Source organism: Seriola aureovittata, chromosome 9 (assembly GCF_021018895.1).
Source record: "Seriola aureovittata isolate HTS-2021-v1 ecotype China chromosome 9, ASM2101889v1, whole genome shotgun sequence".
Taxonomy (NCBI): domain Eukaryota; kingdom Metazoa; phylum Chordata; class Actinopteri; order Carangiformes; family Carangidae; genus Seriola; species Seriola aureovittata.
Genome location: NC_079372.1, coordinates 11,865,001 through 12,105,000, shown reverse-complemented (window position 1 = coordinate 12,105,000; position 240,000 = coordinate 11,865,001). Strand labels below are relative to the sequence as shown.

General features: G+C 38.8%; 14 protein-coding genes and 2 non-coding genes across 27 annotated transcripts in view; 11 read left to right on the top strand and 5 right to left on the bottom strand.

Annotated features, from left to right (window-relative positions):
• Window positions 1-24,022, top strand: part of LOC130174236 (acid-sensing ion channel 1-like) — a 45,960-nt gene extending 21,938 nt beyond the window's left edge. The window contains exons 3-10 of the mRNA XM_056383892.1: window positions 17,579-17,729; window positions 17,959-18,086; window positions 18,693-18,843; window positions 18,982-19,038; window positions 19,343-19,496; window positions 19,794-19,885; window positions 19,994-20,073; window positions 20,528-24,022. Coding sequence (XP_056239867.1) covers window positions 17,579-17,729; window positions 17,959-18,086; window positions 18,693-18,843; window positions 18,982-19,038; window positions 19,343-19,496; window positions 19,794-19,885; window positions 19,994-20,073; window positions 20,528-20,647 — 933 coding nt within the window. The 3' untranslated portion in view covers window positions 20,648-24,022. The remainder of the gene's footprint in view (window positions 1-17,578; window positions 17,730-17,958; window positions 18,087-18,692; window positions 18,844-18,981; window positions 19,039-19,342; window positions 19,497-19,793; window positions 19,886-19,993; window positions 20,074-20,527) is intronic.
• A 2,688-nt stretch (window positions 24,023-26,710) lies between these two features.
• On the top strand, window positions 26,711-34,570 carry LOC130174907 (glycerol-3-phosphate dehydrogenase [NAD(+)], cytoplasmic). The gene is made up of 8 exons (XM_056385149.1): window positions 26,711-26,869; window positions 28,121-28,298; window positions 28,609-28,749; window positions 28,959-29,097; window positions 29,703-29,815; window positions 31,473-31,709; window positions 33,287-33,393; window positions 33,492-34,570. Exons 1-8 carry the CDS (start codon window positions 26,826-26,828, stop codon window positions 33,586-33,588), a joined length of 1,056 nt encoding a protein of 351 aa, XP_056241124.1. The 5' UTR covers window positions 26,711-26,825; the 3' UTR covers window positions 33,589-34,570.
• Window positions 34,571-55,094: 20,524 nt separating this feature from the next.
• On the bottom strand, window positions 55,095-66,163 carry LOC130174788 (glucose-6-phosphate 1-dehydrogenase). 3 transcript variants are annotated; one of them, XM_056384994.1, is made up of 14 exons: window positions 65,930-66,084; window positions 63,720-63,779; window positions 63,189-63,310; window positions 60,943-60,980; window positions 60,696-60,804; window positions 60,160-60,377; window positions 59,696-59,854; window positions 58,393-58,518; window positions 58,003-58,096; window positions 57,524-57,710; window positions 57,201-57,436; window positions 56,620-56,696; window positions 56,309-56,401; window positions 55,095-56,228 (listed from the first exon to the last, which is right to left on the bottom strand). In XM_056384994.1, the coding sequence occupies exons 3-14, from the start codon at window positions 63,303-63,305 to the stop codon at window positions 56,138-56,140; spliced, it is 1,545 nt and encodes a 514-aa protein (XP_056240969.1). In that variant the 5' UTR covers window positions 63,306-63,310; window positions 63,720-63,779; window positions 65,930-66,084; the 3' UTR covers window positions 55,095-56,137. The 3 variants fall into 3 exon arrangements, with proteins under 3 accessions (XP_056240969.1, XP_056240967.1, XP_056240968.1); XM_056384992.1 differs by lacking the exons at window positions 63,720-63,779; window positions 65,930-66,084 and adding an exon at window positions 66,127-66,163; XM_056384993.1 differs by lacking the exon at window positions 63,720-63,779 and having other exon boundaries at window positions 65,930-66,088.
• Window positions 66,164-66,176: 13 nt separating this feature from the next.
• On the bottom strand, window positions 66,177-73,805 carry LOC130174787 (polypeptide N-acetylgalactosaminyltransferase 6-like). Its single transcript, XM_056384991.1, has 10 exons — window positions 72,515-73,805; window positions 72,231-72,403; window positions 70,798-70,947; window positions 70,236-70,470; window positions 69,561-69,678; window positions 68,889-69,089; window positions 68,672-68,791; window positions 67,977-68,078; window positions 67,442-67,600; window positions 66,177-67,317 (listed from the first exon to the last, which is right to left on the bottom strand). Exons 1-10 carry the CDS (start codon window positions 72,913-72,915, stop codon window positions 67,204-67,206), a joined length of 1,773 nt encoding a protein of 590 aa, XP_056240966.1. The 5' UTR covers window positions 72,916-73,805; the 3' UTR covers window positions 66,177-67,203.
• A 5,578-nt stretch (window positions 73,806-79,383) lies between these two features.
• LOC130174758 (testis-expressed protein 49-like) lies at window positions 79,384-83,466 on the top strand. Of its 2 annotated transcripts, none has more exons than XM_056384954.1 (4): window positions 79,384-79,519; window positions 80,168-80,344; window positions 80,472-80,586; window positions 80,697-83,466. In XM_056384954.1, the coding sequence occupies exons 1-4, from the start codon at window positions 79,429-79,431 to the stop codon at window positions 80,743-80,745; spliced, it is 432 nt and encodes a 143-aa protein (XP_056240929.1). In that variant the 5' UTR covers window positions 79,384-79,428; the 3' UTR covers window positions 80,746-83,466. The 2 variants fall into 2 exon arrangements, with proteins under 2 accessions (XP_056240929.1, XP_056240928.1); XM_056384953.1 differs by having other exon boundaries at window positions 79,386-79,519; window positions 80,150-80,344.
• LOC130174754 (adenylate cyclase type 6-like) lies at window positions 83,262-129,484 on the bottom strand. Of its 2 annotated transcripts, XM_056384946.1 has the most exons (25): window positions 129,344-129,484; window positions 124,080-124,349; window positions 120,429-120,705; window positions 119,363-120,302; window positions 101,519-101,668; window positions 98,295-98,416; window positions 94,677-94,788; window positions 93,780-93,907; window positions 93,483-93,641; window positions 92,994-93,135; window positions 92,420-92,548; window positions 92,293-92,321; window positions 92,042-92,189; window positions 91,829-91,926; window positions 90,844-90,931; window positions 90,614-90,730; window positions 90,151-90,309; window positions 89,819-89,994; window positions 89,273-89,299; window positions 89,127-89,156; window positions 88,116-88,248; window positions 87,737-88,000; window positions 87,411-87,615; window positions 87,178-87,302; window positions 83,262-86,114 (listed from the first exon to the last, which is right to left on the bottom strand). In XM_056384946.1, the coding sequence occupies exons 3-25, from the start codon at window positions 120,446-120,448 to the stop codon at window positions 85,986-85,988; spliced, it is 3,630 nt and encodes a 1,209-aa protein (XP_056240921.1). In that variant the 5' UTR covers window positions 120,449-120,705; window positions 124,080-124,349; window positions 129,344-129,484; the 3' UTR covers window positions 83,262-85,985. The 2 variants fall into 2 exon arrangements, with proteins under 2 accessions (XP_056240921.1, XP_056240922.1); XM_056384947.1 differs by lacking the exons at window positions 124,080-124,349; window positions 129,344-129,484 and adding an exon at window positions 122,320-122,573.
• An 84-nt stretch (window positions 129,485-129,568) lies between these two features.
• cacnb3a (calcium channel, voltage-dependent, beta 3a) lies at window positions 129,569-153,650 on the top strand. Of its 4 annotated transcripts, XM_056384951.1 has the most exons (15): window positions 129,569-129,709; window positions 130,705-130,797; window positions 140,352-140,471; window positions 141,684-141,806; window positions 141,907-142,022; window positions 142,106-142,185; window positions 142,287-142,306; window positions 142,758-142,835; window positions 146,407-146,465; window positions 146,568-146,668; window positions 147,689-147,840; window positions 147,927-148,022; window positions 148,756-148,926; window positions 149,136-149,181; window positions 150,783-150,917. In XM_056384951.1, exons 1-14 carry the CDS (start codon window positions 129,629-129,631, stop codon window positions 149,163-149,165), a joined length of 1,320 nt encoding a protein of 439 aa, XP_056240926.1. In that variant the 5' UTR covers window positions 129,569-129,628; the 3' UTR covers window positions 149,166-149,181; window positions 150,783-150,917. The 4 variants fall into 4 exon arrangements, with proteins under 4 accessions (XP_056240926.1, XP_056240924.1, XP_056240927.1 ...); XM_056384949.1 differs by lacking the exon at window positions 149,136-149,181 and having other exon boundaries at window positions 150,783-153,650; XM_056384952.1 differs by lacking the exons at window positions 129,569-129,709; window positions 130,705-130,797 and adding an exon at window positions 138,064-138,161.
• Window positions 153,651-154,514: 864 nt separating this feature from the next.
• ddx23 (DEAD (Asp-Glu-Ala-Asp) box polypeptide 23) lies at window positions 154,515-163,498 on the bottom strand. Its single transcript, XM_056384948.1, has 17 exons — window positions 163,414-163,498; window positions 161,805-161,962; window positions 161,540-161,659; window positions 161,059-161,152; window positions 160,765-160,830; window positions 160,536-160,674; window positions 160,308-160,441; window positions 159,714-159,826; window positions 159,460-159,603; window positions 159,085-159,310; window positions 158,618-158,763; window positions 158,357-158,534; window positions 157,524-157,766; window positions 157,256-157,407; window positions 157,056-157,164; window positions 155,602-155,776; window positions 154,515-155,382 (listed from the first exon to the last, which is right to left on the bottom strand). Exons 2-17 carry the CDS (start codon window positions 161,960-161,962, stop codon window positions 155,159-155,161), a joined length of 2,421 nt encoding a protein of 806 aa, XP_056240923.1. The 5' UTR covers window positions 163,414-163,498; the 3' UTR covers window positions 154,515-155,158.
• A 10,234-nt stretch (window positions 163,499-173,732) lies between these two features.
• Window positions 173,733-184,999, bottom strand: rnd1a (Rho family GTPase 1a). Its single transcript, XM_056386152.1, has 5 exons — window positions 184,745-184,999; window positions 184,050-184,137; window positions 178,297-178,406; window positions 177,121-177,255; window positions 173,733-176,933 (listed from the first exon to the last, which is right to left on the bottom strand). The coding sequence occupies exons 1-5, from the start codon at window positions 184,862-184,864 to the stop codon at window positions 176,688-176,690; spliced, it is 699 nt and encodes a 232-aa protein (XP_056242127.1). The 5' UTR covers window positions 184,865-184,999; the 3' UTR covers window positions 173,733-176,687.
• A 4,208-nt stretch (window positions 185,000-189,207) lies between these two features.
• On the top strand, window positions 189,208-194,042 carry prim1 (DNA primase subunit 1). The gene is made up of 13 exons (XM_056385153.1): window positions 189,208-189,551; window positions 189,983-190,140; window positions 190,253-190,359; window positions 190,524-190,597; window positions 190,698-190,834; window positions 191,107-191,165; window positions 191,330-191,441; window positions 191,539-191,628; window positions 191,751-191,883; window positions 191,970-192,039; window positions 192,124-192,227; window positions 193,514-193,612; window positions 193,697-194,042. The coding sequence occupies exons 1-13, from the start codon at window positions 189,443-189,445 to the stop codon at window positions 193,714-193,716; spliced, it is 1,272 nt and encodes a 423-aa protein (XP_056241128.1). The 5' UTR covers window positions 189,208-189,442; the 3' UTR covers window positions 193,717-194,042.
• Window positions 194,043-195,112: 1,070 nt separating this feature from the next.
• naca (nascent polypeptide associated complex subunit alpha) lies at window positions 195,113-203,713 on the top strand. 2 transcript variants are annotated; one of them, XM_056385136.1, is made up of 9 exons: window positions 195,113-195,200; window positions 196,388-196,462; window positions 199,846-201,564; window positions 202,075-202,160; window positions 202,444-202,521; window positions 202,632-202,778; window positions 203,010-203,138; window positions 203,243-203,365; window positions 203,591-203,713. In XM_056385136.1, the coding sequence occupies exons 2-9, from the start codon at window positions 196,393-196,395 to the stop codon at window positions 203,603-203,605; spliced, it is 2,367 nt and encodes a 788-aa protein (XP_056241111.1). In that variant the 5' UTR covers window positions 195,113-195,200; window positions 196,388-196,392; the 3' UTR covers window positions 203,606-203,713. The 2 variants fall into 2 exon arrangements, with proteins under 2 accessions (XP_056241111.1, XP_056241112.1); XM_056385137.1 differs by lacking the exon at window positions 199,846-201,564 and having other exon boundaries at window positions 195,118-195,200.
• Window positions 202,283-202,356, top strand: LOC130175598 (small nucleolar RNA SNORD59). The gene has a single exon (XR_008828768.1). It is a non-coding gene; the product is annotated as a small nucleolar RNA SNORD59 (small nucleolar RNA).
• LOC130175597 (small nucleolar RNA SNORD59) lies at window positions 203,445-203,518 on the top strand. Its single transcript, XR_008828767.1, has one exon. It is a non-coding gene; the product is annotated as a small nucleolar RNA SNORD59 (small nucleolar RNA).
• A 3,216-nt stretch (window positions 203,714-206,929) lies between the features above and the next one.
• Window positions 206,930-212,491, top strand: ptges3b (prostaglandin E synthase 3b (cytosolic)). Its single transcript, XM_056385925.1, has 8 exons — window positions 206,930-207,194; window positions 209,274-209,387; window positions 210,045-210,114; window positions 210,227-210,325; window positions 210,465-210,554; window positions 211,108-211,164; window positions 211,289-211,316; window positions 211,439-212,491. Coding segments are annotated over exons 1-8 (480 nt in total). The 5' UTR covers window positions 206,930-207,192; the 3' UTR covers window positions 211,459-212,491.
• Window positions 212,492-215,020: 2,529 nt separating this feature from the next.
• On the top strand, window positions 215,021-232,620 carry baz2a (bromodomain adjacent to zinc finger domain, 2A). 3 transcript variants are annotated; one of them, XM_056384569.1, is made up of 30 exons: window positions 215,021-215,184; window positions 216,431-216,554; window positions 216,751-217,623; window positions 218,657-220,756; window positions 220,960-221,235; window positions 221,327-221,686; window positions 221,772-221,832; window positions 222,805-222,913; window positions 223,088-223,189; window positions 223,400-223,622; window positions 223,770-223,831; window positions 223,927-223,992; window positions 224,098-224,490; window positions 224,595-224,849; window positions 225,178-225,392; window positions 225,500-225,574; window positions 225,690-225,861; window positions 225,983-226,045; window positions 226,131-226,275; window positions 226,369-226,988; window positions 227,090-227,420; window positions 227,602-227,757; window positions 227,883-228,043; window positions 228,311-228,376; window positions 228,459-228,742; window positions 228,831-228,966; window positions 229,076-229,222; window positions 229,399-229,628; window positions 229,750-229,893; window positions 230,689-232,620. In XM_056384569.1, exons 2-30 carry the CDS (start codon window positions 216,431-216,433, stop codon window positions 230,846-230,848), a joined length of 8,109 nt encoding a protein of 2,702 aa, XP_056240544.1. In that variant the 5' UTR covers window positions 215,021-215,184; the 3' UTR covers window positions 230,849-232,620. The 3 variants fall into 3 exon arrangements, with proteins under 3 accessions (XP_056240544.1, XP_056240546.1, XP_056240545.1); XM_056384571.1 differs by having other exon boundaries at window positions 215,059-215,077; XM_056384570.1 differs by lacking the exon at window positions 215,021-215,184 and adding an exon at window positions 215,359-215,529.
• A 3,243-nt stretch (window positions 232,621-235,863) lies between these two features.
• Window positions 235,864-240,000, top strand: part of LOC130174338 (aquaporin-4) — a 7,954-nt gene continuing 3,817 nt past the window's right edge. The window contains exons 1-6 of one of the 2 annotated variants that reach the window (XM_056384059.1): window positions 235,864-236,181; window positions 236,788-236,979; window positions 237,585-237,746; window positions 237,882-238,046; window positions 238,880-238,960; window positions 239,697-240,000. The exon at window positions 239,697-240,000 is cut by the window's right edge and continues 3,817 nt beyond it. In XM_056384059.1, the coding sequence (XP_056240034.1) occupies window positions 236,167-236,181; window positions 236,788-236,979; window positions 237,585-237,746; window positions 237,882-238,046; window positions 238,880-238,960; window positions 239,697-239,912 (831 nt within the window). In that variant the 5' untranslated portion in view covers window positions 235,864-236,166 and the 3' untranslated portion in view covers window positions 239,913-240,000. Of the gene's footprint in view, window positions 236,182-236,784; window positions 236,980-237,584; window positions 237,747-237,881; window positions 238,047-238,879; window positions 238,961-239,696 lie in introns of both variants that reach the window. The other variant, XM_056384058.1, reaches the window with a different exon arrangement.

Below are 240,000 nucleotides of genomic sequence, written 5' to 3'. Positions count from 1 at the left end.
CTTTTAGAGCTTTTTTGCTGAAAACAAATGAACTATAAGAGCGGTAAGACAGCAGCAGAACGATAAAGCTGTGGACTGTAAAACCAAAAGAAAGAGCTGAAAGATGCTAAAAAAAACAGGAAGCTCCCTAGAAGTGAAGGAAACTACAGAGTTGGGTGATAATTCAAACTGTCAGTCTGACCTTTAGTTATTATAAATATTTTTATTACAGTCACTTTTAAATAGATGAACAATGTAATTGTGGAGTCAAAATTGTCATCATTTGAAATGAGCTATAGCGAATGTAAAGTATGCTAAAGATAAATTATGTGTGGGGGGAAAAAAGGTTAATTAAAATAGTAAATAACTAAAGACAATAACCTACTTATAGAAGGCCACTGAGCAATCACTGCATTAGTCCTTTTACTTGGAAATTAGTTTTGGCCTGATGGTCCCACTCATTATAACTCTATTGTTGCTTGGTAACAAGGGAGTGATTGGGGGCATGCATGTGTATGTGTGTCTTTAAAGAGTTATCAGTGCCCTGTGTTATCACCTCTGACACCTTATTAAGGACAGTGTTGTTTTAATTATACACTGATATCAGCGAGTGGAGATAATTTTGAGTGGCATTCATTATGTGTTCTATTAGCATTTGAAGACAGACAAATGAGTTCCACTTAATGAAAGTGGGCTGCTCAGGTTCAGATACGGAGAACGGAGGAAGGATGCATAATAAATAGCAGAGGAGGATGACTGCAACACGGAGAGAGAGGGGAAGTGAAAGTCAGATGGTTCCTGCTGTAAAATCCTACCTGGAGATAACGTTTATACAATTAAACATCTCAGATTCGTCAACTTAAAGGACACAGCGGTGAATTTAGAGGTCACAGCAGAAATGTTGACGTCTTACAGCAGGAAAAGTGACTGAATTCAAATTAAGCCGCTTCTGTTTCAGGGTCTAGGCTCAGTGACATTGTCATGGCAAACTGACAGCCATCATTTTGCTTCTCCTGCTATGACAAGTCAAAACTGCTGTTAAGCAGATTTCAAAGCCCCTGCACACAGCCACATGTTTGCTGATTAAACATCTGCTTAGGTTGAAGATGGAGAGGCACGTTACTATCACATACACGCCATCATACCTAGTTCTCAGGACTGTTGCCTCTCGGGGAAATACTGAACTTGGGAAGACTGTCTTCCACTACTTTACATCTTTAGAAATGTAATTTATATTGATTTCATAAATTTGTCAAATACATTTTTGAATTACAGATAAATCTAAAACTTCAGTGTCTCATCCCACTTGCTAGTTTTACACTTTTACCTTCAGATCTATGTAGTAGTGGTATGTATGACTGTGATTGTCTCTGATGCTCTACGTGCTTTTGTTATGTCTGATTATGTTCTTTGCATGTTTTGTGTGTTGTTCTTTCTGCTGTACTCAGGTCTCTCTTGTCAAAGAGATCTTGATCTGAATGAGACCTGATTAATTAAAGCTTCTATATGTAATAATGAGACAAAGGTCTAAAGGTGTAAAGGTGCAGTGGGAGCAGGTTTCATCAGGCCTGCACTTTAGCAGTCGTACATATTTCACCTTTCATTTTTAGGTAGACAGAGCCATATATCCTCTAATTCATCGTGTTCATCGTCTGTACTGTGAGAGTTTAATGCTCATCCAAGTCATGAAAATGCTCCAGCTGCGACTCAACCCTAACATTGTCTATAGAGAAAATGAATTGGATTTTTGCTTCTAGAACCAGATGCTCCCAAAAATACCTTCTCCCACTTTGCTGCTCCATTAGTACATGAAGTCTGGTGTCCTTATGTAATTTTCAACACAGCTGCACCTATCTCGAACCAGAGCAGAGGTCTAATCAGCCAGAAGAAGTGAAAACACCTGTGTAGGTGTAGGTGTGCAGGATTTTAAATTAAAATAAAATAGAAGATTATACTGAAGGTTAACAATACCTGAACCAGCTTGTTCTAATTCAGGGACACTACTCTGACAGGACTTATATCCAAGGATGCACTGGGATACCCTCAGGAGCTTTTTGCTGAGCCACCACGGCGTGCAGCTCATTAATGTATTACAAAAACACAAAAAATGGAGCTAACAGAGCCCAGAAAATTCTTTGGTTTCCTTCCAGTCCTGAAAACAACCAGCCAGACCAGCTCCAGGATACAGTGCACTGCTGCTCTTTAACGCTGAGAGAATGTCAATGTGGTGAAAGTGACCAGGAGTTTAAGATACACTATAGGCTGAATATGAGTCAAGAAGCCAGGTGTGACCGTGCTGAGGGGAGTAGTCCACCATAAAATCTCTCTGCTTTCTTCCTCCATTACCCTAGCGAGAACTCATCCAAGTATTGAGCCAGTTTTCACACGGCTGGCATTAACCCTGTGTCTATCTGCGTTTTCAATAAAAGTTGGATTGAAACTTCCCCTGTATTTCAAATGTGGCACAGTTTAATTGAAGTCTCACATGAAAAAAGTCAGTATGCAGATGCTCTTCCGGAGAGAGTGCTGTGTGTGTTTCTGGCTTTGGCTTTCTCTCTGATTTGCACAGCAGCGAGGGGCTCATCAAGTCATCATCTGATTGCATTGTGTATTTCGATAGAAAGATGACATCTTTTTGAATGATGCCTCTCATTAGCTGTGCCTCCAACCTGGGCCGTTCCTCCACATGAGGAAGATGACTGCAGTATTTTTTTTGTTTTATTTTCTGTGCTTGTATGCTGCCCTGACATTGTCTTCGGGAAATGAAGACGCACACTGACAAGTCTGTAGAAAAAAACGGCACCTGTATCAGGATGTGTGCTCAGGATTACACTGAATATCTGACTAAATGAGCTGTTAGCCTCCTGCTATCCCCCTTTTTGGGTCACCATGGCAACCTCAGCCTCTTAAGAGGTGGCACAAACCTGACCCTCAACTTTTACACTCCTCACTTGCTGGAAGCTCAGTGGGATTTCTTAAACTACCCACTTCCCTGTAAAAATGAAAGGATTTTTTTAGCCACCATTTTTACTGATAAGAAAAGAATTGAAATCCATAATAGCCATTCCACAGAGAAAAATCATAGAAATAATTTACAAGAGTGAATTGTTCACAGATGCAAATCAATTTCATATCCATTTGTCACTGACTGGTGTGCCTCTGTTTATAATTGCTCCCCTCTATCATTTACTGGTCGTGTGAAACACTGTTTGAAATGCTTTTCCTCATTTTCAGCAGCTTCCAATTATTTCTGAATGTTTTGTGAATGGGCCCAGATAGTTCTGTCATTTCATTTTGCAGTCAGTACAGTCACTTCCACAAACATCAATACTGTATTTTCTTTTTCTTTTTTTATACTTCCCTCTCTTGTTAGTGTGAATTGAAGATTGGGGCAGTTTCAAGCTTTAACCCAACAATCGTTTTGTTTGACTTTCTGGGTGATTTGACAGTGCAGATTGTCAGCCTGAATGCATGGATGCATGGCTTCCTGTGTGTATGAAACTTGTTGAGCTACTACTACTAAGTTCAACTGAATTTTTAAATTTTAAATTTATATTTTTTCAGTTTCGTGATGGCATCCTGTAGTTTTGCATTAATTCTTCAGAATACTATTAGCTATTTACTTCCATAGACGGAAAACTTATTTCCGTACAGCAAATCAAATATTCAACGTTAGCATTGAATTATTGGTAGAGCTCCGTATCTTGCTGAACAAACGGCCAAACAAACATTCATGGTGGAAAACATTTAATTACTGTTAATGTCAGGAGACTGTCAGTCTGTTAAAAAAAAAAAGAAAACCTACCGGTCGTGTGTGCTCAGCTTATTACGATCCATAGTTTCGTTTTATCGTTAGGTGACCTCTCGCAGCCGTAGTGATTATAAAATTCCCATGTGCAACCGTTTTCTAAACCTAACAAAGTTTTCAAGTTTTTGGGCCTAATTCTAACCAAACCGTGACCGTTCCACAACCTTAAGCATATTTTTATTATTGTTACCATGACGACGAAGGTTCAGGTTGGTGACCTTTTTGAATGTCAGTTTGTAGGCGAAATACATACTCAACTCATCTTTAAAGTCTGTTTCACTGATAAGCTGAAAAATGTTTTTTTTGAAAACACTTCTGACAAAGCATAAATCTCCCCTTTGTGTCGCTTGTCAAAGTTTGCTTACGAGCGTGGAGTGAGCCGCCTTGTGGCCTTGAGGGGAAAAACATCAACTACGACTGTGGTTCTCACCAACAGCTGAGCACCAATGGATGATTTCCACCCTCCTGCCTCAGGAGACACCAATGAGCTCATTATAACCTGCTACACCGAAATGAGAAAACATAGATGCTACACTAGAAAACTTACATAGACAAGCAACACAAAGGTGAGCTGTATGCTTCATGCGGGGTGTTTTCAAGCAGTAGATTTTGGTTTTAAAAGAGAAAATAATTTACAATAAATGTTTCTGATATTTTTCTTTAAAATTTCCTTATATTATTAAAAAAAACATGTATTATTTTTGACTAAATCGATGGCTTAATGTGATTTCAGCTGGACTTTGTGTAGAGTGAAGAGTGTATGTGTCGTACACTGTGTGTTTGATGTGCTGCTTGTGTCTTTGCCTGCTGTCCTTCTCTCTCTGACTGGACACAGCAGGGTGGCTGAGTCCACTGCTCTGAGTGTTTATTTCTCTGAGTCCTCACAGTAAACACACCAACCTCCCTGCCACTCCTTCACCCTCACACCAACACAGTAACATCCATCCAGCCACCCAGAGAAACACACGCAGCGTGAGGCAAATAAAGAAGGATTGATTCTTTGAAACTCTGAGCACAACACCAAAAAGGATGGCTGAACAATGGCTCATTCCTCTTGAAAGTCCTACAGCAAAACACATTTTCTCATTCTTTCTCCACAATAGAATTAGCAAAGAAAAATTATAGCTGGCCAGAGTGTGTCGAAGTGTAGTCCACTGATGTATTTTTAAAATGAGGGAACATTCATCCACAGGCTTTCAAAACTTATCCTCTGATGGAGTTTGACCGCTGCCTGAGTTCTGTTTCTGATGATGATGATGATGATGATGATGATGATGATGATGATGATGATGATGATGATGTCTTTAATAAAACTCCCCGTGGTTTTGCTGTTTAGTTGATGGAGGACTCTTAAGAGACATGGCATATAGTTATATGCTGTTTAATGATTGCTGTAACTGCAGTTAAGTATTAAGAATGGTAGAGTTAATTAAATTTTCATTATTTAATTAAACCCAAAGGTTGTAAAATTAGTTTGAGCAAAATGTGCCACATATATATTATACTTGATTCATCCGACCAACAGGATATTTTCTTTGACGTGTTGACCTTTGTGTGTGTGTGTGTGTGTGTGTGTGTGTGTGTGTGTGTGTGTGTGTGTGTGTGTGTGTGTGTGTGTGTGTGTGTGTGCGTGTTTCTGTCTGTTATCTTGCCTCCCAGCTTGAATCTCCCCTTGTTGTCGCTTTGAGATTGGGCAGGTAGTGACGGCGTGAACGCTGTGAGTTTAGGAGTCAGAGTTGCTTACACGCACTATCTGTGAAATGAATTAATCTCTTGGTATTCAGCAACAGCATGTGACAGGCTGGGAAATCTAAAGCCTCAGCGGATTTCTCTCAGCAGAGTGTGAAATTTGTCACACGGAGGAGGTTCACTCCAGGGGAAGAGCTGCAGGGCCTTTTTTCCTTCCTGACAGTTTTCCCGCCCTCTAAACTGCACCAAAAGTGACAGGAGTCCCTGTAATGAATGCATTCATTAACTGAGGTTGGTCCCACCTTTGCCTGGTGGTATTTTGGGAATAGCAAAATGAAAGACAGTTGATGAAAAAAAAGGGGGTTTGTTAGCTGCACAGAAGCGGAAAGGTGCTCTTCTCCAGCAGGAAAGTGTCCTCCAGCAGCGTCTCTATCTGTCTTTTGATATTTTCTTATTAATGAGGGCAATGGCTTCCTCCCTCTGCTCTGCTGAGATGCAGACCCTGGTGATCAAATTGGCCAGTAAACAAAAGCTCGGGGCTGGCTGCAATGAGTCTTCCTGCTGTCCAGTTTCCAGCCCGGAGCAGATCTACTATACGAGCTGTTCCCAGCTCATCCCCCAGAAGAGCTGAACTGCTTTATTACAGCCACTCAGATGTTGAATCATGGTGCTATTCCTAAAATAAATCTATGAGTACTCTATTGTACAACAAGACTGTGTGTGTGCGTTTTACGAGGGGTGTCCAGAAGGGAATGGAGATGCATGTATGTCACGCATCATCCATCAGCATATCCCCGTTGTGCATCTGTTTATGTATGTGTACTGTTAGCTTCTGACGTTTTACCATATGTCTATACTTACTCACAGTCTTCATATCACCATGGAACATACTGTGCTTGACTTATTTATGTGGCTTTTTTCCTAGGAAGCTGCCTGACTGTTGCACGGCCTCCACAGCGTTTCCTCATGCAAGGTGTCCATTTTGTCAGGCTTTCACAGAACACATTAGCAACACCGTGGCATCGCTACACGTTAGCAACACTGTGAGAAAAGTGGCTGTGGACTAAATAAATCAGATTTGATTTAAGACGACGGTATCGATTTAAGTCAGTGTAAATTATGAGAAAGGCGAGGATGAACGTATAAAGTGAAACATGCAATTTCGAGAGCCTTCTGGGGCCATTACTGAGTTCAAGTCAGGTGTCAGGTGAAATGCTCGGTGACAGCCTTTTGGCTTCCCTAAATTAATTTTCCTCCATCCTGCTGGAGGGTGATTACAGCTCATTGTTATACATAGCATATTATTAGACATACACTGAGGAGACTGCTATACAAATTTAAACATTCTCTTGAACACACATACAGAGACACACAGGCATACATACACACACACACACAAACTATTCTTACCAATAAACACCAAGCCATTTTAAGTTAGAGGTATATCACCAGGTTTTACAGCCAATCATACGTAATTAACAGCTAACCTTTTGTCCTGGTCTTTACAGCCAGACTTGCAATCATCTGACTCTGGAGACTAATTTAAACTCCACTGAAATGACCAGTCATTATTATGCTCCACTCAGGTAAAATCCATACAGTCCCACTCTGGGCTGTAGTAATAATCAGTATAGTTAGTTTGCTCAGACTGCTGCAATATAACAACATATATTACAACCTTTATTTGTCGTTACTTCATTAACACTCTGCCCACCGACTTTAATGAGTTTTTAAAAACCTGGAGATCCATATCACTGAGGACCTCACATATACTACACCCACGACACCCATGACACCCTGGCTGAGGTGGAGCACCAGAGCACACCTGTACTGTGCAGCCCCTCCACGCTGTAAGAGTTGGCCCTTGTGCTCGCTGCCTGCCCTGTCTCTCCCCTCCTAAAGCTGACATCCACTCTGCACCACCTTCTTTTGCTTTTGCACCTTCAACTCCTCCACAGCGCACACGTCACACGTCCATGCACTGCTGTCAAGGCTGACATTGCTGATTTCCCAGGAAGAAGGCAACAAAAATTGTTATGGATACCAGCCACCTTAACAACAGCCTCCTCTCTCAGCTGTTGTCAGGGTTTCATCACTGCAGCCTGAAGGAAAGCTCAGGGAAGCTGAAGAGAAATTTCTTTCCTCAGGCTGTCAGACTCCATAGCATGGACCATCCTTAGAGACAGCGACAATATTCATTAATTTCTTATTTCAGCCCCTCAGCGAGCAGTCACTGTTTTAACACTACTTACTGTAAATCCTGCATCTCCTCCATCTCATGTCCACATGACATGTCCGTTATGGCCTCGGTTGTGTGCATTGCATGCTGCTCGTGTTCACACTTTATATTCTCACATATCATATATACACATATCATTAAGTAATTAACTTGTGATGTCACTTTATTCTCTACTCTATTTTTAAACAATTTTAATCTATCGCTTTTGTTGCTCAGACTGAAATGGATTTAGCCCTTTTCTAGTCTTACTGACCACTTAAAGCTACAATACATGCCACATTCACCCATCCACTCACATTCATACATCACACTCATACACTGATGGGACAGCCAATGTGGGGTACTTCAACATGTGGCCCGGAGGAGCCGGGGATCCAACCACTGACCTTCTAATTAGCGGACGATCCGCTCTACCTCCTGAGCCACAGCCGCTCCTGATTTACTCATCTACTGTACTAACTTACAATTTTCAGCTACTTTCAGTATCTTGGCATGAAAAAAACTAAATATGATGAGCTCATAAAATACAGTTTTTGTATTGTATGTTCTAAACCTTTCTGGCCAGTGACCTCTTACTAAAGAGAGGTGTCTGGTTCGGGCCCTTGTCACATTTCTTGTTAGTAGCTCCAACAAAGACACATATCCGCTCTAAACTTCTTACATGGTTGTATTTAAATAACTATTTAAGCCTTAAAGAGATCAAAGTATCCAATAATTTACAACAAACCAAAGATTTGAGAAAAGCCCAAATAAATTAGTGTATATTTGTAGTAGTAGAAGTAAAAATGTTTTCTTCTCTCCTCTCCTGTTGGAGGGCACATAATTGCTCTTGCACAATCTTGAATCATAGTGATGTAGCATTTCCCTTCACATTACTTGTAGACTGATGTATCAAATAAATATAGATAGACTGTATATTATAAAAAAAAAACACAGTTACACTTGACACATGAAGATTTAATCCTAGTTAACCCTGCTGTCTGCCACTTAAGATGCCCTCCGCTGTAGTAAGGCCTCTGCCCTTCTGACTGGCCCCGGGGCTGTTTATCCCTCGATGTTTACTCAGCTGTATGTGACAAGAGGGCAGCGCACACCGGAGTTTCAGCACAGCTTGCTGATGCTGTGATGGCCTGTCTGTCTGTCTGCCTGCCTTTTCTCTCACAGTGGAGAGCGAGTGTGGGCCCTGCACATGGCTGGCGCAAGTGGGCAGGCAGGAGATTTGTAGGCGACAGCGATGACTGAGACATGCAGGGAAAAGGCAGGCAGAGGAGGTTTTAACATCCCATATAGATCTGTTGGATATCAAATTTTTACAGAGGAGAATGAGAGGGAAGAACCGGGGCGGGGTGACACTGCTGAGATTAATATCACATGTCAGAATTTGCAAGCAGTGCAAGTATGCCTACTTTTAAGCTGCCATATACCTATTTAATTTAATATAATCACATAATAAAATTGAACAGTATAACTGCATCATATAACTGGCTGATAGTGAATGTCCTGGTCCTTCAAGTAGCCATTTACCATCTCACTGTGTTCTACTTTGGGGCAGAAGAACAGGGTGTCTGCTAACTGCAAGAGCCTCTATAGAAAATTGAACAACTCTAAATGAACGTGAACCAGCAATTCTAAGACATTTATGTCACCCATCCAAATTCATACAACTATTTCCATTATTCACCAGGAAGATTCTGCACCAAAGTATCATTTTTATTTCAAGTAGCCTTTCAGCAAAAATCTCCTTCTCTCCTCATTTCGGTTGATAGCAGACGAAGGTGGGAGGGATTACAGGGTACCTTCCCCCAGGGCACGATTTCCTCTCACTATGTGATGCCACTGCAAGTCCATCCACCATGGAGAGCAGGGATTGCATTAAACCAACAATTATTTGTCCTCAGAGACTGACAGTTACCCGCAGGCTCTTCTGCCCTTGACTTGATCAGTTATTATGTTGTTTTGTTGTGAATCTCCTCCATTTTCCTCAGAAAAGATTTAATTCTCCACGGATTTGGATCCCATTGTGCCACACTGATCTACAGTATATGATATAAAACTTTTGAATGCGGTGTACCGAGTTTAGGGTTGCAACTGATGATTACTTTCATCGTTGGTTCACCTGATCATTATTTTCTAAATTGAATGATTAATTATTTGGTCAATAAAATGCTACAAAATAATGAAGATTTTCCCAAAGTACAAAGTGATATCTTTAAATGTATAGTTTTGTGCAACAAACTGTCTAAAACCAAAAGATACTCACATCACTGTCATAGAAGATGAAAAGCAAACACATTTTTTGCTTAAAAAATATCTAGAATAATTAACCGAATAATTCTCTGTTGATCAAATAAGTATGAACTAAAATTAGAGAATGTTTGACTTAATAAGTAATATAAATTATAAATTGATTATCAAAATAGTTGTTGTTCATTTACTGCCAATTTATTAACAATTAATGACTAATCTTTGCAGCTCTAGCACTGATGCAGAATGAGTTCTTTTACTACCTGTTGTTTTGCTGATTATACTTGTACTTTTAGTATTTTAAATGCAGGACTTCTACTTATCTTTTCATTGTGGTATTGGTACTTTTGCTTCTTCTTCCCCAAGTGGACAGCAATATAATGTGCAGGTTATAAAGAGCCTCTTCACCTCTTCTCACCTGCTGGATGTTGTATTATAACACCTGCCTGATTTAACCCGCATCTCAAATTCAATCTGTCATGCTGTGATAGCACAGCAGCACAGATAGTCAGCACAGTTCTAATTTTTAGATAGAGGCAGCACTCTGAGGCATATATAAGTTAAGTGAATACACACTTCCATTTTTCTTAATATGATATGCTCCCCGCTGTCCTCCGCTCTCCTCAGGTGCCCCTTAGCCGGCGCTATGATGCTATCATCTCTGAAGTCGATAGGTACTGAGAGCCTGGACAGTGTCTGGGAATAGGATGAGAGAGGAGGACTGTCTCTACTGGCCAGTGAAATATTCATCAAATGAAGCAGCGGCGGGTGGGGAAGTGCAGCAGGAGATGGAGAGGAGTCTACGGGGGAAAGAACATCATAGTTCAGGAGACATGGGGGAACGAGGGAAGAGCAACGCGGACCAGGGAGGAAGGAAATGTAGGAGGGAAAGAAATATTTTATTGTTTGGGAGCTGGTGGTTAAAATCCCAACTATGATAGATAACAATTCCCCTCTCAACACTGGAGGAGGTTCTGTGATATTTCATCCATAAAGGTAGGGTAGGAGTGAGCTGATGATGGTTTCTTAGACATATTGAATTCTGACATTTTAACTGATTTTCCTCGAGCATTGGAAAAGCTTGGCTAACAGCTCCTGTCCCCTGTTTTCTCCTCTGTTGTCAATAACGTAAGGAGGACCTGCCGTCCAAACCGATTAGGTGATCATTACGCAGCCCTGCCCTACAGCTTGCACTGCCCCAAGGTGTCATCCAACAGTCAATGCACTGGACATGATGGTCTTGATTTGCATGATCAATTCTCACTCATTATTCTGCGTTTGACCTCCAGAAAAAACGACACTGGTTCCGCCTATTTACAGTTTTGCAGAATGCTGGTCAAATGTAGTTTACCCCTGAAAACAGTCCTCAGCAAATTCACTATTTACTCCTGTCTGAGTAAAGTTTGCTCAAAACTACAGAGAAATGGTTTAGCCTTTAAATGGGAACCAGTGGGCTTGAGGCCGGACTAATACATCTTCTCATGGGGTTTGTCAACAATTACAGACATGTAATAATTCCAGCCTTTTCCTTTTAAGATAAAAGATCTAAATAAATTAGCAAGAAGACACTGTAAGACTTCTTTGGCACAGCGGTGCTTTAAGTTAATGCTAATGTTAGCAGCATGCTCACCACTGACAAGGCTAAAATGCTGATGTATAGCAGGTGTAATGTTTGTGCGACTATGTTCACCATTATGCTGCATTTACGTCATATGGATGTTACCGTTATTACCAGAGTCCCACTTGTACACAGCGTTTGGTGCAACGTCCAAGTTGTAATTATGACTGGTGTTTAATGATTAAGACAGAATCTCCACTAAAGTGTGAGAAGCATCAGCACAAAACTGATGGTGGCCATCTTGAATTGTCAGGTGATGTGAATGCTTGCAGGTTGTAAACATGGGAATCAAGAGAACAAGGGAATTACCTTCCCTCCCACATGATGTGAACGCTGCATTACTGTGTTAACATTTGCCAATTAGCACTAAACACAAAATAGCTGCTGAAGCTGATGGGAAGGTCATTACTTTGCATGTATTTGGTCATCAAAGTTTTGGACAAATCACAATTTTGACCTGATGATTGTACTAAACGAAAAGTTTACCAAAGTTAGATTTCACCCTGAAGGAGTTGTTAATGTGTGAACCAAGTTTCATCACAATCTGTCCAGTTGTTGTTGAGATACAGTATTTAATTTTAAACCAGCACCGCCTCCAGAGGAAGCCTGAATATCTACACAAACTTTCAAGCCAATTCATCTCATAGTCGTTGGGATATTTCAGTGTGGACCAAAGTGGTATTTTCTTAGTGCATGATGGTCTTTGGTCTCTTCTCTCTAATTAAGAGAGAGTTTCTGTATGAAGCCTTTTGGTTATCCATACTCCCCGAGGAGCACTGCGGTTCTTCTCTACCTATTCTTGTTTGCCTCTCATCTTGACTTCTTTATTTAAAAACAGTGACTCAAGGTCTGATTCCACGTTCTGTGTATCATTATTACACAGAAACACACCCACACACACAGACCATGCCTCTGGCTTTCAATCCCCTGCCTGTAGTTTATTTTCTCTTTGGAGTGGATCTGTGTTCACTATAGACTGGTTATTAGTGTGGTGAGTCGGCTTTTCATTCAGAAGCAAACAGAGGAGGGGGATGGTTGGGCTCTGATGCTTTTATTCTTTAATTACTTTAATCTTTGTGCTGCAAAAATGAGTGATCAGACTCAAGATCACCCATCTCCAAGAGTGTGAACTGTAATCAGTCACCTTTACAGGACGTACCCCTCTATGCTGGCTCTGTTGGCATATAGATTTGTTGATTTCTTTTGTTTTTAACACACACAGTATCTGAAGAATAATGCAGATGGGTTTTTAGCCATTCTTCAAAATGGCTTTAGAGTCAGTCAGTCTGTCTGTCAGTCGGTCAGTCTACCCCTTTGGTCCAGACTGACATTTAAAGACTGTTGGATGGATTGGCATGAAACTTTGTACTTAATCAAAGGTGGGTGTGAGTGTGATACAGCTCTGTGGAGGACTGTTCAACTCCACCCACACCTCCTTCACTTACATTGGTAGATGTAGGAGGATATGGGTTAAATGAATAAATTAGACCTCACCAACATTATTCAGAATTATAAGCAAGATTTTTGTCAGTGAAAATCCAAACACGCAACTTCAATCATGATACTGCTCTGTTGGTTTGGTCATATGTATGACAAAAAAGAGAGATGTTTTGATATAAAAAAGATATTTAAAAATTATTATTTATCACATATTAACACAGGACACAGGATTAAAACTTGGACTTTTAAATCTAGCACCACCATCATCAGGTCAAAATTGTAATTTGTCCAATATTTTTACAACAAAATGCCTGCAAAACTAAAGTTACTCTCATCAGCCTTAATTACAACTTAGCATGCTAACATGCTAATCTAAGATGGTATGGTAAACACTACACCTGCTTAATATCAGCATTTAAGTATTGTAATTGTGAGCATGTTGCCTCACAGAGCTGGTAGCAGCAGCGGTGGAAGAACTACTCAGATCCTTCACTAAAGTAAAAGTATCAATACAACAATGTGAAAAAGTAAAAGTCCTGCATTTAAAATTCTACTCAGGTAAAAGTTTATTTATTAGTATTTATTATCAGCAAAATTTACATTAAGTATCAAAAGAAAAAGTACCCACTTTGCAGAGAATTGGCTCTGTGACTGATATATGTGTTGTAATGAATTACCAAACTAGTCGGCCCTCTCCAAAGGGACACCAGATAAATCTGAGGGGTTGAGAGATGATTAATAGAAAAAGGAAAGAAGAAAACAGTTCTGCTACACAAATCTGTTTTCAGATTGTGAACTTTTCTCTAATCTTTGATTTTTGCTGAAGTATTTAATGAGCTGTTAATGAAAATGAGATTTTTAGGAGGGAAAAGTCTCTTTGTTGAACTGCTAACACCTCCCAAACATCTGAAGCATGAAGGAGACACACTGATACATTATAATGGGTCATAAGACAAAAGGGTTGAAAACCACTGGTTTAGCTTTCAAATAAATGTAGTGATGTAAAGATGTAGTGGAGTAAAGCACCATAAAACTGCTCTCAAGTACAGCTCTTGTAATTATTGTATGTATTTAGTTACTTTCCACCACTGGCTGCGAGCACAGCTGCAGACTCTCCCTCTCTTATTAATATTAATCTTTTTATTTATTTCATAAAGTTTATTCATGTATGAAGGCAACCAGTACAGTGTGAAAATTTCCAGGTCAGCTGAAATCCTGGTTGGATCACAGTCCTGAATAACCCAAAATGCACCACAGGATGCAACAAATGTGAATGTATTTTAGTGGTGGTCACCGTGGGCTTCCGTCTGCTGACTGGTGCATTGAAATAGCATTTTTCCCAGTGATAGCTGTTTAAGCGCACACCATAATAACAGTGAAAGTGTTTGCACTTTACAGAGATGGCTTTAAAGTCTATGAAAACATCCCCATAAAACAACAGAGCACTAATGGATTGAACTTACCATGCGGAGACATCTTTTAGCAGCTCACAAATTGCAAGACTGTATTAAGACCTCACTAAATGGATGGCAAAGTGCATGGATTTGTGATTTAGATATTCTTTCAAAATCTGATGTTGCTCTAAAAACAGATATGTATAATTATGTGCATAATGATTAATTACAGCAGAGCTCTGCTGAGTGCTTTTCAATACATGGGAAATTGTGTGTGAGTGACAGCTTTATTGATCACAGAGCTTTGAAGATTATAGCCTGTGTAAACTGCAGTTGGTGAGTAATGTATTAAATTCTGTTGGAAAAGGGGGATTGATTTGTTTTATTGGAGCAGCTCTAAATAGTGGCAAAGGAGTGTGAAAAATAGAAACGTGTCACAACGCACAACTAAACTGAACTTTGACTCTCAGAAGTCAGTATTTCTCTCTGTCGTAGTTCTAACACTTCCTTCATGGTCCATATGATTTCTGATGCAGGAAACCTTTTTCATATGTGTGAAATAATTTATTCATCCATCATAACAAGCAGAGCAAGCAGCCACAGTATGCATGCTGTGCAGAGTGTGCATAATACATGTTTGATGTTTTTTTTATTCTCACCACCTCTGTCACAACATCACCTACTCAACAAGAGGCAGAGAACAAGTGTTACCTGACATCAACTCACATCAGCGTATTGATCAGATGCTGGTGAACATCATCGTGCACCCATCAAGCACATGAATTTAAACTTCATGTAAGGATTGATTTATTTATGAAGTACAGTAAGTGCAGCCGCTGTATGAGCTAACACATTTATGCTTTCATTTGTGGAGAGAAGTCAGAGCCTCTCTGGCAGCTGGGTTTTCTCTTACAGATGTTCTATCAGCCTCCAGGGTTCACAGAGTCTGTGATCAATATGTTTAAATGAATGTGCAGTCAAGGCCACCTGCAAGAGGCTGATAACATTAGATTAGGTACAGAATAGGAACACTGTGTAGTTTGACCAAGGCTTTATTTATGTGTCTTTCTATTTAGCTTTGTTAGTGTTAATTGATTAAGACAGTAAAGTGTGAGAAGCAGCAACACAAGAACGACTGAAAGCTGCTATCCTGAGTTGTCAGATGACGTGACAGTCAAGTTGGACACATGGGAATCTTGAATTATTACCACCGTCTGACCATATTTCATTGATTTTTTTTAAACCCTGACTCCTTTCTCACCTCCAGACAGCAAATCAAGTTACAGAAATGGTCAGATACAAGCCCCCTCCTACTTCTGACGTCAGAAAGGTGTGGGAGGAGGGGGTTTCTGAAACTATTCAACCACCTGCCAAGCAGTTCTGATGACATACACTGGCACCTACAGCACAGCGTCACAGAGCTGCTGAGATAGCTGTAGAGTCTTCACTTTGTCCACTTGAAACTTCATTTGTCAAAGAACATTTGCATATTATTCCTCCTATTATTTGTGGCTTGCCGTGCCTTTCGTTTGCCTTTCTTGACGGCACAGAATGTTTTTTTCCCATTCAGATTGATGTCTGCCTCTGCAACCAGCAGCCCTTTGCTGACTTCACATGATAGATAGATGGCTGCAATGTTTAAACTGCCCTTGGCAGGACCCAAACTCTTTCTCAACAATTACTTGGTTGGTTTGTTCTTTCTAATCATAGATATGTCATTCTGTGCCATAACACTGAACAATAGCTTGCTCCAAGCGTTAGGAGCTAAAGTCTCTGTCTCTCGCTCTCTCTCTCTCTGTCAGTCTGTCTCTTTCACTTTGCATCCCTGCTCTCCATTGCTCCTTGCTCTCCCACTCTCTCACTCACTCTCCCTGCCTGGGTTGACTCATACAACACTAAATGCTCTAATGCAAGATTAACCCTTTGCTGAAGAAAGCTCCATACTGATAACGTCTATTTACGATCATGGCTGTTTAAACATGTCATATGGGCTTTTGATGATATCTCGTACAGATTCAATCTCACATCTGTGTCTTGGCTTTCCCCTAAAAGATAAGGCTACTAGCTGGGATGCTTGGTCTCCATGGTAACATCAGGTCCATTATAAATGCCATAAAGAGCATGCGAGGGAATGTGAAATCACCACTCTGCCAGTCTCCATCACCTCACTGGGTTGATTGTGTAACCCACAAACCCACAGGAATGCCTCCTTTCTCTCTTCTCTATTTGTCTTCTTCCACTTCCCTTGTCTCTCCTCTCTCTCTTCCTGTCTTACATGCTCCTTTTCTCTCATACTCTTTCTGTCATATATACACATGTTCACACACAGACACACACACAAATGTTCGAAACTGAGGCAAACACTGACCCCCAGTGGAAATACCACTGTTTAGATCTCTAACATAATGAGAAAGCTCAGTTTTGCAGGGGTATGCACTGTGGTAGGTGCTGTACTTAAGTACAATTCTAAGGTACTTGTATTTTACTAGTACTACTAGTATTTGTATTTGATGGTATTTTATACTTCACTACATTTCAGACAGAAAAAATGTACTTTTTACTCCACTACATTCAGCTGAAGATTGACATTTTAAATCAAAAACATTATCTTACAAATGTATAAAAGACACTTTATTACTGATCAGAGATTAAAACCTGTTGTTCCAGACTTTTCTGGCTAGTAACTCATTACAAAACAAAGGATCTTTTGCCATGTTTTCAGATGTCTAATAATGTTAAAGATATTTTTCCCCTCCTGTAAATCTCTTTTTGAGGCTCAGAGGAAAAAATATCCACTATTTCACTAACACAGCAATGATTAGAGAAATGTCCAAATTATTAAAATAGATTTGTGTATCAGAACTTCAAGTTAATGCTAATGCTAAATAATTCTTCCTGTTTATGTGATGACCCAACCACTAGCTCAACCTCGAGCACCTTCAACAATAAAATGTTGCTTACACAGTGATGCATCAGTATTAAATATCTAATAATGTGAGATACTTTATATAATATTATATCAGTCACAGGGAGCCATTTTTCTGCAGAATAAGTACTTTTATTGAACTTCTATTTGAAGTTCAGGACTGACTTATATTGGAGTATTTTTACTTTGTGTTATCGGTACTTTTACTTGCAATTAACAAAATCTCTCTCATGTGTTGCAGGTCTTCACTCGCTATGGGAAGTGTTATACCTTTAACGCAGGTGGTGATGGACGCCCTCCCCTCATCACCACCAAGGGAGGTATGGGTAATGGACTTGAGCTTATGCTGGATATTCAGCAGGATGAATATCTGCCAGTCTGGGGAGAAACAGGTGAGGGGAATATCATTTACTCCACACAGTGATTGGCAGATCTGATTATCTGTCACACCAAGTGTGTGTGTGGGCAGGTGTGTCCTTGGTTTGTGTGCTGGTGTGTGTGGGTGTTAATACCTCAGAGAGTTAAACTCAGACAGAAAATTCTGGAAAGTGTCCAGATTCATTAGAGAAATAAGTTTTCCCAGTGTGTTACACTGATCTCACACTCTTTGTCCTCCTGTAGATGAGACATCGTTTGAAGCTGGGGTCAAAGTTCAGATCCACAGTCAGGACGAGCCGTCTTTCATCGACCAGCTCGGGTTCGGAGTGGCACCTGGGTTCCAGACATTTGTTTCCTGCCAAGAACAAAGGGTACAAACATTTGCATCTGGCATTTGTTTAAAGATTTTTCTGGTTGATTACAACTTGGTTCTTATTTTTGTACTTACCTCCATCAATTTCATCAATTATACACACCAAGGTAATCACAACAGAACAATTACTACAAAGTCCAGCCGGGCAAGAAGCATGAGTTGCCAGGTGATCAGAAAAGGGCTGTGACTAATGCTCATTTTGTCTAACCAACTGTCCAAAACCCAAGCACATTCATTTTATGGTCAATTATGGCACCAAAAAGCAGCAAGTCCTCGAATTTTAGGAGCTGCAACAAGAAAATGTTTGACATGTTTGCTTAAAAAAACAGAAATGTTTAACTGGTTATCAAAATAGACAAAAAAATAGATCAAAATAGTGATAATTATCCCTCTTTGCACAACATTTGCTAATAAGACAACTGTGTGTGTACAAGAGCTGAAACAAACTGACATTAGAATAATCAGCAACTTTTTTGAAAATCAATTGTTTTAACCAGTTTTTCAAGTAAAACTGTAAAAAAAAATGTGAGGATTTACTGATTGTCTCTGTTTTATTTTCTCTTTTATAATAAGTAATGTGATCAATTATGTGTTGTTGTTGCAGCTGATATATCTTCCCCCACCCTGGGGAGACTGTAAGGTGACGCCCATGGACTCAGACTTCTTTGATAGTTACAGCATCACAGCCTGCCGCATTGACTGTGAAACACGCTACCTGGTGGACAACTGCAACTGCCGCATGGTGCACATGCCTGGTAGGAGACCACTCTTACTGTGTGTTGAGTCAGAGTTACATCAATGATGCTGCAGAGAAAAATGACTGTAGTCACCTCAAAAAGAAGGAGAGCAGAAAAAAAATGAACTGATGTGAGTGTGTGTTTCTTTGGTTGCAGGCGATGCACCGTACTGCACCCCCGAGCTGTACAAAGAATGTGCTGACCCAGCTCTTGGTGAGAAGAAGTCTTCGTCCATGTCCACACACACACACACACACACACACACACACACACACTGACTTACCCTAACCATAACCTAACCACTAACCCAAAAATCAGCTTTTGCCAAATTGTGGACAAGTGTTTTGTCCTCAATTGAGGACAAGGCCGTCCAAAATGAACTGGTCTTTAGTCTGTAATTTGTCCCCAAAGGCTGCCTTTGACACAGACACAGACACACGCGTCATCCCATGACATCTTCATGGCCGCACTGAACTGTTCCAAAGGTCAAGCTGAGATCTGGTTTTCTTTTCTCTAGATTTCCTGGTGGAGAGAGACAATGATTTCTGTGTTTGTGAGACACCGTGCAACATGACCAGATACAGCAAAGAGCTGTCCTTTGTCAAGATCCCCAGCAAGGCTTCTGCTAAATATCTCGCAAAGAAATACAACAAATCTGAGCAGTATATTAAGTACGTATCAACTATACTGTTTCATTTGCTTTTCTGTAAAACACAAACAATGTTTAGGTAATAATTAATTTCCCATTATTTCTTCATCTGTGTGTGTGTGTGTGTGTGTGTGTGTGTGTGTGTGTGTGTGTGTGTGTGTGTGTGTGTGTATTTATATGTTCTTACAACTATACAGTGGATTACAAACCATTTATTAAACATATATACTGCTTATTAATGCTAAATAGGGGGACTCAAATTAAAGTATTGCCCGAAACTGAATATGAATGTTTCGACTGGCTTGTTTTGTCTCCACAGGGAGAACATCCTGGTTTTAGACATCTTTTTTGAGGCTCTCAACTATGAGACTATTGAACAAAAGAAGGCTTATGAAGTGGCTGGACTTTTAGGTACAGTTTTATTGACTTCAATTTTATACTGTAGATGGGTTATCTTTCTGATTTATAGCAAATGATATAGCAAATGTCTCATGATATTACATTTTCTTTTTATTCCAGGCGATATTGGTGGTCAGATGGGACTTTTTATTGGGGCAAGCATACTCACTATTCTGGAGCTATTTGACTACCTTTATGAGGTGAGACTTCTTTGGGAAATCGTTTAGATTGATGAATAATCTTGCTCCGCCTGTAATTATTTACTTGATACAGAGTTGAAGCTACCATTGAGAACACTGAGGTAATGTCATCTGTAATTTTCTCTGGGATTTTTAACAGTCTGGGGGGAGTTACATTTCATTTTATAGGCAGTAGTATTTCCCCACCACGATTTTATTCCTGGCAGTGTAGAGGGCTTTGAAACAGCAGTTAGACCTTCATGTTAGGAAATAAAATGTAATTGAATGGCTGTTTGAAGAGTTAAGTGAATAGATAAAAAATCCTCATTTCAAACTGCTTTTGAGAGATTTGACCTCAGCATTTCTGAAATTCTTGATACAAAGTGATGAATGTTGTCTCTCTTTTCCTTGGATCCTTGTTGCGCCAAAACAGGCAGGTTGTTAATCATGTTGAACTGCTCTGTTATCCTCTCAGGTGATAAAGTACAAGCTATGTCGCTGCTCCGATAAGAAGCACAAGCACAACAACAACAACGACCAGGGAACAGTCCTGAGCTTAGATGATGTCAAGTGTCACGTCAGTAACTTTCACTAGGCGTCTGCAGCTGTGAGGAAGAGGCACTCTCTTGTCTCTGAGCGGTTTCATGAACTTTGTTCATTGCAGTTTGCTGGAGCAGACTTCTGGAGCAACAGAGAAAGTGTCTGAACTGTGCCTGGGGAGGGTTTGTGAGCAATGAGGTGAAAACAATAATGTGGCTAAAGTAAAGAGACGGCCACGCAGACGTTTTGAATTGATCATCTTGTGATCAATTCAAAACTGTTAGAATAACTGCATGGTCATCTGTAAACAGCTTTTAAAGACATAGTAACAGATACAGTAAATGGGGGCATGAACTGTTTATGTTCATGTCATGTGTTCAGTTAATCAGCATTAGAAATCCCAGCTGTGTAGTGGTCTTTGTCATCCGTCAGTTTTTCTTTGCAAAATAATTAATGTGATGGATTTTTTTTTTTTTACAAAATGTCATTTGGTTTGTTTACAAATGTGCATGACAGCATTGTATATGTTTTTCACTTTCAACATAACGATTTATTTTACAGATTCATAAATTCCACTTTATTTCAAAATAATCTCTAAGAGTTTTCCTGGAAATAGCTAAATAATTTGATACTAAGGTGAGTTCAAATTAATTTCTTCGTTATTTCTAAATGTTAAGCTAGCACAACCTTGATATTGTTATACAGAGGACAGCAGGTGAGCTGAGCATGCAAAATGTGAAATGTCTTTACAAACAAACATGTAATTCATTGTAAACTGAGGAAAAAGTTTCTTATAGTAAATTAATGAGTAGTAAATATTCACTGGGGTTTAAATTGAGGAGGTCAATTATGAACTAAACACAACAAACTGACTAAAATGAAAAAAAAAAAAAAAACTAAAATTTTCCTGTAACTAAACACCATGGTTCTTTCCAGCAAGCTTTCAAGAAATTATTATAGTGGATCTGTAAAACAAAGAGTTTTCAATTCAGTATAATTTTTACAAGACTTTTCCATTTTCACCAAATTTCCATTTTTATATTCATGTCATTCAGCATCATCTCAAGACAGTCTTCCCTTGTTAAACCCTGTGCATTTTGCCAATAAACTGTACTACCTCATCTTGCAGGGTGACAGCGCTATGAAGACTTTACGAGCCAAACAAATTAATAACAAAGGGTAATTTTCATGTATAGAAATGTAAGTAGAACAGGTTTTTTAAAAAAAAAAAAGTGTAATTCTAGCAAAACTACGCAACATTGGCCGAGCAGCAGTCACAGTCATGTCATAGTAGAAAAAGTTCAGGTGTTAGTAATAAAATTAATGTTGGTTGAATTCCAATTAGCTGCTTCATTTTCAGGTCCTGGTATTGTTTATGCTTACTCTGATAGGACAGAGCTATAGTTCATGTTATTAGTTACACCTGTGCTTTTCCTGCGATGATAAGTCTAAATGTTTGCTGTGAAAAATGCCAAAATTATGAGACAACTACAAGATAATGGTAAATGCTAATGTCCATTTTGAAGCAATACTTAACTTAAGTTGGCTAACATTAGCTAACATTAGCCTATATAAGCTACCAAAAGGCTAAGGCTGTAGCATCAAGATCCCTGAATGTATTGAACTGAACTAAGAACAGTCTGACATTTTGGGAAATACACAAATGAGAGATCAATGCCATTTTCATGTCTGTCAGTTAAGTATAAGGCTACAGCTAGCAGCAGCTAGCTTAGCATAAAGACTGGAAACAGGGTGGAACTTGCTAGCCCATATCTCAAATGTTAACAAAACCTTTATAGCACCACCTCTAAAGCTAATTAAAATACTACTTAAAATACTATTATAATTTTTTTGTACTTGGTACTTTGTACCAAGTTGTACAAACAACAATTTGCTGTTATGCGGCTGATTTCTTCCTGTAGTTTTTACACTCAGGTTTTACTGGGATTAAACAAATGAGACAAAACATTTGAATTTGTGCCAAGCTGTTTCTAGGCTTTGTGCTAAAATAATCTGCTGCTATATATGTAGCTTTACTGCACAGATATGAGAATATCAGTCTTCCGTTGAACCTAATTTGAGGAACATGCAGGAATTGAGTTAAACCAGCTATATACCATGACATAGAGATGGATCCACAGCAACAAAATTTAATGTACACAAACCAGATTATGAATAAATATTTCAGTTCTTCGCCATGTCAACCTGGTGCTACATACTGTATAATTTGCCTTCAAGTTCCCTGACAATCACTGTATAGTTTAGAACTCAAAAGAATTAAAAATATAAAGAAATATTTCCTGGCAAGAACAAGGGAATGTCATACATTTTTACATATAGGCTACTGATGTATGTAGATGCTGTTCAAAACATCTAAGGGACTTTACATTCAGGTGAGTTAACCTGGAAAGGTAAAATTAATGAGAATTAATATGTTGAATGTGTTTTTCCATCTTCTAGGGCTCTAACTTGCATGTAGCACTGTACAGTAGGCATCTTAAATGTGGTCCATCGATGAACTGATAATCTGCACGTCCAACTGCAGTTTGTGTCCTTCATCTGTCTGTGTGTTTGGTTGTATATTGTGAGCATGTATTTATTTGTGTGTGTGTGTGTGTGTGTGTGTGTGTGTGTGTGTGTGTGTGTGTGTGTGTGTGTGTGTGTGTGTGTGTGTGTGTGTGTGTGTGTGTGTTGTCAACGTTACCCAACATCTGGGCCAAATTCAGAAGCTGATAAAAGAAAAATTGAGATGAGATCCTGCCCTCATGTCTGTTATCAGTCAGACCAACAAACCATCTTCAAGCATTCTTTTGGAGTTAACTGCTTTCATTCCCATGGAGCCCTGTGGTATTGTCAGCAGGAAATGGGAACTGTATATCATGTAGCTGCGTAGTGTTGTTCAAGCACAATCATACCATCAGTTGTAATTTAATGTATATATTGCAATGACTATGGATAATAATCTTAGTGTATTAGCATAGTCTTATCTGTCTAATGTTGTACTTGTTATATTTATTTAATATAGACTAGGTGTGTAACTCAATTCAGTTTTTGTGTACATATGATTGTAGATGGTTTATTTCTTAAAAGTATATTTATCAAAGACAATATTCAATATTAAGCTATTTCTTTTTTTCTTTGTACTGCTACAGTCACAGCTAATTATACTGTATTCATCAGTAAATGAAATTGAACAGCAGGATTGTTGTTTTCTAGCATCCACTGCATGAGGTCATGCATCTCAAAACAAGTCCTCTGGCCGCCATGCTTCCAGATTTTGTTATACATATGCCTCCATTTTTAATTTTCCATTTTTATTTGAGATATGAAAAGGATGATTATTTTAGTCTGGTGATGTGTAGTTAAATACTGATCTTGAACCAGTTGTAATATGAAAGATTAAATGCTAACTTTACGCAGCTTTTATTCACTTGAAAGTGTTCTGTGTCATCATTTATACTTATGCTGTGGAATAGAGAGATGACTCACAATCAAAACCCACACTTATAGGACAGTTTCCACTCTGAGCCATCTTTTGATGTGAAAGACAAATCAAATGAATCCACAGCAGAAATTGTTTCCTTTTTCACCGTATACCATTATTATACATATCCGCTTGTTTACCATTTAGCTGTGCTGGCAGTCTGGCTCTGGGGATGGCACTGTCAGTCAGTCGACAACTTTGGTCCAGACTGAAATATCTCAACAACTTTTGGATCAATGGCCGTGACATTTTGTACAGACACTGATAATCCCCACTGGATGAATCCTATTGACTTTGGTGAGCCACCTGACTTTTCTTCTCTCCTTCCATAAAATTTTCTTTAGACATTCACGTTCCCCTCAGGATAAATTGTAACAACTTTGATGATCCTTTAACTTTTAATTTGCTCATTATCAGGTCAAAATTTAAATATGTTTAACACTTTGGTTTATGACCAAATAACAACACAATTAATGTCACTCCTATATAATAATAATGTGTTGTTGTTGTTGTTGTTGTTGTTGTTGTTGTTGTTGTTGTTGTTTGATTTAAAGCAAAGATACAGAATGAAAAACATGACTGTTTTTCCATAAAAACATTTTTTTATTTAAGGGGTGTTAAGAAGTCTTGATGGTAATTAAACTCAAAAATATGCAGATTCTCTGTGAAAAACATCTGCATTTATGACTGATGGTCTATCTATTTTAACTCACTGCAGAAAGACGACACAGTGACTGCAGACTCATTAGAGTGTATTTGACGTTAATAGGTAATCAGGTAATTAGGTAATCTTCAACATGACAGATGTAGGTTTAATTACCAATACCAACTTCACCATCAGTGACTGTTGAGTGAATGTAGAAGTATTCAGTAGGGATAATCCAAAGAGGAAGCACTTGAAGCTCATCAAAATACGACTTATGAATCTATGTTTGTAGTGGAGATATAATCATGAACACTTTTCAGCAAAACAGGCTTGATTTTCTCAGTTTGTGCCTGCTCATAGAAACCAGACTGCTGAATATGAAGTTTAGTTCCTTCCTACGTCCCCTCTTCTGTTTGTTGTCCAACTCTTACGCAACAAGGTCCCTTTTTGTTTGAGCTCTTCAGACCAAATTATTTCTCCCACAATGATCTGTCTGTGGCTGCTCTTGTGACATTTAATGTGCGGCCTATATTTTGCACAGTGAAAATTCGACACAACATATATCCTGTGAGTGCACGAGCGTTTAAGTAATTAAATAGAAATATTTGTATTTGACACAAGTCAGGCAAATCTTTAGTACTTTATGATGGAAGATATATTCTAATCCTTTATTGAAGTTAAAGTAGCAACACGATAGAATAAGAATACACCATTACAAGTAAAGATGCCTGCTGAAGATTTGAAGATTTTACACTACAAGTATTATCAGCAAAATGTACAGTAATGTAACCCTTTAATATTGTACTGTAGCCGGTTGAGATTGAGCTTTTAATTATTTTACATTCTATCAATGTTTAGAAATGAAGAGAAAAAAGAAATCATATTTTACACACTTGGTATGGTTTCCTGACAGGTGTTTCACATATTTAGTTAAGTAGTTCACTGTGGGGCTGAATATATCAGTAACACCTCTCATACAATACAATACAGCAGCACCACAAACTACACCTTCCAGAATGACAACAAAGTTGTTTAACACCAATCAGTTACAGTCAATCAAATCAGTGCTTCGCTGTCTATATCCAAATACACAGATCTGGGAGTGATTACAGACTAGGGTCAAAATCTGGTTTGGCATTTTAACAAGGTCTTGGACTATTGGCTTTATGCTTTAGCAGGTGGACTGTCTTGGTAATCCTAACATTTCTTGGGAACAAGCTAAATCTAACTCTCCCTAGCTGTTTACTGAAATTACAAAGTTGTTAGTTCCTTGGGAACCTTGTTGCAATAATCTTATCTGCCAGCACATCTCAGACACATAAATGGAAAGGCAGTGCAGATAAAGTTCAAGGAATGAATGGTGACTGTGTGATGTAACCAGTGGTGGAGGAAGTACTCAGCTCATTTATTAAAGTAAAAGTAGCAATACCATGATGAAAAAAATACTAGATTTTCTAAAACAAATTTGTAATTAATTCAGATTACATAATAAATCAAGTAAACCACAGAAGTTCAGGGTTTTTTTGGACTGACATATCATTCTGACATAACAGCTGGCGGCCTCTGGGCAATTGCCCATTTTGCCTGGTTGGTAATCCACTGGCCCTGAAATACAGTGGAGAGACATATAAAGTAGCATAACTTAGACAGAGGCAAAATGACCACAAAGTGAGACTAAATGGTCATAAGATAGAGAAGAATTACAACAAAGCGTCACATTCACTCATGCTGCGTTGGTTTTCATGATTTTGTGGGTGTCTTGCTCCTGTTTAAGAAGGCTGGGGGGGGGTTTCACATATCTGCGGTCCAGGGCCCGTTATGTCTTATCAGCAGAGGTGTTTATACCGTAACACGTAAGTAAACAAGCAGTAGGTCTCACAGACTGACTTTTGTCCCATTTACTTTGAGTCTACTAACCTCTAGCCAGCGCTATGAATGGATGACCGCACTTGGCCCTGTCCACAGTGGGCGGACCAGTGTCTCCCCCCGGACAGGCCAATAAAATCAGCTTGCAGCTCGGTTTGTTTGTTGCATAACCACACTGCAGGTCCACAGCGGCAACCAGTGCAGGTTCACCTCCGCTCATCGGTTTACCTCTTCACAATGGCAGCTCCGAAGAAAGTCTGCATCATTGGCTCTGGAAATTGGTAAGTCGATGTGTTAATGTACTAAACCGTAAAGCGACGGGGTGTTTCAACATGGCTAACTTTGGAGTAGGTGTTCATCCGTGTATGTTACAGAGTGCTTGCCGTTGCTAGCCAACAGCCGGCTAACGTTAACTAGCTGCATTTTCCATAGTGATGATAAAGAAGTTTGATTTGCAAGGCTTTGTCTATTTGTCTACTCTACCGCTTCGTTAGCTGCAACACAAGTCTGGTTTAGCCTCGGTTAGAGTCACATGTTAAGAAACTGGCTGAGTATACAGAAAACTGGCCACATGTCAGTCACGATTACTGGGATTTTGCGGTCATGTAGCAATAATGTGTCATCAGTAGAAATCCATGATATCTTGTCCTCATTAACACCTCTATAGTGGAAATACGGTAATGTTATTTTACAGCCATCATCAACATATCGACCATCTACAATGGGTATAGTTTTACATGGTTGCCAACAGCAGCCCTCGAGGGGGATGCTCTTTTTCTCTGTATGAAAACCAAATCCCAAACTCTGCTCAACAGTCGCATAGTTTAGAGTTACCTTATCGACTTCAATATCCTTGCGTGGAAAAACGTCGCTTTAGGCCATGAATAAATCATTACAGTCTTCGAGTGAAGTCGGCATATATCTTCAGTTCATCGACCAAAGATAATGTATTCTGTTTAACATCTGTTCTTTGCCCACACTGTGTTGTATTAATAAAGAAATCTCATATAAAGATTATAGTTATTTTTTTTTATACCGAATTGATGTGTTGTCCCAAAATACTAGGAAACGCCTCAAAATTCTGCTTAACCACTATTTAACATTGGTGTTGGGTGGACCAACCTAAAATCACCTGAGTTTTTAATGGAGTTTGGCGCATGGTTGTCTCCATACTGAACTGCAGAGTTTTATATCATCTGATATCATTCTGCTCAGAAAACAGTAGTTTGTGATCAAACAACAGTAGAAAACACAGGAGGAGCCATGATTAGTAATGGCCTGGTGATCGCACCAGCAGCCATGTGATAGTAATTACTCAGTGAGGGGTTTAACAACGAGACTTAAAAGGCAAAATCACTGGATGTTGGATCCTTTCAAGCACCTCAGCTTATCATAAATGTATATCTTATATCTTATAACAGTTTTCTTGCCATGTTACTTCCATTTTCACAAAATTGAAATGCGGTGTGAATTTAACATGACTGTTTTTATATAAACTTAATGCCAACCTTTTCAACTGTTCAACAATGAAGGGGTTCTGCCATCGCCAAGATAGTGGGTGCCAATGCTGCTCAGAATTCCAAATTCGACGACACCGTAAAAATGTGGGTGTTTGAAGAGTCGGTGAACGGGCGCAAACTAACTGAAATTATAAACACTGACCATGAAAATGTGAAGTACCTTCCTGGCCACAAGCTACCAGCAAATGTGGTAAGAAAGTGTTGGTTTCTTGTCATTTAACAGTAATTCAGTGTTCTTCCTGTTGCTTTTCTGTGTTTTATAGTGCATGAATGTACTGTAGTCCCATTATGTTTTTTTTACCTGCATTTGTCCATGCCACCTTAGATCGCTTCCTCCATTATAAATTGTTAGTCTTTTTAAAAGTGAATCAACTACTGTAATATTAGTTTTCTGCACATGCTCTCACAGCAGGTTGTTAGATGAATTTCATCAGACTTGAATGTATGTCATATCTTTCAGTATCATCCTCATCATTGTCATCTCTTTTCCCCCTTCCCAGCTTGCTGTCCCAGACCTGGTAGAGGCGTCCAGTGATGCAGACATCTTGGTGTTTGTGATCCCACACCAGTTTATTGGGAAAGTGTGTGAAACCATGAAGGGCAAGATAAAGGGTGATGCACTGGGGATTTCCCTCATCAAGGTTCAACTCTGCTATGATTTTTTTTTTTTCCATCCTTTATCTCTCTAATTTTAGTGTGGTGCTACTTCATAATGCATGCCAGACTCAAACAGTCTAAGGCCTGGTTAAAGCAGCCGTAAACCAGTCGTACAGTGTGGTCTTTGACCCAAATACCAGCTTGGTATGGTTTAATGTAAATACTCTGCTTGTGTTTGTTTTTGTTCCACCAGGGTGTTGATGAGGGCCCTGATGGACTAAAACTCATCTCTGATGTGATCCAGGAGAAGCTCGGTATCACCATGAGTGTGCTGATGGGGGCCAACATTGCCAATGAGGTTGCTGATGAGAAGTTTTGTGAGACCACCATCGGTCAGTCTCATACTGTGCTACATGGTTTTAATTTTTATGTTTTGTCTTGACATATTCTTGATTGCTTAGCATAGGATCTTTGTTTTGAATGAAAGGGTTCTTGTTTAATTATGACAAACTTGCACTTAGATCAAGGTTTAAAGTCGCAGTATGAAAGTACAAGCCTTGAAACAGGAAGCATTTTTATGTTCTCAGGCTTTCTGCATTGTCAGCATGGGGGTGAAGGTTTAATCTGCCTTAAAGCTGCTGTGTAAATGACAGTGGGCTGGTTCAGTTTGACATTTTCTTCACATCTTTGCACGTACTACATAACAGCATACCTCATGGGATTTACTATCAGTGTATAAACCAAGAGAGCACTAACCTGTTTTGACGAGATCAGTATTAGTTGGATCACAGCTTACAAATGTAACTTGTTAGAGGATTTGGAGTATTCCAGCTGCACTCTAATAGATGCAAAGTCTGTTTTGTTTTTTTGTCTTTTTTTGTTTTTTTTACCATGACTCATGATAAAAATCTACTCAGATTTGAATAAATTTTACAGGCAATACGAATCATCTTGTAGAGATGCTGAAACATGACCAGGTTCTTTGTTCTGCTTCCAGGATGTAAGAATAAAAACCACGGTGCTCTCCTAAAGGAACTCATGCAGACCAACAACTTTCGAGTTACTGTAGTAGAGGAGTATGATGTGGTAGAAATCTGTGGAGCCCTGAAGGTGAGCTTTCACTACAAAACACAGTGACACACAGAAAAAGAGGGACGAAGCCTATGTCTAAAATTTCACATGTAAGTGCAAATAACTGCACATTTCCTCCTATATAAGTCGCATTTCTCTGTGTTACAACTTGGCTTGTTTTTGGAAAAAGGGAACCAACATAAAACCAGTTTTAGTTGCCTAAGCAAAGTTATTTGTTTGTAAGGAGGTCAGGGAAATTGATATAAACTATAAATGAGGTTAACTAAAAGGTGAGTTGGGGGTGGTGGTGGGGGGTAGTGTTAAAAAACAAAGAACCAAATATAACCAAAAGAGGACTCAAGATGAACAAGAATTTCAACTGGCTTTCTAAAGGCTGCGGCTCGCACACTCGAGTTTGTTATGAAATACTAAAACCGATTATGCAGTGAAGTAAAGGTCACTATGCAGGGAAAATGGACAAAGGCTGTAAAATCTTCCATAGCAGTTTGTTAACTTTACCATTGTGCAACATAGAAAATAGTTTAACCAGGCGCAACAAGTGTCCACCAAGCAAGCAAAGCAGCTGAAAAGCTATCTGCTGCTCTGTCTTTGTACATGAAGCAAAGCCAGACAATAAATGAATGTACTTGGTTACATTCCACCACTGCAGTCCTGTCTGGTATGATGTATCCTTGTGAAGGTAAACTACTTGATTTTATAAAAAAGATCACGCTGCCTTTAGAAGAATGTTGACAAATGTCAGAAAGTGACATGTAGTTTTGCTTCTAAGCAGCAACACTGACTGAAGCTGGGATGCACGTCTAACTCCAAAGGTTTAAAGCACACTATTTATTTTTTGTGTTATACAGTTGTGAAAGCTGTGAAGTTTGCGTCTGCCTCAAAAGTCAAAGTGCTGCCATTTATCCAGCCCAGTGTTTACAGAATGACATTTAATTTGGTATGCATGTTGAGGATAGATTTTTTTTTTTCATAGTTTTAGCTTGTCAGTTATAAGACATCAGATATTTATCATCTCACAGACTGCACACACATGAACCTGCATCAACTGCAACTAACCATTACCCTACCATTACCCATAACCCTAACTTTAACAGTGAAAAATGGCCATCACAATATCCTAGAGCACAAGGTGACATCATCAGATGTCGTGTTTTGTGAAACAGTCAACAACCAAAGAAAGCTGCAAATTCCACTGTTTGAGAACCTGAAACCATCAAATTTGGATTAATTGAACTGATTTTCTTTCTTTATTTTCTTTCTCTATCAACTAATCGATAAATCAACTATAGTTGTACCTTTACCTCTCTGTGCTTTATTGATGTTTGTCCAGTTTAGCAGTCTATACAGTTAACAGGTTTAAATACGTACAAACTCATGTGTATGTAGGTAAGAAATGAGGATGGAAGGAAAAAGTATACAGCGCACCGAGACCTTGGGTTAGGATCTGTAGAGCCTCTAAAAGCCCTAATGTGAGGCACTAAGATTAATGCTCTAGATGTGATTAGAAAGTTGAGCTATTCATTTGTTCACTCAACCAAGTTCATTTATTGATTACACACTATTGGAATGTCGTTGCCATCCTCCAGATAGACGACATCTTTCACAAAGTATCCAAGTGTGTCTTCGGCTCTTGTATCTCCAGTCTTTGCTCATGTTTTTGAGTCCGTCCTTTCAGAACATTGTTGCGGTTGGAGCAGGTTTCTGTGATGGTCTGGGCTTTGGAGACAACACGAAGGCAGCAGTAATTAGACTGGGCCTGATGGAGATGATTGCTTTCGCCCGCATTTTCTGCACTGCCGGGCCCGTGTCCTCTGCCACCTTCCTGGAGAGCTGCGGTGTGGCTGACCTCATCACTACCTGCTACGGTGGCCGCAACCGTAAAGTAGCCGAGGCTTTTGTGAAGACGGGAAAGGCGAGCACTTTGATATTTATTTTTGTTTGTTTGTTTATTTATTTTTTGGTACATTTATTTTCTTGAAACAAACACTTAACACGTATGAGTAGTAAAGGAATGTGTGATTGTGTGAACGTATGATTTTAAAGTAGTAAAGTAGACATGAGGAAAAGGAGTGTTCTGTGCACTGGGGTACAAACTCTGTTATACTCTATAGTAACAAAATAGGTAGTGCATGCCCTGTAGTAATCCTGGGTTAAAGGTCTTCTCACTCCTTAGCTGATGGTTCACAAAAGCTTTATTGATGAGCAAAATACACAGTGTAGCACCATTAACACAATGAACACACCATAAGAGCTAAGAAGGAAAACCAAAATAAAAACATAACCATCTTGAAATATCTTAATGGAATATGTCACTATAACCATATGATTAGTAGTATTGAACCACAAGCTATTCAAGTAAATATGTCCATATGAATTTTTAAAATGGCTTTTGCTTGCTGTTGTAATTCCTCCTCTTCATACTAGTCCTTAAGAAATCTCTAATGTGGCTCCATTGTAAATGATGACACTGTTGTTTGCTTTCTGCATTTGCACAGTGTCAGCAGAATGGGAAGAACAGGATGAACACCTCTTGTTTCCACATTACTCAAGGTGTTTAGCCGTAGTGCTAACCTTGTAGTTGCACCAGTTAAACAGTGTGAATTGAAACGAACCTGTGACAAACCTTTATGGCCTCATCAGCAGCTGCTAAATAAGCAAAGTATGGTTTCCTGCAAGACACACTTTTACTGTGCTGACAGTCTTGCCGGCATGCAGGGATGTCTAGTCTATAGTTAAGTCTTAGCTTTGTGTGGAAATAAAATTAATTAATTAAACGGTACGATCAATATGATGTAGGATATTTAAACCTACAACAAGCTCGGCTGCTGCTAACTTGTCAAACACTACTACTTCTGCTACAGTCTTTTAACATAACACATACAGGCTGAGTGATACTTATTGTGTTGGTGTTTTATTCAACACTTGCTGCGTCGTTTCTGACACTGTAGATATACAACCTGTCTGTCCTCAGAATTGGCCGTTGTCAGTACTTTGTCTGCATAGCTTTTGTTTTTATCTCCTTACCACAGCTTGATATTGGCTTAGCTGCTACTCTGTGCTCACAAGACAACACAGAGGCAACAAAATAAGAAATCTCTGGATTTAGTGGCATAAAAGAAACAGTGTAATCAGTGTAATTCATCCTTATTGTCACTGCCAGACATGTTTTTTTTATATATAAAACTGATGCTCCAGTTCTGTATGTATATATGTATGTATGTATTCATCAGCTGAGGTTTAAAAAAAAGTACATGTTTGTTCTTCTGATCTACCATATTTTTCATACTTCCACCACAGTCTAATAATTCATCCACAGGCTATTTAAACAGCTTGAACATAACAAAGTTCATTTTAGTCTGCCAGATCAGATTCAGAAGTATGTGACTGGTGGAAGCTTGTAAAATTCAGTGTGTGTATCATCTCTTCTGTTTAACAAAAGTTCACACTTCTGTGTGTCATGTTACTTCTTTTATTTCTTACCTTGTTCAGTCCATTGAGGAGCTGGAGAAAGAGATGCTGAATGGTCAGAAGCTGCAGGGACCAGCAACAGCAGCTGAGGTTTATCTCATCCTCAAGCACAAAAACCTCATTGACAAGTAAGTGGAGCAGCAGTACATCACACAGAAGCGCTGGATAGAAAAGACACCAATCCAGTATTATTTTTGGCACTCAACAATACCTCCTCTTCCTCCAGGTTCCCACTGTTCAATGCAGTGTATCAGATCTGCTACCAGGGCCATCCAGTCACAGAGTTCATAAGCTGTTTGCAGAACCACCCAGAGCACATGTAAAAAAAACCCCAACTCACAAAGTGCCTTCTAAAGGGAGAACATTACCACTTTTCATCTGTTACCTGTCAGAAATAGATGGAGGATGATCCGACACTCCACAGCTGTCATGCAACTAAACGTCTCCAGCCCGTGAGTGCAGTTCATGTTCACTCATCGGAGAGGTTGCATAACATTTGTGTGTGTTCGACCACTTTGTCATTCAGTTTCTGACTTTTTTTTTTTTCTTTCATTTCCTGATACATACTGAACATTGTGGCGAGTATATGATGGTCCAGTAGCACTTTTTTTTTTTTTTTTGCCTGAGATATTTTTTTAGAGCCAGATTAAATCAGAATGCATGGTGTCAGTTTTTAGACACAAGCCAAATTGCAACACTAATATAAGAAGTCCAGACTTCACTGGCTATTAGAATTTAATGGAAAACATGAAGATTAACTCATGTCTTTGTTGACCCTTAAATGCTATTGAGTTACTAACATATTTGCACAATGTTTATATGGCACTACATCATGCATTCAGATTTTCACAGGGCCAACCACTCAGGGCAAAGACCTATTGACAGCCTTCTGTAGAGGGATTTATCCTCATCTAACATTTATGTTGCCGTGCTGTGAATGCCATGTCCATCACACGTTCTTTGATTATAGTTGTAATGCCTAACTTTGTTATGTCTTTATATGCTCTAAATGTCTTATGTAATCATAATTCACTATATTTCCTGTCATGTACTGTATTATTAACATCCTGTCAATCACACAGCAACTGTTTTTAATATAACAATGCAAGTGCCTTAGAATGCACGGTTGCTAAATTTTGGCCATTCTTTTTTTCTTTTTTTTGGTCAAACCAAAGACTCCACTACTTAACGTCCGTCCACTACGCCATTTGTTATTGTGATCCTGCCTGACCCTGTTCTTACTCACTAATGCGTGTTGCAGATTATGTCAACATTAAGTCTGTGAATAAATTAATTCTCTCATCATATCATTGCTGGAATTTTTTATTTTATTTTTCACTCTCACATTAGAAAGGCGATTATCTCTATTATATGCAGGTAGATTTGTTTCAGTATTATTTGTGTGAACAAATTGGCAATCCGTGCGCAAATGTGTAATCTATAAATATAAAACACCTTCCCCAAATACAAAAACTAAATTTGCAAATTCACAAAAATATCTTGCAAATATAAAACAGATTTGCAAATACACAAACAACTTCTACAAATAAAAAAATAATCTGTGAATACATTCAATTAATTTACAAATAAATGAAAAGCATATGTGAATATCTTCTTAAAATTTACAACTTTCAAACAGACATGTGAATCAATTTTCTATTTGTGAAGTGAAAAAGTATTTGTGGATCTCAATTCCATGCTTGTGGATTTCAATTTTACACACATGGATTTTTGAAAGAAACTTTCTGCCCCAGTAAACATTCATCTTGCGGACTGTGGGAATGAAAGCAGGGTGCTGGTTTTTTACACTGTGATGATGATGATGATGATGATGATGATGATGAAGATACATTGTATAGACCACATTTCATGCCGAGCCAACTTGAAAAGAGATAACTGGTGTCACTTCTTTACCATTGAGTTTATTGTAATCATTCAGTCCATTCGTGAGACAAGCACTGAGACAAAACTTTTACAGTGAGACAAATCTAAGCATTGAGACAAATTGTTTTTACACAGTGACAGTTTAAGTTTCATGAACGTTTCCGGACCTTTCCAGTTTTTTAAGTTAATGTGTATGTGGTGGAATGTTCACAGCTAGAGTGAGTGACATCACACAGAGTGGGGATAAGCTGTTTCCAATAACACTAAATATTGCATATCACTGTGGATCTTTGTGTTATTTATATCCTGGTAAAACAAGCAGCTGACACTGGAAGGAAGGAGGTGACATACTAACTGATGACCTGCCTTGATGAAAGGACTAACATAATGCATTTCCATTTAGAAGTCTTTGAAAATTAATTGTCAATAGCTTTTCAATTTTCATTTTAATATGGTCATAGAACACCCATGAGTATGTGAAAATGAAAATGCAAATTGGATTACTGAATTTTCTTTTTAATTTTTAATTTATTTTTCTTTTTTTACTTTGCCTGGCTGAAGAGAGGCACAAGAACAGGTGTACTAACTGGGCAGCTCACACAGGTGCCTTGAGTGTCCTTTTTTTTTTATGTCTCCTTGTGTTCATATCAGACATGAACACCATATGACATAAAAAAAAAACCAAGCTGGTCAATAAGGCTGGGTCTGTGCTCTGGACTCACCCAGGACTGTTGTGGAGAGACATGCAATGTAAGATTCAGGCCATAATGGACAATACCAAGCACCCTCTCCACAACATTCTGGCAGGACAGAGAAGTAGCTGTATAACACCTCAGCCAAAAAAAGTATAAAAAATAAATAAATTTGATAGTAATAGTAATAATCATTTTATTATTATTATCATTTTTATTATTATTAACTTTATTTATATAAACTCTGATAGGATATTTACTATAAAAGTTGTATATGGAGGTGCTAGTTGTAGTTCCCTTTATGCTACTCACCAAAACAAAAAATATGTACAGTAAATGAGTGAATAAATAAGAAGTCATGAAAATAAAACAATTTTTCATGATGGAGTCTCATCATGTTATACGACCCTGTAAAATGATGAATAAATGTAACTTGTAACCTTTAACTTATTGAGCATTATAACATGCTCCTTACCATTACCCAGAGCCGGCCCAAGCCTTTATGGGCCCTAAGCAGAATTTGATTTGCCGCCAAGGGGCGTAGGTTTGGTCTCCAAATTGGTAGGGATGCAACAACCCTGCCACCCCTCCAAAACAAATAGATTGTCTTTGTAATGCCGTCAACCAAACAGTTTATTAACATATAAGATCTATATTTACATTCAGAAAGGCCCATACACAAATGTAAAATATGTACATGTGTTTATTTTTCATATATGACATGTATGAATATATGAAGTAAAAATATATATGTATATACAGTATAGCCTATATATGTAAAAAATGTGATAGTATAATATGGCATAAAAAGTCATAGTATAGAATGTCATGAAAATGTCAAACGTAATACTTCATACTATAGTAAGGCATGAAAATATCTTAGTATACTAATGTTCAAAAATGTCAAAAAACATCATAGTATAATAAGGCATAAATATGTCATAGCATAGTATGGCATAAAAATAGCACAGTATTTTAAGGCATGAAAATTAAAAAAAAAATCCATAGTATACTAGGACATAAAAATCTCAAAAAACGTCAAAAAATGTGATAGTACAGTAAGGCATAAATATGTCATAGTATAATATGGCATGATAATGTCACAGTATTATAAGGCATGAAAATTAAAAAAAAATTAATTGTATGCCATAAAAATGTCAAAAAACGTCATTGTACAGTAAGGCATAAATATGTCATAGTATAGTATGGCATTAAAATGTCAAAAAACATCAAAGTATAGTATGCTCCCATATTTATTATCCAACCAATTATGTCAATACTTCCAACAGCATTTACAAGACATTCTGCAGTGATAACAAATTAACAACCGTATGAATTGCATATTACAGACAAAATTGCAAAAGAAATACATTATATACAAAAACAAAAACAAAAAAATGAGTAGGTAGAGACTGATAGGATTTTACATATGTAATTTATCAGTAAGCTGCAGCAAATAGTAATGTTTTAAGACCTTATTTAAATGAGCTGACAGTTTGAGCAGTCCTCAGATATTACAGACCATGTTCAAAAAATATAATCGCATGGTATGCCATAAAACAATGTCATAGTAAAAAGGCATAAAAATGTTATAGAAAGTTGTAGTATAGCAAGGTATAAAATATCATAGGATAGTAAGGCAAAAAAATTTCAGAAAATGTCATAATATAATATGGCATAAATATATCATAGTATAGTGAGTCATAAAAAGTCATAGTATAATATATCATGAAAAATATCATGCTTCAATAACACACACACCACAATTTTTTTTCTCCCACATTTATTAACCAAATACTTACATCAATACTAACAACAGCATTTACAAGAGGTACTGCAGTGATAACACATTAACAACCATATGAATTGCATATTAAAAAAATTACATAAGCAATACATAATATAAAAAACAAACAAAAATATGAGTACTTAAAGACTGATATGATGTTACATGTGTAATTTATCGGTAAGTTGCTGCAAATATTAATGTTTTAAGACCTAATTTAAATGAGCTGACAGTTTAAGCAGTCCTCAGATATTTCAGACCATGTCCAAAAAATATAATTGAATGGTATGCCATAAAACAATGTCATAGTATAGTAAGGCATGAAAATGTAAAAAAAACTTCATAGTATAGTATGGCATAAAAATGTCAAAAAACATCATGATATAGTAATTCATAAAAAGGTCATAGTATAGTATGGCATAAAAATGTAATAAAAAGTCAAAGTACAGTAAGGCCTTAAAATGTAATAAAAAGTCATAGTACGGTAAGGCATGAGAATGGTAAAAAATGTCATAGTATAGTATGGCATAAAAATGTCAAAAAACGTCATAATATAGTAAGGCATAAAAAGTCATAGTATATTTTGGCCTAAAAATGTCATAAAAAGTCATTGTAGAGTAAGGCATAAAAATATCAAAAAACCTCATATAGTAAGGCTTAAAAACTCATAGTATAGTATGGCATAAGAGTCCAAAAACGTCATAGTATTGTATTGCATAAAAATGTCAACAAACGTCATAAGGCATAAAAAGTCATAGTATAGTATGGCATAAAAATGTCATAAAAAGTCATTATACAGTAAGACATGAAAATATCATAAAATATCATAGTATAGTAAGGCATAAAACCTCAAAAAACATCATATTATAATAAGGCATAAAATTGTCAAAAAACATCATATTATAATAAGGCATGAAATTGTCAAAAAACGTCATAGAACAGTATGGAATAAAACGTCAAAAAACGTCATAATATAGAATGGCATAAAACATCAAAAAACATCATAGCATAATAAGGCATAAAATTGTCAAAAAACGTCATGTTATCGTATGGCCAAAAACATCATAGTATAGTATGGCATAAAAATGGCAAAAAACTTCAGAGAATAGTATGGATTAAAACGTCATAGTATTGTATGGCATAAAAATGGTAAAAAACGTCATAAGGCATAAAAAGTCATAGTATAGTATGGCATAAAAATGTCATAAAAAGTCATTATACAGTAAGGCATAAAAATATCATAAAATATCATAGTATAGTAAGGCATAAAAAGTCATATAGTATTGCATAAAAATGTCATAAAGAGTCATTGTACATTAAGGCATAAAAATGTCAAACGTCATAGTTTATTAAGTCATAAAAGTGTCACAAAACGTCATAGTTTAGTAAGTCATAAAAAAGTCATAGTATAGTATGTTATAAAACGTCAAAAAAAGTCATAGTATAGTAAGGAGTAAAATTGTCAAAAAACGTCATAGTATAGTATGGCAAAAAAATGTCAAAAAACTCCATAGTATAGTATGGCATAAAATTGTCAAAAAACGTCATAGTATAGTATGGCAAAAAAATGTCAAAAAACTCCATAGTATAGTATGGCATAAAATTGTCAAAAACGTCATATAGTATGGATTAAAACGTCATGATATAGTATGGAATAAAACGTCAAAAAACGTCATGATATAGTGTGGCATAAAATTGTCAAAAAACATCATAGTATAGTATGGCATAAAATGGCAAAAAATGTCATCGTATAGTAACGCATAAAATTGTCAAAAAATTTCATAGTATAGTATGGATTAAAACATCATAGTATAGTAAGGCATGAAACCTCAAAAAACGTCATATTATACTAAGGCATAAAATTGTCAAAAATGTCAGTATAGAATGGCATGAAATTGTCAAAAAATGTCATAGTATAGTGAGGCATAAAACCTCAAAAAACGTCATAATATATAATGGCATGAAATTGTCAAAAAATGTCATAGTATAGTATGGATTAAAACGTCTTAGTATAGTAAGGCATAAAACCTCAAAAAACGTCATAGTGTGGCAAAAAATGTCATAGTATAGTATGGCATAAAACTTCAAAAAACATCATAGCATAATAAGGCATAAAATTGTCAAAAAACGTCACAGTATAGTATGGATTAAAAATGGCAAAAAAAATGATGGTGTAGTATGGCAAAAAATGTCATAGTAGAGTAAGGCATAAATCCTCAAAAAACGTCATAGTATAGTATGGATTAAAATGTCATAGTATAGTAAGGCATGAAATTGTCAAAAAATGTCATTGTATAATAAAGCATAAAAATGGCAAAAAAATGTAATTATACAGTATAGCAAAAAATGTTATAGTCATGATATAGTATGGCATGAAATTGTCAAAAAACGTCATAGTATAGTATGGATTGAAACGTCATAGTATAGTATGGATTGAAACGTCATAGTATATTATGGCATAAAATTGTCAAAGAACGTCAAAAAACGGCAAAAAATGTCATAGCATAATAAGGCATACAATTGTCAAACGCCATAGTATAGTATGGCATAAAATTGTCAAAGAACGTCATAATATAGAATGGCATGAAATTGTCAAAATATGTCATAGTATAGTAAGGCATAAAATTGTCAAACGTCATAGTATAGTATGGCATAAAATTGTCAAAAAACGTCATAGTATAGTATGGCATGAAAGCTCAAAAAATGTCATTGTATAGTAAGGCATAAAAATGGCAAAAAAACGTCATTATATAGTATGGCAAAAAATTTTATAGTCATGATATAGTATGGCATGAAATTGTCAAAAAACGTCATAGTATAGTATGGATTGAAACGTCATAGTATATTATGGCATAAAATGGCAAAAAATGTCATCGTATAATAAGGCATAAAAATGTCAAAAAACGTGATAGTGCAGTATGGCAAAAAATGTCATAGGTATAGTAAGGCATAAATCCTCAAAAACATCATAGTATAGTAAGGATTAAAACATCATAGCATAGTAAGGCATAAAACCTCAAAAAACGTAATAATATAGAATGGCATAAAACTTCAAAAAACGTCATAGTATAGTATGGCATAAAATTGTCAAAAAACATCATAGTATAGTAAGGCATAAAACTTCAAAAAATGTCATCGTATAAAAAGGCATAAAATTGTCAAAAAATGTCAGTATAGAATGGCATGAAATTGTCAAAAAATGTCATAGTATAGTGAGGCATAAAAATGGCAAAAAACGTCATTTTATAGTATGGCAAAAAATGTTATAGTCATGATATAGTATGGCATGAAATTGTAAAAAAAAAACGTCATAGTATAGTATGGATTGAAAGGTCATAGTATATTATGGGATAAAATGGCAAAAAATGTCATTGTATAATAAGGCATAACATTTTCAAAAAAATGTCATAGTATAGTATGGATTAAAAATGTCAAAAAACGTGATAGTGCAGTATGGCAAAAAATGTCATAGGTATAGTAAGGCATAAATCCTCAAAAACATCATAGTATAGTATGGATTAAAACATCATAGTATAGTAAGGCATAAATTGTCAAAAAACGTAATAATATAGAATGGCATAAAATTGTCAAAAAACGTCATAGTATAGTATGGCATAAAATTGTCAAAAAACGTCATAGTATAGTAAGGCATTAAACGTCATAAAACGTCATAGCATAATAAGGTATAACATTTTCAAAAACGTCATATTATAGTATGGCCAAAAAAATCAAAGTATAGTAAGGCATAAAACCTCAAAAAACGTCATATTATAGTCAGGCATAAAAGTGGCAAAAAACGTCATAGTATAGTATGGCAAAAAATGTCATAGTATAGTATGGCATAAAACGTCAAAAAACGTCATAGTATAGTAAGGCATGAAATTGTCAAAAAACGTCATAGTATAGAATGGCATGAAATTATCACAAAATGTCATAGTATAGTAAGGCATAAAAATGGCAAAAAATGTCATTATATAGCTTGGGAAAAAATGTCATAGTATAGTATGGCATAAAATGTCAAAAAAATGTCATCGTATAATAAGGCATAAAATTGTCAAAAAATGTCATAGTATAATATGGATTAAAGATGGCAAAAAACGTGATAGTGTAGTATGGCAAAAAATGTCATAGTATAGTAAGGCATAAATCCTCAAAAAACGTCATATTATACTAAGGCATAAATCCTCAAAAAACGTCATATTATACTAAGGCATAAAATTGTCAAAAAACATCATAGTATTGTATGGAATAAAACGTCAAAAAACGTCATAATATAGAATGGCATGAAATTGTCAAAAATGTTATAGTATAGTAAGGCATAAAAATGGCAAAAAACGTCATTGTATAGTATGGCAAAAAATATCATAGTATAATAAGGCTTAAAAAAGATCAAAAAACGTCAAAGTATGGTATGGATTAAAACGTCATAATATAGTATGGAATAAAACGTCAAAAAACATCATAATATAGAATGGCATGAAACTGTCAAAAAATGTCATTGTATAGTATGGCAAAAAACGTCATAGTATAGTAAGGCATAAAATTGTCAAAAAACGTCATAGTATAGTATGGCAAAAATGTCATAGTATAGTATGGCAAAAAACGTCATAGTATAGTAAGGCATAAAATTGTCAAAAAACGTGATAGTGTAGTATGGCAAAAAATGTCATAGTATAGTAAGGCATAAATCCTCAAAAAACGTCATATTATACTAAGGCATAAATCCTCAAAAAACGTCATATTATACTAAGGCATAAAATTGTCAAAAAACATCATAGTATTGTATGGAATAAAACGTCAAAAAACGTCATAATATAGAATGGCATGAAATTGTCAAAAATGTTATAGTATAGTAAGGCATAAAAATGGCAAAAAACGTCATTGTATAGTATGGCAAAAAATATCATAGTATAATAAGGCTTAAAAAAGATCAAAAAACGTCAAAGTATGGTATGGATTAAAACGTCATAATATAGTATGGAATAAAACGTCAAAAAACATCATAATATAGAATGGCATGAAACTGTCAAAAAATGTCATTGTATAGTATGGCAAAAAACGTCATAGTATAGTAAGGCATAAAATTGTCAAAAAACGTCATAGTATAGTATGGCAAAAAATGTCATAGTATAGTATGGCAAAAAATGTCATAGTATAGTAAGGCATAAAATTGTCAAAAAACGTCATAGTATAGTATGGATTAAAACATCATAGTATAGTAAGGCATAAAAATGGCAAAAAATGTCATAGTATAGTATGGCAAAAAATGTCATAGTATAGAATTGCATAAAATTGTCAAACGTCATAGTATAGTATGGCATAAAATTGTCAAAAAACGTCATAATATAGAATGGCATGAAATTGTCAAAAAATGTCATAGTATAGTAAGGCATAAAAATGGCAAAAAATGTCATTATATAGCTTGGGAAAAAATGTCATAGTATAGTATGGCATAAAACCTCAAAAAACGTCATATTATAGTCAGGAATAAAAGTGGCAAAAAACGTCATAGTATAGTATGGCAAAAAATGTCATAGTATAGTATGGCATAAAACGTCATAAAACGTCATAGCATAATAAGGTATAACATTTTCAAAAACGTCATATTATAGTATGGCCAAAAAAATCAAAGTATAGTAAGGCATAAAACCTCAAAAAACGTCATATTATAGTCAGGCATAAAAGTGGCAAAAAACGTCATAGTATAGTATGGCAAAAAATGTCATAGTATAGTATGGCATAAAACGTCAAAAAACGTCATAGTATAGTAAGGCATGAAATTGTCAAAAAACGTCATAGTATAGAATGGCATGAAATTATCACAAAATGTCATAGTATAGTAAGGCATAAAAATGGCAAAAAATGTCATTATATAGCTTGGGAAAAAATGTCATAGTATAGTATGGCATAAAATGTCAAAAAAATGTCATCGTATAATAAGGCATAAAATTGTCAAAAAATGTCATAGTATAATATGGATTAAAGATGGCAAAAAACGTGATAGTGTAGTATGGCAAAAAATGTCATAGTATAGTATGGCAAAAAACGTCACAGTATAGTAAGGCATAAAATTGTCAAAAAACGTCATTGTATAGTATGGATTAAAAATGGCAAAAAACGTGATAGTGTAGTATGGCAAAAAATGTCATAGTATAGTATGGCAAAAAACGTCATATTATACTAAGGCATAAAATTGTCAAAAAACATCATAGTATAGTATGGAATAAAACGTCAAAAAACGTCATAATATAGAATTGCATAAAATTGTCAAACGTCATAGTATAGTATGGCATAAAATTGTCAAAAAACGTCATAATATAGAATGGCATGAAATTGTCAAAAAATGTCACAGTATAGTATGGCATAAAACCTCAAAAAACGTCATATTATAGTCAGGAATAAAAGTGGCAAAAAACGTCATAGTATAGTATGGCAAAAAATGTCATAGTATAGTATGGCATAAAACGTCAAAAAACGTCATAGTATAGTAAGGCATGAAATTGTCAAAAAACGTCATAGTATAGAATGGCATGAAATTGTTAAAAAATATCATAGTATAGTAAGGCATAAAAATGGCAAAAAATGTCATTATATAGCTTGGCAAAAAATTTCATAGTATAGTATGGCATAAAATGTCAAAAAAAATGTCATCGTATAATAAGGCATAAAATTGTCAAAAAATGTCATAGTATAATATGGATTAAAAATGGCAAAAAAAGTGATAGTGTAGTATGGCAAAAAATGTCATAGTATAGTAAGGCATAAATCCTCAATAAACGTCATAGTATAGTATGGATTAAAACATCATAGTATAATAAGGCATAAAACCTCAAAAAACGTCATATTATACCAAGGCATAAAATTGTCAAAAAACATCATAGTATAGTATGAAATAAAACGTTAAAAAACGTAATAATATAGAATGGCATGAAATTGTTAAAAAATATCATAGTATAGTATGGCATAAAATTGTCAAAAAACGTCATAGCATAATAAGGCATAAAATTGTCAAAAACATCATATTATAGTATGGAATAAAACGTCAAAAAACGTCATAATATAGAATGGCATGAAATTGTCAAAAATGTTATAGTATAGTAAGGCATAAAAATGGCAAAAAACGTCATTATATAGTATGGCAAAAAATATAGTATAATAAGGCATAAAAATGGCAAAAAAACGTCAAAGTATGGTATGGATTAAAACGTCATAGTATAGTATGGAATAAAACGTCAAAAAACATCATAATATAGAATGGCATAAAATTGTCAAAAAATGTCATTGTATAGTATGGCAAAAAATGTCATAGTATAGTATGGCAAAAAACGTCACAGTATAGTAAGGCATAAAATTGTCAAAAAACGTCATTGTATAGTATGGATTAAAAATGGCAAAAAACGTGATAGTGTAGTATGGATTAAAACATCATAGCATAATAAGGCATAAAATTGTCAAACGTCATAGTATAGTATGTCATAAAATTGTCAAAAAATGTCATAATATAGAATGGCATGAAATTGTCAAAAAATGTCATAGTATAGTATGGCATAAAATTGTCAAAAAACATCATAGTATAGTAAGGCATAAAACCTCAAAAAACGTCATAATATAGTATGGCATGAAATTGTCAAAAAATGTCATTGTATAGTAAGGCATAAAAATGGCAAAAAAACGTAATTATATAGTATGGCAAAAAATGTTATAGTCATGATATAGTATGGCATGAAATTGTCAAAAAACGTCATAGTATAGTATGGATTGAAACGTCATAGTATATTATGGCATAAAATGGCAAAAAATGTCATCGTATAATAAGGCATAAAAATGTCAAAAAACGTGATAGAGCAGTATGGCAAAAAATGTCATAGGTATAGTAAGGCATAAATCCTCAAAAACATCATAGTATAGTATGGATTAAAACATCATAGTATAGTAAGGTATAAATTGTCAAAAAACGTAATAATGTAGAATGGCATAAAATTGTCAAAAAACGTCATAGTATAGTAAGGCATAAAACTTCAAAAAACGTCATAGCATAATAAGACATAACATTTTCAAAAAACGTCATAGTATAGTATGGCATAAAATTGTCAAAAAACGTCATAGTATAGTATGGCATAAAATTGTCAAAAAACGTCATAGTATAGTAAGGCATTAAACGTCATAAAACGTCATAGCATAATAAGGCATAAAATTTTCAAAAACGTCATATTATAGTATGGCCAAAAACATCACAGTATAGTAAGGCATAAAACCTCAAAAAACGTCATATTATAGTCAGGCATAAAAGTGGCAAAAAACGTCATAGTATAGTATGGCAAAAAATGTCATAGTATAGTATGGCATAAAACGTCAAAAAACGTCATAGTATAGTCAGGCATAAAAGTGGCAAAAAACGTCATAGTATAGTATGGCAAAAAACGTCATAGTATAGTAAGGCATAAAATTGTCAAAAAACGTCATAGTATAGTATGGATTAAAAATGGCAAAAAACGTGATAGTGTAGTATGGATTAAAACATCATAGTATAGTAAGGCATAAAAATGGCAAAAAATGTCATAGTATAGAATTGCATAAAATTGTCAAAAAATGTCATAGCATAGTAAGGCATAAAATTGTCAAACATCATAGTATAGTATGGCATAAAATTGTCAAAAAACGTCATAATATAGAATGGTATGAAATTGTCAAAAAATGTCACAGTATAGTATGGCATAAAACCTCAAAAAACGTCATATTATAGTCAGGAATAAAAGTGGCAAAAAACGTCATAGTATAGTATGGCAAAAAATGTCATAGTATAGGATGGCATAAAACATCAAAAAACGTCATAGTATAGTAAGGCATGAAATTGTCAAAAAATGTCATAGTATAGTAAGGCATAAAAATGGCAAAAAATGTCATTATATAGCTTGGGAAAAAATGTCATAGTATAGTATGGCATAAAATGTCAAAAAAATGTCATCGTATAATAAGGCATAAAATTGTCAAAAAATGTCATAGTATAATATGGATTAAAAATGGCAAAAAACGTGATAGTGTAGTATGGCAAAAAATGTCATAGTATAGTAAGGCATAAATCCTCAAAAAACGTCATATTATACTAAGGCATAAAATTGTCCAAAAACGTCATAGTATAGTATGGATTAAAAATGGCAAAAAACGTGATAGTGTAGTATGGATTAAAACATCATAGCATAATAAGGCATAAAATTGTCAAACGTCATAGTATAGTATGTCAAAAAATTGTCAAAAAACGTCATAATATAGAATGGCATGAAATTGTCAAAAAATGTCATTGTATAGTAAGGCATAAAAATGGCAAAAAAACGTCATTATATAGTATGGCAAAAAATGTTATAGTCATGATATGGTATGGCATGAAATTGTCAAAAAACGTCATAGTATAGTATGGATTGAAACGTCATAGTATATTATGGCATAAAATGGCAAAAAATGTCATCGTATAATAAGGCATAAAAATGGCAAAAAACGTGATAGTGCAGTATGGCAAAAAATGTCATAGGTATAGTAAGGCATAAATCCTCAAAAACATCATAGTATAGTATGGATTAAAACATCATAGTATAGTAAGGCATAAATTGTCAAAAAACGTAATAATATAGAATGGCATAAAATTGTCAAAAAACGTCATAGTATAGTAAGGCATAAAACTTCAAAAAACGTCATAGCATAATAAGACATAACATTTTCAAAAAACGTCATAGTATAGTAAGGCATTAAACGTCATAAAACGTCATAGCATAATAAGGCATAAAATTGTCAAAAAACGTTGTAGTATAGTATGGCATAAAATTGTATAAAAACGTCATAGTATAGTATGGCATAAAATTGTCAAACGTCATAATATAGTATGGATTAAAACGTCATAGTATAGTATGGAATAAAACGTGGTAGTATAGAATGGCAAAAAATATGGTAGTATAGTCATGCATAAAACCTCAAAAAACATCATAGTATAGTATGGCATAAAACGTCAAAAAACCTCATAGTGTAGCAAGGCATAAAATTGTCAAAAAACGTCATAATATAGTATGTATTAAATCGTCATAGTATAGTAAGGAATAAAACATCATAACATAGTATGGCATGAAATTGTCAAACAATGTCATAGTATAGTAAGGCATGAAAATGGCAAAAAAAAACGTCATAGTATAGTATGGCAAAAATTGTCATAGTATATTAGGGCATAAATATGTCAAAACGGCATCATATATTAATTCATAAAAAGGTCATAGTATAGTATGGCATAAAAATGTAATAAAAAGTCAAAGTACAGTACGGCATAAAAATGTAATAAAATTATTATTGCGGTAAGGCATAAGAATTCCAAAAATGTCAAAGTATAGTAAGGCATAAAAATGTTAAAAAACTTCATATAGTAAGGCATGAAAATGTCAAAAACATTATAATATAGTAAGGCATAAAAATGTCATAAAAAGTCATAGTACACTAAGGCATAAAATTTCAAAAAACGTTATAGTATAGCATGGTATAAAAATGTCAAAAAACGTCAAAGTATAGTAGGGCATAAAAATGTCATAAAACGTCATAATATAGTAAGTAATAAAAAGTCATAAGTAAGGCATAAGAAGTCATAGAATAATATATCATAAAAAATGTCATACTTTAATAACACACACACACACCATAGTTTTTTTCTCCCACATTTATTAACCAACCACTTTCATCAATACTTTCATTTCAACAGCATTTACAAGACGTTCTGCAGTGATAACACATTAACAACCGTATGAATTGCATTTTAAAGACAAAATTTCATGAGAAATACATAATATAAAAACACAAAAACAAAAAAATGAGAACTTTGAGACAGATATGATGTCACATGTGTAATTTAGCAGTAAGTTGCAGAAAATAGTAATGTTTTAAGACCTTATTTAAATGAGACAGTTTGAGCAGTCTATCATTACAGACCATGTCCAAAAAATATAATCGCATGGTATGCAATAAAACAATGTCATAGTATCGTAAAGCATAAAAATGTTTAAGAAATTATCACGTCATTGTATGATAAGGCATAAAAACATCACAGTATAGTGATGCAAAAAGTCATAGAATAATATGTCATAAAAATGTCATATTTTAATAACACACAAACCATAGTTTTTTTCTCCCACATTTATTAACCAACCACTTTCATCAATACTTACAACAGCATTTACAAGAGGTTCTGCAGTGATAACACATTAACAACTGTATGAATTGCATATTAAAGACAAAATTTCATGAGAAATACATGCACATAGAATGTCAAAAAAGTCATAATATAGTAATTCATAAAAAGGTCATAATATAGTATGGCATAAAAATGTAATAAAAAGTCATAGAACAGTAAGGCATAAAAATGTCAAAACGTCATAAAAACATTATAGTATTGTATGGCATATAAATGTAAAAAAACACAGACACACCATAGTTTTTTTCTCCCACATTTATTAACCAACCACTTTCATCAATACTTACAACAGCATTTACAAGAGGTTCTGCAGTGATAACACATTAACAACCGTATGAATTTTCATGTCATAAGAATGTAGAAAAACGTCGTACTATAGTATGTCAAAAACGTAGTATGGCATAAAAATGTCATAAAAAGTCATAATATAGTAATTCATAAAAAGGTCATAGTACAGTAAGGCATAAAAATGTCATGAACGTCATAATGTAATATGGCATAAGAAGTCCTACAAACCACAAGGCATATGAATGTCATGGTATAGCATGTCATTAAAATGTCAAAAAAGTCATAGTATAGTATGGCATGAAAAGCCATAATATATTAATTCAAAAAAATGTCAGAAAACGTCATAGTATGGTTTGGCATAAAAATATCAAAAAACATCATAGTATGTTAAGGCATAAAATTTCATAGTACGTCAAAGTACAGTAAGGCATAAAAATGTCAAGAACGTCATAGTGTAATATGGCATAAAAATGTCTAAAAACATCATAGTATGTTAAGGCCTAAAATGTCATAGTATAGTAAGTCATAAAAATGTCATAATACATCATAGTACAGTAAGGCATAAAAATGTTTAAAAATGTCATAGTATAGTATGGCATAAAAATGTCAAAAGACGTCATAGTATAGTATGGCATGACAATGTCATAATATGTCATAGTACACTAAGGCATAAAAAAAAAAAAAAAAGTCACAGTATAGTATGGCATAAAAATGACAAAAAATGTCATAGTATAGTATGTCATAAAAATGTCAAAAAACGTCATACTATAGTATGGCATAAAAATGTCAAAAAAACGTCATAGTATAGTATGGCATGAAAATGTCATAATATGTCATAGTACACTAAGGCATAAAAATGTTAAAAAATGTCATGGTATAGTATGGCATAAAAATGTCATAATACGTCATAGTACAGTAAGGTATAAAAATGTCAAAAAAACGTCATAGTAGAGGATGGAATAAAAATGTGAAAAAAAAGTCACAGTATAGTATGGCATAAAAATGCCAAAAAATGTCATATTATACTATGGCATTAAAAGTCATAGTATAGCTAGCCATAAAAATGTGATAAAACGTCAAAGTACAGTAAGGCATAAAAATGTCAAGAACGTCATAGTGAAATACGGCACAAAAAGTCCTAAAAACCATATTGGATAGTAAGGCATAAGAACGTCATGGTATAGCATGTCATAAAAATGTCAAATAAGTCATAGTATAGTATGGCATAAAAATGGCAAAAAACGTCATACTATAGTATGGCATAAAAATGTCAAAAAACATCATAGTATGTTAAGGCATAAAAATGTCATAGTATAGTAAGCCATAAAGATGTCATAATACATCATAGTACAGTAACGCATAAAAATGTTAAAAAATGTTATAGTATAGTATGGCATAAAAATTTCAAAAAACGTCATAGTATAGTAAGGCATGAAAAGCCATAATTTTGTAATTCAAAAAAATGTCAAAAAACATCTTAGTATGTTAAGGCATAAAATGTCATAGTATAGTAAGTCATAAAAATGTCATAATACATCATAGTACAGTAAGGCATAAAAATGTTTAAAAATGTCATAGTATAGTATGGCATTAAATGTCTAAAGACGTCATAGTATAGTATGGCATGAAAATGTCATAATATGTCATAGTACACTAAGGCATAAAAATTTTTTTAAAAAAAGTCACAGTATAGTATGGCATAAAAATGTCTAAAAACATCATAGTATGTTAAGGCATAAAATGTCATAGTATAGTAAGCCATAAAAATGTCATAATACATCATAGTACAGTTAGGCATAAAAATGTTAAAAAATGTCATAGTATAGTATGGCATAAAAATGTCAAAAAAACGTCATAGTATAGTATGGCATGAAAATGTCATAATACGTCATAGTACAGTAAGGCATAAAAATGTAAAAAAAGTGTCATAGTATGTTAAGGCATAAAATTTCATAGTACGTCATAGTACAGTAAGGCATAAAAATGTTAAAAAATGTTATAGTATAGTATGGCATAAAAATTTCAAAAAACGTCATAGTATAGTAAGGCATGAAAAGCCATAATTTTGTAATTCAAAAAAATGTCAAAAAACATCTTAGTATGTTAAGGCATTAAAATGTCATAATACATCATAGTACAGTAACAAATAAAAATGTTAAAAAATGTCATAGTATAGTATGGCATAAAAATGTCTAAAAATGTCATAGTATAGTATGGCATAAAAATGTCTAAAAACATCATAGTATGTTAAGGCATAAAATGTCATAGTATAGTAAGTCATAAAAATGTCATAATACATCATAGTAAAGTAAGGCATAAACATGTCAAAAAACGTCATAGTATAGTATGGCATGAAAATGTCATAATACGTCATAGTACAGTAAGGCATAAAAATGTTTAAAAATGTCATAGTATAGTATGGCATAAAAATGTCAAAAAACGTCATACTATAGTATGGCATAAAAATATCTAAAAACATCATAGTATGTTAAGGCATAAAATGTCATAGTATAGTAAGTCATAAAAATGTCATAATACATCATAGTACAGTTAGGCATAAAAATGTAAAAAAATGTCATAGTATAGTATGGCATAAAAATGTCAAAAAAACGTCATAGTAGAGGATGGAATAAAAATGTGAAAAAAAAGTCACAGTATAGTATGGCATAAAAATGCCAAAAAATGTCATATTATACTATGGCATTAAAAGTCATAGTATAGTGAGCCATAAAAATGTGATAAAACGTCAAAATACAGTAAGGCATAAAAAGTCCTAAAAACCACATTGGATAGTAAGGCATAAGAACGACATGGTATAGCATGTCATAAAAATGTCAAAAAACATCATAGTATAGTATGGCATAGAAAGTTATAGTATAGTAAGCTAAAAAAAATGTCATTAATCGTCATAGTACAGTAAGGCATAAAAATGTTTAAAAAAAACATCATAGTATAGCATGAAAAGTCATAAAATAGTAATTCAAAAAAATGTCAGAAAATGTCATAGTATAGTATGGCATAAAATGTCTAAAAACATCATAGTATGTTAAGGCATAAAATGTCATAGTATAGTAAGTCATGAAAATGTCATAATACATCATAGTACAGTTAGGCATAAAAATGTTAAAAAATGTCATAGTATAGTATGGCATAAAAATGTCAAAAAAACGTCATAGTAGAGGATGGAATAAAAATGTGAAAAAAAAGTCACAGTATAGTATGGCATAAAAATGCCAAAAAATGTCATATTATACTATGGCATTAAAAGTCATAGTATAGCTAGCCATAAAAATGTGATAAAACGTCAAAGTACAGTAAGGCATAAAAAGTCCTAAAAACCATATTGGATAGTAAGGCATAAGAACGTCATGGTATAGCATGTCATAAAAATGTCAAAAAACATCATAGTATGTTAAGGAATAAAAATGTCATAGTATAGTAAGCCATAAAAATGTCATAATACATCATAGTACAGTAAGGCATAAAAATGTTAAAAAAATGTCATAGTATAGTATGGCATAAAAATGTCAAAAAAATGTCATAGTATAGTATGGCATGAAAATGTCATAATACGTCATAGTACAGTAAGGCATAAAAATGTAAAAAAAATGTCATAGTATAGTATGGCATAAAAATGTGAAAAAAAAGTCACAGTATTGTATGGCATAAAAATGCCAAAAAATGTCATATTATACTATGGCATTAAAAGTCATAGTATAGTGAGCCATAAAAATGTGATAAAACGTCAAAGTACAGTAAGGCATAAAAAGTCCTAAAAACCACATTGGATAGTAAGGCATAAGAACGACATGGTATAGCATGTCATAAAAATGTAAAAAAACATCATAGTATAGTATGGCATAGAAAGTTATAGTATAGTAAGCTAAAAAAAATGTCATTAATTGTCATAGTACAGTTAGGCATAAAAATGTTTAAAAAAAACATCATAGTATGGCATAAAAATGTCAAAAAACGTCATAGTAGGTTAAGACATAAAATATAGTAAGCCATAAAAATGTCATAATACATCATAGTCCAGTAAGGCATAAAAATGTTAAAAAATGTCATAGTATAGTATGGCATAAGAAGTCATAGTATATCATGTCATAAAAATGTTGATAAACGTCATAATATAGTAATGCTCAAAAATGTTAAAAAAGATAGTAAGGCATAAAAATGTTTGAAAAAACATAATAGTTTAAGGCATAAAAATATCAAAAAAATTCATAGTATATTAAGGCATAAAAATTTCAAGAAATGTCATAGTATAGTATGGCATAAAAATGTCAAAGTATATCAAGTCATAAAAATGGCAAAAAACATCATAATATAGAAAGGCATAAAAAGTCCTAGCACAGTTAGGCATAAAAATGTCGAAAAACATTATAGTATGGCATAAAAATGTCATAGCATAGTAAAGAATAAAAATGGCAAAGAAAAAACAAAAAACATCATAGATCACTGAGGCATAACATTTTTAAAAAATGTCATAGTATGATAAGGCATAAAAAGTCATAGTACAGTAACGCATAAAAAAGTCATATGGCATTAAGAGTCACCAATTAACCTCATGTGCATGTGTTTGTGCCAGAGTAACTGGAGATGACCCAAGCACAGGGAGAACATACAAACTCCACATGGAAAGTCCCCAGGACCGGGGTTCGAACCCAGAACCTTCTCACTGTGGGACAACATGTCATATTACAATAGGAAGAGAGAGAGAGAGTGAGCGATCGCAGTTTTACACACTAGGTTTAGCATAGTGATGAGAACTGGAGTGGGGATGAGAGTTCACTGTCAGCTGGCGCATCTGTCAGAAGCATGTCCATTCCAGGTAGGATGCGGGACACCAGTAGATGCAGCCACTTCACAAACTTTATTTAGTGAATCCAAACTAGATTTTGATTTTTTAAATAGTAGGCCTATAGGCAAATAGTTAAAAGCAGTGAGCAACAATCACCCAAATTGTTGATAAAGAATAATACAGCCTAATAAATCTCAACAGGGCTGTGCAGTCCAGTGTCTTAGTGTTAAAAAAAAATATTTAGGCTTCATATATATACATATTTATAACTCCACAGGGCACCTTTTATGAGTATGCCACACTGCACTTCACTACTCAAATATGTGTATTTAAGAGGCACATAAAACCTTTAATGAAAACAGACTAACAAAGAACAAAAAACTGATGCTGCACTTCTATAGACAAAGGATTGTAGCTATAGGAGGATGAAAGAAAAGATTAAACATATGATGAAAGCCGTCTTCACTTGAGACTGATTCAAAATTAACACATTTAGTGATGTAATCTTTAGCTTTAATAATTGGAATAGAATTATTAATGATTTGTGTAATCTTGTAAAATGATACATACAAACCTTTTAGCCACATAATGGTCTTTTGCAACCAGCTTGAATCTTTCAACTCAGCAGTATAGAAGGTGTTATTCAGAGTGTTTTGGATTTTGTCCCTGTGACAGTGTCACAACCGTGGAGATAGTCACAAAATTGACCAGGCATGTAGTTGAGATCAAAATAAAGGTTGAGTTTGAAAATGGATGTGGTCTCACCCAGGAGTATTGAGTACTCCTGTAATAAGTTTTTAGTAATTACTACTGAGTACTTATGGGTCAGAACTCAATATCTTAATCATGTCGTGGCTGGTGTGATCCCATTTCAAGATGGTCTGTTTCCCCCTGCTTCAGGTCTCTGTGCTACCCTAATCTAAGCACCTTCTCGGCTTTATATTTAGCGTACAAAAAGTGGTATCAAACTTCTCATTTAACTATTCAGCAAGAAAGAAAACATACATATTTCCCAAACTGATCAACTGTTGCATTCAAGATTTTCATTTAAAGTTCAAGTGAGTTTAAAATAGCTTCTCTAAACATATACCTATTAACATGTCACTTAGTGGCTTCAGTGAAACAGTAAGAAACCACCAGTACAAACACACAAACAGAAGCAAAACTAGTTTATTACAAGGTGTGGAAATGTAGCTTAGCTTTACATGAATGTGCAGTTAACAGCATTATACAGCTCTTCATTACAAAGACATTCACTGTTGACCTGTGGCAGACACCGCTGCTGTCTGGATATTTTGAAAAAACAACTTAAATAAACCTGGAAAAATGTAAACAAAAGGAAATAAAGCTCAGAGGAGGCTACTAAACAAGAAAAAGAGCACACTTTGCTCGTCCAGAAGGACACTTAAGACTATTCCAGTATGAATGCTTTGAAGCAAAACTGCCTGCATTGCCCTTTATAAACAACAGAGTATATTTACCGTGAACAGCCATCATGTCCTTGGTCCCAGGCAGGGGAAGAAAAAAAAAAAAGCATGGAATTGTAAAAATGAATTTCACTAAGCATGATTATTAAATGCAGTCAAAGCATAAAGGTATTGCAATCACAATGGTTATCAGAGTGACAGCTGGTGGACAATCATTCCTGTTCCTCGTCTCTGTTGTGTTCAGTTACCATTCTTTGGTACAGTACAGTACTGGGAGAGCATGACTCAGCTGAGTGTTTTGTTGTTGATCTGCTCTGTTCACGTTACAGTTATTCCATTTACCATCCTGACAAATTAAGACCTAATTAAAGGAGACGGGGACATGGAGCCAGTTCAGACAGTTATTTTTTTTCACAAAAATTTCCTGATTCAAATTGTTTTTGTTCCTTCTCCAACTGACTTGGTCCCACCTCTAAATTAAAATGAGGACAGCTGCTGTGAATATACAGGAAAAAACTGATGACAGCCTATATTCATAATTGTCTTTTGACTGTCTGATGAACTGGCTCCATGGAGTAACTGCTATACCTGAGAAATACTTTTTTTTTTTTTTTAATATCTTCTTTCTTTGCTGCTACTGTGATGGATCCACACAGTGGAAACACTTCTTTCTTCAAAGACACTCCAGTATTGGAACATGATGTGGCTCACTTACCCCGCTGCACCCCTCCTACTATCCTACATCTACTCCTCCCTCATCTCATCACAATTCACAGTCTATGTGGGTTGACCCATTTGTAAGTGCCTTCATAGCGAAATCCAACTCTCTTTGCAAGGTCGTCCGCTTCTGTTGGGCCACGGCTGAAAGAAAAGAAAACAATAACATTCAACTCTATTGAATTCCTCATCTATTTAAAGACACAGTGAACAACATTTCCTACCTTCCATATTTGTATGGAATAGGCTTCGGCTTCTCTCCGTCTATCTGATGAAGGAGGGGCGTGAAGATCCTCCAAGCTTCCCGTAGTTCATCACTGCAGAGACAAATAATTTAATATTTAGTGAAGGTAAAAAAAACAACAAAACAAAGCTATGCTTGTCATGCTGAGGCAGAGAAACAATGCACCATGGCGCTATCTAGTGTTCAGAACTGTGACCTCACATGAAGCGCTTGCAACATGTCATTACAAAAGACAGGTTTAGTTTCCAGGTAGTAAGATGAGACAAGAGTAGTGGGAAAACAAAGACAGACCTGCGGACAAAGTGCATCTGACTCCCACAGAAGACATCCAGGATGAGCCGCTCGTAAGCGTCTGGAAGCTTCACATCCTGAAAACAAGACATGAGTTTTAATTCTTTACTTTTTCAATTAGAAAAACACGGTAGATAGATTGTTAGCATTCTTTTTGCTGTAATTTTAAATCAGTAGCTGTAGTTAGGGTCTTCTTTAGAGCTGACATGACCAGTCAACAGACAATCCATTAATTATGAATTGTTTGTCTAGCGTCAAGCGTAATTGGCAACTATATTACTGACTCCAGCTCCACTGATGTGAGGATTTATAGCTTTTCTTTGTTGTATATGATAGTAAGCTGAATATCTTTCGCTTTTGGACTGATGGATGGACTGACTGGATAAAAACAATCTGAATACATCAAATAGCTGTGGGAAATTATTCTGGGCATTTTTCATTATTTTCCAAAATTATTTATAGCAAACGATCAATTGAGAAAATAACTGAGATTAATTGATAATAAAATAATTGTTAGTTGCAGCCCTAGTTTCCTTTTCAGTATGTACATAGAGTACATAAATAAATAAACTTGAACCTGCCTTGTATCTGCTCTTGTAGGTGAGGTCCAGCTCAGTTTCCTCAGGGCTGAAGTAAACGCCAGGTTTCTTGCTCATCATCTTGGCGTACACGGCCTCGTTGGGCTGCACACGCACCACCAGTTCATTCCTGCGACACTGCTTTCCAAAAATGTCTCCTGGCACATCTGTGAACTGCAGCCGTACCTCCGCTTTCCTCTCATTCAGAGCTTTTCCACAGCGAAGGATGAAAGGAACGCCTGAGGAGGAAGAATTTCATGCAGTTATTTGTTATATACATATTTACTTTGTGAAGAGTTTTGTAAAGGGTTTTCTTTGATGTTTACCATCCCAGCGTTCATTGTGCACATAGAGCACAGCGGTGGCGAAGGTGGCCTGTGTTGATCCTTTAGGAACAGTGGTATCATCAAGGTAACCCAGTTTGGCATCTCCCTCACCTTCTGGATCCCCGACATACTGACCCAGCACCACATCTGACAAGGACACTGGAGTGATGCACTTCAGCACCTTCACCTACAAAAGAGAGCATATAGTGAGAGAACAAATGCTGTGTATTTTTTCCACATATAATGTAAACTCTCGTATAAAAGCCAGCATTTAAATAATTGCATTAACTGGGGAAGAGGGGAAATTAAAATAAAGGCCTATCCTGTCCCCATCCTGGTTCTCTCTGACACTGAGGTAAATAAAGGCTTCAGCTACTATTTAAGAATTTACAGTAAACTCTAATATACTGTATATCTCCATATCTGTCGTGTTGGGGGTGGTGTTGAGTGTTTTTGGTCTTTGAGAGATGGTTTTGTACCTTTTCATCCCTGACATCATCAGAGCTGGTGGAAGCTGGTTTCTCCATGGCAACCAGGCAGAGCATCTGGAGCAAGTGGTTCTGCATGACATCACTAACCATGACAAGGGGAACAGGTGGTCACACAAAAGACAGAAAGGAGAATATGATGGATGTGATCATGTTAATTTACACTATAACTGATCATGTGTTGCTACTAATTTTCTGTATGTACTGTTCAAACAACACTGTCAAACCCATGCATCATCAACAGGGCAGTAAGCTACTAATGATTATTCAGCACTTTAATTTAACATTTATAAACACTTAATAGTTTTAATACACTGTGGTATAATATGAAAGTTTAATACTACATAACAAAGACAAACTTTAGAGATTTTTTCCCCTCACCGGATGATGCCAAAATCATCAAAGTAGCCTCCTCGTCCTTGAGTGCCAAATGGCTCTTTAAAGGTGAGGACAACACAGGCCACGTTGTCTCTGTTCCAGATTGGTCCAAAGATTCGGTTCCCAAACCTGCAACAAACATCACATAATCGTTCTCTGCTCAGCAGCATGCAGCGCATAAGACAGCTGTTCATGACAACATGCATAAACATTTATCTTCCCCTTTGTTCGTTACTAGAGGCCAGTTTCTATTTACTTTGTGTAATATTCATAGGGGGTTTTCAAACCCAAACCAGATGAAGCTGAAGTGTTGCATAATTAAAGTTACCTTAACTAAACAGCAGATCATTGTTTTAGGTTGAAATAAAAAAAAAAGATCTCCACACAAAAAAAAAAACAACACAGGGAGAAATACCAACAATGCTAAGATGAAAGATGTGCTGGTAGTACTGTGTTTTAAGTTTCATTTATCAGGATGCCATGGGCTCTTAGTTAGAAATCCTTTTATTTATTTTCTTTACAATAATGACTTCCCAAGAAATATAAAAATCCAAATGACTACATCCGGCCCCACCTCTGCACTTAAAAAATAAAAGGTGGATTTGGATATTTCTGTTTTAAATATATATATATATATATATATATATATGTGTATATATTTTTTTTTTTTTAGCATAAAGTTAGAACATAACAAAATGTGAAAAAAGTGAAGGGGTCTGAACTGAGTACTCCCTTTGATCCAGAGAAGAGAGTGCATTGACATATGGTATGGTAACTTTGGTCCTATATTACTGCAAAACTGGACAGGAAAAGAATATGTGGGTGTGAAATAATTGTATGCACTCTCATTTGAATACTTGATTGAATAACAGCGGTTAAAAAAATTGATTGTACTTTCCAACACCACACTCTGTGTAATACAGTATATTATTCCATATTTCTGGTGGTGTAGTTAAATTTAGCTCAATCTGATATACAGTATTTAACCCAGTACATTTTTTACATTTCACTCTATTGGATGTTCTTAATATATATGCCATTAATGGGTGAGATTTAGTTTATTGTTTTATTGGCCCCATTTTTAAATAATTATTTGGTAATAATTATTGTCAAAAATAGATTATAAAAGGTTATAATTTCAGGTGAGGCTCTGAAATTACAGAGTCTCAGAGAGAGTCTTAACCAGCAAACTTTATTCCATTTACAGAATTTGCAGAATAGAGAATAATCATAATATTTAAAGGCTTATATGATAAATAAGAGCAGAAAAAAGAAAAGCAACTTTATCTGAAGACGGTTCTCTTACCTGAGCACCATGAGGTTCTGCACCATTTCTTTGCCCAGGTAGTGATCTATACGGTAGATCTGTTCTTCAGTGAAGAGGGAGGAGAGGTGAGTGGACAGCTCTTCAGAGCTCTGGAGGTCACGTCCAAATGGCTTCTCTACAATCACCCTGTTCCAGCCTCTACACAACATACAGGCACGACCACAGACAAAAGAAAATCAACATCTCAAATCCTGTCCACTCTGCTTGATGCTGTGTTCTTCTTCCCATACTCATCACAACAATGACATATTAATGGGATTATTTATGGGACACAACTGGGTTTAAGCTGTACATGCAACATGCTTAACAGTACACCAATGGACATCACTGAAGCTTTAGAGATTGAGTTCTAACAGGACAGTGGACAATTTACAAACAGACACTTGCAAAACAATGAGTAAACAGTGTAACACAGCAACAGTAAGAGAATTGTGTGCACTAACTTTGTGCTCATACAGTGGTGTTTGATGTTCTTGGTAACATCGTGATAGACGGTGGGTGGCAGGGCTAGGTAGAAGAGACGGTTTGCCTCGGGTCCTCCAGGCAGAGACAGGATGTGTGTGTTCAGTTTGGAGAAGGAACCCTCATCAGCATATCTCCCACTGATATACGTGTTCCTGCTGAAGAAGGCCGACAGCCGCTCTGCTTCTGTATCCAGCACCTGGGCCACAGGTTGAGAACATTTATGCATGCATGGAATTAACTACGGTCTTTTAAAATGCAAACTTAATATATATGTATATATATATATATATATATATATACACACATATACATATATACACACAGTATATATACATACATCCCCAGAACACTGACTCTCTCCTCTATCCATTCATACACTGATATTTACTGCACTTGATGAATAATACACACATATATATATATATATATATATATATATATATATATATATATATATATATATATATATATATATATATATGTGTGTATACATACATACAGAAAGATGTTTTACCTTCAGGTATGGCATGCAAGAAGTTCTGATAACATCTACTGTCAAGTCAGAGCGAGCAAAGCCCACAAAATATGTCTGCTCAGGGAGGAGGCCATCTCTGTACAACCACCTGGGAGAGAAAAGAGGAATATAAGGTTCATTACATCCAACTTCAAAGGCTCCACCCCAGATTAGAGTAGTATCTTTCATCAGCCTCTGCTATTTTATCCATGTAAAAGCCTTTCAGTGTGGTCAGAGGTTCACTCACCAAAGAGTTGGGTAGATTTTCTTCTTAGCTAGGTCCCCCTAGAGGTGGAGACAAACAATGAGAAATAATATTTCACTTTAAAATATATAGGTTATCTACACTATCATTGACAACTGATACAGTGTTTAAGTTAGTGTGCTGCTTATTTAATTAGTGCACTATATCATAATTATTTTCCACTGCACTAAAGTCACAGGGTGCTGCAGTATTGCAGGTCACAATGTGTAGCAACAGGTATGTAGGCTGCTTTAGCTTAGTTAAGAATTGCGCAGCTTTTGTAATCCTTCTGGATGCGAGTGCCAAACACCAACCGACAGCTTGGAGACAAAAGACTGTCCTGTTGCTTACTGAAGTAATGCTGAAGAACCTGTTGCTTTAGTGCCATTACAACAGCATGTACCAGTAACCTTTAAATAGTGTTCAACAAGTCTCACAAGACAAGGAAATTATTGTACAGTACATTGTACTGTATAAAGGCTGTGCATGCTAGTGTCAGAAATCCATCAATAAAAGTTTGAATTGTGCCATGTACCAAGACATTAGAAGTCAATTTAATTAAAATTAATTCCCATGGCAGTATACTGTTGGCCTAAATCAAATACTGACATCTCTGTTTAAAACACTATTCCTCAGCAGGGAATTCCTCAATTTGTAACCCTGCTACTTTGTTTAAGATTATGTGTTTAAAATAATAACTGTAGACAAGAGGAACTGAACATTTCTGTTGTCACTCATTGGAACTGATCTGGTATGCACAATATCCTGCAACATAAACAACTAACTTGCTACACTCAGTCACACCTCTCATATCATCAACAGCAATAACTGTTGATTTAGTAGCAGTGAGCAAATGTTTGAAAATGCGGTGTGACTATATTCATTCACTTAGGAATAAACATAAAAGGTCTATTAGGATATACGAGTAGCTTGCACACTAATTTAAGCAGCTGCAGCATCAAACAAATGCATAAAACAAACAGCTGCACACAGCCCAGCCCAGCTCTTCCCCTGACCTGCTTGTGTATCACACTGAAAGAAAAATGCTGACACTGAGTGACACTGCAAAAATCAGCAGCAGCGCCACTCTCTGCTCCCAACAGCAAACAGTCCAAGAGAAACAAGGACAGAGCAAATGAATTACCAGATAAAAGCGTAGCCTGGCTAGATGTTCAAGATAAGCTCAACCAAAACCATCTTTTCGCATATGATTGCAACAGTTTTAAGATTTTAAATGGTTTTAAATTTTTAAATGGTTCTAAAATGGTTATGATTTTGCAGAAATTGTGTCTTGTGCAGTGAAAGCAAAACTTCTGCTCAGTTTGGGTGTTAGTTTACACATTCTCATCGATACAACCATGCTTCTGTAAAATTGTGTTAAGTCTTATTTTTAATTATAGAACCCACATTTGGAAACATTAAGAAAGACAGAAGGAAATCAACCTAAAAAATACCAGAATGCCTGAACTGGTTTTAGTTCTTACAGTATGAGGAAACAGGAAGCGTTGAAAGAAAACACAAACTTAACTACTGAGAACTGTACTAGTTTATGTTCAAATCAGATATTGCCAAATTTAAATTAAAATATTCATTTTATGACATTCTGTCTTATTCGCACAAAGTCTGCATGATACAGCAAACAATCTAGATGAAATATGCTTATGGTCAGCAAAGTAAGGAATTAAAATTTTCTTTTGTATTCTTTTTTAATCTTTACATGATTACTGGTTTTGTTTTCTGGTTTAGTTTTTTGAGCACTGGTTTTGATAATTTTTACTAAACTATGAGTTTACCAGTTAGAGATACTAAATACTATTGAAATGATAAGTAAAGAGGAACCTTGAGGTATTCAATGTCTCAATTCCAGCCTTTTGAAAGCTCAGATAACTTGTTCTGCTTGTTTGCAGAAGGTCAGTGAAATCAGTTTCAACATTTCCTTAATCAGACCATGTGCAATTATTGCAGTATTTTTAAAGATTTCAACACACTATCTTTGAAATTTTGGGCAAAAAGAATCTTGCCTAACTTGGCTACACTAAATGTTCCTGGCTCTTAATGTTGGCTATGATAGAAAACTATCAGACCATATAGTGCATCGCAGCTTCCTGTGTATGGCTGCATAACTGCAGACCAGTCAGGTGCGTATGTGCAGTTTAGCTGGGGAAGAGATGGCACCAGGATGCACTATGGGAAAAAGGCAAGCCAGTAGTGGTAGTGTGTTGATCTGGGTAATGTTCTCCTGCTCTCACCGATGCTCCCATGATGATGAAGATGTGAACGTCAGACTGACGGAACTCTTCATCTTCATGCAGCTCCTTCCTCAGTTCCCCAAACACCTCGGAGCGAGAGAGGGGGATGCCGCTCATTTTCTCTATAAAAAAAAATAAATTAAAAAAAAAAAAAAAGATGATAAACAAAATAATCCAGTTAAAAATGTTCTTTTACATGTTAAACAAACCTTCCAGAAGGAAAACACAGACTGCTACCATACCACAACAGCAATATACTAGTACCTCAACATACAAATTAGTGTTAAGCTATCACGTAATGGCTAGTGGGTAGACTGATCTGTGTTTGAGAGACTCACAGGTGAGGCAGGAGTCAAGAGTTCAAAATGCAAAGCACTTTTATTTTCTTTGCTTTTCTTTGTAAATTCGTTTTTACAAAGGAAGGCCTTACTGGTTGGAGCTAGGGCACACACAACACGGCTAGGGTCAAAAAAAAGAACAAAGGGGAGAAGGTAGCATATATAGTCTATTGTTAAGGTAACGTGATTACACCTGAGAGGTGTGTTGCTCCTCTTGTGCCTGAGGTGTGGTCAGATGACCTGGTGGGTACCTCTGACAATTATGTAAAAAACAACACTGTTCAGAAAATTACCTAACATTTGGCTGTTGGAGATATAGTCTTGCATACAACAACAAAAAAAGAAAGAAAGAAAGACAGAAAGAGCAATGTCCTGAAATGTTTTAGCTTCTTAAATACAACTAATGTTTAACTTCTGTTAACAGTCTGTACAGTTTTAGAGATTTGGATCTATTTTCCTATTTCAGGCAGTGATTGCATTTAAATAGACTAAAGATAAAAGCAACAAGTAGAGCTCGTACCTCCCTTTGTTTTGCATAAGCTGCCTGTGGAAGGCTTGGTTTGAAGTTTGAATTCATATTTGTCAATGTGTTCAGAGTTGAAAAGGTCTACACTGACAAAATTCATGCTGACTTGATGTTCACGACAACAACTCGAGTAATTTTGAAGTGTACGCAACAAGATTTTCACACCCTATGAAAATGAACTGAATAGAGCTGAAACAATTTGTTGATTAATCAATTAGAGGATTGACACAAAATGACTCCTCAGAAATTTTGATAATGTTAGTCATTTTTCAAAGCCACATGCATCATTGCATATTTCATATCTTTGGGTTTTGTACTGTTGGTTGAGCAAAACAAGCCTATTGCCTACGCTACCTCAGAACTACTTTTCACCCCTTTCTGATATTTTAAGCTGATTAATCTTCTATGATGGCAAACTGAATATTTTTGGAATTTAGACGAAACATCATCACACTGGGCTCTGGGAAACTGGGGTTGATATGTTTCACTATTTTCTGACATTTGATTTATGCTTCACTGATTACTTGAGAAAATAAATCAATAATAAAAAACAATCATTAGTTGCAGCTCAATGGATTAACAGTAGGAAACAAAGCATTTATAAAAAAAAACATAAATGTCTGAAAATTTGTTTTGTTTGCTGAAATTTAAATGAGCTAAAACAGGCAAACAATCCAAACCACTTCCTTCTTTACTTCCTCATTCAATGTCTAAAATTCAGAGAAACGGAGGAGGATATTTGAGAGAACTTTTCTCTTGCTTAGATTTTCTTTGAGTCATTTCAATTGAGCCAAATAAGGAAGTACTTTTTTTTTCTTAAATAAATAAATGCACTAATGACTTCATGTTCACTGTTAAGTGAGTCTGTAATCTGCATTGATGATAAAAAAAAAAAAAAAAAAAAAAAAAAAGCTAAAAAGCTCTTTGGAAACTGATGAACATCAATAGTCATGTAAGTTTTGAATGCATACAAGGTCGCAACTAATGATTATTTTCATTGTCAATTATTATCATGTTCTCACTTAAAATGAACAGTCATAGGAATTTGTTCTTGGTACAGAATAGAGAAAAGGCACTCAGTACACATGCCACATTACACAATTAAACATTCTCGATTCATTGGTTTATCATTTAGTTTGTTAAAAAAAGAAAAAAAAAATCAGTAAACAGTGAGAAAATGCCTATCACGATTATCTAGCCCACAAGCTGACACCATCTGATGTTGAGTTTTGTCCAACTTTGTCCACACTACAAAAATAAATAAATAATTAGCCACTTTGTAAGCAGTACTAAAAAGCTGCAAATTCTCTCCTTTGAGAACTTGGAACATTCAAATGTTTGGGATTCTATTTTTTTTAAATCACTTAAACAATGATTCAGTTATTCAAAAAAAAAAAAATAGTTGCTGTCTTGATGGCCACAACAGCTCCCAGAAATAGCCTGAAACACAAACAACAAACTATAATGATATTAGTCAAATCCTCTACCAAATCCCGTATTTAGAGGGCTAAACCTTACTGCAGCACACCGTGATGAAGCTGGGTACTTTCAGCTAACATATCATGATAACACGGGCTGACAGTTCGTTGCTCATGAATTGTCCCTTCATGGCATCGTGGATAGTTAGCTACTAACATCAAGGGGGATTATGCTGCTATTAAAACTGAACTCAACAGCTTTATCTCGCCGGCTGTATGCTGTATGTATTGCTGGGCTAATACTAAAACCGCCCTGTCGCGAGCTCTTAGCTTCACAAGCTGTTATGACAACATGACTTGACAGGCAACACACTGCTAGCTTAGAACTGACAAGCTACATCATGCAACCATAAAAAACGGTTAAGTTACACAGTTAAAGCGACCGCTGCTACTACTCACAGGTCCGTTAACGTGATGATAACCTGGCAGATAAACCCCGACAGATCCCGGGCAACTGGACAGACTTTAAACACACTCACACAGAGCTACAGACAACAGTCGTGGCTGGTGGTGCGTATGTGCCTAAGTGCTGCCTACTTCCCTGTTGAAGTGACAAAGCAGAATTGAGAGATTTTATTGGTTTGAGAGAAACTCACCAGCGCTCGCTCGAGTTCCCATCACCGTCGTATCCAGTGACGTCACCGACCCTACACGGGGGCGTGGTCTCACCCTCCGCCTCCTCTCTCAACGCACATACATACATATACACACAAACACACAATGGTTCAACTTCAAATGACAATACAGTTGAATCAATAGCCCTTAACCGTGTCAACATTGCAAACAGGATTTATTGCATGACTTTTATAGAATATATTGCATTAGTTTTAAATAGATGTAGGCCTACGTAATAAACCGACAACTGAGTTTAGTTTTAAGGCCTAGTTAAGTTTTTCTCAATTTCTTCATGGCAGCGTTATTCTCTGATGTCAGTGGCCTGTCTGGCCTACTCAGATATCTTCCCATGCTCTAACCACAACCATTGCCTAACCCCAATCCTTACACCTAACCCTATACACCTAGACATAACTTTATTCCTAACCTAACATGTTATCACTCGAACATTTATTGTTTTACGTTATGAAGACTTGCTTTTTGCCCACAATGACGGTATAAACAGATTTAATGAAATCTGTACAGGGGGCGCAGTTCATTCTTTCCAACAATGTGGATAATAATGAGAAAAACAAAACAATATATGGAAAGGAAAAAGACACAATTCAAATGTTTTATCTTTATTTTAAAAAATTACTAAGTTTATCAACAAGAAACATTCTAAAAAAAACCTTACAGTTTTGGACAACCATGAAGTTAAAATAAATTGAGTTTCTATAATCAGTACTCACTTTGTGCAAAATGCCTTTTAAAGTTCAGCCGAAGCTAATATGGGGCTTCAGCAGTCTCAATTTATCAATTCCCTCTTTATGTTAAGACAGACAGTGTTTCCTTTCTGAGTTGCAGAGAAGAGATAGCATCAGAAACAGGGATTTTTGTGCTAAAAAGACTGTAACTTTGAAAGATATCATTTGATTTGATTTTTTTTTTTTTTTGACTCTGAAGCCTCATATTAGCTTCAATTGAACATTTTTGTATCCAAGATTGTGGATTCATTCCCAATCTTGCACTGGAGTTAACCTATTGGCAGGATTACACACATACACACATGAATAAAGTTAGATGAGGATCCAGCTTTGACTGAGTCTGGTTGATGTGCATTTCGTCAAGATCACCTGTCCTCTTGCCACTGTCAAACACTTGTCTGATGAGGGATTCTTCAGATGGTTTGTCTGAAAACAATAACAACGCAAACTGTATAAGAATCTGACATAATTAAGTCAGTTAGATTTAGAGATTTTAAAACAACCAGGAACAGAATTATAACACGAGTTGCTGCAGAAACGCATGCTGTACCTGTGTGAAGATCCACACTTGCTCAGGTGGTGGTGCAGATACTTTTCCGTTCAATTGACACAGTTCAACAGACACCAGAGATTTTCCAGGATTTGCATGTAAACACATCTCATTGTCAGGGTTGAGCCATACTTCATGTTGTGGGGTGTACTCAAAATACTACAAATCACACAGATAAACACTGTATTTAATTTGGATAAGAATGATCTCAATTCATTGATCAATTCATTTAAAAGTGTACTCTAAATTCATATGTTGATCTAAAACTGGTTCCCAACCCTCCTGTTAACCCTCATTTCATTTTTAGATTGCATATTCCTGATGAAAAGCAGATAGTATTGAGTATTTTTTTTTTCCAAGAAAAGAGCAAGAATTAAGGAACAAAAAATCAAAAACTATAAACGCAATTATGTGTGATAGAACACAATTTCTTTTCCCTTTATTCCTTTATGCCCTTTTCCCTTTATTCTGGTGACCCATCAGATTTTTGTGACCTTCAGTTTGGGAACCACTGACCCAACAGAAGTTAGTGTACCTGTGTTCCACACGTATTGTTACAGTTGATCTTTTGGACAGACTTCTGTTGCTTTTTTGTCTTCTCCACATCCAGACAGCACTTCAAACCAATGTTTTCCAACTGCAGAAAAAAAAAATTCCAGTAACTGGACAGCTAACAGATGCCATTGTTCCAGATTCCTTTTTTTAAAAACAGTCTGGATCTCCATCTATAATGTACTGTATATGACATTTTTGCTTTTAAGTTTTAGATAAAATAAGAGAGTATGTTCTGTAGTTAAAAATACCAATCAACTCAATCTAACATTAAGCTGAAATAAACTACAATGATTACATTTCACACTGACTCTCTGTGACACGTAATTATTGGGACAGACTTATTTCTTAAAGCAAATCATATTTGGCAGGTAAACTGACAAACAAACTATTATGTTATGCCTGTTCTTGATTATGGTAATATTGTGCATATGCAAGCCTCATGGTGTGCCACACCTTATCACAGGTGACAAATTCCTCAGTCACTCTTGCATCTTATATGAAAAGGTCGGATGGTCTGGCTTAACTGACAGAGGGAAAATGCAGTGTATTTTATTTAAGGCTCTGCTGCAAAAACCTATGTCTCAAAAATGATAGCACACGTGTGTTCTAGAAATACAAACTGTAGAGAGATGATCAACTAATGAGAGATAATGAAATGCTGATAAAGTAACTCACCCTTCCATATATGTCAGGGACGTAGGCCTCTGGGTAAATGTTCTTCAAGTACCAAGAGAAGTCCCTGCACTTTAATCTCTCCCTGAGTTTATGACGTTCAGTGACATCTCCAAATGAATTCTGAAGAACAAAATCACAAAAGAAAGACAACATTGTGGGGACGCATGCATTTAAAGATCATATACTGCATATGATGTGGTTGTGCATTTGTGCTAACCTCTTTATAAATCAAAGCAGCCATTCTGTTTGCACGATAGAAGACCCATTTGTACTCATCCAGCCAGACCTCAGCCAGGCGGACCAGGTTGCGGATTATTATAGACGAGCTATTGGGGAATTTGTGGGGGCTCTGTCTGCGGAAAATGTGCCCTACAACAGAACAAGGAATAATCTCCAGCTGACCCCCACATTGCCAGACCTACATTGGAGAGGACACACAGCACAAGGTGAGAAGCTAGCATCACTTTGTAAAGCATATAGACACAGGTGACAAATTGAAGGTGAGACAATCCTTAAGTGTTTTAGTAAGGTAAACCACCAGAGCAGCTTCATTGCTCCTTGTCATTTATTCAACTAGTCTCTAAACTCTACTGGTGGGATGAACACTTTTTATTCAAAAGATATTCCCTCATTTGACATTTTGACAATGGTGGTGGAGAGCGTTGTCTAACACTCCGGTCCAAAATCTCCCATAGGAGTTCAATGTGGTTGAGATGTGGTGAATGAGAAGGCCAGGCTAATGATTCACATCGTTTTCATACTCATCAAACCATTCAGTGACCCCTCGTGCCATGTGGATGGGGGCATTGTTATCTTGTTTTTCCACTAATTTCTCAGATTTTTCCTTTAATTTATCACTCGTCTATATATATTGAAAAACACTTCTTACCCTGAAGGACATCTCCAAATTCTCACCTCCCCAGAACTCCATCTGGTCATCGTAAGTCCCCATATGCTCAAAGTATGATTTAGATACAGAGAAGATGCCACCAGCAAAGGTAGGTGTTCTACAAAATCAGACAAATCAGTCACTGTCAATGACCATTAATAATTCAATTTAAATGAACAGTTTGGGAACTCTTATTTGCTCACATCGATATGCTAAACATGAAGCTGGAGCCAGCAGTCAGTCAGCTTTTAGCTTAACTTAACCATTTTTTTTTTTATCTTCCTACCAGCACCTTTAAAGTACTTCTCATTTCCTTCTCTGAACACTAAACTGGGTGCATAACATATTTGGGTGTCCTTAAATCCAGCTCCAAGCAATCCCACAGAATTTGATGCGATTTCATCAACAATGGCGCCAAACCTTTACAAGTGCTATTTAAATAACCATAAATCAGGGGTCATCAGTCTGACTCACTTTGCACAGTTCATTCTCGTACACAGTCGTAATATTTCTGCTCATGACAATATCATCCAAATGTCATGTTGGCTATCAGCCAGTTCAAATGATTGTCAATCTCTATCTGTATCTGAGGAAGATTTGAATACTATCATAAAAGATGATTGCTTTTCCAGTTATATATAGCATGTGTGCATGTGTCAGTATACTTTTATGGACCTGATGGGATGTGTCTCATTCTTCCTTCGGATCTTCTCTGCTTCGGGGATGGGCTCCCATCCAAACGTGAGCCTCCAGTCAAAATTCCCTCGCATGTAATGATGCATTTCAGGGCGTGGCTTACTGAATTTTAGATTATCTCTGTCAATGCTGGCAATTTTTGGGCTCACCACAGCAGTAGGCTGCTCTGCTATCCGAGCTAGAAGAGGCTCCAGCCATCCATTGAAGCATTCACCTATGAAGAGATATTTATCTGTTACTCAGTAAAAACAGTTATCGCAGTCAGGGGTGTAACTAGGAAGTTGTTGGTTGAATGTGGAGACTCTAGGCCACCCTGTAGTTTTCACTTGCCCCCTCTACCATTTACTTCTACTAAATGCCTAACCTTTAGGAAAAACAGATAAACATTTTTCTTGCTTGTTTTCCATTTATCATAGATGATAAAATACATGCTGTACAACTTATACAGTATTTGAGGAACCTTCACAGTGCTGCTCTGTGATGTTTTTCTCCTTGCAGAGAACCAACTGAACCCTGTATGAAAATGTTAGGATATACATACAGTGAGAATCCAGGAAGGTGAGGACCTCTCCTTGTGCAGCCTGCGCTCCCAGCAGTCTGGCTGTGACCAAGCCTTTCCTCTCTCTCTGTCGTAACACACGTACTATCTTCAGCTGCTCCACATATTCATCGAGGCGAGTCTTCAGGCAATCTAAAGACAGAGGACTCAACAACTTTGTGACTGTGTGACGCTGATGGTTAAAATAACCCATATAGCTCTCTTTCCACATTTGGATAAACAGCACTTCATATTTGACTACTATTGTTTTCCACAGCTGTTGCAATGGCATTGACCACAGAAGGAGAGGCAAGCAGAGTCTGCAGCAAAGAGATAGCTTCAGTATGAGCTGCACTGTTGACCACCACAATGCATCTTGCCTCCACTTGCGTCATTACTCTTCACTCCTCTTCTTTCATGTTTATTGGTGGTTGGTGTGCCATCTAGTGGTAGCAACCTCCAGCCCTCCGGATACATGCATACTCAAGCACACACATACATACATAGTTATGCACACATACACAAACATACTCAAGTACACACATATATACATACTCATATACACAGATACTTACATGAACTTATATACATTATCATACTTGAAGTGCCAACATACATACGTATACATATACATATACACATTCATATACCCTCATACTCATACATGCATATTCTCTGTATTTGTGTATATGCATGATAGTATGCATGTATGTGCCAGTGCTTAGTACTGGTTATATCTATGTGCAAGTCAAGTATTCAGTTTTGGCCCATATTAATGGAATGACTATTATCTTAGATATTCATGGAAAAAAAAGTAAGATTATTTACATTTGTTAAAGTTGCTTTTACAGTACACTTTACACTATGAGTGACCTCTTTCAGATACAAGTAGTCATGTGATCCATTGTAAATACTGATAGCTTTAAGTTTAAATGAGTGAAAATATTGTGATAATGTTTTTCACAATTCATGGCAGTAGTGGAAGGTAACTACTTCACATCTACTTCATATTTAAATACAAATACATTTGAGGTACCTGTAAATTACTGAGTATATGAAGATTCTCAGTCATCCAACTCACAGTATCTGTTGAGCTACTGGTTACTTGAGTACTTTGCTTCAGTGGGGTATTGTAGGAAAAATATTCTACTATTTATTCATCACATTTTACATTTAAGAACAAGTTTGGGCTAGATAGCCCACTATAACTTTCCAAACTAAGATTAGGACACAAAAAGGTAAAAATTTGCTTCATCATGGCCAGTGACCAATTAAAATACTGGCTAATTGTTCTTGATTAGTATAATAATCCATCCATCCATTTTCTTCCGTTTATCCTCTAGTAGGGTCGCGGGGGGGGGGAGCCGGAGTACATAAGATTTTAAGGTTTCAGTATAGATGTATCAGTTTGACTGCAGCATCGTGACGACTCTTACCGTCTGTGCTGGCATCATCCACCAGTAAGATCTCTGTGATCAGGGCTGCAGGAGCAGTGTGTAAGATACTGTAGACCGTCCTGAGCAGAGTGGACCAGGCCTCATTATGAAACACTATGATCACACTGGTGGTAGGGAGACCAGGACAACGCCAAAACTTCTGTTCCAGGCAACTGTCAGGGCCAAGCAGGTGTCAGATTTTTAACAAGATGCATATTTTCAAAAGAATTACATGTCAGTGTCAGCAGTTATTGATCCTCAATAAACAATGAGTATATACTCACTCTGTGTGGCGGGTGTCTTTGCCTAAGTCACGATGCAGAGAAATGCGATCACTGGCAAACTGATTGAATTGGTTTTTATCAAAGCCACGCAATTTCTCATCCTGTTCTTCAGGATTCATTAGCTGTAACACAAAGGCTTTCCCATTTGCACCTTGTGCCATAGAATCCTGAAGTGGCCTCTGAAGGTGAGGCTTCAGCTCCTCTTTGGTGTAAAAGCCAGAAGGACAATCGGTACCTGAGCGATCCAGCAGACTCATATTTGCCATAAGTCGTTGTGATGTTAGTGGGAACGCTCTGTCGTTAAAGTTGTAGTATGAATGAAAAAAAATGTAAGGTAAAAACAAAAAGCAGAAAACTACAACCATGTTCAGAGGGCTGAGTCCACGGTAACATATATGCATGGCATACACTGGGAAGGACTGACCTAAAATAAAGCTGAAAAGAGATCACATAAAATATATCATTAAAGAAAAAATTAAAAATCTTTAAAATATTGTTACGCTGGCAGCTGCATCCGCTTTAATTGTTTTTTCTTTGTTGTTTTTTTGTTTGTTTTTTTACTGGCTCACATGTCTAATAGTCGTGACACATTAAATTAGACACCATTTTATTTTCTCATCATATAAGCTAGACTTACACATAATGGGCTCTATTTTAACAGCCCAACGCGCACGGTCTAAAACGCATGGCGCGCGTGTATTTAGGGTATGTCCATATCCACTTTTGCTGTTTGACCGATGGAAAAACGGTCGCGAGTGTTTTGGGCGAACATGCAAAAACCAGTGCCATCTCCCATCCCCTTTAAAAACGCTCGACCTTTGCCACTTTGCTATTACGTGTTTGACACAGAATTCGTGGCGAGTTGATAAAATATTGTGACTGGCCAGTGAACCCAGTCCAGTCACAGGTACGCAGTGTGCAACTGTGCGCCCAGGGGGGTAAGCTGAGTGAATTAATGTGCTCCATACATAAATACATTTCCGGTTCATTATGAAACTGTGGTTGGACAAAGTTAGTCTCAGTGATGTATGGGAAACACTGTATCCGCATATCTCAAGCATATTTTCAGCACACGCTGCAGGCAGAGTATAGGCGTGTATAAGATAGAGCCCATAGTGTCCATACGCGTATTTTTTTTTTTTAATATACAAAGTAGGAATCTTTATATGTGAACTAGCTAGAAAAAATGTAGGCCTATACACATCCCTCTATTAATGTGCACCATAAGTCTACTGCACAGTATGTTAACAATCAGAACAGGTGTAGGCTATATGTTGTACAATGATCAATTCAAAACGTATTTATATGATCTATCAACAAGTCCTACAACGTTTTGTGTATTTCTGCCGTGCAGGCTTCACCGAACATTAGATAATGAAGTAGACCGCGTTTTTACATAAGTCTGTAGCCTATAAGTGGCAAAATTAATGTAAGACATTGTTTAGATTACAGTGTTTTGACAATGTAGCCTATACATTTAATAAAGTTTACTATTTACAACAATATTTGGAGAGAAATGCATGATAATTACTTGATAAACAAGAAAAAAAACTAATTGCCATAACATGACTATAGTTCTGAATTAGATATTAAAGGACAAACTTTTATTCTATTCTTTCTAATCTATTGAATCGGTAGCCTACTTACTATACTTTTGCTGCAGAACATGAACAAATTCCTCCACCTGTGTTCTCCTTTTGTATATGGCACGGAGTTTTTGTCTCTCTCAGAGACAAGGAGAATCTGCCTTGTTGTTGTTCGCAGGAGGAGTGACTGCACAAACCGGTCCAATAGACAACTGCAATAAACCTGCCAGGCCGCATCACACACATCATATTAAATATGCACAGTAGAACTCAAAGAGGCAGGTGAGTGACGTTAGTGGTTGAGTCTGAAATCACTCTCTGCTCCCTCAATAGTGCACTATATAGTGAGTTTGCCATTTTATAGTGATGTCCGAATGTATAGTGAGAATTATTATACCCTATATAGTGGACTCATAGTATCCTAGAATGCATCGTGAAAAGTAGTGTACAACCAATGGTCACTAACCAAACAATATATATACCATAATGCATTGCGCTCGCGCTGAAAGCCAGAAAAACGGTGAGAAAAAGATTAACAGTGTCAGTGTCGGAAAGTGTTTTTTTATTTTACCGTTATAACCATCTTCATTGAACTCCCTGGAAAGAGAGGACGGAGTGGTGAATGAGTGAGTGATTTTAAACGCAACCGTGAGAGTGCACAGTCACAAAGATGAGGAGTCACTGAATAATTGATTCTAGTATTGCTTTCTTTTTTTAACCAATATTTTATATAGTTTTTAAAACAGATAGAGAACACTGAACACAGACGACAGCAATGGCAGATATGAGCAAATCACATACAGGACCTACCAAATGGGATAAGATAAGAAAAAGAAGAAGAGAAGAAAAATATAATAAATAAATAAATAAATAAATAAGGGGGGGGGGGGGGTCAACAGCATGGGACCTTGCATGGACAATTCTTAGTGTTCACAGTTTAGAAATTTCATATGAATCAGGGAAAACATAGCTAAAGCAATGAAACAAAATCAATGTCCAGGAAGGAGCATTAGGCATTCACAGAGGTGCAGGAGGGACGCCAGGCTACATTGCAGCACCCTGTGCATACCAAGTCTGCTGTACAATCCGGCAGGCAGTTTAGGAAAGGCACCCAAATTTTTTTAAATAATTACAGTTCTAGTTTGTTTCCAGTCCGCAGTATGTAACTATGAATTAAGTGTAACCAGTCATCAGCAGCCTATTGCACTCTATGTCCCTGCATAGGGGAGGCCTTATTCCATTCAGAAAACTGCCTGCCCATCATTAGTAGATTTTTCAGATCTGCAGGTATGTAACCTAGGAAGAAAAATAACTCATCTTTACCCTTCACAACAGCTTCCAACCTTTCATGAGGGAGGATACTAAAGATCTCTCTGTACCAAAGGGTGACACTAGGTGGAAGAGTTTTGATCCAGTTTTGCAGTATACACTTTCAAGCAGCTAGAAGGAGTTTTTCAAAGAGCTTATAATGTGATGCAGTGAGATGTAGGTCCCTAGAGGGGAGGCCTAGGAGGAAAATCCCACTGACTACCTTTAAAATAAGTGTCCAAAATCTGGAAATCAGTTTACATTCCCAAAAGTAATGGAAATACGTCCCCCTTTCTAAGTTGCACTTGGTACAGGGAGGAGAAATGGAGTGGTCAATTTTGTTTAAAACAACAGGAGTAATATGCAGTCTGTGAAGTATCTTGTACTGAGTTTCTCTCAGCCGGTCACAAGTAGATGTGGACTTGATCAGGCGTATAGTTGTCTGCCAGTCATCCTCTATATATTCATTGTTCAAGTCGTTTTCCCATCAATGAGAGATGTCTGGTAAATGGTATGTGACAGAAGAACCCAGAAGTGAGCAAAATGAAGCTATAAAATGTTTTCTGTTTTTGCGCTCTAGAAGAAATCTCTCAACATCACTGTAAGAGATGTTAGTAGAGAAAGAACTGGTCTGTGAAGACACAAAATGCCTAATCTGCAAGTATCCAAAAAAAAATGGTGCTTGGGAATATTGAATGTTTCTTGTAACTGCTGGAAGGATAGTAATGTATTGTCTCTCAATAGCTTGCCAATTACGTGAATTCCTTTGTCCCTCGAAGAGAGGAACATAGGTGAGCTAACACCTGCAGGAAAGTCAGGGTTTTGGGTTATGGGAGAAAGTAAGGATTTCACATTCCTTCTTCCCAGGTATTTAGAAATATCATGCCATATCCTGATACTGTTGTAAATGATAGGATTACATTTTATTTCTGGATTTATCTTCTTTGCCTCACATGTGATTAAGCTCCATGGGGAGTGAGGGTGACAGGCCCAGGAATCAATACGGGTCTCTCTCTTAATATATGAATGTAACCACAGCCAGAGGTGGCGTGCATGACAGGCCCAGTTATAGAACAACATATTAGGCATAGAGAGATTGCCCATGTCTGTAGGTAATTGTAATATCTTAAGCCTCTGCCTGGGTTTTTTGCCTTGCCAGATAAAGGCACCCACAATTTATTGAAAGACCTCTCATTCCCCTTTAAAACTGAACTCAAGCGCTCCATTGGAAGAAGTTTAAAGATTTCTCCATATCACTGGTTAACCATTGGAGGTCTGGACTTAATCCACTGAAATAGAAGGCACCTTCTAGCTAATAAAAGAAGCTTGATCAGAAGTTTTTGCTGGACACTTAATAGAGAAATCCCCTCTACTGAAAGATTTGACAGAAACCAACCAGGATTTATTTGTATGTTTTTACCAAAAATTACATCAATTTCCTGTGAGACTTTTTCCCAAAATCTAAATATCAAAGGGCAGCGCCAGATGCAATGTATGTTAGACCCAACCTCCTGCTTGCACTTAACACAGAGGGGAGAGATCCCAGGATAGAAAGTATAGAGAGATTGGGGTGTGTGTTGTATTCTATGAAGGATCTTGTACTGACTCTCCGTTTGCCTGTTGCACAAAAAGATTTTGCCTACTGACTCCACTGCATTGGACCATGCTTCCTCTCAAAGCTCAGTCCCCAAGTCCCTGTTTCATATAATTTTAATTCTGTCAATGTTACATGTATTGAGGGACTGTAGTTTTCCATAGAAGTAGGATATAATTTTTCTATTATGGTAAAACTGTAACAAGAATGAGTCATAAGCTGAGCCTATTGGCTGGCTTTCACATCAAGATTGTTAATGAAACGTCTGACCTGAAGATGGCCATAAAAATGTTGAGGTGGTACAACATATTTGGTTCAGATTTGTTCAAATGATAATAATTTATCGTCCTCGAACATAGCACCAACAACCCTGATATCGTGATCATACCAGAATGGAAATATGTTCGTATCCAGTCCTCTGGGAAAAGCTTTGTTCTGTATAATGGGGTGCAGGGCTGGAGTCGAACCTTTTGGGTGAACTTCACAATCTTCTCCCAAGTTCTGAGTGTGTTAATCATAACTGGGCTGTTCTTGACCTTGATTGGAAGCAAAGACGTCTCATTAGTAACAAGGCTGAGTAGAGACAGAGAGAGCCAGTGCCAGGTGTCATTTTCATCCAGAAAATGTCTTATTTCCTGTTTTATAATTACTTTCCTTGTGTCTATTGATGTCTTTATTTCCTGTCTTTTCCCTGTTTCCCTCTAGTTGATTGTCTGCCCCACCCTAATGTGTTTCACCTGTGTTCAATCACCGTTGCCTCCCTTGTGTGTATTTAGTCTCTGTGGTCTGTGTGAGTTTGTCCTTTCAAGTTCCTTGTGTTATCTCGTTCTTCTGGTTCCTGTTCAGGTTCCTTGTGTTATCTCATTCTTCTGGTTCCTGTTCAAGTTCCTTGTGTTATCTCGTTCTATTGATTCCTATTGAAGTTCCTTGTATTATCACATGCTTCTGGTTCCTGTTCAAGTTCCTTGTGTTACCTAGGGCTTGTGATTCTATTTTTCATCGACTCTCTTGCTTTGGCTGCATTCGGGTCCAGCCTAACCTCATTCGTGACAGAGAGAGTTCAAATGGTGGGATTATTGAGCCAGGAAGGGTTGAGTCACACCAATGCTGTGCAGTGGGGTCATAATAGGGAGCTGTAAGTTACAGTCCAATGAGCAAATGATCTGAAAGTGACATGGCTTTTATACTACAGCTTCTAACCTTGTCCAATGCCTGCCTCAAAATGAAAAAAAAAAAAGTGACGTCCCTCACTTTTGGTTTCAATAACCTCCAGGTGTCAAATAAATTCAAATTGCTGCATAGCTCCCTGGTGGCTACTGCCATTTCGGATGGGCGTATGGATTTGACAGGACATTTGTCCAACTCTGGTTCCAAACAGGCATTCAGGTCCCTGCCCAAGATTACAAAAGGTTTGATAATAGAAGATAAATCAGCAAGCAATTTGGAATAGAAAGAAGCCTCAAATGTATTGGGGGAATAAATACATCCGAGTAAACCTTTCCCCATATAAGAAACCTGCGATTATGACATATCTTCCTTCAGAATCCTGTAACTTGACCCACCCGGTCTCTCCTCAGTTTTAAATGTTCAAGTGGGTTTCTAGATTAGATTAGATTAGATTAACTTTATTTATCCCACAACTGGGAAATTCATTTACCACAGCAGAAAAATAAACATCTATAGAATAAACATCTTGATGGGCCCCTTCTTTTTTTAAGGGATGAGAGATTTTTACGCAAATGACAAGCAGGTCACATACGTACTTACAAAAACAACAAAGAAATATCCAATGGGTATTACTAGGGGACGCGCACAACGCGCGTACTCTCTGCTTGTTAAGCGCAAAGTTTGTTTCAGATGTTTGGATAAGTCAGGTGGAACATTAGAAAACAACCCGCACGTATTAAATCATTGTTTGTGGCATATTGTGTGTTGCAAAACATCGCCTCGCATCATGGATCCATGTTTCTTGGACATAAATAAGGCTCTACAGAGGCTTTTTCTTACTACCAGGATATGTTGATCATTTATGTACACAAATAACATGGGTGGAGCGTGATCTTATTCAAGAACTGTTGTAAACACTGTTAAAGTACTTCTGACTGAGGTCTAGAGATCGAAACGTTAGGATGATCAATAAATCGTGATTCTCTTAATTTTCCGGGATCATAGTTCTGTTAAACTAAACCAGCTAAATTATAAATAAATACAAATAAATACATTAGTAGGCTACATATCTAATGTTTTTTATTTTATATTACAGAAAGCAAAAGTCGTCATCGTCATTACGAAGTCCTACGGGTAGGCAGGATGCGTTGCCATGGTTACGTCTAAACCAAAAGTTGTGATTTATTTAACTGTCTGTCTCTCTGCGTGTCTCGGTTTCCAACAGGCTCGTTTGGTGGGTAGACTCTCACTGTGCGACTATGGCCTTCTTCGGTTTAACACACCTGGGTTATCAAAACCCAATAGGCGATAAAAAGATAGTGAATCCTACAGGAGCGTCTCAGTCTCAGGGTAAGAGGAACTGTAGCTGCTACCACGGGGGAAAGCAGCGCCTTTAGCTCGCTCATAGCTAACAATAACATGCTACTTATTTAACTCTTTAAAAGTCACCCATCCTGTTGGGTCTGTTTGTGCATCCGTTTGTGGTGGTTTGTCTTTGTTTTGGGTTTATGTCTCCTACGGCAGTTTTGAATCTCTTTGTAGTTGTTTTGAATATCTGTGTGGTAATTTTCTGTGGTTTTATCGGCTAGAACCAGTTTGGTGGCTTTGCATCTTTTTGTGGTGGTTTTGTGTCTCTTTGTAGTTGTTTGATTGACATTCAAATAAGAAATGTGAAGTCAATTGAAAAAGAGAGTCCCCTAACCATATTTTCATTATTGATTAATCTGTGATTAATTTTCTCGATAACTTCAGTAATAGTTTGGTATATAAAATGTCAGAAAATTGTGTTGTGTTCATATTCATATCTTTTTTGGCTCTTGACACTGTATATAACATGCTATATTTTAACATTTATCAAATCCCATGTACTGCACTGCAAAAACAACTACTCAAGTTTAACTTTAACTTGATCTCTTGCGTCTTTTGTAGTAGCCACACACTTATTAATGTAATCCAAATAATGAGTAATGTATACTGTAGTAACATACTTCTTTAAAGATGCTAGGATCAACAGCAGAGCGGGGCCACCTCCATCGCTTCAAGAACAACAGGGACCCCTCACATGTGCAGACAAATGCAGCGTTTACCATCAGCCTCTTCCATACAGCACTGACATACACCATGGGAGCCATGAACGATACAAAGAGATGGTCAAACGGGTTCACACACCCAGATGTAAGTGGACATTAAGATGTTACACATAATTTAAGTGTCTGATGGACAGATCACAGCTGTATTCCTAGTGACAAGCCAAGTGCATTAAATGAGATTGGTCAAAGTCTTGGTCTCCTCTCTTCCCCAGCTCCCAACCAGCTGTACATAATGCCTCTGACGGACAGTCAGCAGTACGGATGGGTGAGTCCTGCACAATGGACGCAAGTCAAACGGTTTCCCCGAAAGAACAGTGAGATGACCAAGTGGGTAACATTTCCAAATCTAATATTGTATTTTTTTTTTTTTTTTTTTTTTATTTTTTTTTTTTACGTAATATCTATCTCTGATTGCAATCAATTTGTTGCTTTCACAGATTTGTCAAAGAAATGTCAGTGACAGACCGGGAGTTCAGTCTTTTCTGATAGCCCTCCTCGTTTTTCTTCTTCTTCTTCACCTTGACTCACACACAGATGTAACAGAAGCAGCATCAGTTTTAATGAGAATTTCTGAAATTAAACTGATAGCAGATCTACTTTTGGAGATTTTTCATGCTTCATTTTGTTGATTCTTTCATTATCAATTAATGATGAATTCATTTTTCACATTTAAGTAATTGTTGAGTGGTCAGTAAGTATCTCTCTAAAACTGTACTGTATGAAGTCTAGTGGTATGAATATTCAAAATGAGTTCAGGTGGGTACAAAAATCTACAGGTTGCTCATTGGGAGAAAAATAAAAGATTAAACAAATTCATTGTTAACCAAGCAAACTGGAGTTCTTGAAAGAATTCAAAACATATATATTACAAACCAAACTAACATAAGACATAAGAAGTCATCTTACCACCTCTCAGGGGTCCAGACCTGCAGGTTCCAAAGCACTGCTGGATTGGTCCTTAGAAATAGTGAGATTGTACTGCCCCCTGGAAGAAATGAAGATAACTACTTCTTAATTTTAGAAGATAATAGACTTTGAGGTTTTTTTTGATGTTGCCAGATTTGAGATTACATTTTTTCACCTGCTGCTCAGCAAAGACCCTAAAGGGTCTCAAATCAGTAAATAACAATGTTTGTTTGTGTAATTTCCAAGCCGCAGTAATCAAGACATGCTGGGCTTTTCTGCAACATTTGTGAAGGACATCAGTTGGATCAGGAGATCATCCTGCTGGAGTTCATGGTCAGGTCTGTGGTGGACTGTCAGACGATGACCATGAATGTGTCTAAGCTTACTATCTCAGCACACTCATCACATGAAGAATGCATGGTCACTTGTACACATGAGGTGCACCAGTACAGGAAACTGAAAGATCTCTTTTGCCTTTCTGGTTGAAATGGGAATGAAGTGGGACCAGGAGTATCTAAGCTTACAGTAAATGCCTGTCTCTGTTGGCATGGATATCTGTCAGCTATCAGTGATGGATTGAACTAACTACATTTCCTCAAGTACTTAGTACTTACAAATTTGAGGTTCACTACAGTTCAAAGGGAAATACTGTACTTTTTACTGAATTATTTTTATCTGACAGCTTTAGTTATTAGTTACTTTAAAGATTAGGATTCTTGCATACAAAAAATATAAAGCATTTATAAAATATGATGCTTAAATGTAAATTCCCTTGGTAGCAGTATTTCAGGTGTGTTTTGGTCCGTACCAAGCTAGATTTTCACACAACCTTGACAAATTACATGTTATTTGAAAGCTCTAAGTGTGCCGATTCTATCCATCCCCATATCACTGCAACAGCCGTTGACAAAGAATTCAGATATCTGGCAAAAGCTCCAAAGTGTTTTCCACATCAAAGGTACCAGCACAAGCCTTATATTCGTTATTTTCTGAAAAAAGGAGACTAGGAACAAAAATCTATATTGCTACAATGTTTGTGCTTCTGTCAATTTTGTTCAGTATCTCTCCACTCATTCTGACTTTTTCATTTTATTTAGAGACTTATCCTTCAAAGGAGACCAGAGTTATGACTGCAAACAAAGGGCTGAACAACAGTAACCTTTTTATTTTGGGTCCATTATTTTTAGGCTTGTGAGTGCAAAATGGTGGTGTCTGTAAAGGAGCTAATCTGCCCATCACTAGATTCAAGTACAGTTGAAATAAATAACATTGTGAGGGTGTCACTTTGGGCTCTGGGTAACTGTGACAGCATTTCTCACTATTTTCAGAACTTTCATGAGCCAGACGATCAATTGACTTATCAAGACAATAATAAGCATCTGTAGTTGCAGAACTGAAGGTGCACTAATTATCCACAGGTGGTACAAGTGTATAATTTCTATAGGCTACTACTTACCGTAACTTTCCTGTAGACGGTGCAAGGAGGCACGTGTTCATCAGCAGTCCTGCTGGTCCTGCAGCTCTGCTCTGATGGACTTAGTTAAGTCTCAGGTTCTTTCCATTTGTGACCACGTCCTTGTTTTGGCAGTCCATTTCTTCAGCTTGTGGTCCACCGTCGTATGAATCCAAGACGTATTCTTCAGAGATTGGTTTATTTCACTGTAAAAATGGTGAGTGAAGAATAGAAAGTCATCTCTTTTATGTTTCTTACAATTACTGTTACTTACCATAGAGAATATCTTTGTTTGCGGCCTTGTGTTGTCCAATACGCCAAAATCTTGTCATTAATGTTTGCTTTCATGAAAAAAGTCAAACTGTGTGGCCTGCATGGGTAATTCTTAACACATCCAAAGCATTGAATACAGTTAGTGTTGATATATAATAATAATACAGTTAGCACACAGAATCCTTTAAAATCTAGAAGTCTATATATGTAAATGGACACACTTTTTACAACTGTAAAATAAACTCACAATGGCATTTACCACAAATATAAGTTATTGTGTAATTTATGATGGGTCTCTTCCTATTAGCCACAGGTAATACATATTTTCTGTACAATCAACAAGATTAGTAAATATATGATCACACAAACAGCCATTGATTTTTTTTTATTTTTCTCTTCAAGGGGAAATGTTATTTTTCTCTTTGTCATAGTCCTCAACTCTTCTTGTCCTTCAACTTTGCAAAACACTCCCCTCTCAACTCCTCCAACTCAGGGAAAATACAAATAAAACAAAAACAAATACGGAAGGATTCATCAGGCCTGAGCAAAACACTGTTTCAGTAGTATGGGGACAACCTTCCTCCCCTCTCCTGTTCCCCCAAAAACATCCCAAGAGTTAACAATCAACACAAGTCTATGGACAGCCAATAGAAATAGAATACATACAATGCACATTTTTATAAACTCATGTCCATTCTATAAACTCTTTGCTTATATGAATCACTCTTCATTGGTCACAGTTCACGTGATAGTTGGTGATCTCCCTAACATTACTGTCCTCTGGTGCACCCACCATGCCTGAGGCCAAATATCATTGCACAGGAGGGACCAATAGCACAAGGCTGCGTGAGCTGGCTTTGGTACAAACATGATCAACTGTTGGTTGCCATTGTTGAGTGTGGCGGAAGAGCTAAGTCAGGGCTGATTCTCCCACTTACAAAAGTTGAAGCTGGAGAAACCAACATCATTGCAATGATGAGAATGTTCACTGAAAATTATTCTCGACAAGCCCTTATCCCTTTCTCTCCGTCCAAACATCAGCAGTCCAGACAGGGCAAGCAGGCACAGTTCCTGTTCAGTGTTAGTCTAGGATTTATTTTATATTAACTTAAGGCAATCGAATTCAGCTATTAGTAGTTTCACTTTTCGCTGAAAGACTGAGTGGGGGAAAATAATAAAAGAAATGTGTGCAGGCCCATCAATTCTGCCGGTCCTCTTCATATGGTGTTATACCAGAGATGTCATTTGTTACTACTTAGAAGTTTAATGTGTGGAAGGGAAGGGAGAGGTCACCTTAAAGCCTGACTGAGATTTACAATACTGCAGTAGTGGCATAAATAAAAAAAAGCACAGTGAATCATCTGTATATGTGTGTGTTTACTGCTATGCTTGTGTGAGCATACACCACACGGGTTCTGCTGCAAAGGCAGCTAATGGTTATTACTTACTATACATGATCATACCTATCGCCAGTTGAAATACTGTATTGTACATTAGGACTGAACAGCAGAATTCATTGGCTGCAGTTGATCAGTTGGTACCAGTGAGCTTGAGCTTTACAACTGGCATTTTACAAGAAAGCGTGCTGGTCTTTGATCCTTATTCATTGGAATGAAATCATCATAATAAGCATAATAATTAATCAGAATCATCATAATTATAATAACAACATTAAGAATATACAAATGATGGATACAGAAGTGATACAAAATACCCTACATTAAAACAAACAAAAATGAAAACAAGATACCACAATCAGACATGCTTCAAAGCGGTTATGTTTGGCAAGAAAGCAGTTTTGTTGTATCATAAAAACCTCACAGTGAAAATAGTTATGCCCCTTCAGGATTACAAAGCACAGTATTCAGTCAAAATCAATATATATTTACCTCCTTCATCTATTTCTTCTTCATAGAAGAATCAGGCTGTGTGGTACCACTGCGTTGAAATCCAAGGATCCCCCCACCCCTTGATGGCTCTGGGACAACTCTCTGATCTAAGTTCCTTCATTTCCATTTGCACCAAAAAATACTTCTGAAAGGGATGACAACATACTGTTACGGCTGAAACCAGCTGCACACTGGCTGCTCAAGCTCTAAGGAACCATTCTGACATGAAATGATGAAGAGGATCCTAATCCTAGCTGGAGCTACTTTTACTCCTCAGAGAGTAGAGATAAAAATATAGATTTCATCTATCACCTTCCAATAACATCCTTAGTCGTCTTTAGTAGTTTTGTCTAGAGGTTGAGGGCAATATCATAATTTAGAGTTAATGTGATCAGCTCTTTGCTGCCTGAATGACAGACAAAATAAATTAATTCTACGTATTTTATGAAAATAATGAAGCAGCCTTTGCTGCCAGCAGTCGGGCAAAAAGACAAAGGGTTCAGGCCTGCTGCCTAAAAAACAGAGGCGGTGGTCATTGCTGACTTTAGCGAGAACATATCAAACATGTCTTGCCTTGCTTTTAGTAAATACTTTAGTCTTTGGTCAATATATTCCTCCTCAGTTTATACATATATTCATACACACACAAATATGCATGTACATACACACTTATAAACGTGTAATAAACTGGATATTTGTGCACGTATGTATTCACACTTTATCATAAAGGACCTTTTGCACAAAACATCTAGTTTGAAATAAATAATTAATCCAGAAACAAAATATGAGTACCTGTTCATAATTCATGTGAAAAAAAATTACAGAAAAAAAACAAAACAAAACACAAAGTAAAATAAAAAGTAGCCTTATGTACAGCGTTAATCTTCTTTTGACACAGGCTAAAAGGCGTTGTTTTAAATAAACAGACTTTGCATCTTTCAAGAAGCCTGAGAGAGAGGCTAGACATGAGAAAAACACTTGTCCTTCAACATGTATGTGGGCCAAAATGGCTGTCAAACGAGAACATTTTCCTCTCATCCAAGAACGCTTTCCTTTTGAAGTCTTAAGTTTTTTTTCCTCTTTGCTTGGGATTCAAGTGATGGCGTCTCTAGTTTTTAGCCATTCGCTCACACTGTGAGTCGTCGCTCAGTGGTGCTGTGTCCTTGCCGAGGGGTTCATCCCAGCATCTGCAGCCGCCATGGCTGCTAACTGTTGGGTGGTCCATCGTTCAAGAAGTAGGTTGTCATTTCCCCTTTACCTTTGACCTTAACAACCCCGCGACACTCCAGCACGTACCCTTTGCTTGCAAGAACTTGGTAGAGGTCTGTGGTCACCTGTGAGAAAAAAAATGTGTTACGATCCGATAAATATTTTTGATTGACCCAGAGACTGTTCATTGTTTCCATTTTTTGGCCGTCTCATCTTCTTTGTAAATTTACAAGTGGTAGGCTGCTCAGCTCAGTTCTTATATCCTATAGCTTGTCCATGGTAAAGTGACCTTTATTCCAAAGTTGACAAAAATATTTAAAGCTGCACTAATTAAAGCTGCAGTATGTAACTTCTTGTTGAAATATGCTTCAAAACATGTCAGTGTGGAGAGGTGCTGTCAAAGGGTCGTCTCTTACCCAGGCTTCTTCAACAGCCTGGCATCAGTGCAGAGATATTAGATAGATAAGCTTGTGAGCGAGCCTCGCCCTTGGTCTACAGCTCATCTCACACAGAAGCTTCAAGCTAGTATTAGATGATGGAAGATGTTATCATGGCGTGACGTTGAGGAAGGGCTGGGCTGGGCGGAGCAGACCAGAGGGAGGGTGGAATCATGGGGACAGGGTGGTTTGCTTTCGAGCACAAGCTTCATTTCCAGGCTTGTTGAAGCTTTAATATTCAAGTTTTAACGATGGGCCCAATGACTATGTGTAATGTGAAAAGGATCATTCGTAGTGATGAACCCACAGAGATTTATAACACGAAACAGTTCCCCTCAGCTCTACAGAGTAGAGCCTCATTCAGCTTGTTGTTCTGCCTTTATCTCCTTTAACTTTAGTGTTTGGGTTCACTCTTACAATCAGCACTGCTTTCCAGCCGCTGCAGCAGGCAGCTGTTTTCAGTGAAGAAGCTGAGAAAAAGTACCTGTATGCTACCAAACAGCAGACAGAAAAAGTCAGTGACTATCTGATGAACATAGTGGAGCATTAAGCAGCTGAAGAGTGAGATACTTTATGGGAGTTGATGGAGACTAAATCGCAGATACGGGGGTGAATATTGGACTTAAATTCACCAGGTGGCCAGAAACACCTCTTTAAATGAACACCGGTGTTTATTGTGCAAATAATGTAAATTGGCAACTAAAATATTCATCATGTCAACTTTTTAAGATAAGATGGATAAAACCCTTACCTGTATGCGGTCAGGTACACCTGTGCTGTCCATACGACTGGCCACGTTGACTGTGTTTCCCCAAATATCATATTGAGGCTTCCGTGCCCCAATAACCCCTGCTACCACAGGTCCAATGTTCAGACCTGGGAATGAGACAAAAAACAAACCGAAAGCTGCCATGTTACTACTTACTACTGTTAATTCTTTTCATTTTTGTGATGTCTCAACGAGAAAGCAGTAATTCTCCCCACCTATCTTCATCTGGAAGTTGTTGAAAGAGTGCTCGTTGATGTATTTCATCTGCTCCCTCAGTCTCATGGCATAGTCGGCCAGTGCAGTAATATGGGTACGGCCCTCCTTGTCGTAGGTGGAGTCATTGAGACCGGAGGCCGCCATGTAAGTGGAACCAATGGTCTTGATCTTTTCTAGCTGCCTGTATTTCTCTTCACTGATGATCTGAGACATGAAAAAAAACAAATGACACAAAGTGATTACATTGGTACAATTTACAAATAATCACATCTGCAGAATGACAACGACACGCAGAGCTTTACAAATACGCCTCAACGAGCTTTACCTCGTCAAAGTCAGCGATGATCTCGTTGAGCAGCCGAAGACACTCCACTCCCTCGTTGTTGGCCTCCAACTCCACGTAGAACTCTGAGAAATTGCTGATGGAGGCGAACATGACGGCCACGCACTCACAAGACTGGTAGTACAGCTCGTCGTTACGTCGCTCTCGCGCCAAGAAGTGAGCGGCTACGTCTTTCGGCAGGATATTATGGAGGAGGCGACGATTGTAGGCTTGCAGCTCCTCCATCTCCTCCTTCTCTTCTGTGGCCTGGGAGTGGAGGTTCTTTATTAGATATATTTAGCTTTTGCAGCAGTGTGAAGAGATGCTGTTCGAAGTTAACATGGTCAGATGACGCACTTTCGTGGTGTAGCACTGCACATACCTGTAATTTCCACAGGAAGTCGAGGCGTGCAGTAGATTCAACTTGCTGGGCGTGCAGGTACAGTGCCAGGACAAAAACTGTGAGGATGACTGGAGTCATGACCCTCAGGGACACTTTGGTCACAACAAATGGGCTGCAAAGAGACAGATTCATGGTCTAATGAAAAGCAGATTCTATGAACTGGGAAAACTGTTCGAAGAAGTACTCAGATCTTTAACTTAACCTCCTAGGACCTGGCGTCCACATATGTGGACCTCACATTTTGGGTTCTCTAGACCACAATACTAACTTTTTTCAACAAGGGCCTGGTGAGGATATTATACTGCCACTCAGTAATCGAAATTTAAAACTAATGTCCTCATATGCGGACATCATTTTTCTCAGGTCCCAATCAGCCTAAATAGCAAAGAGAAATTAAAAATGCACGCCATGCAAGAGTTCGGGTCTTAGGAGGTTAAGTGAAAGTAGTAATACCACAGCGTAGAAACACTCTGGTGAATAATACATTCAAAATTTACCTACATAATAATTAGCATAAAAAACATACTTAAAGTACCAAACGTAAAAGCACTTATTATGTACTATGACCCATTTCAATATAGTGACTATTATATTATTGGATTATAATTAGCGCAACATTAATGTGTACATCATACAAAAGTGAGGCAAGCTTTCGCCACTTTATACTACTGGATAGCTTATAAATTTCAGGGGATAAATAAAATCCTATCTCAATCTATAATAAAAATCATAAAGTCATAAAAAAAGTGACTAATAATGTGGCGTTGAAATATATGTAGTGTAATACAATATTTCCCTCTGTAGTGGAGTAGAAATATAAAACATCAGGAAATGGAAATGCTTGTAAATTACAAGTACCTCAAAATTGTACCTAAGTACTTAAAAGTAAATGTACTTAATTACTTTCCATCACGGACAGAGAGTTTACTAAAGACGCTGAAATGATAAGAAGATAAAAACCATCAAAAGTAACACTGAATTTAATCTTACCACTGGTTTGTAGTTTCATTGAAACTGGACCTGATAGAACAAGAATGAAAAAAAACAATTCTGATAAATACAAATAAGGCAAATAATCACCATGATATTATTTTTAAGTGTTTCTTTTTAATCTAAATACAAATTTAAGATCTTACCATTGAGCACTAGTTTCATTTAAATCACTAGAAAGAGAAAAAACTATTATTAGAACAAATACAAAACATCATCATGTATTGTTTTAATGCACAATATATAATTCTTGCATATATAGGGTCAATCTGGACTGGTTATTGTTTGAAAACTATTGATGTCAGTGTCAAAATCACAGCTGATTTTCATACCAATACTAATCAATGCTTTCTTTTTATACCTTGCTTCAAGGTATAGAAACAGTTTTAAAACCCCAAGAAAAAATTCCAAATTGCTCAATGTATCAGAGTTAAATAAAGAACTTTACCTGAATAAAATGAATGACAAAGTTCAAAAGTTTCTTGATATAGATCAGGAAATATGGGATTAAAGAAAAGGTAAATAAGTTTGATGCCAACTTTCAACACTTTCTGATGATTGAGCGAGGGAAATGGGTTAGGGAAATGTGAAAGTGAAAATAGAGAAGAAGCTTTATTTGCCATCTAAATTTACACAAACAACATAAACTGGTCTCCTGCTCTCCTCATAATCATCCAGCCTGTGGCACTTACATGGCATTGGAGGTGACAAAGAGGTCTGCGTTGTCGAATAGTGCTACTTGTGGCCACTCCACCAGCAGCAGGAAGGTGAGCTGGATGAGCAGCATGAGGGCCAGCTTCCCTATGCTGCTGATCTGCAGGAACACTGAGCAGGCCAGCAGCGTCAGCAGCACACTGTAGCTGAAATACTGGCACAAGGAGGAGACAGCAGCATCACAGAGAGGTATTATCAACAACAGATCTCAGAAAAACACAAATGCAAATGTGACATTTTCTTTTGAAAATGGTTCGTCCAGTTGGACCGGGGACACGAACGTTGAAATGGTGACATACAATGGACTTACCTCTGGAAAGGGGCAGGAGGGGCCTTGGCTCGGACAGATCTCTAGACCCCCCTCAATGGACACATTCAAGCTGCGGATCAGACAGGGCGTCACCAGGCCTGCAGAGGTGTTCATCTTCTCTGCAACGCATGTCGCCAAGCTTGTAGTGTCACAAGCAAACTGCAGTGAAACACACACACGTATGTATTTAGCATGATTGGTATACTGTATGGATATGCTCTCTGTGTACGTCCATATTAAGCTCATTAAATTTATAAACATCTTTTTTCAGCCCTTTTTCCAGACTAACACAGTGTTTATCGCCCACCTAAACAGAGGCTTTATCAGTCTGCCTCCAAACTGCATGTTGTTCAAGCGTTTCATTGTGGGCAGAGAATATGGACGCAGGAAAACACAGGAAAACTGTGTTTTAAAATATATAGATGAAGTTGGTGTGTTTGGGTAGCAATTTCTTTGATCTTACCATATTAACAAAGGCAGAGATGAAGACAAGGATAATGGTGAATACTCCAACCAGCGTGCTGTTGGTGCGAGACTGGACAATCTTCTTTGAAACAGTCTGCATTGCAGCTGGAAAGAGCTACAACATACAGCCAAGATAAATGATTTACACACATTACACACTAAATATACAGTGAATGCACAAAAATATGAGCAAAGACTTTGTTAATGTATCTTGATAAGCTCCACTACCTTGATGCAGGAGTATATGGCACAGATGAAAAGGATGTTGGCGAGTATGAAGAAGATACTGATGTAGATCCCCAGCATGACTGGGGTGCTGCAGGAAAGAACACAGAAATGCCATTATAACTAAATGTTTCATACCATTTCACAACTAACCTGGTGTGTTTGTCTGTTTGGTTTGGTTCATTTGGACTGTGGAGAGGTGTAAAAGCTGTCAATCAAACTCTGGTTAGATCCAGTGACAACTCAGTTATTTTTGTTGTTGTTTTTTGGTGTGAAAGTAAAAAAGACCAACCACAGGACTGTGTTAAAGTAGATGTTAGAAAAGTACAGATTACTGCATTTCTCTCTCTACATTTGTACTACGACTGAATCGTATTGCTATTATTTTGGCAGATATTGCGATAGCGAGTCACGATTTCAGTTGGAGCTGTCAGTTTTGCATTTCATTTTCACTGAAAAAAAATATACAAATGATAATGATGTGATCTTTGTTGGGTTTTGTACTAAACAAGCAGGTTCCCTTCAGTCTGGAGAATATGATTTGTAGGCCGGTGGCATCTCTGCAACCACGTTTCTTCATTTATGTCTGTTGTGACATATTTGACTATACTATTACTACTACATAGAAAATTGCATTTGGCCATATATATATATATATATATATATATATATACACACACACACACACAAACACAGTATATTGATTTTGATAATATTTCAATTAATTGTTTGATTAAAGTCAAACTTTGTGTATGATTTAATAAAGGGTTGTACCACAACAAGTCTGCAGTTGTAAATGGTATTAATAATCAGCCCCTCCCACTTTGCACCTTTTAATAAGTCAGTGTGAACGTCAACCGGACCACAACTACAACATAACAATGTATAATTTTTTAATTGGTCCAGACCAAATGAACCAAACTACAGGTGTGAAAGAACCATTAGACACATTTCAGTATGGTATTACGTGAATGTGCGAAGTACTCACTGTGGAAAGATAACAATCTGTATGAAGGATATGAAGCAGAACACTAGCAGAGTACAAGCAACATAGCCTCCAAATCGATCGTCCACCTTCTTGGAATACTGCGACAGGAACAAGGAGAAGACAAGAATCCGAATGAGCAACAGCCGATTTTCATACATACATTATATTTAAGTTGAAGAAGCACGGAAAATAATCAGGAGTCTTAGTGTGGACCTTTTTCTCCAGGCTGGAGGTCTGGAAGGTGAGTAGGAACTTCTTGACATGGTCTTTCCTTAGCTGGTCAATGCTGCGAGCGTCAATGGCTCGCCCGAGAAATTCATCCACCTCATCCTCCGGGTTCATGGCCTCCTGAACACCACGGCTGAAACAGAAGAAAGGACACAGATCAGGCAGGAGATAAAGGGAACAGCAGTTTCCCTTCACACATGATCATTTGTGTGTAAGCATTAAGAAGCAGTACTCACTTGTCTTTACTGGAGGTCTCATCGATCCCCTGAAGAAGAACGCAAACAGACAAAAATTAAGTCTCTTACAGAGAACCTGCAGTCTGGCTCTGTCACCATGTAGGAGTGTGTTGACGCTGAGTCTCACCATTTGTCTGAAGACTTTAGAGTCTTTGGTCCTGGAGAAGGTCCTGTCAGGGACCCAGCGTGGCATCAGCCCCTCATTAGAGTTGGCTCTCGTCCGCTGCATCTTCGCCATCATCGCCTTCTCCTCCTTCTGCTCAGAGGGAACAACATTAAGGCTTGACCAACTGTTTTCATGCAACACAACACACAGTGCATGATAATAGAAAGTCACTAAATAGAACTTCTTTATGTTACAGTCATTCACCAACATTAGACTGTGTTCAGACCAGCTGTACCCTGTGTGAACTAATTCAGCCCTCTCATTTAATTGAATGGGAGCTGTAGTGTGTGTGTCTCATAATCTTAGAAACCACTTCAAACTCATGGACCTGCTACTAACCAACACAGCCCCTTACAGTTTGGGCCGTTTTTGTTCTGAACAACTAATAAAGCAACAAAACTCCACTTGTTTACTCAGTGCAGGGGTACACATACTGTATCTGTGGATTATTTTGGGCCCATTTATAGGGTTCTTTTAGCCTCAATTAATTTTTTTTATTTTTTCAGATTTGTAAACCTCTTTTGTTTGTACTGACCCGTTTCTGGCTGCAGCCAAGGACCAGGAAGGTCTCGATGCTGTTCTCCTTCAGATATGCATTCCTCTCACCCCCAAAACCTGGCTCCACCTCATAGTCTCCATTAAGATACTGCAGTGTGGCCTTAGTGATGTGGATCCGCCTACAGAGACAAAATGACCAGGTGTGACTGTTTTTTCCTTTGCATAACTTAATTGGTGAATGCAGAACAGGGGAAGGACATCATATGAAATAAATAATATGAATTATAATTCATCTCTAATTTAAACATCAAATATGCTTCACAACATCTTCCAGAGAGTGGCAGTTTCTGACTCCAGGGATTGTTCAGGGAAACATAGAAACTTTACACATCATTTGAAAAAAGTCTGAAATTGGGCTTATTGTTGACACTGTTGACAATAAATCGCCACATTAATCGATAATGAAAATAATCATTAATTGCAGCCCTTCTATAAATGGATGTGGATCTGTGCTTATTTCTCTCACCCTGCTTTGCCGCCCGCTTCCATGTGATTCGCCAGTGTGACATCGTTTGACCACACATCAAACTGCCACTTCCTGAGTCCCAGCACGCCGCAGTGCACACGCCCGCTGTGAATGCCAACACGCATGTTAACGTTGACCCCTGTCACCTCGCGCACCAACCTGCAAAAAAAAAAAAAAAAAAAACCCACCACAGAATATCAGTGTCTCTTCTACAACAAGAGAAGAACAAATATACAGTGAACAAACTAACCCCCTCAACAAACACCACACACACAAGCAAACAGTATTTCTACTCACGAGATGGCCTCTATCATGTCCACACCCATCTCCACACAGCAGTGGGCGTGGTCAGCCCGGGGTTCAGGCAGCCCAGACACACAGTAATAACAATCACCCAAAATTTTAATACGTAGACAGTGGTTCTCCTGAGAAAGGAGCAGGGAGCAACAGAGAGAAAAGGGAGCACAAAGAAGAAGGAAAGAAAAAAATGTATGTGTTGTAAATGTGTCTGAGATTACAGAAAATTAAAGGAACATTTTTTAAGATCAATACCACGCTCATATCAGCCAGTTAAAGGGTAGATTCCCAAATTTTCAAGCTGGTCTTAAATCTATAGTCAGGTGCAGATATAAACCCTGAAACAGGTTTTGCTGGCTGTAAACATAATCACACACTTTGTTGAATGAAAGTGATCTGTGTAAAAATACATTTCACAGTCTACCGAAAGTTAATATGAGGCTTCTGTTTAGTACAAAATTCCTAGCTGCGTCTAACTCAGACTGCTGAAGCTTCATATTAGCGTCTTAACTTCTGAATCTATTTTTACACAGAATGAGTGTCTCCCATCACTGACACTGAAATTGATTTGACAGTGGTTCTCTTCATGAACAATACCAATGAATACAAGTTCCTGTGGACACCTGACTATTGTTTTAAGACAAACTTCAGAAACTGTGAAGCTACCCCGTAAGGATGAAACTGGAGCCAAGAGACTGTTAGCTTAGCTTAACTTAGCAGAAAGACTGGAGGCAGGGGAAACAGCTGACCTGCTAACAGCTCTGCCCAAATCTAAAAAAATCTGCCTTTCACCACCTCTAAAGCTATTTCCCAAAACGTTAAACTATACCTCTGAGAACACATGACTCAATATGTGTAAGATGCAGACAGAGTAGAAAGGAGACCGTGACTCCCTACCGATGCCAGCTTGTCGAAACGGGCAAAGAGTTCATTGAGTGTCATGACCAGCTCCTGAGCTGTACACTGAGAGGCCAGGCTGGTAAAACCCTCGATGTCTGCAAACAGAATACTGTGGACGAGATCAAGAGGTGCAAAGACAGGGTGAGACAAAGAGAAACAACAAACATACTATTCATCCCTAATTATACCCCTGTTCACACAGGATAAACATTACAGGAGGAGGTGGATAACAAAATATTTCACCTCCCATTTTTAATTATTATTTACTGGTACTTAATAATTAAAAAAAAAAAGTAATTTAATTATTAGCAGGGAGTTGCAAACTATGTCAATGTCTTTGTCTGATTGTTGATTAAGCTACAACAGATGTATGAAATGTAATTGTTGCTGTTTTTATCATTGCTGAGAGAAAGACTGAAATCACCCCACCTCCTCTCGAGGGATAAATCCAGCCCAGTTACTCTGGTTTTTCAAATATCTTCAGAGGTTTAGTTTCAAAGTTTGTGTATCTCTGTTTGCATTATGTCACTATCACGGCTGTTGACCTTGAGAGAGGTTGACCTTAAAGTCTTCTGAAGGAGATGTGTGATAGTGTAACGTGTGTGTGTGTGTGTGTGTGTGTGTGTGTGTGTGTGAGAAAGGGAGCGAGGGACTGTGTGCAGTGTGTTTGCTCAGTGCTGTAATTGAATGTGTGCTGAAGCTCTCCATCTTTAGGGATTATCTTATCTTGGCTGGTGGTGATTAAGTATTCCCTCACTAATGTTAATTAGCCTCCACTCTGCCAAACCACTCTACCCTCTTCTGACTCAGTGAGTGTGCGTGCGTGCGTGCGTGCATATAAATCGGTTTTAGGAAGAATTAGGGAAAATGTTTGTTTTGGGTTCAGATTTACAGGATTGAGCAATACATCTACATCATTCATTTTTATGTTTTGAGGATGCCATTACATGACACGATATGCTATTCTTTATAGTACTGACCTTATGCCACCTGTCCATCGTTTCATTTGTTCCATTTCTGGTTTTGTCTTTTAACTTTCCGTCACTATGACAGACTAAAGTACATACAAGCAAAAAAGTTGCGGCCCTGACCGGTTCACACAGGCTGCTTTATACACTTTATATTTCACAAAGTTGGGAACACGTGTCCTCATTTATGGGAAGATCTGACGACACAACATCCACCAAAAGCACTAGATTAAAAACACAATCTGCAGTAGTACATTAGCTTGATGTGTAAAACACTGATGTTGAAGTTGTTAATAAGGGATTTAAGTTAAAAATTTAAGTTATAAAAATTGCAGTTGCCACAAACGATCACTAAACCTGCTGATTTTTGATTTGTTGGTCTGGAAGCTAATTTATAAATATGAATTAAAATACAAGTTTTGCCCAACTTTGTAATGTAATATATATTTTATTGATAATATAATTTGGAATAATTTGCTTTTCAGCCCATGTCGTAGAGAAACTGGACTGTATAACTAAAACCATTTGAATCTCCACTGTGACTCTGTGTTTTGGATGAACAAATACTAAAACATGTGTACTAACACACATTTTTTATTTATTTATTTTTTTTTTTAGTATATTTTTGGGGGATTTTTATGCCTTTATTCGACAGGACAGTAGAGAGACAGGAAACGGGGAGGCAGAGAGGGGGAATGACATGCAGTAAAGGCCGTTCGATGCGGGACTCGAACCGGGGCCGACTGCAGCGAGGACTGTAGCCTCTACACTGCTTAGACCATTATGCCCTAACACACATTTTAAACAGCCTCCGGTACAAGTTCTGTTATGATAACATATTGTAATAAAACACAATAGAACAGAAATACCGACACTCTGATCAGTCCCCATGACTATTATAACAGGAACATGTAGCTGATCCAGTTAGCACCATTATGTAAATAGCTGTCAGTGTTTGTCAAACCGCTGTAGACAAAAGTTTCTTCACACTCTGTTAGTCCTTCACGCTGGACATTAGATTATATACCTATTCAAATATTTGCTAAAATGTAGGTGGAAGGTGAGCACAAGCAGCATGGTCAATCTACACAATGCAGTACATTCCCACTTCTGGAGCTTACAGGAAGTTGAAAGACAAAATAAGAGTTTGCTTGTTGCTGAAATAATGTACTGTATCTGAAACTGACTGTACGGCCCCACAAAGAGAGTTCCTGCAGAAGCAGTGAGGCTGAGAAAAAACTGGGTTTAACGTTCTCAGGCTGGACAACAAACTGACAACAGTTAGTTAGGGAGGCTGTTATGTTTTGATTTTTATGTCTTTTTAGGCTGATTATTTTACCCCCCAAAAATTTGTATTACCTTAGAATTAGCACACAATATCTACCAAAAACCAAAAAGGTTGTTCTCTCAGCTTCTTTATCAATTTTAACCAATTTATTTAAGAAAATTGACTTCAGTTTGATAATAATTTACAGCCCATAGCTTATGAGAATCAACTGTCTCTGTGTTTAAGTTCCTGTTAATATTTATCTTTAAGTCAATATATTACATTTATCTATAACTTAATACATTTAAGTATCTGTTATCCACCTAATTTCATGGAAATGGTTCTCATAATTTTTTGCTGGTATTTAGTTGTTAATTACAAGGATATTTCCAAAAAAGGCAGACACAATTTGGCACTAATTATAAGGGAAATGGAGAAAGTGTCATTATCTACAGTTATCAAGTACCCGCTCCTTATATTCATGTTTTCAAGAAAAAAAAAAAAGGAAATCATGTAGCGGGCAAGTAAAAAATAGTTCATAAACACATGTCAATATCCGAATTTCCTAGAATGACAAAAGAATTCTCCACTTTGAATCGTCATGCATCATCTAACTGATGTTTATGCTGCATATCAGTTGAATTGAATACTTACCTGTAGTTTTCAGCTGCAATGGAAATTTCTTAATACAGTGTTTCAAACTGATGTGACATTTAACAAATAAAACACAATGACTTTACAAACATATTTCTACCTAATTTCCACAGACAAGTAAAATAAAGTGACTCAGTGTGACACACTTCCTGTCTTATCAGGAATTTTTCTTAAAATTTCTAAGAAGGTCTGATGGATACTGCCTATGAGCTATTTTCACCTACATACTACAAACGGTTTCTTAAAATTGTGATTACTAGTAAGTGTAGACATTTAAAAACACTTTTCCCATATAATTAGTAACAAATTCATTTTTCATGTACATATATTGTGTATATTGTATTTATTAGTGTATATTGGTATAATTTTTGTTGTATATTTCCATAGATGTTTTATTCTATAGATGTTTATTTTCTGCTGTGGTAAATGAATTTCCCAGTTGTTGGATAAATAGAGTTAATCTAATCTAAATCTAAAAAGTATCAGCCTGTCTTGGAAATATCCTTGTCATTAACATCTAAATATCAGCTAATTTTTGGCTAATTATGAGGAAAAGTTCCAGGAAATTACTTTGCAGGTTGTAACTCAGGTTTGACTAAATATATAGTTCCTGTGTTTTGCTATTGTAGAGCAGTAATACAGAAAACAAAGATGAGTCAGTGGATGAAATTATAATTCATGTGTAAAACATGAAATAAAGCACTGAGGCCAAGTGCCACGTCTGACCTGACATTGTCGTGTTTCTGGATATAGATCTTATGAAACATCATGTCTTCCTTCTTGGCATTGATGTCAGCCTTCATCTCCATGGCAACATGCCTTGGCAACACTGACAGCAACAGACGTTCCTGGAAAACACAGAAAAAAAAGAAACAAAGTGCAGATTGTCATTCACAATATTGTTTATCTGAAGTCTGTCAAGTGTGTGTTCTTCTTCTAATCATGTGACAAGAATTTTGGGGTTTGGATGTAAGAGCATGTCCACATTCAACCAGTTAAATTTGTAAACATGTCTCTTTCTTGTCTCAGCCTTCTGTCCAGATTCCAACATAACCCCCAGAGTGTAAATATAACACTGTAACTACAGACTCCAGATGTTTTAGGAAACTATTGGGCCTTATAAAAGTTGAAAGTACGTATTTGTGACCTATTTTTGAAGATTTATTTCTCTAGTAGGAAAGTACTGAGAGACAGACAAACAACTGTTATTTGCGAAAACATAGAAAATGTAACATAGAGCCCTATCCTTAAGTTTAGACTAATAAATTCTGTTACTTCTAAACAGCATAAAAAATAGTGACTGAAAATATACCCTCCATTCACTGTGCTGTTCCTCTTCAATAACCTTTTTTGACGTATTTTTGGTGCATTTTTATGTCTCTGCGTCAGCGACAGCCATGGCCGAAGGAATTATGTTTTCGGGTTGTCCGTTCATACGGATGTACAAGATATCTCAGCAACACTTTCTTCAAATTTGGTACAAACATTAACTTGAACTCAAGGATGATTAGATTTTGGTGGTCAGAATTCATACGCTAATTATGACACAATTTAACACAAATGTCTAATAGGATAAAATGATGAAGTGATGACATTTTATATCCAAACAGTCTAAGGTCAACTTCACTGTCACATCATAATGTTCCCCAAAAACACTTCTGGCAAATTATTCAATGCTGTAACTCAACAGAAAGGGAGATTGTGACCATATATCTGTAATGTAACTGATTGAGGGAGGCATACATCCGAGTAATTCAAGTTTGCCTTTATGAGACACCCAACAGAAAAGAGGTGACGGGAACTTATGGAAGACAGCGTTGTCATGACAACAATTCACGGTCGACATCTTAGGGTTGGTTCATGGTCTATCAAAATAAGTTTTGAACGTGGGGATGATGGCACACATTTCCAGTCTCTCCAGGAACGTATGGACGGATGGATGTTGCATTTGGTTGTTCACATGAAAAGTGCCACAAATGAGTACCAGATGAAAAAAGAGAGCTAGAGTACAATGCCTGGTGCCTCTCACACCTCCATACAACTGGCCAATTACAGAATGATTGTTGGATCATCAGTTTCAGAAAGTTACCGCCCCTCTAATCTGACTGATCTGGTTTTATTTGTCTAAACCACTAGCATGTCCCACTTGTGTTTGTGCAGTTATCTAGACAAACATGAAAGATGAGGCATCACATCAGGCTAGAAAAAGCTTCCGCTTCAGTTACAGTCTATCTTATAAAATAAGTAGTAAATGTCAGGTTTTGGTGTTGGCTCCTAGAATCAAAGAGCAGGGTCATTTTACAATCTCTCCACTTTCCAGATTCCAAACAAAGATCAAATCAAAAGTCATTTAACAGCATAAATCTTAAGTCCCGGGTCAGGCCTAACCAGGCATGGAGCAGTGAAGATCTGTGCCTCCTGTGTCTCCCTCTGCTGCTGCTGTTGCTCATTGCACCATCTGATGCATGTTCAGTCAGCCCCAGCACCACCACAGTATCCACCTGCAGGCTCTGACTTTAGACCTGCTGTCATCACTCCCCAATCTGTCTGTGTGCCAGTGCAGCTACAGGGAGTGATGAGGTCAAACATTAATTATTGTTATTCACAAGTAAATAAACTTTTCTATGTGAGTTGACTGACTCACTTGACCTTATGAAGCAGTTCGCATATCAGCCATGAAGTGACCACTCCACATTAAATGCAGTTTCTTTGCTAGTATCATCGTGAAATTCAGTGTTTCTGCGTTTCTCTAGATATTGCAGCATGTTTCTAGCTTTAGAGTTGCTAGGCTTGCTAGTTAATTCAAGTCTGTTTATATAGTACGTCTTTTAGAGTTAACATAGTTCAATCTGCAGGGATTTCTAACAGCTTGTATAACGTGTTTTGCTGCCACAAAAGGAAATAAATTCCTGACTAGTGAAAATGAGTCGAAAGTCTCTCCAGATGTTTTTATTGCAGAAATGAATCGGATACCGAATCAACTGTCCAACAGCCAGAAATATCACTGAATGTCAGGATGAAGAGCTCAAACAGCTCAAACCGAAAAATGCTAACTGTCAGAATGAGGAATTAGCTGAACTTGATAACAGACTTAGACAAATATGAAAAAAAGACATCAAAGAAACACACAAGGTTTCTTGAGTCTTTGAATAAATTAAATAAAGTCAGGGTCCTAACTATCTTTATTTTTGAATCAATAATTTGATACACTCTGCAACCAACAGTCTGACATTTACACCACGGCAACAACAACAATGCTTCTGAATAACCATCTCACAAAAGACCAGCATGTTATTCTGTACATATTGGCATATTGCACACTGGTACTGGCAGGTGTATTTACTTTAAAGTAAAGTACTTTACATAAAAGTAAATTATAAATAATAACGATAAAAACAATATATACATAGATGTATAAATACGAGTTACAAAGTGACAAACAGCTTCGGGTCTGGTTTCTATCAAAGACTCAGTAACCAGTGAAAAGGCAGACATGAGCAAACGCTCCTTGGGTTTGAACGCAGCAGTTGTATACATACTGCATCTTGCCAATGACCTTTGTGTGTGACCTCGCTTTACGACAATTTCCTCATTTTGCATGTAGGTCCCACTCTCCTAACAGATGTCCATTTTTATGTTTCCCACAATGTGTTTTTTTTCCCCCTTGTTCTGGCCCTACACGTCAGCTACGTAAGTCTATTCCCGTAGCCTTAAAGATACCCACAAAGTTTCTTGATTCTTTGTTTGTTTGTTTACAAGTTTGTTTATTGCTGTTGCCTAGAAGGGCGATTGTGGGGATGAGAATATACTCAAAGTCAGAGCAGATACATTTATTGTAAATTACTCATCAGTTTATTATTGTGGGATATTTCTTTTGTGGTAGTTGTTAAGATCATTATATCGCTCAGCCCTGTATATACATATAGACATGTGTGCACACGCAGGCCTACCTGTTGCTGATTCTCCCTCTGCAGGTGTAGTCTGGCCTGGATGTATCCTCTGGTCTCCTGGAAAGCTTGTCTCTGAGAAACCTCAGCAGGGTAGTGGGTACAGATTCCAATGATGTTGGTGCAGAGGAAGATCAGGACGTTAGCACTCACCTGAAGAGAGGAGAGGGGAAGGAGAGAGAAGTAGAAAACAAGTTTAAGATGAGACAGAGGAAGGAGGACACTGCTAATTCTGTGAGATAACAGAGGGAGAAACTCATAAAAGTAAGCAGGTATAAAGCAGATCACTGAGAGTACCGTCTCATCAAACTGTACAAGGGATTTATTTCTTATGCATGTTTGTAGTTGTTATTGCTTCCTGGAAAAAATGGTTTCATGAATCAAAAACTCAGAAAAGTACACAAGACAATGTCTTTGAAACAAGCCTGGTTTCATTGACAATCAGAGTGACAGTAACGCAGACAGAGACAGACAGAGGTAGGCTCACAGGACATCTCAAGTGCTTAGCTTTTACGGAAAATCCTTACATAAAGAAATAAATAAAAACATTACCAAGTGACAGGCTTTTATTGCCCTCTTTGTTAGGGTTAAATTATGAGATTACTGGCATGCATTTCATTCTCCTGTTTACCTCTTTTGTGAAACATTTCTGTTCTCTATCTCTCTCAGGAGACTGTATGTGCATTAAAGTCACAGTGAAAACTAAGGTAGAGCATCTTTATCTCCTGTAATGTGACATTTTTCTGTGTGAAACTGAATGGGTGAAGTTTAGTTACTAGAGGTATTTAAATCAAATCCTCAGATCTAAAGTATGCAGGGCGTAGTAAATATGGTGATGCGATACGAAGCTGCAGAGGACCGTTCAACCTTTGACCAGGAGGAGGAGGATAAGGGATAAATCTACAAATTAGACTTCAGCCACATTCTTCGTTCACCTTATAAATACATATGTTTATCCTAAATCCACATATTTGTGTCAAAGCACATACTTTTAAATACACCAGTTAAATTTTGCTCTTGTCCTTTACAACTGCCTTTACTTGCAGCTGTGTGTGCCTAATCTATACTTTCAAATGACACACACACACACACACACACACACACACACACACACACACACACACACTTCCTCTCACAGGAAATAGTACTGTTTGTGGGTTCAGTCGTCCCCTTTGCTCCTCAAAGTCCAATGACCGCTTAATAATTTTTATAGAGCGCTAGTCTGCTGCTGTCTGTTGAGATGCGTCAGTGGTTTAATGTGCTGCTGCAAAAACTATCCCCAACTGCATCGTGGGAATTGCTGTTGCTCCATTATAGGGCCACTTCCTTAAGAGATGGGCTCTTGTTTACAGCCTGGATGTGGCACTCTTCACTCCAGAGGCTACACTGGACACTAACAAAGGTTGAGAGCGGACCAGAAGGAAGCCCGGAGATGATACATCCTGTATCAAGAAAAGAACTAATGTGAAGCCTCGATTCAAACATTACCCTGTAGTCTTTGGATGAGATTGATTTCTAAAGCAAATCTCCTTTCTCCTTCTTTTCTTTCTACAGTATTTATGATCTACAGTTGAATCCAGTTTTTGGGTTTGTAGCCAGAATCTACGAAACACTGACACCTTCTGGGTAAAAATGGAAGTACACAAAGGTCAAGGGGTTATGTTCAAGTCAATACCATACTGTACCTTCAGTTCACATTTTAAAACAAAAAACAACAACACATGAAGGAAAAGGTTAGCTCGTATTACAGTACATGTTCACTGGTATCAACTTTTACTCCTGTAATATTTGCATCTTCTGTTTGAGCTGCTATCTCACAATCCTTAAATGAATGCAATTCACATACTTTTGTGATCTTTTAATAACTGCAATGAACTCTGAATCAGACAATTAAGAAATAAAAAATTTAAACCACTGAAATATAGGAAAAATTCAGGAATAGGTCTCGTTGTTGTTGTTGTGTCTGTAGATCAAATTGTTTTGGTTTTTTTTTTTAAACTTTTTTGTTGCTAATCTGGTTTCCAGAATTATAACCTTTTTCAGCACAATCCAGGTCGTTTTGGATTACTTGTGAAGTACACCTTTTGCTTTTAAGATCCACTGTTCTGCCTTAGAAGTTCATCAACCTCAAGTGTTTTGTCTATAGATCACCATGCTTCCTTTACTTTTGAAGTTTTGCTGGAAAGGCTGTCCAAACATGTATAAAAATAGTCAAAATGTTGTATCTCAGAGCGACCAGCCTGCAGTTTAGAAATTATCTGAGCAAGATAAAAGTCTGCGTGTATCTTTACACACTTGTCCTCCTTGAAACTGCCCATGACCAGAGCTTTTCAACCATCCTAATATTAGTCGAACGAAAGTTGTTGGCATGTAAAATGAAGAGAATGGATGAAAAAAAAAAAATACTATTACTATACTAAATATATACTTCTCTGCTACAAGATAATCTGAGAATAACAATAGAGGGTAAAGGTGACTCAAGATGACATAGTGTGCACAGTATCACCGACACAAGAATAGAAACAGATGGGAAATGGGCCGATGAGTTTAAAAAAGAAAGCTAACAAGGGGTAGGGTAAAAAAAATAAACAAGCGCCATAATGGACAACTCAGATAAACTAGAAGAATGACAGATGTTGAGAGTAGGAAGGAAATTAGTGGTAAGGATGAGGAAGGAAAAAGACAATGTGAGGACAACAAGAGAAAGAAGAGTAGGAGCGAGGGAGATCTGCGTGAGAGAGACAGACAGAGAGCAGGACAGATATGGGCCACAGTGACATTAGGCAGATGGCTCAGAGCGCTCAGCTCTGTTTACATTACTCTCACTGTTCAAGCAAAAACAGCCATGAGACAAAAGTGAAACCTGCAGCACGATGTGTGTTTGCAGGTGAATACCTCCTGTCAGTCCATGTGTGTGCGCAGTCAATACTTTCATGTGTGGATATGCGTTTTCTCTCCATATGCAAACTGTAAGTACTACTGTAAGTATTTATCTGGTGAGATTCGCTCAACATGTGTATCACACTCCATGTGTGTGAACTCACAGGCTCAAACTAATTGCTTGCTTTTCTCAAGAGGGCAAGGGCTAGTGGGTTTACAGAGTACACAGTAAGGTCCTGTGTTTACGCAACAGCACTCCACCTCTTTAGGAGCTCTGCTTGGCAGCGTTTACCTGCTACCTGTACACGCTGCCACGCTCCCAGTGCAAGGCCACTGCACCTGCTCGTGTCCTCTGTGCTCAACAACACACTCATTTATCAAAACTCATCACTTATTACCTTATCCTGCTGCCCTTTCCCTTGCTGGTGGTTCCAGCACCATTATAATCATACCACTATGCATTATGATCTTCATTGCTCACTCCCTGTCAGGTGGGGATCATGACTGAGTTACCAATATGATTATGGCCTACTAAAAGGGTTGTGTTCAGTTTGTGAAGACTAAAATAAACCAGGAATTGAACATCACGTCACTGGAACATCACATAGTTTTTTTTTTTGCCATAAAAGCAGTCGTCATTTCCCCCAGGGGGGAGGGGGGGGCATGATGGAAGCAGCCAGCCAGTCTGAAGAGGACCTCAGTCTAATCCCTGGATATCAAAATGGCATTATGTAAGAGCTGCTCTGATCTAGACAGGACAGGCAAAACAACAGTAATACTGGCTATTCAGCACAACATAGATTAAAATGTGTTTTGCCACAAAAAGCCCCCAGCAGCTTAGGGAGGATATACAGGCTTAATCAATAAATGATCAACATGGCTCTATGGATGCATTGCTGAATAAATCAACAACTCTATATATAGTATGTAATGATGCACAGCACTATTACCCTCTGAAGGAGAGGTGCAAGTATAAAAACAATGGGTCTTACGTTTGAATATCTCACTCAGCATAAACATCATATAGCTTCAATGAAGAGCTAGAACAAGCTGATACGGAAATGATGTGCCATACTGTCAGATAATGCAAAATCAGATGATTTTAACAACCTTAAAGCTACTCAAGGGGGAAATTAAAGTGCAAAACTGCATGTTATGGGATTAATAATTGCATTTTTTTTCTTGTGATTATTGCCAAAATTGTGAGAATGTCATCAAGACAAAGAAGTCATATTTGTGAAAAGATTTCTTATAGTTAGGAGATGTTATCTTCTATTTGAGAGACACCTGACACTTGCAAAAAACTAAATTCACCCCCTTATCTAACATGAGATTCTTTATTTACAGTATATATATTAATTATATCATCTTAATATATAAAACATTAAACTTTGATTAATAATTATTTGAAACGTTCACTTCATCAGGACTTTTTATTTTATATCTTATAATAATAAAAGTTATCATAATTAATCTTGAGGGGAGCATGAAGGTACAACTCTTCAGGACAATCGTTAAGAGTTATTTCACAAAAAACTACAAATGTCAACCTCAAAGAAAAGTCAGGTCAGTTAATTTCATGTTAATCTAATCATGATAGTTGTTGAGATATTTCAGTCTGACCGACAGACTGACAGATGATCTGTAGAGCCGCGTTGCTGCCATGGCTCAACGGTAATGGTAAACAAGTGGAAATCTGTGACAATGATAGTGGTGGTATAAGTAGGGAATACAAATGTCCAAACAAACAAGAGGCAAATGTAACGATGATATCCACCTGCCCATCATTGGTAATACCTTAGCAGCAACACTATACCTTCCCTCCACATCCAAACACTCATCACCACGCTACATCTCACATCTCACGAAAGCCCTCTGGAGGCATCATCTTTACGCTGGACGAGCAAACGAGGATGGGAGGGGGGGATAATGGAATATTCAGAAACTTTATTTATAATTTTTCTCCTCCTTTATGATGGATTTAGCACAGCAGCTATTTACTTTAGCAGGAAGTCTGTGGTCCTGACAGTGAGTCTATAAACATTGACTTTTAAGGCCATCAGGCCCTTTTTCAGTCTGGGAAAGAGTTTAAAGAGGAGAGAGCAATGTGGGAGAATGTGGAACATTTAACAGCACCCTACAAGACAAACACGAATCTAATGTATCAGGAGGAAATCATTTAAAGCAGATATAATCCAGTTTACACTCACAATGGATCATATGGCTACTTGCACGTGAAAAAAGTCGCTCATTGAGATGAATCCACAGAGAATTATCACCCACTCTGCAACTCTCCTTGGCTTTATAGCATCTATTTAGTGTTCTGGTTCACTCTCACTACTCTCAGCATCACGTCTGGTAACAACAGGCAGCTGTTTTCAGCTTTAAAAATCCAATTTACTCGCAGATAAAAAGCCACACATTTCCCTCAGAAGTTGGTGAAGACCCGAAACAGAGATAAAATTTGATTTATATTAGCCAGCTGGCCAGAAACATGGCTCAAAATGAAATGATAATTTTGCTCTGTGTTAGGGGGATTATTTAACTTTATGTTAGCTAGATGTGTAAATAAGCAACAGTTTGTCAATAGGTTTTCCATATCAACTTAAAATGCTATGATATGCGAGTGTTGCATTCACAGCTTATTTCTGTTGCCCCCAAGTGGCAAAGAAATCTGATTCTGTAGGGTCAACATAAAAGACAAAGGGAAAAACAGAACAAGAAACAGACTGCCAGTGCAGTGAAATAACAAACAATCCTCTCCAAGACAGACAGTAGGATGTGACTAATTACCAGCACTAGAAGCCAGTTCCATCTCAAACCACACAATCTATATAGTATAGTACAAAGTTCCAGTGTCTCTTTTCTTTTCTTCTCAGCTTGTTCACACAGCACAGCAGTAGGTGACCTGCCCCCTCCTTTAATCTCCCCCATCCTGCTCTCCATCCCACTTAACAATACTCAGCCAACACCCAGACGCTGCTCACAGGAAGGTGAGTGTGCCAGTGTGTGAGCAAGCAGATGCACAAACCTGGCAGGTCAGGGAAGATTTTTAACATTTTCCCTTGGCATCTGTTGTTGCTACTGCAGCACTTCATTTATTCAGACCCCGTGCAAGTGGGGTCAGTTGACAGGATGAAAAGTTCAGAAGGCTGCAAAATGAAATGACAGAAACAAACACTTAAGTTACTTTCAGGACACGCAATGTGCATGCCAACACTGGGATGCTTCACAGTGTAATTCACACTTTAAATCCCTTTACTTACGTCTGTTAGCAAGAAAAGAAATCAATCAGATACATTTCCCAAGACACACGCTATGAAGAGCTAGAAAAGGTGTATAGCTTTTTCTAGCTCTTTATGCTTATGGCCAGTCAGTTCAGAAGTTATTGTTGCAAACACAAGATTTGTGATAATGTGTATGCAGGCATTATGTTCTCGTCTTGAAGCCAGCAGTCATCATGTATGGAAGATGGAGATGTGATGATGATTGTGATTTTATATAGAACTCAATGTTGTTGAAGAGTCTCTTTCTCTCTGCTTCTTTATCAGGCTTGTGAAAGGTTCTGCTTAGTGTTGGCCCGAGACTCACACCCACAGAGACTGTGAATTATCAGAGATGGCAGTGCAGCTTTCACTTAGCAACTATCACCCACATTCCACAGCCTCCCTCCAAAGACCTGCAGTCCACCCCCCCAGGTTCATGGAGGGTGCAGTGTGGGGACCTGGTGAAAGAGGGGGTATGGGTGGGCTCATGACTTTTGCCTTAGAAGCTCATTACAGCGACATTCCCCAGTGACAACATACTATACCCGTGACTAGTTTGCAACTTAACCACTACATCTGCAAATAACAGTTGTTTTGAGGGGAAGATGAAAAAACCAACAGCAGTAACAACCAACAACAGAGACCCCCACCCTCTGGAACGCCCTCCTGAAACACATTTGTGACTGTACCAACCTGTCCACATTCAAAAAAACTACCCAAAACTCACCTTTTTAGACCTGCTTTTAAAGTTTGATAAAAGCATCTTTGAGCATCTTGATCTATCTGTAAATAAAATGTATGAATTATTATTTTTACCATTAGTATTATGAACTTTCATAAGAATGTATGACTCTGAATAAAATCAGAAATGATTACAATTCTTGTAATAATGTATAAAGGTAGAGCAGAGTGCAGCACCAGGACAGTGATCAGTGTAAACACCCTGGTAACATTAGAGTAATGATGTAGCGAGCTAGATAGTGAGACATGCTAACGATCGCTAAGAGCATTCCAACAAACAAACACACTGTTTAATCTGTTTCTTACACTTGTGCTCTTGTGGCTTTGGTTTTGGAGAGGCTAAAAAAAAAATGTCCACCCTTAATACTCTTTTAAAGCTGAATATTGCTCATACTAAAACCCCACAGCTTTAGCATGTGGAGAACTCCGAAGCACTGCCTGGTTACTGTTGCTAAGCTATGATGGACTACAGCTGCAATGATCGGCCGGTTAACTGATTAGTAGATAGACGGAAAACAATCAACAACTAATCGATTAATTGAAAATAATCAACAAGCAGACCAGAGAGGTCATTTAAATACAATAAGAACAATATTTCTCGCTGACGTGGAATAAATCATTAAGCCGGACAGTACTGTCCAGTGAACCTCGCAGAGAATAAGACACTGAAGTATAAGACCTTTTCTCCAGAGGGAGCCATGACTGATGGGATATTGTTGTTGAAACGGGGCCAACAAGAGTGCAAGCCAGAGCTCATTGGTCTTTGAGGAACATCTGGAACTCCTTAGAACATCTGTGTTAGATCAGGCTCTGTAAAACACACTCTAGCACCCAAAACACAATGACAGGGCTTTACTCGTGACAAAATACAAGAGTCTGTCCTGTAGGTTACCCCTTATCTTTGCCTGAGAGCGTTGGTTATTTATTTCCATATTCTTTCATTTATTTTCTCCTGCCTCCTCACGCTCCTGCTCGCACTCGCTGTCACTTTTAGCCTTTGTTACAGTGTGTGTGTGTGTGTGTGTGTGTGTGTGTGTGTGGGGTGCCAGGCAGCTGCTGGGTTTGTGTACTCAGCCTGAGCCTCATGTCTACACACAGCTCGCACTGCCCTTATCTGAAATGACCAGAACCACATCAACAGATAAAAGAGTCAAGCCCCGCCTGCTCACTCTGCTCCCGCACTCGGTCGGTTGGTCTATACTATACACTGTCTGGAGGTGAGACAAACTACAAGCATACATTTGTTTCTTACCCTGGAAATACTTCACGTGAAAAAAATAATCTTTTAAGCTGCAGAGAACACAGTAACCTGTGCAGTCTAGTCATTTCTGAAAATGAGATTCGGTAAATTTATGATGAACGACAGGACAGAGTTTTGTCCTTTCTCAGGAAATCATTTTCCAGGACATTTCCAGAACAACATCAATCAAACTGTTTAAAGGTATTTTTAGTTTCTAAACGCTGTCATCATTGTGACTGACAAGAAGCAGCGTCATTTAAACAAAACAAAACTTTGTCATGTGAGGGCACAAAATTTAATACATGTTCTCTAATACACAAGTTCATAGTTCTTCAGTTGCAATCATATTTTTCTCATTTTCAAAGTTGTTCACATTGCAGTGAGTAACAAGTCTCCACTGATTTTGTTCCTCTGCCACACAAACATAAAGCAGCACCACTTACATGCTCTTAAACTGTGAATGTAAACAGTCTGAATTCCCATCGCAGTCTTTTACATGCACTTACATCAGGGGAAGAGAAACGTTAAAGGAAATGTTGACTTGTGTAAACATCTTGGATATATGGATCAGAAAAACAAAAATCCTCTTTCACATAATAAGACTGGGGTAAAGTCCAGTCCATGAAACAGTAAATATAAATTATGGACACTTATGAATAAGCATCATTTCACTTATTGTACATCCAGAGATAATTTACAGTGAGAGATTTGTTCCAACAGCAGACAATAAAACATCTTAATTTTTTTATTTTTTTTTTAAATGAACTAATTCAGTCATAATAGATGCAGTTTACGCTCGACTCCATTAGCAACTGGGCTCTTGCAGTCTGAAGGAAGTGGTGTATTTTTGTCTAAATCAACATGTGATAAATAACATAAATCACAAAGGATGAAAGGAAATGAGCAACTGATATTATATATTATTGTGTGTGTTCCTCTAACGGCAGGAAATGTTGTAAATGTGTGGCAATTGTTTCTGTTCCTTAAAGTGTAATTTATACAGAAAGTTCCAGTCACAACATATTTTATTACAACAAACATGTTTTTTAAAGCTAAAACACACCGACACTCCAGCTCTTTTCACCTGTCAGCAGACAGGTGTGAAGAAACTACTTTTTTCTTATAAACATAAAAAAGTTCAAGTCTGTCATCAGTCATAAAAGTATGTCTGATGACACACGTCTTCCTATTAATAATTCTATTTTTCTGCATTTCCTTCAGCAAGTTTAGACATCTTTGACTGTTTCAGAAGTTGTGCTGAAACACAAGACCATACACATTACATAAATAATGTACAGCCCGTTGTCCTGATCACACTGGCCTTATTCTTCAGTAATGTTTCTGTAAACATGGAAAGGGGCATGCTGGGGGGCTTTAACACTGAAAAACTACACACCCCACACATTTCTATTGGCAACCAGGCAGGTGTGACTTCTGCGGAGAGAGTGTGACTACTGAAGAATTCCAGCATTGGGGGTAGCAAAAGTGTTTTTATTTAAAGAATTAGAACAAAACTTCATATAAACAAGGGACATTGAGGAAATTAAAAACCCCCTGCAAGGCTTCTCGGCATCACCTGCTGTGGACAGACAACAGGTTCAGGGATAACTGCTGTGATTAAACAGAAAGCCTCTTAGATGAGTTAGGTCAACATTAGAGGAATGTTAAGGAGCTGTAATTAGCAATAAAACCAATTGTGTGCCAGAAAAAGGAACTCATCTAAATAACTGAAGAACACAAGGCCAATTACTCAACCAAGCAAGCTTTCTTTAAGAAGTGTGTATCTCTGAGGCCTTAGAACACACAGCACTCAGGCTGCAAACATGCACAGTCATGGCGAGCTGACCATAGATAAGCTTCCCTGAACCAGACAACAGGCAAACAACATCCTGTGCATCCCTCCCTCTCAACTCCCCACCAACCTCCACTCATATGACCTCTCCTCTGTCATCGCCATGTTTAATTATGGACTGTCTCATTTCGACACCAGGGGGGGAGGAAAACAAAGCACGAATCCATCCCAGCAGCGTGTCTAGAAAGCTCGGACCCCTCCGAAACTCGAGCTTTCAGATTCTCAGAAGGAGAAGTAAACGGCAGAAATCAATTCTGACCTGATTTTTATTTTTTTATTTTAAATCTTTACTTGAAGCAACGGTTACCAAACTGTACACGAGCAAGCTGAACTGGGTCTCAGCTGCTTGAGTCGTAGTTGTTTCCATGGCAACCGCTGGACCAACTGAACACAGGCGCTGAGTGAGACACTTAGCAATGCTGTTTATTCCCCATCATTCTCAGAAGTGATGCTAAACTGATAACTCCTTTTCCAGCGCTCTTATTGGTCCACAGATTTAAATGATTGGCAGTGGTCGTATGCGTGTGTATCTATGAGTCTGCATCCATGTAATCCTCATAGACGTACACTATACTATAATCTATACTTCGTATTATGATTATATACCATATCATCTATATACTTTAAATCATATGCTCGATAATTTAAGGTAAACACAAGAAACTTGTGCTCGATAATCATAAATCATTCAATCAAACTATCATTAAAAAAATTATGATGATAAGCTGATGAGTAATTTTCAATAAATGTATCTGTTCTGCATTTTGGTCAACCCGCTGCACAATCACCCATTTAAAGCTGGGTAAAAAGTGGAGCGATGCAAATGCAGGCGACCTATGAAGACGGGAGACACAACAAACCTTTGCCACCTTTTGAAAAGATAATGTTACCATCCCAAACGACTAGCATTAGCACCCAAGCATACAAACAAGCCATTTGTGGAATTCCTAACTCACACCCCTCCAGTGGTCGCTCTTGTCTGCCTTTTCAGTCATTACCCCGTAAGGTAAGAGCTCAAAAAGAAGCAGGGACACAGCGAGTGCAATTTTATATTTCATAGCGAAAGACATGATGCCAGTTAGAATGGTGAAAAAACAGGTTTCAAAAGCTAATGAAAATGTCCGAATGTAATACGGTTTAATATACAGTATAATATAATGTAATGTAATGTAATATAACGTAATATAACATTCTGGTGTATGTTACAGTCAATACATTAAACTATACTTTGCTGCTTCTAAATGCGTCACTATGTCACCTCACCTCACTATGGCAGTATTGTGCTTTTAGTTTACAACACTCTTATTTACAATTACAAACAAGTGAAATGTTCACACAATGAAACAATTAGGCATTGAGGGATCATATTACGTTCACATGTATCAGTGCTTAAATTTTTGAGTAGGAGCCTTTGAGTAAAGCTCTGGTGTGTGTGTGTGTGTGTGTGTGTGTGTGTGTGTGTGTGTGTGTGTGTGTGTGTGTGTGTGTGTGTGTGTGTGTGTGTGTGTGTTCCCATCAGTCGGCACGCATCTCCCTCCGAAGCAAAGTGTACATGTGACAGGTATCCTCGTTAAAATGCTGCTGCTGCGTTAAACACACAAATTATTTATCAAGGAGGCTATGGAAGGACTGCGTGGGGAGAATATCGGATTCTTGCCTCGCTGCCTCCTCCTTCCCTTATACAGGGTGTCTTATTCTATAGCTGCAGCTTTGCACAGGTGATCATCACAGGGTGACACCTCCTCCACCGGGATCCTAGTCTCCCATCTCGAAGCACACAAGGTTATTCCAGCACCAGGAGCTGCTGTGAAACTGTGAACAGCTGATACACTTGATATGGTGTGAGTTGATTAAACTATTTATTCTCTGTATAACATCCTGGAAATTTAAAAGAAAAATGTGTAAACAACCATTTGAAAAGTTTGACGTGAGACTTGCATATAAACTAAGTGTGTTACTACATAAGCAGCACATTTTTATTCAAACTATATTCCCTTATCTTATCTAATGAATACAAAACACTTTAAACACTTAGTGGGAGCTTGACAATGAAACCAGTGAAACATACTGGCTGTCCTCTGACCCAGAGTCCACATGGAGGCCTCATCTGCCCTCTGTGGTGTTTAGTGGGCTTTTAGGGGCTTAACCCATCATCTATGCTGCGGTCAAAGATCAGAGATCCTCCACAAAATGCATGAGGTTTTGCTTCATTAACGTACAACAGAAAAAGATAAAGAAATCGCTGCCGGACCTGTCGATAAACAACATTAGCAGCCTCTACACCTGTGTGTGTGTGTTTGAGGGTTTGTGAAAATGCAGGCCCATGTGTATGCAGAGAAAAGGGGGATAGAGTGACCTGCCTGTTGCTCTGACGCAGGCTCTGATAAGACTGTTCCATGTGACGCAACAGTTAGCAGAAACGCCAAGGGCCAGATATTTTTAGGAACCAGTCTTTGACCTCTCACAGCACTTGTGTCAACAACATCCACACAACAATACTAGCCATTGTCAGGGGCCATAAAGCAAATAATGCTGGAGTGAAGAATGCACAATTATAAGAAGTCTGAGTGACAAAATCCAAACATTTCAACATATAGGCAGCAATAGGCGTGAATGCAAAATAAAGTACGGCTCGACAGAGTGACGTGTATAACACGTGCTCGGTGCTTTTCTCTTATTTAATCTAGACAGAAGCATGTACAGTACGTGCCAGTATTCACACTCAATTTGACACCCACATATAAGATGCAGGACAATAGATTTATGATGTTATTTCTCAAAGAAGAAAAAACTGCAGCAATCCTGACAAACATTCAAAAGAGACTATAAGAGAAGGCGTCAACCATAACAAAGCATGAGATGGTGTGTGTCCGTGTGTGTGTGTGTGTGTGTGTGTGTGTGTGTGTGTGTGTGTGTGTATGTCCTTGTGTGTGTGTAGTGATGGGTGACTGGGTGGGACATGCACATGTGTATGTACTGTACCGCTGTGGCTAATTGATTTCAGCTGAGGAGTCTGAGGATCAGAGTAACAGCAGAGCGAAGTTTACATGTAACAGGATGTCAGGACATTATAAACTATAACAGACTGTAGTTTTGAAAGCAATCCTGCATAATAACAAGGCAGTTCAAACTCATAGATATTGTAGTTTATGGGATGAGCATGTACAATACAACACTGAGAGTGAAGCTAAGAAGAGACAGTGGATTCTGCTGTACGCAGCTGTAAAAACACACATATCAACCAACGCCAAGAGCAATACAGCTTAAGAAACAAGCAGATGGACTGCATGTGTTTTTGAAAGGTTTGAAGGGATTAAGGGCCATAAATTTCTAAGAGCTGAACATGAAAATACTTCTCGTATAGAAAACAGACACCGTCAAGATGTCTGTGAGAGAGAGCCTCAGCTGGTCTTACATGACAGATTCTGTTAGATTCAGTGAGTAAAAGATCCTGGACAGAATAAAATCATACTAATGCTCATTTTTATGCACAAGCATACAACAATCTCATTCAAAATTTTGCAACAAGATTTCTGTGATTATATTATGGCATATTTTGGTCAATAGGATGATGATAATTTTTTTTTTTTTTTTTTTTTTTAAAAAGGTGCTAAGGTAAACAATAACACAAAAACTAAACTAAACAAATGGCCTGTCAAGCCATTTTTTCCAGACTTTTATCATGGTCTCTCATGCCTCTGATTTGGAGCATTTGTTTTGTGTTTTGGACTACATGCTGCAAGCCACTGAAAATGTAATTTAGTATTTTACCTTTAAAAGGGCAGCGTGCATGTAAAAATGTAAGTTTATATAAATGAGGTATTTATTCCATCCAATAGCTTGAAGACGTTTTTTGTTTATGGACAAGAGGGGATTTTGGTGATATCTACAAATTAGGAGCTGCATTAAGAGTTTGGAGTTTATTTTTTAAAAACGAGAACAAACCATTGGTTTGGAAGTTTTGTGGAAAAGGTTATGGTTGATGCTAGGCAGGCAGTTAGAGATGCAGTTTGCAAACAGGTTATACACCAGAAAAACTTTAAATGTGATGATGTGGGATTATTTTAGCTTTCTGCTGGGTTTACTTGGAGATGGGTTTCTCCTACCACCAGGTATATACAAACAAACATTCAGAGTCAGACAAAGCAAGTTTTTGCTGATTAAAAAAGAACTAACTTTTCCTCTTTTGCAGCTTTAATTATAGGGACCAGTAATTACTATGCATTTAAAGAAACATAACATAACATTTATGTCATGGTCTTATTTTACTGATTTCACTGTGCTTGACTTACTCATTACTGACTTACTAACAGATGTTGCTGAACTTCTCTCATAATCACATCTGTACTTTCACCAAATCTCAATCAGTCATCAAACACAGTTCCCAAGTATTTTTTCAGGTCTGCACAACTTAAAAAATATGTTTTGGTGACTTTATCAATTCTTTAGTTTTGGATCCGTTCAAGTTTACAAAGGATCTGTCACAACAATAGTGAAAGTTTAACAGTCAAAGCTGTTAATTAATCTGCTTCATCAGGACTGTGTGGGTGTGGTTTGATTAGATCGGACTGACTGTGGCCTGGCAGCATGAACAAACATCCCCACACCTGTCATCACATTTTGATTCAAATGTTGTTAAATCCTAATTGGTGCACAGACGGACCTGTCATCGTCTTTATACATCTGATCCCTGCCCACTTAAAAACCAGTGATAGAGCTCAAACAAAACACAAAATATAGATAATCTCTCATGTGAAAGAACGGTTGTAACTGACAGAAAACTGTGTTCATAGAAAAGAATTAAGAAAACTGTTTTCAGAGCGTTTAAATGACTGCTCTCCAGTGGTTTGAGTTTGTCTCAGTGTTGCCGACCCACATGTAGCAACACTGACGTTGACCCCTGACCCTTTTCCCTGTGTTTACAGGAAGGTAAGTCAGGTAAAGAGGTTGAGCAGCTTGAGGCAGTGTCCGTGTCTTCTGTGTGTGATCCTCATATCTAGGTCATTTATACTCTTACTGCATATGAGCTACGAGGAAAATACAAATATTTTTGGGAAAGGGCATTTGAAAACCACCCATAGCTGGTCACAGATTAAACTCAACAATCCACTGATGAGAAGCTCCTAAAACTACAGTTTGATATACAAATAACACAAATATAGCTACAATGATAAGTTGATTAATCGATTGACAGAAAATTAATGATCGATTATTTTGATAATCAAATAATCATCTTAGTAATTTTTTAAGCAAAATTTACAACTTTTGTTGGTTCTAGCTCAAATGTGAAGATTTTATGCTTTTTTTGTCATACGTGTGAGTAAACTGACATGACTGATTGGGTCATGGGGAAACAGGCGATTTTAACTGTTTGTTAATAATTTATTCATAAAAATAATTGGTTTATCAAGAAAATAACTTAAATTACATAACTTGCAGCCGTAAACACACTCATCATTCACTCTACGAGGATCAGCCTCCAGAATCTAGTTACTGTCCCAGTCAACAGTAACCAGCCAACTCAACCCAGCTGCACAGATTCCTTCACAGTTCCTGGTTTAAACCTGCAGTGCCACCAAGCCACAATGAAAAGACAGACAGAAAAGAGGATCTGCATGTACATCATTCCTCATGCACAACTTTATCATTATCTTTGCCCATCAACAGAAGCCCTGTAAGGTTAATGAATTATTGGAGAAAGAGGAAATGCTTGTACACAAGCGTGAAGCAGTGATTGATGACAGTGTATTACTGTGTCACATAGCGCACAGACGACCTGAGGAATAAACAGCATTGCTGGGCTGCAGCTATCTCATGACATTCATTCACTTAACAATGGCAAACAATGTGGGGGCCTGTGATGGATTGTTCTCTGGTATATCATGCATGATGTTACTGGGCTCCCACGAATCCCTACCCTAGTCCTCTCCTTTAGTAATTAATTTATAATAAACAATCACAAGGTTGTGAGAAATCCGGGGAACACTGAAAGGATATTTTGCTGAATGCTTATAGCAATGGCAGAGACATTACAGTGAAAATCAACAAATCATTACGTCCTATATCCCTCTATTGTTTTCAAGGAATGGTCTTCCCATTATAACTTTTCCCCAAGGAGACAGACAGTTGTAAAACAGCTATGGCAGTTCAGAAAGCAAGCATCCACCATACCGCCCCCCACCCCCCCACCTTGGCCTCTCCCCCATCACTCCACCCTTGGAGAAAAGTACAAAGCGTCCCTTGTGTGAGAGCACAGAGACCTGAGTGATACTGCTTTATATCATGGTATTCTCCCACTGTCACACAACAGCACACACAGCCGTCCAGTCGGAGCGGTTCATTCAGCCCACTGACCTTCAGCAAGCCCCTTGGTCCTTGGCATGACGCACAAACAACACACTGTACAGCAAGACCCATAAGCTTCAGAGTAAATGTAAATACGCAGATACAATATGGTGACAAAACACAGTGGAGCAGTTGGAGAGCGTATACACTGCATCAGCCAGTTCACACGGTATCACCCCATCATAAATATCATGCCATGCTAGACGTTTTAAATGCAGCCAGGCATGATGGGACGTCACGATGCCTCCAGTTAAGCCAAATTACAATGATAACTTATCATCATCATGTTTCAACATTTTCAGGTTTCCTGATGTATTTAATTATTTATAGACAAATTTAGCCTCAATGTTTCCCATTTTTCGCTTCAAGTAACTTCAGATTTGGATGAAACATTTTTAGGCCTGAAACCAACAATTACTTTCATTATTGATTATTGCCGTCACTCAATTGATCATTTGGTCTATGGAATGTGAAAATAGGTGACAATGCTTGTAACAGGACACTACAGCCCAACATGAAGTCTTTAAATATATTGTCTGAACAAGCAGCAAACCCTTAAAAAGTTTAAACTACAGACTTAAACCCTGAATCCTAATTGAAGCACAGACGTTAAATTACTACACATGTGAAAGGTGTTTGTTCTAGTGACAAACCCACAGCGAATTATCACCATCTGGCTTTGTTCAGCTTTTTTTTCCTGCGGCCTACAACTTTATTCATCGACCCCATTTCCAGCAGCAGCATGCAGCTGTTTTCATCTGTATGCTACCATCCCAGTATCAGACAGGTAACAACTAGCTGGTGAACACAATGGAACATTTAGCAGCTAAAAATCTAGATATCTGGTGGCCAGAAACAGGATCATGTTGCAAATAGGCAACAGTTTGCTAAAATATTCACCATATTGATTTATAAGGTGTAATTTGTCAATATTGTGTTTACTGCTTGTTGCCTTGCAAATTGGCCAAAAGTCTATAAATCCAGTTTTAAAATGAAGAAGTTCATACACTGAATATGACTAAATCTCATAGACTTAATGGAGAGATCAACATGTTTCTGTGGCACTGGCTGAATGTAACCGAGCCCACAACCTGTCCTTTGCCTGAGACACGACTATTAGACAGACACAAGTCATTTAAAAGTCTCTACACTGCATCCTCTTGCCCTGATGAAGATATGCTTTATGTTGAAACATTAGTTGGTCTGTCTGCTCCAGACCTCATCACTCCACATCCTTTAAATAGTTATTTTTGGACTCGACAAATGCTTGGCTCCACAACATACATCTGTACTGATGGACCCACCAAATAGTCTGTGAGTTTAAAGTGAGGAAACTTCATTCATTCAATCAGAAAAACGGCAACATAAAGTGCCCACGTATACTGACTGAGAAATAACAGAATAGAAAGGGAAAACAAAAGTAGAACTGCCTGAATAGTTTTATGCCCTGTTCCCCATCAGTGCCAGCTCAGGTCATCATGAAAAACAAAGAGTCAAACAGTCAGACGTCAAGGCTCTCTCACCTGTTTCCAGAGGAACTTGTCTTCCTGGTTGATCTGCCAGGTGGTGACCACGTGTATGATAGACAGCACTGCTCCACTCAGCACCGCCGCTCTCATCCTCACAGGCAGCAGAGTGTAGATGATGTAGATGAAGAACACAGACCACCAGATGCCTTCTGAAGCACTCCTGGGTGCCACCATGAGCACCCCGAACACCTGTACCGACACCAAGACTCCGATCACCAGGTAACTGACCATCCACATGTAGTCCTGGTGGAAGCCGTTGCGGTTGCAAACTACCATAAGAGCCATGAAGAGTGCCATCGCCACTGACAGTGCTGACGAATAGGCCACGTGAGGGGCGGCGTGGACACAGTGGAAGGTCAGCATGATGCCGCACACGATCACAAGTACCCCCATGAGCATGGTCAGGGAGCTCTGGTTCAGCCTAAAGAAATATCGCTGGTATAGGCGCTCCAGTTTGCGGGACTGGAATTTTTTCGACTGGAACACCCGCACCACCCTGAGCCAGCAGTCCGCAGCCGTCACCACCCCTGCTGTGCCGTTGGGACCCTCATCGCCCATGTCCCCGCTTCCTCCATTACATCCCCCTTTCCTCCCTTTTAGCTCCCCGTCCTCAAAGCCCAAGTCGACCGATTTCAGCCCCACCCCTTCCCCGGGAGCCCCTCCCCTTTTACCATAGTGGTCCTCCTGCCATCCGCAACGGACGCCGAAGTTGCCCCCGCCTCCCACAGCCCCAGCCACCCCTCCGCGGTGGTGCTGATGGAGGGGGGCTCCGGAGGGGGGCTCCATAGCATCTGGGTCCCGCAGACAGCTCATGTAACGCGGGTTGCAGAGAGATGAGCCTCCCTTCCGTTTGGACTTCTTGCCATTGCGCTCTCCCCACGCAGTCTTGCGGTCGTCCACTCTGGCGACTAGGAAACCACTGAACCAGGACATTCTGCAGACAGAGGAACAGTCAGTACAGGAGCAGGATAAAGAGAGATAACAACTACTGATAATACTGTATGTGGGAGGGCCCAACAACATTTTTTCCTCTATCCACCTGTGGGATTTGTTCATTTACCTGTTGGGGTTCTGGTACATGTCCCAGCCCTTTCCCTTGCAGCCGGTTCACTCATTTATCCCCGTGGACGAAATTGTGAAGAAGTGAGGAGGGATTTGTACAGGCCACACTGCGGGGCTGCAGGGCCGCGGGGCAGGAGTGACTGGATAGGGTCAAAAGGCGCACCAGTCGCTTCACAAAGCTCCAGATTTTTGTGCCAGAGCTGGTGACCAGAGACCAGGGTTAATGAGAAGACCAGTCTCTGCCGCTAGGCCTATCTCCACGACTCCTGCTGGGTCTAGAGTAAAAAAAAAAAAAAAAAAATCAGACACAGTAGATTTTAAATGAAAAACAGGGAAAGCTCATGCACAAATAGATCTGTGATGGTGTTCATTACAATAAATGGCACAAATTTGGATCAGATGAGACACATCAAATCATGATAATAATGTGGATATCTTGTGCTGGCTGACTCCTATTAATGAACAGGCCTGTCTCACAGTTAGCTTTTTCAATCACTTATTAGAGAAGAGAGCTCCTTTATCCCAAATCTGACAGGAAATAAAATGCATCAAATTTTCAGCTAAATGCACAGAAATCTCATTTCCTGGATAACCAGACACACTTGAGATTTTGTCTCGTGTACGAAAACTGAGACAGAATCAGCAGAGAAGAGCAAGCTGCTTCCAAATCTGTGGGGGAGAAGGGAGGGAGGGGAGGACAGGACCCAAAATAGCTTGTAGGTCTGGGTTTTTTAAGGTGAACCAGAACTTGCTCAATTTGACCCCCATGCAAAAACAGACCCTCTGGTCTAAACACATAACAGCATTTTGGAGTCAGTTGGGCTGAAGATAAAAGAAGGACCCGATCTACTGTAGCTCTGTTTATCATCACAATCAATGATAAAAGATGAGCAATAAATACAGATAAATGCCGCTGGACAACAGGATACTGTCAAGACAAATATCAAGACAGAAGTGGTATATACAGCATGACAAGGTCTGTGGCCCTTGCAGCATCAGATTAAACCAACAGTTGTTCAGACATTACCAAGAAATCATACTGCCAATACTTCCCTCTTAGCATTATTTTACTATGTCTATCACAGATGCACATGTGTCTGTTCTTGCTGAATGAAATACATAAGTAAAGATAAGACAGAAAATATCACCTGTGATTGACATCACTTTTATATTCTTCTGTCCATTTTATCATCATTTTGAGTTCAATTTTTCTTTAAAAAAAAAATCTGCTAGATGTGTTTTGCTTGTTATCTCTTGCTGTTGAATGTAGTGTAAGTGGTGTCTTGAAACCCATGCAAGTTTGGGTGTAGGACAATCATTAATTCAGTCGTGAGTGGGGATGCACCGCTCTGTGTCGGAGCTGATACTGTCTTCATCAGGCAAATTTGGTACGGACCAGAATGCCATTATACAATTCTGTGATTTTGCTTCTCTCTGTAACATTCTGTCATTTTAGTGCCTTTGTGTTACCTTACAAGAGGATGATTAACTACGAGCAGAGAGGTACAGATCTTAACTTTTGGTATCAGTTTGGGAATCAGTATTGGCAGAGAAAAAGTCAGACAGACGCATCTCTATTAGGAGGCTACACTGTAGTTATGATGATTGTCCTGACATAAAATATTTAAAATATTCCTCAAATGGTTTCTAAGGACTTAAAGTGGGACTTTCTGTGATATACAGCTGTGGATTTATGCTGACCTGGTCACATTTTATAGTATTTATATCTGCTTTGACATCACTATAACATCCCTACAGCACTTTTATAATAGCAAATATAATAATAGTATGGTAGAGTAATCACTCATTGTAAGTGCTGTTCATTTTCGTCCTGATTGAATTATAAAACGTCCACATATGCCTCAGCAACTGCTACCAGCTGATCTTACCAGGCCTCCAGACGCCCTGAGCTCCACACTGTGCAGAGACACACGCAAACGCAACGCAGCAGCCGCCGCCGCTGCAGCCGCTTCTGCTGCAGCCGCCGCCGCCGCCTCCTCGACCGGCATTTTCACCGGAGAGGCATGCTGAGTTGTTGAAGCAAAAATAGCATTTCCTTGCTATATCTTGCCTGCATGCATGCGCTTTCTCTGGAACGTATCCGTCCAAGCCGTATCCCTCCTCCCAGCTGGCAGCAGATCGACAAGATTCAAGGAGACCCCCCCCAACACACACACACACACACACCCTCTCACACACCTCCCCTCTCCTCCCACCTCCTCCTCCCCTCCACCACCTCCCCGGCTGCGTCCCTCACTCCCCTGCACAAGGTCGACCAGCTTGTACCCGTTTGCAAACGTCGCGGTGTTGCCAGCCGCTTTGGTGCGTGTTTGCATGGTGCTTGGCTGTACTCCCCCCCCCCCCCCCCCCCCCCCCCCCCCCCCGACTTCCCTCCCCACTCTAGCGCTAGGGGAGGGGAAGCGGGGAAGGGAAGGCGGGGGTGACTGACTATTCCCTAGGGGACATTTTCAACCGGACAGCCGCTACACTGGCGTTACAGCCACAAACAACGAGCATAAAGTCATTCATTGTGGGCTTGTTCCAGTCAGACATGTCCGAGGCTACCCCTCTTGCTCTCTCTGTATCATCCAGATGATACAGATGCGAAAACAGATCAGGCAATTAGGGGAAATCAAAGGTATGCACCGCGTTGAACAGGCTTGTTTTTTTTTTGTTTTGTTTTTGCATTCTCTGCCCTGTTATGATCATGTGCGGATGATAGCTATGTTTGCGATCCGGTGTATAAATGCCATGCACAGACAGGCCGTGTGTGAGGGCCCGCATTCAAACAGCGTAGGCTTCTTGTTACATAACACCATGGCCTATGTGACAACCATAGCGGGCACCATAAAACCATTCGTCCGGCAGCTCAAGTTAAGATACAAACACGCCTCTGTCAGCAATTTATTTATTTATTTATTTATCTCTATTTATACATAAATATATTATATATAGTTATTGTATATTAAATATATTACCAAATGCACTTCAGTCTGCAGCAAAGCAATAGCGCGCAGGATTAGTGTGCTGACAAACATGGGTAAATAAACAGATACAAACATGTTATTGCTGCTGCACATTCCTCAGCATCAGTCAGTGGATGGAGGACTAGCGGTGAATAATACTCTAAGCCCCGTCATTTATAACCCCCGTGTGTGCATCTAATAGTAAGTAGGGTATAAACGGGGGTGTTTACGTTAAAAGTTGTGTTATTTAAAGATATGTATCTGCATCTGATGTGAATCATTATGAGCATCAGATGCGACCTGCGAGCCTCTGAATGCAGCCTGTATTAACACCCTTCAGGACTGTCAGCTGTTACTGAAACATAAACGCACTGTGATGCAGCTCATCTTTCTTTTTTTTTTACCCCTCACACATATATGTTGTTATTGGTGGAAAACATTTACTGACCGTGTATCCATTGCCACCACCACCACCACCACCACCAGTGTGGAGCGGAGGCCTTACAGCAACTGTCGCCAGCTATGTCATTCACTCCGGCAGAAATGGTGTATTGACAGGCAAGTGGCAGAGGCGGTTCAATGCAACAGCGTTTGAGACGTTTGTGTGACAGCAGAGCATATATATTATATGTCGGCCTGCAGTGTGTTACAGCAGCAGTTACAGTGAGAAAGACGGGACTCACCGTGATCATCTTCTCTTTCTGTTCCCCCCCCCCGACAGGACCGCAGCAGACAATCCGACTCAGTGTAGCAGTCGGTCGGAGAGACGGCCGGGGTGGAGGACCATTTGTAGCCTGGCTGTCCGAGGATGGTCCGGTTAAACTGGTCACCCTGTGGTGGATCTCCTCCTGTCGTCTTCTCGCTCCACTCCCTTGCCTCTCCTCCCCCTGACCCTCTCGGCTCCAAGCACCACTGTCAAGACGGGGAAAAGCCAAACAGCACACTTCCGATTCCTGTTTTCAAATTAAAAGAAGTTAGATGCAAATATCAGCATCATATACATTTACATCTAAAGCTAAAGGCTCTGCCCAGAATAAGTATGGTGTTCCTAATAAAGTCCTCCGTGAGTCTATATTATATCATTAGATTATAAACAGGCCTGGGCAAAGTGGGCAACTGCCCAGGGGTCCTAACTGCAAGGCTGCAGCCAGCAATTATTTTCATTTTCAACACTTCTGACAATTTGTTTTTTTGATAATCAGTCGATTTTTCAGTGTATAAAAAGTCATAAAATTGGTAAAAATGTATGTTATTATTCCCTGTTCCCGTGTTGAAAATTGTGGGTACTGATAAAAAAATGTTTCAATCTATTAGCTGTAAATGGGCAGCCAGTGACTGCGGTCATACAGAAAGATAATTTTGTTTTCAGAAAAACAGCATTAGTTAATACATTTATTTTCCTTAAACAGCTCTGGTTCACATGATGAATATTTCTGTCTTTGTCAATAAGTCACAGACAAAAATGAGACCAAACTTAGCATTCAGGTTCACTCTCCATGGACATCTCTTTTAAAAAATTAAAAAAAAAAACTTTATATTTTTGATATTTTGAAAATGAACTATGCTGGTCTATTCTGTGCACATGACAACTTTTGTGTCTGTCCATCCTGAAAGAGAGATCCCTCCTCTGTTGCTCTCTGAGGTTTCTTCACGTTTTCCATTATATGGTTCCTTATCCAATTCAAGGGTCTAAGGATGAAGGTGTCATGCAGATACAAATTTCTGATATGTGACACTGGGCTATTTAATTAAAATGTGTTAAAATTGTTTTATCTCACACTATTATGTTAAATGTAATTTGTTGACATGCTTGTGGTTCTGTTACCCCCTAGCTACTTGACTTTAACACTTTTATTTTGAAATCAAATTCCACGCAGTTCGGGTGTAACGCTCTCTAACTTTGGCTGGTTTGACGCAGCTCTGCTCAGCCCAGGCGCGCCGTTGCTCACACCACTCTCCCATTCCTACTTTTAGTAACTCGGCACTCCCTCTAGAGGTGAAGCGGTGTCTGCAGTGAGCGCGGTCGGTCAAACACCACGAGCTGTGATCTCCAGCAGGACTCCCAGAGGAAAGAAATAAACAGTGATGTAGAGGAAGGTGAAGCCAACTTACAACTTTAGCTTTTTTTTCTTTTCAAATCTTTTTTAGAGTTCATCAATCTTTTAGCCATGGCTGCATTAACTCCCTGAGGAATCCAAAAAATATGCTGTTGGGCCCCCACTGACATTCACTACATGGCATTCCCCCAGGCACCCAGAAACCAAGAACCAGCCTCTCAAATGTGAATATTTATGAATTATGTTCACCTGAGCTTTGGGGAAAACATACCTTTTTCACCATTTTCTGACTTTTATAAACTCAACAATAAATTGATTATTATTAATGAATTGGTCGCAGGTTTACAGTACTTCTGTGATGGAATAATACTGCCTTGCCTGAGGTTTTCTGTGTGATAGTTACTTGACAGAAAAAACAAAAGCAGTTTGATAAAAAAAAAAAAAAATTAAAAACTTGAGAATTACAAATGAGCAACTAAAAACAGTTCAGATCTTAAAACTAGAAATTCACACAAAGTCCTTCTATATTATATGGATTAAACCTGGAATCTTTGCGTCTACCACCTCCTTTATTACACTGTTTTACATTGATGTGCATTAACATCTTCTTAGAATACACTGTAAAAATTACATTAATATTTATTAATTGATTGATTCAAAATAATCTTTTAATAATCAGCCTGAAAAATGTGCAGAGGGTGTTGCAGTATTTTGCAGTACAGAGCACAGCCTCCAGGGACAAAGTAAACCACTATACTGCTCATAAAGCTTATTGCTGTGAGCTCACAATCCACTGAATTCTTGGAATTGAACCAGACTCATTACAGGGTCAGGTTTCTAAGAACTATCTACCGATTTATTGCCAGTGTGTGAACTAAATCAGACGTGATACAGCCGACTTAACAAAAGGTTACAGGTGATAAGGGCCCTGTCAAAACTGTAAGTGTAAACAAACAGAAATGAACTGGTTACAGTGGATGGGCACAACTAGCAAAAATAGATAGGCTAATAGTCTACAGGCTGTAAGCTGCAAGATAATGACTCAAACTATGTAAAGCCCACAATCATCTATTCAAGTTACTACTACAATTAGACATATTTTTTATGAAGTAATCCTGGATAAGAGTTTGATATTGTAAGATAATATCAACCCATGTTGTTGATGTGGTCTGGCTCACATTTAGTTCCTTTATTATATTACTGTACAAATACCACAGTGTGTGAAGTCTCAAGTTAAAGGCAAGGTGCAAACTGACCTGTGGCCCCAACACCCCCAGGTTCACCGCATGTCATTTGGTTTTAGGTAATTTATTAGTTGCAGATTTGTTTGAGAATTTGCAAACCACTTCTATGCAAAATAGATTGATTTTGCATTATTACAGAATTTGGTGATTCTGTCCTGTAAAAACACCCTGTGTCAAAATCTGGTTCTAATCATTTCATTATTTTAGTCTTAATTGTGCTTGTACTTGTTTCTACACAAAGTTGTTTAAAATAATATTAGCACAACCTGACATACAGGTGGTTCTAGCACAGGAGCAGTGGTTGGTTTCTGAGTCTCTGGGCATGATGCTGACATGACATATATATTTTCTTTTATCTATTTTATTGGTTTGATCATTTAATTTCATTATATTTCTGTATCTTGTGTGAATTGGTCTGGGATTGTTTCATTGTTTTCATCTGCACTGTCTGACTATCAGCTTGTTAGTCTACAGAACACTTTGAAATGCACTGTCCTATATGAAAGGTGCTATACAAATAAAGTTTGATTGATTGATTTGGCTCACATAATAGTTTAATTGTCAATAAGTACTATAACTGGAAAACAAGTCAAGATTGATTCAAAATATGCTCTTAAGTGTATAACAGTTAAAATTTATATTTTAGTTAAAATTTTGATGTACAAGGTTGTATTTTTAAAATGTGTTTAAATACTTTATTAGATCTGTTTATGTAAAAGAAAGATTCCATGCACTGTTAGCTAGATTAAATTCAACTCAAGATTTTCAGGAAAACTATAAAATGAATAATAGAGTAGTAATACTGCCTTACAAAATAATTTTGTGTCAAAACCGAACACAACATGAGTAAATGTCTGGTTCTGATTGGGCAGGGGGTGAGTGTTATTGCAGTCATTTTAGTGTAGCATGAACTACACATCTGCAATAAAGATTTGGCTTTTGGAGGAACTTAGTACAACAATTAAGGTTTATGTTTTCACAACAGTATTTGGTCTTTTGTGCCTGAATAGAAGCTGCGTCAGAGGAATAAAGCAGGACACTGTTTAAGATACTGCAGACACAACTTAAGTTACAATCAGAATTGAAATAAAAAGTGGACCTCAAGTGGAGTCCTATTACACACAGACACATGTTAGGAACACACCATTGGCCGGCAGACAAAATATCATTCCTATGGCAGTAAGGCAAAATAAACATCTGGTAAATGGATTTGAACAATTGCCCAATCATATATTTTTTTTTTTTAAACTAATGAAAAAATGAACAGCGAGTGTACAAGCTGGTGGCAGAAAACAAAAGCAGTGACGTGACCAATAGAGAAGGAAAACTCACTGAGGGCATCTAGTGGGCAAATATGTCCTTAGTGGTTCTGGAAAATTAAGAAGGAATTATGCTTCTCCGGGTTGCACACAGGCAAAAGTGCATGGGAGTCACTCTGATAAATTGGCTGTTTATTTTATACTTGTATGTTGGCAATCAACACACAACTTTCTGTATCAAGTCTACACCCTACTCTCCTGGTTCCTGTCATTTCAGGGTAATGCCGGTTTTCCATGTTGTTTCCGATAGTCTGTCCAGCATCCTGCAGTAATTTGTCTGCGGGCCTATTGATCTGTCAGAAGCTTTGGATCAGATTCAGACAGCCTCTTCAGTGTAAAGTGTGTTACTATCATGAGTGACGACTGTGCTGTCAGTGTAACCGTCTTCTAACTATGCTGTCTTTATACTGCCCTACTGTTTCACTGGTAATAGCGTCATGAAGCTGTCAAGATACGACATACTATGTTGTGAGGCCATTATGAGAGTTTTTTTCCCCCCTTACAACAGCGGCCCTGAGAGCTTAGAACAACACTGCAACTTCAGAAAACATGTAAATGACAAAACAAGCAAACTCAGAATATTTTCATCAACTTCACAACACAAACATGTTGCAAATTTTCACATCACAACCAAATACACAAACAAGCTGCAAATAGCACAGACAACAACGGAAGTGTTTCCAGGGGACACTAAACAGTGATGAACCTGTGTTGAAGGCTGGGACGTACTTGCATGGCTGTATTATAATACATCCATGCACACTTGTTGTTCAGTGCTTTTAACTTCAAAAGTACAAACCATTGAACAACAAAGGCGTTTGCAGCACATTTGTATATTTGGTTGTGCTGCTGAGTATCTGCAGCAACATGTGTTGTCAAATTGATGATGTTTTCAGAATTTGCTTGTGTTTTGTCTATTTATGTGTTTTCTTAAGCTGCAATGGGTCGAGCTCTCAGGGCCACAACGGGGGCCCAACAACAATTTTTTTGCCCTGGAGCCCCCTAGGAGGTAACTCCGGCTGTGCTTACCAGAAAGTGGTACAAAAAATGTTTCAGCACACCCCGAGCTCCCCCACTGTACATTATGAATTCAGAGATCCATATAATTTGGCTGTGGTTTCAAGTGTTTGAATCCTTTAACAAACAACTGTTATACACAGACGTGTTTGTACAAAGCAACGCACTTCTTTAAAAAAATAAATAAAAAAAAGAAAAGAAAAAGATAAAAAGAAAAACAAAGATGCAAACTGTATGCCTATATGGATTTAATTTGTGCCGGTTAAGCCAACCTTGACACCCCCGGCAGACACACACAGTTAGTACAGACCTGTACGGTTGCTCGAGCGATGACGCTTCAATCTTAACGGTTTATTTTAGCTCCGGTATTTTTCTTGTTCGCTTTACATTTTCCCCGATGTAACACACATTTTGTTTATTGAGCTACAGCCTTCCTGTCAGCTGAATGTGGATATTAATCGGCTTCTCAGTGTATTTTCGCTCCTTCATGCCGCTTCTTCCGCTGTCTTTTACTGCATATAGATGTATTTTGTATCCCGTGTTTCCTCCAGTAACCCATGTCTGTGTGCATCCCGCCTCCCTGCGCTCTCAATAGATGGTGCAAGTCAAAATGTCCAAATCGCCCGTAGACCCTCTGTCTGCTGTGGAAACCGGCTCTCAGTCGCACTATTTTCAGGTAAATAAATTACACTTCAGTCGTTTATTCACACATCGATCACCGAGGAGAGTGTGGTGGGAAAAAATGGTCAGTTATCGTCTTTCCTACTTGTTGTTGAAATTGAGGCGTCGCGTTTTGGCAGCGAGCTACTTTTTCTTTTTTTTTTTTTTTTTTTTTTTTTTTTTTTTAATACCACCGCCTTCACTGAAACTGCAGATTGATGCTTGATCGTTGAAAAAAAAAATCCAGGGAGTGCGATTATAAAGTGATTATTATGCTTTTAATGCACAAACAGAATCAGGTTGAATCCTTCTCAGATCTTGATGCATTTGCTGTTTGAGATCAGGCCTTTTGTGCATTCTGTATTGATGTTTTATTATTTATTTCCATTTCATTTCCTGCAACACTGAATCCACACTAATGTAGGGAAACCAGCACACACTACCTCATGGGAATTGTATGCTGCTTTTTATTGGCGTTAAGGTGCATGACTGTAACTCACCTGTAGCCTGAATCTACAGGGCCTGCCAGCTCTCACCGCAACATCCAAGCTTTCTTCTTAATGTGCTGTGTTAAAGGAGGCTTGAGGGAAAACTGTCTCCTGCGTTACACTGACCAGTATTTACGCTTTTATTTTGTCAGAATTAGAATTAAAGCAAAATCAGCATAGACCAGCTAGGTTCATGCTATCTATCTATCTATCTATTTATCTATCTATGTAATAGACAGATAGATGGATAGTATCCATGTGGTTGGTTTAACCAACAGCCAAGGTAAAAAAATTTGTTGTTGAGCCCTTATTGACGAACAATGGGGCACCTAGACAGAAGATTACATATTATATTTCGATCCACATTTTCTGTATGTGAAGCAGTTTGACAAAACAAAACTGGGCACAGAAGTTTAAACTAAAACAACAGAGTTCCTCAATAAGAAAAGGAGCACAAGATGGAGGATTGAGGACCTGTCGGAATTGATCTATCTATCTATGATGTGCTTCTCTTTCATCACAGCTGCCCAGGAAGTTGCCTAAACGGAAGAGCCGCTTCAAACGCTCAGATGGCAGCACGTCTTCTGACACAACATCCAGCTTCATCAAACGGCAGGTAAAAAGCGTTTAGAACAAGTTCTTTTCATTCTTTTTCCTTATTTATGCATGCATTGTTTGCGACGTTATGTTCTGGTATTAGGTTATCTCACTGATTTGTATTGGGAGAAAAACACAGGCCATCCCGTGCTCTAAGGTCTAAATGAAGCTATAGTGTTTTGAAGTTGCGTTTTAGTCAGAGGAGGCCTCTCTGCATTATTCTGTTGGCATCAGTACAGCACCTCTAGTTTTTTACAGATATATTCTGTTGGTGGGGAGTCCAGGTTGCTCTTTTGGGCACAAAAATAAATTTGCAGTTCTGTCTTTATTATCCTGGCATCCAGACCATTTCTGCTCTGCATCTTCATTTCCACCGAGCTATCTCCTCAGTTGCAGTTGTTGTTTAGCACAGTAGATGGCAGCAAAATGCTTGAAAGTGGAGGTGTGTTACATCAAAATCCCAACACAATTTCTAATTAATGTTTATAGGTCATGCACGTGCAGAGGACGCGGATGGATATTTGGTGTTATTTAAGACGATCTGTGCAACTGAAAAAAAAAAAAAGGAAGAAAAAAAAGCAGAAGAGATTCCCTCATGCTGCTACTGCGTGGCTGTTATGAATCATACCCTCTCATCTAGATCAGCTCATCTGGTGGTGTATAGTGTTGTTTCTGAAGATGTATTTGATTTCTTTTTTTGGTGTCAGTGTAAAACTAGAGGTGGTTTCTCAGAGTCCAGCAGAGGGGAGAACTTGATCCCTGTAGAAATAAGGTTTTGAGGAGCCGAGAAGTTTCACCAAGCTCATCCCAAACCACTAGATCCCAGAGGTTTGTGAGCCTCGATACATCAAAGAGGGAAAGTCAGGAGTCGAGAAGGATTCAGATACCCGCTCTTAAAAGAAGCCTCATGTACTAATGACAGAAACTACAAGGCTCTCTATATTCCTGCTGGCTTTCAGACCTTCTAAAGAATACAGCATGTCTCCAGTATCCAGTTTGTCCAGATTTAGGATAAATAAAGTATTTGCAGCTTTTCTTTGTCATAAATTATTGTAAACTTAAAACCTTTGGGTTGAATACAGTCGTGGAAGAAGTTCTCAGATCATTTCTTTAAGTTAAAGTACCATTACCATATAGAAATACTTGAAAGGTAAAAGTACATAAGTATTAGCAACTATACTTTAAGTTCTATAAGTAAGTACTGATAATGTAGAATGATCTATTTCAGAATAATGAATATTATATTGTTGGATTACAATTACTGATGTGCACATCACTTTAATGGTGCAGCTGGTAAATTACCGTATATACTTCTAGGCGGCTTGTTAATCAATAAAGGCTTCAATAAAATCTTATCTTAACCTAAAATAATACATCACATATTATTTGTGTTATTTGTATGAATCTGCAAAGTAAATAGTAACTTTTAAAGTTATCAACTAAATGTAAAGGTGTAGAAAGTACAATATTTAGCTCAGAGCAGCAATACTTAAAGACGTTTCAGTGGACTTAGGAAACTGTGATGGATATCTTTCATTTTTTCTGAGTTTTTGTAGACCTAACAATGAATCTATATTGGAGAAAGTAATCAGCAGATCGATTGATAATGAAAATAATTTTTAGTTCATGTTGAGCTGTCTGAACTAATTCAACTAAATCCAACTAAAACTCTAAAGGGTAGAAGTTGAAATGAATCCTCAAAATAAAAAAGTAATGCTGAAACCATTAGTTGATTAACTGATGTTCTTCAGGAAATTCACTTTTGATAATCGATTAATCTCTTAAAGTGAGAATGTCATATTAGAAAGAAGAAATAACAATATTCCTCTTACGAATAAAAAAAGTAAACTCAAGCAAACTCCCCCATACTTAATTCACCTCACCTCACTCAGATGTTTTGCTGCTCCGTATTTGCTCATGGCTAATGTTAGCTAATGTTTTACTACTGATTAATAGAGCCTGACCGATACAGGATAACAATATATTGGCCAATATTCATTTTATAGCAGAAACACATAATAATAAACAAAGATTTTTTATAAGGATTCATTACATTAATAATTCACAGCTGCATGGGGAGTGTCGGAATCAGCTTTAACCGTCATTTACTCGTCTCAGTGTGCACACATTTATTTATAGTGTTTTTCTGCTGGTCTCTAATATAACCAGTTTTTGCTAATGGTTTACCGACTGTAACTGCACTGATAGGCAAATCACAGATATATTTAGCACTACATCATTTAGGCAAAATGAGTATGACACTATACATTAACAGCTCGTAAGAGGTATTTCACTGACAAACCATGGCATTAGCTAGCATCACGTCTAACTGATAAACTGCAAGCATGTTTTATAGCAGCTGTAACGTGTTTTAGCCACTTAAAAAATGGCCACCAGAAAAAGCCGATATCAGTTGAAATGTACGCTATATTTTGAATATTTCCACCCCTATTACTTGGCAGTACGTCTTCTCAGCCGTTGAACTACCGCATTCGTACATACTTGGCTCTAGCACACCTACGCCGCACTGTATTATGCCAACCAATGTATTGGTCGTGCTCTATTGTGTAACCGACATTGCTACAATTGACAAATTATGTTTTAGCACTTAACATTATCCATCATCTACAAAACATCAGAAAATAGAGGAAAAACACCTCTCCCAAGTTCTCAGTGCCCAATGATACAGGATTCAGATTCAAGAAAAGTGCTATCAAACCCCAACCCTAGCGGAAAGTGATGGCCTTAAATTGCTTGAGTTATCTGAACACCAATCCAAAACATTGAATATATATATTTATTTTAATATCATAATATTTAAGCATTTTCATTCAGCATTTTTGTTCGAAAAATGACTCAAATTATTAATCAATTATCAAAATTTGCTTTTAATGGACTAACTGTTGCACCTGAAAAGAAAGTAGTTGAAACACATTAAAATTCACTTCTAAGATTTTAAGGACAATATGCATGATATTCCTTACTCGAATGAGCCATTTGTTTGACACCTGCAAAGACCATGAAAAATACCTCGGTCTCATGCATAGCACCATTAACGTGAGGGAATGTGGAGCAGTGTGAGAGGTGTTAGTGAGAAGGGAAAAAAAGGGCTGAGCAGACATCTTCTTCAGGAGGGGACATTAGTTATCCTGATCGGGGGGGCTTAATGACAATCTCCAGATTCCCTGAGAATATTGCTCGGCTTAAAATATTCATGATGCTCATTTTGACGGCCTTAGGCAATGTGATGTGTGGGTTCACTGTTCACACTAGCACCTCTAGTTTCATTTCAATCATTACCTTCTCTCTGCATGCACAACAGGCATCTCACCCCCCCCCCCACTTGCCCCGCATAGGTGATATGACAAACGGAGGAGTAAATATTACAAACAGAGCAGATAGTTTCTCGTCTGTGATAGGGGTGGGGTGTCTATGGAGGAGCAGTGGAGTATGACTCATTTCTGCAGCAGGATACAATAAGCAGTACGCTGCCATAAGTGTGGATGTATGTGTTATATGTAGGACATGAGGCTTTGAAACAGGAGGAGTTCTTAAGAAATCTTGAGCTACATGTGTGTGTGTGTGTTTATAAAATCAGTTTCCTCCCCGTTTCTTCTCTACCTGTGCATGTTGAATTGGACTTGAATGGAAGAATGTGATGTAAATTTAGAAAGGTGGTTTGATCAAGTGACACAAAAGCTGCATTGGTGGTTTTGTGTGTGTGTGTGTGTGTGTGTGTGTGTGTGTGTGTGTGGGGGAATAAGGAGGGGTAAGAATAGAAAAGAAGGTGTTGCTGCTGTCTGCTCCAGTGCAGGTCGTCCCTGGTTAGGGGATGGGACACAGTACAGTTTGTCTGCATTTTACAGCATGTAGTATATAGAGAGGGAGGGACTGGCAGCAGCAGCATCACCACATTAACTGAGTAAGTACAAATGACTCCCAACACAGTCTGCTTCTCCTTATCCCTGTCTGAAACTCCTCTGCTCCTGTCTTGCTTTGTTCCATCTTATCATTGGTGCTCCTTTGTCTTATCCTGTCTTCCTCCCTCACCTCGCCTCCCTCTCCAACAGCGCTTTTTTTTCCCTCTCTCATTCCTTCACCTGTTTTACTTTTTGATTGGCGTCATCCTTTGTGCACTCTTCACACTTTCCAGACGAGTCTTGTGATTGATCAATTTGACACACAGTATGCCCAGTCTTGACTTTGATATTGTAGTTACCCCACCGTTAGTGAGTGATTTATTGCATTGTGTATGAGAGAGCTCCGTGCATGTGCAACTTGCTGACACTGAATTATGACTGCACAGTTAATCGAACACTTTTTGAAATTGGATATGTGGCAACTGGATTTCCAAATCGCTGGAGCTTGCAGTTTTTTTGTTTTTTTTCCTCTGAGGGAAAGGTTTTTCAGCCTCCTGAATAATATATTCTGCTGTTGTGCAGAATCTCCTTCCTGCATATAAACCCAGAGAAATTAGATTTTACCATCGGCATGCACCCACTGCATTTTACTTTACACTATTTCAAAGAAACAGTGTGTTTTAGATTTTTGATCCATTTATGTACAGATCATGTCATTTTAACTTTACTACCAACCACTTAAGGCATACAGTAGATTTTTGACTCCTTTCCTGCTGTCCTGGTACCCGTTGTTTTCAGTCACTAGTGGCAATGTTGGTTTGTTGGTTGGTCCACAGCTTTGGTCCAGACCAAAATGTCTCAATTATTGGATGGATTGCCATGAAATTTGGTACAGACTTTCATGGTCTCTACAGAATGAATTGCATTAACTTTGGTGATTCTTTAAGTATCTATTTAGCACCATCGGCAGGTCATTCTTTCAATTTGTCCACTACTTTATGAGCAAATAGAAGTAACTAATAGAACTGAAGAACTAATGATATGATGATTCCAATCAGCCACAGCAAAGTGAACTCGGATGATGAACATTATAAACATTAAACCTGCATGTTAGCATCCACATGCATAGATTTAACCCAAAGCACTGCTGTGGCTAAAGGGGCCACAGAAGTGCTTTTCAGATGGTTCAACATCTTCAGAAATCCCCTCTTGAAACCAACAATCTAGCTTTCAAGCCGTCTTCGCACAGTGATTGAACAGTGGTGTGGAAGTGAGAAAGTAAACAGGACCTGACCTTCTCTCTCAAACTCTGTTTTCATGTTTTACACAACTCTTACACAACACTTTTCATGTATATAAACAAGGGACGTACTATGAATGTCTTCCGGGAGAGACTGAATGAAAATGTGCACCAGTATCTCCATATTTAAATGATTACTCCATCTCTCTCCGACATCTAACTTTTTACCCCAACTATACAATGTTACATTACAGCCATTCAGAACAGCTATAAACACTTTTGCATTTCAACATGGTTGAATGATACATTATATGAATTTTACATATGACTATTTCAATACCTGAACTTGTGTATTGGCTGATATCAAATACTGATCCAATACCACTGGTGGGACTCTCCGGAGTACTCCAGAGTAACATTTTGCTAACGTTACACAATCAACCACAATTCAAATCTTCTTCGCCGCTGTATAACAATAGCTTATACAGGAAGTTGCGCTGTGTAGCCACTGGCAACTACTCTTTCAGAGCGGTGATGAAAAATTGATTTCCAGGAAAATGGTCGGTGCAAAAACTTGCATACCCGCCAATATCCAATACCATATTTTAGGTAGTATCAAAGGCATTTCCGATACTAGTAACGGTATTGAAACAACTCTAATGAATTTGTTTTTTCTGAGTATAACCCTCCTGTATTAAAAGGATCACAGTCAAAAATGAAAGCTTGATTTATATCACAGTTTACAAATATTATTGATATAACCTAACAACTACTACAACTATAATCAATATTTTATTACTAATGGATCAATTAACTGAAGTGAAAAGAGTTGCTTGTACTCTACTGAGCCCACATAGATCACTGGATTCTGTAGTTCGCCCGCAGCACTATGGAGCAATTTAACCTCTTTCAACTCATTGTTTTGGATTTCTTGCCTGCAACGTTACTGTTCTGATTTACTCTCACCACTCTCATTGTGTTGTTTCCAGAAGTAGCTGGCAGCTGTCATCAGTGACAAAGCTCTGTTAAACAGACTGTAGGCTATCTGCCCACCACCAAACAGCAAACACACAGCACACAGTTAGTTGGTGAACATGGTGGTTCATAGTAGAGTGAATATCAGATCTCTTGACTTGGATTTGTCAAGTGGACACAAACACGACCCTAAATGAATGTTTAAATGAGTCACTCATATCAGCTTAAGGTGACATGTCAACGTTGTGTTCACACTTTGTTGCGTTGTCCCCAAGCAACCAAAAAAAAAATTTTTCTTTTTTTTCATTTTTTTTTTTAAAAATCAATCAATTAATGCCGGTTTAATAACATCAAGAAACATTAATGACAGTTTTATTTGTTGTCTAGTGTTGTTATTCTGTGTGATAAAAGACCTGCAATTGATTTGAGAGAAAGACTGAAAGATTCCAATCCTGAATTTTGATTTTTGGTCTTGAGGTTTTGCTGACATTTTGATCAATGATTGTTGCTTTAGAGTTGCTCTTTGATATACTTTACTATGGCTGACCAGTTAAGTAACCTGCAATTTAAGAACAGATGGCCAATGGCGAAGACATCTCTACATGTCTTGCCAAAAGAAAATTAGAACACATTTGAATGTAAATTATTAAAACACTGAACAACGTAGCAGTAAAATCATGATAAAATTAGTGTAGAAATCCCCTGCTGTTCTTTCCCTAGACTGTAGGATGACTTGGCCCTCCTGAGGACTCGACTAGCTGGATGACACACTTCCCCGTCAGCCCCTCCCTGTGGAGTTGAGGCCATCAGTGTTGCAGTGTGTAAAGAATAATCACAGAAGCAGAATAGGAAGGAACAGAGTTAAATTTAGCCCCCAGACGGGGACATTAGCAGTAAAAAAAAGAAACAAGACATTCTCAAACCAGACAATAAAGATGTGCTGAGATTGTTACACTCTGCACTGCAGAACCAGCAAATATGCTATTTTCTGGTGGTAACACTGTTTTTTGTTTGTTTGTTTTTTTTAAGGATCTGACAGGTAGCCAGGACAGAGTGTGTGCAGCAGAGGTCCACAGCTTCATGTCCAAACATTAATAATGAATGGCAATCACAGCCCAGGCAGCTCTCTGTGTTCTAACATCATTAAACAGCACTCTGACATAACGCCTTTCCCCTGCGCCCACCACCATATTTATTCCACTTTTATGTCTGTGTGTGTTTGAGCATGTTCCCAGTGAAGACAGAGCAGTGAGAAAATTCAGATTCATGTCTTTATCAGGCTCTAGCGCCGTCCTCCTAATCAGCCAGGTATGCAACTCTCTCTGCTGTCTTTGTGTCTCTGTCTCTCGTGGTCTGTGGTCATGGTCCTATTCATCCACCCCTCCCTGCTGTTTCCCCTCTTTTCTTCTATCTACGATGAGGATAGATATCTGGGTCTCGCTCCACTCCTTCGTAGCATTTTATTATGTTCTAATCTCATCTTCCCCTTGAGATAGCCTCGCTTTATCTCGTCATATAAATCGTTTATACCTCTGTCGTCTCTCCAACCATCCATCAGTCACTCTCCAGCCTCGTAAACATCCTTCTCTTTTCAGGATATCTTGTCAACGATATTCACCCCCATTCTCTCTCTCTATCTTTCCTGTTCTTCCTCACCCTCCTTTTCTCCCTCCGTGCTCTGGCACTGGTGCAGTGTTGCCTTGCAGAGCTGCTAAAAATCAGATCTAGTTATCTAACATAGACACACACACAAAAAAAGAAACAAGGAGAGCTGTTCGCTTGCTGCTTCTCTGGGGCTTGAAGGGGTACTGTAGATAAAGATTTATTTTGGATTATACGTATGCATTCTGAAGTGCAGAGAAAGCATAACTGGTGGTTGTTTTTTCATATCTGGGCACTTTTTTTGTATTTTGAGCCTGAATTTCCTTTTGTTGTGCTGCTGCTAATTGGTCCTCCAGAGGATCCGTTTGTATATGTTGGCAAGATGGATGACCAGGACTAAGTCACTGCACTCTGGAGGAGAGGGGAACCAAAGTGAAAACTGTATTATGTGCCGTTTTCTAGTATCTTAACATCTTGGCTTTATTTGCAAGACCATGCTTGATTGTCTCAGTATATCAATGTAATTATGAATGCTGCAGTTACCTGTGAGAGATTTATCTGAGCGTTTCCTTGTCTGTTTCATTTGTCACTATTCTATTTATTTCATGTTTGTGTCCTGTCTCGCCTTTCTCTCTTGCCTGACTTTTGGCTGCAGCAGTTCTTTTTACTGACAGATTCAGTACCAAGTTCCTGGCAAAAGCCAAATAGATACCAAATACAGGAGCACACGCACACGCACACGCACACGCACACACACACACACACACACACACACACACACACACACACACACACACACACACACACACTACCCAAACTACATCTAGAACACGGCTTCACTTTGTTCTTCATTTCATGTTTTTCTGTGTGGAAATCAGCATCATGGTTTGTGTTTGAATCACCATAACAGAGTATGATAGGGCTGCAAATGCATCAGTTATTTTCATTATTGACTAAACTCAAATTTCTCGATTAACTGATTATTTGCTTTGGCTATAAAGATGTCCATAAATAATTTTCAAGGGTCTATGGTGTCATTTTCAAATGTCTTGTTTTTTTCCCGCCAACAGTTCAAAACCCAAAGATATTCAGTTTACTCATAAGAAAAAAAAAAAACTTCACATCCGAGAAGCTGGAACCAGTGAATTATTGGTATTTTGCTTTAGAAAAGATTTAAATGAATATCAAAGTTGCTGGTTAATTTTCAGTCCATTTACTAATTGATTAATCGACTAAATCATTTCAGCTTTACAGTATATATAACACAGACATTTAAGAAAATAATCACAGAAGTCGTCTGACAGGTTGTGAATAAAAGCCGCAGCAGCAACACCTATCAAGTAATTTTCACCGTTTTACTTTGTGTAATATGCCTTTGTCTTCGTTTGCTTTATCTGTCGCTCTCAGCATAATGTGCTAGCCATCCCTGGGATGTGTCCTTAAACCGCTTACAATGAAAAATGATGGTCCGCATATATTTTGCTAATGAGGAGATGTCCTTGGAGAATAAACAGGGGAAGAAAGGATGTATATGTGCTGCACTGTGGGGGATGATGGAATGGATTGGGGCCAAGCAGGAGAGAAGAGGAAGCAGTTGCCTCCTTTGTGCTATATTTGGTCTACCAGAAGATGGCTGGTGTGGGAGAGCAGCGCATTGTGTTGTAGATACACACAGGCTCACACATGAATGTGTTCATGAATGCAGACACGTATTCGAATGCACACCTGCACATAACCAGACTGCACAGGCGAAAACAGATGAAAGCAGAAGTATAAAGGGAAACAGCAGATCTATATATCTAACCTCAGAGTAATGTCAAGCAAGTAATGAAGTTATCAATTCATATATCACAAATAATAATCCAACTACATCCACCTTCGGTTCTCTCCTGACAGGGGTCGGCTGATTCATATACCAGTAGACCGTCGGATTCAGACCTGTCAGCAGAGGAGGACCGCGAGGCGTATCGGCGTGAAGCCGAGCGCCAGGCACAGCTGCAGCTCGACAGAGCTAAGGTAGGTCATACACTGATTCACGCTGTTACATACTGTAGTGTTTCAACAGTTGCATAAGTTAAAATTAGTGAAGGTTAAGTCTGGAGCCGCTTGTGTTCATCTCTTGCTCCAGGGGAACTTTCATATACTATACAGTGATGTAAAATAGCCAAGAACATTTACTCAAGCACTGTACTTAAGTACAGTTTTGAGGTACATGTACTTTACGCGAGTACTTCCATTTTCTGCTACTTCATACTTCTACTCCAGTATGATACATTAACTACATTTATATGACAGCTGCAGTTACTTTGCAGATTTATATTAATAATACTAATTATAATCAATAAATAAATTATGATATTTGTCATAGGTTAAAATAAATCTTTATTAATCCCTGAGGGGAAATTCACAGACTACCCAGCAGTATATAAAGTGATTAAAATTAACAACACATTTACCAGGTGTGTTAAGTGTTGTACACATCAATACATCAATAATCATAATCCCGCATTTTGAAACAGCGCATTCTGAATAATTTTTAATACTATAAATATATTTACATGTTAATATTTTTACTTTAGTACATTTTTGAATGCGCGACTTTTACTTATAACTGAGAATTTCTACACTGTGGTATTGCTACTTTTACTTAAGTAAAAGATCCAAGAACCTCTTCCAACACTAGAAATGTGTCTTACCTTCCTACAAGCACATAATCACTGCCTGAAGAATTACAAACCAAAGGCATCATTTAGTCAAACAAAAGAGGTAAATCCACAGAATATCTACAGCCAAAATCCTGAATGACACACTGTCCGTACACCCCTGATTATAAGAAAAACTCCCCAAAACTGGCCTTTAGAGTGAATAAAAAACTAAAGACTTATAAGGAGGAACAACTGAGCTACTTATGGACAATCAATATGACAAAATTATAAGTTGCAAACATTAATGAAGAATACGAATATAAATCTCAAGTTGTGGCTGTAAGGTATAGTCCCATATCTAGACCAACAGTCAAGTCCAAGTCTATACTTTGTATTTTAAGCCCTAAACAAGCCATAATGAAAATAGAAACAGCAGCAATGACAGGCTAACTTGACAAATAGCCGACGTTGGACATTGCTGATTAACTAATGACTCCAGTCAAGACTCTGGTGTCTTTAAGTTTATACTGTAGTTTCCATCATTGACCAGTGGTTTTCTTGTGATTACTTTCTGACGCCACAGTCCAAACCTGTAGCGTTTGCAGTAAAGACGAATGTGAGTTACTGTGGAGCTCTAGATGAGGACTGTCCTGTCCAAGGAGCTGCAGTCAATTTTGATGCCAAAGACTTCCTGCACATCAAAGAAGTGAGTGAATATCTCCCACCTCCCTACCCCCTCACTTCCCTTAGATTAAAACAAAGAATATATATGTGACATAGTACTGTTGTTGCACTGAACTTAACAGAAGTACAATAATGACTGGTGGATCGGCCGGCTAGTAAAGGAGGGAGCAGACATCACCTTCATCCCCAGCCCTCTACGACTGGAGGCCATGAGACTCAAACAGGAGCAGAAACAGAGGTCAGTTAATACATTTACTCATAAGCTTCTCCGGGGATCTGTTTCCACAATATAACTGAGAAATTTTTGTTTTGCTGTTGCAGGAAAACAGGGGGTAATTCCTCCAGTTTAGGTGACATGGTGACTGGGAGCTGGAGGACCACACCGCCATCTGCAGGTGAATGTAAGTATTACAAACCTGCCTCTCGTGCTGGAACAGAAACCTACTTCTGCTGTCATCTGTCTTTTTCCCTTTATTGATTGTTATTTTCTTGTTTTCACAAGCCAAACAGAAGCAAAAACAGGTAGGTTTTGGCACCTTATGAGGACACAGCATTTGCCCATAAAACAGATTTTGATTTTAAGGGACATAATCAGGATATCTGCATGAGAAGTCTTGTCACTGAATTCAGTTCCCTCACAAAAGCGACTTTGAAAATATTAAGTAGTCCTAAATGCAATTTTTCTTGCTTGCTGTAGACAGTAGTGTAAGTTATAACTTTTATGAGGAGACATGAAACATTTTTGAAATGTGCATATAGGAGGCTGATGAATTGTTTAGTTATTATTTATTATTATTAAAACAGGGCAGTTTTAGCAAAAACTTAAATTAACTTAAATTATTTTTCAATTGGTAAGTCCCAATTGGTAATAAATAATGAAATCACAAAAACCAAACCCAAACCGCATTATTTTTTTCCCCCTGTTCTCTCTGTTCTTCATCCCTCTCCCATCGTCCTCCCCTGTTTCTGGCAGGAACATGTCCCGCCCTACGACGTGGTGCCCTCTATGAGGCCGGTGGTCCTCGTGGGACCATCGCTGAAGGGCTATGAGGTCAGCCTCTCCCCATTTCACCTCCAGAACAGAGAACGACTGCCTAACACTGCACCCTTCTCTCAAAAACTGTCCCTGCATTGCTGCGTCCGTTTGGAGATGCCCCTCTTAATTTATCTTTGGAATGAGAAGCAATTTTATTGGCCAACTATGTTTCAAGTTATAGAAAACTTGATTTATTATAGCGTTTCCGCCATATCTGTCTGCAGGAATAGATATGATGTACATTGCAAAACATTTTAAGTTACAAAAAACATCAAATAACAACTTCAGCTCACCAGTGGTTTTTATGATTTTTCAAGATGCCAGGACAGTATGGGCATTTCATTTAGATGCAAATAAAAATCAACGAAACACCAGGCTCCACCAACAAAGCCTGGTGTTGTAGGTTGCTATGCCAGTACAGAAACATGACTGAGAACGCGTTGCACTTTTCACTATTTTTGCTTGAAAAATAACCTAAGTGCTGAACTGATTTTTAATAATAGCTGAAGATTATTTTTCTGATAATTGACTAATCAAATCAACTAATCCTTTCAGCTCTACATGGCAGTGTAAAAGTAACAGAGGTTTCTCACAGCCACAAACAGTAAATTAGACCACTATGAGCCCCCAACCTCCAGAAACACTACAGAGCAGCTCCACCAAGTTCAAACCAACAAGAAAACAAAACAAACATTTATTTGTGCTGAACACTGACGGTCTCGAGAACCCAAATATCAGTACACAGGTTCTGAAACTACTTCAAAACAGGATCTGCCTTGCACTTAGAGAGACATGCAATACACTGTTGGGCATTACATATGTGCTCAAACAGGTGCACAGTGGTGGACGAAATAATCACAGCCTTTACTTAATTAAAACGCACCATTACCATGGGGTAAAAATACTCCATTACAAGTAAAAGTCTGGCATTTAATGTAAGTAAAAGTAAGCAGCATTTGACTGTTGTTGGTTTAAGTGCAGATACTGTAACTGTACTATGTAGGGCTGTAAGTAATCATTTTTTTCATCATGGATTAATCTCCTGACAATATTCTCAACTGAATAAATGATTGTTTGGTTTGTAAATGTACATTACATAGTGAGAAATGCCCAAAGAGACACCTTCACAATGCTTTGTTTTGTCCAAACCTTAAGTTAATTAAAACTTATTCAAAATAAATGAAAATTATTAAAATAAATTAAATATAAATGCACCAAACCACATTTGAGAAGCTAGAACCATACAATCTTCTGCACTTTTTCATGAAAAATAACTTGTATATACTTGTATATACTGCTGGGTAGCTTAATCTATAACTAAGCCTCATATTTCACAACCCTTTATGTTTTGTATGCATATAATATATTACTTGTAACTACAGATAAATAATCAAATAATTGCAGTGGTATAAAAAGTAGGAATATTTCCCTTTGAACTGTAGTGGAGTAGCATGAAAAAAACAACGCACAAATTCATTCATTTTTCATTCTACCACTGCAGATGTAACAGCAAAACACCTAAAATATATGTATCACTGCCATTTCACAATTAATGAGAAAAAAAAACTCACCCATTGATGAACTCCAACTTATTTTGCTTCCACTTCTGCTTGAAATTCGCGCTGCCCACAAACGTCCACTCTGTCACCTGAGAAATGGAAGATGCTCCAATGTCCATGTGATGTTCCTGTACTGTCCAACACGTCACAGCAGAGGAGCAGTCTCCTCCTGATGACTGTTGCTCACACATCAGAGGAGGAGCAGGTGGAGCAGTGATTCCAGATTAGACCTGTTTGTCTGCGTTTCCCCTCAACATTGATAAACGAAGCCCCAACTGCAACCCATTGGCTGAATGTAAAGATGGCCGTAGTTTTTGGGACATGCTACACCGTAGCCATCTAGGCAGCGCCCGACTCCGCCTAACAGGTAAACCAGACAATCCAAAAATTGAGAAAGAAGTGGAGCGTGTGTGGAGCCGAGACTTCGGTGCATGCAGGGGTTCAAACAAATGTGGGAAGCACATGCTCCTGTTAGCATCGGTAGTAGAGCTGGGCGTCTTGTTGGAAGGCTAACTCAAGGCTAATTCATTTACCGGCTAATTAGCTAAGCTAGCAAGCCAGATATGGTGAGTGCAGATACCGACACCTGCTAATTAGTGCTAACGTGTAAATAAAAGACTAGAATTTTACTCATCTCAAAAAACCGGAGTACAGACTTCTGCGCGTTCTCTTAGTCAATCAACTGCACAGCAAGTTATATTATTTGTCCAGTATTTTCATGTGAAATACTCCAAAATGCACCAACACCACAATGACGTGCGAGCGGGCGCGTGAGTGAAGTAGCTAGAGTGAAGTTTAACGGCTAGAGGTCAAGCAGCCTAGCTAACTGTAATGGCACGCACCTGTCATGGCCACGCCCTCAATCATGCATAACTTTGCGTCTTAATACAATTAAAGGTGAGTTCAACCACCATAAAGTTGTTGTGAAGGGGGACAGTAGCTATAGGGATCCAAAACTTTTTAGTACCAGACTTTAAACATGTTTATTTCTGATGTAAAACTAGGTATTTTATGGAGATGGACTCCCCTCACTTGACCTGTAATCCCGAGTTGGAGATACGGGGAATTTCTAACAATCACAATATCTCCCACTTATAGAAAGGGACTACAGACATGTCAAGAAATTTCTTTAAGTGACCTGCTTCAAATACTTAACAATAAAAGAACTGGACATAGGCTGTTAGCTGGTGGAACAACAGTTAGCACTAGTTACTTCTTAGATCAAATTAGAACAAACTAATCAACAAATAAATTTTGATGTATTCTTACAGTTTAAGATAAGACTTTATTGATCCCTTCATTGATTTACAAACCACCCACCAGTATATAAGGTAATTAATAAGCCCACCACCATTTCAAACTGCATTAAAGTGATGTGCACATCAGTAATTATTATCCAATAATTTCCATTATTCTGAAATTGGCTTTTCTGCATAATGAGTCATTTGAAAATCATTACTTTGAAAATCATTTTAAATACATTAAAAGTTTGTAAGATTTTACCTTTGAAATAATTATAATCATTAAATACATTGGTAACAATTTAATTAATGGTTTCCAACTATTTTGACGTGTGGCAAGTTAGCTACGAGTGTCTATCTGGAGCCCAGTGTCACAGAAATAGGCAGTACCAAGCAGTATCTATAAGCAATTCTATTTTATTCTATTTCCCCTCTGAAAGTCTCAGCATGTTTTATTTAAATAACTGTAATTAACCAAAATTCACACAATTAAAGATCTCTCTTCTCCCATGAACCATCTTTGGAAAGGTTGACCCATTGGTTGTAAATATTTATTCATCAGTCATCTCACCTGCTGATCACCTGTTCACCTGCTCACCTCTGACTAAAAGTCTCAAGGTTGCACCTGCTTAACATTTGACATAACTGGAAGTAAACCAACTAACTCTCTGACATTAAACCAAAGTATAAAATGATTTCTTTAATTTTATATTGTATATTTGAATATTGTTTTGAAGGTATGTGCTGTGTCTTTTTATAACAATCGGTTTCTTATCCTCCCACTAGGTGACGGATATGATGCAGAAAGCTCTTTTTGACTTCCTGAAACACAGATTTGAGGGACGGTTAGTAAAAAAAGAGAGATCAATAAATTCAGGCTTTTAATTAGTCTGATCAAAAATGTTCCCCTGAATAATTTTCTCTGTGTTTTTTGTGACTGTTTGCAGAATCTCAATCACCCGTGTAACTGCCGACCTGTCTTTAGCCAAGAGATCTGTCCTCAACAAAAGACCCATAATGGAGAGATCCAATACTCGCTCCAGTCTAGGTAATGTCAGTAGGCTTGGGCAGTATCTATGCTTGACATCTTAATATCTTCTAACATTTAACAGGGGCATACAGTACCGTTAGATAAGTTCCCTGTTGTAGCTAGTTGTAATTAGTTTTCCATTATCTTTTCCATCACTAAAGGCTTGCTTGAAACTTAAATGTCTCTCATAACTTTATTGCAGAATGTTGTTCCCATGTATTAAATACCAGTCACACAAAATAAAAATAGGTTGACAGAATAGACAAGCTGTTCAGTTAAAGGTCATCTTAATATAAGTAGAAGGCCTGTTGCCTGATTGGTTAGCCCTGTTCTTCCTTCTTCAGCTTTGGCTGAAAAAGATAGAAAAATAGGCCTATACAAATAAAATAAATGCTGAATAATTATTTATTCTAATTAAATCCTATTTTAATCTTTAGTCTGCAAGTATAAACCAGCCAAAAAGTAATGGATCATCCGTTGGTTTAGCACATAAAGGTTTAGTGGACTTAATCATCCAGGTTTTTTGGAAAGACGACAAGTATTAAGTTCAGTAATAAGTATCAAGTTTGCAGTAATTTAGCATTGTGGGGTGACTGTGCTCTCCGCTGTGCTAAAGTACTTACGGTCCACCCTAGACAACAATGGTCTGATGTGTTACCTGCTTTTGCCACAACTGTCCTGTAGCAAATAATCCAATCAGCTTCATCTGTGTTGGCCTGTATCATCAGATCTGAACTCAAAATGTTCCCAGACAAGGAGTCCTGTATCTTTTTCGGCTCATATTTCGCCAGCTGTAATGATTCATGGCTGGTGGGCCGTGTTGAACACTACAATACATCAGGTTAATATAGTGTCTCTATTTGAGTTTAATAGAAAAAAAAAAGTTGTCTATGTTTTTGACAGTTTTGACAGTCATACCTTTGGGATTTCTAAATACCATACACTGCCCAAGTCTAAATCTCAACATGAAAACTCAACAGGTCTTTGTTCTTGAAAAGCAATGAGCCTGAATTTACGTAATGTGTCGTCTCTGTGCAGCGGAGGTTCAGAGTGAGATTGAGAGGATATTTGAACTTGCCAAAACCCTGCAGCTGGTGGTTCTGGACGCGGACACCATCAACCATCCTGCACAGCTCGCCAAAACCTCCCTCGCACCCATCATTGTCTATGTTAAAGTTTCCTCACCAAAGGTACAGTAGGTTGCCTCACTCATGATATCGGATTCAGGCAGCCTCATCTACCTTGATCTATAACGCTATCTTTACTGTTCTCTCAGGTGCTCCAGAGGCTGATCAAATCCAGGGGGAAGTCTCAGAGCAAGCACCTGAATGTGCAGATGATGGCTGCAGACAAACTCTCTCAGTGCCCCCCTGTGAGTGGAAGGAGCGAGTTGATTTCTTTTCACTGATATAGAAGATGTTCAGTCCTAATCAATCTGTATAATCTGAACATTATATACGCACATGTCATCTTTACAAGCTGAAAACATGGAAGTAAAACCTTGATCATAAACTTTATTGGTGTTTAATATTAGGTGTTTGTACTTGAGTGGTCGCCACACTGGTAATTTAATAATGATAGTTATAATATCAATAATAATAATAATTGTAGCAGCAGGTGTTGAGCAGGATCATGTGTGTGTTTCAAGTTACTAAGGTAGCAACGAACAAAGATTTTCAGGATCCAACAATTATTTTCTTAAATAATCAATGAATTGTTCAGTGTATAAAAGGCCAGTGCCAATAGTAAGAAATGCCCATCATTACTCCCCAAAGCCTAAGTTAACTCATTCAAATGACTTTTTTTTTTTCAACAGTCAAAAACCCAAAGATATTAGATTTAATATCATAGCAATCCGTCACCAAAATTGTTGCCAATTAATTTCTGCTAATTGACTAATCAAGGACTCTAGTGTAGTGGTTGGTTTCTATGTCTGTGGAAATGATAAAACTGCCACATTTAGCGGGGGGGGGGGGGGGGGGGGGGGTCAATAGGGGCCCGGCAACAAGTGTCTGCCCCAGGACACTGTAAGAGGATTCACAGACCAGCTAGCACGGCTGTAGACTCTCAGGCTTGTTTATTTGTTTCTTGTTGTTTACTTGTAGGATATGTTTGATGTCATTTTGGATGAAAACCAGCTGGAAGATGCTTGTGAGCATTTGGCTGAATATCTGGAAATCTACTGGCGTGCCACTCACCTCCCAGGAAATACCCCTCTTAATCCCTTATTGGAGCAGAGTCTGATGACCCCGCCTTCTGCCATCTCTAGCCTACAGGTGAGTCATCCATTCTGTAAAAGCAAGAGAGCACGTTTAATACTGTGTCAATACAGTTTAAGACTCTAAAGTAGGAATCTTGTTTTGAACATGTTGTCACTGTCCTTACCAGCTCTTCCCATCTCAGATTCTCACTCCTATGTTTTTATTTAATTGTCTCCGGTTGTCTTGTCTGTCCTCTCACTCATCCATGCTTAACATTTTTGCAGTTTTCTGAAACACAGGAATTAATTGAATGATCGCTTACAAAATGGGGTGAGTAGTAGGGTTTATATATATATATTTGCACTCTGAACCCCAACAGTCCCCTCTTACACACCTACCAACACCAGAACACGACCCAGCGGCTGAGACAGCGAATGAACAGCATTTTATTCATTCAGATCTCACCACAGAAAAGATGGCGTGTGTTTCTTTCTTGCATCCTGCCTCCTTTCCTTTAGTTGATGGTCTCAGGTGAATCAACGCTGCTCCACAAGCTTCTGGGAGAAAATTCACAAAGCAGTTTAGCTCAGGCTTCAATTTAATACCATAATTGAGAACATCATGTTTGGAATTGTAAAACATTTGTGTGAAATGTCAAAGTCTCACCATTGTTCTCTATTTTCTGTCTATTTCCATTTCCAAGCATGCTTTGTGAATGGCCCCCCCACTCACAGTGGTGCATAATGCTATCTTGAATGACAGCGCTAATTGAAGGCATATGATCAATGCTTAAATAATATAATATATTCACCGGAAATAACTGCAAATTAACACAACAATAAACTGAGAACATAACACCCGTACAATAACATTTTATCTCCAAGAGTAACCCCCTGACCATCCATTCAAGTGTTTCACTTGCATTTCTTTTGTTCAGTGTCTGTAGTATTAATCTATATACACAAAGATAAAACACTGTAAACACTTTATGAAAAAGGACTTTGAAGAGACTTTACCGACACTGCAAACACTGCTGCATGCTGATTATTAACTTTGTCAACAATAGGGGATTGTTGTCGCAGTATTAGTCACAAATGTGTGTGCAGAGTTGTTCTCAGATTTCTAAAAGTTTGGGCAAATTACATATTTTACTTCTTTCACTTCAAAAATCAACAAAATATGTAATGTGCCCAAAACTATGTAAATTACAGCAGTCCTGTGCACATCCACAAATCCTCAGTGGGATAGGTGACATATACAAAAAAATAAATAACATTGCAATACAAGTAATATCCGCACTCTGGAATCAGATCTCCCTTTAATTTTATCAGTGTTGCTTTGTTATACTATTAGATTTATGACTAGGTGGTGATTGTCAGACCTCATTTAGAGCTGACAAATGCTGCTAATTGGCATCACGAGTGACATTTAGTTGCAGTGTTTGTAATTATCACAGCTATTTAAGAGTTAAAAGATGTATTTACAGTTACTTTTTTTTTTAACAATTCTGACATGCCCATACCGAGGTTGAAACAGTTGCTGGTCTCTGAACAACATGCACAGAATGAGGACTGTGCATGTTGTCTCCTCTATCTTACATTGCTAACACGTTAGGAAGGAGTGTCTTTGCGGCCAGTGTGGACAGGAGGAACAATTTCAGCAACCAATAACTTTTTCAATGCATATTTGGGCATATGAGTGTTGTTTCAAGATAGACTTGAACCTTTCCTTCGAAATCCTTCTTGATGCAGTGTTTGCTTTGTTTTGTCCACCCTCTGTGTGTTTGTGGCAGAACAACTGTCTGTGCGGATAGAAAAAAAAGTTTGCAGAAAGTGTGAAGCTACTTTGAGATGTCGTGCCGGTTTCAGAGCTTTCTTTTGACTCGTGGTTTTTTTTTTTTTTTACTCTCCATCGTTATTCAAATCCTCCAGAACAAGAACCAGCCGCAGCCTCATGAGGCGGGGGGTTTGGAGGGTGACGAGGAGGAAGAGGCTGGCGAGGAGGCCCACTCCCCCTTGGAGCAGGACAGTCTTATGCCGTCCGACGAGGCCAGTGACTCCCTGTCTCGCGGCCAGAGGGGGAGTCCATGCCACAGGGGGGGTGAGGAGGACGAGGAGGAGGAGGAGGAGGAAGAAGAGGAAGAAGAGGAAGAGGAGGAGGATGAGTATGCCTCCCCCTGCCATGCTCGCACATACAGGGACATGTACCCCCCTCACCGTGGGCACACAGGCAATGCCCACAGTGCCAACGGGCACGAGTCACAAGACAGGCTGCTCCAACGCGAAGCTCAGCAAGGTCACAACCAGAGGAACAACCGCCAGCGCAGCCGCCCCTGGCCCCGAGACAACTACTGAGGAACAAGGCCCCCCCCCCACACCTCCCCTCAGCCTCCAGATCAGTATCAAGATCATCCCAAGCCCTCCGACTGTTGAACTGTCCCAAACACAACGTTTAGAGATGAAAAAACATTCCCAAAATCAGCTCCAGACTTTTAGCATCAATCAGACACAGATGTCCAGTTTATTAAGCAGACGATTGTATGTATTTAATTTTTACAATCTCTCTCTTCCAGACTCCCAGTTTTAATTTATTTAAACCAAGGGGATGTAATGACCTCTCCAGGGTCAAGTCATTCAGATAAAAGTCAACAGGGCTACTCACCTCTGCAATGGAAAGGTTTCAGGCTACCAGCTGTACGCAAACTCAAACTTTAGCTGCTTTGCCTAAGGTTTCTCTATTGTAGGATGTCTCATATACTGGCCTTAAAATTCCTAAGACTTTTAACTATCTTTACTATTGCATGTACGAGTATAATTATTTTAAGACTATTTGCACATTAACGTCAGAACAGGAACTGAATGATCTTTATAGATAAACTAATGTAGGAATGTCTACTGTTGAATTAATTTATGGGGATTAGTAATGCATTTGATTACAATGTATATACTGAATGGGCACCTGGTTTTGTTTCATTGCTACTTTATTTATTGATTTGTTTGATTATGTTAATATGGACTTGTTTGCAGTTTCAGAGAGATGTTGCAATCCGTGTGTTGTCAGTTTTTACTCTGAAGACGGTGAATGGCGTTTGGGAGACACACATACAGTTTATCATTCTGTAAACGCTCACAATGTAAGTATGAAGCTGCAGTACAGCGTCAGTGTCACTTGTCTTTGCTGTTGCACAATCACTCTTTGAACACCACTGAAAAGCTAAAAAAAAAAAAAAAAAAAAAAAAAAACAGGCACAGAGAATGTAAACACAACTAAGAAAGGGAATGTTATCTTTTAAAGGGTGAATTATTTGCCAAACTGCTTGTTTACATCGAGTCATTCACATATTTCAAGCACATGCTGCACAGCTGCAGCTCCTCTTCAGATCCAGGCTTCAGAGAATGTAAGCTTGCATGCCTTTTGCACCTCCAGCACCACCTGGTGTCTCCGACCCAACCGATCGCCCTGTAATTCGATTGTAGCACGTTACTGATTGTAGCATCCACAGTTTCTACACCTAAACTCACCCCTCCCCTCCCCTTGTTCGTCTCTGCCAAACATTGTGTTAGGTTTTGTGTACTGCAGTTTTACCGCTGGTTTTTACCAAGGCAGATCCTCAGGTGTAAGTCCTACACACTCATCCCGCTCAACTTCATGTAACAAATGTGTCGTGCTCCCGAAGAACTCGTAGCACCCATGACACGATGTCATTCTGTTCCTGCACCATTTTTAGTCCATGAGCCGATGACGAGTTGGACGTGATGCTGACGAGCAGCGACCTGCTTCTGTTCACACAACAGGGTCGATACTGTCACAGCCTGCTTTAGGAGTTACTGGTTTACTGCTTCCATGTCTCACAGGTATCTCTATCTAGTGTTCTGTATATTTTGAAGAGAAAAAAAAAAAAAAAAAAATCAGCATGGTTGAAAAAAAAAAAAAAGAAAAAAAATCTATGCAAGTGTTGCATGAAATCTGATTGTTTCTTTTTACAGTTAAGTATTTTAGTAAAGCATTGATTCTGATTCTCCTTGTTGTCTTGTAGTGATAGTCTTGTCTTTGAGGCTACTCACTCCTCACCACTAACGACACTATTACGAAAAATAAGAACGCATCAGTTTATTTATCCACAAACCTTGATATTGGGGATATTTTTCCACAATACTGGGTTGACACTGTTTGACGCACTTTTAAAAGTCACTCACTAAAACTTGCCCCAGATCAGGCCTATGTTTTTTTGTTTGTTTTTTTTCATTTGTGATAAAAAAAAAAGGAATGAGTGGATTATTAAAGCCCTGCATGTCTTAGTTCACCAATTAGCTATTTTCATTATATTTTGGCAGAGTATGTTTTTCAAAGCGGACCAATTTAGCAACTGATACAGCAGTTGAGGTTTTTCAATTTATGAAGCACAATTTTTACAAGGGTTATAATTTAGTTTCCTGTCTTATTCTGTATGCAATACTAAGCCTAACATTGAAAAACTTTAAACGCCTTAGACCATCTGGACTTCCTCTTTTGTGTGAGTAGAAAAAAAAAAATTGCACTACGTTTTTTTTTTTGGGATGGTTGCTTTGTAATGCAATAACTGCACTAAATATAACAATGTACCCACCAGACTACCACAGCGTGCTAGCGTGACCCAACACGCCTCTTCCCTCTATTTATCAGAAGCGACAGCAAATGTGTAAAAAGTGAGACATTTCCTGCCTGATGCTGTATAGAATGCTTTCTATTTGAAAATAGATTTACAATGCTGAGTAAAATATGACTAAATAAAATAAACATGACATTTTATGTACTTTTAACAGTTTGGGTCGTTTTTGTGTTTCACTATAATACACTTGGAAGTACTTTCCCACTGTAGGGATGGCAGTCGGTCCAGTCTAGACTGAAATATCTCAACATTAACCAGATGGTTTGGCACAATGTTACAGACATTAAACGTTTTCTAGAAGATTAACCATACTGACACTGTTGCCACCATGAGGTTGACATTTCTGGTTTAAAATTGTATTAAGTATATCTGAAGACAATATAAGGTTTGAATGAATGAATTAGGTGTTTCTGCGGTGCCTTTAAACACAATGGTAAGTGGTTGCTAGCAGCTGTCTGAAAATTAGATCATCTAATTGTTGGTAATTTGTACATTTAGCACCACAAACGTCAACATGTACAAAGCAAACTTCAGGCACATACACATAAAGCTGCAGGAGTAATGTGGAGTCTTGATAAAAACAGCTTTCATTGCTTACATGGCTTGTTTATAAAATAATTTTAAAAAGCAACCGGTTCGCTTACTTGACCACATTAATCTTTATTTTCTGTTTGATTCATTGCTTTATGGAGTGTTTCTGTTCACTTCTGTTTAAGAGATTTGGGGAAGAATTTGTGAATGGCACTTATCTCCCACCTGTTGACACAAATAATGAATTTTATGAACAAGCCATGCAACCAATAACTACTGCTCCTCTACACCAGAGCGCCTGGAGTTTGTGTTTTTGTACAGTTTAAAAATTTTTACTTTTTCTCTGCATCCCAACATTTACCCAGTGAACACACCACTATCTTTTCGGACTACCACAAACTACTTCTGCTATTTTCATTGTTGACAAGTGTGGTCATGCAGGTGGTTAGTGTTTCGCATAAAATATTTACACAGTTCAGACAGATGTAACTCAAATTTGCTGTATTGACTTCATACAAATGTTTATATTTAAAAACAACGAATTGCAATTTAGCCAGTCGATGTGTCTGAAGTGAAAACAGTAGCCATTACTTCTGGCATTGGTCTCTTAAACAGTCAGGAAACTCAAATGGTAATGGTTAATAAGAATGCACAACACAGTACTCTCTACTCATCTACACTTGCATCTTGGCTGGTATTTATCACACTTGATAATTATTGAAGAGCAGCATCTTTACAGTCCAGCTCATCAGCATCCTGCTAAGTGATCCTGGACCTGCGCTCTTATTCACAGAAGCTTAACAAATTTCTACCTCTGACTTTTACATTTACACATTTTCCAACTGAGTAAACAGATTCAAATTCACAGACATCGATAAGAAGTGTTCACATTAGAGCCACCTCAAAACCAGTGCTGTGATTATCTCTGCACCAGTTAATGTGTCTGTTTCTACTCGCACGCTGGGCCAACAGACAAAAACAGACCGACAAGAATTGGAGGGAAGGTGTGAAATAACTGAAGACATGGGCAGAATTAACTTGTGGACCATATCTCGACTGCAGAAAAAGGGAATCGGATATTGTGTGAAGATGCAACATGACAAAACAGTCTGAACCAGTTGGAGTAAATCAGGCAAAGATGGTCTCCTCGCGTCTCTTCTTGGTCAGGATGGTTCCCGGTTTGTGCTGAGCGTCTGGGTGGTTGGCCAGCTCTGGAGGGCAGGTGGAGACCGGGCTCTCGAGGATGGCCTGCTTCAGGTCATAGAACACAGCTGAGTCCTCTTTGGTGAGGAAAGTCATGGCCACACCACTCTTACCAGCACGACCTGTACGACCAATACGATGGATGTAGTCTGCGGGAGGAGGAAGAGGAGAGGAAGAAGAACAGCACTTTGTTAAAAGAGTGAAATAATTACGCAACAATGGCTTAATGGGTATTTTAATTGAATTATTTATATGTATTGTATACTGTGCGTTTTCTATTCAGAACAACAAGACTGTTCTCAACAAATAAATATAAAATTAAGAAAAAACATGAGTGCTGAGGAAACACTGAGTGGCCTCACTCTTACCTTCAATGTTCTTAGCCATGTCGTAGTTAATGACCATCGAGACGTCCTGGATATCAATACCTCGACCAGCAACGTCTGTGGCCACCAGAATATCTTTGGCTCCTGCTTTGAGATTGGAAAGCGCAAACTCTCTCTGCTCCTGGCCTTTGCCACCGTGCAGCGTACACGCATTGTACTGTAGGAAGAGGAGGAGACAGTTCAGGTTACATCTTTTTGTACGGTTTTAGTATTTTAGCAAATGGACACCGAGGTATTTTAGAGAGTGTAGTCCGGTGCTTCCCACAGTGAGTAACACTGTACATTTTGATGAATATTCACCATACAGCTCTGAAATCAGCTGTGTGAAGCTGTACTTGGGCACAGTGGTTCTTTCAGCTAAATGCTAATGTCAACATACCAACAGTGACAATGAACACCAACAAGAGGTGGTTTAGGTGGTGCAGCAACATTTGCTAACTACCACTCAACACAAACTAGAGCTGAGGCTCATGGGAATGTCATTAGTTTTGCAGATATTTAGTTGTAAATCCAAATATTTGACAAGATAAAAATGTGAAACCATGTTTGCACTGGATTTCATGGTAGTCCATCCATTACTCCTGCTAGCCACAGCAGCCAGGAAGTTCATCAACTTATGATGGGCATGTGTCAATTTTAGCTAAAGTGAATTAATCAATTATTCTTTAATTAATGATTTTGCCATTTATCGTGGCACAGTTCGAGTTAATTGATTAATTACATTCATATGAATTATTGTTACATAACCTGGGAAGTACTGACAAAAATGAGACATACGTGTTAATTAACTCATGCGCTTAATATATAATTCTAGGCCTGATTCTTATTTTCTGGTTTTCTTCTTTTACCATTAAGAAGGTGAAAAAGTTGTAATTTCATTTCCGTGCAATTAAAAACGGCTTTGAAAGTCTTCAGTTTAATATGATGAACTGTGCAGAAACCATGCAAGGCATTTCATAAAAAACTTCATGGTGGCTCCAGAGGAAAAAAAATGGAGTCACAAAAGACATTAGGACTCACTGTCTGGGGACCATGTACGGTGGGCAGCCCTCCCCTAAACTAAATGGGAGTATTTCCAGTAGGTGAGAACACGTCTCACACGGACAATCTCCAGTTGTGTGCTGTGTTGTGTTTCTATGATCATTTGTATTCATGTAAAGCATCTTTTAGTACCCTGACAGGTGCTCTATAAATAAAATGTATTATTATTACTATTATTACTGGATCAGTAAAAACAACCTGCTGGTGACACTAGAGGAAGAGTCACAGGTTACTTGTTAATTCCCTGAGACCCATGAATGTCTGTAGTTATCAAGATATTTCGGTAGAAACATTGTATAGTTTACATGAACTACATTTTCATATGAAGTTTTTAAATGCATCAAACAATGAAACCTTGGTTTGGGAAAGTTGTGGTCTAGTCTACTATGGCTTACCCCCATTTTCTCCAGAGACTTGGCCAGCACATCGCAACCCTTTTTCTGGTTGACAAAGATAATGATGGGAGGCTCGAAGCCGTGCGCCAAAACCTCCAGCAGCTTCTTCCTGCATGACACAAAACCCAGAAAACACTCAGCATGAGACCTTGACAGAAATAAATGGGATGTTTGGTGTTTACATTTTGTGTCCGTCTCACCTCTTCTCTCCCTCTGACATAAGCAGGACCTTCTGTTCGACTCTCTCGTGAGGTTTGCCAGCAGACCCGATGTACACCACAGCAGGACGTCTCAAGTAGCTCCTGGCCAGCCTCTCCACAGCTGGAGGCATAGTAGCTGTGAACATGACCGTCTGCAAGGTGCAATCAAATACAGTTAGAAAAAAACAGATTAAAGTGTGAGCACCTGGCACCTACAGAAGAGTCTTGTTTATAAAGATGTCTGCAAACGCTTGACAGATAAACATACTTGTCTGTATTTATGTTTTCCTGATTCAAAGTTCATCATCATTTTCTCAGGGTCCTCTGCTTCGTCCGTGTCTGGTTTCTGATTGGTCACAGGGATATACTCCAGAATCTTTTGGACGTCGGGCTCGAAGCCCATGTCAATCATACGATCGGCCTCATCGAGTACCACGTAGGTACAGCGGCCCAGGACCAAGTAGCGGTTCTCCAGCACGTCAATCAGACGCCCAGGGGTGGCGATCACAATCTGTTGGATGAGGTAAACAAACATACAGTCGTTGTCAATGTGTTTTGTGTACATAGCATTATTACCATACTACTGTAAAAACAAGATTAGAAAAGGTATGTGTGTATGTGTCTGAAATTGTGTTTTTGTTTACATTGTTATGGTCTCTAAGCTGTTTGTTTATATTTTGGCAAGTTTTCACATTTAAAATATGTCGAATTAGCTTTTAGCAGTTCCTGTGCACTATAACCATGACAACTCCCCACTGGATTACTTTGATCCTGAAGAAAACTTTCAAATGTGATGAGTGTCAGATAAGCTCTGGAATTACAAGGAACTCCTTCTATCTTGTATTTCTAGGCAGATTTAAGGAGTTTTTATCCTGACATCGCAAGACCCATTCACATTTGAGCTGACTGACTGTTGTCTGTCACAGCTAAAAGTCCTTAGCCTGGAAACCAGACCAGAGATATTTATATCCCCAGAGTACAGGTTCTGCAGAGCCTAACTGTATGTGTACCATGTCTGTGTGTTCTTATTTTACATCCTTAGTTAAATTATCTAGTTACTGTTTCGTGTCTTTTTTTAAGTGTAATTGCTGGATGTTTCACCTCACAGCCCATCCTGAGACGGAAGCCCTGGTCCTCTCTGGAGATTCCTCCAATCACAGCCACCGTACGGATGCCGAGCGGTTTACCGAACTTTATGGTCTCCTCTTCAATCTGCTGCGCCAACTCACGAGTTGGGGCCAGGATCACAGCATAAGGACCCTGGTCTGAGTCTTCAATCCTGTCCAGCAGAGGAATATAACAGGTCGTTATGTGAGTGAAAAGACAAACAAGCCAAGTTTATTGAATCATAGTTGGTTTTACCTGTCAATTTTAGGCAGGGTGGTAATCCAGACAAGCAGTGGAATCAGGAAGGCAGCCGTTTTACCGCTACCTGTCTCAGCCACACCAATGATGTCACGGTTCTGTAAGCCAATAGGAATGGCCTGCCTCTGAATAGGTGTTGGATCCTGGATTGAAGAGAAAAAAGTATCATTAGAAATTACATTCACTTTGCCCAAAGACATTTAGCGTGCACTTGCATAACTGAGTTAGTCTGCTTTTTCCACCAAGATGATTCCTTAAATATTGTGTAAACAAGAAACCTGGTATCCTGGCATCTAAGGGATTAGAGAAACCTGATTTCCACAGGTAAAGCCAATCCCAGTTGACACTGTGCGAGACGTGGGGTACATCATCGACAGGTCATCAGTCTATCAGAGGGCTGACTTGTAGAGACCACTCTGTATTCCTTTTATGAAAACATCAACGCAGTGACTCTGTGATCTGACCTTGTAGCCACATTTGTCGATGACCTCCAGGATGTGTGCAGGCAGCGGGTACTCCTTCCAGTTTCTGATGGGGTTCGGGATTTTCCCTCCCTTGGTGGTGATGCTGTAATCCTCTCTGAAGATTCGCCAGTCTCTGTCCGTCATCTCATCCAGTTTCTTCTGGGACCAGTGTCTGTCGTCCCAGCGCTGCTTGGCCTCCTTTTTACGCATCTTCTTCAATCTCGTCCTGAAAGCAGTAGATAATAAAGATTATATAGTTTGTTCTTTTGTTTTTTCTTTTTATTTACTTAGATTTTAACACTTGAAGTTGCTTCTGAAAAACGGTATGCTCCTTTAAGCCGCAAACAGAGCTGATCACTTCGATGCTTTACTCACTCTTCCTGCTCCTTCTCTTCCAGCGTGCGCCTTTTCTCCATCAGGTCACCATAGAAACGTGACTGCTCTCTTTTCTGCTGCTTCAAGTCGATGCCAGCGATGAAGCCTCGTCCATACAGCTGCACCTGATGCTTTTCTTTGTAACTGGGAGACAGATCACATTGTTTAGACTGCTGCACATTCTAGCAAAACAAAACCTGCTTCAGTTCAAGAGTTACATTTTCAAATGACACAAGACATTCATGCTGACTCACATTGGGTTGTAGTCGACTGACGTGTCTTCAGAAGCATCCCACTCAAACACAAACTTCCTGTCATTCAGATGACGAGTCCTCCGACGTTTCTTGAGCCCACCAAGGTAACGCTCCTGCAAAGATTAGATATTTACTCGTTTAGTACATTATACATCCAATCATTCATCCATTCTCTGATGCAGCAGGCTAAGCAAGGTAATCCACACGTCCTTCTCTCTACCAATGTTTTTTTCTTTATCTAATATTGTATTTTCATGCATTGTTTGATCATAAATACGAACCACGGTTGGTAAACCTTTGAACAGTTAAGGTTGCAAACCTGATTAACAAAAGTTAACAGGTCAGTGAAACATTACATTTTGTGCTTTCAAGTGCAATCTGCCATGATTATTTGTCTTTGATTATGAACTGGAATATAAACTGGATATTTAGCTGCCTTAAGGTTGTAGTTTCAGGCAAGAAATTTAGAGGTTAATTAGAAGAATAAAACTGCTCAAACACACAAGACTCAAATTAATGTAAATCTGTACAGAATTTTAATTTCACACAACTATCTCTACACAGCCGTAAACAACTTCTTCTCCTTGGACAAACCTTGATGGCCTGGAGCTCTTTGCTTTTATCTTTCTCTTCTCTGAGCTTTTGTCGTCCATCATCCTCTTCATTCCCATTGTTCTCTCGCTCCATTCGCTCTCTCCGCTCTCGTCTCTCCCTTTCCTGGGGGTCCTCTGTAACAGACAGTTCTAGTTACTATCAACACATTTTATCGTATTACAAAATGCAGATTGTCTACCACTGATCGGACAAGAAGATGATACACACCCAGCATTTTTCTCCCTATGTCCTGGAACATCCTTCTTTTCTTCCTCTCCTCTTCCAACAACCTCTTCCTCTCTTCTGTTTGTTGCACTCTCCGTTTCAGGGCCTCAGCTTCTCGCTCTGCTTTGGACAGAAACTTGGGCTGAAAAGGACAAATTAAAAAATAAGTGAAAAAAAGACAATCATGGGCCTAAAAATGAAAAGAAAATGTATATCTCAGGGAACTTCCCACCTTTGCCTCTGCTTCCTCTTCTGCCTTTTTTTTGGCCAGAAGCTCCTCTAAAGATAGGGGCTGGACCTGAACAGAAGACAACACAAGTTTATTTATATAGCACCATTCAGACAAAAGGAAATTAGGCAAATGTGAATAATAAACATTCAAACAATACATTTTAAGTTAACTTTGTCTTTAGGATGAAAACTTTTTTGTGTAAGTGTCCACTTTTCTATTCAGAAGCAACACAGATTAAATACTTAAAATAAACAACCTAAGAAATAATGTAACACTGTGAAACCAGATTCATACCTTCTCTTTCTTCTTTTTTTCATCTTCCTCCTCCTCTGTTTTTATATCCCTCTCTCGCTTTACCTTGGAATCCTTTGACTTTGGTGAAAGACTCCTTTAAAGGAGAAAGACAGACAATGTTTAACAGGTGTAATTACCTCTTAAGCACCAAGTTGGATATATCGGAGCTTTCATAAAAGTCCTGAGTTTCCCTTTCATAGTTTCAAGCTGGATGTTGACGAATTTTATTTACAAGTTGGGAATCAGTAAGTACAATAAATGCCAATGATCATACAGTTATAAGAGAGTCTTCTGAGTTCTGTGGGCAAAACATCACAACATAAAGCTTAATTGAAGCAAACAACATTCTCAATTTTTCTAAACATTTTGCTCAAAGAAAGTGAATCCGTATCCCGTTATAAAAATAAAAAATCCACTTGACTTGACTATTTACATGTCACCTGTCCGTCTCACAAAGCTGTATATTTCAGCATTCACATACCTGGACCTCTTGCTGCGGTCTTTATCACGTCGATGGCCATCTCTGTCCTTGCGGCTCCTGTCTCTGTCCTTATCTCTGTCACGGTCCTTGTCTCTATCCTTGTCTTTTGTGCGACGGTCTCTGTAATTATGAAACAAATCAGATACAATATTTTTTTTATTTCAACAACTGAAAAACTGAAACTTGGTCACGCAGAAATTAAAATACAAATTGAATATTAATCTACAATGCTAAAGGTGGGTTTGTGCCTTTGTGTTTTGGTTACCTGTCTGGAGATTTGGAGCGATTTCTCTCACGAGAACGATGTCGCTTACGTGAAGGTGAGACTTTGCGGTCTCTTTCTCGTGAACGGCTGCGTTTCCTCTCCCTGTCTTTGGTCCCTGAGGAATCTGCATCCTTTTTGTCTGTGGAGTCGGCTGCCATCTGGAAACACAAATGGTATGGATGGTAGATTTGTCAGGAACTTGCACTTTAAGTGCATATTTAAAATTAGTCATTTACATTCACCTGGGTAGGCAATTGATAAGGTATTGTAATCTATTTTTTATTATTACATGATAACATTCAAATTTGCTTTGAACACTTTTTTTATTATTACATAACATTTGAAATACTTAATGCCTGATGGTAGTTTCTGCCTGGTTAGTGACCATCCTTTGTAGTACACCAAACATATTCACTATATTACACAGTATCAGCATCCCAAAATAAAACTCATTTGATCCTCCATTTTTACTGAACTCTCAAGTTCATCCGACTAACAAGGCAGAACATAAATCATAGCCAAAACAATTATAATATGAATAGAAGAACAGATAAAAGCACACATTTCAAACAGACCATTATACATATATAGATGAACAGGGGAACTACTGATGTGCAAAAGTCTTATGTAACAATCATTTTGTTGCCATGAATTTAAGTTAGTTTTTAATGTGGATTACAAGAGTGCATTTTCTCTCAAAACAGCTGATTGTTATTAGGAAGTTCTGCATTGATATAATTTAAACCTTTAACTCTTTTAAAGAAAATTTCCAAACAATTGGGGATGGATAATTGACAGCCAGTCAAAAAAGAAAAAATAAGTGACAGCATTACATGTGCAAATTACACGATGCTTCGACTTGAACTGCTCGTTTGGTGGGTTTTAACTACTACTTCTGCATCTGAACCTGTATTGTGAACGTGAGCAAGAATCTACACATATGTATTTAGATTTGCAAGTGTACTGAGATTTGTGCATTTGTAAAATAAACTGTAAATGTCTATACAAATCTGATCTAAACGCGAGTAAGATCTATATATGCATATATGTGTAAAAAGCTGCAAATATATACACTAAAAATCTGAATGTAAATGTTTATTACATAATGAATATATCTTATTATAGTTTAAATTCGCTTTAAAGTTGAATATTGTCCATGTGTGTTTTTGGAAATACGCAATACAATACACAATCCTAAATATCATAATATGGGTGATGGATTTCGCTCAGATATATGCCAGCTTTTACTCCTGAAAGTTCATGTTTATCCGCTTTTCATTTTGCTATCACAAAGAGAAACTATGCAGTATTGACGTTAATAGTTGAGTTAAGGTTTCGGGGTTTGCACGGTATTGATTTTAAGACAAATTGACTTTTAATACGAGACATAATTAACTAACAAAACAAAGTAGCTGAGTCTTTACATAATGAATGCAGTGGATAGCGTGAACAAGCTAGCTCCTAACATTAGCTAACAACTTAGCAAAAAAGCTAACCGTCTTTCATAAACTGCTCAAACCTGGAACATGTAAAACCTCATTCAAGCCAGACGCTTGCAGGTAATGAAACGTAGCAGGGCGATGTGTGGTATACAACATTTAAAACTTACCTTTTTCACTTGTCAACAAAACACTTGCGATTTAACTACGCTTCAAGAAGACGCCATATCGCCCAACACGAGCCGAAGCAAGCGCGTGGTTCTGGGAATTGTAGTACTTAGCGTTCCATGAAGAGTGGAGGTAGCGGCTTTTAAACTACATTTCCCAACAAGCCGGGTGGATTTTCTCAGGGCCCCGATGTTTTGGCTCATGAACACCTAAATGCCTGATCGAAAATACATTTCTGAGTCTAAACATTTTCCAAATCGAGCACTAGGTGGCAACCATGTTACAAGCTACAACGACCCTGATTTTCTTTCTACAAATATGATAAAAATAACTGTTCCAGGCACAGATTTCACAGATTTCAATTTAACAGTTTTTTCCCTATCTATCTATCTATCTATCTATCTATCTATCTATCTATCTATCTATCTATCTATCTATCTATCTATCTATCTATCTATCTATCTATCTGTCTGTCTGTCTGTCTGTCTGTCTGTCTTTCTGTCTATCATACATCAATATCAGCCAAATGTTAGGTATATACAGTACAAATCCTTTCCTACGATTGTGCTTCAGTTTATGTTCAGTAGCCAGAAGGTGTGCAACCAGTGGCAGCTTCATTATTTCCCAGCTTCTCAAATGTGAATATTTGATAGTTTCCCAAGTTTCTATGATAGTAAACTCAACATTCAACACTTTGGGTACTTGACTATTGGTCAGACAACAGAAGCAAGTTCAATATGCTAAGTTGGGCTTCATGGAATAATGATGGGCATCAATTAATTATTAATAAAATAATAACTGTCAGGTGTATTGATAATGAAAGTAATTGTTGGTTGCAGCCTACTATTATAATGGAAGGATACAGCCTTGCCCAAGGTTTTCTGTGGGTTAATTACTTGACAGAGAAAAAAATGTAAGCTCTTTGATAAAAATACAACTTTCCAGCCAAAAAGCACAATGTAAACTAAAGCAATTAAAGGAGCTATTTGTGAGTTTTGCTCTTGCTACATATCTAACGTTAGCATACAACAGCTGTTTAATTACCAGTCTTGCCTAGAGCTTCAACCATTGTTGCATTTACAATACAAGAGGTTAGCCTTCAGGGCTGAAGGTCCGTCCAGACCGGGGGATAGCTGATTAACATGCTAACTTTAGTAGAAGAAAAGAAGAAAAAAGCAAGACTTGACAGTGGTTTTGCTTTCCACTGCTGGAGATAGCTCTTGGCTAGTAATAGAATGAAGTTTGATACTGAACTTGCAACATTTCTTCTAGACTGGTGAGTGTGTTAATGTGCTGTTGCTAATGTAATGCTAATGTTGGCTATGTAGCGAAAACAAATCTTACAAATCCAGCTCCTTAAAGGGTCTTTTAAGGTCCTAAAACTAGATTTTGACAGAGGCTTTCTGTTAGTTGATATTATACTGGATAATGGTATGAGTTTCTGCCAAAACTGCAATTAATTAAATAATTTAGACCCAAATAATATGAAGTAAATATTTTTTTGGGGGCCCTAGGCAGTTGTTCATTTTTCCCAGTTGGTAGGCTAATCCAGACTTGATTAATAGCATTTATCTGGAAAGACAGATTAAAGAAGAATGGAAGAAACAAAGACAAAAACTTTAATGTAATGTAATTTGTAAAATGCATTCATAAGTAAAAATGATTAAAAAAAAATAATATGCAAAACAATATGGATGCAAAATTAAAAACAAATAGTTTTTAAGAGGTAACAGCACAGAGAAATTGCAAGTCTAAGTCCATTTGGCAGAACTGAAAAACCAAACCTGAATCTTTGTAATCCAGTGGGTTGATCTCTTATTAGTCTGCTGTTTACCTGAAAGAAGACTAAAAGGCCTGCAGTAGGAGCCAGACCTATCAGTCTGTTGTTGACCACAGACTATATAGCGCAACCATGATGAAATGAGTCTGGATGCTCAATACCACTTAAAAACATGCAGCCTCTGCAGCATATTAATATTCAAGAAGTGCCGTTAGTGTAGAGACCAGATCATGTTTTTCCTGTAATCTAAACCATCCTCTGTTGTATGTGTGTACGTGCTCCTGCAAATAGATAAAAGACATTTTAGATGCTGCTACGCTTGTCTGCAGTCTAGAGTGGCTCAGTGCTGGTTCATATTCTGGACCTGCTTCTTCATCCACGGGGAGATGAAGAGAGATTTATGGAGCCCTTGTGAAGGTGAAGCAGTTTCAGTAGCAACAGATCAAAGTTGATGGTATAAAAAACAAGCACACACACAACGGAGGAAGACACTGTAGAAGAAAACAAAGAACTGGTTAGATAAATAGAAGTCAGAGTTTGTATTTTCTGTACTGACCTGTGGTCATTAGTTTTTCTTTGTTTTTCCAATTAGCTTTTAATGGATAAGTCTAAACAAGTCTGAATAAAGGGATGAAAGGAGGATGAAAACTGCTCATGAAATGAATTATGAATTTCCTTTATCTCATATTGTAACTACTAATCTGCTAAGGGCTATGTGTTCTTTAATGGTAGAGAAGGTGTCCCTCATTGGCCTTTTTCAAAGTAGATGATTTGATTTGTTATAGCAGGAAAAGCACAGGTGTTAATAATGACATTAACAATGGCTCTGTTCCATTTAGATGTCCCAGTAAGCCATGACAGTGAGCCAGCATGCATAATACCATAGCCCTGAAACTTAAACACCTAAATGTCATGCAGACATGATGAGTGTTATTAATTAAATCTGTGCTTTTCCTGGTTCCTGGCATGTTAAAGTGTCTGCAATGAAAAAGGTCTATTCTGTCTCAAGGATTGACATTTTTAACGATATTATTTTTCAAGGCCTGCTAACACTAGGTAATAAACCTGAGACCACCTAACAGCAAGACAGAAATGTGCTCATGTCTCTGACCAGGGTTTGAGAAGCTCTGGCCTTGACCTACTAGTCTCTGATCTCTATTGTTCTCTGTAGCTTCATTCATGCAATGTCGACAGAATGGGAAGAACAAGAAAAATACCCTTTATTCCAGCTCGGAAATGTTCCCACATTCTTCCAAGGTGGTTAGCCACAGTGCTAATCATACCGTCACGTTAGATAAACAGCAATTGTTCTTCTTTTTTTGTGTTACGTATTTTTGTTACAGTTTGTTACCATATGAAACCAGATACGAGCAGTGTACCACTCGTAAAAACGGCTGATATTGGATTTTATTTTGATGAAACTGCTTGTTGTGGTGCATTTGCAGCCATTCTGCCAATAGTTTGTTCATGTCTGTGCTTCTTTTCACCAAGTGGGAGATATTGCTGTCAGAAATTATAACTTGAATGCCGACATGAATCTGGTCGTATTTATGGTTTAAATGATATGCAGTGAATGCAGTATAATCCTATGTTGCACAATGTTATACAACCAGAATAAAACAAGTCTTGACTTGTTGGGCAGACTTACAGCTGGGTTGAGCAAACAAGTACAATAGGCTTTTATCACGGCGGACATTTTGACTTCTCACAGTGAGAAAAGGACGGGTGTAACTAATAACAGGGAGACTAGCGACCATTGTGTGGAAGCTAACGAGGATCCAAATAAAATAATAAAGACATAAACTTTTTAATAGATGCTTTTCTCTATTAAGATGCCCCAGGAAGCCATGACTGTGAGAGAGCATGCACGATACGAGGTCCCTGGCACTGAAGTAAGTATTAGGATTCAGCCATCGTTAATTTAATCATTTACGCCTGAGTGTTTCCCGCTGTAACATAAAAAGGCCCTTTACAACTGAGCAGAGGTCTTATCAGCCTGGATATGTGAAAACACCTGTGTGAGTGTGCAGGACCTTTGAGTCACTAAATGTAATGCTGCCAAATGGTAATATTAATTTGAAATAGAAAAATAATGTAGATTAAAAAAAGTGAATGATATGACTTTCTTTAGCTGTGGTAAGTGTGTTTGCGTTAATGTTCTCTACATTAACTCTCTGTGAATTATGGTATAAAATGTACTTTTTATGATACCTTTCTTATTTCTTATACAGTAATGCTTTTACGTAACATGCATGTAATGTATGACAGTATCAGTAATTATGTAAGTAAAATACAGAAACATTCTTCAATAATATAGTATAGATATAATTTCTATTACCCTTTTATTATAATAACTACACATTAATATAATTAAAGATTGAGCCATGAAGGTGTATGATTTATGTAATGTTGCTGGCAGCAGTTTAATCAAATCAAATCAAGTTTATTGTCATTTTACCATACATCTCTGTACAAGGCAGAGTGAGGGAATATTTCTCTGCAAACTTTTACGAAAAACACGTTCATGCAATCGACATGTCAAAGTGGCATTGTTTCTAGTGTTGACATTTTGTGCTGACATACTTCACTCTCACAAAAACACAGTGTCTTCAAACTTTGGCGCTTCACTGTTACCATGGCTACCCTACATCTGCCATTATATGTATAATATACAGTTGCCCCTAGTGAGTAATGTACTGAGTGAGGATTTAGTACAACAGCTGAATCAGAAAATGCTCATTATCATCACATTGATATGATCTTTGTATGCTACTGTTTTATCTTTGGTGTTTCTACAGTGAAGATGCAGCAGAGCTACAGTGATAAGAGGCAGATGACGAGAGACATGGGATGACATTAGATATACATGCTCAGTCACAGTTAATTGTAGATTTTCCTGCACAGAGCTACTTTGTTTTTTGTCTTTAGGTGAGCACAGTGTGCTTAAGGAGAACATTTAGTGTTAAAAGCTGGAGGAACACATCTTATAAAGAGAGAAACAACCAATTATTTGTGTAAACAGGCAAACAAATATTAAAATTCAAACTTTGTTACCATCAAAAGTCTCCAGCTTTCAACATGTTTTGATTGTTTCACAGCTGGTGAATGATTCTTCAGGTCCGGAAACATAACTGCTTTCAGCTGGTGTTGTGTAATGTTGACTATTACCTAATGTGGATCACTAACAGCTGACTATTGATAACAGTTAAAGTTAGGCTTTGTGTAAGCAAAGAGATCGATTTTAGAGGCTTGACAAGTCATGTTGTTTAGGGTCAATTCTTATGGTCAACACACTTTTGAATTAAAGATATAACATGGAAAAGACTCCACTAATTGGAAAATATTTACCAGTTTTGAAGCCCTAGAAACAGACTTTTGCTGGAGCCACATGATTGGATGGCACAGATATGACAGTGTTTAGCTGTTCTCCAGATGTACACATCACATTTCCAATAGTAACATTCTCCCCCCAATTCCTATCCCAAGCACCTCGCACACCCCTGCCTCGGCTCCCCTCCCCGTGTATTCCCCCACATCAGCCGTGGTTGTCTAATTAAACCGCCAGAAGAGCACTCACTCTTGACATGCCCTTAGGGTGTGCCAAATGGGCCACGGTGGCACGGAGTGGGGGTTAGATCTGGTGAAGGTGAACAGTGTGCATAAACAGGGGATTCTGGGGGTGTCATTATATGGCAAATGAGGAAAGGGGGACAGGATAGTTGTACCAGGGGAGTCTATTTACCTCTGGCAGGGACACAAGGAGTCTTATCATTGCAGCAGACCTGAGCTGAGCGGTGGGGTGTGTGAACCTGGCTCACCTCACTGCGCTTAGGAGCTAGAAAATATGCAGAGCATACAAGATAAACTGCTTAGTATACACAGCACACACTGGCACACATTCATACACCAATTCACATGTACATCATCATGCATGGTTGCCGTTAGCTGCACATACAGTATTCTCAGACACATACATGAAGAGATAATGGGAAGGCACTAGCACAACTGCCAAAACAACTTGAATAACAGTATTTACAGCAGCAAGTGGAAGGAAGCCCTATATTTATTGAATATTAAACTTTATTTTCAGCACATTATGCACAGTATGCTAATACAGCTTAATATGGTTAATATTAATGTGAGTCAGTCCTCAGGGTTCAGGGCTATAGAAAGGCTGTGCTGTATGCTGTCGGCTGATGTTTGTGTGCCTCATTGAGTAGCCCAAAGCACATAGACATTCACAGGCTGAGAGCTGCCCTGCTGCCTGAACCTGTCACATCAGAGCAGCCTTAGACTGAGCAATCAGACAGAGCGGGACAGACTGATTGAACAAAACTTCACTTCAACGAGTCCGGTACGATCAAGAAATTCAGCTTTGATTTTTCTTATTTTTGTGCCAGCGTTGGCTTTTTGTCTGTTCCTTTGTTTAGAAGAGCGATGCCAGAGCGATTCAAACACATACAAAAAATCTTTTAGAGAAATAAAGACAATCATAACATGAATACACATTGACAGCTGTATTTGAATGGATAAGTAGGATCTTTAAAGGAACAGTTTGACATTTTTGAAAATACGCCTGTTTGTTCTGTTGCTGGGAATTAGATGAGATGACTCTCATAACTGTCCTGGAAAATATACTGCTACAGGATTAAACAACTACAATATACAGTGTTTATTAGTGAGCTTTAGAGGTGCTGGTTGGTGGACTTTGCTACCTTTGGACGGAGCTATACTTCTGTTTCCAGTCTTAATGCTAAGCCCACCTACCTGGCTGCTGGCTGTCGCCAGACAGACATGAGAGTGGTGTCGATATTTTCGTCTAACTCAAAAAAGCAAAGCGTATCTCCCAAAATTTGTCACTGCATTGCATGGATTATGTAGACATACAGTAGGTGGGAAAAATATAAGACATCATAGTGGACATGTCTGCTGGAAGGAACCACAGAGAGGCAGATGCCCATATGGGACACTCCTTCCCCCACCCCTCACCCAGCTGAGCCTTTGACATACAACCCCGTTTTCCATCCAGAGACAGGAGTTATGACTCTGTCAGAGCAGCTGTGGCAAAGCTCACTGTGTGTGTGTGTGTGTGTGTGTGTGTGTGTGTGTGTGTGTGTGTGTGTGTGTGTGTGTGTGTGTGTGTGTTCAGTGTGTGCACAGGCATATGAGGGAATGTAACCTATATAGTCTGTCAGTCTGCAGATAGCTCATCAGTAACCAGGCAGCATGCTGTAGCTTTGCAAAGCCCCATCCTCTCATCAGCCCTTTGCCTCCTTCTCTGCTGCTGCGGTGGTGGAGAGGTCTGATAGGTTGATCGTACAAATGTGTGTGTGTGTGTGTGTGAGACTGCATCATGTGCACGTTTTTATTTGTGTCTGCGCTTCCATGTCTGATAGATGATGTGCTTATGTGGTAATGAGCCACGCTGCACTGTGACCATTTTCCCTGACTCCCCGAGAGGGTTTCAGATGGCAGCGTTCTTCCCTAAATCATCCTCCCTCCGGTTCCTGATCCTGATCCTCAACAGTCGCATCGTCTCTCCTGCAGGCATCATCCATCCAGGCAGGAACGGAAAAATGTCTAGACTGCACAGATCACTTGCTGCTGACCTGTTCATTAGTTTACATCCAATATGTCAGTGCCATACATGTGTCATTGTTGGCCCGTATGTCTATTTTCAAGCATGAATTGATTTACAGAAACTATCATTGGCATGGAGGTAATTTTATCATTAAATCAGCGGTGCAGCCCCTGTTTTTTTCCCCCCATTTTTAGTTTTTATTTTACTTACTTTATGCATACCCAGTACAAAGAAAAGAAAAAAACTAGACAAAATTAAAGCAAAAATAAAAATTGCATACAGATATCTCTCATTCCTGGAAACAGGGAAACGGATTTAAAGGAATATTTTTGACATTTTGGGAAACAAAAATGATTGGATCGATAAATAAATAATTGCATATTAATCAGTGAGCTTTAGAGGTTCTACAGGTGGATTTTGTTACCTTTAAGCAAAGCTGAGTGTTACCCCATGTTTCCAGTCTTTATGCTAAGCTAAGCTAACCAGCTGCCAGCTCTAGCTTCATAGTAACCATACAGACATGAAAGTGGAATTGATCTTCTTATCTAACTCTTGATATCGTTTAACAATCCTTCTAACTGGTTAGCCGGGGTAGTGTGGGTCACCTGCTAAAGAGCAACTTTAACAAAGTAGTTCAATATTTTGGGAAATACACCTCTTCGCTTTTTTGCGAGAAGTTAGATAAGAAGGTTGACACAACTCTCACATCTCTTCAGTAAGTCTTTCCTATGCTTATCTTGCATTGCTCTTACATTTCTTGTTTTTACTCATACCACCTGCAGTCTGCCAGCTAGCCCCTTCTGCAGCATTATTGGCTGCTTTATCATATAATTATTTGCTGCCATGAGCCACAGATTAAAGTTTAGTGAGCTGCATGAGGCTCATGAGCTGCGCAGTATCACAGACTGAGCATAAAGACCGGAAACAGGAGGAAATAGCAAGCCAAGCTCTGCTCCTGCCTAAGAATATTTTTTCTTTATGCTAAGATAAGCTAACCAGCGACTGGCTGTAACTTCATATTTACCATACTGACAGGTTCAATCTTCTCATCTAACTTTTTTCAAGAAAGCTAATACATGTGTTTCAAAAATGTGGAATTATCCCTTTAAACATAGTCATGCGCAAAACCAGCAGAAAAGGGCTTTCATCCAGAAAGGTGCAGTCTTTGTCAAAGGACGATGGCAGGGCCTGGGTTCCACATCCACTATGTGCAGTGTAATCATGCCTTGGAGCAAGCTGCCATGGATGACAGGCTCAATGTGCCTTCATCACAGCTTTATCTGATTTGCAGAGACATGTAATGTACATGGGCCAGTTTCTGATAAATGTGTGTATGTGTGCATTTATCTGTGTGAGAGAGACAGGGAGACAGAGAAACTGCAGAAAAAGATAAGCGTCATAGACACACGGGCTGGAAGCCCAGTTTATCCAAAAGACGATCAAAGAACTACAACAATTCCAGCTGCAGAAAATCAATGTTGGACTTGACAAGAGCAGGGATGCAGAGTATATTCTCACAATTTCCTCCTCTCCTATTGTACAAAGGTGAGGGATAAGGAGGTCATGAGTCTCTGCTGTATCCTGTGCATGATAGTTCAGGAATTGCAAACATTCAGCCACTTCATCCACGTCGTATCATCAGTGGGCAGAGTGTGACAGCAGGACATAGCCAGGGAGTTTCCGATAAGAGACTGTATCAGTCAAGTGAAAGACTAAGCAAATATAATAATGGAGGTCAGGGAGGATGGTTGGTTACATAAGGAGAAGAAAGAGAAATGGAAAAGAAACAGCAGTAGCGTTGGAATAATGTTTTGAAAGAATTGCTCAAGTTTTTAATATTTTTGGAAGGAATATTTTGTTCTTTGTGAAATTACTGAACTGAATTTCTTACAGCCTTAACTATATGTGAACCCTTTACCAGATAACATAACTAGCTTGTTAATATAATATATAATATGGTCGACATATGGGGACACTTGATGAGAAAGCAGTTTAAAAATGATGTAAACTGGTGAGACTTTAAATTACATTTCACAAAATAAATTTGTGAATTTATTTTTGGAGGTCATGTTTCAGCTTGTGATGTGCAGTCAGTCAATTCCTATTTTCATAGTTAGTAATGTAACACATTTAAGTCTTAGCAGGTCAATGCATTTAAGCTCTGTTACTGTGATTTACTAAATGTAGAACTAAATGTAGTTTGAAGCTACCCAGTAATTACTTTGACCATAGCTTAGTGAAGGAATTATGATGCTGTGCAAGACGAGGACTTCATAGTCAAATCCAACAACAAATCCCAACAATAGAAAGGTTTCAAAACCAATCATGTGGCATGGACTGTGGTTTTGCTGTGCAGACACCATATTGTGAAGCTGCTGTATAATTGTGGGCCACACAGTCCTTAGGACTCAACAACAAAAGTTCAGTTTGATTTCCAGAAATACAAACGAATACAAACAATGAGCTAAAACAGCTTCATTTTACAGCTTCATTTTATTTTGGAGAGCTACAGTTTTAACCCTCAGGAATTAGGGTAAATCAGTCGGCCTCTCAGTCAGACATACAGTAATGTGTTATCTGTATCTTGGAGTGTGAAGTGAAGTACTGTGCCCATGACCTGGGAACGAGTTCATATTATCATTCTTTCTTAAGACAAAATAAACAGTGTGCTGCCAAGCTATCTTTGTTTCTCTCAAGGAGCCTTGAATTTGACTAAATTACCCAAATAATCATTTGTTCTAATTTGATATAGCTCCTGAAACTGAGACGTGAAAACTGGCGTTCTTTGACATGATTGAAGAGAAACAAAAAAATATATATCTTACGTGAAAAGTGTGCAATATATAATGCTTGTATATGCATTTATTATATGCATTTATACTATTTGTATTTACAGTTCTTTTGGCATTTCTCCATTTCATTATAATGAGTTAAACACAGAAAAAACACTGACTTATAAATAAACTTCAGACATTTATTTAAATAAAGATTCAAAGATGAAAATAGCATATGACAATAACAAATACAGAATTCAATCAATAATTTAAGCCATAATTGGCAACTTGACACAAACATTTTGTTTTGCCTCAGTAACATTCCTTTGGGGGATTTCTTATAAACAGTTTTAAGAGGAAGGATATGTACAACAAAACAAGTCTGTCTGCCAAAACCGAACAAGAGAGAAACTGTGAAATGCAGGTTTATCTGAAGGCCTTGCAAAGTCTTAAAAAGCACTGACTTTAATATCCAAAAAAAGTCGTTACAAGGTATTAAAAGCCTTAAATATAATGAAAAAAAAGTCTGAACTCTTGTCCCTTGGCTGCTGTAGGCAGTAATGTTTGTTCTAAAATGTTACTGTATGTGACTGCATTCTCAAGAGACATTACACACCCAGAAACTAAAAATGGGATTGTTATGACAGTGGATTGGGCTGCGGGAGGTTGTTAAATCATTTTTTTGTGGAGTTTCAGGCAGCACCATCAGACCTGGACCAAACACTGTCTCTGCTACAGCTACAGTAGCTAGGAAGATCATCAGCTCAAACAACAAGAAGAGATTTCAACAACAACTTACACAAATGAATCATTTTCATTAATAAATCCATCAAATTATTTTCTGTTAATACCAGGTCACAGACCACATTGATTTTATTAATTATATCACAAGGAATTATTGTTATATAGACCTGCTGCTGGGATGTTCTGAAAAATGTGATATAATAATAAATAATTCTAGTCCATATCTTCCATTTTGCTTTCCATCACACCTTCATACTTTGGACAGTATGAAACAGGCATTAAATTTAATTCTATTTGGTATTAAAAAGTCTGAAACCCTGCAGAAACCCTTAAATGTAAAATGCATGTTGTGCTATCCTTATTTGGGATAGCACAATACTCTAGACAGGACAAGTGAAATGACTGCGGCAGAGCTGCAGAAACACGTTTTAGATGGTATGCTGTTTCCAACAACCCACTCCTAGTTGCCACCAGCGCGGGGTCTTTAAAACCATGTAGAGACCTTTAACAGGTCACTGCTCCCTGAAATGTCCAGCCATCATCATCGCTGTGGCTTCTGTCTGATGCTACAAATAAAAGGTGAGGCGCCCTCTCGGAGAACCATCCCTCCTTCTCTCTGGGAGACAGGAGTTCTGCTCACACTGTTGCTAGGCAACATGTTAAATTCCAGTGTTCTGTACATCCAGAGAAATCCGGGCTTCTCGGTGCAGAACTACAAATCATCAAGTCCTCCATTAGCTGAGCTGTCAACAGCTGCTAATGCCAGAGGACTCAAGTAAATACAAGAACAACATCAATAGCTACAAAAACACCGCAGACAGCCACAAGCCAGAAGAAACATCCAGAAAAAGCTAAGTGAAAAATGTCAAGAACACTTTGCAGGGAAGTTAAAAAATAAAGTCAAAATATTTTTAAAGCATAAGAAGAAGAAGAAAAAAAAAGGATCGAAGGTGGAGCGAAAAAACAATTTCTCCAGACAGGACCAGCCTGTGATTCAACCCCACCCCATCATCTCAGGGACATGTAGTGATATTACAGATATGGTTTATACCCTTTTATTTTAATTGTCTGAGTCATGAGTCTGACAATTTCAAACGAGTGCAATCCTAAATCAGTGGAGTCCTCTTTTAACCCAGCACCTGGAGCTGGCTGTGGCATGGTGAGCAAGCCCATGTGAGACATTGCCATTGAGGAATATTCAAATAACCATGAGGCAGAGGATTCAAAAACAACTTTTTTGATATATTAAAATGAATCCATCTAATTTGGCTTGTATAAAAAGAAATCTTAGTTTTATCTAAGAGAGAATGGTTTCGTTTTTCTGCCTGGAAGATGTATTCAAAAGTGGACCATTAAGCAGCTGAAGTAGCAGGGAACAGTGAGATAATGCATCATGTAACATCACAAAAATCAAGGCTTATGGTTAATAACACTGAACAATTAAGACTGCTGTGGTGATGGGTAATGAAAGGGGATCTGACAAAAACATGTTCAGACAGTCTTTACATGGCCCAGATTTTGTGTTTGTTTTTGTCACAGCGTGTCCACCCGAAACTGTTCTGTGGCTCATGTGAGTGCTGAGTCACATTGCGCTCCATCAGATGTGCTCTGAGCTCATCCTCCCACCGCCTTTACAAATTAATACTCTGCTTGCTTGCCAAGTCCCGCCCTTCTCTCCCCATTTTCTCCACTGTCAGCTCTAATTCCCCAACGAAATACTGTGAGGGGTCGAGGGCTGGGGGTGGGGGTGGGGGGTGGTGGGTAATTTCCTCAAGGACCACTGTTTTAAATTCCCTAAGCTGTACACACCGCCTCCTGCACTGTCAAGTTTTACATTTCATCCCGTCACTCAGCCCATATCGTGACCTTAAAGGGACATTCAAATCAAGAGATGGATGGGTAAGGGCACTGCTATAGAATTTCAAATGGGTCTCATCAGAGTAATGCAGTCATATGCAGTGTTTTCAACCACTTTCCACTTAGAAAAGAGGAGGCACTGACCTTATTTAAGCTGACTCTATTACAGCAGCCTTTATGTGAGAGCAAACCAGGTCTGCACCTTAAAGTGGCTGTTATGCTCTCTTTGTACAGGACAGTTTAATTGATCTGAAATATTTTCAACATCAAACATTTTTCACTCTGTCTCTGTGCTGAGTGCTGGTGACAGGTCATGATCAAAAGTTCAGTGTCAGAGTTGAATATAGAGAGGGTAGTGATCTTTTTGAAGTGGCTGAGGGAGTTTGGGCTGCAAAGGAGAGAGAGAGAGAGACAGATAGGCTTTCTACATATCCACATCGTTGCTCTCTCTCCCTTGCACACCGTGCACCCTTGCTGAACAGGTTACAATATAGTTCACTTGTCCTTGCTTTCTTTTTTCCAGCATGATCCCAGTAGTATTCACATGATGGAGCAGCTCTTGGACTTGTCCTTGCTGAAGGTGGAGGAGAGGAGTTCTGTCTTGCTGGGCAGGTTGAGGAGCCTCTTGGAGAGGCGGCGGACGGGGCTGGGTTTATTGGCAGGCTGGAGTTTGTTCATGCAGGCCAGCGCTGCGGTACGGAAAACACTGTGGATGCTCTTCTCTGATGTGAAGGCTGAGCACTCCAAGTAAGCCTCTGCTCCAAGCTGCTTGGCCATGGACGAACCCTACAATGTCAGGTGGAAAATATATGTATGTAAAACTGAGCCAGAGTAGATATCCCAGTATCCAGTCAAGATAGTTGGATAGATACTTTATTTATCCCTTTAGGGGAAATTCATGAATGTCTAGACAACGGACAAAACCTGCATACACACTCAAAGGAGGAAACAGTAGTCATGTCCTGGAACAAACCTGCTCATGGGAGATGGGACTTTGTTTCTGATTGGACAGCTCAATGCGCGTGCACACGTCCGTGCGCAGGTCTGTCTTACAGCCTATTAACAGGATCCGTGTGCTGGGGCAGAAATCCTGGATCTCTGCTTTCCACTGCAAAGAAAATTAAACAGAGGTGTCACCGGACTCTTACTTGAAATTGTAACGTATAGAAAGTGAAAATGGGGCAGCACTCATTATTGATAAACGAGGCGACCGGCTTGAGTAAGTATACACATTAAGCTGGTTAAATTTGTAAACACTTTTTCTTGTCCTCCGTCCAGATGAAAACATAATTTTTCTCCGCCCAAAGTGGAGATTTTTCAAAATGGCCTCCAGAGTGTGTAAATCTGAAAACACCACCTTATTTCAGTGTGTATCCTGTAAACACGGCTTTTACTAAACAATGACATAAGCCTGCCCAGTGAGGGTCGAAGCTGAGTGGCAGCAAAGAAGACAACTTTGAGTTGCCCCTAACTTTCACCTTGATTGTTCATTTTAGCAGAGCTGCTGTCATTAACCTGGATTTGTGTTGATTGTGTCAGACAGCATCACAATAATAAAAGAAGCCTCAGAATGACTGCTGGTTAACATGTATGTTGACATGTTTTCATCGGTTGGGATTTAATCACTATTTCACACTCATTCAGCTCTCTACCAACAGGAACAGAAAAATACGTAAATGAGAAGAGCCATACTGTGAATTTAGCTGCATCAAAACACAGTACAGGTGGGCGCAGAGAGCAGGAGGAGACTTAACGGAGGTGCACCAGGCTTTTTCTGTAATCATATTTTAAATGTTGATATAGTCCTTAAACAGTATTAATTTACTGATTTTGTCAGACGTCTCCACTATGAAATAATGATTCTATCAGCCAGCTGCCTGCCCCACTCCTTACCAGATGTTGGCTGTGTTGGCATTTGCCAAAGTGGGTGAGAAGGATGAGATTTAACTACATTCATGTTGTTTCACTGTGGACAGAGCTCTCCACAAAAACAACCCGGAAACACTAATGTGGACTCAAATTGTTTACACACAAAACGAGTGTTTTAAGATTCATATGAATATGAATTAATGTAGATGTAGTCTGAAAATGAAGCAGTAACACTGTGGTGTCGTCATCCTGTCATGTTCAACATTGCAGCTGTCCGTACCTTCTTCAGTGCACTGTCCACAGTGTCTGGTCGGCTGATGTCAAAGCACAAGAGCACTGCATCTGAGTCGCTGTAGCAGAGCGGCCTGACGTTGTCGTAGTAGGGAGAACCTGAAAGGACAGAACAGACACAGAGTATGAACATGTTGTTGAAGAAGCTCAACTTGAAATAACATCTTTGAAAACGAAAACCTTTAGTTTTCCGGCTGTCAGAAAGCAGAAATAGAAACAAAGTGTCTCTTTCTACCTTCTCAGTCCAGATGACACTATTATAATGTTCTTTCACAATCGTCCTCCTCACATTCACACAGTACAAACACGGACTAATAAACCTCTGCCAAACTGATAAGAGAGCAAATAATTTAACCAAGCTTGTCGCCCTCCCACTGAGAGGATTTTTTCCAGGAAAGTAAACTAACTCAGTGAGTCACAGGCAGTTCACATCCTTCCATTATTAGTCAATATCAAACTTTATTTACCAAACTTTTGAACGAGTAAAAAAACTACCTGGTGTCCTGAGAAAGGGAAATTATCATCATACGATATTCTCTTCCATGACTTTTCCATGATAAAGTGCCAAAAGACAGAGACTATGTCTGAGCAAAATTAAGCAATTTTAAACTTTATCTGTTAAATTAAGTCTCTCTATCAATACATGTTCTGTATACATATAATGGGAAAAACACTCATTTGCTTTCTGGCAACAGTTACATGAGAAGATTGACAGCCAGCAACAAAGCACAAAGACTGGAAACAGGGAAACAGCGAGCCTGACTCGAGACTCTGACTTGATTTCACAAAATAAAACCTTTTTAATAAGCCTGTGTATATTCTCATTTGTCCAGGTCATAGTATCCTAAAGGAGTTTTTTAAATCGAAAACAACTGGACTAGGTTATTTGTATGGGAAGACGTTTCACCTCTCATCCAAGAGGCTTCATCAGTTCGTGTACGCATCTGACCAGGCTAGGAGTGGTCCTACTTTCTGGTGTGTAGACCCAGGTATTTAACCTCTTGTGGGCGTTCACAAGGATGATGATGTCACTGGTTCCCTTTTGTGCTCCAAGTGTCAACGACAGTCGTTTGCATGACTGTCGTTGGTGGAAAATTGGTTTCGACTTCGTTAGTGCTCTATTGTGTTATAACGACAGTCGTTGGAGTCACTCGCCACTTGTGAACAGTTGTTATTCTTGGAGGCTAGATTGTTGAGTCTCCTGGGAAGGGATGAAAGGGCAGCATTGTAAATTGGAGATAGGTGGTGTCTGAGACCTCCTCCCCTGTTGAGGGATGGTTTCTCTATTTTTACATAGATGGCCTCTTTTACTCCTCTTTCGAACCAACTGTCCTCTCTGTCTAGGATGTGGACATTGCTGTCCTCAAAGGAGTGGGCTTTCTCCTTGAGATGTAAATGGACAGCAGAGTCCAAGCCTGAGGAGTTAGCTCTCCTGTGTTGGGCCATGCGTTTATGCAGTGGTTGTTTCGTTTCTCCAATGTAGAGGTCATTGCATTCCTCGTTACACTGGACTGCATACACCAGATTGCTTTTGCGGGTGTGTGGTGTTCTGTCTTTGGGGTGTACCAACCTCTGTCTGAGTGTGTTGCTGGGTTTGAAATACACAGGGATACGGTGTTTGTTGAAGATCCTCCTGAGTTTTTCTGATACTCCAGACACATATGGAATGACTATGTTGTTTCTCTTGTTTAGTTTTTCTTTCTCAACCACTTTGCTGGTTTTCTTTCTGGAAGTAGCTGCAGTTTTCACAAAGGTCCAGCTAGGGTAACCACAAGTTGTGAGGGCAATCCTCAGGTGCTTGTGTTCTGCCCCTTGGGCCTGTGAGCTGGTGGGCACGTTATCAGCTCTGTGTTGCAGGGTTCTGATCACACCAAGCTTGTGTTCCAGAGGGTGGTGTGAGTCGAAAAGTAGATATTGGTCTGACTCTTTTTAATATGTTATATTAACAAAAATGAAATGGAGAAAATGATTGTGTTTTAAAAGTCAAATGCTTGAATTGATTGCAATCACACCTCCTGGTGGCCAATCACTCCCAAACCTTATACCATATTCTAAAACCCACAGCTGCATATGTCCTCAACATTTTGTCCTCACACTCATATAACAGTTCTAACCATTTCAAATTAATGCTTATTGGCTTATGACAGCCATGATTTCTGGTCAAATTGTGTTGCGAATATCACAGCACTATACAAGGATGAATTGTGCAAAGTTTGAAGTAAACCAGTTAAAGTCAATTAAAATGAGATTTTCTTTCTGTATGCCATCAAATTTTATACAATCACCCATATTTAATTGCAATTACACAGATGTATTCTGTGCAGGAGTCACAGTAATTAGACTAGAGCAAAGCACGCTCGTTAATTTTGCTGTGGGCTTCATTTTCAACCATCACTTACACTACACAGGAACTATTAAACTATGATAACATGTAGACGATCATCACTATTCATCACCTCACTCAGAGAGGCTTCCCTGATACTTACACATAAAAATGTCACCTGAGTTGTGAGGATGTGAATTATGGTGTGAAGGAAACTTATTCTGCTTCCATTGCCATAAACAGCACATCTTTACAATATGTAGAAGTTTTTTTTTAACTCTCAGGAAGGCTCCTGTGCTAAAAACAGACTGACAGGATGTCTGCTCTCTGTTGTCCTCGCTCTGCCACCTAATCACTCCCCACACACCAACACTAAGATTTAAATTTCCTACTCCTGTCCTTGGGGCCAAATGTGCATCAGAAGCTTTTCCTTGCAAAAATAAGAGAATATAATTACATTGGGAATAGCTTCTTCGAATATGCTTCAAATTAACTAACAATCGTGTTGTCTTGATGAATCTCCTGAGACATTTAGGAATTCTTTTCCTTTACTGTAATATTACCATTAAAAAACACAGTTGTTCAAAAAGCTCTTCCGGTTTACTCAGTCTTCCTGAATCTTCGTCTTCATGCTGCAAAGTAGGACAACTTATACAACTACATTCTATCAATAAAATTTTTTTAGAGGGAATCAAAGCGCCCATCACATAACTATCCAGGGTGATGTAAGGATGGAGAAAGCGTAAGCAAAGCGATTTTAAAGAGGACACAACTTCGAGCACCTACCAACTCCCACACTTTAGCGCCCCCCTGCCTGGACACACAAACACACAAAGCAAACACACACACACACACACACACACACACACACACACACACACACACACACACACACACACACACATTCACATGCACACAGCCTTTTAAATTAAGCAAACATTAGCTGATGTACTGAAACTGTCTTCTCTTCTGTCAAACAGAGATAGCAAATGGAAGGAGTTGGACCCTTCCTCATACATCTAAAGAAAGATCAAACAGAGCATGTCAGTCCATCATGAAACATGCAACATAAACTGAAATCTATGCTTCTTAGGCTTCAACTAACAGTTATTTCCTTTATCGGTTAATCTGCTGATAATCTAATCTTCATTTATTTATTGTTTGGTACATAAAATGTCAGATAATGAAAATTCCAGAGAGACTTTTGAATTGCTTGTATTGTTCAACCATAATGAACTTAATATCTACAGCAAAAAGAGGCAGAAAATCGTCACATTTGAGAAGCTTAAACAAGGTCAGTTTTCACTTTTTTTCCTTTTATTTAATAGATTTATTGATCATGAAATTGTTGATGAATTTCCTTTCAAACGACTCATCATTTCAGCTTTGGAATTGAGGAACTGAGGTTAAACTTAACCTTTTCTCTTCTGTTCTCCATGCTAGAAGATAATATAAGATCATATAAGAGCCAATTAATTGATCAGTCGCTTGAAAGAAAACGAGTCAGCAACTATTTTGATAACTAACTAATCGTGTCAGTCATTTTCCAAGTAAAAATGCCAAATGCTCTGTGTTTCTAGCTTTTCAAACATGAGGATTTTCTTCTTCTATTTGTCATGAATGAAATATCTTTTGGTTTTGGCTTTGTGTTTGGGTTACAACAAGCAATTCAAGTATGTCAATTTAGGCTGAGAGGAGAGAATAGATTAGCAGATAAATCAATTATGAAGTACTCATTAGTTGCAGTCCTAGAACAAATGTAAATAGGTCTTATGCAATTTTTCCTCTGGAAAGGGTGACTGTCCAGAAAGTTTTTACTCCGTGGGAGATAAACAGACAAACCTACATTAGTTCAGCGCTGGCTTCAGTTACATAAGACCTTTTTTTTAGGCAGCACACACCATAAGGCAGTGAGGAGGTCATGCATATCTTTTCTCTCAGTATCCCTCACTTGCGCCTTCTGTTCACAGTGACTGTACGGCGTACACACACAGTTGCACACATAGTAAGACAGGACACACACACACACACACACACAAACACACATGCCTGCCCACACTCGTACAGACTTCCACCCCCTGCATGGACGAGGCATCCCCCTCTCCCCTGTGAAACAACCCCTCTGCAGGCCAACTGGCACCGCTCAACTTCCGCTGAGCACAATGCCTCAGCTAGTGCTGTTATGAAAGAAATCTATACTGCTGAGGATGGTTTTCCTATTGATCCAATTTACATAATTTCTCTTAATGTTTAAGGCCATTATGTCAGTAGGCCCCTGCTGTTAACCTATCCACGCAGCTCAAAACACATTTTCAAGACAGCAACGTAAAACGGTCACAAACATCTTAAACATTTTCGATCCAAAATCCAAATGAAGGAGGGACACTCATGTATTTCTTAAGTCTATGTAACTAAAGATTCTTGTCCTTATTGATTAATCTGCATGTTGTTCTTTTGATTAATCATTTTGTCTATAAAATGTTTGAAAATTGTGAACAATATCTATCTTTAGTTTCCCACATGTCAAGATGAAGTCTTCAGATGTTTTGTTTTGTTCACCCAACAGTCCAACTCAGGGATATTCAGTTTACAATCAAATAAAATTGAGAATCAAATCGTCACGTTTAAAGAGGCTGGAACCGGCAAATTACTGGCTTTTTTTGCTGCTTGAAGGGTTAATCAAATGATTAATCATCTAAATATTTCAGCACTAGTTTGTATTTATGATAAAGCTGGCTGAGAAATGTGTCTCATTTTGAGATGAAAAAAAGTCATAACTAAGACGTTGCTGTTAATATATACCTCAGGGCCCCAATAAAATAAAGGGGGGACTCTAAACCTAGTGTTAGGTTTTGAATTACCACTTTGCATTTATTTAATCTATTCCCTTAGCGATCTTCCAAGTAATAGCTTGGTTATGTCTATCAAACCGGGGTCCCCATTTGTCTTTGGTTCTGAAGGGTTTGAAGGATTCACATGTAAAACTGTCAATTTTGGGCCTCAGTTGTCCTGCGAGTAATCCACGCAGGGTTTGTTGCTCCCGTCATTCATTGCCAGCACCACTTTTCTCTCACCAGATTTCACACTAGTGAAAAGCTGCTTAACTGCATCAAAACAGGACTGACAGACAGTGACGCCTGGGTAAACAGCAACAACACTTTGAGTAAAACAATAGACGAGGGGGGGGCTTCATTTACAGTTGTTACCACCCGACTCCAGGCTGGCTGTGTTACCGGGAGGGTAAACAAGTTACACGAATCAACTTGAATACAGCACTGAAACTGACTTCTTAACTCAGTGCACACAAACACAAGACAATGACCATGGCAGATTGGGTGGCTTTTAAACAGTCTGTGAGTCAAACATTTAGTTTTATTCAACTGTGGGCAGGTTAAACAAAAAGAGAGCATCATCCTCACCTGATGTGTCCCAGAGGCTGAGCTCGACTCGCTGGTCTTCAAGCTCCAGACAGGCTGTGTAGTTCTCAAACACAGTAGGGACATAAGTCTAGAAATGGACAATTAAAGAAAGACTTAGGATTTAAGGAGCGTGGAATCCACATGGAAAATGACTTAACTTACTCATTATTTACTATGAAGAACAAATGATCTTCGGGAGTCACCAGAGATGGATTTACTGAGTCGGACCAACAGCAAAATGTGTAAGATATATATATTTTTTTTTTTTAAATAAAGGTTAAGCAGATCTTTACATTTGTGAACGTTATTTTTTTTAAGTGACTGAAAGAATAAATCAATAATCAGAACTTATCAATTCATATTAACATCTTAACCTACATATACAGTATCACATACTTTAGTCTCAGTCTAGGTATTCTGTGTAAACCTGCATAGGTTACAAACCCTAGTGTGAAAACATTGCCTCCAGTCAAATAATCTTCAGTCAAAACACTGTATATAAGACCAATAGGATATCAACAAATTTAAATTAAGTAGCACTAACCTAAACAGTATTGGAAACCAGGAGGTACAATATACTGAATAGTGTAGGAAAACGTTTTAAAAACTCTGAAAGTCCTTGTTGGAGTATTAAAGAATGAAACAGCTGATGCAACAAAAACTACAGACATGAACTGTGTAGAGAAACCTCATACCTCTGGATAGCAGTCCTTTGCCAACACTTGTAACATCGCTGTTTTCCCGCATTGGACGTCTCCGACCAGCACGAGTTTACACCTCGCTACAAAAGGCTGAGTGAGTCTTCTTTCCTTCATGGCGGGAACAAATAAAACAGGCAGACTATCAGAAAGGAACAGGGGTAGAAGTAATGAAATAAGTCCCTCTGGTAACCAGCTGCGTCCTCCCTCCTGCTCGGTCAGTCAGTCAGTCAGTGAGTGAGTGAGTGAAGAGGCGCAGCAGCAGCAGCAGCAGTCAATGAAGCGGCCACTGCGGAACTTTATATATAGTCGCGCCAACCAATGAGCGAGCCGGAAGAGGAGACGGGCAGAGCTGCAGGGCTGTAGCCACGTTTTCAGAAATATTCAATCAGGAGTCCCCTCCAGAAAACAAGAAAAACTTTCTATCATTATTAGTAGTAGTATTATTAGTATTTGTATCGTTCATCTTTAATTTATTCAGTTTTTCAGTCTAAATTAGTCAAAAATTAAAGGAAGCAGATCAGGATTAGAGTGAAGTTTCGTGGGGATTTTTGTCCTCTCATCCTCTTCATGGAAAACTTGATGTGTCTTTTTTTTAGAGACCTAAATCTGAAACAGAAACAGATACAAAATATGTCAACAACCTCACAGGAAAATCTGATTAATGTAGCCTATGTGTTATTGACATTGTTATTCCTCTTCTGCCAGCAGTTTGTGTGTGTAGTTTGTGTTTGTGCAACACACAGTGAAACCAGACGTAATCAGAAAGTACCTCATTTGTTATCTGACTTGAGTCAATAGTACAACTGGTTGTGTGTGCTGGTAGTATCGTCTTTACGTATTTTTGGAGTTTTATTGGAATAGCCCAGTTCAGAGGTCATTTTGTTCAGATGATGAACAGGCTGAAAATGACTGTGTCTATGAAAATGTTTTAAAGCAGGACACAGAAATCCAGAGGATCAGAATTTGCTCTATGTGTAGTCTTACTGTTTCTCTCATGTGTATTTTAGTTTGTTTATCCTTCCAACCAACTGTGGGATACATTCATGTGAGAATGCATGCAATTATTTTTACATGAAACATATGAGTGAATTTACATGTTTACGCAACACGTAGCGTGCAGCATGCATGGCCTGCCAACCCCAGATACATGACAGATGGCTTCATCAATCTGAAGTGTAACAGAGAATTTGAGAGTGTGTCAGCCATTTGGAGAGGAAGTGGAGCATGGCGTGTTGTGCCGAACATAAATGGAAACAACTGCTCAACTGTCACAGAGGACTCTTTGATGCCATTAATGTATAGCGTGAAACTCTGGATGGGGAAATGAATTGCACCTGCTGCCTGGTGCAGATAGAGGTAAACTGTGTCTTTCTGTCTTGCTTCATTGAAATTTCTCTGTGCTATATTTCCTCCTCTCCACACACTTACACAATACGCTAATAGGATGCAAACACTTCCACTCACCTACTTCCACTTAATGCTTCACTCCCTCATGTTCAATTTCTTCCTCTTAGAGGACTTACTGTATCTTTATGTCGGACTTTCCGCACACTGAGTCACAGTAGGTTTATAACTCAGTCTGTCACAACTTATCCCTCTCTTCCTTTACCCCACTACGAACAAATCCTTGTCTTTCTGTTTGTTATCATGAAGATACATTTAGCATGATAGGAGAATTAGAGGGACCGGGCTCTTTGACACAACAGAGTGGTATCAATCTTTTGATCTAGTTCTCAGAGAGAAAGTAATTAAGTATATTTGCCACAACGTCAAACTATTGCCCTAAAGATAATTTTACACTGAATGGACATTCCTGATGATAGGACTACCAGAGGCTAGAAAGGTTTCCATGTTTTGGGCATTTTAAATCAACATCAGCACCATCAAACACAGTCATATAGTATTTGGTCACATGTTCAGCATGGCTGCAGAATGTGTCCAAGAGGTTTTCTACTGAAGGCCTACGTGTCGCCAGTGTTTTCCTGATGAGAGGAGACAAGACTCTGAGATGGTGGCACACTTGGGTGATGCAGTGACGTTTATATAATCCCCAAACTATGACTCCTGCTGTATAGCTAACATGTTGACCTATTGATGATGTGCTCCATGGCCACCTGATGACTATCTGACCCAGATTTATCATACACAGGGCTGAAAGTCGCATTTTCACCCCCCGTTCACTTTACCTAACTTGCCCCACTGACATTTAGTGTTGTGAGTGTGTGTGTGTGCGTGCGTGCATGCGTGTGTGTGTGTGTGGATGTTTGCAAGCAGTAAGTAGTAAGTATCTGCTATATTGTTATGTGATATCTGCATCCAGAGAAGCCACAGGAAAGTTCAAGTGTAACAGTTCAGGAATGGCCAGCAATGCTTTCGTTTAGGAGCTACTGTATGTAATGTGCATTAATATGCACCAGAATAATTAACATACATTGGGAATGTTGGCAGTGAGAGATAGAGAGTGGGCATTAATCCCAAATCCATTTCAAATCATTTCTAAGAAAGGACCCAAAAAAGAAAAACCCATCACATCCCCTATGCCTTGAAGCAAACTCATTTGCATAATTCAAGTATGATGTGGTTGAGAGCTCTTGCATTATGTAAATGAGGATATGATTAAAGAATATTAACATAAACACAAGTGTAATCATGAAGTGGAAATGTATTGGTAATACCTGTCTATTAACTGCTGTTGAACATGGCACAGTTCAGCATCAGTGAACAGCCTGCAAAGGAGAAACTTGTTCATTACTAGTAATTTAGTGTGCAGGTATTTCATATACAGTAGCATAGTATGCTAACAGCTGGGTAATTGCAGTGCTGAAGGGCAGTCATCAGCATCTACCCATCTGAGAATTGTGAAAAAATAAATGCATTAAATGGAGTGCAAAAGAAGGGAAGTGTCTGATAGCAACAGCAAAAAAAGGTTTGTATGCAAAATGTCCTAACATTTACATAAAATTCAAATTTCCATTGAACTGTGGAATATAGTGACAACAATGGACAAGACAAAGCTAATTAATGCTATTTAATGTCCTGTTCACACTGCAAAGGGTGAGTGTTATTTTATATCAGAAGTACAATAACTGATAAGAGCTCTTAACGCTGCACAGCTCTCAACCTTCAGTGTGAACAGCGCCACTTCAGTGAGATGGAGTTTCAGACTGGCCGCCTAAAAATACACCAGTAGAGCCACATTATGTTGCCACTGGTGAGGTTGGGGGAGCAAGAAGGGGCACCACCGCTGCTCCTTTTTGTCTTGAAATCAAACAGAAAGAAAGGCGAATGGCATAAATTAGACCAATTTATCCAAAAAGAAACAGAAAAGGCACTCAAGTCATCCTGTGTGGCCCCTCTGGTTCCTGCATCTCTACCCCTGTTCCACTGAAAACCAAGGAGGTGCCTTTTTTGGACTATTGATCTCAGAATTTTACTTCGATGCTGAACGTTTCGTGGTCTTCCTGTTGCCTTCATAAACGAACTATGAACAAGTGTTTCATAACCAATTATCTTAAATTTCCTGAAATGGAGGTCAGTGTGGCAACACTGTAAATATTGTCATGAAATCACACTGCCCTCTAAAGGTGTAGAAAAGACAGTGCAGTGCAAAAGGAGCCATGAAATCAGAACACAATGAACAGGGAGGGTCCAGTAATGTTTTGTTGGTGGAGTAAGTACAGAATACTCTGACTCAACACATATCTATAGTAAAGACCTTGGTGTTGCCAATACTTAACAGATAAAATACTATAAGATGTCAGGAACTCTTCGTTTACAACACAAAGCTAGAGTCTTGATAGTATCCCGTAAATTTTTAATTGTATATGGAATTAATTTTTTTAACACAAAAATGTACTCACTGCATTTTACTTTTATTATGAAGCTTTTCTTTTATATATATTTTTATTAGTCATTATTCATTTCCTTGTCTCCATATTCAGGCTATATTTATGTTACAGTATTTCCATACATTTGTTTTCTTCAAGTGTAAGTTGACAAATGTCTCCTGTTCTTTTCTAATATGGAATAGGTTATATGCCATTATATTTTTGTAAATTAAACTTTAAAAGAGTTTGAGAAATAAAAAACCTATGCTTTCACTTTTATAATGTGGACTGGTGGGACCCAGTTAATAAATGAAGAGCTATTAAATGTGCATTTTGTAAGAAAGACACTGAAACCCAAGAACGCCTGTTGTATCTGCCATCCAAATCTTTTAAATCTATAAAGCCAAAATCAAGACTGTTTTTCTTGATTTGTAATGTCAAATATGTCATGTATCAATTTAGGTTAGGACTACATGTCCCATGATCCTCTCCTCGTCCGGCGACACTTCCGCCGCTTCATTCGTTGTAGGACGAATGTTACAAGGTTCGGTAAAGCTTCGAGTAAAGACATATAATAATACTGACGTCTACAGCCGATCAGTCATTCTAGTTCAGCTCACTTTTGATAGTTTTGCTTCATATTTCCTTTCTCATCGATTTAACAGGGAAACGATTTTTTTTAATCTCCTCCTTAAAAAGGAAGTTACTCGTTTCTGTGACGACATTGTCTGAACCTTGTCTCATTGGTTCTGTCCGCTGCTCAAGCGTTTTCCCGCGCTGTAAAACGTCGCACCGAAGCTGTTGTTGCTGCAAGCTATAGCATTATTTTACACCGGTACCGGAGCCGTTACTTAACTGCCAGGTGATGCCATCCTCAGATTATGACCCGGCTAGTCTGCCAGATTTACTGCCGCTGTACTACCGGCGGCTGTTCCCCTTCTCCCAGTACTACCGCTGGCTGAACTACGGAGGAGGTGAGTGTCATTGATAAGACAGGGCAGGAAAGAGCAGATATTAATGTTACCGAGCTAAACGACTGGAGCTCTTCAACAATGTTGTGTGGAGTGTGACTTAACTACATGCTTCCTCTCAACAGTGTCAAATTTGGTTGTTTTGTTGTTCCTGTTGACAACATGTTGCACTCACTCACCCGTTTATTATTATTAGGTTCACCTAGCTAACACTAATACGTCAGTCAACACGTACTGCCTTCATGAGGGGTTTTATGTTCAGTTTCTGTTGTAACATTTTTAGAGAAGTGCTTTTGGAAGATGTAGTTTGTGGTGCTCTTGATGTTGTATTGCATTATGCTGCAGGTGTTTCTGTTAATTTGTCCACCCATTGCTGGATTTCCCAGGGGCCCCAGAAGCCCCCGGTTAATATGTTGTTTCTTGTTCAACCTCAGTGCAGAAGAACTACTTTCAAAACAGAGAGTTCTCCTTCACACTCAAAGACGACATCTACGTCCGCTACCAGTCGTTCACCACGCAGAACGAACTGGAGAAGGAAATGCAGAAGATGAACCCTTACAAAATTGACATTGGAGCAATATACAGCCACAGGGTAAGACTGCATGCTCCTATTATTTGCCCTCCAACAGGACTCTGTGCCATTGCAGCTACTCTCCTGTTTGAGCAGGAATATGGAGGAAGTTTCATCTGTTTGTCACCCACAGCCGAATCAACACAACACAGTGAAGTCAGGAACCTTCCAGGCGCTGGAGAAGGAGCTGGTGTTTGATATCGATATGACAGATTATGATGATGTCAGAAGCTGTTGCAGGTAAATATGGTTTATTTTTGCGGATTGAAGAATGTGTCAGTGTCTTACTGTACACTGTAGTGACTGTAAACAACCACTCTATTACACATCACTTTAACCTAGTAATTCAGCATATCCGATAGTCACGTCACTGAGAAAACACAAACTCTAATCTCTCATTTTAGTGCTGCAGACATTTGCTCCAAGTGCTGGACCCTGATGACCATCGCTATTCATATCCTGCATCGAGCTCTTCGAGGTTTGTTTGTTATTGATTTTGTGTCAGCCATCTGCTCACGGCATCTTAGATTTTTTTGGCAGAAATTAGCATCAAACACTTTTTTTATGTGTCATTCCAGAGGACTTTGGTTTCCAGCATCTGCTGTGGGTTTATTCTGGCAGAAGAGGAGTGCATTGCTGGGTGTGTGATGAAGCTGCCAGGAAGCTCTCTGTAGCCGCACGCTCTGCTATTGCTGAATACCTGAGCCTGGTGAAGGTAACAGTATTTTAGCTTTCATTAGATGATGAGGACATGTTTATTTATTGTAATACTGGACATGAACCAAAGTAATTAATTTACATTATGTTATTTGAGTATTTATTCTTTCCCTCCAACTAGATATGTTTTTGACAGAAATCACCAGTCACTGGATGTAGCTTAAAAATTGAATCTATTGTTGACTTCTTTTGGGACTTATAAGTCTTTTAATTACTTGTATGTAAGTTCATTTTTGAGACGTAATGTACTACATCATTGCTGATTTACAGGGTGGTGAAGAGACAGTGAAGAAAGTAGTGCTGACAGATCCAATTCATCCTTCTATTAGGTAAGAATCGGATTGTTTTCTTGTGAAGGTCAGTTAGAAGCTATTACTGTGTTTGTCGTGTTTTGATGTTTGTGTCCAATTTTACTGTTTGTTATTGAGGTCATTGCCTCTGTTGGATGTTGTGGCTTTAGCTGTTTAAGAGTCTCTACCTGTAATCTCAACAGAGAGTCTTTGTCAGTGGTGGAGCGCTACTTTTCCCAGTACGCACTGCATGAACAGGAGATACTGGGCCGCAAGGAATCTGTAGACAAAGTGCTGGCACTCGTCCCTGAAGATATCCTTTTCACAACTTCATATATATTTCAAGAACACATGCAGTAGAGCTGGAAAAAAAAATGCATTTTCATTCTTGACCTTAACTCAGCTCTTACATGTTAGAAAAGACTTACAGCAGAGTTTCCAAAATGAGAAGAAACCTGAGACTCGTTGGAAACTGGTCAAAGATCAAGCCACTAGGAAGCAGGTTGGTAATTCTGCTCATGCCCCATAATGACAGGTGTTTAAACATTTGAATTCATTTTACACATTACAACAAGAGGGCTTATGACCAAGACAGAAGCAGTGATACAGCCTTTCTTCCTCCAGGCCACTGCCAAAAAGGGCCAACACTTTGAGAAAGAAATCATGCTGCAGTACTGTTATCCACGGCTCGATGTGAACGTCAGTAAAGGGGTGAACCATTTGCTGAAGAGCCCCTTCAGTGTCCACCCCAAAACAGGTGAGCATAGATCTGATGAGATTACACGCGGTGAATACATGACTGTCAGAGTCTCCCTGTGACCTCTCTCTTTTAACTCTGGACAGGACGCATCTCTGTTCCCATGGACCTCAAAGAGTTGGATACGTTTGATCCTTTTGCAGTTCCCACAATCAGGTAAGTTATGACTCAACGTCTTGCGCTCTGTTGTGTGAGGTGTTTGATACTCGTCAGAGTTGATGTTGTAACTTTTTTTTCTAGTATGATCTGTGAGGAGCTGGATCGGCCCAGAACAGAAGAGGAGTCAGAAGACACAAAGGAGAAGGAAAACGAGAAGGATGCAGCAGAGAAACGAAAGATCAGAGGTGAAATTCTGAAATCTGAATTTCAGGCTTACTGTATCCCAGACAAGAGCTTTACCTTTCTCTGCATTTGTCTCAAAGCTACAAGTAGGCTGACACAAGGCAATCACCATCTTATTTGGTGATAATGATAATATATGATAAACTATTAAATTAAAGAGCATCTTTAGGCTCTCAGGTGAATCAGTTCACAGGTGAGAACAGCACTGTAATCAACCAGTCAATTCCAGTCAGGCTCTTTGCAGCCTGTGCATACAACTGATAATTACTGATATACACTCAGTTGTCTGTTTATTCGGAACATCAGATAGATAAAACTAATGTAGTCTAATACAACAGTCCTGCAGTAAATCCTCCTTCATGAAGGTTATAATGTTCAGTTTTTATTAAAATTGTTTTAGACAGTTGTTGATTATCATTTTTGGAGGATGTAGTGTTTTGAGCTATATTACATTATACAGAGGTGTCTCTGTTATTTAGCCTACTTTCACTGATGTAAAGGGGGTGGACAAAATAATAGAAACACCTGGAAGCCACGGTGAGAGTCCTTACACAGCAGTAGTTTTGTGTTGGCATATCGGTTATTGGTCTCCTTGGTTACTGATAATTGGTATTAGTATCAGCTCTGAAAAAACCATATCGGTCAATCATGTCCATCCTCAATGGCCTGGCTTCAGTTGTTTTAGAAGTTTTTTTTTGTGTGTCAACCTTAATTTTTCCAGTAGCAATTCACATTTGAAATAAACAGCTGTCCAATTTATTTGTTGGAAACAAAAGGAAAACCAAACCAGAGAAGGGAGAAAATTCTGGTGATCAGAGGACATAAACCAGTAAAAACACATACTTTGGACAATTTAGACAAATATACACAATAAAAATTCATGATGGTTGTAAACAAAATCAATGCCAGCTTTATTCTTGTTACTGGAGCCCCTGATAAAGGCAAAAATAATAATAAAGCAGAAAGTGGTGTAACATTCGATCAAATATGCATTTTCAACCACTGCAAATGGTAAACCAAAACTGCTCTGTTCTGAATTGTACATTGCTTGATGTGTTTTTCTTCATGAAAAATGCTATATTTTACATTTACTCCAAAACATGTCACAGACCCAAACAGGCTACTCAAAAGAAGTTAAAAGAAATTTAGAGCCTGTATTGTTAAGTCTACAAGTAAGAATGGGTTACTTTTATCTTTCACTTCAGTCAAAGATTTCACTCTCAATAGTTTGATACTTTGGGTCCAGAGAAACTGAATATTTCAGCTCACAGATTACTTCTCTTCACAGATTACAAAAGAACCAGTCTGGCAAAGTATGTGAAATACTTTGATCAGTTTCTGGATGGGATGGCTCGTACATGGAAAGGCGAACTCCTCAGAAAGAGTGGTACGTTGTAGTTTTGGTAGATAAAGAGCGACTTTTGAGATTACTTTCATCTAATCAAATTTCTTTTGTCCTTGTTTCCTTCAGATCTCCAGAAAGAATTCTGAACTGGATCCACAATCGGAGAGTGATACACATCTTCTGAAGTGGCACTTTTAATAGCTCGCTATCACTAACTGCCATGTACTGGGGGGGGGGCTTCATGTTGTGGTGGAATTTTGCCATTTTCTTGACCAACAATAATTTCATCCAAATCTGTTTGATAATGTTCTTATGGGATTCAGTAATAATAAATTAAACATGAGTAAATCCTCTATTTAGTGTAGGATTTTCCTAATACAATGCCAATTTTATTATGGTTTGTCTACTTGTTACATTTTTCTGCTGTACAGTCATTTATGAAAATAAATTTGGTATTTCTACTCTTTGAAAATCTTGTATTCCAGTTACTTTGAATACAACAGAGGTTTTGCAGATTTTCCACTCAAGTGTAATTATCTGAAGTAGGCAGTTTAATATTGTAGCAGAGGGTTACATATTTTAACTTGGGAGTTTTTAAAATTTAGAATTTTGTAAGATTTTAGCTGATACTTAACACATATGTACAATTTAGAGCAAAGGAGTCTTATGAGTTTTTAAAAATCAGCCTACAATTTTCATAGAAAAAAAAAAATTTAGGATATGGACCCTCTTTTACAACTCCTGTTTTTAGCATTTTATAATCTTTATCAGAAATGACTTTTTTAAGTTGTTTGTGGGTGTTGTCAACACACCTGTATTGTGGCAGTCATCACTGTAGCGTGTTTATCCTGAATGTATTATTTGAGGTTTTATCACATTATGAATGGTCAACATGGACATCTGTGGAAAAGAAAAGACACGATAATGTGTATTGCCTGCCTTAAAGTGCATCTATTTTTAATCTCTGCTTGAACTTGAATTAATTAATAATTAATTCTATTATTACAATATTGATCTCCTTAAGTGGTGCAATGTACATCATCTGTGGTACAATGCTACAATTGGATTGAGGCTAAGTTATTGTTAATTTCTAATGCTGTTAAAACTTTATCAGTCACATTTGTCAACTAATTTCACATTGTTTCCAGTGTGTTTTATACCACTAACAAGGCTGTTTAAGGTGGACAATTGGCCAGGAGCCACTAAAGCTCCAGGTTTACTACATAGCATTTGAAGTTGATTAATCATAAATATGTTAGAAATTTGCACCAATGAAGTAGCTACCAATGAAGTAGCTGCATATCAACTATGACAGGTCCTCTATCCTCCATCCAGTAAAGAGGGACTCTGTGTCATTGTCAATTTAAGACTATCTCATATTAGTGCTTTGGGGCCCTTGAGCTGGTATGAAGACAGCAGTTGAGAAACATAATATTCCTATATTTCCAGAGTTCAGACTCTTCGACAGTGTACTCTACGAAGCTATAACTGTAACTCGTGGTGAAAGACATGTGGACTGTGCCTTTAAATAACCCGGAAGTAGAAAATACTGCTCTAAAGCGGATATTACCGTGATACCGGGGTTAGAAGTTCTCTCTCACAGCCATCTTGGATATAGCATCCCAAGTCGGTGAGTGTCTCCTCTGAAAATCCAACATCATCCAGCCTTTTTTCACATATTCCCGTCTGTACCAAGCGTTTCGTGTGCTTAATTAAAGTCCAGTGAACAGGCCGATGCAGCTATTACTCCTTCATGGTCCCTCTGTTCAGTAATATATGCGCCGTTGTGCCTCCGATTACCGGCTCAAAATGGGGGAACATGATGACTTCAGTTTATACTAGCAGCCTGTCAGGGCCGGCAGGAGATGTGAGGTTTACAGGTGTAACATCGAGGTGGTCACTTTAAAGAGGTCAAATTGAAGGAGAAAGTGGTGGTTAAGCTTTCCTAATGTCGAGGCTGACAGCACCAGTTAGCTCACCGTGGCTCTAACGGAGAGTAACGTTACAGACGGAGCTCACAGGCTAAAGCATGGGCTCGGTCACCGTTCAACCGATTATGACAACTCCAACTCATGGTCTGAACTGGTTCACCAGTCCGTTAGTGATCCGTTGTGTGCCAAAGAAGCTGTCTTAAATTACTTAAATACAACGATGCGGAAGTTAGCTTCTGATACTTACATTTCACTCTTCTGAACCTGTGTTTTTAACTGTGTTTAGCTTCTCTGGGTTAATGTGTGTTTTTAACTGTGTTTAGCTTCTCTGGGTTAATGTGGTCTGGATTTGACAAGTTAAAGCACAGGGCATTTTGATCTACACTTGGTCTTGTGGTCTATTTGTGTTGAAACAAATCGTATTTGTGTTATTAAACGTTTCTCAAATCTAGCACTGTATTTCTTAAACAGTTACTATAGTCTACTCTCTTAATCATGTCCAGGTTGGACAAGTGTAACTCTAATGGGGTTATACCTGGTCTATTGTGTTCAGGATGGAGAAAATGCAGTGAAACAAAATTTTTCTGCTTTCATAAATCTTTATGTAAGGTTGCAACCACTATTTCCCAAAGTCCATCAATGTGATCGCATTGTTTTTGCTTAAAAATGAAAATCAATGATCAAACTTGTTGCCAATTGTATGTCAATCAACTATTCAATGATTCAACACCCTTAAGTTGATTTCTGGCTGCCAGGGGTAATAATAAAACTGCCATATAAAGTGGGGGCCAATAGGGGCCCAACAACGAAAGACCGTGAACACTAGAAGTTATTAAAACTTAACTTGTGCTAATGAACTGTCTTCTCCCTCATTTCTTCTCACAAGCAACCATGCCTGGTGAAGCCACAGAAACGGTCCCAGTCACCGAACAGGAGATGCAGCAGCCTCAAGTGGAGACTGGTTTGTATATTTTAACTTGACATGAACATGCATGCAATACGAGGAAGGGGTCCTTGAACTCTCAGAACTTGTGAATTGGTCAACAAGTAATCATCTGTGGAAGGTTATTTGTTGAGCAAAGGATCAATATTGGATGATTGGAACATTATTTGGTTTAGGAGTTGACTCAGCTGGCTGGACACTGAGTGGACATAACAGGTGACAGTTATTTTGACTCTCACCAGCCATGTGTTGAGACATTTGAAACAGTAGTTTGATCAATGAGGAATTTGCAGTGTTGATATTGCTTGCCTTGCCTTGAAAAGAGTAATCCAGGACCCCTCTTTTTATTTACACAAACTCACAATGGAGTGTGGTGACTTGCACTGGCAACTGGATTTATCACACAATGCATGGTGTTCAGTGTGGTTTTCCCTGTGCACTATAAATTACTTGAAAACCGAGTTGGAAGTAGCCTTGTTGCTGATGGTATAAAATAGATCATTCTGGTCTTGTTGGTAACAACTTTGCTTATATCCTCTTTTAGCTGTTAAATTAAACACAACTTATATTGTTTATAGTGCAATACATGTGGTCAATACTTGTATGTAATTTTCTGAAGTGCTATGCTGACACATAGTTTAATATCAGTAGACATCTTTCAAAAGTCACCAGTTTGCATATTGTACGTGGTGTTCTTGACCAAAAGTAAGGTTAAATCTTGCATCTGGTTAAAAAAGTGTAAATTTTTCTAAACTCAGTCACATCCAGTCTTCAACTATCATGGACACCAGATAAATCCAATCACATGTATTTTTGATAAATTCTTGAGCATCACTGTTCACACATGCACCTCAGTGTTTTCCTGTAGAAATGGTTGGTAAGTGGGTGGAGGCGCTTGCTCAGGGGTGGGGCATAGACTTCTGTATCAACTGATCAGTTGCAGCAGGCACTAGAGAAACAGCTTAGCCTGTCAATCAGCAGTAGCTCCTCCATTACAACCAAATGTAAAAATACCAAGAGGATTCAGTGACATATACTACACTGTACATACATGGTGAAAAGCTGCCATCAAACACATTTGTTTTGAATTTGTTTCCAAACTTTACTTTTGAGTGTGTGCACCATAGAGGAGACCATTAAATGAAGTCACCAGTAGTCCTTAACTTTAAACTTGTTTCAACTCGCAAAGGGAATTTCGACTGCGCTGTAATACTTAAATGTACAGTACAAGGATGAAGAGCAATAACTTTAACACCCTTATTTATTTCAGTTGGGCTTGTGACCTAAAATGGAGTGTCACTAGTTTAGCTTAAATCAAACTGGATATGTAGTTGAGTTAGGAAGGATACTGCGAATGCATTTGTGACAGCTTGTCAACCAGCACCCTATTGTGGTTGCCCACAATGCTTTTATCTTGGAATAAAAGGCAATTGAAATAGATTGCAAAGTTATTTTGGATGTTTAACTATTAATACAATGACTCCTGCATAATTACTCTATAGACCGTGCCAAGAAGCAGTGCAATAATGTATACAGAGTTCATGAGTGCAGTCTAGTGTGGTATTGGTTAAAGACAGTAAATGGATTCATAGGTTATTTACATGCACAGGCTGCTGTTTTGGACTAAAGAAGGTCTTGGACACTGCATGGAGTTTGGAACATGGGCACTTTTTGTTCTTTGAGGGCACCCAACACCCCTTTTCTTTTTTTCTTTTTTTTTTTACACTGGCATGTCGAGCCAGTTCCACATTGTTGAACTTTCTCACAAACTCATCGTTTTGTTCACGTGTGGAACACAATTTCTTTTTCACTTCAGTGTATCCATGAAGCTCTTAAATTTTGCAATTGGAGCTCCTCAAACATCCCCCCTTCCCCCTGTTACTCCCGTAGCTCTTCCTTCATCAGCTACAGGAGTAATGAATTCTCCCCCTGAGATGGCTGTTCCTACAGTGAACAAGGCAACCCCACTGGAGAATCCTCCAGAAACCTCTGTTCCTGCTCAAGAGATGAGCTCCCCAGAAGAAGCAAGCATTCAGACTAGTGGCGATCAACAAAATGGTGTTGCTGCAACTGGGTTGGAAGAAACATCTGTTTCACAGCAAGGGGCACCTGCTGACCCACCAGGGGCTTCGTGTGGTTCGCCAGTTCCTGAAGAGTCCATGCCTACTGCTGAGCCTCCAACTAAAGAGGTACAAAGTCAGGAGTCAGTCGTTTCTGCTGAAGAAGTGGCCAGCAAAGATGTTAAGCAGATTTCTGTAGAAGAGAAGGCCTCTGGAGAAGAGAAGGCCTCTGGAGAAGAGAAGGCCTCCGGAGAAGAGCTGGGAACAGTGGCAGGGAAAATTTCTGATGATCCAAAACCATCTGCTCCTGAAGACGTCAGTGCAAATAGTGATGATAGGGAGATGGCAGAAGAGGGTCCGAGGAACCTTTGCCTGGGTGCACCTCAAGAAGTATTGCCTGGTGATGTGAACATCGACATGGAAACTCAAAACAAAAATCTTGACAAGAAGGAACCTGTTATACTTCTCTCCAAGGGCATTCAATCAAAGGGGACCTCCAAATGTGAAGGCCCATCCATTTCCACTCGCCACCTCTCAGGTTCGTTTCAGCAGGGTCTACTCCCCCACCCCTCCACTTTTTGCACCCATCTCTTGAATGCACCTTTTTGGTCAGGTTGGGCATATTTTTCACAAGTGATAACATGATTGGTAAAAGTTCATGTTGTTTTCAACTCAACATATAGTCCTAGTGCTGCCTCAGTTATATTTTTTGCAGGGTAGGCCATGACTGGTTTGGAGTTTGATATTGTTTTTGTCTACATCTGTAGCACTGTAATCTTCTTTAAAAGGGTAATTATTCTTTCTATAACCTGTTCTCATACAATCGCCCTTACCACCAATTAAAATTGTTGATCATTATTAAAAGGGACAGTGAATTATTATTTCACTAGGAATGGATTTGTTTGACTAAAGTTATTTTAGATGAAATACATATGTAGTTTTTAAAAAAGCAAAATAGGGTTGAACAGTTCATTTAAGTTTTTTCCTTGAAACACTGGTGGTCATAGCACCACCACGGTCAGTGGTGCTATGTCTATGTAGCAAAAGCCCTTCGTGTTACATTTCATTATGAGATGCAGTGGTGTAATATGCATTTTCCTTTTCATCCTAAGTGCATCCTGACTAAATATAGAATGGTTTTCTGTGTGGAAGTTGGTAGTATGTACTCTGCATTTTGAGTGGCAGTTTGCATCAGTCAAGTTAGGCAGGTCCTTTTCCTAACCGTAAGAAAGATGGTTGTGTCTTGGTTTGAGACCATTTAACCCGCATGAGTAAGACTTGAACATTCCCGTCAAAAATTTTAAAGAGTCTTTCTCTATTCTGCTACACCTTCTGCCCCAGCTTCCTCCCAGCAACCTCAGGCAGCTTCTGGCCCTGCCAAACCTAAAGGCAAAGGTGCCAAGAGTGCGCAGGGTTCTTCTGCCCCAAAGGCTGTCCCTGGCAGAAGAAAACGATCCTCTATGTCTGCCTCTTCCTCTTCTCCTACCTCACCAAAATCTGCTCCCTCTACCCCCTTGTCACCTGTTATATCTCCCCTAGCCTCTTCACCTGCTAGCTCTTCTGCTAATCAGGCTAACCGTTCCACCCCAAAGGTTGTCAAGGCTGGCAAACAAGGAAAAGCTAAGAAAGGAGAGGCATTTGTGCCTGCTCCTGCCCCTGAGGGGTGCAAGGTCACTGCCGCCAATGAAAAACCAATACAGGCGAGCCCCAAGCAAACTGTAGTTGAAGCTAAACCTGCTCCAGCAGAGACAAAGAAACCCTCACCAGCGGCTACAAAGCCTGTAGCAGCACCAGCTGCTTTCAAAGTTACCTCAAAGCCTGCTGTAGCAGCACCAGTTTCATTTTCAGATACTCTTGCTTCTAGCCCTCCCAAGTCATTTGAAGTTAAGGTAGCTTCATCAAAAGTGGCAGATGATGATCTTCCTCCACTGATCCCACCTGAGAAGCCAATTAAAATGCCTGTATTCGTGCCCCCTGTTAAAGAGGGTGCCGTTGAGGCTGTTAAGCCAGCTGTTGAGGCCAAACCTGCTCCTGTTGAGGCTGCCAAGCCACTTGCAAAGGCCAAACAGGAGGCTGCTAAGCCAGCTGTTAAACCAGCTCCTGTTGAGACCAAACCAGCTCCTGTTAAGGCTGCTAAACCAGCTGTTGAGGCCAAACCTACTCCAGTTGAGGCTGCTAAGCCAGCCGTTGAGGCCAAAGCAGCTCCTGTTAAGGCTGCTAAGCCCGCTGTTGAGGCCAAAGCAGCTCCTGTTAAGGCTGCTAAGCCCGCTGTTGAGGCCAAAGCAGCTCCCGTTAAGGCTGCTAAGCCCGCTGTTGAGGCCAAAGCAGCTCCCGTTAAGGCTGCTAAACCACCTGCTCAGGTCAAACCTGCTCAAGTTGAGGCTGCTAAGCCAGCTGTTGAGGCCAAACCAGCTCCTGTTGAGGTTGCTAAGCCAGCTGTTGAGGCCAAACCAGCTCCTGTTGAGGCTGCTAAGCCAGCTGTTGAGGCCAAACCAGCTCCTGTTAAGGCTGCTAAGCCAGCTGTTGAGGCCAAACCAGCTCCTGTTAAGGCTGCTAAACCACCTGTTGAGGCTAAAACTGTCCCTGACAAGGCTCCTAAACAAGTTGAAGAAACTAAAGCTGCTGCTGCTGCTTCTAAGACTGTAAAACCAGATGTCAAATCTGCCCCTGTTGAGGTTGTCAAGCCAGCTGCAGAACCTAAACCAGTTTCTGCTGAGATTTCCAAGCCAGCTCCTGTGAAGGGTGCCAAGGAAGTTACTGAGGCCAAATTGGTTGAGGTTCAGGCCGCACCTGCTGAGGTTGCCAAGCCTGCCAAACCACTAGCTGAACCTTCAACTGCTCCCTTAAAACCCGTTCCAGTTGAGCCTGTTGAGCCTGCCGTTCCTGCCCCAATTCCCCGTAAACTCACATTTGCTGAGGCAGTTGCAAAACCTGCCCCTGTTAAACCTGAGGTTGAGGTAATCGGTACAGCTCCTTCTGAACCTGTCTCATCACCCAAACCTGCCCACACACCTGCTAAAACACCAGCCAAAGTGGAGCCTGTGATCAAGAACGACAAGGGTATTTTCTTCTTTCTCTCCTCTTTTGTGCCATCTGTTTTTCCAACTGTCACTGCAATCTGGGAACTGCTCAGATGCTTAGATATGCCATTCTCCAAGGTTGTGCAGTATAAATAACATTTGTTTCAAGATTCTACCTATTGTTGACATGGATGCATCTGGTTTTGGGGAAAAAAGTCCGTTCTGTGGTTATATACTGATACATACTTGTGTGATCATATGATGTCCATCAGTCTTTATTTAGTAAAAATGTCTTGTCACTTTGGTAAATAGGGTATTAGATTGAAGGGGAATCATGTTCTCAACACACAGAGCACATTGGATTTGAGGTTAAAAAGCTCTAATTATTGTGATTGTGTAGCATTAAGTTCAAGCAATACAAATATACATGGATACATCTCTTTTTATTCTCTAGGAATGATGCATCTTATTTACAAAATAACTTTCAGGGGTACACCTGTGTGAAAGGTGCCATGTTAATAATTTTGGTTTCTGTTGGTGGTTTTTGTAGGCTCCGGCACTGAGTCGGACAGCGATGACTCAGTCCCTGACCTGGAGGAACAGGACTCTGCACAGACACAGACACAGCAAGCTCAGGTGAGTGTTCAGTCTGTTCTTGAATATTGTGTTCACTGTTGATTAGAGCCCAAACAAACAGGACCATTACAACATCTACTGGCTATGTCAAATGTTTTCGGCAGATGTCGTTGGTCTGTAACTCTTCTGTGATGATTTGCACAGTGACTTTCGTTCTTCTGAGTGTACTGAAGCCAGCCTTTCTGTCCTGAGAAGAGAAACTTAAAACTAGTGACGTACCTTCACAATTTGTATCGGGTCTATATGTACTTATTGACATTGAATGTGTATGAATCTCTTATAGCTTGCAGCAGCCGCTGAGATAGATGAGGAGCCTGTCAGCAAAGCCAAACAGAGCCGCAGTGAAAAGAAGGCGCGGAAGGTAACAAGCTTAACTTTACCATTACAATGGGTGTTTTTAATTTGAATGGTGCTTTTCTTTGTAATGGTCAAAATTTGCCACATTTGTAAAATGATTTTAATTTCTTGCAGGCAATGTCAAAGCTTGGTCTCAGGCAGGTAACAGGGGTCACCAGGGTTACGATTCGCAAGTCAAAGAACATCTTGTTTGTCATCACCAAGCCAGATGTCTACAAGAGCCCTGCATCAGACACATACATCGTCTTCGGTGAAGCTAAGGTATGTAGCCAGTAACAATACAAGCCACATTAGTCTTGGTGCCATCTTAAGGTGTCGAGTAATAAGTAATAACATTGCTCCAACCAGCATGTCTATTCTTAGCATTTTTTAAAGGCAGCAGAATAGACTCATTGAGAGATTTGGTCAAAATGTTAGAGAATGTCCACGGCTAAAATGTTACTGCCAAATGTTGTATTCATGTCTCATTTTGCCATCTCTCGTGCACTCCAGATTGAAGATCTTTCCCAGCAAGCCCAGCTGGCTGCCGCAGAAAAATTCAAGGTACAGGGAGAAGCTGTATCAAACATCCAGGAAAACACACAGACGCCAACAGTACAGGAGGAGAGCGAAGAAGAAGAGGTAAGATAATACGCTTCTATTCAAGTCAAGTCTATGCTAATTAATATGTATTCTTGGTTCATGAGATGAGGTGTTACAAATTTCTGCCCACGTTATTTTTATAGGTTGATGAGACCGGAGTTGAGGTCAAGGACATTGAACTCGTCATGTCACAAGCCAACGTGTCGCGGGCGAAGGCTGTACGCGCCCTGAAAAACAACAACAACGACATTGTCAATGCTATTATGGTAAGACTATGAAAACCTTTTCTAATGTTAGGAAAATTGTTTGGAGTCATTCTCAATAAGCCATTTGTATGTGGATAACTCTTCAGTGATGAATAATACAGTGACTTTCGTTCTTCTGAGTTTACTGAAGCCAACATTTCTGTCCTGAGAAGAGAGAAACTCTGTGAACTGAAAAAATTATTCTTAAAACGTACGCTAACAAATCTTTTTTTGTTCCCTTTGCAGGAGTTGACAATGTAATGGGACCCTGTCAACAAAGAGTTGAAGAAAGGTTGCTGATTTAATCTAAACTCGTTTATACAATTTATACCCAAGATGGAAATAAAGTTGTGGCTTGATCAAATGAAATTTTGGTGTTTGCTGTTCATTGGGGGTGTGTGTGTGTGTGTGTGTGTGTGTGTGGGGGGGGGGGGGGGGGGGGGGGGGGGGGGGGGGGATTGATTATTAGTGTGGTCAAGGCAGGGAGGGGCAGGTGTCCTTAAACGGGCCTAATGGAAATATGGATTTTTATCGGGAATCTTCCTTCCATTTTCTTTACCCTTTTATATTCCTTTTTAGAGGTCATAGGAAGCTGAACCAGTTACAGCCTTACATTGTAGAGGACACAACACCAAACGTGACACACAGAGTCCCAGTATTCAGACCAATGCTGAGATTCAAGCCTTTAAGCCTCTTGATAAATGTGACAAACCACCAAGCCACTGGTACCCTGTTGTTTGTGTCAAAATACATGTACTTGAACTTATGTGGGTGATGGGGCTGGTAATTCAGTTAGTTCATCTGCTTGTTATTTTCAGCTAAACTTTTTTGGATTGACTTTATTTGATAGTTGGTGTAGAGAGGAAACATGGGGATAAGGAGGGTTATGACATACATAAGCCCACACATTTGACAATCAAGGTACCCCACTTTGAGCTAAGCTTGATCATTAACACTTTGCCTGGCTGAGGTGAATGGACATTTCTTAAGCCACTTTTTCACATTTTGTTGTGAAGCTGCAAGTCCTTTAGGTGTGTATTTGCAAACTCGTATGTTTCTCGCTGAGAAGAGGTTTCCATCTGGCCACTTGGCCAGAAAGCCTCCGGTGGAGTGCTGCAGTGATGGTTGTCCTTCTGGAAGTTTCTCTCATCTCCACACAGGATCTCTGGAGCTCAACCAGATTACCATCGGATTCTTGGTCACTTCTCTTACAAAGGCCCTTTTCCCCTGAAGGATCAGTTAGGCCTAGCAGCCAGCTCTAGGAGGAGCCCTGGTTGTTCTGAACTTCTTCTAAGAATCATGGAGGCCACTGTGCAGGCAGTTCTTTCCTCCTCATGGCTTAGTTTTTGCTTTGATGGGCATTGTCAGCTGTCACATCTTATAAAGACAGGTGTGTGCCTGTCCAAATCATGTCCAATCAGATGAATTTACCACAGGTGGACTCAAATCTAAGTGTAAAAACATTTCAAGGTAGGCAGAGAAATGGGAGCAACCTGAGGTAGATTTCAAGTGTCTTAGCAAAAGGTCTGAATACTTAAGTCAATGAGATATTTCATTTTTCCCTTTTTAATGAATTTGCAAAAAATTCTAAGATTCTGTTTTTGCTTTGTCACTATGGGTCATTGTTTTTTTTTTTTTATTATTTTATTTTAGCATAAGGCTCCAACATAACAAAATGTGAAAAATTTAAGGGGTCTGAACACTTTCCAAATGTTCTGTGTATTAGGTAGCTGTGGAACCAGAGGTATGAATGCCAGTCCTAACTGGCTGCTGGAAGCAAACTGTGACCTGCTTGTGACACCTCAATTTTCATGTTTTGAGGAATTGAAGTTGAAAAAGTAGCAGTTAATGGAGATAAACACTGTAGTTTTTAGTTTGAGTTTTTAGACTAATAAAACTTCCTCTTGTCAAATGTTTTGTTTCTCTGCTATAGCGTGGCTACTAGAGTCTTTGAGATTCTTTTCACCACCTGTATATGGAATTTGGTCACTTACCCAAACTCCCAGCATGGCCCCATCCAGCTTTTATCCAGCTATGACTACTTCATGCTAAACTCCCACAAGACCTGACCTCTTTGGAGATAGTACAGGTATGTAAGCCTGGATCTATTAGATAAATGTTGTAAGGAAAGCTTCATTTTCAGCAGTGACATTGTCAAGAGAAATAGACAAAAGATTTGAAGGTCTACAGTTAATGGGAGGCATAAACCGCTTATTGTTACTTAACTTGGATGTTTGACCTTCACTGTGCAGAGTCATGCATTAGCAACCTGACACCCAAAGGCTGTTTTCACATTCATCTGCTGACATTTTCTCTGTGCTCACTTTAAATCTCAATTTTAGACATGTACATGTATGTGCAAGCATGAATCTGTGATATCAAAACTAGTTTTAAAACTGATCATGGCTCAGAAAGCAATTTAGTGCAATCCTCCAGTGTACCAAAACCTAGAATGGAATTTTCAGTGAAGTATGAGACATGGTGTGACCAGTAGTTCAGCCTTTTAAATGAATAATATTTACAATAGCCTACATGTTCATAGATATTGGATTTTAATTAGGTAGGAAGAGGAAATGTCATTTTAAGAATTTTTCACAGAATTGTTTTGTGGAAAAAAATGATCAAACACAGATTATTAATCCAAGCAGAGTATCATAGAAAGTCTGGAGGGGACACAATCACCATAGATAAACAAACGGATGCTACGAAATTTCCATTATATTCATGAACCATTACATTTGTATTTTTTTTTTATTACCACTTATAGGATCTCATGTCCAAAAAGACAATAAAGACAAGAAAAAAGAAAACATTTGTACTCCACTATTTTGATGACTGAATCACTCAGATTACTGCTTCCGAATCATAAACTGCTTATATTTGTGTATTCCTTTAACATTTACTTCTGTACAATTATTTCTTCGGCTAGTTTTGACTATCTCCTGACATTTTTAGATGAAATAATCAATTCAGAAAATAATCATTGATAATCGATGATGGAAATAATCATTAGTAGCAGCCTTACAAGTGGAAAACACAAGACAATGCATTTACCATTCAACAAATAAGGGTATTGTTTTTTATTTAAATATACATGATATATAATTTATTGGCTCCTCCTTCTGTTAAGGCGCCATTTATAATGGCTTTATCATCTTTAATTAATGGTTAATATATCATCAATGCTTTAGCGATCAGTCATAATCCACAAGAGACAAATGGGGAGGATTTTGCACAACCTGGCAACCCAAAAGTTGTTCTTGCTAATGGCTAATAACTGATCTATAAGCATTAATAAATAGTTGATTAACTAGTAATAAAGATTGCTTATACACCCTTTATAAATGGTGCCTTATTAGAATATATTCCCATCTTGATTATTGTCATGGATTTGAGATGTTTACCTGTTTGTAACGCCCTTGGTAAATGCACATATTTGGCACGAGCTTTAAAGGCAAACAAAAAATAAAAGTAAATTAAGATAATCAAAATAAATATGATTTTTGTTGCTTTATAATCAAATTTTCGGCCATGGATAAGATTATTTGAAGTGATCATACTGGGTGGTACGGAGACCATAGAAATTCCCATTAAATGCGAGGTTGCCTCCCTCACATCACCCGCAGCTGTGGCTGAAAGCTCTAGAAACGTCTAGTACGCTCCAGCTGCGTCAGAACTGCCATTCTCATCCCGAGATACGCAAGAACATCCGGAGTATTACAGTCCACTGGATAGAGGCGTTTGCAGTAGCTGTGTGTGGGCTGCATTCCTTCTTTTTGCAGGCATTACCATTTTTTCCTCACAAGACTGCTTTATCTGCGAAAAAGAGGCTCACTTCACGCCTAAACATGTAAGTGGTGGAAAGTTAACGTTAGGATACAACAGAGGGAAAGTGGTAGTAAAACATGCTTTACTAGCTAGCTACCGTTAGCCGTCAGACAACATGCTTTCGCAAAGGCGGGAGGTCGGCCTAGCCTTAGTGAAATGTAAGATAACGGCAACTCGCTACGTAGGGGACCGGGTTAAAGAACGGTCTTTACCTAGGCAGTTATTATAGAAGGTCCTAGTTCCCAGCATTAGCTGTAAAGACGGCTACTTCTGCCTGATGTTTGAGTCAGGTGCACCGCATGGCTTAACTAACGTAGCGGCTAACGTCAGCGTTGTTAGCTTGGCTAGCAGAGTGTCCATTGATCATTAGATTAGCACCAGGTTTGTGTCAGAAGTCATGATATCACCGTTAAAAATTGTAAACGGGAATGTTAACAAGGTAAAACTATCAATTGTTAGCTGCTTGATCTCAAAGTTGTGAAGAGTGAGCAACGTTTAGTCAAACATGTTTGCCTAATGCTAGCTTCATATTGGTCCACGATCATTTGTAAGAGGATTTGGCTAATGAGGCCATCGGTTCATTGCTAAAAGAAGAATAGTATCCATAAATGTGCAGTTTTAAATAAATCTTATCTACTTAAACAAAATCCAAACTAATACATAATCAGGGGTGAGTGAGTCGTTACTGATTAGTTGCAACCACAGACATGTAACTGTACTGGAAGGTCTATTTCTCAGTGAGGTACTTATTAGTAAGTCTGTATAATGGAAGAACAATCACATCATCATTTAATACTTTTTCTTTGTTTCCAATCGGATAGAAAAGATCTTGTATTCTTCCCTGTGCTTCTCTCGTGTCTTGCAGCTGCACCTGTAAAGTTAGACTGATAACTGAACTTTACACACTAGTGGGTAGCGCTGAAACTATTAGTTTGCTAATCGATTAGCAGATCAACAGAAAATACATTGGCAGCTACTTTGGTAATTTAATAATTGTTATAGTTATTTTTTTAAAAACAAACATCGGCTGTCTCAAAGTTTTTTATTTGCTTTTTTTCGGGCATTATAGTAAATGCGATATCGTGTGGGTTTTAGTCAGTTGATTTGAGTTTGAATTGAGCATGATTAGAACTTTTGCTGCTACATGTTTAAATGATTAGTTTGCAACAAAAGATTATTTTTATTATTGATTATTCTGCTGAGTAATTTCTTGATCAATCAGTTAATTGCTTAGCCTAAGGTGATATCATCCAATTGCTTCTTTGCCCAAGGCAACAGGCCAAAATCTAAAATGATCTAGTTTTCTGTCAAGTTAGACCAACAAAAGATGCAAGTCCTCACAAATGAGAAGGTGGAAGAAAGGAACATATGGCATTTTTGCTTAAAATTGCTAAGAAAAGAGGATTCAAATGATTAATCAATAATTAAAATAGTTGCTAATTTATGTTTATATAAAATATATACATATTTATGTAATGTATTTATTTGACTGTCAATTAATTGATTAATAAACTCTGCTGTTTCTGCTGTAAAAAGTACAGTAATATGCATAGTATGTATACTGTGTATTGTATATTATAATACTGTGAGTAGAGTACAGTCTAGACCTGTTCTATATGAAAAGTGCCCTGAGATAACTTCTGTTATGATTTGGCCCAATATAAATAAAATTGACTTGAATGTAGGAGAACTTGAGCTGACTTAATCTAATTTAATTTAACTTGTCACGTTTTAGTACACAGAGATGTTTCACTTTAGAGGCTGCAGGAGCACTATGTGTAACTAGATGCAATGTGGCAACCTGATACGTGGGGTTTTTCCGAAGGCAGGCTGTTGTGCCTGAAGACTTGCTCAACTGTCAATAGCACCGATGTATTTTTCATGCAAGAGCTCTACTGTTTTACAAAAAATAGGAAAGAAAGGTTTGGACCAGATCCACATGGTTTAAAGCTCTGTACAAAGGTAGCCAGAGCTGTACTTTTAAATGGACACAGCAAATTACATTTTGATACTCAATTTGTCTTGAAAGCATCATAGCCTTAAGTTCTGTAACAGACTGTTTACATGTGTTGATATTTTGGTGTTTTCTGTCTTTTCACAGGCATCCAGCAACTGCCAAGTGGTACGATAGGAGGGACTCTGTTTTTATAGAGTTCTGTGTAGCAGACAGCAAAGATGTTAAAGTCAATTTTGATAAAACAAAGTGTGGTTTCAGGTATGTTTCCTCATGTTCACTCTTAAAGCAGACAATAAAAAATTGTCTAATTATGATTTCTTATTAAATGTATTGTTGCTGGTTCCACTCTTTAAGTATACTTTTTGTTGAGTAACGTTTAGTGTCAATTACAAGACTTTTGCCATGATTTGCCTTTCCCACTCAGACTTCTGAGATAAAAACCCTCAGGTTGGCACAGAGTCTACACTCTTGTCTGTCACAACAGTTCTTCTATCCCAGTGGTTCTGAGATCTGTCCTCACGTCGTTGTGAGCTGTCCTCTTTTAGCACACCAGACAGCCATTAATTATTTTATTAATGCGATAGGAAGCATGAAACAAGCTTCATGAAAAGGGGATTGAGTGATATAATAAGATACATGAAAAATTTGCAAAAATGCTGTAACACAGTAAGAAATAAAACAAACGAGCAGTTGGAGTTAGAGTTTTATTTCACTTCTCAAGGTTTCAGTTTTCTCAGTTGTGGATTTCTCCAAGTGGAGTAATATATACACCATATATTACTCCTGGTGTGTATATATACACCATATATTACTCCACTAACAGTAGTTTGAGATTTTCAACGTCTTGTAGTCTGCACTTAACACGTCTGTTGTTTTATTCTCTCCCAAAATAAGTTAATTTTGTTTTCTCCACAGTTGTATTGGAGGAACTGACAATGTCAAACATGAGAATGAAATAGACCTTTTTGAAGCTATTGATGAAAATGTAAGTCTGAATCATTGCTTTGACTAAAATTGCAGATACTGCAGAGGGGATTGTACAGTTGTAGCCTGAAAATTGATTACTCACTGCTCTGTTTCTTTCTGCCTCATTGCAGGAATCCAAACACAAACGCACAGATCGTTCAGTGTTGTGCTATTTACGAAAAGCGCAGCCAGGGAAGGCGTGGCCGAGGCTAACAAAAGAGAAGGCTAAGGTCAGTTATACACAGACAAACACAGTCCTTAAGTATAAAGGATCATGCAGTTAATTGATGCATAACATTACAGTAATTGGAATTGGATTCATTTCATCAAATCCCCGTAATGAGTGGCATTGATTTTGTGTTTTCACAGCTGAGTTGGCTCAGTGTCGACTTCAACAACTGGAAAGACTGGGAGGATGACTCGGATGAAGAGATGGGCAACTTCGATCAATTCTCAGATGTAAGCACTATGATTAGTAGGGATTAAATAATTCATAATTACTTTGAAGGGATCTTTTTTTAAACATAGTTAAAAGCTTTTTGTAAATTGTTGTATCAGCTTTAATACGGTCAGTCAACATTACAGACAGGCCCACCCCAAAAACTGGCATTTGACCAAGGCCCAAAATGTCAGAACAGCTTGTGTGAATGTGGGTAGAATAAAATGTTATGGAATAATTATGTTTTTAATAATGGATGGTAAAATATGCATACTTTTTCATTTTTCATTTAATATAATCTGATGATACCAGTCAGAAATTAAGGAATTAATTTTCCTTTTTTAATTAAGGAAAATTCAACTACACAGTTCTGCAAAGAGGAGAAATTGTTCACCATAGTCTGATTCTCAAATGCAAACACGTCTTATCATTCCGCGTATACTTGTATCGTTTTGTGTGCCAACTTGACAAATGAGATTATGGATTCAAACCAAGAGAGATGTAAAAGTTGAATGTTTTCCATTTAAGAAAAGGAATTGACATAGCTTTAACAATACTGGTGTAATATTACAGATGATGAACAACATGGGAGGTGAAGATGACCTACCCGATCTAGATGGTGCAGATGATGTAAGTATCTCTTTTTTCCACCTTTTATATTCAAAAATAAAAGCTACTACTTCTTGTGGGAAACTCTAGTCAGATAATGATGTGTAACATTTTACAACCTAATCTTGTACCTTTTTCTGTTTAGGATGAGTCTGCAGATAGCGATGATGAGAGTAAGTGTGAGCCTTTGGAACAACACAAATTACAACTGTTGTAGATGGTTACAGTTTCTGGTAATGGCTGCCTTTTTGGATGTGAAGGCTGAATGTTACCTCTGCTTTACTTTTACTTTCAGAAATGCCAGATTTGGAATAGAAGACTGTAAGTCTCTGGAAAGAAAATGGAAGAACAGGGGGCAAGAGGAATCTTAACAAATGTATATCTTGAAATTGAAGGCAGTGACAAACAACTGTACATATGAGTCAGTAGTCATATTTAAATCCATAGCCTCAGCTCCAAAGTCTTGACCGATCAGTCCACTGAAGGTTGATATGCATGGTATTGTACAGAGCAGCTATCTCCACTTCCATTTGCTGTACTGCACCTTTTGGGTATCTTGTTTTACTGTTAAATATTACAACTAAGCACACATTATTTGTTGGAAAAGCTGTATAGTTGTCCTCAGCTGAGCAATACGTGTTAAGAGATTTACAATCTGTTTTCAAATGAATTGTGGTTTAAAATGATAAGGCCCACCCATTCCCAATGTTGTGGTTTTAAGTTAGTCAACCAGTGTAGTTTATCCCATGATTTAGGAGAACACTAGCTATGTACATCAGAAGAATTAGATGCATTTACTGATTGGGTTCCTCCAAAGCCTTCCATGTGCTGTGAATTAGATATCCAGGAAGCCAGTCTTTGTTTCTGTAGCTTAACCTTCCAGCTTACATGTTTCCCTTTACTTCTTGTTTAATGTTTGTAAAATTGGAATAATCTGAAATCATCGCAGAAACATTTGCATCTTCCCAGTGATCACCTACTTTGGTAAACTGAATGAATTCCACATTTTAGTATCTTAACAGTTCCTCCCTGCATACCCACCTAACATGCACACTCATGTTAGATGGCAGAAGCAAGGTGAAATGTTTTGCAGCTGACAAAGAGGCTTGAAGCTTGGTTGGGCCTCAGCATCATATGGTTTGTTGCTATCCTCCAGGTTCTTTCCGTTTGTTCATCTAGAACAGATCCTCCCTTGTTGGTGAGGGAGTGTTGGACCGATACGGCGACGTGTAATGACCAAATTATATTTGCACTGTCAATAAAATGTAAGGGGAGACAAGTAATGTTGAATTACAGTGGAAATTCTTTTTTTATGTCTACATCTTTCTAATAAACTGTTTAAGAATCATTTAATGCCTTTTTTTTTAAAGGACATTTGACATGTGTTTTATTCATTTGCCTCTAGATACACCTGACTTTCTTTCATAAGAGGGGTCATGATCAGTGGGGTTTAACCACCTAGCATCATTGGAAAAATAATAATTTAGAACAGAATACATGATGATTTGGGGAGTTGTGGGACCAAGTTAGGCTTTGAACCTGCCAACAGATAAGTAACTGGTACTGGGGTTAGGGTTAATTAATATAATTGTCTAGCTTTATTATTTATTTCAGAACATTCCAAAACCAATAATTTCATCTGCACTTGCATATACATACGGTGGCTGCATTATCTGGCATACCTGTAATTCAGTGTAACAGGTCTTCCATAAATCTTACTTTTGCAAAGTTTGTATAGTTTTATAGTTTTTTTTTTGTTTGTTTTTTTTATGACAAATGTATGGTGGTGGTGGTATACTGGACTACGTTATATTGAGAGTTTATATTTTTTGTCCCACCTATTTAAATACATGACAGTTGCAGAATATTGGAAACGTCTCTGAACATAATGCAGTCCAGTCATGGATGGATTATGAGACAATGGCCCCCATCCCTCTCAATCTAGCAGCAAGACAGCTTTGCATCCCTATATATTTGTTTTGCATCTTTTAGTGTCTTTTCTGTGTCTCTGAGGCTGTGTTGTGTCTCTTTGCAAGTGTAGTCCGCAGGGCCTGTGCTCTGCCAGCGGGCTCAGTAGAGTCTATGACAGTGTCAAAAAATTAACATTACAGGGATCATTAAAGGTTTTTAGGGCAAATCAGTTGGAATTTATTATATTGCAGAAGTGTTCCTAATAAAGTGGCCACTGAATGTATTTTGAAATGTTTTAACTACAGTTATGCTTGTGATATTTCAGAAATCGACTTAGGACCTTTTGAGACCATCACTGCATTGCAGAGGAACTGATATGATATTGCTATGGCATATTCATAATGAAATGGTTTTCAGGATACAATACTGACCTGTTCAAGTTGCCTAAGCTTGAGAGCAGTTTTAAAGCAGTAGGCTTTGTTGTATTTAATAGAAGTAATCTTACTTATAATGTTGTATTTCTACTTGAGTATAATTTTTTGGTAATGTAACTTTCAAGATTGCATTTTTCGGCGTTAGGACCCAGAAACCTCGACGCTCCTCGGCCCAGAACATTAGCATACTTCCTCTTCGGGCCTGATTTCCTCACTGTCATTTCTGAGAAGGTGACTGTAATAAGCAACACCTGTTTCCTGTTATCAGCCTGAAGCAGATTAAAATAAAGGCACAGAGTGCCAGTCGTTTTGTACCTGTAGCAGGATGACTCTCACTTGGATTAGATCATTAGATATTGTCTGTTGGTTTTTAGGAAAAGCTGCTGCATTATTGACTATTTAACATAATTATTGGCTCATTTAAAAAAATAATGTTAACAATTTCAGTTTTTCACAGTATGTGAAATACACGCTCATAGGAATAGACTCACATCAGTATTAACACTCGCTATGAGTCAGTTTGTTTAGTTACTGTTTAACAGTGGTATAGATGTATTAGCATCGAAATACACTTAAGTACTCATTATGTACGATTCTATCATTAGATAATTTTTAATGCATCAATGTGTACATTCAAATATTGCAGCTTGTAAAGGTATGGCTAATTTGAACTACTTTATAATAATACATAATAAATTACTTTTTGATTGTGAAAAAAATATTTTAAAAAACTGAACCGTAACCGTGACTACAACTGTTAAGCATGGGGGTGGAGATATTCATGAGTGGCAGCCAGTGGCACAGGACACATAGCACGGGTTGAGGGAAGAATAGATTCCAATACATACAGGTAAATTCTGGATGCAAAAGTAAAACTGAAAGAGGCAGCAGGCTTCTACAACAGGACAATGATCCAAAGCAAATCTCAAAATCCACCTTAAACTACCTCAGTTGACACCAGCTGAAGCTTGGCCCTCACAGTCCACTGACTTCCTCATCACTGAAAATCTGTGGATAGATCTTAAACATGCTGTGTTTGCCAGACAGCCTAAAAATATCATAGGAACCTTAAATTCTAAGATTAAATCAAGAAAACATAAGGAATCTTAGCTGCTTCAAAACATGTGTGCAAGCTGTAATATCTTTCAAAGGAGGAGTTTACTCAGAACTAACTTAATGGTACCAAAATTCCTACAAATACCACAGTTACTTTTTCATTTATTTATTTTTTTCAAATATATGTTATTTATCCATGGAGGCCCAAACTTTTGCATACAACTGTATAGTAATATGTGACAGGGGCTATTCTTCCTGCATAATAATTTTACTTTTACTTTTGATACATTTTACTGAGGATACTTTTACTATCAACTGAAAAAAGTCCCGCAGGACCATTTTTAAAGGCGAAAGCAAAATAATAGAATATTGCTCTTTCCATTATAATTGGGTGTTTTCTTGTGAAGTGTCATATAGAAATGTAACCGGATGTGTGTGTGGTTATTGTTGGGAAATTTACACTGCTCGCGCTGTTCTGTGATCATGGCTGCACTGGACCACACCAGCCATGTTTGCTAATTTAAAACCCAAAGGTTAGGGAATAGTTGTTTATTATTTATCGCTGTGCCATCTTCACCTGCTTATCCGTTTAGACGAAGGTTGACAAGCATCTGCGCCTTCGAACTCCAAGGACTGAAAGGTTGGGTAGCTTTACGTGAATTATCAGCGAAACTTTTGATGGTGGCAGTGTGGGAGGATGATGCTCTGCAAAAATTGTCTGTGTGCGTGCAGCGTAAACAATGTAACTTCATCTGGCTGCTAGCTAACGTTAGCCCGTGAACAAAAGGGAGCACGCCTCCATCTGTTAATAAGCGAGTCTGAGCGAGTTAACGTCATTCACTCTCAACTAAACCGGTTGGTGTTTATTTTCACCCTCGACGCTCTTCATTGTTGATGGGCATCATGGATCCAAACCAGCGTGGTTACGGTACCTGCTGGCTGGCTATCGGCTAACATCGCAGCTTAAGTACCGTTCTCACTCCGGGTAAACGTTAAGGATGCTATCAGTTAGCTATCTAGCTAGCATGTGTTAGCTAGGTTCTATTGTGATGCTTTAGCTAAATAACCTTGGAACGGAAGCGGGGAATATTGTATGTCTGGTGTTTCATGTTAAAGTAAACCACCAGTTCAAGCTCTAAATGGGTTATATCGACCACCAACAGCATCAGTTGTTAGCACAGCGGAGCAGCAGCGCTTTAAAGTGAATTGTTTGTTTGAGAGCACAGCTAGCGCGACTTAGCTAGCGTGTCGGCTGCTTTTTGTAACGGCCTTCCTGGTTGAATTAGGAAATCAAGTATCCATAGATGGCTACTTAGTATTATGAGGATATAGAAGTGGTAAACGGCGAGCGGTGTGTGGTAACAGTTCCTCCGGCCTCGGAGTGACTGTAAATGTTTTGGCTAATCCCTCCATTGTAAGGCCGCCGGGTCTTGGCTGCCTGGGCCGTACATTTATCATGGTAGATTGAGGAGGCTGTGCTCATGTTAGCAGCGCCTCATCAGCGGTGATGATGAGCTTCTATCGTAATATTCCGGTTGTCCATTAAGGCTCACTGGGGCCTGGAATCTGCTGCTGCCGCCTGCGACATTTTGACGGTTGTTGTCGGAGCGAAATGGTGCTGTCATAAGATGCAGTTGGCAAAATCATTTTATATTGGCATTTCACGGGGGGAATTGTACGTATTACGTAGCGTCGACTGTCTTCAAAACTGCATACAAATAAACGAAAATGAAACAAATAATTAATTTGTGATTCATATGGAGATGACATCGTGCACATGCATCTTAAGCAATTACAGAACCTCTAGATATATTACCGGAAAAGGCTATTGAACATTAGAGAGAATATTTGTGTATTTATTTATTTCTGTTCGTTTTGTTTTTCAGATGGAGTCTAATAATCATTTCAACTATGGCACCCACTCCTCAGCAAACTCAGGACTGAAACTCTCCTCAGGGGATTCTCTTTATACTAACGGGTCCTCCATGAGTTTTCCTCAGCAGGGGAAGAGTAAGTATTTTCATTCTTTAGCACAGCATCAGAATTCAAAACAAAGTGAGCCTTATTGTGAAAAGTGAATCCACTTTATAAAGCCTGACGTCACTTTCTCTCCACCTGCTTTTTAATTCTTTGATATGATAGTTTGTTATTTACTAATGCAAACTGTAACCATCTTAACTTGACTAATGTTCATGTGTCTTAACAGATATGAATGGCGAGATGAATGTGAATGGCGCCACTACTGTACACGGGTCCGGTGTGCCTGGTTCCCACCCAACAACAGCCGCTTACACACACATGAGCAACCACCACCAGAGCAGCATGGGCTATGACTACTTGTGGGGGGGGCACCCTCAGTATGGTCCAGCATTGGGCACCTCTCCTGGGCACGGGATGCACCAGAAGCAGCCTACACCTGGGATGGTGCAGCCTCAGTCACAGCACCACTTCCAGGGTCATGGACAGTACCAACTGAATGGGGGTATTGAAAGCTCCCACCAGCCGCCTGTGGCAGGCCCACCAAACATGCCTCTTACTGGGAGTCAGTACTGGAACAGGAGTAACCCTGGCCCACAGCAAATTGGTTATAATTCCCACAGTATGTATGGGACCTACCAGAGTCAGGCACATCCTGGAATTACACCGTCACAGCATCACCAGCAGCAGTCCTTACAGCCTCCCCCACATCAACCGTCACAGCAGCACCTTCACTCCCACCGCAACCCACACCACCACCACCAGCAGCACCAGCAACCACAGCATTATGGCATGATGCCTAATGGGATGCCCTACTACCAGCATCAGCCCCAGCACCCGACCCTGCCATCTCCTCAACAGCAGCCACCACAGCAGTCGCAGCCTCAAGGCCAGGCTCAGATGATGCCCCCAGCAGCCCAGAATTTTACTCCTCCACGTGGCAGCCCTCAGCACCACAGTTTAGGCAGAGGGGGCACTGGCAGCCCTCTCCCTGTGGGGATGACTCCTGCACCAATGATGTCACCATCACCAGTGCAGGATAGTGGATCACCCAAGAGCCATAACAGGGATAGTAACGTGGGAATGTCTTCTGTCATGCAAGGTGACCACTTTACATTAAATGTTTTTTAGAATGTTTAGGGGCTTATTTGATTGTATCAACCTTTTGTGTTTCCAGAGTTTCCATAGAAAGTAATTACTATTACAGGTGTTTCTGGAATTGTTTAGCTCTACTTTTTACAGTGTTGCAGTTATAGTGGTTATCTATGTGCCTACTTTTTATTTCCTCATAAATCAAACTGTCTCTGATACTTACATTTCCTCCTTCCCTTAATGCCACCAGCTGAGTGACACTCATTTAGCCAAAATGTCTTCTTCCTCTTTGGTCATTCTTGACATAGCTTGACATGGCACTCTCTGATTGCATTAGAGTTTCATATGGCAGCTGTACAAAGTTATATTGTTGAAATACAGTTATTATTTAGCTAAAAACAGCTAACTGATTACTACTTAACTACTTACTTATTTTCTTTGTTGGCTTTCTATACTTGTTAGTTGATGGATCAAGTAGCTGGTTGACAGAAATGGTAAATATTTGCTGCTTCCAACTTCTCCAGTGTGGAGATTTGCTGTTTTTGTCTAAAATTGTAATGAACTGTTATTACTGGGATTTGCTCTTTAGGGGAGAATGTATTAGTTTGGGCTCTGAGGAATTGTGAGGGGCACCTTTCACTATTCTGTGAAATTTTATAGACCAAACAATTAACCAAGCATTGCAAGATTCATCATTGAAGGAACCAGTTATATGTTGCACATGGATGTCTGGTACTAGGTCAGTCTTACTGCCCGTGCTTAATAGTGGGATAGTGCCAAGGTTTAACCAGCAGATGCCACTGTTTGACTGTGTGCTACAATGTGTGCAACCCTTGGAAGTAAACTGTCACTCTGGTTTTTTTTTTTTTTTTTTTTGCTACAGATAGCTAATAGCTAATGCCTACTGAACATATTTATCTCTAAAACATCACTATTTCTATTCAAAAATCATTATGTGCTGTGCTATGATTATGTGCTTCAGTATACAATGCCCTCACTCTGAAGTTATCGTGGTATTGATTATTTACTTGATTCTCATTCAGGGCATACAAGGGAAGCTGTCAAGGAAGTTGACACAAGCTATAATGGCAGTGAAAGATCACCTGTTCCCCAGAGGCTACCCAAAACTGACAGTTACCAGTCCAAACCATCTGCGGCTCCTGTGGGACCTACAAGTGATTATCGGCAGCATTCTGACCAGCCAGCAGCTCCGTGTCCAGAGATGGCTTCTCCTGTCAGAGATGCAGCTATTAATCCAGCTCCCCAGTTTGTCTCATCTCAGCTCTCTGTGTCTCCATCACCTGCAGCAGTGACAGTGTCTCTAACCACGGCCTCTGCAGCTCCTGCTGTCTCTGGATCTCCCATATCTGCCCCCGGGCCCCCAATTGTTTCATCCCCTGATGTAGAATCTTCTACACCACAAATTTCAGCACCTCCCGGCGTCTCCTCTGCTGCATCTGCAGCCGCACCTCATGGGCTTTCCTCACCTCCCCTAATGGTGCAAGGCCTAAGGCCATCCCCTACTGCTACGACTGAGATATCCCCTGCTGGATCCAAGCATTTGTCAGCGGGGTGCTCTTCCTCCTCCCTGCTGGCATCACCTTTAAAGTTGTCTACACCTCTAGTTTCAACTAACAGTGAGTCTATACCTGCTGCAGTTTCCTTGGTCCCTTCAGTGTCTACTTCATTGGAGTCTGTGGCTCATCAGTCAGCATTGCCTCCTACAGCTTCTGGACCTTGTATAACCGTCTCCCCGCCTGTCACAGTGTCCATGTCTTCTTCCTCAGTGTCTGCACCCATAACATCTCTTCAGCAGATGGTTCAAGGGTCTAAGGTATCTTGCTTTCCCGATCAATCTGGAGCTCAGCATGAAATGCCTGGACCCCCAAAATTGATGACTGCCACTTCATCTGTGGGTGCAAATTCCTCATCAGCTGGTCTGGTTCCATCTCTTATGCCAATATCAGGTCCTTTGCCCTCAACACCACCTGGCTCTTGTTTATCAACATCTGCATCTCTCATGTCTGTGTCAGCTACTCCTTCACTTGGCAGTAAACATTGTGAACCAGCACCCACATCTCAGTATCAGACACACACTCCTACAGCTGTTGACACTGGTCTTTCCACTGCCTCTAGAGCATCATCATCACCACCAGGAGAGGTGAATGTACCCTCCCTAGCAGCCCATGAAAGTCCTACTGTCCAACCTCTGTCTACCCTACCTCTTCTAACCACTCAAGCCTCCAGGACTGCACCTGTGTCCGCCCCTCCTGCCTTGGTGTCTTTGCCTCCTGCAATGGGTACATCTTCTGGAGTGGTCCAAAGTTCTCACTCTGAGCAGCACCCGACTAACACCACTCCTCCTCGTGCACTAAAGCAGTTGTCTCCTAAGCCAGAACACCATGGTCATAGCGAGGATAGGAAAGTTTTCAGTAATAAAAGAAATGGAAAACCAGAGGAACACCTGCCTCAGCTTGATTCAGGCACAATAAGGACACCGCAGAAGGTGGAAGGGACTGAGTCTCATAAATCTGAAATTTGCTCTCGTAAATCCTTCACTGATCTTCCAGGGAAACCTTTGCAAACCACAGTTGCTTCTGATCAAAAGGCAAAGAGTATGGACTTTGAAAAGCACCACATGCAAAGCATCGCCAGTGACACCTGTGAGACAGAGGACTCCATGGTGGAGCTAACTCCACTCAGAAAGTCCCCACAACTTCACAGCACGAGGATAGAACATCTGACGGATGAAGAAAGTTTTGATAACTCAACATGTGACACCCCTTCCAGAATCGAAGTCAGCTCCGTCTTTGAAAAAACGTCTCTTTTAGACGGTGACAGCTCATGCATAGATGACTCCACTCAGTTTGACAGCACCTCCCATGCTGAAGGGGAACCATCTACTGAGTTTTACACCACTCAAGACAACAGCCTCTCAGTGGAAGTCTCTAGAGATGACACGTTGGACTCCACCAGAGAAAGGGAAACCTCTGAGGCAGAAGAGACCAACAGTTGCCAGATCACCGGGGAGTCCATGCTGGAGTCTTCTCTAAACAACACCGCTGAGATGGAAGAGCCCTCTGCTGACTCAAGTGATGTGTCCAACTCGCGCTCATTTGTGCAGTCTCAGCCTGGTCGTCAAGGTACAGTCTATTATCACATGGTTTGACAAACAGTAATTATTAGTTGAGATTTGTAGAATGATTTATCTTAACAGGATTCTCTTTCTTTATCTCTGTAAATTTGTCACCAAATTGAATACAGGTCTTCCTGTTTTCCTATGTCATTATCCTGTAATTGTAATTTATGCTGACGGTTAAATGTCATTCTTTCATCTTTTAATTAGGACCTGAAGCAGAGTGGGAGCCTAGAGGCCACGATACACCAGACTCAGCTGGACGGATAAGCATTAAGACCACTGTTGATGAGGCAATGACTCTGCCGAGTTTCAAGATGAGAGATGAGAACTTCATCGCCTTCAGTACCCCAGCAGAGAGCCCTGCTGTACACCCACTCCAACCAGTAACTGATCAGATTGTGTCAGCTGCTGGAGGACATCTGAAAACCCCAGGGAAACCACGCAAACCTCGGGCTCCAAAGGCAATGTGGATTAAAACCACAGGTAATGAACATTCGGATTACAGCAAAATGTTTGGTTAAAAAATGTTTGATTTTATTTTAAATGATTTTTCCACACTTTTTTTTATTTTAAGCTCCTGAGGAGGCCCAGCGCAAGCCTCGGGTTCGAACTCCTAAAGTGGAGAAAATCAAGGCTGATGAGGAGGGAGCCACGGGCAGAAAGAGGAAGAAGTCCCTTAAGATGGAAGTCAAAAAACCATCAGATGCATCTGGAGAGGCTGGGCCTCACACAGAAGAGGTTGATTCAATTACAGCCACAATTGAAGCTGTTCTAGCCAATGCTTCAGCTATTAACACGGCATTTGAGAAACCCAAGAAGGCAAAAAGGGTCAAGAAACAAGACCAAGATGGAAACGTGGTTAAAACACCTAAAAAAGATGCGGAAACAACTGTAGATGATGTTGATGAAAATGATGACGACAGCTCTACTGCAGGTAATAGAGTTTTTGTGGTGGGGGGTGCATGTCACATGATGGCATTTTTTTGACAGTCTAATGCTAAGTCTGGTTTTCTTCACAGGTGAATCTAACAGACGGAGGGTTGCGACAGAGGAGCAGGTCCAGTTCCCTCTGTTGCACGGGTAATTATTTCCTTTAACAACTTGTTGAGACTTCAAATCTGAAGGAAAGACGATATGTCAAGGAATCCAATCAGACCATTTTCTTTCAAGTTCTCGGCAACTAAACAAATTTCTGTCTGTAATAGCACATTTTTATTTGAACTTTAAGTTGGTTTAGTTCAACACCATCAAACATGCACACAAAAAGTGTTTAGATTTAGATTGTGCAATAGTCAATTAAATGTTGAGTTAATATTAATCAAATTCTGTTATTTGTTTGCCAGAATGGCTACCTACTGTATGCTATTAATTTATAGACTAGAATCAGATTGTAAAAACATTTTTAAACAGCTAAATTCCTGCAAACTGTGAAAGAGGTTTTTTTGTTTAAGTCTGACTAATATGCTAACCATCCAAAACATGCTCAACAAGTATGGATAACTGGAGTAAAGCCCAGTGGGATAAAGTTTTGTTTAAAGTGTTCTGCTTTTATGTCATAACATGCTGTCCTTGTTCCTCAGTTAACACCAGTAAACAAAATGTAATGATGATAAAGAAAGATTTACAAAAAACAAAATATTATCATTAGTGAATAAGTAAGTTAGGGACATCTCAAAAATCTGTTTTTATATTTTGTAGGACTGTAACGATAACCTTTTTTTTTTTTTTTTTTTTCCAAATATTTTTATTAAAAAGCCACAATACAATACTTTCAATTTTAGAAATACAATTTGCCTTTTCTTTTTTACACACACATATGTATACAGTCACATATAAAGAACAAAACAAAAGCAAAACACTCTGATAAAAATGTAGAAGAAAGTAATTACATTAATTTACAGAGTGCCATGTAATAAACAGTGAACAACCACCCACCCACGCCCCTACCTGGCTCATCACGACCACCACACATACTATTGGTTATTCATGTAATATAAAAAGATACAACAGTAACATGCACACATTCAAAACAATAACCTTTTTTAACCATAGGTGGAAGAGGGAGATCCGTGTGAAGAAAAAGGAGGACCGCATGAAGGGTGAAACCTGGTATTACACACCTTGTGGAAGAAGAATGAAGCAGTTCCCGGAAATAGTCAAGGTAAATTTCCCGGCTAAAACACAGAACCATAATGGTCTTTTTAGTTGTTGAAATCAATGCTTATCATGACAGCTAAGTGACAGATACAGCAGAAGATGTCTGGGTTGTCAAAACAATGACCATTATTTTCTTTCTCTCTTGCCTGTTCTGCCATCTCCTAATTGCTTGGCTCAGTACTTGAAGAGACACACGGACAGCGTGGTCTCCAGAGAACACTTCAGCTTCAGCCCACGCATGCCTATTGGAGACTTCTATGAAGAGAGAGAAACTCCTGAGGTTTGTATATTCTGTGAAGTGCAGCTCATTTATTTATTTAAGCATAATTTATACATAACAATAAACTTCAATGTATTACTGTTCAGTAAAATCGTTATCAGTAAGTGGTTTGGACCAGAACTACAGCGCAGTTAAACTGATGACATCATGAACATGTCAGAAATGCGTAGAAGGCAGTATGTGAATTTTGTTCCCCATTATATGTTACAGGGTATGAAATGGGTCCTCTTGGCTAATGAGGAGGTTCCCTCTATGATCATGGCCATCACTGGCCGGCGAGGTCGACCTCCAAACCCTGATAAAGAGAAACCCCGCAGAGTTCGTGGCGTGAGGGGAGGGCAGGCCCGCCGCCCTGGTAGACCTCCCAAACCCAAGATGATTGACCTCCTCAGCAAAGTTGATGCCAAGCTGTTGAAGAGGCTTGAGGCCAAGGGTGAGTGGATGTGGACTTGAGGAGTTATGGGTGTATCAGGTTGTGTTGGATATAACAATTAAGTCATGTGTCTAAGGATGGCTTATTGAGTACATAACCTCAAGAAATTTGTAATGTGGCTAGTTGTTTGTAATCACTTTTTTATAGAAGCTCTTACGGAGGAGGAAAAGGAGAAACTTGCAAAAATCAAAAAGAAAATGAAGAGAAAGGTATGTAGTCCAGGCTGTTGGTAATTTTCGTTCTGTTATGCTGTTCAAATCTCATTGATTTTGTTGTTGCTGCTGCTGTTCCTTTTTTTTTTTAGGCAAGAATGAAGAGAAGGGAGGATGCTAAGATTAAGAAGATGAGAGAGGAAAAAAAGAAAGCCAAGGTACAGACAAAACACCACACTCAAAAACATAAAATTTAGCAGCAACATCCTTAAAACCATCTCTTCCTTATTTCCACCTGTTTTTTTTCCTCTTTGTTGATTCAGCTTGAGCAGGAGGCAAAGGGCCAGGAAGTGAAAGCTGAACTAACCGACCCGATGGCCCCACAGGCCTCACAGCCAGCATCACATTCCACTGCAGAGCCCAAGAAGCCCGGCCGCAGAAGGTCAGTCAAGGTAGAGGCTACTGCACCAATACGGCAGACGGACGAGGAGAGGATAGCCCAGGGTAAGAGGGTGCTGGGCGCCCGGAGTAAAGCAAAGGCTCTGGCTAAAGCTCAGGCAGAGGCAGAGGCGGCAGCTCAGGCTGCTCTGTCAGCTAAGAGGGCAGCAGAGAGGAGAGCGCAGGCCCAGAGACGTCTGGAGGAACGAAAGAGGCAGCAGTTGATTGCAGAGGAGCTGAAGAAGCCTACGGAGGACATGTGTCTTACTGACCACAAAGTGAGTTTTAATTTAAACCCAATATGTTCAGATCTTCACTGTTAAACTGAGACTGCAGAGGTTTTATCAGTGTGATCATGACCTTTGACCTTTGTCTCCACCAGCCCCTGCCAGAGCTGTCCCGTATCCCTGGTGTGGTTCTTTCTGGCACAGCCTTTGCACACTGCCTGGCTGTGGTTGAGTTCCTACACGGCTATGGAAAGGTGATCGGTCTCAATATACCCAAGGACATCCCCAGCCTTGCTACCCTACAGGAGGGCCTCCTAGGCCTGGGTGACAGCCAAGGAGAACTGCAGGACTTGCTGATCAAGCTGGTGGAGGCTGCACTCCATGATCCAGGCCTGCCGTCGTATTATCAGGTGTGTGATTAGAGCTGAAATGATGAATTGGAAATGGTTAGTCAATGAATCGGCTATTTTTTTAAGCAAAAGTACCTAACATTTACATGTTTCAGCATCAACAATGTCAGGATTTGCTGCTTTTCTTTGTACATGATAGTAAATCTGATTATATTTGAGTGTTTGTGACTTATTTTTGGCATTTTATGCTATTTTCTGACATTGCATTGACAGTCATTCAAGGAAATTATCAGTAGATTGATCTATAATGTTAATATTTGCAATTGTTGTTAAAGAATCTGGGTTTTAATCTACATTTTCCTCTTTATCTTTGTGTTCTTACCTTCAGTCTGTAAAGATCCTTGGGGACAAGCTGGTTGAGTTAGAGCTGAACCGCAGCACAGTTTCAGAAGTACTTCGCATCTTTTTGGAATCTCATGGTTATGAGACAGAGGTGTGCAACACACTGAGGACCAAAACATTTCATGCCCTGCCTCCTGACATCAAGGCAGCTATCCTGGGTTTCCTGGTGGAAGAACTTAACAGCAGTAATGTTGTGACAAGGTTAGACCAAGAACTAATTATTTATTCTAAGGACACTCTTGAACATAAAAGTTTGTTACTTCCACACTCCTGTTACTTAATTAATGTATGCATTTTTTTGTTTTCAGTGACATTGACAACACATTGGAAAACATGGCAGCCTACAGGAAGAACAAGTGGACCATTGAGGGGAAATTGCGCAAGTAAGATCATGGCTTTGTCTCTTCAAAGACTAATTAGATATATTACTCAGGTCTGTTGTCAGTCAAAACACAGAACTATTTGACCTGTTGATCCTGTTTGTTCTCTGTGTGCCAGACTGAAGGCAATACTAGCGCGTCGTACAGGACGCTCAGAGGAAGAGCTGTGTTTTGAGGAAAGGAGGCGCAGTGCCAGAGTGGCAGAGGAAGAGAACCTCAGTCTGGAGGACAGTGTGGTCCTGGAGAGAGGCAACCGTCGTGCACGCAAAGAAGAGCCCAAACTCAGTGATGTGCGTATCTGCTCTAGTGTGTGTGTGTGTGTGTGTGTTTTTTTTTTTTTTATTATTATTTCTTTAAGAATGAGAACCTGATAATTTCTTACATTCATTTTTAAATTCTTTCCTGCCACAGAGTGAGAGTCCTACCAATGCTAGCATTCCAGAGCTTGAAAGGCAGATAGATAAGCTAACCAAGGTAAGAATGATGCTATGCAGACATGGTGCTTTAGACGTTTGTGTTGGGTTGTATCAAACATTGTTCTGTCTTTGGATCTCCACAGCGCCAAGCATTTTTCCGTAAAAAGCTGCTACAGTCGTCTCATTCCATGCGGGCCATATTGCTGGGCCAGGACCGTTACCGGCGCCGATACATGGCTTTGCCTCACCTCGGAGGAGTTTTAGTCGAGGGACCAGAAGAGCTCTTAAGTGAGTCTGAGAGTAAATTTAGAATTTTTAGACTTTACAAATCCTTGGCCTGTCCATCTTTATTTACTTTTGCCTCACATTTCTATCTCACAGCCTCAGGAGATGTCCTTGTAGCTGAGGTGCCTGTCACCTTCCTCAAAAAGGAGCCCAAAGTTGAAGAGACCCCCATGCCTACCACTCCCCCTCCTACTCTACCTTCCTCTCCTTCCTCTGCTACCCCTGCCCAGGGCCAGGCCTTGTCTCCAGAGGAGGATCCCCTCCCTGGCACTGCATCCCTCATGAGCAGGCCAAGAGGACGTGGTCGCCCCCGAAAAATCAAACCAGAAGTGGAGCTTCACCTTCGCACAGCAAAGATCCGCCGCCGGCGTCGAAGTAGCGTCAGGTCCGGAGGTGAAGAAGGGCCGGGATCACCAAACAGTGGCACACAAGACCTCACACAGGCTGCTTTCCAGAACTGGCTAAGCCAATCACAGGAAGCAGTGACCAACGGCACATGCTCAGCAGCAGGGGAAGCTCCAGAAGGTAATCGACCAGAGGAGAGTGTGAAGGAGATGGCAGAGAAACAGGGACAGTGGTTCAACCTGCTTCCCAAACAACCGTGTGACGATAACTCTCTCACCGAGCCCCAGATGCCCACCTCACCCAGCTCACCCCCCAAACTCCTCCCTCAGATCCCGAGTACTCTGCCTGCACTCGCTGCTCCACTCATGCAGGTTTGCCCACAGTCAATACATATACATTTAATTATGCTATAACAATGAACTTAAAGTATTATGTATGCAATATTAATAAAGGATCTCTCCCCATCCCTCAGCCGGACCCTCTCTTGCCTGGCTTGGTGCCTGCTGACCCTGTGACCGCAGCAACACCACAGGACGTTCTCCCTACAACCCCTGCTTCTGCTGCTCCTGTTGATGCCCCACCACCTCAGCTTCTTCCAGCTCCCATCCCTCCTGCTCCGGCTGCTCCTACCACCCCTGTCAGGCCAGGTCGCAGGCGAAGGAGAGGCAGCAGAGGAAGTAGTCCTGCCCGCAGAGGGCCCCGAGGAGCTGCAGCCAAACGCCGCGGCCGCCCTCCCAACTCTGTGTTCCAGGAGCTCGAGCAGCAGTACTTCACACAGCTGGTGGTTAAGCCCATTCCAGCATGTAAGAAGTGGTTAAAAACAGTGTCATGACTTGGAGCAAATAGTTTGAGAGATGTATTTGTTTTCCTTTAATTTATTTTGACTGCTACCACATTTAACAAAAAGACAGTTCAGAGCTGATCCTTGAGTTTTATAAATCCCCACTCCTGATATTTGACGTACAAAAATGCTTTCTTTTCCAGCAATGGTACGTGGCTGGTGGTGGATCAAGGACCCAGAGGAACTGTATAACACCTTACAGGCCCTCCATCCAAGAGGCATCAGGGAGAAGGTGCTCCATAAGCACTTGGCCAAACATATGGAGAGCTTAGCTGAGATGTGCACCAAACCTATCAACGGTGAGTGTTGTCAGTGAACAGATCATCTCAGTTGTGTAGAGGAAAGAAACCAGGATTTCCTTCTGCATGTTTCCTCTGTTGCCCCGTGTTCTTCTTAAAACTCTTTTTGTGTTGTTTCTGGTTAGACTCACTATTTGAGTTTAAGGTTGAAGAGAAAGATGTGCTGATAGAGGCTCTGCAGCAGCCGTGGCAAGTGCAGGAGAAAGCCATGGAGTCTGACATCAGCGCCCTGCAGTGGGTGGAGGACCTGGAGCAGCGAGTCATTGCTGCTGACCTCCATCTGAAGGTGAGAAATCACCTCACTTTTTAAGTGTCACCATTATGTGTCATCTGATTAATCCGACCATGTAAAAACAAACTGGCAAAATGAAACTGAAGGTGTTATTATTTTTTATAACTAAAATAATAATTACACAATGTTATATAATGATGTGTGATATAGAAAATATTAGGACTAACATGTAAAAATCTTTTGAAGTTGTTGAAACGGTAAAAGTTCTAGTGTAAAAATATCTCAGAAGAAGTCACTAAATCACTTTTGTGTTTCTTCAAGGCTCCTCCTCAGGGTGCAATGAATGATGCAGAGTCTAACACAGAGACACCGTTGGCAGAATTCCAGGTAGCCATTAAAACCCTTTTTTTATAAAACAATTCCTCACAATTTTCAACTGATACTTAACTTCTCCCTGTGTGTTTTTAAGCCCTACACAATCCCAGATCCAGACTCCACACGGGATGACCTCCAGTACTACGAACATGACGCTGACCCACGTGATGACTGGATTGTGCGAACTAAGAAGGAGTGGTCCGGCCTGCCTCGTATCGCCACCCACCCTCTGGACCTGGGCGTGCTGCGACTGGCTAACCTTGAACGAAACATTGAGAGACGTTACTTGAAGGAGCCACTGTGGAACCCAGCTGAAGTGATGCGCCTCGCTCCTCTCACCCCTACACCAGGAGAAGAGCATCCCATGGATGCCATTAGGTGAGGAGAAGAACCAGAATTTTGCATGTGTTCTTCGTGTAAGTATTGAGTATATTTTAACCTTATTGTCTAATAATTTTTCTCCCAGTCTGGAAAGTGAAATCACCTCTCGACTACGAACATGGCGGCAGGCTCTGGATCGCTGTCGCAGTGCTCCCCAACTCTGTCTGTGTTTACTTCAGCTGGAGAAGGCCATTGCTTGGGAGAGATCTGTGACCAAAGTGGTGAGTAACTTTATCTCACTCCATTGTTCTTGGACAGCACCCTGCACAAAGTAACACAAAAAAGTAACATTAAAAATAAGCATTTCTTTCCTGTGATCTCTTTTTCTAGACTTGCCAGGTATGCAGGAAGGGAGACAATGATGAGTGCCTGTTGCTATGTGACGGCTGTGATCGGGGCTGCCACATGTATTGCCTGAGGCCCAAAATCACCCAGGTGCCAGAGGGAGACTGGTTTTGTCCTACCTGCGTCGCCAAGGTAAAAACCAGACCTGTGATTCTTTTCCAAGAAGCAATTTCAAATGAAAGAAAACTTTAGAGCTGTTATGAATCTAAGAGCATTTCGTAGCATTTGTTTCCTTCCACGTAATTTGTTCTGTTCTACATTTGTCCCTCATTAACTCACTCTGCTTCCTTACTCACTCTGTGTCTCAGGAGGAGGATGAGTCACCGCGCTTGTCGAAAACAAGGATCAGGGTGAAAAAGAGAAGATACGAAGACGACAGCTCTGAAGATGAGGCGACAACACGACGTAGCACTGGCATGGCAACGCGGAACAAGGAGGTCGTGGCACCCTCCTCATCCTCTCGGCACTCTGGAGAAGGAGGCGGCTCTAAACGCCGTCGCATGACAACCCGCAACCAGCCTGACCTCACCTTCTGCGAGTGAGTCCTACCTTTTGTTGCTGATGAGCTATTCACATGCAGAATGATCATATTAATGTTAAAGAGGATTCTAAATCTATAGTGCAACGTTTGTCAATTATTTTATTTTCCATTCTTCCAGGATCATTCTAATGGAGATGGAGGCGCATGCAGATGCCTGGCCATTCCTTGAACCTGTCAACCCCCGTCTGGTGCCAGGCTACCGCCGCATCATCAAGAACCCCATGGACTTCCTCACCATGAGAGAGAGGCTGCTACAGGGAGGGTAAGTGAAGATCATGCTTTTTCAGTGCATTGCAGTACTTAATAACTTGCAAATCAGAAAAAAAGAGGCAGCCCACTTCTGTATAGAACTAACTCCCAGCCCTTAGCAACCAAACACAGAAACAAAACCAGACAGCCAAGGTATGATTGGCTTTTTTAGAAATTGAAGGAAAAAAGAAAAGGATACAAAAACATTACACTCAATGTGTTTCAAAATCATCCTTTCATTTACACATTTGTGTAGAAAAGTGCTCTTTGTACACCTGTATACAGCGGTTCAAAACACATTTTCATTAATTCTCAAAATTACAATAAACACAGAAAAAATTCAGTACTTGATCACAATATAAAGAACCTTCAAAAACAAATAAAAATGCAAGAAAAGAAGACAGAAAAATAAATTCTACATACACAAAATAAATTCTATATGTCTACACAAAAAGGTTACAGGTGACCTAAAAGAAAAAAGGTTTTCTTGTTGTATACTAATTTTTCATGTTTTGTAATTTATTGCAACTCCTACTTTTTCCTATTATCCACTTATAATGGTTTTTACATTTTACTGGCTAAGCTGTAATTTACCTCAATAAATTTCCTTTCCTCTGCCCCTACAGAGATATGCTTCTTTTGTTTATTACTTGGTCCCTGCGATTCCTTACATTTATAAAAGAAATACCCCAGAGAATATTCTTCTGTCCTGTTGTATGACATTTTTTCCTAATACTAGAAGAATTTGTGGCTCTCTGGTACTTTTTATACATTGGCCTTCTCTCTCTCTGCTGTTTCCTTGCCTCAGGTACTGCAGCTGTGAGGAGTTTGCGGCAGACGCTCAGTTGGTCTTCAACAACTGTGAGCTGTTCAACGAGGACACGTCAGAGGTGGGAATGGCCGGACACGCCATGAGGCGTTTCTTTGAGAGCCGCTGGGCAGAGTTCTACTCGGATAAGGACAAATAGGAGCCTACGACGTTCCCCCTGATGGTGGGGCTGTTGGTGCTTTCACCGTCCCAGTCACACACTCTCCATTACCGCTAAGACTGTCTGGAGTTTCTTCCAGCCATGTGTATTCTCATGTATAGGTATATATGTATAGATTTTGGCTATTTGTCTGTTATCGTTTCCTCTACTGGCCGAATCTTTTCGAGGCCCACAGCTGAACTGGCTTGAACTTATACCCATTCCCCATCACAGAGAGTGAGAACATCTCTCTATTCACTTTTCCTTCCTCCTTTCGTGTCTCCTCATCTTCACCTCAACACCTCATCTCCTGTTTTCGTTTTCCTGTCACGTCCTTTCACCAGCCCCATGTCGTAGCGAGGCCTTTGGTCAAGCCCTGCTGTGGGGTGATGACACGGTCTCAGGCCCTGAGTATTTTGGCTCTCAGACTCATATTGAAGGTCAGGGACTGATCACACTATTGCAGCCTAACCGCTGCATACTGGACCTGCTTAGCACCGCTCAATGACAAAATGGATCAAAACTCTTCACAGAGCTTGGGCCATTTCTTACCTGTTCAATGGAAATGTAATGTAACGTGGTCTTATGCCTAGAAGTAATTTTTTTGCTCAATATATTTTTATTATATATTCTATATATAAATATATATAAAGATTACAATAGCTGGGATTATTTAATAGCAATAGCTTGTAGTGAATGTGTACAGATTACCTTATAGAGATGTCTAGACGATTTATGAAAAGGCCAGTTAAACTAAAAGGAATCTGTTTTTGGACTGTCACGAGTAGACGTTGTATAACCTCCACTTAAAGTCTTGCACGCACACATACACACTTTTCACCAACACACACACACACAACATGCACATGATTTCACACACATACCCACCTTTTGCTGCTGTGTGAAAGACACTGGTTTCTGAAACTGGAGGATTTTAATGTTGGTCAGTCAGTCTGGGCTTAGACTCTTTATATTTCACTGTTCCTCCTGTCAAGAGTAAATAATCAGCTAGATAAACCAGATCTCTGTCACGTTTGAGAGGATGCTACTGCAGCTTTAGCACCTGTTAAATAGTCTGTTTAGAGAACACAGCTCACACTGAAATTTTGCTCTTATATGCTATAAAATTTCCTCAAGACGAGATGGCGTTCGCAGCTTCAAAACTGCAACTGAGCAATTGATCCATGTTCAAAATGTAATATTTGTCTGTAGCTCATCTGACCAGGTGAAAATGACGAAAGGTGGTTATATGTGAGGTATCAAATCCTCTCATTTTAAAGACTAGAATTGCAAAGGAGTTCTGATGATGAAGCACTGGGCACATCATTGCCTAGTTACATTCCTTTTATCGTTTGTTTTTTGTTTGTTTTTGTTTTTGCTGTACAAGGGCCAATGTACGATGTTGCGCGGCATGGTTGGTGTGCTATGAAGGCGACAGGATGACTCCACAGTCCAGGTTTTATTTAAACTTGTTTCTTACACTGAACTCAAATCTGTTGATAGGAAATAAACTTTGATGTTCCTTATTACACTTAAAGGGACAAGACGTTTTTTCAAAAAAGAAAAAAAAATACATGAAAACCAAATGTGGTGTTAAGTGAATTTTTAATAATGTACAGTTTTGGTGACTTTAAATTTGTTCCTTTATATTTTTAGGACCAATTCATCATTTTTAAGAGGAGGTATTACAAGACTCTGTTGTATTAAGGTGATGTAACACGTGTGCATCTGTAGAATGTACTGTGAGTTGAATAAAAACCACATCTAGTAGAGAGCATTTGTTTTCTGAAAGCTTTATCTCTTCTCCATGTTGATCCCAAATGTTGGGTTTCCCTCGACAGTTTGGAGGCATTTGGTGACTCAGTTACTCTCACCTGTGTAGCTAAACCCGGCCTCTTGCTCAGTGCATGCTGCGATAGGCTGCAGCCCCACCTGACCACTCTGACTGAATAAGAGAAGTAGATTGATTTATTTTACTGTATATAGCTAGTAGGGCCATTTATTTGAGATACAAATCCAGTGAAAGGGTAGATATGTATAATTTGTATACATTTATTAAATGTTTAGGTTTCATCATGGGCTTGAGTAATTGTGTTGAGCATTTTCCACTATTTTTTTGACATAACAAACTAAATTATCAGTTGTCAAAATAATAATCAGATTAGTCAATTATAAAATACTTAGTTGCAGCCCTTCATATGGATATGAATGAGAACTACATGCATTATTTTCAAATGGATATACAGCATGCAAGTTCTTTATTGCAATTAAAAGGTATATTAAATACAAGAACAGCATACCTGAAAAGAAAGTGACACTGCTGAAACACCATTGGGTTTATTGGCAGGTGAACATTTTAATAATGGTGCACACACATTTTACCTGCAGCCTGTTTCCCCTCATACCTGTACTATACCTCACTGTATATCGCACGACCAAAGTGCTACAATATGTCGCTTTTAAAAGTGAAAAAGAGCTTGTAGCCGTGACGCAAATCTGGTGAAGGGTTTGGCAGGGGGTTCTGCAGCTCCCTGGAGAGTCCTGTCTGAGACACATGCTGCTGGGAACGTCCTGCCATCACTCCCAGCTGCTCTACAGTGGTAGAGACTCAAGTACAACACACACACACACACACACACTTATATTCTACACTTAAATCTACATGCATTGAAAAAACAAAATTATGTGGATATACTCAGGATTTAAAACAATAAAATATGTGCACCGTGTCTCTCGGTGCATCTCTCCCTCTCCCTTTGCCCTCTCTCGCTCTCTCAAATCCCTTAGCTGGCACTTTGTGCGAGTGTGTGTAAATGTGTATATGAGCGTGTGTGTGTGAAATTGTGTCAGTGTCAGCACTCTGGGTGGAGGGGGCAGAAAACTCCCCACGCCAGCGGGTTCCACCGTGCCCCCCGCCCGTCCCGCTCCACACAGTTGGGCTTAGCCCCACAAAAGGGGGGATAACAGTTACACAGTTGCCGTGGAGAGGAGGGGGTAATCCACGGTATAATGGGGCACACCAACACGGTCCCCCAACCCCTCCACCCCCACCCCAACCAACCAGTTCATTCTGGACTTGGTCCGTCAGGTTGAGGGCCCCTGATGCCCAGGAGGATCGGTCTGAACTCTAAACATCTCCATATCACTATGAGCATCATGTCAGCAGCCTCCATTCTGCTGCATATTGCAGTAAATTAAAAATAATGTTATTACATAAAAAATAAATAAATAAATATTCAGTTAATGCAAAGCAGCTACAGCTTGTCACACTGCTGACTTTTCCAAATTCATATTCCCAACTTTTGAATTTGAAAACAGAGGAATCCTGTCTCCTTTTGCGAAACGTCTTCACAAGGTGTGTGCTTGATTGATATCAAAGAGTGAAAATGAAAAGCTTGCACAGATGCAGCATCACAATAGGCTCTATGGCAACCGCATCATGAAAGAGTTTGTCCCCATGGTGATCAGAGCGGTACCTCACAAGTAGTTTATGGAGGGTGGGAGGATATCATATTCATGCTCTTTGGGTATAATGTCAACATAACACAGCAGGGAGTGTTACATTTGGTTGTTACCCTTCAACTTGCTGTTTTTCTATACTTATTTCTTCTGCTGTTTAACACACAAAGCCTGTTGATCCCACTTCACACCTGGACCCTTAATTTCCCTCCTGGTGATGAAGCATTAAAGGACAGAAGGAAGAGTCATGTTTATCTCATATTTATCTGATGCTGAGATGCAATGTGTGACCCAGTGGATAATTTCAAAACAGATGATATGATCTGTTGTTGTTGCTCCGGTCGTCTCTGCTCACTAATAGTCCTGCTCTGCTCTAAATGATATGAAAACCAGGCTGAGCTGCAGTAATGGGTACCAGGTGCTCAGGACACGCCAAAGCAGTTCAGCCCGACAGGAGGGTATAATTCACAAACACCATTATGCTGCAGTTAATGTTGTGTTTGTATATGTTGTGTTGTTAAATGGTAAGACAGTTGATATTCTTCTTATTGTCAACAAATATCATGAAAAGATCAAAATCAACCATAGCAGTAAAAACACTACTCAAAAAGGACTAAGTGTGCATTTAGTGGGGACTATTTTCAGCAGTGGATTTATACACATTTGTGAAACTAGTGAGTACTAGTACTAGTGAGTAGTGAGTGGTTTTTTATTGAGGTTAATTGACAATGAGAAAAGAGATTATCACCAAAATATAAGTTAACAAAATAATGTAAACACTTGTTTGTACTAGTCTGACGTTTGCATATATATTCCTTGAGACTATTCCATCTCCTATCCAGTCTTTAGCCACACAATTTAATGCAATGCAACACAACAGATCTGCCACAATTACTACATTTAGAAGGATTATAATGTTGAGTTTTTGTTGACACTGTTGTTCCACTGAGGTTCATTCATTGAGTTGATTCATCATTTAGGTAGTTAGTGGTGGTGTTGTGCGAAATCTAAAAGTATTTCTAATGTTCTTCCCTACTCATGTTTGTAAATGGAGTGGACAAAATATTAGAAATCCCTTTCAATATAATACAGTCCAGTTCAGTTCAACATCACTGCAAATTAGAATCTCAATTATAAACACATGTTTAATTGATACAATCAGAGGTGAGCATTATTATCTTTGTAAAGGTAGAATTGATGGCTGAGCTGATGGCTTATCTTTCTTGAATTTGGAAAGATGATTCAGTCTCTTTTCAGCTAATTGACAGACAACATTTGAAGCTGACAATGCTATTGTCTGGCATTTAACTTGAACTCTAAATAGCACTGTACTCGTAATTGTGATCAAATTATGTCAGTCATTTTCCACAAGCGGTTGTATTATTTTGTGTCCTCACCACAATGTTTCAACCAGCTGTGTATTTGATTCATCCAGACGTTGTGCAACCCTGTGAAGTGGCCACAATCACTTCAGTTTGAAGATAAGTGAAATGCTCCTCTTAGTTTTCTAAAGATGTGTTAAATTGCTCAAGGTCAGAAAAATCTGTTGGAGGAAAACTGGGAGGATATGGCCTAAGCTTGGGGTGGCATTTTCCTTGGGCTTGTGCTGGGTAAAGTCTGTGCAGAGGAAGGCTTGATAGGGCCTGAGGTGTGGGGTAAGGAGAAGGTGAGGAGAGAGAGACCGAGGGGGAGGAGGCTGCTCTCATCAAAGGACCTCTCAGACTCTACAAGTTAATGAGGGATGTAGGAGACACCCTGAAGCCCTCAGACCCCGACAGTTATACACAGGCAGACGGACAGACGGAGCCACAGAGAAAAAAAAAACAAAACTTCAGGACAACATACTCACTGAGTTTGAAATGACGTGGCGCGAGGTAAGCATCTTATTTTATTGCATTGCTAGTTCAAACCCCTCATGATTTCCATTTGTAGGACTCGTGAAACAAAAAATGGATTTAATTTAACCAGCATCACTTTCACCATGTGAAAGTGATGCACCATGTGTTATGTATTTTTTATCAGATGTTAATGAAACGTAATTATTTAGGGATAATCAATGCATTTGTGATCAAGGACACATTCAACAGAACGAGCTGAAGTGTTGAAATACATGAAACTGACATAAAGTGACTTGTTTTGTGTTAGATACAGTGATGCAACAAGTGTTGTCTATATCTTGTTTACGTTTTTAAGAGCACTTAAGAGTCGTCCTTGAAAGTTTTTTTTACAGCTTCTGAGGGCAGTGAGGCAGATGTATAAACATGATTATCAGCAGATGATATACAGCCTCTGTCAGGCTCCGTGACCATAAAAAAGTATGTGACTGTATCCCTACATTTTATATTTTTAATCATGGAACTCAGCACTAATTGAAGCTTGAGCAGGATTTCAATTTTCCTGTTTTAATTCACCTCACATTTAAAAATGCTTAGTGGACTAAATATAGGCCATCTTTGTTTATGCCCCTTTTTTCCGAGGAGCTACGGAGTCGGCAGTTCTGGCGAGCCATGCTGGCAGAGCTGCTCGGCACCCTGGTGTTAGTGAGCGCCGTGCTGGGTGCCTCTGTGCCAGGCCCTGGTGAGGCCCCTGTGGGACCCCTGTACCCAGCTGTAGCAGTGGGTGTGGTGATTGTCGCGCTGGGGCACTGTTTTGGAGAAATAAGTGGGGCACAGGTGAATGTCTTATAGTCACACATTGATTTTATTATTTTATTTTTGCTTTTTCTGATTGACTAGAACTGGATGGAAATGCTTTGTTGGTGGTAACCACTGAGTAAGGTAAAAAAAAAAAAAAAAAACACAAAGTAAAACTATTTCATTGGAGGTGAAAACCAGCCCCTCTCAATGATATATTATTATATATAAGATTAATAAATTGTTACATATAGTAAGGTAGTTTAGTTCAGTGGTTCCCCAACCTAGGGGTTGGGCCTCTCCAATGGATCAGAAAATAAATCTGATGATTAATAGGTGATAAAGGGAGACATTGCTTTTTTTGTAATGGGGTCAGAAGCCACAAAGGATCTGTAGCAATACTCTGTTTTTAAAAGCTTATCATATCTTAATGTGAAAAGTAACTAGTTAATACAGCTTTCAGATACATGTAGTGGAGTAGAAGTATAAAGCAGCAGAAAATGGAAGTACTCCAGTAAAGTACAAGTACCACAGAATTGTAAATAAGTACCTGAGTAAATGCATTTAGTTACTTTCCACCTCTGGCGTGTTGTTGAGTTTTTATGTCACTGTTTTTGAAGCCTGTGTCTGTGCTGTCTGATCAGGTGAACCCTGCAGTGACTCTGTCTCTGTTGGCCACTCGGAGGCTGGATGTTCTCAGGGCCCTTGTTTATATTGCTGCACAGTGTCTGGGGGCCTCTTTAGGAGCCGGGGCCCTCTACCTGGCCCTGCCGCTGAAAACCACTGCAGACCACTTCATCAACAGGGTCTGTTCTCAAAATATTATTGTGTAGCCTTTTTTTTAAAGTTTCAGAGACATGACATCTTTCCCACATATTCCTGTCTGTTTGCTCACTTGTCCTGCTCTTCTTCTCTCTTCATGCCTCCTTTACGTCCCTCAGGTGCCCATAGAGTTGAACGCAGGCCAGGCGCTGGGCATAGAGGTTTTGTGCACCTTCCAGATGGTGTTCACTATCTTCTCAGTGGAGGACCAGCGACGGAGGGAGAGCCCAGAACCAGGAAACTTAGCCATTGGATTAGCCCACACTGCTGGAGTGTTAATAGGGGTAAGATGAGCTTTCGTACAGATTTATGTTATTTTCTGTCAGAAATAATTGACTCATTGTTAATTTATCAACTGCTTAGTTTTGTTGTTGCGAGTTGTTGATTTGCAGTTATTACTGATTTTTATTTTTTCCACTTGTATTTATGTTTCACCTCCAATTCCGATGGATTGAGGATCCTAGTTTGGAATCACAGGCTGAAATTTGCTTTTGAAGAAAGAGTGTGGGGAATGGTTGATGTGGACACTTATCTTCAATATGGCTTACATTGTTTTAAAAAACCATCCATCATAAATCTCCTCTCACACACAAACAAACAAGAAACAAGGCTTTCTGGAGAGTTTTAACCCAAATATGACGCATGTTGGGAAGTGTGCTATTGAGCTCACAAAGTTTCTAAAAAAATCAGTTGATGAGTTAAGTGAACATATAGCACATTTAGTCAACTCATGCATTGTATAAGTTCTGAAATGGTTCAACAATTAAAACACACAAGTCAACCGTCTCACTTGATGAATCAAAGCTCTACGTTATCTGGACCAAGAAACTTTATTGAAGTAAGAAACTGGATGGCCACACATGCTGATAATCTTAACAATTTCTTATCCTTATTTATGCCAAAGAAATAATTAGCCTAATTGTCTGCAGTGATGGAATAAGAGCGTAAAAGCATCAATACTGAAAGAAACGTAGAGTTTTTTATAGCCAGTGAGAATCATCATTATATATTTGGTTTTGTAAACTAACCCTTAGTTTGTTAGAAGCTCTAGTGAAGACATGGGAAGGTTCAACTGACGTATAAAAAAAATCTCTTGTATGTGTTGTTTTTGTGTCAGGCACGATTCTCTGGTGCGAGTATGAATCCTGCACGTTCCCTGGGCCCAGCCATCATCACTGGCTTATGGGAAAACCACTGGGTGAGACAAAAATCCAAACCTGTCTCCTTGGTAACATCATCCAACCGTCCAGTGCTACTGTTTTATAAATGTTGTACAGTTTAGTCAATGTTCATATGATATTAAAAAGCAGAGCAATAATATTTATTCAGTAATTAAATTCATTGAATATTTGCTGCTGAGTACATCGAACAAGTTGATGTCAGCATTAAAGGATAAGTAGGCGATATTCTGTCTTTGTTTTTGTCCACCAAAAACCATGAGAAAAACAAAGCCAACAATGTGTTAGTCCAGAGTTAAATTACAAACTTACACTTGCTTCCAGTATTTATTTTTGAACTACTTTTAGGCCAAAAAAATAATACCTAAATAAAGGTATCAGCAGTTTCCCACCTAGAATTTTATTTCTGGCAGTGTGGACAATGTTTTGAAACAGAACTGAGACCTTCATTTAAGCGTGGTCCATTAGATTTGGGGCAACAATGGAGTCTATGGCGCACAGGATTAAGGTATTGCAGGTTTTGGCTACATAGATGAAACTTGATAGAAAGATTTGGTCTGTTCAAGGTATTTGTTGACAATGTAAAACAAGGTAAAAATATTAAATATCACTAGACTTATCTTTTTGATGTGAAACCCAGCTGATATATTGGCTATACTATGTTTTTGGGTCATACCAACGAGATGAAACCATTTCTCTGTCCGTACACATCTCTTATATGTCATTAAAACCTACTCTATTTTTGCTCACCTGCAGGTTTATTGGATTGGACCGGTGCTTGGTGCTGTGTTGGCCGGAGTGTCCCACGAGTTCTTCTTTGCACGCAGCGCCTCTCGCCAGAAGCTGGTGGCGTGTCTGACCTGTAAGGACATCGAGATTGTGGAGACGGCCAGTATGACCGGATCATCGCTGTCCACTGTCACACAGAACGCCATGAGAGCTAAACAGGCCAACAAACAAGAGAACAACTGAGGACACATGCATTTAAAAAAAAACCCCACAAAGAAACACACATTCTGTAATATTACAGTGTTTTATGAAGATGCATAGTGACAGTTCA

Coding starts and splice junctions, on each gene's coding strand:
- rnd1a (XM_056386152.1), bottom strand. CDS start 184,864: ATGAAGGAAAGAAGACTCACTCAGCCTTTTGTAGCGAGGTGTAAACTC. Junction 178,407..184,049: donor CAGCCTCTGGGACACATCAG/GTGAGGATGATG, acceptor CTGTCCTTTCAG/GTTCTCCCTACTACGACAAC. Junction 177,256..178,296: donor TGGACAGTGCACTGAAGAAG/GTACGGACAGCT, acceptor TTTTCTTTGCAG/TGGAAAGCAGAGATCCAGGA.
- ptges3b (XM_056385925.1), top strand. Junction 210,115..210,226: donor TTGAAGCTATTGATGAAAAT/GTAAGTCTGAAT, acceptor GCCTCATTGCAG/GAATCCAAACACAAACGCAC. Junction 211,317..211,438: donor TGCAGATAGCGATGATGAGA/GTAAGTGTGAGC, acceptor TTTTACTTTCAG/AAATGCCAGATTTGGAATAG.
- LOC130174907 (XM_056385149.1), top strand. CDS start 26,826: ATGGCAGCTCCGAAGAAAGTCTGCATCATTGGCTCTGGAAATTG. Junction 28,299..28,608: donor ACAAGCTACCAGCAAATGTG/GTAAGAAAGTGT, acceptor CCCCCTTCCCAG/CTTGCTGTCCCAGACCTGGT. Junction 29,816..31,472: donor AAATCTGTGGAGCCCTGAAG/GTGAGCTTTCAC, acceptor CCGTCCTTTCAG/AACATTGTTGCGGTTGGAGC.
- cacnb3a (XM_056384949.1), top strand. CDS start 129,629: ATGGTGCAAGTCAAAATGTCCAAATCGCCCGTAGACCCTCTGTCTGCT. Junction 141,807..141,906: donor ACTTCCTGCACATCAAAGAA/GTGAGTGAATAT, acceptor TGAACTTAACAG/AAGTACAATAATGACTGGTG. Junction 142,186..142,286: donor ACCGCCATCTGCAGGTGAAT/GTAAGTATTACA, acceptor TGTTTTCACAAG/CCAAACAGAAGCAAAAACAG.
- LOC130174754 (XM_056384946.1), bottom strand. CDS start 120,448: ATGTACCAGAACCCCAACAG. Junction 91,927..92,041: donor CCTCCAGCCTGGAGAAAAAG/GTCCACACTAAG, acceptor TTCCTGTCGCAG/TATTCCAAGAAGGTGGACGA. Junction 90,731..90,843: donor CCATATACTCCTGCATCAAG/GTAGTGGAGCTT, acceptor TGTATGTTGTAG/CTCTTTCCAGCTGCAATGCA.
- ddx23 (XM_056384948.1), bottom strand. CDS start 161,962: ATGGCAGCCGACTCCACAGACAAAAAGGATGCAGATTCCTCAGGGACC. Junction 161,153..161,539: donor GACCGCAGCAAGAGGTCCAG/GTATGTGAATGC, acceptor TCTCCTTTAAAG/GAGTCTTTCACCAAAGTCAA. Junction 159,311..159,459: donor GAAGAGAAGGAGCAGGAAGA/GTGAGTAAAGCA, acceptor TACTGCTTTCAG/GACGAGATTGAAGAAGATGC.
- naca (XM_056385136.1), top strand. CDS start 196,393: ATGCCTGGTGAAGCCACAGAAACGGTCCCAGTCACCGAACAGGAGATG. Junction 201,565..202,074: donor TGTGATCAAGAACGACAAGG/GTATTTTCTTCT, acceptor TGGTTTTTGTAG/GCTCCGGCACTGAGTCGGAC. Junction 202,161..202,443: donor CACAGACACAGCAAGCTCAG/GTGAGTGTTCAG, acceptor AATCTCTTATAG/CTTGCAGCAGCCGCTGAGAT.
- prim1 (XM_056385153.1), top strand. CDS start 189,443: ATGCCATCCTCAGATTATGACCCGGCTAGTCTGCCAGATTTACTGCCG. Junction 190,360..190,523: donor GATGTCAGAAGCTGTTGCAG/GTAAATATGGTT, acceptor CTCTCATTTTAG/TGCTGCAGACATTTGCTCCA. Junction 190,598..190,697: donor CCTGCATCGAGCTCTTCGAG/GTTTGTTTGTTA, acceptor GTGTCATTCCAG/AGGACTTTGGTTTCCAGCAT.
- baz2a (XM_056384569.1), top strand. CDS start 216,431: ATGGAGTCTAATAATCATTTCAACTATGGCACCCACTCCTCAGCAAAC. Junction 217,624..218,656: donor AATGTCTTCTGTCATGCAAG/GTGACCACTTTA, acceptor ATTCTCATTCAG/GGCATACAAGGGAAGCTGTC. Junction 221,236..221,326: donor AATGTGGATTAAAACCACAG/GTAATGAACATT, acceptor TTTTATTTTAAG/CTCCTGAGGAGGCCCAGCGC.
- LOC130174758 (XM_056384953.1), top strand. CDS start 79,429: ATGGCCTTCTTCGGTTTAACACACCTGGGTTATCAAAACCCAATAGGC. Junction 79,520..80,149: donor AGGAGCGTCTCAGTCTCAGG/GTAAGAGGAACT, acceptor TGTATACTGTAG/TAACATACTTCTTTAAAGAT. Junction 80,345..80,471: donor ACGGGTTCACACACCCAGAT/GTAAGTGGACAT, acceptor TCTCTTCCCCAG/CTCCCAACCAGCTGTACATA.
- LOC130174787 (XM_056384991.1), bottom strand. CDS start 72,915: ATGCATATATGTTACCGTGGACTCAGCCCTCTGAACATGGTTGTAGTT. Junction 70,471..70,797: donor CACCTTCCTGGATTCTCACT/GTATGTATATCC, acceptor ATCTCTTCATAG/GTGAATGCTTCAATGGATGG. Junction 67,601..67,976: donor ACAATACGTGTGGAACACAG/GTACACTAACTT, acceptor TGTGATTTGTAG/TATTTTGAGTACACCCCACA.
- LOC130174788 (XM_056384992.1), bottom strand. CDS start 66,148: ATGGGAACTCGAGCGAGCGCTG. Junction 57,711..58,002: donor ATGATGTCAGGGATGAAAAG/GTACAAAACCAT, acceptor TCTCTTTTGTAG/GTGAAGGTGCTGAAGTGCAT. Junction 56,697..57,200: donor CCTACAAGAGCAGATACAAG/GCAGGTTCAAGT, acceptor TCTTGTTTTCAG/GATGTGAAGCTTCCAGACGC.